At 40.5% G+C, this 217,488-nt stretch overlaps 8 protein-coding genes and 1 pseudogene across 25 annotated transcripts in view; 7 read left to right on the top strand and 2 right to left on the bottom strand.

The window, feature by feature from the left end:
- Positions 1 to 5,699, bottom strand: part of ppardb (peroxisome proliferator-activated receptor delta b) — a 15,185-nt gene extending 9,486 nt beyond the window's left edge. Inside the window, exons 1-4 of one of the 2 annotated variants that reach the window (XM_086067218.1) lie at positions 5,292 to 5,699; positions 2,149 to 2,514; positions 1,910 to 2,064; positions 1,694 to 1,832 (exon numbers count right to left, since the gene is read on the bottom strand). In XM_086067218.1, coding sequence (XP_085923344.1) covers positions 1,694 to 1,832; positions 1,910 to 2,064; positions 2,149 to 2,455 — 601 coding nt within the window. In that variant the 5' untranslated portion in view covers positions 2,456 to 2,514; positions 5,292 to 5,699. The remainder of the gene's footprint in view (positions 1 to 1,693; positions 1,833 to 1,909; positions 2,065 to 2,148; positions 2,515 to 5,291) is intronic. The other variant, XM_086067219.1, reaches the window with a different exon arrangement.
- Positions 5,700 to 7,346: 1,647 nt separating this feature from the next.
- LOC147178213 (differentially expressed in FDCP 6 homolog) lies at positions 7,347 to 27,816 on the bottom strand. 3 transcript variants are annotated; one of them, XM_086067212.1, is made up of 12 exons: positions 27,616 to 27,816; positions 27,012 to 27,167; positions 25,732 to 25,872; positions 23,012 to 23,197; positions 19,812 to 20,039; positions 19,587 to 19,733; positions 17,220 to 17,328; positions 16,859 to 17,148; positions 16,612 to 16,778; positions 12,698 to 12,896; positions 11,455 to 11,545; positions 7,347 to 11,281 (listed from the first exon to the last, which is right to left on the bottom strand). In XM_086067212.1, exons 1-12 carry the CDS (start codon positions 27,709 to 27,711, stop codon positions 11,079 to 11,081), a joined length of 2,013 nt encoding a protein of 670 aa, XP_085923338.1. In that variant the 5' UTR covers positions 27,712 to 27,816; the 3' UTR covers positions 7,347 to 11,078. The 3 variants fall into 3 exon arrangements, with proteins under 3 accessions (XP_085923338.1, XP_085923339.1, XP_085923340.1); XM_086067213.1 differs by having other exon boundaries at positions 27,012 to 27,125; XM_086067214.1 differs by lacking the exon at positions 27,012 to 27,167 and having other exon boundaries at positions 27,616 to 27,815.
- Positions 27,817 to 29,439: 1,623 nt separating this feature from the next.
- troap (trophinin associated protein) lies at positions 29,440 to 45,465 on the top strand. Of its 2 annotated transcripts, none has more exons than XM_086067215.1 (15): positions 29,440 to 29,587; positions 29,770 to 29,862; positions 30,207 to 30,414; positions 30,498 to 30,900; positions 33,739 to 33,857; positions 36,100 to 36,228; positions 36,300 to 36,339; positions 37,356 to 37,474; positions 37,666 to 37,791; positions 37,861 to 37,900; positions 38,053 to 38,120; positions 41,195 to 41,287; positions 41,360 to 41,624; positions 41,702 to 41,895; positions 44,999 to 45,465. In XM_086067215.1, exons 2-15 carry the CDS (start codon positions 29,798 to 29,800, stop codon positions 45,083 to 45,085), a joined length of 1,956 nt encoding a protein of 651 aa, XP_085923341.1. In that variant the 5' UTR covers positions 29,440 to 29,587; positions 29,770 to 29,797; the 3' UTR covers positions 45,086 to 45,465. The 2 variants fall into 2 exon arrangements, with proteins under 2 accessions (XP_085923341.1, XP_085923343.1); XM_086067217.1 differs by having other exon boundaries at positions 29,770 to 29,866.
- Positions 45,466 to 49,308: 3,843 nt separating this feature from the next.
- On the top strand, positions 49,309 to 68,911 carry LOC147178210 (ATP-dependent 6-phosphofructokinase, muscle type-like). Its single transcript, XM_086067211.1, has 22 exons — positions 49,309 to 49,494; positions 51,412 to 51,485; positions 51,576 to 51,653; positions 51,823 to 52,012; positions 52,659 to 52,824; positions 52,959 to 53,003; positions 53,870 to 53,978; positions 54,070 to 54,165; positions 57,061 to 57,153; positions 57,257 to 57,382; positions 59,006 to 59,070; positions 59,205 to 59,268; positions 59,572 to 59,718; positions 60,465 to 60,535; positions 61,257 to 61,344; positions 61,767 to 61,919; positions 62,001 to 62,165; positions 62,245 to 62,306; positions 64,047 to 64,158; positions 64,229 to 64,328; positions 68,441 to 68,546; positions 68,651 to 68,911. Exons 1-22 carry the CDS (start codon positions 49,311 to 49,313, stop codon positions 68,790 to 68,792), a joined length of 2,436 nt encoding a protein of 811 aa, XP_085923337.1. The 5' UTR covers positions 49,309 to 49,310; the 3' UTR covers positions 68,793 to 68,911.
- Positions 65,923 to 67,132, top strand: LOC147178211 (uncharacterized; annotated as a pseudogene).
- A 1,550-nt stretch (positions 68,912 to 70,461) lies between the features above and the next one.
- Positions 70,462 to 100,381, top strand: larp4aa (La ribonucleoprotein 4Aa). 2 transcript variants are annotated; one of them, XM_086068135.1, is made up of 17 exons: positions 70,462 to 71,039; positions 74,029 to 74,146; positions 78,652 to 78,810; positions 79,581 to 79,662; positions 79,760 to 79,896; positions 79,973 to 80,076; positions 80,192 to 80,302; positions 83,609 to 83,662; positions 83,751 to 83,960; positions 87,564 to 87,664; positions 87,791 to 87,832; positions 95,078 to 95,296; positions 95,386 to 95,440; positions 95,521 to 95,679; positions 97,180 to 97,307; positions 97,386 to 97,593; positions 98,474 to 100,381. In XM_086068135.1, the coding sequence occupies exons 1-17, from the start codon at positions 70,923 to 70,925 to the stop codon at positions 98,852 to 98,854; spliced, it is 2,385 nt and encodes a 794-aa protein (XP_085924261.1). In that variant the 5' UTR covers positions 70,462 to 70,922; the 3' UTR covers positions 98,855 to 100,381. The 2 variants fall into 2 exon arrangements, with proteins under 2 accessions (XP_085924261.1, XP_085924262.1); XM_086068136.1 differs by lacking the exon at positions 87,791 to 87,832.
- Positions 100,382 to 103,100: 2,719 nt separating this feature from the next.
- On the top strand, positions 103,101 to 108,692 carry asb8 (ankyrin repeat and SOCS box containing 8). 2 transcript variants are annotated; one of them, XM_086070331.1, is made up of 4 exons: positions 103,101 to 103,200; positions 103,883 to 104,049; positions 104,133 to 104,237; positions 106,888 to 108,692. In XM_086070331.1, exons 2-4 carry the CDS (start codon positions 103,921 to 103,923, stop codon positions 107,521 to 107,523), a joined length of 870 nt encoding a protein of 289 aa, XP_085926457.1. In that variant the 5' UTR covers positions 103,101 to 103,200; positions 103,883 to 103,920; the 3' UTR covers positions 107,524 to 108,692. The 2 variants fall into 2 exon arrangements, with proteins under 2 accessions (XP_085926457.1, XP_085926458.1); XM_086070332.1 differs by lacking the exon at positions 103,101 to 103,200 and having other exon boundaries at positions 103,207 to 104,049.
- Positions 108,693 to 109,477: 785 nt separating this feature from the next.
- Positions 109,478 to 142,431, top strand: atf7a (activating transcription factor 7a). Of its 4 annotated transcripts, none has more exons than XM_086069158.1 (12): positions 109,478 to 109,760; positions 122,447 to 122,518; positions 129,765 to 129,858; positions 129,977 to 130,092; positions 131,100 to 131,264; positions 131,329 to 131,477; positions 132,658 to 132,751; positions 132,832 to 132,951; positions 133,954 to 134,103; positions 135,411 to 135,599; positions 135,745 to 135,850; positions 137,634 to 142,431. In XM_086069158.1, exons 1-12 carry the CDS (start codon positions 109,539 to 109,541, stop codon positions 137,864 to 137,866), a joined length of 1,710 nt encoding a protein of 569 aa, XP_085925284.1. In that variant the 5' UTR covers positions 109,478 to 109,538; the 3' UTR covers positions 137,867 to 142,431. The 4 variants fall into 4 exon arrangements, with proteins under 4 accessions (XP_085925284.1, XP_085925283.1, XP_085925286.1 ...); XM_086069157.1 differs by having other exon boundaries at positions 137,631 to 142,431; XM_086069160.1 differs by lacking the exon at positions 109,478 to 109,760 and adding an exon at positions 110,742 to 110,796 and having other exon boundaries at positions 137,631 to 142,431.
- Positions 142,432 to 144,962: 2,531 nt separating this feature from the next.
- dip2ba (DIP2 acetate--CoA ligase B (putative)a) lies at positions 144,963 to 210,112 on the top strand. 9 transcript variants are annotated; one of them, XM_086067844.1, is made up of 39 exons: positions 145,001 to 145,271; positions 171,081 to 171,143; positions 174,316 to 174,471; positions 174,557 to 174,682; positions 175,583 to 175,819; positions 175,909 to 176,040; positions 176,603 to 176,614; positions 176,900 to 177,019; positions 177,686 to 177,883; positions 179,125 to 179,216; positions 179,294 to 179,404; positions 181,596 to 181,719; positions 181,968 to 182,077; positions 182,216 to 182,318; positions 184,309 to 184,373; positions 184,460 to 184,553; positions 184,634 to 184,753; positions 184,842 to 184,956; positions 185,629 to 185,768; positions 185,860 to 185,996; positions 186,281 to 186,361; positions 186,448 to 186,575; positions 186,658 to 186,772; positions 188,892 to 189,093; positions 189,178 to 189,290; positions 191,315 to 191,395; positions 194,545 to 194,668; positions 194,854 to 194,975; positions 195,071 to 195,182; positions 197,788 to 197,897; positions 198,728 to 198,858; positions 198,932 to 199,100; positions 200,661 to 200,831; positions 200,925 to 200,986; positions 201,065 to 201,122; positions 201,200 to 201,274; positions 203,905 to 204,079; positions 204,144 to 204,267; positions 207,038 to 210,112. In XM_086067844.1, exons 1-39 carry the CDS (start codon positions 145,187 to 145,189, stop codon positions 207,288 to 207,290), a joined length of 4,746 nt encoding a protein of 1,581 aa, XP_085923970.1. In that variant the 5' UTR covers positions 145,001 to 145,186; the 3' UTR covers positions 207,291 to 210,112. The 9 variants fall into 9 exon arrangements, with proteins under 9 accessions (XP_085923963.1, XP_085923966.1, XP_085923967.1 ...); XM_086067840.1 differs by having other exon boundaries at positions 144,964 to 145,271; positions 200,661 to 200,986; XM_086067841.1 differs by having other exon boundaries at positions 144,964 to 145,271; positions 188,892 to 189,290.
- The last annotated feature ends 7,376 nt before the right edge of the window (positions 210,113 to 217,488 follow it).

Below are 217,488 nucleotides of genomic sequence, written 5' to 3'. Positions count from 1 at the left end.
ATTAGGATTTGGACAGTTTATTCTGACTGAGGTGTTTACATGGCACATTTTCATTTGGTTTGGGCATTTGCTTTCATTCTAAATCGGAAACACATTACATCATGTAAACCCAGCTAATGTGACTTTGAATGCTGTTTTGTTTTTAAGTGCCATGCGATTGGCAGGCGACTAGTCCGGGTGTACCCCGCCTCTTGCCCAAAGTCCATTAAGATAGGGTCCGGCTCACTCACCAGGTCAATGAGGACAAGTCCTCTAAAAAAATTAATGGATGGGAAGATGAGGGATTGGTTTGTGATTCCATAAAAATAAAAATAAAAATAAAAAGTAAAATACTACCCACGTATGTACTAAAGGTGTTATGATGGGTGACAGTACGAACTGGAATCAATTTAAAAATCCATCCAACCATTTTCTTAACTGCTTGTCCTAAATTTGGCAAATCTAAGCGCACTATTTATCCTGAGGAAGCTCAGATCCTTCAAAATGTGCAGCTAGATGTTGTAGATGTTCTACCAGTTGGTGGTAGAAAATCTATTTTGCTGTTGTCTGCTGGAGGAGCCGCATCAGTGCCAGGCATGGGGAGGGGGTGATCAATTAACTTATCAAGAAAGTGGGTGACATCATGGGACTGAAGATGGAGACGTTTGAGCCAGTGAGGGTAACTGAACAAACTTCTCTCCGTCTTGGACAATTATTTGGAGCAGCAAATGATCACTTTTTTTTCTTTTTCTTTTTTAAACAGCCTTCATCTTCTTTGCTGCCGGAAACAACAGTTTAGATCACCTTCTTTACTATTCAGCAATCGCATAAATAACTACCCACTGGGTGTGAGGAAGATACCCCTGGACACTGCTATAACGTATACACTCTTCACATGTCAAGTGCAATCAATATTATTCATTGTGCAAAATAGTTCTGCATACATGCAGTGCATATAAACGGGTCCTCTGCATGTTAAATACCCACTGGTGCATTTCATCAACATATCCTTGCATATTTACAAGTACTATCATGACAATTATTGCTAGGGATGCGTGATATTTTTTTCAAGCAGACACCAATAAATTCCCATTTCCCAAGGCCAATAGTTGTTTTGAGGGAACAATACTTTTACACTGCTCTATAAGCTGTACACAAACAACTTTTTATTGTGTTAAAGTATCATTTCTTCAGTGGTACCACATGAAAAGGCAAATATCTGCAGAAATGTGAGGGGTGTACTCATTTTTATGGGATACTGTTTGACATTTCCCCCCCATGGTATCTCTGAAGGGTTTGTTCACTGCACTTCATATCTCTTGCTGTGTGCTGTGTGAAAAACCTTACACCTAATGCTACGGCCACACAAAACGCGAGGGGAGCGTTTTACCTTGCTTTACTCGCTAGCGTTCCACCGCGAGAGTTTTACTGGACGCAGCTAAATAGCTTTGGCTAATGCAAAACACTATTGGGACCTTAGTACAGTTCATCCATCCATCCATTTATTACCGCTTATCCGGGGTCGGGTCGCGGGGGCAGCAGTTTAAGAAGGGAAGCCCAGCCTTCTGGAACAGTTCAACAGCTAGTAAATAAATACACTTACCAGGTATTGTAGGCTAGATCTAAAAACATCTTCTCTAAGCTCAGTGGGGCCCTATTTGAGAAACATTGATCTATCCTAAGCTAAGAGGAAATGTAAATGTTTCTCACTCACCATCATGAGACATTCCCAAAGAAAGGCACTTCTGGAAACGACAATATTGGCACTTGTTTCGGTTCTTCTTCAGAATTTTGCAGGAACGCTCGCAGCGCTCATATTCCAATTTCATGCGCACGGTTCGTCTGAAAAAGCCCTGCGGTAGGAAAGAACATAAGAAACTCACAGAGTGCATTGTGTTGGTGAGCGGCAGAACAAAACAAAAGGCATTACCTTGCAACCCTCACAGGCATGTACGCCGTAGTGGAAGCCCGACGCCTTGTCCCCGCAGACCTTACATTCCACGCTGATACCAGCGCTTGTGCTGTCTTCACGGCCCAGACGCAGCTGCTCGGACAGCGATGGCGACGGTGTGTGAGAAAGGTCTGCTTCGGGATAAGCACCAATAAATACAACGGCACTGCATATCCACTGAAAACGTAACAAGAGCTTGAGGGGAAAGAAGGTCTTACCGGTGTAGCTTGATGCTGCACTGCTGTGATTGTTTTCTTCATCTGCACTCTCTTTTCTTTCCCGCTCGCCTCGATTACCAGACACATCCTCCAGCTCCTCCTTGACCTCAATGTCGCTCTCAGGGCCTTTGGCCTCATCCAGGTCCGCATGTTCCGATGCACTCGCACCCCCGCAGCTATCTGAGCCCTGAGATTCCGCCTGGGGCGCTGGCCACTTTACATCAGCCGCATCCTCGGGTGAACTTGGCAGGCAATAGCCGTTGACCTTGTTGTGCTGCTCGGGAGCAGGTTGCTGTAAGCCCTCCATGATTCCTTTTGAAGCGCACTGAGCGGACCTCCCTCCTGTCACGTTGCCATGATGGCCCACTAGTGGAGAAGTTGATTGTGTGGATTACATGAAGATCTCTGTTTACTTCAAGGACAACAATGCACCTCTATATTGCAGTCCAAAGAGAAGTATTACACTACTTGTAATTGTTGGACTCATAATACTTAGCATTATTTTGTTTTCCTTTTCATTGTAGACCTCATCATCCTACACCACAATAGATACAGTATACAGTGTATAATGTCCCACGGGCATTCCGACGTTATGTGCCTAAATCTATGGAATATTTGCTGCAAGACAATCATTGTACCACAGGAATAAAGTTGTAATGGCATGAGAATAACATTGATTTCAAATATACAGCCATGGAAAAATTAAAACCACCATGTTTTCTACCATTTCAAGTTCATTTTAATGTTGCCACTGTGCCACTAAAAGTGTATCAAGTGAACAAATGACACAAAAGAAAGCATGGAATGCCTAAAAGCACAATTTTTGGCAGTATAACGCCATAACTATGATATAAGAACTAATGAAAACCTTTTGGAAAATGTCTCCATCATCTCTTAAGAGCTGTTTTGTTGTAGTTTTAAATTTAATTTAAGTGAACAGGAACTGAAGAAACAAGGGTGGTGTCTTATTTTTTTCATAGTTGTATATACATACATAAACATGTACATACTGTAACACATACATATTAATACACATACACTTACAAAATGTATAAAACCCGAAGTTACGAATTTAATTGGTCCTCTGAGCCCGTTTCTAACCTGAAACTTTCACAAATCAAGGTAATGAGATCCCACTGAATTGAATGCAAGTGCAATTGATCCGTTGTAACCATTTAGTTCGGGCCATTAATTTGTGTTTTAGTGGGACTCAATTTTAACCTTGCCAGCAAGATGAATTCTCGCGGTATTTGTGAGTTCACAAACTATGGAGAATACATCTTGTACCGCTCCCACTGATACTTTTGCAACCGATCTTTTCCGATCGGACAAATCAGGCGTTGTCAAGACAGAACGAAACCAATAATAGATGCTGCAATTAATTATGTTGTCACAGAATTACTCACCGTTTCCTTGTTGAATATGAACAGCAAGAGGAGTTTCGTGCATTTTTATCTGGTAAAGATGTTCGTGCTTATAAAGCGCACTGAGCGGACCTCCCTCTGTAGGCTGGCAAGGTTAACTGAATTTACCATTTACACACACACGTCTCCCTGGAATATGTCATTTGTGGGCGGTCCCTGACGTGGACGGTAAACATCCAGCCAACTTTTACTCACTCTGCCAGCTACATTTTGTTGACAACAAACTTGTGCTCAACATGCCCACATTAGATGTCAGCCCACAAAGAACATGAAACCTAACATGCAGAGGTTTACGCCGATCAGAATTGTCACAGTATTTGGCAATAGAAGACAGCAAGTTTCTTGCCCATTACGTCAGCAAACTCGCATTCAAATGAACAAAAGCGACGTTTACGAAGAGGATACGTCATCGCGATTCGTGACCATGTCATGTGACAGGATAATGGCCGCTGCCCAATGTATGTTAATTTGATAATTATTAGCTTAAAAAAAAATCAGGGAATAAGATGCCAGAGATAATTACACCTTTATTCTTTAAACACACCTACACCTAATGAAATACTGGAAAATTAGTTTCAAGTTTTTGGTTTGAGAATATTGTCATGTTTTCCTTTTTTTAATTTTTTTTTAATTGCCATATTGTCTTGAGAAATAAGTTCTAAAAATATGAAAATAAAGTAATTTACTGTATTCTCAAGAATTAAATAAACTTATAATGTTGTGAGAATAAAGTATTTTTATAAGAAGTATAAAGTAAGTATGAGAATAGGGGGGCATTTTCTTTTCATGAATATAGTCTTTCCTTTTCCCGCCTTTAGTTAGTGGGGAAGTCACAAGTTTGTAACATTAAAAGATTCTAGTCACAATTTATTGCCAAAAGTAAAACAGGCTTATTAAGAATTTATTGCGGTTAAATTATGCATTATTTCTCTGTATCTTACAACTTATTTATTGTACAGCTAATAAGATATGTACTGTAATTGCTTGAGTTGAAATCATTGTGAACAAACACTACTACTAGTATGCGACCAGAAGTCCAGATTCCCAAGAAAAACACAGTAACAGGATGAATCGCGGGTGAGAAGTTCACTCCGTTCTCTGCTATCTTCAAACCTTGTGGACGTTTGTCTGGAGCCATCTGCATTGTTGTTTGCTTGGCTTTCATGCAAGGGTGCACCGTGTACAAGGGGACATGGTGCATGCACTATGTACACACTGAGCTGCTGGGTTGATCGTAGGAGAAGGGGGAGGTTGGGGTATTTTTAAGAGGTGAGGCCCCCTAGTGGAATAAACCTACGTAATGTAGCGTCGCCTCTTCTTCACGATATAAACAACCTCAACGTGAGCTTTCTGAAACTGGTTTGCTTACAAGAAAAAAAAAGTGACTATCGCGCGGTGGAAATGGTGTGTTTCCTAACAAACACACTCGTCAGATACTGTAATTAAAATATATCTCTTGCTGATATTTAAACCCGTTCCGATAATCCATACGTTACTATTGGGCTAGTTAACAGTTTCCAGCATTTGAGAAGTTAAAAACGGATGAAGTAGAGCACCGCTGTTACTTTTTAGGAGGCGCTTCGGGGTCAGTAGAAGACTTCAACACGACATGCTAACTTAGCTAGTTAGCTTCTAACCTTGATAGGCACAACTGTGTTAGCGTGGCTGACCAACATTCCCGTGGGTGCCTTTAAACGTCGACCTGCCAAGTCCACTTACCTCTCACTAAAGTGCTGCTGATTCGATGGCCGTCGGCGCAGCGACAAACCGCGGCAGGGCTGTACAGCTGATGAGTGTCGAATACAGTTCCGATTTGCGCCTGGGAAATCTATCGATCGCCTCGGCTGTTGACAAGTTGTTTGAAGCCGCCAGCCGCAGCAGGAGTTATTAGCCGCGCGAGCTAACGTCACACGGCTAGCCCAAAACTCTACAATGACTCGGGCCTTCCTTCGTCATTCGGAAAGCGTCCATGTTGACCCGACACGGGGAGTCCGTAAGGCAAAGAAAACTACATAGACACCTTAACGGGCAACCATATCACCGGAGTGTCAGACTAGTCAGGCGATAATCCCCCAACGACGGTGTCTCCTTGTTGTTCCAAGCTTTGCTTCACTTTACCCACTCATGTCAAAGTACCGCCCACTGCGTGACGTCACGTCAAGACACCGCTGTCCCCCAACAACAATCTTTCTGGGCTCTAGGTGGCGGAGTGGAACCGTCATTTACCTACGATGCAGGTTGGCGTGGGTTCGTTTCCCACCCTGGGAGACCATGTTTGTATGTGTGTATGTTTGTGTGACTGAGTGCCAAAACAGTAATATTTCTAAAAACTCCATAATCGCTATGGTAGGCCTCCTTTATTCCTGTTTATATGTTTTAAAAGGTTGGTGGGCTTGATTTTCTTTTAAAATGTGACTATAACATTACAAAGTTATCGCTTAAACTTTCTAATGTTCATCAGTTAGCCATATTTTAGCATGAAAATTGTGTTACTTTCCCCCATCAAGTCCATCCATCTTCTTAACCGCCTCACAAGTGTCGCAGGGCATGTATTTGGAATGTGGGAGGAAACCAGAGTACCCAGAGAAAACCCACGCAATCACAGGGAGAACATGCAAACTCCACCCAGTAAGGCCGAAGTTTAGACTCAATCTCACGTCCTCTGCACTGGGAGGCGGACGTGCTAACCAGTCAGTCACCGTGCCGCCCCCAATCAAATCACAAGAATTAAATTTTGTTGTGAAAAGCATATCGAGTGGTATATTAGAATTGATGAAAAGCTACAGAGATGAAGAAGTAAATATGATCCCAAATTCAACTTTTTATAGAATTGGTATATATCTTATGAGTAAACAGAGGACTAACAGTCATAATAGAAAATGCTTCCATAATCCTAGAAAAATAATTCCTTTTGGGAAATTCCTCTGGAACTCTCAATTTGCAAATATAGATTGGCATAAAACATTGCTGTCTCCTAAAATTAAACAAATATTATAAAGGTGGCATAAGTATTTGTCTAGACGATGATTTTCTGAAAAGATCTTTGTGCAGTTTGTCACTTTTTTACTTACGACTGCCACCTCTGGCCCAAAATGTAACTGCAGCATCTGTGCCAGGCTCGTTCATGGTGCGTGTGTGAGTATGTGCACGATGTTAAAGTGACAGCCACAGTTGACAAACGAAGACATGACTTCAAATGAGGTAAGAAAAACTCAGCCCCTCCCCTCCCCCAAAAAACTGTGGAGTGTGCAGGGTCCGCACACTCTACTATAAAGGAAAGATAAAAGATGATAGGTGTAGTCAGAGTAAAACAGTCAGGGCTCTTCATACTTATCTGGGCATTGGTGGAGCATGCATCATGTAGAAAAAGCTTCAACATTAGCTTTTTAAATGGCACAATGCACCTTTTAATTAATTAATTTTATGATCTTATTAAAACTTCCCTGCACACAAAATATTTCCCCTTTTTTTTAACCAGCAGTGTGTGCAGTGAGAAGAATATTTAAAAATAACATTATTGTTGCATTTTGTCATTGTTGTTGTTGTTTTAACGAAAAGCTAGCAAGCTTTGGTTTGACTTTTGTGCTTCTCTAAAGTCACGGATTGGGAATATTTAGCTTAATCGAATCAGCTGCTTCGTCAGTGCATTGCTCATGCGTCCTTTTTCACGTACAGACGGCGGTGCATTTCGGACCTTGGTCTTCAGTGGTTACTTGAATGATCCAGTCCACCTCTTTTTGGACAAATTTAAACTTTATTGACAATAGAGCTAGCATAATGTGGATCTGCAAGGGAATAAACAAGGGGAACATTCTATGATTTTAATGATGGTGCTAATGTCTCTAAAGCAAGTGTTGCTGCTTGATGCTGGTTGGAGACTAAGCAGTGTAACAGGGTCAGGCCTCCCTGAGAGAATCTTCTCCCAAACAAGGCAGATGTTTTTTCCAGTAGAAGAAACCAGATCAGCTCCTCATAGGCACTTAACAAATACAATTGTATCTGCATACTGATTCGTCGGTATCTATTTGAGAGGAAATTCACACTATTGACAGAACATTAACCTCTGTCTTTGGTTCTCACATGAGCATTCCCTCGCTGGCAGCCAGTCGTATGAAGCGAAGGGCCCTGCTGTTGTCTGCTCACCAGTATGTAATCAAGTAGAGAAAGTCAGACCAACATCAGAATGCTGATGGACTGTCAAGGCTCCCTCTATCTGTCACACACTCTGAGCCTACGCAAGCAGAAATATTTTACTTTGAGGTGTCTGCTGCCCCAGTCAACTCGGCTCACATGAAGAAACACACTCACACTGATACGGTATTGTCACAGATGAAGGATTATCATCTCTCGTAGAAGGAGAGGAGAGATGACACCCACCTTCCAGCCTTACCTGGTGACACGAGATGTGCTTTCAGACCAGAATGGATGTTAATTGTGGGGATGCTATTATGTCATCATTCCACCATACCTTAGAGAAAAACTACTTGCAGAGCTACATATTGGACACTCGGGCTGGGACAAAATATCGTTTAGCAGTATATCGCGATAGTTGTTGTCCCAATCCGCAGTATCGATCCATTAAGTGAGTATTGATACTTTAAGATACCTTACATTGCCGTGCAGCGCGTGCACCGCCGGCTGCATTACAAGTAGCCAGTCATATGTTAATCTGCTAAAAGGAGATAAACAAGAGTGTATCCTACTAACTACAGAAGATGATCCCTGATGTAGTCCCACCTCCACCATGAACTCTTCCGTCACACTTACAGCACACCTCACCACTGTCTTACTGTCATAAATGTCCTGCACCACTTGAACATACTTCTCTGCCACTCCAGACTTCCTCATACAAAACCACAGTTCCTCTCTGGGCACCCTTATCATAAGCTTTCTCACAAAGACACAATGCAGCTCCTTCTGACCATCTCTGTACTTCTCTATCAACATCCTCAAAGCAAATACTGCATCTGTGGTACTTTTTTTTGGCATGAAACCATACTGCTGCTCACAAATGGTCACCTCTGCCCTCAGTCTAGCTTCAACTACTCTTTCCCATAGCTTCATTGTGTGGCTCATCAGCTTTATTCCTCTATTGTAGCCACAAATCTGCGCGTCTCCCTTGTTCTTAAAAATTGGCACCAGCACACTTCTCCATTCCTCAGGCATCTTGTCACTATCTAAGATCCTGTTGAACAACCCAGTCAGAAATTCTACTGTTACCTCTCCTGGACACTTCCATACCTCCACAGGAATATCATCAGGACCAAGTGCCTTTCCACTCTTCATCCTCTTCAATGCCCTTTTCACTTCGTCCTTACTAATCTTTGCTACTTCCTGGTCCACAACAGTCACCTCTCACCTACGCTTCGTTCTCTCTCATTTTCCTCATTCATCAACTCTTCAAAGTACTCTTTCCATCTTCCCATCACACTACTGGCATTTGTCAACACACTTCCATCCTTATCCTATCCTTTATTACCCTAACCTGTTGCACGTCCTTCCAATCTCTGTCTCTTTGCCTTGCCAACCTGTATACCGGTAAATCAGTCTCTCCCTCCTTACTGTCCAACCTAGCATACAAGTCATCGTAAGCTCCTTGTTTGGCCTTTGCCACTTCTACTTTCACTTTGCCAAGAAAAATATTTTTAATTTTGTCTCCGAAAGTATATCTCCAAGTGCTACTCAAATATTCATCTGTATCACGTTGTCATAGCCGTCAACAATCAAGGGAAAGTAAAGCCCATGAGGAAAAAAAAATGGCTGTGAAATGTAAACCTAACCTCTCTGAGTCACAATTCACGATATTGAGATAATGTACTCAGGATGGTTGATGCAAATAGTGAAGTTTGCTCTTTGCGAGGCATGACTCCATACAGGGATCCTGGCGTAAAACACGCACCGCTAAGTGTTTTCAGCAAAAAAATTACAAGTTGTCAGTAAAAGTGGCAACGTAAGATGGCTGCCCTCTGGCTTCAGCAGCAAGGGTCCTATTGACAGCCCATTCATATAGAAGTCAGTAGAATGGCTTCCCTGCTTTTGTTGTTTGGCAACTTGGCAAACAAGGCACCCCTAAAAGTGGCATTATGCACTGAACTCATTGTAATTCATTATGAAGAATCTGTATATGATTTTTGCATGGTTGTTTTCTTTAAAATGTTTTTTTAAATAATAGTTTTGTTTAAAAAAAAAAACACAATACTTACCATGCTGTTTTAGGATCTTGCGCATAAGTAATGCACACAATAAAAAAAGATAAAACTAACACTAAATCTAACAAAAACTAAACTAAAGCTAAAATAGAAACTAACAAAGTTGCCCTAAACACCAACTAAATTTAAAAAACAAAACACAAAATAAAATAAAATACCTAATTATAAATGAAATTCCAAAACTATAATAACCCTGCCTCGAGCCATTGTATGCTTGTTTTGTACGACACTGTACTGTATGAGTAACTGTCTTTTGAAAATATCAAATTTATATTACAATATTGTTAACGTTAACTGCTGGTATTTGGTTCTTATAGCCACCAACAATTCAAATAATGGTTAAAGGTTTCTTGTCGGCTGAGTAGTTTCTATGTCTTTCTCAGTGAAGGGTGGTGATTTTTCTGGCATGAGTTCGAGCCCCAGTTATAGTAACTTTGTATTCACTTCTGTCTTGTTAAAAATACAGTTTCATCATTATACGCATCAGAGCAAACATTGGTGAGTTTTCAGGCCTCTTTTGGTCCTTAAAAAGGACATTCATTAGTTGGAAGAATACAAACAAATGTAAGACTGCTGCTCAGACCCTAACAATTAATAAGATACATGTTAAGATTTACTTGCTGTTATGTATTACTTACTGGTCCCCATCATAATCCATGCTGCTTTAAGCAATTACTTGTACAAACATTGAGCGACATGACAGTAGTGCCGCTATCATGATTGACACATCTCTTGACCAATGATGCATCTACAGTGACTGGGAAAAAAAACAGCCAATGAGGATACATTCAGACAGTCACGCTTTGCATTTGTTTCATTATTTGAATGTACATACTGTATGTAAATATGGTTTCCTCGTCATATTGTTATATTGACACAGTAAAAGTAAAGTGACGTTGCACATGTCATAACATTCAAATGATGAAAATAATCTTCCTTAAATGTAAAAAAGGAAGTACTATGTCGTACAAAGGAAAAGATTCTCTGAATCTTTATACACAGAAAATTTGAGCCACCTCCTGAGCCTAAATATGAAATGCTGATAAGCATTGTTAGCTTTTATAATGTGTCCTAACGTTTGTGTTTTGACATCACAATGATGGCGTGTTTGGTGTCTAGATCAGATCTGGTTAAAAATGCAGGCACAGTGCCTCATTAAGACAATTAAAAATATGAAATCAGTATATTTAACATTGTTGAACATTTTGATACTGCCACTTCAGTTTTAAATGCTTAACTCCTCCAGTCAAAAAATACCAACGATTGGTTGGATATGCATCATATGTGAAACATGTATTTAGGAGACGTTCAGGTCTCCATTAGAAACATGGGAGTTGCGTCTCTCTAAATCTGAATCGCATCTGCGGCCATCGTCAACATTGTCTTTACATTCCTCATTTTGATCCTCGGATCCTGATATCCTTCTGAGATTCAGCCCAGGATCTCTCTGGCTCGGAATTTGGAAAGATGGTAGGGAGCTTCTCAACAAAGGTCTTTTATCTGGACAAAGGGCATGCACAGGACAGAGACAATCATGTTAATTCAGGGTTTTTTGACTTGTGGATATTAAATAAAAAGGGACAGGAAGCCCATTATGGACCTGCACTGAGCCACATTTTGTTCCTTTTGCACTGCTTGTAATGTCACACTGCATGTATTGAGTGGAGACTCACCGCCAGGTCCAATGGGTCGCATCAGTCTGTTCATCTGAACATTCCAGTGTTTGACGTTGGTGCTCGCTTGTCGAAGTTTCTTTTGAGCATCCTATATACATAGAGGATCAAAACAAGCCATCAAAACATATTTTAAAAAACATACAGTTCCTGGGAATTACAATCTCCCAGGACCTGAAGTGGGACACCAACATCAACTCCGTCCTGAAAAAGGCCCAGCAAAGGAAATACTTCCTGTGGCTGCTGAGAAAGCACGGCCTGCAACAGGAGACACTTCCTGGTTACTACTTCTTCCAGCTCTTTCCCTCAGGTAGGCGCTAATATACTATGGAGTATGCACACTAAAGCCAGCAGCCATTCCAATAGCTTCTTCCCTTTTGCCATTAAATCCCTCCACCAGTCCTTCTGTGGGGGGGTTGGGGTGGGGGGCATGTAACCCTGGTGAGTGGACAATGTGAGTTTTTCTTTATTTTTTGCCTCCTGGGTAAGCGTAATTACTACTACACAGGTGATTGATGGCAGTGGCACTCTGAGTATAAACCTCCAGGCATCACATGACCAATCCCTGCTGCATTTGTTTACACAGCCATGCTGGCAGCAGAAGGATTTACAATGGAGAGCAGTGATATCATTTGCGTTTACCAGCTCAGTCGGCTAGTGGAAGAGTGTCTTCCCTGAGATTGGGAGATTGTGGGTTAACTCCCTGGCCGGTTCATAACAAGGACTATAAAAATGGGACCCATTTGCCTCCCTGCTTGACACTCAGTATTGTGGGTTGGAATTGGGGGGTTAGATCACCAAAGTATTCCAGAGCGCAAGCCCCTGCTGCTGCTCACCACTCCCTCAGTGGATGGATCAAATGCAGAGAACGAATTTCACCCCACTAAGATGGGCGTGACAAGCAATGGTACTTTAACTTTAACCTTTATCAGTTAACATTCCATTCAAGTGAATTCACATCTCTTTTTGATGAAATAGATATTTGACAGGTTGGATATTTTAGATCGCTATCAACTTTGGGCATCATTACACATTCAAAGTTGTATCATAATTACCACACTACTGGTCACTTTCTTTGCTTGATAACTCTCTGCATCATTTGCACAGCTGTCATTGGTCAGTAAACTACAGCACTGATGCTACCCTCACATTACATAAAGACTCTCAGCTAAAACAAAACAAAACTGAGGCAATTGTTTTCGGCAATAAAGAAATGAGGATTGCAGTTGTGTTTTTTACCTACCACTACATCCTGGTCAACCCTGTGTCGGTTGGCCCGGACCCCCTCAAGTTGCCTCTGCGCCTCATCCAGGGACCGGGATTTGGCTTCCATCTCCTGCTTTAGCTCTTGCTTCTCCCGCTGTGTCTTCAGGATATACTCTTCCTGCTCCTCTTGCAGGGTCATCAGTGCCTTCATTTTTTCCTCTTCCTCAGCAAGTAACCTGCACCCAGCCCAGAACATCCACAAAAATGTCTTAACAAACGTATTTTGTCTTTTAAAGGCCACTATACAGAAGGTCCTCAGGGGATGTGTCAGCTGTCGTCAAGCAAACTGCCTATTTGACAAACTCCGTTTGGAACACAAACATGTTCACCTATGGCACCACTAATTTCTGTCATATAATTTGTTCTTAACCTTGATTTGAATGAGCGACATGCACAATAATGATCAAACTATTACTGTATTTGTTGTTTTCATTTCACTTCAATGGGAATCTATGATTGAAGGAAAAATGAAATACAGTGTTCCCTCGCTACATTGCGGTTCACCGCTCGCTGTTTGGCGGATTTTCATCTTTAACCGTAATGGATTTTCATTTGTGACCATAACATGTTTGCAGGCTCGTCTCGCTATTTTGATTTTGTGTGTGTGTGTGTGTGTGCTATTTTTCTTCCTTCTAAAGTGGAACAAGGGAGGGGGGTTGTTGTTTCACAAGAACCGAGCCCATTAACATAAGAGTTAGTCACACACAAAATCTCTGTTCCCTCAGCGTGGGGGTGTTCGGAGATAGGCTCCGAGTACGCTGCACACTCAGACCATTCGGAATCTGAGAATGTTGTTCAAATGTGCCGTTTGGTTATTCACAGTGCCACAAAATAAGGAGCCAGTACATGCAGTGAAAATAAATTAACCACTGGGAGTGCATCTGGATTCGCAGACCAAGGTGGTGGTTCTCCTTTCTAAGAAGATGCAGGTGTATTCCAACTAGAGGGGAATCACACTCCTCAGAATCCCTGGGAAGGTCTATTCAGGGGTGCTGGAGAGGAGGGTCCGTCAGGAAGTCGAATCTCAGACTCAGAATTAAGGGCAGGGTTCTTGAGGGTGCATGGGAGTGTACAAGTCATGGAGTTCTGTGGATCCTGCTCCAAGAGTATGGGGAACTGGATGCCCCTAGTTCTGGCTGTTAGATCCTTTTTTAACCGGTGTCAGAGTAAGCAGTAAGTTGAATTTGTTTCCAGTGAGTGCTGGACAAGTCTGCCCTTTGTCACCGATTCTGTTTATTACCTTTATGGACAGAGTTTCTAGGTGCAGTCATGGCATGGTTTGGGGACCACAGTATTCTGCTTTTTGCAGATCATGTGGTACTGTTGGCTTCATCAAGCTGATTCTCCGCCTTTCTTAGCATCACTGATACCCCACAAATTTGAAATCTTGCATGTCCAAGGGAGGTTGACAGTCATTACCCTCTTCTATTTTCCAGCAATTGCTCCAACAGTTAATTTTTTTTCACCAAGGTGCTTGGCAATAGCCCCGTAGCCCATTTCACCCTTGTGGAGAGATCTACAATTTTGTCCCTGGTGTCTTTTGACAGCTCTTTGGTTTTGCCCATGGTAGCCTTTGTCGTCTGACAGATTGTGAGGTGCACATATTTTTACACCTAACAACATCAAAAAGGTGCTTCCAAATTAGATTAATAAGTGGATTTGGGTTGGTCTTTTTGAAGGCACAGTAACAGGTCTTTAAGAGCCAGAATTCTTGATGATTGGCATATGTTCAAATACTTATTTTTAGCCCTAACATACAAATGAATTCCTTAAAAATCATGCAACATGATTTCCTAAGTTTTTATTTTAGATTGTGTCTCTCACAGTGGACATGCACCTATGAGGAAAATTTAGGACCCCTCCATAATTTCTAAGTGGGTGAACTTGCAAAATCGCAGGGTGTTCAAATACTTATTTTCCTCACTGTTCATCTGATGACATGGTTATGGATAGATATAAGATATTGCTTTTTATATGTTGTTTGGAAAGAAATACTATATTGTAACATAATATGAAATTTGTTTTAATACTTATATACAATATCTTATAACGTTCATATCGTTTAATGTTATTTATCCATTAACTGTTTAGAAGTATTATACAATTATTTCTAATATTTATATATAGTTATATTTTTATATCCACATTTTGAATGTATTGTATAGTTGTATTTAGTACAGTTTCCTGTTTTTGCTTCATTATGAATACTGATAAGTCAATATAAAAGATGTAGGATCTTATGTAAGGGGTAGGACTAGATAAGTCTGTATTTCCTCCTAACCCCTTTTGAGCATGTCAAAGTGTCTATTGTGCTTTATCTTATACTTCTGTTTGTTTCTTCTATTTAGTTTTTTTGTTTGTTTGTTTACATGTTCGAAATAAAGATAAATAAATAAAAAGATACATGATTACTGATAACTAAAAGGCTGTATTGACATCAGAGAGGAGGCGGCATAACAATGTAAACACATATATATTGTGAGACTTGTATATCTCATTGTTAAAAGAAAATATTGGACAAAAAATATATAGTAAAATTTAAACACTCAACAGTGGGTATTTTCAGGGGTGCTATGATGAAATGTAGGGGTCTCAATAGACTGCGTGATTGAGAACAATGATAACATGGATTCTGAGGAGTTAAGATCAGCGATGTCTTGATTGCCATGCACAATTTGCTGAGAGCGCAAACACAAGGTCACAATAAATGTCAATGACGGCAACTTTCTCTGTGAGCAACTCTGCTTCCTCAGGAAGATAGCATAACTTGAACACTTTTCATTTGAAATATTTGCTACACAAAAAACATATCCCAAGTGAACTAAGGCAGCATGGCTGAAAGTGAGTGAGTGACACTGCAGGTTTCCCCAGTGTTAAATTCTGATAGTGTTTACCCAACACCTGAAACAAGCCGCCCAAAATGCACGTACACTACTACACAACTATCAAGTATCAACACGTACATGACTCATGAATAATTAAATAAATATTACAAATAATAAACGTAGTGTTTACTGACTCTACCTTGCATAGGTTTAAATGGTGGTTTGCATGTCAGGGTTCTGAGTTTGAATTTGGATTCAGGCCGTCCTGTGTGGGGTTTACATGTTCTTTCCGTGCTTGCGTGGGTTTTCTCCCATACTCTATCTAACAACCAGCATGTAAGACTATCTAATATCCACACACTCTCATTTATTGCTCTTTGCTTCTCTTAAATACAGTTTTATATGTGGCACTTCAAGACGTTGTTTCCTAAAGAGAACACCAATGGTCAATGTTTTCACATTGCAGTGAGTTTGTTATGTCTCCAAAGATCAATCGCCTGGTGTGCACATGTGAGTCGCCGAGTTATTCTTTTCAAGATTCTTGAGTTCAGTCCCGTTGGGCCAGGCCTTTGGTTCACCACGTTGCAATTGGTTCATTAAAGACTCTAAATCAGGGATGGGCAACTGGTGGCTCACAATCATACACTGAGTGGACCCTTGATTAATATATATCTAAAAAATATATATATATAATATAAATTGTGGCTTGGCACCCGCAAATTCCATATAGAAATTTTGGGGTTCCCCCCTCAATTTTTTGGGGTTCTATTTTTTGTTTATTACCCCAAATGCATTTCAATGGATGTCAATACGCGGATTATCGCTATTCATGGACCGGCCTGCTCCCTATTCCCCGTAAATAGCGGGATTCCACTATATAGTTTTAAGTTGCTATATCACTATTCACCACTAGATGACAGACATTGCTTGGTTGGGCTTGCACCGGGTCCAAAAGGGCACTTATACTGCAACATGAGTAGTCCTAATAATGTTTTGCAGATTTGTAATAAGATGTAGGACAGGGTAAATAATGTTCGTATTTTCCTGGTTAAAGACATGACTTTACCCTGCTTGAGCATAGCGGAAGGCCTCCTCATCCAGCCTGGCTCTGATCTCCTGCTGCAGTGCTTCCTCCAGTCGCTTCTGCATCTCTTCCAGCTCACGGATCCTATTTCGCTGCCTTTCCGCTTCCTCTTCTTTCAGAGCCATCTCCGTCTGCATGCTGATTCGCACCTTGACACCCGCACAGTAGGAAGGTAATCTCTCATAGCCAACTCTTTTGTGAACCTTCTTGCATTTACTGCCGCGCTCACCTGCTCGGCCTCCCGCAGCTGCACCTCCAAAGTCTGCTGGAGCTGCTCATGTTGCTGGCGCCTCCTCTCTTCGTCCTGCTCCAGGAGAACCTGGGCCTGCTTCTGCGCCTCCCTCAAGAGCTCTAGCTCCGCCAGTTTTCGTTCCCGTTCCTCCTGGAGGGCCCGGAGCCTCTGCAGCTCCTCCTCTTTGGCTTGTTGCCTCTTCCCACGCTGCTCATGCCGCTTCAGCTTCAAGTCCTTGTGAAGGGACGTCTTCCCCTCCACGTGTAGCCTGATAGCTGTCTGAATGGCTGTTGGCGGATGACAGATGAGGAAGTAATCAAATAACCTCTATAGGAGTGATATATTGATTTCTCCTAACCTGTTGTCCATTCTTGTCTCTGTTTGGTGTCAGACGAGCTCATCTCATATGTTTTGGAAAGCGTTTTTAAACAAAACATGCACCTTTTACCATCACGGTCTGGCAGCACCTTAACAAAAGACAGCATGCAAAAGATTATGGAACAATAATACAATGTTTTACTTTGATTCTTCAGTAGTCACGTGCGGAGCAGAATTGGGACCCAAAAGCAGACAGGACATGGAAATGGAAAAGTTCAAGTGTTTATATTCAGTAATACAAACTAACAACAGAGAGCAGGACTAAGAACCTTGAGCAGGCTGGATGCAGGGAAACCACGACAAACTGACAAAAATGTCACTCATCAAATGCCAGCTTGGACCATGCTCCATTTTTTACGACAGAATAAAGGCCTATATGACAAAATAAGAGTGAGTAAGTACAGGACCTAAATACAGGACCTAGCAACTGACAATATCATCATTACTAGGGACAAATACAGGACCATACCTAGGGATGAACCGATCCGATCACGTGATCGGAAATCGGGCCCGATCACGTGCTTGCTGACTCGATCGGAATCGGATGTTGTCTCCCGATCAGGACTCGGATAAATATATGAGGTTATTTTTTATAACTTTTTTATTAAATCTGGAGTTGGGCGGTGGCACAGACTGACACTTCATGTTTCCACACATTGCGTGTAGTATGGCATTACTTTACTACAGTGACAGTATTAATGCCATCGAGCGGAGGGGCTAAACAAGGAAATGGCACAGAGGTGCGGAGTTGGTGCGACTTGAACTGTGTGCAAAGTGAGCATTTCGGGTGGGGGAAAGGATATACAGTAGATGCGTTGCTTCCCCGCTGCACTTCATTGACGGGCAGCCAAGCAGGCCTGCCGCCATTAGGAGCTGGCGACTTGGAAGTGTTTTGTGCAATCCCGGCGGATTTAGCTGCGGTGCGTGCGCCGGCAACTCTGGAGTACATGGAGTCTGGACGCCCTTCAAAGGGAGCCCGGTGCCTAGCCTAGCCTAGCCTAGCGCGAATCCTAAGGGTCGGACGTCCTAGTGGGGCCGCCAAATCCCGCCCGGGCTGGCAGTCTAGACTGTTGGAGTCCAGACCCAATGTCATGATATGGTAAGATTAAATAAATTTTGCTTGTTAGCTCTTCAAGTGCAGCATTTTGTTTGTTGTGAAGTTGGCTTGTTTCACACACATACATACAGTATTTTTTCTTCCTAAAGTAAAACAACAGTAGGTTCTCAAAAATAAAGCTCTTGTGAAAAATGTATATACTGGTTAATAATAGCCCTTTGAGTAACTCAGAGATGTGCCAAAAAGGGGGGTTTAAATGGTTTCCTTAGTTTAACCACTGTCCACTCAGCATATAAAAGAAGTTGGGGTAGTTTTGTTTTTATAAAAACCACTAAACTTCTGCTTAATAAAATGCCGAGGTATTGGATCGGGACTCGGAATCAACTGATCTCAAAATTAAGTGACACTGACTCGGACCCCGCTTTCTCCCCATGAGCCCTGCCCATTTGTTCCCTGTTTGTGTGTATATGTGCGTGAGAGAATCACACTGCTGGGCGAGGTGGAGGAGACACAGCTGGAGCAGAAGCCAGGTGCACGTAATCACAATCAGCAGCCTACAAAAGCCAGCCTTGGACGTCACTTCAGCACCAGATCAACTCTAACTGTCACACAGTCAGTTGCAGCCAGCTTATCGCTTGCCTTTGAGTGGAACCTTATTCTAATCAGCACTCTTTGCCTAGATTTCCTGCACCTGCCGAGGCCGTACCTTTGCCAGCCTGCCGAAGCTACCTCGCCTGTGGATCGCCTGCTCCCTACTGGGACTCAGCACCCCCTTGGTCCTCCTGCTCACATCAGTCCACTAATTAAAAGACTCGCAAGTGACTGTTTGCCTCCCATGTCTGCACTCGGGTTCTCATCCCACGCCTTCGAACCCTAACACTCGGGTCCAAAAAGTGTGATCGGGACATCCCTACCCATAACACAATGACCCCATGACCCACAGTCACAACAGTAATATTCCTGACATATCAATTAGATATTTGTGTTTATGTAAAGAAGGTCCAAACATCAATCCAACCATTTTAAACGTCACTTGTCACCTGTTTAGGGTTACAGGGACCTTAAAGGGAGTCTATCCCAGCTTACTGAGGGCAAAAGGCGGACTACACTAACTGGACTAGGTAGAGCACATATAAAGAAGGACAACCATTTACACTCAAATTGTCACTGAGTGGGAAATGAACCCACGCTGCCTATACCAAAGTCAGACCATTACACTTTCAGTGACTAGGGTCCAAACAGTTGATGAAAATAAAGAGCATATTTGCAACAAGCATTTGCTTCTTTTACCTCCACACAACAGTTTCCATCCAAAGCAATGTTGCCCTGGCACTCCTTGCGGTCCTCCCCAGTGTAGTAGAACAAGTTGCTCGGCCTCAGAGTGAACCAGCGCTCCTTCCAGTTTCTCCTGAGATGGCCTCTTTTCCACAAATAACCCTGCAACACATACACGCACACAATGTCAGGACTAAAAGCAAAGCATTTGGGGATTTAGAACACACACACGACTGCTACCTCTTTAAGGACATCGCCAACTATCTCCCTGTATACTTCCTCTATAGCCATGCTGATGACACTTCTATCGATGCCTCTGGTCACCTTTCCTGCATCCATCATCTCCAAGAAAACCCAAACAGTGATGCCTCTCTGTTGCACTACTTCTTGGGAGAACAAGTCTTCCAGTTCAACACAATTGAGCTCAACGCTCATTGCTGTGCATATCTTCTTGAGTAAGTACTCCGCCTGTATGGGGGTGGGAGATAAAAAGATATGCAGAGAGATTCATGTTTTCATTATTACCATGCAGAGTTATACCGGAACAAATGTTCATGAACTTGTTCATATTTTGGGCAAACCTGAACTGAACATAGTGTATTTCTGTCTTAAGTCAACTCAGAGTTGAGACAGAAAGTTGAGTTGACTATTTCTGTCTGATGAACATTTTTGTGACCATGCTCATTCTGGCATCTGCATGTGAACGATTTTTGAACGACACAGTGGCAGGTTTTGTTATACTCCCAGCAGAAAACTCTGAAAAATACACGTAAACAACATGTCTTCTTCATATGTAAGGGGACAAAGATAAACAGTATTTGGCATGGCAAGCCATGGAGCCTTACACGGCCGCATGCATCATCAAATGTAGCATGATGGCAAAGAAGGACTTTATTAAATTGGTACACATCCATGGCGCCATCCAAGTAAGCGCTCACGCTGCACTCCTGCACACAGCGTTCCCTCAGGTGAGAAAAGCTGACTGTACAAAGCAGTTCAGTTTGAGGCCTGGACATAAAAACAGCGTTGCTATGCTTTTGCTGTCATGTTAAAAGTGTTCATAATTGTAAAATAAATATGTGCATACCATCAATAGGAGTGGTTTTAGTAAAAGTGCAGTAGTGTGTGTTGTGTGTGAGATATATGACAATCATGTATGCATGTATGACAATCATGAATCATTATTAGTCTCACTTTATGTTTCATTAGTAAAAGTTTTATTAAAAGTCTAAAGTAGTATAAAAGTATTAAAAGTAATGTTTTATCACCAGAGAAGAGAAGAGAAGATAAATGGATATACTGAAAATCAAGACGTGAGTGATGGGTAATCTACTTTAATCTTGCTTGTCTAATGTTTCTCTGATGATTTGTTTAAATACATTTACATGAAATAACAAAATACCTGTATAAAATTGAAAATATAAGTAAGGATGGGTAATTCATGTATTACCAGTTTTGTGAATTCCCAGGCTCACAACTTTTGATTTACAGAATGTCATCGTAGATTTCTTGACACAGTTTAGAAAGTGTATATGAGGTGGATAATGTTCAGTGGCGCTTAGCATAAAGAAACCAATCTGGACTCTGAATGTAGGCCTTTTTCTTGGAAGAGTCTGTGCAAACTAAATGACAGGAAACCAAAACGCGAGGTTGAAAGTAAGACAGGAGCCCGAATGGTGGCGTAAAAAGAGTCTGTGTGTTCCATGATGCAAGGAACAAGATTTCAGTCAGACTGCACTTGGTGCTTGTAAATGATCTTGTGACATGTTTGTTTTACAGATTACAGCCTGAGCTTTGTCATTGGAATGAACAGACAGCAGTATAACAACCACGTGGTTATTTTTTCCTAGCAAATAAACTAAAATATATATTTTTTTGAAAACCTATATTCATCAATATCTTTTGATATTGTGATAAAAAAACATTGTGATTAAAAATAAATAAATAAAAATCTGCTGCATCGTTCATACGGTTGAGTTTTGAACAAAAAGACACAGTGAGTTGACAGTTGTATTTTATACTTTTGTTAATTCACTACAAATGAATCCTAAATTTAATTTAAAGTTTGTTGTTTTTGTTTTCTTTTGGACTTAAATTCTCAACTGGATAGTAGACTGTTCTGCCTAGTTAGATATTCTAAACAATTTGTTTTTATGCCCGTCCATCAAAATATTGCGTTACCTTACATGAAACAGGTCTGTGGTGTGAAAAATGTTAATGTTCTGACGCCTCATCGCCAATGGCAGTGTGAGCTTGAATGTGAATGGTACCCTGTGCAAGACACCAGGACACCATCAGTGCTTATTATTTAGTTTTAACATTTTAATTTCCTCAATGTAACTATATACACCATATCTATCTACACAAGTAACACCACATTGAAATAATAATACAGTTTAATTCTTTATATCAGAAAAAAGAAAAAACGATGGGGAAATTTTTTGAGTTATTTTGTAAATATATTTCTGGGTGGGTCAGTCATGCTGTGTGGTTGTTATGGGAGGTGGAAATTATCATTTACAATCATCTGACTTCATCCGATATTTTTCCGTTGCTGTTTGTAAACACAACATCCAAAACTGACGCTAGTGGAAGGCGAGGACAGCAGCCAACCAGGAACGAGCGTGAAACCAGCCCACCAATCAGGAGCGTGAGTTTGCGCAGCCGAATTTACATATGCAGACAAGACACAGCAAATTGTATATATAGGTGTGAATGAGTACAGCTGTTAGTCTATTTGTGCCCTGCAATTGGCTGGCGTGTTCGGGGTGTACCTCGCCTCTTGCGCAGCTGGAATAGGGTCCAGCACATCTGCGACCATAACTCATTCACTCCAGCCATTTTCACTATAGCAACCCCCTTCGCTCCCGGCTGTTTTACTGGATTTTGACAGATTTTGCAAATCTCACGGAATATTCTGTTCTATTGCTATAAAAACATGGAACCTACCAAAAGAAAGATTAAAGTCTCTACTTTCATCAGGAAAAAAAAGTATATTTCTATCTGTTTCTATCTTGCAGTAACTAGCATTAGAATATAGCTAAGTTTCATCATTATTCACAAATCTGTTTAAAACAGTGGGGGAAATTGCTTTTTGCAACATGGCGCTGGTTGATCCCTTATACTCCGCTGCCACCTGCTGGCCGTTTTTGTAATAACTATCATTACTTCAAGCATTCTCTTCAGTTCAGCGGCTACATCAGAGCCTTCTGTATGCTCTAGAATACAATTTTTTTTTTTTTTTTTAACTTATAAATACATCTTTGGGAGGATGGTAGTATTTAAAATAGAATGTATTTATACGTTTTTGGGAGCAAATGCGTTTTTAATGAGGATATGTGGTTTGGGGAATGGATGAATATTAGTGTGGCCCTCAACAATTCCTGTTTCTCACATGAACCCTTTGGTTAATGAATTGCCCAGTTCAGTGTTAGACCAACCTCATCAGGGACCATCACCAGAGGGTACTTGTCCTCTGATAGAAAATTAAAAAGGCACCAAATCCGAAATGCGTCCCGCTCTGCCAGTACTGTGTTTGAACTCCTGTCAGGTTTGTAGTTCTTCTTAGCTGTCAGAGTCCAACACAGCTCATCCACATCTTCCTTGTTGAAGGAGCCTTCAACTACCTACAAAAAAAAGAAAAATATATTGTTAGCACCAAACCATTAGGCTTGGATTGGATCTATGTATGATGTGAATTTAGGGGTTCATATTTTAATCAGAATGTCAAGCACAATCATATTGCTTCCAAAAACATTTTCATAAAAAAAAAAACTCAACTAAATTCAATTTGGCGCATGTCCCAATGTTACTTTTAAAATGTAGTGCCCTATAAAAATAAATAAATAAAAGCAAACTTATTATTAAGTAAACTACAGCCAAAGATTTATAAGGTAGTCAATACTATACATTATTGCCATCTACTTACTAGGGAGGGCTTGATCACATTTTTTGTTTCATGAAGCAGCGGCCCCCGACCACTATTTAGTAAATGTAAAAAATGTTTTATTAATTATCAGAGTCTGAAAGAAGCTTTATGTACTCATGAAGCTTTTTGTGCACATGTCAAACTAACGGTAGTAGAGGATCAGCCTGTAGGTTGTGTGAACAAATCTTGGCGACAAAGTGCTTTGGGGCTTCCCTGATGGATATTGAACATTTTTGACTTGGTCTTGCAGCTCAAAACTCCCGGGCATTTTCAGGAGTGGGCTTCAAAGGTCAAATAGGGGTAATTTTTAAAAACTGCCTCAATTGTGTCATTATGCATATCAAATTGCCTCAAATGAGGGCATTATAACCCAAAATACGAAAAAGTCAACGACATTTTGTAATGAGTCAAATTCACATAAATGGCTAACGTCCAATTTGAGAGATATAAATGTCTAATTATGTTTTACTGCATTGCCAGCTCAAATAAGCAGCTATCAAAAGCAAAAATAACAACCTTGACTTAAACTTTCAAAATTGCTGCGATGTGAGACAGGAAAAATTTGGAAAATATTAGTTAAAAATAAGGGATGGGCGAGTACCAATACCAGGTATTGGTGTCGGGCCGATACCAGGCCACATTTCATGGTATCGGTACTCACGATGGTTATCGATACTGGTATCGGCCCCTGCTCTTGTAGCCATTTTTCAGTCAGGAACAGTCAGAAAGACTGGGGGGAACGAAAGTTTTGTTCCGTCTCGTTTGTTTCCTGTGTGTCTCCTTATGAGGTAACACTTGTTAATTTCATTATTTCCGGCAGCGCCATTTCGGTGTGCGTTACTGATAATAAGTAAGTACGCTTGTTATGAGTAATATCACCTACAGAATATCTGTGGTTCAATGTGTGTTATATATGTTTGTAGCTCACGTAACTTCGCTTTGTTTAATTGCCCCGTTTACGTTTGCTGCAACGCTTAATTGCCTCGGAGCTGCGGTGCTAAAAATAGAACGGTTTCATTTACGGCCCTCACAGACGCTAATTATAGCTCTTATATATACTACATTATATTGGTAATGAAGAAAGAGAGAGAACGGGAAACAGGAAACTGAAGTACAGAGCAACCTTCCAAATTAAAAGCCTGAATTTCAAAACAAGATATAATTAAACATCACACACTAAACAGCTTGAGGAATTCTTAACATGGTAGATATTACTAAATAACTTGAAGCCCTATTGTATTGAATTTAATTATTTGCACTTCACTCTATTCCTTAAAAACAAGTTGTACAACCACATATTTTGATTGGGACTTTTTTTTTCTGGCCACTGGATTATTTGTTTCATTTTATTTATCGATTTTTGGGAAATTCATTTTATTGTGTGCTCTATGCAAAATGACTTTTATGGGCAAATTGAAAAAAATATAATTGCCATTAATTTCATTCAATTTTAAGGAAATTTGCTGTAGTTGCAATATACATGTCTTTTTTTTTTAATTATCTGTCATTGTTTTTTGGGGAAATTGTATGTATCAATAAGTACTAATGAGTGAGTACTGAAGATTTGAGTATCGATATCGGTCTAAAAAAAAGTGGTATTGCACATCCCTATTAAAAATTAAAAACACACACACAAAAAATAACCCGCACAAGTTACATAAATGAATGCAATTTTCAAAGAAAATCTCCTTTACATTATTGAACAACACTTTTTTGTGATAAATTAATTAGTTAACGCTTTAACTTTGGCAGCACTAGTTATTAGCTACTTTTCTCTCATTTTGACCTCCTGATGTGCTCATTCATTACTATTGTTGACATTACAAGCCAAAATATAATCTGTAAAGTCAGAGATCAGGAAGGACTATACCCTAAATCAAATGCCAATCAAGCGAAACAGACGCAATAGGAAAATGACAGTTTTTAACCGTTAAACGTCACATACCTTGAAAACCAGAGGTGGAGACTGAGCAAAGGAAGGAAGGATAGATGAAGCAGAGTGAGAGGGGAATTTAGAAGTGGGTATACTCAATACTGACTGAAAAAGAAGTGGGTATACTCCGTATACCCGCGTATACCCTGGACTACACCACTAGTCCCTCCCATCACTGGTGAGCTATTATTAGAATGGGCCCACACGCTACTCATTGGGTCCTTAGAGGCAGCGTGGTGCCCACCACCATTTGGGTGACCCATCCTACAAAATGTAAAGTATAATAATAATGAAATCACCTTATCTAGGATGTATTTGTTGAGGTAGGGCATGTATCCCTGACTGGAGACTGGACCGTCATCATCATCGCGGAAGTGCTCCTCCAAAGCAACTGGGTCATGTGGGATACGCAACACTGTGCAGAGGTTGTGTGATAACACCTGCAAATCCACAAGGTTGGAGTCTTTAAACAACAATTTAAAAAAAATAGGGAACTGCAGGTTTGATATTCTGAGTGAGACTTTTATTCAAAGTAATCCATGACAAAGTGGTAATTTTATGAGGTAAAGTGAAGGAAACGTAGAGAAACATTTTGCTGCCTGAGTAAATAGCAGTGACAATCACAATGACAATCTACGGTATACATTTTGCACATCAGCACAAAATTCTTATAAGCATGACAAGGAGGGTGTGGTAACTTTGAAATTATACCCCCATCCTCCAAATATATATATTTTTTTAATGTTGTTGTTTTTTAAAACAAACAGATTTTTTTCTTCAAAAATAAAAAATAATAAGACTTGTTTCTGGGACAAATCTGACTTTATTCTCTCTTGTAATTTTTTTCTTGCGACTCTATGTCATTGTTAGGCCTAACCTGAAGCACCCCCCCCCCCACACACACACACACACACACACCCCCACCCACCCACACACACCCACACACACCCAAACACACACACTATATAATTTGGTCAAACAAATTCCTGGCAGACCAGCCCTGGGGTTGTACCCGAGATCCCTTTCCCCAATGAGTGATAAGCATCTCGTGGGCAGTGCTGGGCAGCAGTGGGGATATTTTCAACTTCATGTACCGTTTTAGTTGTAAAGCTTCTAAACCTTAAATGCATTTCTTACACTTGCCATTCTAATCGCCCGTTAACTGTGTGGAGTATTATGGATTATGGAAAGCACCCCACTGGATACTGGGTGGCAATGGAGGGTCAGATGTGTGTACATCTTGTCAATCCCCCATGGCCATACTACCTTCACAAATGAGTGACTACTTATCTAGTGTATTGTATTCTTATTTGGATTTTTCTGTAACTATGTACAACATGCCACAAGGCAACATGCAGAATGTAGATAATTAAAAACGTTATCAATATATTTGCAACATAATTTATGCAAACAATGTTAAGTAATGGATGGGGTTTTTTCGGTAATTAAGCAGACTGCCATGAGTGCCTTTACCTGAAAGTATTGTGAAACCTGCTGCAAGGCCTCAAACTCCCCAACCACATCCTGTCTCAAGTCTCCACTCGAGAAAAACATCTGCTGCTATCGAGGCCATACTTACAGCATTTGTGAGCAAAAGTGCACAGTGCCCTGTCGTACACTGGCTGCGTGCATGAGGGGGATAAGCCCTGTCATGGGGCTGAGGAGCATGGAGGTGGTTGGGATGAAGTGTGAGCTGCAGTGACATAATCACCATGAGGTCAAGCAAAAACACAGGCTGCATTGAAAACAGAGACAACAATGACCAACATGTTTGCACATTGTTTGAGATCTCAATGTAACAATGTTCCTTTGACACATAATGCGCGCACAAACACACACACGCACACACACGTACACACAGGACTTGTGTTGTTTGCTCTCAATTCAACAGGCGGTGCTCTAACAGGTCCAGTGCTGCAACTTTGCACCATACACACTGTTCAGAGATGGGGACTCAAGTTCCTATCTGGACTTTTGTCCACAAGGGAGGTGCATACTGAAAATCTAACTTTCTTCTGTTATTTGACGCTTTGTACAATAAATAAAACTCGTATAGGAAATAGTTGGTATTCAAGCAATGCAACACCAACGCCTACTTTAAGAGGTAGTGTGAGTTTGAGGGAGGAAATGACAGTGTTATATATATTTTTAAATGAGAAAATTTGATAGATATATCCACCCACCTTCAGCTGAGACTTGGAGACCTTTCCACTCTTCTCCAAATCCAGTGCCGTGAAGCCATACCAGATAGACTTGAGTAGCTCAGAGCGCAGGTCCATGTCTGCACCAGCGTCACTCTCTGATTTCCTCTATCTGCACACTGTCTTCTTCCTTCCTCTGCCTCTGGGTGACAGGCACACACCCGCGTCCGCTGTGTAGCGCTGCGGTCACGGTCACGCAGACGCAGCAGGATGTTGCTCTTCCCTTGCTGGCAGCGACACTTGCTGGATGTCGTCGGTAGTACCCAAAGATACTTTTCAACGGCAAGCCACTGGCAAGAAGGTGGAGGATACATACAGTCAGGGATCCACGGTGATTATCATCAGACATGCACATGGCAGCCAAACCAGTATCCCTCGACACCTGTCCAAAACCGGAAATAAAAAAAATAAAAAAGGTGCATTACAAAATAATAATAAAAAAAATAGAGAATATCATTACATTGAATTGAACACAATGAGTTTGCTTGACAAAGAGGCTCCAGTTCCGCTTTAGGCCGCAGGTGGCAGTCGTGAGAAAATATATATTCCAAGGCATCTAGTGGTAAATGGTGATTACAATTTAAAGCTACAGTTAGCATATGAGATTTTCTTTCTTTCTTTTTCATTTCAATAATGAAATCATTGCACACTTATCAAACATCGGCTTGTGGTACATGAATCATGATACCAGTCCCATTTTCTGGAAAAATTGGTACTGTTGACTTTTATATGATACTACTCTATTAAAGATCCAGTGTGTAGTCCTTAGTGCCATCTATTGGTCAAAGATTAGCATTAGAAGCACGCAGGAGCACGCACACTACGGTGGCTCAGAGAGACCACATTTTCGCAAGTCTACCACCAATTCTTATTTATTAACGAGCATCTCGGCAAGCGACGGCGACATGGCAGCCGTTGTGAAGCCCAGCAAAGTTGTCCTTTGAGCATCTGCAGCAGGAAGATAGTGGCGAAATATGGCAGCTCTCGTAAGGTGAGACTACAGCCATGTAATATAATTAATGATTACTAGACCTACAATTTTATATTTAAAAATATATTTCTTCTTTATCCCTTTACCCTTGTGAGGACAAGCGGTTAAGAAAATGGATGAATGGATATTTCTTTATGCAATACAACATGTTTTTTGGCATAGGCCTACTGTTGACATAAACAGTCGGTTTTTAAAATAAATGAATTATTAGTTCACCACTAGATGACGCTAGGGATCACACTGAATGTCCCTTGGTGTGTATGTAGTTTTTGAATATTTTGGTTTTTAGATCGTGGATTTGGTTTGTTTGTGTCTGGACCTTGAGTCTGTAAAAAAGCAACTCATTCATTCATTCATTCATTCATTCATTCGTTCGTTCGTTCTTTCTTTCTTTTCATTTTTGTTCAATATTGTTGTAATATTTTGTTTTGTTTTATTTAAAATTGTTCTGGGATTTTGTCCTCCCATATTTATCCGCGTTTTTCGAAAAATGCATATTGAAAATTTATGAAAGTTTTTTGAAGATTTTTGTTGTGCTTGTTAAAAAAAAACCAGGTTTTAAATTTTTATTTTATTTTAAATTGATCAAGGGTCTATTCAGAGTCTAGTCGGGCGCCAGTTGCCCAATACAAACTTATTTATTAACTTACCATTAAATTTGATTAATTTAAATAACGTTCGTGAAGTTGCCATGGCGTTGTTTACGCAACTCCGTCGCTCATTGGCCAAAGAAAACGCAGCTAAATGACACGTGTGGTGATTGGCTAATACAGTTTTGATTATAGCCAATGGCAAAGCGCGGTACACTACAAACGGTTGCTTGACGGGGAAGTTGACGGTCAACTCACGGCTAGAAAGAGCTTTTCAAGAGCTCTTTAAACGGGCGTCAAACTAATGAAAGCAAAATAAGGAAATTCTGGGTGAATAACACACTGTTTTATCGCCTGACAGTGTTTAGTTACCGTAAGTACGAATGTCCAGCAATGGTGTCAAAATGCCCTCTGTATTGACTTCTTTTTTTTTTAATGCGTTTTTGTTTCTTACTCGCTCGTTGTGTCGTCACGGTGACATATAACCCACAAACAATGACTAATGTTAAACGGTTGCAAAAATTATGTTTATTTATTGTTTTCTTCACGCTCTAGTCGTTCTATTATTCGACACTACTGAATAATGGACGCCGCTCCTCCAGTTCTTCGCGAGAAAAATGAAGATGGGTTCAGCGCTTACTCTCGGAGGTAGGTAAGAAAGTGAGAGCAATGTTAAGCTAAGAAGGATATACTTTGCTTGTATCAGTATTTCTGATGTACAACGTACTGTTTGAGTTATGCAGCGATTGTTTAGTGGTCTTGTGTTGCCTCCCTCAATTAAATTTGGGGTATAATTAGTTTGTGCTACTAAAACTACAGTGAGTTTTGATCAATTACATCACATAGTCAACAAACGGGCTCTTCTCCGTCTTTTGTGCAATACAGTACTGTTAATAGTTTCTCATCACCATGTTCTGTCTGTCTGTCAGTCTCTTTCTCTCTCTGTCTCGAAACAATACTTAATCAATTTCACCTTAACGTCTTTCTGTCAGGGTGAAAAATGAGAACAAGATGCCACTGGAGCCACAGAACTCAAAGCCTGTAGCCACACTGCACCTTCCTGACAGGGATTCAGAGAACCAAGATCCTGAGAGTAAGACACTCGTGCGGCCAAGAGTGAGCAGACTTCCAGTGCTGGTCAAGTCCCAACATCCTCCTGCAGCTATTCTTGTTACTCAGTGGGAGGAGACAACTTTGGCTGTGAGTGTGTTTGTTCCATGTGTCGTTTTGACATTGCATTGTTTTCTTATTTCTTTTGTTAACATCATATTACTTATTTGCAGGGGAAAGCCAAGAGGAAAAAGTCACGCCCCAGGCTTAAGCCTTTCAATATCTCTCAGCATAAGAGTTTGAAAACGGACATTGTAACTTTACAGCCGAAAAGTGGTGTTCATACCATCCCGCCTAAAAACAATGTCTGTATAAAAACCCAGAAGCCAAATGTGAAACCCCTGAAGTGTTCGGCTGTGTTAAAAAGCACAGTAGCAGCAACAAAGGAGAAATGTAATCTTGGAACAGCCTTTGGGCATTCTGGCACTTTAAAGACCGAAAATGCTGCACATCATGGGAGTTCTTCCTCCTCCTCCTCCTCCTCTTCTGTCTCTTTGGATAACATGGCCCATCTCACTTGCAAAGATCCAGTGAGAAGTGAGAACGCACAGGATAATCTCTCAAGCCACCCATGTGGTAAGTTCACTATGTCGATTTGTATGTTACTCGTGCAGTTGTCACAATTTCAAGCCCTTTTTGTGCTTATGATGTGACCTGTGCTAAGCCGTATCCCGACTAGTTTAACATAATCTTCCAAAATAATAAGAATTACAATTACAGTGGCCAAACCAGATGTGATTCGAAGACTGGCAAAGAAAGATGATGCTCATGACAGGGTAGAGCAAATGGGGGAGATTTTTAGAAGAGATACACTGATACCCGTATTGGTATTGATGTCAATACTGTACTATAACGTATGCTCCGATACTATGACACCAAAACCACTTCACCAGCCCGACATATAACTTCGGGAAGGGGACATATCATACGTGTGTAAATATTTTTAGGTAAACATGGTTCGGATGACACTACTTTTAAATTATCAACTGCAAATTGTTCTTTGCAAAATTGATGATTCATTTTGTGGTCCATTCGCCAAAAACAGGAGCTAGGCTCTAGGGACGTGGAATGTCACTGCAGGGAAGGTGCCTGAGCTGGTGTGCGAGATCGAGAGGTTCAGACTATATATATTTTTAATTTAACCAGGAAGAGTCCCATTGAGTTACAGTAATTATTCTCACAGGGAGGAAAGTGTTGTTGTAACTATTCATGTTTCTGGCAGTAAAAACAGACCCACACAATTAAATACAAATTAAAACAAGGATAATATCAATGTAAACATTTTATTTCATTTGTAGGTACATGCAAATTAACCCTTTGTATATTGTACACAATACCAGCAGTCCATATACACTACTAGACTTACTATCCTACCGCTTTAAAGGCCTGGGGGAAACCTTTTCTTGCACCCTCCCGCTAGGGTAAGCATGACGCTCCCCACCTCCCTTAATGAATATAGGAATCAGTACATATTGTTCGTTGATAAATCAGTTGAAACACCACCAATACAAAACATTTCCAAGAAATATACCCCCAAAATGTCAACAAAATATATTGTGTCATTAACTCATTTGCTCCCAAAAACGAATAAATACTGAACATTCTATTTTAAATGTTTGAAGTGTGCCAAAGACGTATTTATACATTTTTATGCTAGAGCACACAGGCTCTCAACTGCAGAGAACGGTTGAAGCAATGATAGTTATTATAAAAATGGCCAGCATGTGGCAGCAGAGTATAAGAGATCAACCTGGAGCATGTTGCAAACAAGCTGATTTCCCTACAATTCTAAACGGATTTGTGAATAATGATTAAACTTGGCTATATTCTAATTCTAATTGCTGCAAAATGGAAACAGATAGAAATATACTTTTTTCCCGATGAAAGAAGAGACTCTGAGCTTTCTTTTGGTAGGTTCCATGTTTTTATAGCAATAGAACACAATATTCAGTGGGCCTTGCAACATCAGTCAAAATCCAGTAAAGCAGCTGGTAGCGAAGGGGGTTGCTTGAGTGAAAATGGCTGGGGATGAATGAGTAAAAAAAAAAAAAAAAAACACTTTTAGAAGGTTAATAGTGATAAAAATAGTACAGCTAGAGTTTATGCGATTTTTTTTAAAGTGTAGATTCTGACAGACAGTGCCAGAATATAGATATAGCAATTTACATATCTGTACCTGCCTTTAAAAAAAGTATATGGGCCTCCAAAAATAAATTCCCAGATCCCAAAGTGGGGGTGGCACCCAAACTTTGAAGGGCCATAACTCAAAAAGCATTTGAGCTCGGAGGCTCAAATTTCAGATTCTTTCTTTTGACATCATAGGGCATTAGTAATGGAATAAAAATCGGGCAAATTGAAGAGGTGTCACTGGGGAGGTTCTGCCAATTTCTGTGAATTGACACGAAATGACACTGGGAGGAATGGTTACCAGATCCGATTTCAAGTGGGGCTTTGTTATTAAACTTATGTGCTTGTCATGGATTGTCCATTTTGTTCTTGCTGTTAGAGTTTTCGTGTTTCATTCTCCTTTAACTGCTATGTGTTAATAGCCTTTAACCTGCTGTTAGTGACAGATTTGTTGGTAGTTTGGTTTGGCTTTCCCTCTGGCCCAAATTAAATATAATTCTTTGACAATGGTAACATACTGAAAAGCTATGTGCACCCATAATTTAAGTTTGGCAACATTTCATACCTCAATGGACATGTGTTAAAGAGCAAAAGCCTACTGAGATGGTTAGAATGCCAATATACTGCTAACAGCCTGTATGCTAGAGTGACCAAACGTCCTCTTTTGATGAGATGTCCGCTTTTTTTCTATCTTGTCCGGCAGAGCTGGGCACAAAATTTTTTACATCAGCACGTCATTGAAGTTGAACCTTTTGGCGAGTGTTATGACTGTGTATATTTTCGAGGCTTCGCATCCTAAAGCACTCACCCAAAATGCGGAAGCACTCATCGAAAAATGGGCATCCGTCGATGACGGGCTGATGTAACGACGGTTTTGCGGTTTTGTTCAGATCTACTCTCCGGGTGTCCGGACAGATTTTACAAGTTCATAAAAATTTAAGTTTTTCATTGAGTGGCAAATGGGAGGCCGAGTGCACTGTATTACAATTTTTTTGTTTTCTTTTCAACCTATACAGAGGAGGTATATGTTAAAATATTTATAATTTATGGCATATTTGAGTAAACTTTGAGTATCTTTTAAGAAAGAAATTAAAATATGTTCATCCTACTGTATGCTAATATATTGCCGGATGGCAACCTGAGTACAGAAGGCGCTAAAGCACATCCATATGGAATTTACACTATGTCCTTTCATTCGGATATATTTTAAAAAGAGACATAAGGAAAAATATACATTGACATGATGGCTTTGTTACTTTCTTAAAAAATTATAAAAATTATTTTCAGACAAATCTTCAGAATTCCTGCCCAATACTGCCTCACTGCTAAGTATCCTGCGTAATGAGGGCGTGTGCGTCTCCAGCCAATCTGTTGCAACTCCACGCTCTCAATCTTGTGCCATGTTCGTAAGTTTGTGGACTCTGTACGAGTCTCTACTTCCTCTTCATTTTTTTCTTCGTCCTCTTCTTATTGTTCTTTGTCTTCTTCGTATTAGTAGTACTGTATTATTATTATTATTTCTATAGTATTATTATTATATCTATAGTATTAATAGTGGAATGCTCTAACCTTTATTACTTATTACTATTGTTGTTGTTGTTGTTATTATTATTATAGCATTTTATTCTCCTCAGTTTTTCCACAGAGAAACAACTCCCACATAATACATCCGATTTACACCGTTCAAATTTCAATTTGCTTCAAAAATTCACACCTTCCTGGGTATTTATCGTCTGATTCCATATTACTCACAGTACTCGCATAATTTAATGCCAAATATCAACTTTCCCTTATTCATTTTCAATGGAACTTTTTCAGTCCCACTTTCCACGCCCACTTTCATACATACAACTTCCCATCATCATCTGATATTGCTCAGTGCCGCACTTGGTTAAGTCCTTTGTCCAGTAACCAAGAGGTCGCGGGTCGAATCCAACCTCCTACTGCACATTACAAATGTATCCATGGCAATTATGCTAAGTGATTATATGCTAACCAACTGACTGTCATATCAAGAAATGCATTATAATTTCACTGAAATGATTACAAGTATTTAAATATAAATACACCATAAGCCATTTTTCTTGTACCAGGCAAGTTAGGTCAGTGGTTAGACTATTTGCACAGAGGACCTGGGTTCGAACCCTGCCAGAAATAACTCTTTTGTAGAAATGCAATATTGAATACTAATCATTGTCAAATGATTTCACATCCATTACATTTGATGTCATTCGTTATTATTAAGTTTTGTTTCTATATCATCTCTTCTATAGTCAAAATTCAAATTCAATGCAACCTTTGTATATACTGACATAGTCACTGCAATTACATACAATGTCACAGATTATTCTATGGCTGAGTGGTTAAGAGAAAGAGTTGGTGATCTGTGTTCCCGGGTTCGAATTCAGCTGCAACCAAACTTTAACCCATATGCAATAATAATTACAAATCATTGTCAAATTATTTCACTATTAATATTTTGTAATTTTCACTTAATTTATCTTCCAATTTCCTTCATGAAAATTAAGCTTAACATTCAGCTTTCAGCATTCCCACGCAATTTCTCCAGAAATTGTATTAAGTCTAGTTATTATTATTATTTCTATAGTAGTAGTAGTAGTAGTAGTTCTGTATGTGATCCTCCAAAATTCATTAGGGCGGTAACTAGCAATTATTTTATCCATTAAACAGTTGATTAATTTTGGGATGAATTGAATTAAAAACAAATTCCATCCCTATATTAAAAAAAATGTCACATTTCAAATTGGTAGTACACAAAAGTACACAAACAGGTTGCTGCATGAACATACCAGAGTTCTTAAAGTAATCCATTATGAATTATTATAAATAAATAAATAAATGTTGGTGTCAAATATCTTTACAATAAGTCATGGACCAAAACACAAAACATAAAATATCTATCAATATATATCTATATTTATTTTTAATTTAAATTAAAATTTAAAAAAGTTTTTATTTAGTTTAATTTATTTTTAATTAAAACCACGTACATAGGCTTTTTGTTTGTTTAAAGGTGACTTAAGCTGTCAGAACAATACATCATAAATAATAAAGAAAAATGAAAAACTGTTGAGCAAATACAGATACACTCAAAAATGTAAAGTTTTTCATCCTGGACTGAATGCAATCTGTTTTGCCTTACTCCTCGCTCATACAGTACTTTTTGTCTTTAGTCTAGCCTTATTTCACAACAATAAAACTTGAAGCTTATTCATTAAATTACATATTACCATTGTAGTAAGTGTGAACTGCGTTTATTTATACTGTACACAACATTTCGACACAGCATCAGGGCACTGCAAAACAAAAACTTTAAACTGAAATAAAAAGTTTAATATTGGAATAAAAATTGCGTTGTTAAATATACAGCGACGTGTAAAATAAGTATGTAGCATGTATGCATGCTTTTTCAAAAAAATGTAAGTCTTATTTTATACACATGGTTGATTATATATTTATTTAAAATTATGATTAATATTAATACCATTATTATTATTGTTATATATCCTAAATATTCAAATTTGGCAGGTTTGTTAACAACACTGGTGTGTCAAATTTGGAAGACATATTTATTTTTGCTTTACAGGGACGATAAGTCACCTAGTAATAGTTGTGTTATTTCTGCAGCCACACAAAGTGTCTGTTTCAGAGAGTCGTCAAAAAGCTGCTGCCAACCAGAAGGAGGGGGTGAAGGCTACAGGCCCCATGCGTGCCACACCTCTAAAACCGTCTAGAAGAGGCACTTCTATCGATACAGTAGGTACATGCATCTATTTCCAATGCTGTTCATTTTCTGTATTTTTACTTCTTTCTATTCACATATGCAGCCACAGAGATTTCCGCTCAAAAAGAGTTCGGCAGCAGCAGGTAAGATATAACACAATTCAACCAAAATATTTTTTAAACGTTTCTAACCTGTCACCCATCATTAGAGATAGATTTGTTGGGATTTTGGCTTGCTGTGTCAAACCACTTTCACTCTTGCCCCAACTATGTTCTAACAATGCTAACAACCAGAGCTGGGCACTTCAGTTACTCGGCAAGTCCCGTCTTTGACGATGCCCACCTTGCAGTAAGTGCACAATTACACAAAGCCTCGGGTAAATACATGGACTGAGCACCGACTGAAGCACGTTTACATCCGTCCATCGGGGATGAGTACATACAGCCCCTCTCATTCCTTAATGCATTTGCCGAATATGCGAAAGCACGCGCTGAAAGGTGGGCATCGTCATCAATGGGAATTGACGATTAAGTGCCCAGTCCTGCTAACAACTATCATGCTAACAAGCCATGTACACCAGTAATTTCGTTTTGGCAACACTTTATGTCTCAAAAGACAATTTCTAAAGTGCTAAAAAATACTACAATGGGTAGAATTCTAATACGCTATAACCGTATGTTTGGCAACATACTGTGGGATGGCATCCTGAGCATACAACGCTCAAAGACACATCCATATGGATTTTGCACCAAGCCCTTTCGTCAGATACTATTTCAGTTTAAGAAGAAAAAAAGTAAAGCCGGTTTGCTTGTGACAGCATAAATCCATTTTCTGATTTGAATAGTGCTCCATTGTGCTTTCAAATGTACAGTTGTGCTTGAAAGTTTATATACCATTGGGGTATGTTAAACTTTTGAACATGTAAATGTATCAAAGTTAAATGTTGCTTAATGACACAAAAATGCTATAAATGGTCACCAAAATTCACGCGAAACGTCAACCTCTGAAATTATCAAAACAATTGCCACAATATTTTGGATTTTATGGGAATTAACCTTTTGTCTCACCATCAAGCACAACTGTAAATTGACACAAAGACCGACATAACTTTTTTTTTTAAAACAAAACAATACAAAAAAAACATCAACTTGTTTTTCAGACAAAGCTGTGGAATTTAAGCCAGATCCCACCGCACTGCAAAGTATCCTGCGTAATGAAGGCATGTGCATCTCCAGCCAATCAAATGCAACTCCACGCTCTCAATCTTATGCCATGTTTGTGAGTTTGTGCGTCCATTCGTTTTCTTAATAAGATATGTGAAGATAACCTTTACTAGTCTCTCAATGGGGAAAGTAATGCAATGCAATTTCTTATTATTATTTTTGTTCTTATATTACTCTTGTTATTGTGTTATTATAGTGGTGGTAAATGATTTGCTATAGATTCTTGTATTTCTGTTATTTCTGTAGCCACAAGTGTATGTTACAAAGAGTCATCAAAAAGCTGCTGCCAGCCAAAAGCAGGGGGTCACAGTGGTAGGCCCCGTGCGCGCCACACCTCTAAAACCATCGAGAAGAGTCACTTTTATCAACACAGTATGTACATGTCTATTTTAATTGCTTTATATTATTTGCATTTTTACCTCATTTTATTCTCCAATTCAGCCACAAAGAGTTTCAACTAAAAAGAGTCTGGCCGCAGCAGGTAGGATGCAATATATTCAACTAAAGCAAAGTGTGAGAGCAATCAAATTAGAGGTACTGATTTGATCCACAAGCAGGCCCATAATAAAAACCTTCTGTCTTCCTGTTGTGCTGCTGTGACACAGTTATTAATTAAAACAATTTAACTCTCAGTTTCAACGCACAAAGAGGCCAACAACATGTTGACACCGCAGAGAGATTCACCTCCCAGTCCAGCCATGGTGTGTATTATGTGGTCCTATTCTGCCTCTACTAACGTATTACAGTTCATGACTTGCTGTGCAACTCCCTCAAACAAAAATATTACTAGTTGAACTACTCGTCGTTTTATAAGAATATAAAATAATAGTAACTTACAAAGTAATTAGTAGTAAAAAAAAAAAAAAAAAAGTTATTGTGCATGAATTGTTTTTTGAGAAAAATATTCATTATCAAGAATACAATTGTAACTTTATGACAAAAAAGCTGCAATGCCACAAGAATAAAGCACTTTTTTTTTTTAAGACAAAAACATTGGAAAATGTAGAAAAAAATACAAACAGTAAAATTTCAGTTTTTTAATATTATAGAAGTTGTAACTTTGTAACCAAAAAATTGTAATACTACAAGGAAAAGCTAAATAAAATACAAAAGACAGGGTCACAAGTGAAGCGGAGCCTATCCCAGCTGGTCAAAAGGCTGAATATACCGTGAAGTGGTCGTTGCAGGCTTATAACACTTTTGAAATTTTCCTTGTTGTTTGAAGTTTTGTTTTAATTAGTTTTCAGAGTGGGCTTGTTCGTTTTTGTCAATTTTATTATGATAAATTTTTTAATGCTTATTATCCAGTCACGCTATGACGTATCCGGTGCGTAAACAACGGCAGCCTTCGTTCATTTGAATGCGAGTTTCCTGATGTAATGGACACAAAAAAAAGCCATCTTAAGTCGCCAAATACTGTGCCAATTCTGAACTCCGTAACCTTCCGCATGTCAGGTTTCTTCCTTGCACGCACCAAATGTAGCTTGCAGAGCGATTAAAATTTGGCCGGACATTTGATGTTTGATATTCAACTGTTCCCGTCCAGGTTAGGGACCGTCCACATATTACATATTTCAGGGTGACTTATGTAAATGGCTAATGGTGGAAAAATCACTATAAAACATTTGTCCCTTAAATATAGCCTGTTTCTCCACAATGACAGATAAAATGACATTTTCAGCTGTAGTAAGCAGTGGTCTACCATTCGCAGCTTCTACAGCATTTTGAAAAAGGCACATTTTTGTTTGTTTTATGGTGATTTGTCACACATACGTCACCCTGAAATATGTAATTTGTAAAACGGTCCCTAATTTTTATTCGCTATTGGGTGGCTGAATGCGTCCTCGTCATCAGCCACAGTTTTGTCTACACTTTCGACTGGATGAATTTTCAGAGACTCCCCTGCGACTGTACTGCTTTTGAAGAAGTGGTGCGTTGCTATGGACTTTATGCCACGGAGGAGGCGGGACTTCAGATTTCCGGGTTTTCACCCATCAACTTTGTTTCCGGTTTGCGACGTGTGGGCCGCGTCCCAGTACTTGCGCTTACGCCTTTGTACCCCTCGGTTGCGCGTTCCCGTCGACGGGTGCGAGGCTGCGATTTCAGTATTTCAGATAGCCGAGATGCCCTCCCGCCGATGAGCGGGAGCGCGCTGTTGGGGGGCACATAAGTGTGGGTGCGAGTCATCTACCCCATTGGGTGTAATTCCACCTTTTATGTCCACTATGAGACGCAATAATTCCTTGTGAGTGTCTTTGTAGTCATTCGAAGCCATGTGTTTTTATGCTTGATTACAGCACATGTTAACTGGTCATGTGACTGTCTAAAAATGGCAACTCCTGTACCTAATGCAAAAATATTCCCCTAAAGTAATATAAAATTATAATCGCTCAACATAAATTGACAATTTTTTGTTAGGGAAGAGTTTAATTTAACCAATTTACAGAATACCTGGTTAGTTTTTGATAAATGGTGTGTTTATTTATTTATTTATTAATTTACTTAAAATGTGCTTCCTTTTAGGAGTTACAAGTCCACATACTTGAACATGACAGATTCCTGTGTTGCTCTGTTTTGTGTTTGATTTGCAGGCATCAAAATACTATGAGTTTGTACTAAAATATATAGTAGGCTTGACAGTTTTGTGCCTGTTTACTAAATATTTAAGTTATTGGCAAGTTTGATGTTCTTCGTTTTAAATGTTATTTTAAGAATTTAGATGTTTAAAAAAACACTTTCTATTTCTGTGTTTTTAGGAATTCATTTATTCTTGTTTATTTAGATCCCACTATAAAACACCAATGCATAGTTTAATTTGTGGTACAAGCAGATACTATTTTTGTCATGGAAAGCAAACTTTTTCCTATTTGCAAAACCACAAATATTGTGAAAAGGAAAAGGGAAACGTGCCATTTTCACATTATTTGACAGGTTGAATGTGTGATCCGCCTCACAGTTCAGATCTGAGTTCAAATCCCTGCTCTGGCCGTCCTGTGTAGAGTGGAGTAGGTTTTCTGTGGGTACTTGCGAAAATATGCATGTTATGGAAATTGACAGCACAAAATGTTCTGTAGGTGTTATTAATGTGAGTGTGTAAGTGGTTATCTATTTGTCTATATGTGCTGTACGATTGGCGGGCAACTAGTCCACACTCCAGGGCACACCTTTCGCCAAGAGTCAGGGATAGGCTCCAGCAAATCCCACGAACCTTGTGAGGATAAGCGGTACAGAGAATGGATGGATGGGTCGGCCGGCTATGATAATGTAAATAATTTCAGCTCCGAACCTTTGCGCTGAAAAATTCCTTGCAACTGGACCACTCCAAATTTAAATTGCAGATCTCTTCATTACAGCATCCATCAGTGACTAAAAAGAAAGACATGGGGGGGAAAATATGTCCCAAAAAATAACATCAAAGTTTTATGATAAAAAAAAGAAGTAATATTTAGAAGGGGAAAAAAATCTTATTTTCTGAACAGTATTTGAGTACAAAGGAAAGAAAATAATTTTGCAAGGTTACAATCAATCTCAATTGTACATATATATTTTTTGTGTATCGAGGAAAAAATATTGTATAACTCGGTGCTCCAAAATAATACACCAAAATACAACTATTTTGTAATCTTTTCTTTTGTTAGCGTTTCTCTTAAATCTTCATACCAACAAAGAAAACCGTTTGGAGTTTTGTCAAAGATTATTTAAAGTCTACACTGCTATAATCTTTGTGAAAATTCAACCCGCTAAGAATTGTAACTCTTGTGTCATGTGGTGGCAGCAAGTTGTCCAGATGTTATTTGTTGACGAGGAGGATGGACAGAGCCTCAACAAAGGAAAGGAAGAGCAGCTCCCAGTTCTTCAAACCTCACCTGTAAGCGACATCCAAGCTTAGACCACTAAGCAACTTCTCATTGATGAATTGAATCCTTCCTATGTATTGCAGGTTAAAACCCACTGTGAGGACAAAGCAAAGATGAACGTCAGCTGTGACGATGAAAAAGAGCAGAAGATTGAGGAAGGACAGCAGTCGATCCAAACCCTGCATAGAGAATCTGTCATTGTTTTTTCCACCGGCAAGAAGCTTTGCCGTTTTGAGAAGCAAGAGAGCTCGGCCCGTCGGGAGCTGCGCGGCCTGAATCCCTCAGAATTGGAAGAAGTGTGTAAGCCTGTTAGTCGCATCAACCTTGATGACCATATCGTGGACAGAGGTAAAAGAACGACAACTCGTCCACATTTGCTCATCGAAAATGTGATAAACTTGGAAACTCTGACTTGTGTTTTCCAGACCAGAAGACCTGTGCTACCAACACTGCGTTTACGTTGCTGCCCAAGCGTCTTTCTCTCATGGACAGGCAGCGTTTGGACACGGAGGTTGCTTTTTATTTCTCCCATTCTATCTCAGATCCTCTCAGGATCTTACCTTCTCAACCACGCTCTAGTGACCCGGTGGCATCCTTGCTGAACTTTGAAGAGTCTGCTGTGAGTACAAACTGTTGAACTGGAGCAATAACCTAAAGTGGTACCTTGATGTTGGACCACAATTGATTCGGCCAAACTTTTTTTTTTTTTTTATTGTTTGAAATATAATTTTCCATTGATCTCAATTTGGTGTAATTTATTTAAACTTGGGTTGAAAATTCGTGAGCCTGATGACGCCATTGAAAGGTTCTGAATGAAACCCTGCCAGTGGGGCCTTTTTCTCTTAATATGCGGAAGAAGGTCTAATCTGTCAAAATGGTTTCTATTCTTATACTATCTTGGCCACCCACCCACACGGGGGGCGGCTCAGTCTAACCCATGTGAAAATGTATGACCTGATGGTCTTACCTGGTTTCAACTAGATAAGTGTGCCAGAGTGCAGATAGATAGGAATATGCCAAGCCAGGTCACAGCGACACAACGGCCTAGCTCAAGTCACCCATCTAATTATTAAGAGGCTTAATGTAACACCAACGCGAGAATGACGGCAACAGGTTGCTATTGCTTCTTTGATAGCTGTGTGTTATTTTCTTGTGAAAGAATTAAGCAAAGCAAAGCAAAATGGGACAGACCTAGCGAGAGGAGTGTAATTTGCAGCAATCATTTCAATGATCTGACTTAGAAATGGAGTTTTGGTTGGAATTTGGAACAAAATGCCTTCTTTAACCAAGATGGCTCGTGGTCACCCTCCGGAGCAATGGCTTCGAAGTTCTTTCCGGCTCTGATCGCGGTGCTGCCTTAAACCTCCATGCGGCTCCTCTAGCTCATTTTGATTATTTCAGAGGTTGAAGTTGGCATGAGCAGAAATGTGCACATGAATTTTGTTGACGATTGGTCCTACCGCCCTAAGTCAGCTGAATTAGGCTCCATCACGCCTGCGATCCTGAACAAAAAATGAGTATGAGAATACCTCAAAAAAAAAATAACTAAATGACTAAAACTACATTTTACATTTACAGTATAAAACAAAAAAATACATTGATAGTATAGTGAAAATGTCCATGTTTTCTTCTTTGTGGATTAATTTAATACACGATCGGCTCGGGGTCCTTCGGCGGTCGTCTTGCGCGAATGCCGATGAAGTCACGTGCCTTTGGAGGCTGGCTTGCCGTTATGACGTTATGCAACAGGCTGGAAGTTTTACAATGACGTCGAAGATTGTGGTTGGTCTGAACGAACAAGCATTTTTCGCGGGATCACAGGAGTGGGATCAAAATTGTTGGGAGAAATGGACGGATTTACGGAGAGATTAAATATTACTGCTCAAAACATATATAGGAAAAATTGGTGTATATTGCCAATATGTCATCCTGTTAAGAGGTTTTTAGTACATCTTTAAGGATAATTTGTAACAAAAACAACAAATTATAGTGCTAGAGTCACACTCTAAACTAAAAGAAATGAAAAAAAAAACCAATACGTCATTCAAAAACAACAGCATATAATATTCTAGATATATACCAAATGTAAATTTCAGGCACTTAATGTGCAGCACATTAATATGGCTTTGTGGCTCCAAGATCTGGCTTTAAGTTCACGTATTAAAATTTTGCCTCACCTGAGAGTTATTCACCTTTGAAAACACGTTAACAATTGAAAACATGTATTGATGTGTGAAAACATATTATCCATTCAAGTTACAAAAACCAAATGGCTGAAAGAGTTTTTACAGTGCATCTCTTTCGGTATTACTGTGTGGCCGTACAGTAGAAGCAAGGTCGGACAGTCATTAGGGAATTGTAGTTTACTTATTCGTATGTATGTAGGTGTATGTACAGGGGAACTTTTTAACAATCCAATAAAACCAAGAGCGATGGGGGGGGGGGAAAAGTTTATTCATAGTAATTGAAACCTTAAAACATGCCATTTAATACACAATAATGGAATTTTCATTTTTAAAAAAGTCCTGTGGATGGTGTCCTACTGTACAAATGTATTCTTGAAATCTGCTGTTGAGAAAGGTCCTCATGACCTCTGCAACATCTCAGCTGGGATAGCTGGGATTCCATTAACTCAAAATACAGCCATTAGCTAAAAAAAAGTGCTTTGAAAAAAATACTGAAAAGCTCCTCTAATAACAAATTAAAACTAGCTTAATTAAAAAAAAATAACAAAAGTCAAAATGAAGTAAAAATAACCACGAAAAATCCAAAACTATGGTAGAAAAACTGTCATGCTAATTTGTTTAAAAGAACACAGGAGTCGTTAAAAATGTATGTCAATGGTGAATGAAGGGTAATACATGTAAACCCTCATTTTAAAAATTGTCATCATGGTTTTGTTATAAATTTACACACTAGTAGCTCAAACTACCAGAGACAAATTCCTTTTGTGTTTTATGTACTTGGCCAATAAAGATTATTCTGATTCTCATTAACTGTCACAAGTATATAATAAATCCATCCATCCATCCATTTTCTTAACCGCTTTTCCTCACAAGCGTCGCGGGGGGCGCTGGAGCCTATCCCAGCTGGCTTCGGGCAGTAGGCGGGGTGTATATAATAAATGATCATGTAAAATATTCAAATGGAAAACGACCTACCCTTTCTTCAAAAGGGATTTGTAAAACATCACAAAAGGAATGTGAGTGAAGAGCCAAATCAAATTCTCTAGTTCACGTCCTGTCAAGCCAACAGCAATTATACAAAAATGGTCCCACTAATACAAAGAGTCTGCCAAACATTAGCTGAACAGAATGTCCGACTATCATGACACCAAAATACTATGAAATAAAGTATTAGGCTAACCCTTACCGCATTTTTTTTTTTCAATTTTGAATTTGAATAAGCTTACATCATGCTAACTTTTGCTGGATATATTTCTCTTACCACTGACATCCTTTCAGAATGATTATCACAAAAAAGCCTAAGAAAAAGCAAAACCCAAACCAATTGAAATTATGTCTAGTTAGATCTGATAAGTTCTCATGATAATGGTTCCAACTCCAAAAATTGTTGTCCATTTATATTTTTTAAAAACAAGGCCGTAAATGTCCAACTCAAATAGTTAAACTTTTGGGTTTTGCAGCTTCAAGGTTCCACTGTACGTATTTCATTTGGGGTTGCCTCACAAAGTTTCATACTTTTGCATTTTCTTTTCCCAGAAATTTGTTCCACTGAGTTTGGATGCTCCCTCTCCGTGCTCCTCACCACTTGAAGCAAAAGGATATTCATTACCATTGTCACATTAGATGAGAACATGTTTTATGCAGGTTGTCATGTGTCTCTGGAATGGTTTCCATTTGCTACTCTACCATGCAGACCAGATTGGTGGATTCCTACAGAGATTCTTCATCCTTCTCTAAGTTTATTTTTCAGCAGGGCGCTGGAGCCCTTACCGTGACCAAATGCTTGGTCACCTCCTAACCAGTGTTGCCACAGTCACCTTAAAAAAGTAACTTAAGTTACTTTACTTGTAAGTAATTAAATTAAAAGTTACTTTAATAGTTCCATTCAGCAGATACCGACATCCCTGCTTAACATAAAAATAACACTTGGTTGTTTTGCCACTCAACTCCATTGTATGTGCATTTTTAAGTGTGACATTTAAGAATAAAGTTTGTTATTGTAAAAAAAATTAACTAAAGACTCTTTTCATTACAATCTTTTTTTATTTAACATTAATTTACATTATTTTTTTAAGTGAGTCATTTTATTTAAAACAAATAATTAGTCTTTTCTGGATTTCAGTTAACATAAATGGGTTATTAGCCCATATATGTTCTAATAAATTGTATTCTGTTTTACAACCTTTAAATCTGAATATATGCAAAAGGTTCATTGCATCACTTGAGTCATTGAACAGTACATTGAGTCATGTAGTTTTGCACAAATAATCAAGCCCAGCGGTGAGCGAGCATCAACTCTTTAATGATAATTCGTAACAATTACTGTCAGATTTACGTTACCACGCAAAGACAACAACACGCTACCTGTTGCGTGGCTTACGAGAAAAAAAAGTCTCATGTTGCTTTCACGGCCCCTCCAGGCTATTAGGTGATGTGTCTTTTTCATGAAACACTAAGACAGATCCTCACATTGCGGGCACTATATATGCAAGCAATGAAACTTGATTTCCTCTCAGTAAATTCACATAAAATGTATTGTTGGGAACTAATTAAAATGTGGCCACAGTATTGATGTCTCTTGCATTCCATTGTTCTCTGGGTAAATGACTGAGTTCCATTGTTGTGCTTGTAGGAGAGCACTTACAGTTGTGCTTGAAAGTTTACATATCCTAGGCTTGATGGTAGGCATATCAACATTCGGCTGTGTGAATGCCTGCTCCTGATCGGTGGGGATGTTTTCACACTCATTCCTGGTTGGCCTCTTCCTCTAAGGGTAAACTTTCATACACAACTGTAAGAGGGTGTTTACTCATTCTGTTGTCCCTGTGTGGACCAGAACATTTTCCACAAATGAGTAAGGTATTGTTTTCAATATGTTTTGTCTTTTTGTGTCTAAATTTTGGAAATAAATGGTTGAATGTACAGTTTATGGCAGGAGCAAACTCGGTCCGGAGTCCTGCAGGTTTTGGAGGTTTCTCTCTTCCAACACCAGCTGATTCCAATCAACAGGATCGTTATTAGGCTTATGCAGAGCTTGATGATGAGCTGATCATATACCAGCTGTGTTGGAGAAGGGAAACATTCCAAAACTTGCATGACTCCAGCCATCGAGGCCCAAGTTTGCCCACCACTGGTTTATGGCCTAACCATGTTTCTGTTTTGGAATCTTTGTCGGGGCGGCATGGCACAGTGATAGAGTGGTCGTCTCCCATCCGTGAGGTTGTGGGTTTGATCCCCAACCCTGGTGATCATGTCAAAGTGCCCTTGAGCAAGATACTGAATCCCGATTAAATTCACGATTTGTTATGATTATTATTATTATTAAATGACTTCACAAAACACATTTAGACTGGTTGGGCTAACTCCCGTGCACGCTCGAGGACCCTGCCAAGGGTGTAGAGCTGATCCACTGTTCCACGGCTGAGACGAAAACCATACTGCTCCTCCTGAAACCGAGATTCAACTTCCTAACGGACCCTCCTCTTCAGCACCCTTGAATAGACCTTATCAGGGAGGCTGAGGAGTGTCATCCAGCCATCCATCCATTATCCTCCGCTTATCCAAGGTTGGGTCGCTGAGACAGCAGTTTTAGCAGGAAAGCCCAGACTTCCCTCTCCCTAGCCACTTTGTCCAGCTTCTCCATCAAGATCCCAAGGTATTCCCAGGCCAATCAAGAGACATAGTCTCTCCAGCGTGTCCTGAGTTGTCCCCGGGGCCTCCTGCCAGTGGGACATACCCAGAACAAGTTAGCGTATGATGCCTGTGTAGGTGGAACACACCCTCCGGTCCCACTTCTTAAAAAGGGGGCCAACACCCCAGTCTGCCAATCCAGAGGCATTGGCCCCAATGTCCATGCGATGTTGGAGAGGCATGTCAACCAGGACAGCCTCACAACATCCAGACCCTTTAGGAACTCCTGCCAGATCTCATCCACCCCCAGGGCCTTGCCACCAAGGAGCTTTCTAACCACTGCAGTGACTTTGACTGCAGAGAAAAGAGAGCCCTCTTCGGCGTCTCTCGTCTTTGCTTCCTCAAGGGAAGGCGTATCGGTGAAATTGAGGAGGTCTTCAAAGTATTCTCCTCACTGACTCACGACATTCCGAGTCAAGGTCAGCATCTCACCTGTCCACTATGCACAGTGTTAATGGTGCACATTTTCCCCCTCCTGAGATGCCGGATAGTGGACCAGAATTTCCTCAAAGCCTTCCAGAAGCCATTTTCCATGGCCTCACCGAACATCTCCCATGCCAGAGTTTTTGCCTCAGAAACCACCAAAGCTGTGTTCCGCTTGGCCAGCAGGTACCTGTCATCTGCTTCCAGAGTCCCACAGACCAAAAAGGCCTGACAGGACTTCTTCTTCAGCTTGACGGCATTCCTTACCACTAGTGTCCACCAGCAGGTTCAGGGATTGCCTCCACAAGAGGCAACGACTACCTTACGGCCACAGCTCTGATCGGCTGCCTCACAGGCACAGAACAAGGTCCACTCTGTGTCCCTCGCCTCCCTTGGGAGAAGGGTGAAGTTCTGCCAGAGTTGGGCGTTGAAACTCTTTCTGACAGGGGATTCTGCCAGATGTTCCCAGCAAACCCTCACAATACATTTGGGTTTGCCAGGTCTGATCGGCATCTTCCCTTACCGTCTGAGCCAACACACAACCAGGGGGTGATCAGTTGACAGCTCCGCCCCTCTCTTCACCCAAGTATCTAATAAATGCGGCCACAAATCTAAATGACACAACCACAAAGTTGATCATCGAACTGCGGCCCAGGATGTCCTGGTGCCAAGTCCCTTATGCTTGAACATGGTATTCGTTATGGATAATCCGTGACAAGCACAGAAGTTCAGTAACAGAACACTGCTCGGGTTCTGATCAGGTGGGCCATTCCTCCCAATCACGCCCCTCCATGTCTCACTGTCATTGCCCACGTGAGCGTTGTAGTCCCCCAGCAGAAAGAGGTCCTTGGAGCACTCTCTAATACACCCTCCAAGGACTCCAAAAAGGGTGGGTATCCTGAGCTGCTGTTTGGTGCATGGGGACACAGAACAGTCAGGACCCATCCCCACACCTGAAGGAGGGACGGAGTTTATCCTCTTATCCACTGGGGTAAACCCCAACATACAGGCGCCAAGCCAGGGGGCAATAACTAAGCCCACACCTGCTTTGCGCCTCTCACCATGGGCAACTCCATAGTGGAAGAGAGTCCAAACCCTCTCTGGAGCCCAAGCTGTGTGTGGATGCGAGTCCGACTATGTCTAGTTGGAACTCCTCTGCCTTGCACACCAGCCTGGACTCCTTTCCCACTAGCTTTTGTTGCCTGGGGTCAGAGTGCTTTTGGCTGCCGCCCAGTTAACAGCGATAGGAGGGGGGACCCCCGTTGCCTTTTCTGGCTGTGCCCGGCCGGTCCTTATGGGTGCAGGGCTGGCCACCAGACGCTCGTCTACAAGCCCCACCTCCAGCTCAGACCTGGCTCTAGAGGACCCGCGTCCAGGCAAGGGAAACGTCTGTCCATTTATTTTATTATCATAAGGTGTCTGTGAGCTGTGATTTGTCTGGTCCTTCACCTCAGACCTGTTTGCCATGAGTGACCCTACCAGGGGCCCCATACAACATAGCTCTTAGAATCATTGGTACATACAAACCCCTCCACCACGGTAAGGTGACAGTTCATGGAGGGGTTTTCTACCATTTTCCTTTTGTTTTGGTGAAAGGAGCTGTTGTTCAAATACTGTGTATCAATGAGGATCATGTCCTTTGTGTTGCCATGTCCAAGGCAGGTGCTTGGATGTATATTTAGTTGACTGAGTGCTGGTGGAGGAGGGTGTCAGTGGGAGTGGGCTCAGGATCCCAATGGACTATAAAGGCTGTGCACTTCCAGGAGTAGAGCAGCCTCTACTGCTCTGTTTTTCCTTTCCCATTCATCGTAGACCTCACTTGGGAAACATGTCTAAGAACCTCCAGCTGATCACAGACCCCACCAAGATGGGGCTGGGACGCTCCATTGCTGTGCTGACATCTGGAGGGGACGCTCAAGGTGAGATGGTATCGTTTCCTGATTGCTGGTGTGCCTGTGAAGTAAACAAAGCTTAATAATTACGGTGCATGACATTTATCCATGTTACTTTACTTGATTTTTTGATAACACAACCAAGTGTGAATTTTTGTGCCATGTCTGCGCGATAAAAATGGATTCACTTGTGTTCCTGCTGTCTGTTAATTGAGGTGCTATATATAAGAATCTTAACATGCAGAATCATTTTCTTACCCAACCACAGTCAAGATATGCCAATCTCTGATGGATACGTCTTCTGTCCACCTTAAAGTAGTGATGTCATCGAATTTATCTCATTTTTGCATGATGATATTCTAACGTCCCACGCATTCCTTAAGTTTGCATCTTGGCGGCTAATTTTAGTGGTGGTGACTTTCCGGCACGGTGGGGAAAAACTCCCTCCTCCCACCGAGCCCGCCATCGACAGCAGCTGTTCAGTGAAACAAGAGCTGCAGCCTGCGAATTTGTCACAACACAAACACATACTGTGGCATTTGCCATTCAAGAGTATCCAGGTGCGAAACATAGGGAGCGTCATTAACACGCCTCTTGTCCTTTTCCTTGTTCCTATTTTGGCCTCGTCTGCTGTCAGTGTAATAAAAGGTCGGATGTCTGTTAAAGGTTTGAGTTCATTAGTTGCGTGAACGGAATCAGCAAAATAATAAAATTATGTAATACCTATAACCGCCAAGGAAAGCTCAATTACCATGTCAGAATTTGATGCAATTGATTAAAAAAAAATCTAGCGGAATTGGTTCAGCTGCTGAAACTTTCAACTACCTGTCTTTACTCAATATCATTTGACTTTTTCAAAACTACTGTATTGTTAAATCTGTGCTGGCTGAGTTGCAGCAAATAATCAATTGCTCACTTCAGTCGGGCGACTTTCCTAAACCCCTGAAAGTAGTTGCCATCATGATCTGTATTCAAGGATCTTCTCGAAAAGAAGCCAAACATCCGTTTGTCAGTTTCTGTCAAATGCGCATGCGGAAGACCATCCTACCAGCTCTCCTGCTCGTCCGGGGGAAACGCCTACACTCTAAAAATGGGGAGTGATATTTACTTGAAAAAGCCTAGTAAAGATTGATGCATCAGAAATTCTCAATAAATTTTACAAGGCGGAGAACTTTACTAGATTTTTTCATGTAAATCCCAAGATTTGATGTATCAAATGTCGGAAACGTGCAAGCTTATCTTCATCTTCCTCTTCATCAGTCTGCAGCTGGCCTCACTTCATAGACTGATGTCCTCTTGCGGCTCTCAAAGTATGCGGTGAGATCGGTGGAGCAACAACAATGAATGGCTGAGTCAGAAGCTCAGCGGCTACATGCTACAAACAATCGAAGTGCTAGTGATGGGCTTGACAGTTCTTTTAAGTGAGCTGAATCTTTAGAATCAGTTCATTAAAAATAACCGTTCAAAAGATTCGTTCAACTAATCGTTCGTCTACGCAACTTCAATTATAGACCCATCTCAAACCTCCCTTTCATAACCAAGATTGTTGAGAATCAACTCTGCAATTCAAATGGTCTTTTCGGTGCATTTTAATCGGGTTTCTGACATCATCACAGTACAGAGTCAACTTATCAAAAACTGCAACGTCGCTACAACATGCAATCACGGAAAAACTAGTGGCCAAGTGATTGGCCATCCATGTAACTAATTGTCAAACCCCACACACTGGGTTAGAGTTCAGTCGGGTTCAGCCACACCAGCAGTTCTAAAACTACTGTAGTACGATGAATCGACCACTGCTACCAGTATGACTATTTGTTTTACTACTACTACCAGTCGTACTAGTAGAACTGCTACTAGTGCAACTACTACTGACCATTATCTGACCATAAATGAAAACAAGACTTAAATTCAAACAGATTCTCCACTTTGTGTGTGTTTCAGGCATGAATGCCGCTGTAAGAGCCACAGTCAGAGTAGGTCTCTACACTGGAGCCAAAGTCTACTTTGTTCATGAGGTAACAAACAAACATTGTCTTGAAATACAACTTGATGTTAATATATGACTGTAATGAAAAAGATTCTGCTTATGTCAATGTGTGTGTCAGGGCTACCAGGGCCTCGTGGATGGAGGAGAAAATATTCGGCCAGCCACATGGGAGAGTGTTTCTATGATGCTTCAGCTGGTGAGTTGATGACACGCATGTACACTCATTCCATGTAAGTAGTAGTGTGTCTGCTAGTGAATGTTGCATATGGAATTGGATGACACAAAAGAACCTACAGTGGCCCTAAACGGACAAAAGATATGCTGTTTGCATCCAATAGCCTTTGATGATTTTGGTGTGCCATCAGGGGGGGACAGTCATTGGCAGTGCGCGCTGCAAAGACTTCAGAGCCAGGGAAGGCCGCATGAAAGCGGCCTGCAACCTGGTTAAGCTCGGAATTACCAACCTGTGTGTCATTGGTGGCGACGGCAGCCTGACTGGGGCAAATGAGTTCAGGACTGAATGGAGCGGACTACTGGCTGACCTGCTCCGAGCTGGTAAGGAGACATTGCTTTGAATTATGGAAGTAAAAAGAGAATACTAAATCCAATATTTTATTTACAGTGCCATGAAAACATATTTGCCCTCTTCTTGATTTGGATTTTTTGCGTATTTATGACACTCTACTCATTTGCTCTGCCTCTGACCTGAGGAGGACGCTTAAAGCAATGGCAGTTATTACAAAAAAAACGGCCAGCAGGTGGCAGCAGAGTATAAGTGATCAACCAGGGCCATGTAGCAACAAGTTCTTTTCCCCAGTGTTTTCAACTGGTTTATGAATAATGATGAAAACGGAAACAGAAATATACTTTTTTCCTGATGAAGGAAGAGACTCTAATCTTTCTTTTGGTAGGTTCCATGTTTTATAGCAATAGAACACAATAATCTATGGGCCTTGTAAAATCTGTCAAAATTCAATAAAACAGCCGGGAGCAAAGGAGGTTGCTTCAGTGAAAATGGCTGGAAGTGAATGAGTTAAATGTTTTAGAGCAATCCAGAGTCAACTAATCTCACAAAGACAAAACACACACAAAAATCAGAGGGGAGTGGGGACAAATATGTTTTTACAGCACTGTATATAAGCTGCAAATTAGATGTAATGTGCATTTCTTGTCATTTTTGATCATTATCAAATACCTGCAGGTAAGATTACAGATGAAGAAGCCAAAAAGTCCTCCCACCTAAACATCGTGGGCATGGTGGGCTCCATCGATAATGACTTTTGCGGTACCGACATGACCATTGGTACAGACTCTGCCCTGCACCGCATCATCGAGGTGGTGGATGCTATCACCACAACTGCACAAAGGTCAGACACAATTCTATTACTGCTAGTACTGTTACTGAGGATAAATAAACAATACAGTATTATGCACGCATACAGTAGATATATATGGCTATGCAGTCATGATAGTAACTATTGTTCAATGTGTGTATTCACAGCCACCAGAGGACCTTCATCCTGGAAGTGATGGGCAGACACTGTGGGTCAGTACATGGCAAGTTTGTTGTTTATTTAATAGATAGGTGGATATCTAGACAGATATACTGTATAGAGAGAAATGTCCAGGGGTGCATATACATTCCCCTGTTAAAGTGTTGGAATGGCAAGGTCACTTGTTTTGTATTTGTTGTACAGTATACTGAAGACATTTGGGTTTTAGATCAAAAGATGAATATGAAATAAAGTTCAGAATTCCAGCTTTTATTTTAAAGATGTTTACATCTAGATGTGTTAAACAACACCTTCTACTTGAAGCCACCCACTTTTCAAGTGAGCAAAAGTGTTGGAACGCATATTATTAAATTAACTTACAAGTGAATAACATTAAATATTTGGTGGCATACAGTAATTCTTACTTGAAATAACTGCGACCGGGGCCTTTCCCCGCTGGGCCTGGGGTTCAGGGCTGCCGCCCGTCCCCCGGTGCTCCCATCTTCCCTTCCGCCCCCAGTGTTCTGTCCCACCACGCGGCTGGAGGTGGGGTGGGCGTGGGTGCCCTCGCCGGTCCGCTGTCCGGCACCGATGCCTGGGTACAGGGGGTTATATATATATATATATATATACATATAAATATATTAAATATTTGTATTGTATTAAATTGAGTATAGGTTGAAAGTTATTAGCCAATCATTGTATTGTTTTTATTTACTTTTTACACAATGTCACAACTTCATTGGAATTGGGTTTACATCTATATAGATATACATATAGATACACCATATGTATTACTTGTTTGTAACAAAATAAATTAGAAGAAAAAAAACTGTTACTTTTTGTTCATTTTTTTCCTGCAAAAAGAACATGGTCATCTTACAAGAATTGTGCGTCTGTGTCTAAACTGGGCCACAAGGTACCTGGCGCTGGTGTCAGCTTTGGCCTGTGGCGCAGACTGGGTGTTCATTCCAGAGATGCCACCAGATGACGGCTGGGAGGAACACTTGTGCAGGAGGCTGGCAAATGTACTGTCCCTGCTCGCACTCCCCACTTGGCTGCTCATGGGCCACTTTGCATGACGCACAGCAATAATGCTAACTTTCTGTATGCTTTCAGCAAAGGGCCAGGGGTTCTCGTCTGAATGTGATAATCGTCGCTGAGGGTGCCATGTCCAGAGATGGCAAACCCATTTCATCGGACCTCATTAAGAAGGTAAGGCTCACATGGTGACTGCAATGCTCGCTGTTCCAGGTGTGTAGTTTCAATCATCATGTACAATCAGAGGGAACAGCTAAAAGGCAAGTACATGACACTAATGGTATGAATGTGTTACGGTTTTGAGGCGGAGTGAGAGATGTGGACCCAGATGCGAGGAGACTCAGTGATCAGACAGGTAATGAGTAAACGTAGGGTGATTTATTAACAAGATAAGTGGGCAGGAAAACCAAGACCTTGACGTGACTGGACTTGGCGTGACTGGACTGGACTGAACCAAGCGTGACGTGACAGGACTGGACGTGACTGGACTGAACCAAGCGTGGCGTGACAGTACCGGACTTGCCTTAAAAGGGAGTGACTTGACTTGGCTTGACTGGCTGAGGCTGTGGCTATGACTTGGCTGTGGCTGTAACGGCTTGGCTGAGAAGACGTGGCTGAGACGACTTGGCTGAACTGAGACAACTTTGCTGAACTGAGAAAACATAACACACAACCTGCCACACGTAACATCAACAATGCACTCTCACCAACTGGACAAACACAACAGACTATGGCCCCGTCTCAAACAAATCTCGTACACACAGAAGCTTTTCAAGACTTTCGTGTGTCCAAAAGAAGACGCTCAGGATGTTTAACGGCTGTAATTTATATGCCAAGTCTGGAGTGGCGCTGTAGCACAACCACAGAGAATCAGCGAAGAAGACAAACACTTTTTTTTTCTAACTTTATTGCAATCTACGGAACAAACATGGCTTTGAATGTATCAAAACAACATGAAAAAGATGAACACAGGAGAAGTGACAATGGCGGGTGATTCAAGAACAACACCGCTTGTTGAACCTGGGAATAAAGAAGCAAAATATCTTGCTGCAAAAGCATAAGCGCGCTAAGGAGACTGCGCAAAACGACTACCACGCGGCTATCCGCCATTGTTGTTGACAGACTGATGGTTCGCGCGCAGTTACGCGAGAATTGGCGCAAACGTCATAAATCTGTGACAATATGTCGTCATCGAGTTTCGACCAATACGTCGTCATCGAGTTTCGACCAATACATCATCACTGGAGGAGTATCCTGCATATGGTGTCCAGACAAACACGTTTTGAAATCTTTGTACTCTGGAGCCCGGTTTCAAAAGTGATCGGTTTCAAGCTCCGAAACCGCGCAATTGTGTGGACTAAACGGTAAGAAACTTGTGAGGATACATTGAAACTGGCTTTCGTGTGGACGGGCCTCAATACACCAACACTAAAGACCTAATGAGACACACCTGGGGAAACACAAATGAGCGCACTGATTGGTTGACCACATGGGGAGGGGAAAACATACAGGTGGACGTGGTTAGACATAACGAGACAAGGAACACAAAAAAACACTAAACACAGACAAACAAAATCCCAACCGAAACATGATAGAATGTTCTCTTTTTGAAATGACCTTACATTTACACCAGATGTAACAAGATACATATCTTCCAGAAAGTTAAACTTTAATTTCATCAGTTCATCAAATATTGTCACAAAAGTCTTGGGAGTCTTTATGTTCTTTCTGGTCAGCAATGGTTTTCGCCATGAAACTCTGCCATGGATGCCATTTTTGCCCAGTCGCTTCTTTATTGTCGAATCATGAACAGTGACCTCAACTAAGGCGAGGGAGGCCTGAAGTTGTTCTTTAGGTTTTGTCTTTAGGTTCCTTTGTTGACCTCCTGGAATGCGTCGTCACTGTGCTCTTGGGATAATTGCTGTAGGCCGACTATTCACCACTGTTCCATGTTTTCTCCATTTGTGGATAATGGCTCTCACCGTGGTTCACTGGGGTCCTAGAGTTTAAGAAATGGCTTTGTGACCCTTTCCAGACGGATAGATGTTAACTACTAGAAGATCCTGACGAATGTACGTAGGTTTTGCCCAACATGGAGTGTTGTTTCCAAGCTAAAATACATACAAATACAACAAAATGAGCACAGTGTGCGCTGACGGGACACACTGCAAAAAAGATTAGGCCGTTGATGTAAGAATGTTTGTTGAAAATTCTCCATGATGCGCTAAGTTGTTTGCATACACCAATGTATGGTTAATCAAAGTTATAAATTGCCTTTTACTTATAAATATATGAATATTATTTTTTAAGTGCAACTTAACAGCCAGTGTGTGGACAAGGGCTTCAAGCCGACTTGGTTGCTTTAGAGCGCCTCATTGTCAGTTCTGATTGTGTGCACTTCAGCACAAAAAAAGAAAAGTGCAACTTGAAAGACATTGTGTGGACGGGGATTTGCGCTGGCGTGACCACCTTGAATCGCTCCATTATCATGGTGCGGAAATGACCCATTGGCCATCAGAGAGTAAATGTTGATATATTTTCACAGCTCAATTATGTAGTTATGTGTAGGCATAAGAAAGTTGCAACACCACTTTAGTAGCGTCCATTTTTACGTGTTGAAGCAGCAGTACTCGGTTGACAGCTGTTTCAGTGCATTCAACAGACACATTTACAGTGTCTGAGAGCAGAGAGAGCGGCTTGATTGTTCACAATTTTGAAGCCTCATTTTATATACGTGCCGATTTATTTTTTTATTTTATCATTCAAATTTGGCAAGGTTATTAATTACGCTCTTATTTATTGTATGCCACATTTAGACTATTTATTTTCACTTTACAGGGACTTTAAATAATTTCTCTTTAATTAGGTTCGGTTGAGAAACTAATTGTCAAACCTGTCTGATATTGGTAACAGTACTCTAAACATATTCACAAACTTCTACAATAACTCATGTTTATTTAACCTACAGAAAACCCTGCATGCAGAACCATATATGTAAGGATTTGGACGTATTTCAATGCGCTGAGTGCAGTAATATCTGCACTAACGGATGGATTTATGCTTCTCCAGCTGGTAACTGACAGACTTGGCTTTGATACACGGACCACCGTCCTTGGACACGTACAGAGGGGAGGGACGCCCTCTGCCTTCGACAGAATCTTGGTCAGTACATCAGTCAAACCTCTTCCGTTTGACTTGCATTAATGAAAATTGCCACATTAACACCTTATGAGCTGACTGTGTGTGTGTTTTTTGTCCCCGCCAGGGCAGCAGAATGGGCGTTGAGGCTGTGATGGCTCTACTGGAGGCCACAACAGACACCCCAGCCTGCGTGGTCAGCCTGTCTGGCAACCAGGCAGTTAGGCTGCCACTCATGGAGTGTGTGCAAGTGGTATGTCAGTCTGTTATGCCACAAACTGCAATCACTTGGGACTAAGAAAAAGGAAAATAAGATTTCCAATGTCAAAAATAACTTTTATTCACAAAGAAGTTAAACACTGTATCATAAAACTATAATAAAGTATAAGTACTCACCCTTTGAGAAGCCTGACACCTTGTGGCGAGGGAGCAAGATGTGTTTATGGTGTATATTTTCACCTAATGGCATTTTATTGGTACTGCAGGAATTAATCTATAATTTAGATGCCTTGAACATTTGTAACTTTTGTGTTCTATGGTAGCCTATATGTTATTCGAGCGGTCCAGTTCATGTGGCTTATGCATGAGCAGTGATGTCACCTGAGAGCTTAAAACAGGAAGTGCTATGTTAACTTTAAAATGTTCTTACTCAATACCATTCTTCATAGATATCAGAGATGGCAAATACAGGTCCAGAAAGTAAAAACCCTGCCACAGTTTGGCTTTAGCCATTGATGCTAGCTAGTGTTAGAAATTGTTTCTTTGATTTCCTGCGTGTTCAAATAAAACTCAAAGTTGAAGTCTCGTGGAGAAGTTTTGCCAGCTTTTATTCAGAATTCTGAAGTCACTTTAGAACCTTGCTCAAACAGCATCTGGTCTAGAAGTGTGTCCTCTCTTTCCGCTCTCCCTCACTTATACAAAAACAGTTTACTCCCCCTGTCATCTTGTCCTGTCAGCAGAGTGAAATACACAACTTGATAATCTTACTTCAGTTCCTATCTTAGTCCACTCAAGATGTGGATAAACAATTGGCCCCGGCGCCTCCTCGCACCAGGGATTTTTATGGATCGACCTCTGATTGCATTTACAAACATCCTTTCATTTAGATAACTCAGAACCCTTACTCTTACATTTCTTTCCCAGGGAGGAGAACAAAAGACTATAGATTGACTAACATATGAATTAACTGTTGTCTTATTATTACACAGCTCTAACTAATATAAAAAACAATTAAAATATAAATTGAAACAGAAAAACAATGTTAATAATCTAACACTAGCTAGCTAGCTCTCTAGCCGATAAACAAGTATCATGGGAGGCGGAGCTAGCTCTTGCTAGCTAGCTAGCACCTGGGACTAAAGCCAAACGGTGGCAGGGTTTTTACTTTCTGGACCTGAATTTGCCACCTCTGATAGATATAATGTGTAAATTAGTGTACTGTTTGATTATTATTATTTATCCTGGTTGGGTTCACTTACCAATCTGTATGGTTAGTCTTTCCTTTATCAGAAAACACCCACACACATCTAAAGTGTAAGGCACTAATAAATGTTTCCTTCCTTATTGTAGTTCTTTGTATTTAAAAAGAAAAAAAAATTATTCAGTTTGGAGCATCTTGTTTTGGATTCATGAAAGGGGCTTGTATGTTATTCAGCTATCAAACATTTATTTTAAATTATGTCAAAAACGAAATTAACAGTACATATATTGGTTTGAATAAAAACATTTTGTTATTAATATGACTGTATTGTCAGATAAGGTCTGACCAAGTTTGATAAATGGATGGACCTTTAAATCATTGAAAAGTATTTTGATACCCCTGCTCTAAGATGTGATTGGTAGTCTGAGTCTCTCTTTTGCTATTTCTGCCTTCCAGACCAAAGATGTGACTGCTGCCATGGCCGAAGGCAGATTCGAGGATGCTATCAAGCTCAGAGGAAAGTAAGTTTGTTATATGAATCTAAGTAATTAGCATTGTTCCTGTTATTATCAAATGTGCTAGCAAGTGACAGTAGTTACATGCATAAAGAAACAAAATCAGCTCAACAAATTTTGCTACTGCTATCAACCTGCAGGAGCTTTGAGAACAACTGGAACACATACAAGCTGCTGGCCCACATTAACCCCCCAGATGTTAAAGTAAGGACCATCCACCTCATCGAAAAAAAATTCAAGATAAAAAGTTTTTTTTAAAGAAAATAAGTCATCTTTAAGAATCTGTTCTACAAAAAGTATAAGAGATTCCCATGCATTTGAGCAGGACATGCAAATTCCGCTATTTTAATTATTAAATCATTGACGTTATTGAATTGCTAAAGAAAATCACTGTAAAGAACAGACCAGAGAACTAAATGGCAAATGATTTAATGCAGTCATTAGTTGTTTTTAATTTGTTTGTTTGTTTTTTCTCTTCACCTGTTAACCATCCCTTCCATGTGACAGAGCAACATCAACGTGGCCATCATAAATATCGGCGCCCCCTGTGCTGGCATGAATGCAGCCGTGCGTGCAGCCGTCAGGATGGGGATCATCCAGGGTCACAACCTGTTGGCCGTCCACGACGGCTTTGATGGACTCGCGCATGGACAGGTAGCTCCCGTTACTTGATGATGTACACACCTCCAGACACAACGTTATTTGCGAACAAACCAAATGTATCACCGTTAAGTCGAATGATTCCTTGCTGCTGATCAGCAAAGATAAATAAACGGAATGATGAAAGTGTTGTAATTAACTCATTTGCTCCCAAAACGTATAGAAACTTTCTATTTTAAATATTGCCATGGTCCCAAAATGTATTTATATGTTTTTTTATGTTGTTGTTTTTTAAGCTAGAGCATAAACAAGGCTTTGATGCAGCCTCGGACCTGAAGAGGTCGTTTAAAGCAATGGTAGTTATTACAAATAACGGCCAGCAGGTGGCAGAGTATAAGAGCTCAACCAGGGCCATGCTGCAACAAGTTCTGTTTGACAGTGTTTTCAACAGATTTGTGAATAATAATGAAACTTAGCTATATTCCAATGCTAATTGATGCAAACCGGAAACAGAAATAAACTTTTTTTCCTGATAAAAGAAGAGACTATTCTTTCTTTTGGTAGGTTCCATGTTTTTATAGCAATAGAACACAATATTCTGCAAAATCAGTCTGGGAGCGAAGGGGGTTACTTCAGTGAAAATGGCTGGGAGTCAATGAGTTAATAAAATATTCAGAATGAAATGTATACTATTCCACAAAACAAGAATAAACACATTTGTTGTAATTTCCCCCCAACATGGTAGTATGGGGGGTCCCCCTTACAATTTGAGTCCAAGGATGTGATCTCTCCTGCTACAGATTGAGCCTATCAACTGGACTTCAGTGAGCGGCTGGACTGGCTTGGGGGGCTCAATGTTGGGCACTAAGAGGTAAACTTGCACAAGAGAGCCTCTAAAGTGGAACTTTTCAAAACAATTGTTGCCATAGGAAATCATGAAAAGGGAATTAATTTCTCAAGTTACATTTAACTTCATTAGCTGTATGTAAATAGGTGACCTTTTCCGATCTCACATTAAGTGCAGCATTGTTGTTTTTCTCTGTGGGTGGCATCCCAAAGAGCAAAACAAACTAGTGGTGTGTTAAACCTTTAGAATCACATTTATGGAGCTGACGTCTCACAGGATTGGCTGTCATCCTGCGTGGCATCGACTCCAAGTTTGGTTGGACATTGAGACGTTTTTCCACACACTTTGGTTGGGTGGAACTATATGACTATGCAAATTTAGTTTCAAGTTTCAAGTACTTCACTTACAAATTAATTAATACATTCAAATTCACATTGTACAATTCAGAATCACTGCATATTTAATGCAGTGATTAAAATTAAACAATACAAATTCATTGTATGTAGGCTAATTTGAATTCAATACAATTTTTCATTGCAATTATTCAAGTTTAGTGGTTGAAATTTAAATATAAATGATTAAATTTCAGTTTCTGGTGGTAAATATTTCAGTCCAAATCGTGACACTACTGTATTTGTAACTCTCTGTATCAGTCTGTATCAATGTCAAATTGCCCCCCCGTCCCTTTTCCATTTGTCATAACAAAAAAAAACGCTTTGCTGTCTTTCTGTTTATCCACTCAAAGAACGCTTCCAGGTAAGCTGATGGAGGAAATCAGCCAGAACATTTCAAAGTATAACATCCACGCCTTGGTGATCATCGGAGGATTTGAGGTAGGATGAGCTGGCCAAACACTAACTTTCTTCCCTTTCAGAGTGACATTTAATTTATAATGACATATTACACACACCCTCCAATTAGTGTTGTGAAGAGAGAGCTACGGTGGCCCTAAAGGGACAAAAGCCATGCTATTTGTATGCTAAAAGCCGATTGCCACATGGTCAATAGCGTTAGGCAGCGGCGAGTAACGTGTTATGTTGAGTACTCTGCGTTGTCTATGTGGAAAATTGCAACCTATGCAACTGTCAGTCTCATGTCCACAAAAAATGTACTTAAAAAAAAAAGCAGTCATACTAGGTCATCTTTAACCTACGACTGGACACTACTCGACTACACTTTTTTATCAAGTGAAGGGAACAACACCTCAAATGATCTCCTCGTGTGTGTGTGCGTGTGTGTGTGTGTTTTTTCACAGGCCTACGTGGGAGGTCTGGAGATGGTTCAGGCCCGAGAAAAGTACGAGGAGATGTGCATCCCCATGGTTGTGATCCCCGCCACCGTCTCCAACAACGTCCCCGGCTCTGATTTCAGCATTGGCGCTGATACCGCCCTAAACACCATCACCTCTGTCAGTAGCACAACCCTCGTACACATACACGCACACATTTTCGAGGTGGTCGTCCACACGCTGCTCTGTTGCTGCTTGCAGACGTGCGACAGAATCAAGCAGTCGGCAGCGGGGACCAAACGTCGCGTGTTCCTCGTTGAAACGATGGGAGGCTACTGCGGCTACTTAGCCACCATGGCCGGGCTAGCGGCCGGGGCGGATGCTGCCTACATATTTGAGGAGAAATTCAACATTAAAGACCTGGAGGTGAACATTTGATGATGGAGAAAGCCTCCATGGATTGCATCGAGAATGACTTGAGTGTATTGCGCTCTTTGTCTCCAAGGGGAATGTTGAGCATCTTGTGGAAAAGATGAAGACGACAGTGAAGAGAGGCTTGGTTCTCAGGTAGAATGAGATACGAGCAGGAGGCTAGGATACATTATTTCTGACTACAAACTCTATTGACTCTATTCATGACTAAATAGTCAACATTGCACACCCTACTCACCAATAACTCTACTGGCTGTGTGACATTCACAATAACAACATTTATGATGCAAAAATAATAATAATAAATCTTGTGTTGAGGGAAACCATTTATTCCCTGTATTTAAAATATTTGTGCAAATTAATAATTACTTATTCATTGAAAGTGTTATTAATTATTTGTTGGACGCTACCAATTAGTCAGACGGACGATTTAATTGGCCATTATTAGGCCTTTTAAAACCAGCCATTTAAAAAGAAAAAGAAAAAGAAGACATAATTACATTGATCACCCCCACCCTACCCGCCAAAAAACGGCCAATTTTTTCCAAATTTCCTCTGTTGTAAAGTAAATCAAAAACTAATAGACTTGTTTTGTAAAACAGCTCTGCCTTCAATTAAAATCTCCTTGGTGCAATAAAATTATTATTTTTTTCTTCTTCAATTAATCTGCTAATTGGATCATTTTTTTCCTGCATTTTTTTCCTGCCAAATATCGAAATCGGCATTAGCCTCAGAAAATACAGATCAGTCTGGCTGTCATTATTTATTTTGTTATGATATGATGCACTTAACTCATTCACTCTCAGCCATTTTCACTGAAGCAACCCCCTTTGCTCTTGGCTGTTTTACTGGATTTTGACTGATTTTGCAAGGCCCAGAGAATATTGTGTTCTATTGCTATAAAAACATGGAAAATATTGGAGTCTCTTCTTTCATCAGGGGGAAAAAAAAGTACATTTCTATCAATTTCCATTTTTCAGCAATTGGCATTAGAATAAAGCTAAGTTTCTTCATTATCCACAGACCTGTTGAAAACACTGGGTAAAAGAGCTTGTTGGAACATGGCCGTGGTTGATCTCTTATACTCTGCGGTCACCCGCTGGCTGTTTTTGTAATAACTAGCATTGCTTCAAGCATTCTCTTCAGTTCAAATGCTGCATCAAAGCCTTCTATATGCTCTAACATAAAAAACAAACAAACAAAAAAAACTTAGAAATACCTCTTTGGGAGCATGGTAATATTTAAAATAGAACGTATTTATAGTTTTTTTTGGAGCAAATGAGTTAATAATGGATCTTAGTCTGAAATTTGCCTTGCTGAAAGCTACAGTTTCAGTATAAATAACAGAAACATGTACTGTGCAAGCAGTGAAAAACGGGCCCTCCTTGTGTCTCCTTGACATCACCTAAAAATGTGATGATGCAATGCTCCGGCCACATTAGATGGCGTAGCAAAAAATAAATGCAGTTTTGTGTCTGAGATACCTACCTGAATACCACATACCAGTGTTCTTTACATCATCCATTGTCTGCCGAACACATCTTTACCCATGTCTGGCCTTTAATCAAAAAGTTTGCAAATTCATCATCAAGAGTGGACTGGGGTTGTTTTACACAACATTCCAAGAGATAAAAGCACAAAGTGGGTTGCTGAATGTATCCAGACCTACAAAATGTAACAATTGAATTAAACATGATGCATTTACTATAAAAATGTTATCTAGAGTTTGGTTACAAAAAAAACTTACAACAAACATTTGCAAAAATAATAGTTGGATTGTGTTTTTATTTTTTTTTCATGTTTTTTTTACAGTCTACAATAATTACTGTTTGGCCTCACTTATGGGGAAATTAATTACTGTTCTTTCTACTCCAGGAATGAAAACTCAAACGCCAACTACACTACTGATTTCATCTTCAACTTGTACTCTGAGGAAGGTAAAGGCGTCTTTGACTGTCGCAAGAATGTGCTCGGACACATGCAACAGGTGACTTTGCCTTGTCCAAGTGTCCACTCACTTTTCTCCCCGTGCGCCTGACAATCTCTGTTCACTACAGGGTGGCACGCCAACACCTTTTGATAGGAACTTTGGCACAAAGATGGGCGCCAAGTCTGTGCTATGGCTGACTGAGAAGCTCAAAGAGTGCTACAGGCATGGTGAGGTTACTTGAAAGATCGTTTTCAAAATACTATATAAACAATGCAACCTTGAAGTGGGAAGTCCCAAAAGTTGTACATCTGCCTTTTCCTTTGACTTGTTGGCAAAGAAGAAAAAGCAGCACACTTACATGAGCAGACAAGATTGACTCAAGGACTTTTGTTCAGCATCCTGAACATTTGAGATTGTTACTTCCCTGCTTGGAAGGAGTCACAGACAGAATGACTAACAACATGTTAGTGTAAGAGTGCATATTGCAAAACAAGCCAAATATCAAAGGGCCAGACTGAAATGATTTGTTCCCAGGTGGCAGCTGCAAGGTGTGGGAGAGTGGGAGTAGCTTGTGAGGACTTTTATCAGCATTGGAATGTTTACCTGATATAACTGCAATGTCACCTAGAGGCAAAGATAATGCTTAAAGGGATACTTGACTCATTGAGGCATTTTCAACAATAAGAAGATAAAATTTAGTCTATCATTGTGATAACGTCATTATTCTTCATTAACAATTAATGCCTTTAAAAACACATTTGCCACTTGCTGTCGACTGAAGATGACATCACCTCTGCTGAAGAAACAGGTAACGACCAATCATGGCTGAGTTTGCTGACCAAACCCAGAAAACAGGTAAGCCGTGATTGGACGTTACCTATTTCCTCAGTACAGGTGATGTCATTTTCAGTTGACAGCCAGTGGAAAATGTGCTTTTAAAGGTATTAATTGTATATGAAAAACAATGAAGTTATCAAATTAATTCTGGACTGTGATTGGCTGGAGGGGTAAACATTGCCTTTCCGCCCGGAAATGTCCCTCTTATGGCAAAACACAACAAAATGGCAAAATACAGGGTGGAGGGGGTGGTGGTTGATGACAAAATCACCACCACACATTAACAAGAAGACCAGAGGTGTTGATTGAGAAGGATTTCATGTGTATACATCCAGTGTTTATTTTTTTATTTAAACATTGGACTCTATCTTTAAAAAAAAATCTCTTTTTTATACATCAAATTACTAGCACCCTTGATGTAAATTAATTGTTCAAACCCTTTTTGCCAACAAAAAAAGCACCTAATCTTCTCCTATAATATTTCACAACATGGGAGAATACAGAAAGAAAGATCTTTCACCATGCGTCTTTGCACAATCCCTTTGTCCAGTCCAATAAAGGTGAAAAAAGCCACACACACAAAAAAAAAACTTAAAAAACAGAGAGCAGGGCTGGATTCAGATGGCCTCGAAGAAAACACTTGACGGAAAAACCTTGACTGAGACCCTTGAACGAGCTGGATACAGAGAAACCTTGGAATGGGATGCAGAACACATGGAAGACAAAGACAACAATCCCTCCTTTTTTTTTGCAAATTTATAAAAAATTTAATATGACATGGTCATAATTATTCAGACTCCAACTCATATTTAATTCACATGCTGTCCAATTTTTTCTGATCCTCTTTTAGATGGCTCAACTCTGTTAATAGGATCCATTTATGTTTGATTAAACTGATTGGGCTGGATTATGATTGGGCTGGATTAGAAAAGGTACACACCTGTCTATATAAAATCTAACAGCTCACAGTGCATGTCAGAGCAAATGAGAATCACGGAGTCAAAGGAACAGCCCAAGAAGCTCAGAAACAGGATTGTGGCAAGACACAGATCTGGCCAAAGTCCCCCCAAAATTTCTGCAGCACCCAAGGTTCCTAAGAGCACAATGGCCTCCATAATCCTTCCATGGAAGAAGTTTGGGTCGACCAGAACTCCTCCAAACATGGCCATCCAGTGAAACCGATCGCAGGAGAAGAACCTTGCTAAAAGAGGTAGAGAACAACCCAAAGATCACTGTGGCTGAACTCCAGAGATGCAGTAAAGAGAAAGTTCCACACAGTGAACTATTACTGCAGCCCTCAAGCTGTTGGGGCTTTATGGCAGAGTGGCCTGATGGAAACCTCTCCTCAGTTCAAGACATTTGAAAGCCCACATAGAGTTTGCCAAAAAACACAAAGGACTCCCAGACTATGAGAAATCAGATTATCTGGTCTGATAAGATAAAGACTGATTTTTTTGGTCTTTAATTCTAAGCAGCATGCCTGGAGAAAACCAGGCACTGCTCATCACCTGCCCAATATAATCCCCACAGTGAAACATGGTGGTGGCAGCATCATGCTATGGGGTTGTTTTTCAGCTGCAGGAACAGGATGAGTTGTTGCAATTAAAGGAACGATGAATGCAGCAAAGTACAGAGAAATCCTAGAAGAAAACATTCTAGAGTGCTCAGGACCTCAGACTTGGCTGAAGGTTCTCCTTCCAACAAGACAATAACTTTAAGCACACGAGTGGCTTTGGAACAACTCAGTGGCCATTCTCGAATGACCCAGCCAGAGCCCTGCCCAAACCCAATTGAGCATCTTGAGAGAATGGCTGTCCATCAACGGAAAATGGCAGAGGATCCCCAAATCAAGACTTGTAGCATAATCCCACAGAAGACTCATGGCTCTGCAAGCTCAAAAGGGTGCTTTTACTAAATACTGATCAAAGGGTCTGAATACTTATGACCAGGTGAGTTTGTAATAAATTTCCCAAAAATTCTACATATCTGCTTTTGTCTGTCCAGATGAGTGCTGAGTGTACAATTCCAACCCAAAAACATGTATATATGTTTTTTAATAATTTGTCCTTCATTCCCAAAAATGTGTTTATATGTTTGTTTGTTTTTAATGCAAAAGCTTACAAAAAGCTTTAATGCAGCTTCTGACATGAAGAGGGGGCTTAAAGCAATTGTAGTTGTTACAAAAAACGGCCAGCAGGTGGCAGCAGAGTATAAAAGATCAGACAAGGCCATTTTGCAACAAGCTCTTTTTGCCATTGTTTTCAACAGGAATGTGAATAATGATTAAACTTAGCTATATTCTAGTGCTAATTGCTGCAAAACTGAAACAGAAATATACTTCTTTTTTTTCTGATGAAAGAAGAGACGCCAATCTTTCTTTTGGTAGGTTCCATGTTTTTATAGCAATAGAATACAATATTCTGTGGGACTTGCAAAATCCAGTAAAACCTGCAGGAGCGAAGGGGGTTGCTTCAGTGAAAATGGCTGGGAGTGAATGAGTTAATGAGAAATTAAATTAACTTTTTTTATTTACTTTTTTTTTATTGGCTACCATAAAACAAAGAGTGATAATTTTACAGCGGTCTGAATACGTTCTGTACCCACCTACTTACTTATGTACTGGCCTACCTACATAGGATATTTTTTGGGGTGTTATTGTTTTTTGTTTTACCGGTCTTTGTTGCATGACTGACTTCTACTCCATGTACAGCACTTTGGAACAACCATTATATACTGCAGAGATGGGCATCGAGGGCCTGAGTCCTGCAGGTTTTGCTTGTTGCCCTTCTCCAACACAGCTGATATATGATTAGCTAATCAGCAAGCTCTGCATTAGCCTGATAACGATCCCGTTGATTGTAATCAGCTTGTGTTGGAAGTGAGAAACCTCCAAAACCTGCAGGACCGAGATTGCCCACCTCTGATATACTGCATACAAAGTGCTTTATAAATAAAGTGGAGTTGAAAGCAAACTTGTATGGAAGAAATCTTGACTTGCTGACAAATGTCTATATGACAGAATAGATGCCTATATGACAAAATGAGTTTGACAAATACAAGACCGAGCAACTGCATAGCAACTGACATCATCATCACAAGGGACAAATATGGGACTAAAACACATGACCCAACCCAAAGCACATTCACAACAGTACTCCCCCACCCCAAAGGTCACCACATAATCTCTCTGGGAGGTGTTTCAAAATGTATGAAAAAGGTAGAGGAAGAGTTTCAGACCATAGGTTTGCTAATGTCTAGCTTGTAAAGCTAATATACTGTAAAGGCCTACACCTTCACTTGGTGCTCCCTTGTTAGAGTCACACACAGTTGAACTCAAAATTTGTGACAGAAAATCCAAATCAAAGTAATTTGTTCACAAAAAGAAAACGTGCACGATCCAACTGAAAATCTAATCAAGGCTTCTGGTGCATTCCAATTTGGAGTTGCTATATTGTACTATACTGTGAACAAGTAAAGTTTACTCTTGGATGGCTTCCCGCAGGTCGCATCTTTGCCAATACAGCCAACTCTGCCTGTGTGCTGGGCATGAAGAAGAGGGCACTCACCTTCCAGCCCCTGGCTGAACTTAAGGGAGACACCGACTTCGAGTATGACATTCACGCTCCCGATGCACCGCGTGTACATGAGCGCTTGTAGAGTATTTGGGACTCATTGCTATTTCTTCCCCATCCCCAACCCCTATATGTTGCAGGCACCGCATTCCAAAGACGCAGTGGTGGCTGAAGATACGGCCCATCATGAAGATCCTGGCCAAGTACGACATCAAGCTGGACACGTCGGAACATGCCTTTATGGAGCATGTCATCAAAAAGAGAAGCCCCATTTGCAACTAGAGGTCACCGATGGACGAACACGCACGTCATCTTTAAAATATGATCTCATGTACTATATTCTGAAGCCGTATTAAAAGAACAATAAGAGAAGGATTAAACTCTTTTAAACTTGTTGTGATTTTCTGTTTAACAAAACAATGATGTTGTAGCTGATGTGATGTGATACTCATTATATCCATCCATCCATTTTTGACCACTTATCCTGGTTGGGTCGCAGTGGCAGCAGATTTAGCCGGGAAGCCTAACTTCCCTCTCCCCAGCCACTATTCCACACCCCAAAAGACTTGAACTCCTCGACTTGGGTCAGGTTCTCATCCACGTCGTGGAGAGGGAGTTCCACCCATTTCCCACTGAGAACCATGGTGTCAGATTCGGATGTGCTGATTTTCATCCCTACTGCTTCACACTCGAGTCTACTTACTTATTTACTTATTACTAGACTGAGAAGCTTTTTTAAAATTATTATTACAGTACAAGTTTTTATTCTTTTGGAGTTTTTATTTCATTTTTTAAAGTTTTTTTCTTCTTTAGTGACAAACAGGTTTGATTTAGAAGTGCAGTGACACATCACAGAGCCCAACATTGGCAAAAACATTTGTTGTGAGTGTAGTAATAAGTCACAATTAAATTGAATCCTTTCCATTCCAGTCAATATTTTCATGTGTACTTGCAAGACTGCAAAATACCAAAAACAAAAAAAACACACAATTCAAATGTCAATCAAGATTTTGGCCACCATGTGGATTTGTAATCGTGAGCACATGAAGCCTAGTGAGCTGAACTTTTTTGTGTTTGGTTGAAAGCTTTAAAGGTGCATTGTGCCGTTTAAAAAAGTAATGTTAAAGCTTTTTCTACATCATGCATGCTCCACCAATGCCCAGATGAGTATGAAGAGTCCTGACTTTTACTCTGATTGCACCTATCAGTTTTTGTCTTCCCTTTATAGTATTGTGCGGACCCGCACACTCCACAGTTTATTTGGAGAGGGGCAAAGTTTTTATTACCTGATTTGAAGTTGTGTCTTCGTTTGTCAACTGTGGCTGTCTCATGCGCACCGTGAACGAGCCTGACACAGATGCTGCAGTTACGCTTTGAGCCAGAGATGGCATATCCTTTAAGGCGTTGGGCTTTTCCGCTCAACCATGCACAGATGGGGAATGGCTCCCACTACAACCAGAGGAGCAATCTGCAGATTGTACCATCATCCAGATGGGGGTCATGGTCTGACAGCTACTGATGAAAATCTGGTCAAATCGCTAAATAATAAATACCCATCAATATGAGTCTTGGTGCACATCTGAAAATCCACTCCAAATGAAGTTTTTTTTAAGCGTACACTTTTTTCTTTAAGTGTTCTGAAGGCTTCATCTTTCATCAGGCCATCCCGAGCTCTTGGCACTCCAACTGGGGATAAGGTGCTTCAAGTATGTCAGGCAGTACAGTTTTTATTTTTTATTTTTTTACTTTAAGCGCATTCGGAAATTCACTGCATTTTTGGGGGCACTGGTCCACTGGAATAACCAAACGTTACATTTGAACAATGCTCTGGCTGAGTTTCCGAACAGTCGAAGAGATGCAGTGCGCGCTCGGTGCTTATTTCCGAACGCACCCAAAAATTACAAAAAGGGTAACCGGAAACGGAAGTGGCTGTCGCAGAGGTCACCGAGAACTCGCGGTGGTTGCCGGGACGTCGGCGGACTGTGTGCCTGCGCCGAGGGAAGGTGCGTGTCCCTAGTGTCCGCTCCAGTCGCCCAGTCGCCCAGTCTGGAATGCTCGGTTCAGTGACGTGCTGTGTAACAAAGTGACCGAGGACGTTGCACCGTTTGAGAAGTCGTGGTTGTAGTTTGTGGGTTTTATTTGCATCGCAGCACAGACTACAAGTTTTACTCGTTGAGCTAGCTGACGTTAGCCTGCTTCATTGATTCGTGGTACGCTAGGTCCTGAGCACAACTGGTAGCCGGCTAGCTAGCTAGCTAGCTTGCGAGGTAAGCTAGTTGCCGAGCGTTGCTGGCCAATCCAGTCGAGAAGAGGCGACAGATTGGTGAAGACTGCCGGCAGAGGAGGTGGGCGCCAGGCAGACCGGCGGGGTCGGGAGAACGCGAAGGAGTGGAAGTGTGTCAGGAGCGGCTGATGAGTTCAGACCAGAGCGGAGAGCCGCCGCTGCTGCAGGAGGAGGCTGATCCCGGACCGAAGACCGGCGGGGAGGACGAGGCTCCGCCGAGGAACGAGGGAGGGTCAGGCGGCATGGTGAGTGAGGCCTGATGGCTAACCAGGTAGCTCGTTACGACACGACGACCCACTGTGACCGGGACCTCTGCACGATGAGCCATATCTTTAGACAACTGCCAAATGTAACCCGATAAAGACTGAGTCACAAACATGTCGCTGTTTATTGGTCCTGGTGAGTGTTAGAACGTTGTCTGTCTGTGGTCGTGATATGGATTCTAATGCGCAAACAGTCCCGTCAACGTACGCTTTCAACACTCTTAATTTGAACCTAACCTGCGACAGATAGCTAGCTTAAACGTTAGCTGCTCACCGGGAAGCTCATTAAGTCGTTTGCTGACTAATCATTAGCCAATAAGTTATGAAGTCGCTGTGCGCGTTGATAAACGCGTTTGTTTCTTCCCAAAAGGGACCAGCCTATCGTTCACACTCCGCATGCCACCATCTTAGATGATTATCAGTGGAAGTTACATGTTCGTTCGCCCTGAACGTTGCCGTTAGCTTTATCGGTCGTGTGGCTAAAGCTAGGCTAGCTAGTAGCAGCTGTGACATGCGTCGCGAGGACCCGGCCTGCGCAGCTCAGTCAGCTGACTTGGACTCCACTTGGCTGACTGTGTGACAGAGGCACGCATTGTCATTCAGAGGCGAGTCTGGGGACGACTGCATCTGTAATGTCGTTAAATGGCGTCCAGGGAAGAGAAGCGTTTTCCTGTGACCAGCTGTTCTTGTCAGGCCGGGAGGGTTGCACCTACACGGGGGGCAGGGACTGAAGATTGCATGTGGCTGCTGAATGTCAAAAGATAACTAGTACAGTAATGACGTTTACTGCTCGGTTGTTGTTCGTTATACATACAAAAGGGGTTATTAACAGAAGCTATTAATATGGTGGTGGTGTTTCAGTTGCGGGCTCATTTATGTCCATAAAAAAAAACGTACTCTTTCAGACAAACCAATAAGTCTAAAACAAAAGGAACAAATGGTCAATTGTTCTTATTATATAATGTCCACAGAACAGTTTGCATGTTGTTATCCCCAAATTTTGCTTGTATGCTATACAGTGATTATGTGGTCGTTAATATATCACTGAAGTAGCCAATTCAGAGATTATGCGTTGATTTTACATGTTGGATATAAAAAAACCCCAGCTATGACGCGTCATCGCGCTTCCCCAATGATATGGACGAGGAGTTGGCAGACTTATTGGGTACAGACAGAGACCCATACAGGTGAGAATTTTTTTCCAAGTGCCCCCTCTTAACCAAATACGTTTGGCTGGAACAAAAAAAAGAGAAATGCTTGACAGAAACACCGAAAGGAATGATGCCAAATTTTAATATTTTAGTTTTTGGTTTATTTAACATTTATGGTTACGATTGTGTACTTAACCTAACACTAAAGTCCGAGGCATTGCAAATGCATAAAGTACTAAATAAATAATGAATAAATTGAAAATTTTCTGCATTTGAGGAAGGTGTAAAGTCAGATTGTCCTCATTCTGACCCCAAAACGTTTGAGGCAAATGCAAACAACATAGATGGCTGATTATGATAAATTGCTTGCTGTTCAAGTTAACACAGCCATTCCAAACTGCTTTTAAAATTGCGCTTTTATCTACACTATATGGTGCCCAAAGCGCTTTACAATAAAGCATTCACCCATTCACACGTACTCATACACCAGTGGTCGGCTGCTAGGTTTCAGAGGTTGAGTTTTATGAAGACAAGATTGGGAGTTTGTAATGAAGGGCCGACTGCCTCAGGTTGGATGTTATGAGCCCATGTAAAAGGAGTACAGTGGATCCTCAATTTAACGGACAAAAGGCTCAGGACTCCCAAATAAATACATTAGTGGGAAGGGAAGTATAATATTACTGACAGCAATGTATAATGATACAGTGATGGTGACTTATAATACACCCAATACATACAGTCAGTGTATGATTAGCATTATCAGGCCAAATCGTCTTGGCCCTCTTCTCTGCACCGTGTAGAAAATAAGAATTAGGACCACTTTTGACATTTTTGCTAGTCTTTTCCACCCACCCAAGTAGATTTCAAATCTGTGGGAAAAACTTTGTAGTATTGCGTACACAAACTCAATGCATGATGAGAACTCATTCCAGTAAAATTACTGCCATAAATAAGAAAAGGAAGATACAGCGTGACACACCATTAATTGTCTTTCACAGGACTGTCACTACTGCCAACATGGCTGCCACATATGTCAATGCTTTGCCTTTGACCGGAATATCGTCTTTGCTTGATTTATTAATTTTTTTGTCCAATCTGGACTCTTATGATTTTGATCAAAGCAATAAACCCAACATTTATAAAAAAAAAAGAGAAAAAAAAGAAGTGTGATTTATTTAAACAAATCATCCCTGTGCAAAATGTTCAGAGAACAATAATGTAAATGGCTTTTAATAATTCAGAAGAAAAGTATGTATTTATATGCACCTCAATTTCCCGATTTAACTTATTTTCAACGATTTGACTTTTAAAATGACGAGTTATCGAATTAATTAGGTTTATTGCACAGCCCTTGGAAATTGCTTTTATCAAGATGATGCTTCAATAGAAGTGTTAAAACTTTCACAACTACTGTGCTAAATGCAGAATGAACATCTTGATAAATCACATGATCGACGCACGGGCTGATCTGATTAAATGAGGGGAGCATGTAAACGCTAGATCAGAATTGATCACGTCACATGTAAATGGGTGACCTCAGATCTTCATTCGGAATGTTTTCAATTATGGCTGGACGATTATGAAAAAAATAATACTCATGATTATTTTGATTGAGATTGAAATCACTGGTTCATTCATTGATTTAAAAACTTAGTATTTTTTCAACTATTAAAACTCAACTACTTCAAAAGTTGATTATATCCTTGTGCCCATTTATTCCTTCACATTAAATGCTTTATTCTTTAACACTATTCTTTTTGTCAAGTTTAAAATAACCTTGTTGTGAAATTCACTTTAGCATTGTTTTTTCTACTTTAAAGGTCACATCAAAAGGCACCAGTTTAAACCCGAATGCCAAGGTGTGGCAGGAGATGCCTGTGACCCCCAGTGAGGCGGTGACCAACAGCCCCCACTGGCCCTCTTCGGACCTCGGCGATGGTAAGATGAAATGATCCATCTGTTAAGTCTTTGTTTAATTCTAAAGTCACACCTTTCCCCTGTCTGTAAAATAATAACAGTAGTTGCTGCTGTTAGTACAACAACCAAATAATAACATTACTCTACTAACTTGAGGCCAAGTTCCTTAGTCTATTGCTTTTTAATGATTGTAATATAGACCCTTACCCTGTTTGTAAACAAAGATGACGTCATTGGAACGCACGCGCATTGCTGGAGCAGAAAGAACGGCGGCGTTCGTTTACATGTACACAAGCCAACTAAAAAAAATCCTGAACAGTTTTTATGATATTGGTAATAATTTTTGAACAATAGAATTGTAATTGGTGCTTCGGAATAATAATATTTTTATTGCACAAAATATCTGAGACACATTTTTCCCAATTGAAATGCAAAGAAAGTACAAATAAAGCGTAACTGTAAGTGCCACAGCTTGAATTGGGGGGGGTTGTCAGGTAGTGTTATCCCTGTGAAGTCTAATTGTACTGCTTAAAGCTTCATGTATAAATACCAAGAAAACACAGATCTTCAGAAGTGTACGCCGGACGGGCACACCTTACGAGCGCTTGCAACGTCATGTCGATTAGGTGGCGAGTTGCCAGTCACGGCAAAATAACCATCGTGGGCTGTTTATCTTGGCTGAACAATACGCAACTACTTCAATATTATCCATCCACTGTCTGCTTTGTTTTTTTGTCATAAGGAGTGCGTCTGAGTGCTCCAGCAATGTTTGGTTGAAACTTTTGTTCACTTTTACGCCAAACAACTTGAGCTGTTTTCATGTGTCTTTGGCCTGCACATATTTGGCAGTGTGTTGAAGCGCTAGTTTGTGTTTCCTTTTAACTTTTAAGGGTAACCGTTTTCTTGCATTATTTGCAAACGATTACAGTAATTTCTGGACTATAAGCCGCTACTTTTTTCACTTTCATGCGACCCTGCGGCAAATACAAAGGTGAGGCTTATCCATCAGATTACAAGGGGGCGGACTATAAAGGAAGCGCAAGAGTGTCAGGCAGAGCAAAACAAACCAAGTGAGCCCAAATACTAGGGTTTGGTATCGATTCAGATTTCCAAAACCGATTCGATTCAGAAGGGCCCGATTCGATTCACGATTCACATTGATTTTCAATTCAGTTAAGGATTTCATGCAGTACCAATTTTACTTTTATTTGGAAGATTTCTCAGAAGTACCAATGTTGCAAATAGTAGAAACTTCTTTCTCTTACTTGGAGCATCAGTACAAATATGAATACAGTATTTACATTTATAATTGAATCCAATGCAGTTACATTAATCGTGTATATTTTATTGAACATAACCTGATCAAAACAATAAATAATAACTGAAATAAATTACAACAACAGCGCTATGTAAATAAAGTGGCAAAAACACTCTGGCAAATCACAACATTCACATTCCTGTGACGGTTTTTATGCTAAAGTTCCAGTGCTTAATAAATAAATAAAAACAAATTGACATAAGAGACACAGTCATAGTTCATAATTATACATCAACATTTTGTGTTTTTATGTCCAATTTCTTACCTTACTTCTTTTGGGGGTATTTGTGTTCAGTCTTTCGCTTTTTCTTTTATTTAATGTACAGTTTAATTACTGCCACATACATGCACTCCGTTTAATAATGTGGCGGTAATGCACAAAAAGCACCTGCCAACCGTGATAAGAAAGAAGTACTAGACATGCATTACCGCCAGTGGCCTTCTTCATAGTCATAGGTATCATTGCTAAAGAAGGGGGTGCTAATGAGCCACAAGTATTTGACAACCATCAAATGGAAGTAGAAGAAGTAGTCCGTAGTCTTGTGTAAGTTATAGTGCAGTATGACTTATTCACTATTTAGATCAGCAAGATGCACAGTAAACGATCAGGAATCTACTTTTGGCTCCAATGTATGATGCACAAGTTAAGGTAGGCAATTTAAAACTACTGCAAAAAAAAGAAAGAAGCTTTTCCATAGTGCTTCTGTCAAAACAGTGTGTGTTTGCATGTGTGTATTTTTCGCGCGGGAGACCCGCGATACGATCAGCTTGCATTAAAACGCAGCCCATTTTTAAAGTTCAATCAGCAGCTCGGAGCAGCTCATGCTTGAGCTGTTTCCTTTCTTTGAAAGCACTGGGCTCCTTTTGGGGTACTCTGAATAACAGAAGGGCACATTTGAACAACGCTCACAGGAGGTTTTGAACAAGTACGTGCTCGCCTCGGGCACACTAATTTACTGGAAAAAGACGTATTAAAAGTGTCGATACATGGTTTTATGAATCAATTTTGGGCTATGAAAAGCAATATCTATTCGATATCGATATTTTAAGCCCAGCCCTACTAAATACAGTAGGAGAAGCAGAACGAGAGCGAGACAATTTGTACCCTCATTATGGAAAATAAAGTAGCGGGAAACCGGTGCGGTAACATTAAAACACCCGCGGCTTACAGACGGGTGCAGTTTATATGTGTAACAAACTCGAGTATTCCCCAGATTTAGCTAGCGCGGCTTATAGTCCAGAAATTACTGTATATTTAGCATCATACCTGACGTCTTACCAAACAACCTCCACATGACAAAGATAGCTCTCACTTTAGGCACTAAATCCTCTTTTGAGGCTGAAGACGTGACAAAACTGGCTGCTCACACTCTCTGACAAAGTTATGCAGTAGCAAACAACGCGTGTACGTCCAAATGGACACGATATGTATGATGTTATGGATTACGTCATCACATCCCTACATTGTCGATTTCACGATATTTCAAAATTTTATCACCCAAAAAAATACACCAGTAATATTGTAGAACAGTGGTAGGCAAACTCTGTCCTGAAGGGATGGAGTCCTGTAGGTTTTGGATGTTTCCCTTCTACAACAGAGCTGGAATATGATCAGCTCATCAGCAAGTTCTGCATAAGCCTGGTAACGATCCTGTTGATTGGAATCAGCTTGTGCTGGAAGAGGAAACCTCCAAAACTTGCAGGACTCCGTCCCTCGAGGACCGAGTTTGTCCTTCCCTGTCGTAGAAGGTACAATATGGCACACTCCAGTTGGATAATGGATACTATTCAAAAACTAGAACAACTCTGTATTAAAAAAAATATATATATTCACAGCAACAGTAATACACGCACGTCTCCCGTTGTTTTGAGTCACTGATGCTAGTGCAACCTTTGATGACTTCTATTTTTATAGATGGCTCATCGGCTTTGCAGAAACTGTGTTGCCCCTTAAGTTTGCTTTCCTCTGTTACCTAAGGATGTGATGGTAATTAAGGCTACACTGCAGTCCGTGATGCCCAATTCGGATTTTTTGTTAAATCCGATCTTTTTATGGACTGTTCACATTACAAAAACAAATGCGACTTCAATGTGAACGCAACACGTCAGGTGATGTGCACCCAAAACAAACGACATCACGTTGCAAAGTTTACGGAAATAACAATGCCCCCGACTCGACGCAACGTTTTCCCTCCAGCCAAGCCGCCGGGGCAAGCGACCTTTATCAGTGCCATATGCAAATTTAGCTGTGCCAACGCACGCTACTGATTGGTGGGCTGGTGGACTTCTTTCGCGGCCGTGTTAGGAGTTGGATTTGTGTGTCTTGCCTGCATGAATTATGCAAATTAAGCTGTGCGAACGCCCGCTCCCGATTGGTGGACTGTTTTCATGCTCGCTCATATTTGGCTGCTGTCCTCGAGCGTCAGTGTTTACAATCAGAGAAGAAACCCGTCAAGCTAATTTTTCCCATCTCATAACGCCAACGTAGCGAGGTTGGAAGAGGTAGAAATATTTTTGGGAAATGAGGGGAGACTCCTCAATATCTTCATTTCATTGAAGACGTTGCGTCATTGACGTGTGTGATGAACCGTCTGCAGGGCTGAATTTCTACTGTCGCCACAAATGTCAACTTTATGCTTCATGTTTCAAGTGTGATTAAATTAAAGACAAATATTACTCAAAACAGCTTTGTATATTCACAGACGTGTCAGTACTCTCCCTTCCAAGTATTCTCTGCCACCCACGCAAAGTGCATATCAGGCTTTTGATGACGTATGAATCGGATGCGTGCGGATGAGTGTTCACAGTGCAGACGCATCGCATACATACCGATTTATATCCATATATGAAAGAGGCCCAGGTCTGGTGTGAAAAAATCTTAATCGTACCGGTACGTTCACACTGCATGAAAAAATCGGAACTGAGCTTTAGTGTGAACGCAGCCTAAGGCGTGTCTTAAGGGGTTTGAAAAAAATGCTTCTGACTGTCATGTCGCCCAAGATGATGATGACATTTACTCTATATGCTGTCACAAAATTCAAAATACCATGCCCCTGTGTGAAAGTGTCCAACTTGTTGGGTTCTGTATAAAAGCTAAAGGCTTATAATGTTGGTTATCACGTTCACTCATTAAGAGACTCAACAGACACGATAGGATTTAAAATGGTCAAGATGAGGTGTCAATTTGCCTGAATATAACTCTTCCCAGGCTACGCTGATCTGTCGCCGGCTGGTTGCAAGCCGTACACTGTGGGATTCCCAAGCCCGGATGAAAGCAGCACAGCAACAGCTGAGACAGCAGTCAATGGAACGGACCCTCCAGAATTGGACTTTTCCCCCGCAGAGCTCACCACTGCGGGGACTGCAGGTTTGTCATGCCGCTACGCACGCACGCACGCACACACACACACGCACGCACAAGCCTCAATCGCGATGATTCCTTTTCTTTATCATATACAGGGAGTTCTCCATTTATGACTAAGTTCTGGTCTGATAGATGTATTTAATTTGTAACACCAATTTGTGCTCAGGTCCGAATGCATCCTAGTCTATCACTAACATACACTAACTTGATTGGAAAGTCATACATACACTCAACATTTATATAACAAACACTTCAATGAATGAATATAAAACCAAATGAAAAACAGCAAGTATGTTGTGCTGTGTGACCACATATCCGAGTTTATATGCACTGCTTTTTAATTGTACTGGTCCACATCGGTTCAGCATTGCTCGGCCCAATTGGTCACTTTTACTTTATTTTATTTTTAGTCCCGTGCGATTACAATGGAACCACTTTTCAGAACCTCCTCTCTGAGATGGTTCTAAAACGAGGGCCGTCTGGGACCAAGGGGGGCCTGTGAGGAAGCTGTTCTCCCTCCCTCACTGAAAAGTTGTGATTGCCGCACTTGCATGGATACCCAGCCCTACTTTGTGCATTTGAGTTACCTTTTGATGTTTGACACGAAGGAGAACTGAGGGAAGAGAGTGGCTGATGAAGTTAACTTCTTGTCGCCAACCAGCTGTTTTGTACGTGGCGTCGGATAACATTACAAAATGAGATGATGACGTCTTTAAATACCCCACCTCATTTATCATTGCTCTCATTTAAAAAAATTTTTTGCTGTGTTGTAGATGCCAAAACAGAAGATCAACCAATCTCAACAGAGAATCTACGGGAGTCTCTGAAAAAAGAGCTCGAGTTTTATTTCTCAAGGTAAGAGTTGAGATCCCTGACCTAATTTGGAAAGTGGATATTGGTGAATAAGTTATGTCTCATCTAAATATGAACAAAAAATGTTTTTAACATTTAGAGAGAACCTCTCAAAGGATCTATACCTGATGTCCCAGATGGACAGTGACCAATTTGTCCCTATTTGGACCATTGCCAGCATGGATGGGATCAAGGGTCTCACCAGTGACATGGAGCTCATTTTGGATGTGTTGAGATGTAGGTGGCGTGTTTCAGTCGTTTCATCCTTAAATATTTGTATCGGAAAATTTGAATTGAAAATGTATCCTTCCAGCATCACCCATGGTACAAGTGGATGAGAAAGGGGAGAAAGTGCGCCCCAACCACAAACGGTGTATTATCATCCTGCGAGAGGTCCCTGAGACCACACCCGTTGAGGTACACTTCACTAAACTGAAACTGAAACTGAAATGATTTGGTTTTGCAATGCAATATGACAACAGTCTTTTAGCCTATTTTTTTCATATACTTCCTTTTTTTCTGTTGTTTAAAGGAAGTGGAGTCACTTTTCAACAATGACAACTGTCCAAAGGTGATAAGCGTCGAGTTTGCACACAACAACAACTGGTACATCACATTTCAGTCAGACACTGATGCTCAGCAGGTGAATACTTGTTTTTTTGTTGTCCTTGCTTTTTCTTCTTGTTCTTCTTCTTCTATTCTCCATCTTCTTATTCTTCTCCTCCTTCTCCTTTTGCTTCTTAGGATAGGATAGGATGCCTTTATTGTCATCATTATACACGGGTACAACGTAATTGTGGATGTTTCCCTTGTCACTGCAATAAGAAAAGATAAATAAATATAAGTAAAATAAAATAGAATAATAAAATAGCATATTGTAGAATATCTAGATATCTACAGTATAAACAATGTACACAGAGGTAGGAAATAATGGTAAATTACACGTTATTTGTAATGCACACAGTTAAAGCAACACTAAGTAACTTCCAGTTTACGTTGAATATGGCGGCACCATATGGACAAACGCAGTACTGTTAGGCCTCAAGAAAGACCACGTTTCCTATGAGGACAAGCGCATTGCATCGTTTTTCTTTCTTTTTTTCTTTTTTTTAGCTCACGCCAGTGATTGAAATCCAGGCCAATGTTGATCCTTGACTGCCCTTTTATCCGGGTAGCTTCCCTTTACTTTTGTTCTTTTTTTTGTCTCCTCAGGCAAAACTTTTCCGTTGTTTTGCCAAGAAAGCAGTAAACGTAATCCACATTCAAATTGACTTTCGTCTTTGTAACGAATGGGGAAAGGTGGAAGTGACGTCTGCCATAAAACAGTCAGCACATTTGTAGTTTTTTGTAGGGATGCTCCGATCCGATACGTGGATCTGGTATCGGCGCAGATATTAGGGGCAAAAATTTATCTGGTATCTGTCAAAATGGTCCAGATCCAGAGAGACTTATCTCTAAGAGACGGGCAAGTTCACGTCTCCAATGACTAGGTGAAACGGGGAATGGTTAGGTAAATAATATTTCACCTTTGCTTTTCTGTCAAAATTGCACTGTGGGAACATGGGGAGCCATTTGGCAGGAAGGCAGGCCCCGCGACGCCAGCTCGCGAAAGCCGTTCGGCAGCGAGAAGCCGCCTCCTCAGCCCGATCGGGGCCTCCCTCACTGCTTCCGCGAGTGGCGAGCCGTCAGGCTCCGTGGAAGGATGGCCGTGTGGGAAGCGGCAACAGAGTTTGCCAAGGCGGGCAAGACAAAGAATAATGTAATTAATTTTGTACATAAAGGTGGCATTTGGTGATCATCTAGTTTCTTAAACTGAAGAGCAAAAAAAGCATGTCTCCTATGAACATTTCTTTACGTGCAGACATGAAAGGAGAGTGTGTAAACAGAAGCAAGTGGCGTAGGAGCCTTGGCCACATCACTCATTTTGTAAACAGAAGCGCTTGGAATCAGGCGAGCCTTGACCACATTATGCACAGTTGAAACATTAACACTGCTTGAATGTAAGAAAATAAAAGTGTACCGTCACTTAAGTAATAATTACATTCATTCAATATATATTCAATACATGTATTGAAAATATTGAATGAAAATCTCTCCAATAAATGTTTAAAAAGTATTTCGAATACATTAAAGAACATCTAAAAGCATTTGAGTTTGTTTGTGGAAATATATTGAATATTATTGGGGGGACTAGGTATCGAATCGGTAATGAAAAAAGTGGATCGGAGCATCCCTAGTTTTTTTTTTGTGGCAGTGTTCCTACCATCCTCCTCAAAGTTGCTTAGTGCCAGTAAAAATGATACAGAACCCCTCAGGCCACGGCAAAGGTAACTATTCAACCAGTTTTATCATCAAAAGGGTTATGAAAATATTTTATTAAGGTTGAAAAGTTCCCTAGAGCTACTTTAAGTACTTACACATATTGCACATTTACATGGTGAATGGTATTTTGTTTTGATTGCACAGATTGCTTACGTTGCATATGTTTAGTCAATGTTTTTCTTCCTCTACTTTTTTATTTTTATTTTTTACTTCAACATTGTGTTGTGTGACATGGACAAAAGTTTCTCGTATCGTTTCGCCAGTTATTCATAAAGCGCATTTTGGATAGAAGACACAAATCAATCAAAAGTATTTTAGATAAAGTATATAAGACTACTAGGGATGCACGATAATGCTATTTTCAACCGATAAACTAATAATTTTGAAAGTACCAATGTCGATAGCGGATATGTAAGCCGATAATTGTTTGCAAAATTAAGTTGAATACAAATGTACTATTGAGTCCTACTATAAGTCTAACATGTACAAATACATTGAAACATTGTGTAAAACACCATGAAGCTGAATTGTATTGATATCTCTGCTTTAAAGACAACCAGTAACTCATTTTGAGTTTGTTTAAAAATGCAACAAAAAACTGTCTCGCCCTAGTGTGCAGTGTTCCCTCGCTACTTCGCAGTTCAGTGATTGTGCATTAACTCTATCGCGGATTTTTATTTTTGACCAATTTGTAACATTTGTAACCCGGTTTCTGTCTAAGGTAAGCCATTTTAAGATTAAAAAGGAAAACTTTATCAGCAGTTCTGTATTTATACTACATTTTGCATGCTGAAAGTCAAATTTATTGACTCATTGGGCCATTTTCAGCAGTAAAAACTTAGTACTTTGTCCATATTTGATTTGATAACGTTGTTATTTTTCATGTACAATTAATACCTTTAAAAACACATTTTTCCACTTGCTGTTGACTGAAGATGACATCACCAGTGCTGAGGAAGTAAGTAACGACCAATCACGGCTCACCTGTTTTCTGGGTTTGGTCAGCAAACTGAGCCATGATTGGTCATTACCTATTTCCTCAGCACAGGGGATGTCATCTTCAGTTGACAGCAAGTGGCAAAATTAGTTTTTAAAGGTATTAATTGTTCATGAAAAATAATTAATTAATAATTAATATAAGTTATCACATTATAGACAAAATATTATCTTCTTACTGTTAAAAATGGCTCAATGAGTCAAGTATCCCTTTAATAGAAGTGTAACCCCCCCGCCAACAACCCTAAAATAAAATAAAAAAGGGCTACCTCAACTTGCCGTAAATTGACTTATTGCGGAGGGATTTGGAACATATCGGCAGCGAAAAGTGAAGGGAACACTAATGTACAATGTTGTTGACATCCATGCTCCTCTAGCAGTGCCATGTATTTGCGGGTGATTTAAACATGCTACTGTTGCATTAACTTTCTTATTGTTAATGCAACGTTAGTGTACCAGCCGAGATCTCACTGTTACATTTGAACCCACTTGGAGTGCTTGCACACCGCACAACAGAGCTAACAACCCTAACCCAATACCTCATATATCAACATGAACAATAAAGTATACAATGTATCTATCATACACTATTTCAATAAGCTCTTTTTACTCCATGTTTCTATATTTGCAGGCTTATGAGTATTTGCGAGAGGAAGTAAAAACATTTCAGGGAAAACCTATAATGGTGAGTAAGAGCTTCTCTTATTTTGTCATCGCAGTAAAGCCAAGTTTCACTTTTTTTTTCTTCTTCTTCCTCCATTGGATGTTGACAGGCCAGGATAAAAGCCATCAACACGTTCTTTGCGAAGAATGGCTACCGTAGCATGGACAGCAGCCTTTACTCCCAACAGGCCCAGAGCCATTCCCAGTACACCTCCCCTCTCTACATGCAGCACGTCTACCCCCAGCAACAGTACCCTGTCTACGGCATCGTGCCCCCCACCTGGGCCCCTTCGCCCGCACCATACTTCGAAACTCCTTTGGTGAGACACGCTGCATAAACTACAACGCCTGGCAAAAAATTGCAATCACTGCTCCTGGAGGATAATTATTTGAATTTTGAAATTTAGAGAAATTTTTGGGTTAAATGGCACTTGGCACTTCATTTATCTATATAGCGCTTTTCCACCTCATAGTGCTTTACATTTTGACTACTCATTCACCTAACTTCACTAAGTGGTTAGTGCTGTAGGTTGTTGTGTAGGTAAAGAGCAGAGGACTGACTGAGCACACAGCTTTTGCCCTGTGCTTAGTTATGCTCCTTGAGGTTTTGCTGCCCACATGCACTGCTTGTGTCCTCTGTGTGAGGAAATCCAGCAGCCAGTTTCAGAGGGAGGTGCTGAGGCCCAGTCTGTCGAGTTTACAGATGAGCTGTTGTGGTATTATGGAGTTGAATGCTAAACTGAAATCTATGAACAACATTCTCAGATATGAATCCTTTTTTTTCTCTCCTGGTGACTAAGATGGACAGAACAGATTGCATCCTCTGTGGATTGTTCGGCCCGGTATGTGAATGGGAGGGGTCCAGGGTTTAGGGGAAGTTGGATTTTGATGTGTGACATGATTAGCCTTTCAAAGCGCTTCATGATTATGGGTGTCATTGCCACCAGGCGGTAGTCATTGAAGCAGGATGAAGATGGTTTCTTTGGCACAGGTATGATGGTGGTGGCAGCTTGGAGGCATGATGGGACAATAGCTTGTTTAGAGAGATGTTAAAGATGTCTGTGAAAACATCCTTGAGTTCCTCCGTGCAGTTTTTCAGCATCCGGCCCGGGATGTTTTCTTCAATACATTCACAAGTTTACACATATTTTAGTCAGTTTTGTGATTCCATCGATTGAAAGGATGTTTAGAGATGACAGCCTTTTTTCCAAGATAATAATGCATCTTGTCATAGAGCACCAAATAACAACATAAAAACCTTCCTTCAAGAAAGACATAATTTCACAGTCATGGCCTGCAAATAGTCTGGATCACAGTTGGCTGAAAATAAGTGATAGAAATGAAAGAAAATGTCAAGCAGCAAAGCTGAGCTGATTATAACAATCACAAGAAGTTGGAGCTAGATTGATGAAGGATGCTATTTGTCACTAGGTGCGTTTCCATTACCCTAAGTTTTGCGCAAAAGGCAAGTTGCGCAAAAGCAAGCTGGTAATGGAAACACATGATTTTTTTTTAAACTCTTAAATATCGCGAAAAGGTTTTGACGCTTTCATGAGGTTTTTTTTTTTTTTAGATGTGTCGAAATAGAGGTATTTAGCAAAAGTGCAATGGAAACACTTTTTGCGCATTCCCTCTAGTCATGTGACCCCCGCCCGGTCACGGAGGAAAGGAAGTACGGAGCCACTCGCTTTCGTGCCTGAGCTGCCTCCCGAGGGGATAACAAGTCTTTTTAAGCACGAAGTGATTTAGCTAGAAAGCCAATACATTGCGGTTCAATGCACGGCCATATCGTTGAACGAGAAATGGCCGTGGCAACGAGCAAACGAGCAACATACGGCGCATGTCGTCGTTGAAATCCATCTGTCTGTACCATAACAAGAGTTACAAGCACGCACACATGCAAACACCAACACCAAATGCCCAACCCACCTAATGAGGGGTGAGATGTTTTTAAAGTAATCTTAACAACTCCGGGGCGTCCGTCTTCCGTAAACATCATGAGCCCCTCCTACAGAACTGCGAGTTCCCGCGAGACGGGACGTTACGAGAATTGTGCCTCTGAAGCGAAATGCTCTTCAATGGAAACACAAAGTCAAACTTGTACTTTATCGAAATAGTACAATATCGCTTTTATTTTTGAAAAAAAAAATACTGGTGAAGTCCATGCCCTAGAAACTACCAGCTGTTGTAAAAGCCAGAGGTGGTGCAACAAAGTACTAGCGTTGTAGTGTGTTTTTTGTTGTCGTTTTTGTTTAGTTTTTTCCCCCCACAATTCTATTATTTTCCCTTTTACCTCCTCTGAAACTGCAAAATTTTCCTTATTGCTTAAAAAAAAGCTTTTAATACCAGAAGGGTGGCATTTCGATTCTCGAATAAAAGATTTTGTTGAACATCCATGATTTAGCATTTGATAATCATCCAGGAGTAATGATTTTATAATTTTTGCTAGGGGTTGTATAACGCACGCACACACACACACACACACACACACACACACACACACACACACACACACACACACACACACACACACACACACACACACACACACACACACACTTGCAACGCGACTTTATGGAGTACTGTACCAATAAAGAACCACAGCTGTAACAGTGCCGTATATATACTAGTCCCCTCCAAAAGTATTGGAACAGCAAGGTTAATTCCTGTTTTTGTTATATACTGGAGGCAATTGATTTGCAGATCAAAAGATAACTATGAGGCACACCCAACTTTTCAGTTTTTTGTTTGAAATAAGATATACACTTTGTTTCACTTTATGATTGTGTGCTACTTTGTGTTTAATTTTCACATAAAATTTCAATGAAATATATTCATTCATGTTTGTGGTCGCAACGTGCCGAAATGTTGAAAAACTCAATGGGTATGAATACTTTTTCAAGCCGCTGTATATCATGATCATACTGTATTTGCGGATGTATCGGCGACTCAATTTCTATACCGTAGTTTCATACGACATAAATATTTGACTGACTCAAGATAATGACATATGCAAAATATTTTATTTATACTGTATTTTGCTTATATTTTTATGAACTGTCTCCAAACAAGCAGCGGCTGGCAAAACAAGTCAATTACTTTACAAAGCTTAAAAAGAAACCAATTATTGAAAAAGGCTTTTCTTTCATGAGAACATTGCCATTTTTCCACACTGGATTGAATTGAATTGTATCACTCCGCTACTGAACACTCTTGTGTGCTTGGAACGTGAGTGTGACTCATGTAAATTTCAGCTGGATATTTTTCTTCAGAACAAGTGTAACAAGTGAATTAAATTGAACACCATGTTAGTGCTCATGCCAGACCCTGTGATGAAATCATGACGCATGGAGGGAGTCTGGTGTGAAGTGACTGGCTTTGGTCTGTATTTCTCTTTCTGTCTCTCTACTTAACTATCCAATCGTCTGTTTCTTTCCTTATCTTTCAAAGTTGGATGCTTCACTCCCACCCCAATGAACCATAAGATTATGAGATCTGAGGGTCAAAGATGCATGAGCAGCACTGGCTTTCTTTACAGCACGGTGTACTACTAATTGACTTTTGATTTATTGCTTTTTTTTGTGTAGGTCACCCATTCCCCTCCAATAAGCCTCACATTATCCAGCAGCAGTTTTTTTTAACTATTGTTTTTTTATTTCTGTCCTTAACTTTACATTAAAATGCGTAGTGGCTCGGGGTGTAATGGTTCACAGAAGTCACGGTTCGGTACTTATCTCGGTTTCATGTGCTTCAGGCTAAAAAGTGGTGTTCCTTTAAATATTATGCTGTGTGGCGAGGGTATCTTCAATGACATGTGATCACACCTCTGTTTCACCTCTCCACATTTCTTTCTTTCTATTTAAACTTTTACCCCCCCCCACACACACACACACACACACACACAAATTGTCTTGTCTCCACAGGCACCTTTTCCCAACAGTAGCTTTGTGAATGGATATGGTTCTGGACACTACAAAACTGGTTCTGGCTCTCTGACGACCACTCGGCCTTTCAACAGAAATCGGTAAGGTTTCTGTTGACCTTTGCTAAATATATTTGTTGTGAATGATCGTCAAGTACAATGACCGACAATACATTGACCCCAGCAGGAAATTGTTCCTTACTCCCTGTCTTCTTGCTATCCCCACAGTGTTCCCCTCTATTCAAGAAAGAATGTTATAAATGCCTTCAGGTACCAATATTATGTTTCACAATAAGCTTCATTGCAACCCCTCATTTTCCCATACACTCCTTTTTGTATGAATAGGTGTCATGTACCAGTGAATGTTAACCAATCAGTTAAGCAAAGTGATAAAATATGGCTTTGGCAATTAGCTTTTACAGTTGTTAACGCATATACAACATCTAACGGTTTCCCTTTCATCGCAATTATTAACCATCCATTTTGTTTGCCCATTTTATTTTATTTTCACCAGCGGCTTTGTTATCAGCAGTTTCTTTAGCACTGGTTATATGCTGTACTGCGATATGCTTCAATAGATTCAGATCACCTTAACGGCACACTACATTTAGGCCATCAGCTTGCTCTCAGACGGTGCCTAGAAAATAACCTTTTTTCCAGCGTCAGGAAAATACTTATTTTCTGTTTTTATTATTTAGTAAACTTCCTCCAAAGTTCCACAATCAGATTCCCATAATCATTAGCTAAACGTTTTTAGCCTGTGGTACCGCTTTTGACTTCAATTATCTCAGAAAGTAAAAATGCCACAAGCTTTATGTTTTAAACTTTTGCAGACAATGCAAAAAATATTAAATATGTGTAAATTATATTAATGGATCGGATTGCCAGTTGTGAAGAAATAGTTTTTGTAAAAAAGGTAATTTAAAAGAAAAACATCCTATTGAAACAAGTACACAATGGGGCACAATGTTTGCTTAGCTCAAATCAGGGCTATTAAATTACTAATTCAATTGGGCCAAATTTTCAAATCAAGAAATGTAGCCGGGCCAGACACATTAGGCACCCAGTAAACAGCTGGAACCCAGTAAACGGCTGATAATCCAATTCAAACCAATACGGATGAAAAATATGCACTTTTTATTCATCTCCCTTTAAAATTTGGAAACATGGCAAAGGCATATCGCAAACAGCTTAAAAACACAACGCTGTTCTTGACCAGAACTCGAGGTGTTTTGTGTCACAAAGAAAAATACAGTAAAATAAATGTAAGACTAAAATAAAATTTTATAAATAATTTTGGTCACATCTTACCCAGGCATACCTCAAAGTGCATAAAAACACAAATAACTTTTGTTTCTGGTTATGTCTTAACTTGGAAATGTATAAAGTGCAAACTGATTGTTGTTGTTCAATAATGCATTACGTGTGTAGAACTAATAAATTGTGAGCACTGTTACAGCTGGCTCAGAGCAGCAACAATGGAGGGGGAAACGAGACTGGGTTAAGTGCACGAATGGAAACATTTATTACTAAAAAGGTACAAATTAACAAAAGAAACTAAAGCTAAGGATAACGTAAACAAATGTGCAAACGAAGTCCTCAGCCCACGAGGCAGGCAGCAGCGGCAGCGCCCTGCTAGTAGGTGATAGCCTCGGGAGCGCGCAGAGGAGCGAGAGCAAGCCTAGCACCACACACACACTCACAGACGGTCATCCCGGCTGTGTATAGGGAGGACATGGAGGAGCGATCGCCAAAACAGACTAACCCCACCCCCTTTAAGGCTCAGGACCGTAACAGTACTTATATCCAGTCGATTCAACTTGCGATTAATCGATGGAATAATCAATAGGAAAATTAATTTTTAAAAGTCATTAGTGACAGCTAGTGTTCATTTTATCCGACATTTTTAAATGTAGTCTCAGTCCAATTTCAGTTACGCTTGTTAGGTTTTAATCAGTTAGTCAACCTCATTCCGTTTTTATTTAGTCTATTTTTAGTCTACTAAATTTTTTTTTTAGCATTTAGTCTAGTTTCAGTCAACAAACACTGTCAACGTTTTAGTGTAGTTTTAGTCAGGGCAATCATTTAACCCCTGTATTTTTTGTGTGTGAGCAGAATATGTTGAACATTTCACATCTAAAACTATTTCACATAAAATGTTCTCATCATTTTGATGAAAAACAACTTCACACAAAATTACAGCATGTCAACAAGTGGCTACTATGGCTCCATGCTACAAGCTAGTAAATTAGCCAGCATGAGTTAGCAATTGGATTAACAATATTGTTGGAACGTTGTAGCCGTTGGATTGTTACGTTTATAACTATAATTTACTTCTTTTTTTTTTTCCTTTCACAGTGAATCCACCTCCTGTCTGTCCCATGTGTTTGTGCATGTTGCACTCGTTAGCTGCAGAGTTTAAAAGGGGTGTGTCACTGTCTGTCACATGACTGTGTCACACTGACAGAATAGCAGAGAAGAGTTTACAAAATCATATAATTTCAGTTTCGTTTTCATGAACTAAAATGTGCATAGATTTTAGTCCAGTTTTTATTAAGTGAAGTACATTTTTCTCTCGTCTTCATTTGTAGACGAAAATACATACTGATTTAGTCGCACTTATTCTTTATTAATGAGGGTTTTAGTCTCGTCTAGTTTTAGTCCAGTGAAAAATGTGTTGACGAAATTATTTTTTAGTTTTCATTGACGAAATTAAAGGTGCATCGTGCTGTTTAAAAAGGTAATGTTAAAGCTTTCTCTACATCATGCATGCTCTACCAATGCCCAGATGAGTACAAAGAGTCCTGACTGTTATACTCTGACTGCATCTAACAGCTTTTATCTTCACTTTATAGTAGTGTGCGGACCCGCGCACTCCACAGGTTTTTTGTTGAGGGCAGGGCCGGAGTTTTTCTTACCTCATTTGATGTTGTATTTTCCTTTGTCAACTGTGGCTGTCGCTTTAAGATCGTGCACATATGCGAACCATGAACGAGTCTGACACAGATGCTGCAGATACACTTTGGGCCAAAGGTGCACAAAGATCCTTTAACACTAGTGACAGTACTAAATAACGTTGTTGTTTTTTTCTTGGAGTCCCAGCTTGGCTGTGCTCAAAACCAGCCTCTTTTCGTTAAAATTTTGAATCTCTACTGCCATGTGTGGCTGAAAAGTGAAACTGCACACCCTTTTTTTTTTTTTCTTTCTTCTTTCTCTTCCTGTACGTACGCAATGCACATATGACGTCACATCCACAGACAGACGGCGGGAAACTTGAACCCGAATCCAGTCTGAAAACTATTGGCCAGAGGTTTGCAAAGAGTACCCATTGTGAACAGCTAAGATGTTAATCTACTAATAGGGTTGATCTCAAATGACGTCACATTTTCCTCATTAATGTGCTCGGACAAAATAACAGCGTAGGTCGCACACGCACACATAATTTTGGAAGAAAATGACCTCCCAGGCTTAAAACACTTTGGAACAACTTAAACGGTGGTTGGCATGCGGAGACCTCAAAATGGGTGGAAAGAAAGCAGTTTTTTTTGAAAGGTAATATTTACTGTATGATCGTTGCTGCCACTCCGTTGCGGTCTAGATGGCTGCTAATATCGTGTTGGTCTGTAATTTTCACGAAAACAAAACATATTAAAGTCACGATTTTCAGTTGAAGATTTTAAGCCTCATCTTCGGGCTGTTATTTCTGTCTAGTTACTTTTGTTAAAGTGGCGTGGTGACATAGTGACCGCTCACATCTTACACTGATCAACTAGCATGTTGTGTAGGCATAGGGTTCTATAGCGCTGATGCTTTAAATTAATTTTCACATTTCGTTGGTAAACTCCGAGGTATTTTTGGTGCATTTACACCATGATGTATAGTACGAGGAAGGCTAACGCTAAGAAAGCAGACGATAAACATACCTGCAATATATTGGTTCTGTATTTTCAGCTGCTGGCCCATTTCCACCGACAAAATGTAGAAAGCACATATAGGTGTCTTCTGTGACATTTTTCACATAAATCACTGCCGTTTAATTGTACATGCTTGAACCCAGCGGAGACATTCCTCTGGAAACTCCGTTCATTCAATCCCGGTCACAACATCGCCAGTCCCATAGCGGCAGACACCAAAGCAGCAGAGGTTTGTTGTAACCATAATACATCTGTTAAGTATATTTATGGTGAAATAGCGAGTCAGTTCACAAGTTTTGCCTAGTACGAATACACTCCCTCAGTCGCCTGCCTGTGTTCCTTGTCTAAAAATCAACTGGCCACGCCCATGCGCTCTGTGCGCTTTTCTAAAAATATTATTTTGGGCGTAATTGTAAACTGCCCTATTAGAAGATGTTTCCATCATAAATGGTCAAATTAAATGGCTATTGTAAAGAAATTTTGGGGCAAATTGTTAAATAGAGCAGCTTTAACTAAACCACCCCCCCCCCCCCCAATTTTTATCTTACTTGTTTTTGTTAACGCAACGTGGCCAAGTTTTTGCGCATGTGTCTGAATACTTGTCGAATTTAGCAACAAAGTAATGGTTGTCAACACTGTCACTCTTAAATGTTGCACACGTAGTCATAACGAAGTGATACACATTTTTAAACTATCACTGTAAAAACAGTTCATCGGTGAGAAAAACAAAACGTTGAACGCTGCATCCCAGGTTGTCACTTAAAAAAATATCACAGGTCTCCCGCAGTCTGACTCGATGATGAAATCATGACAAATAGAGGGACACGGAGGTGTGAAGTTAACTGGCTTTGTTTCTGTCTCTCATGCTCTCATTCTCGCTGTCGTTCTCATACTCTCTCGCTCTCTGTTCTTCCTTGACAACGTGGGGCGCTTCACTCCGTCCATCCCAATGAGCATTAAGATTATGAGATCTGAGGGTCAAAGACTGCTGAGATCAGTGCATGTTGCCGTTTTTTTATTTGTCTTGTCATCTGCCTCTAAAGTGAGTTTCGTAATGTGCGCTTTGATCGAATGTATATCGTGCAGTTTGATTGCTTACCCCCTCAGCCAATCATAAGCACAGGTGTATTCTAGTAAACAACCCTCTTCTGTTGTGGTCAGCTAGTGTTTCCATTAAAACCAATGTAAGCTTATGTCTTACCTTTTTCAAAATCCGTTTGCCAAGCAGTGTGCCAACATTTTTTAAATTTGACTTTGTACATATGTAAGCCAATTAAGTTGCATTTACAACTCCATCTAATCAATCATTATTTTGATGACCTTTAAATTAACAATGCACACATTTACTCTCCTGGGCTTTTCGTGGCAAGCAAAGCAATTGCTTTATGAGGCATGTGCAAAATAGTCTCACACAGCAGGGATGCATCTGGTTTAGGCAATAACATCCATAGGACTTTTAGGCCCCTAAATTCTAGTGCTGAAGCAGTCGATGTGTCCTCTGGTTATTGGAAAACTAACGATTTTTACAAAGTGATTGTCCTTAAAAACAACATCTTTAAAAGTGCATTGCGGAGTTTTACACTTTTTTTTTAATTACTTGTGACTGCCACTTCTGTCCTAAAGCTTACCAGCATCTTTTGTGTCATGCTCATGCATGGTGCGCGTGCGAGTACGTCCGCTCAAATAAACTTAATTTTCTCCAGTTTTCTTGGAGCCTGAGCTGGAGTTTGGACTGTTCTTGGAAGTAGGCGTTTTCTTTTTTCTGTTTTTATTTCATTGCAACGTACGCTAACACTACATGTCCGCGCGAATGAGCATGTCACCCTCCAGCACTCCCCACCTCCCAAAAACTGTTCGCCCGAAACATGCCACACTGAAGGAAAGATACAAGCTGATAGTCGCAGTTAAAAAGTCAGGGCTCTTTGTATTTATCCGGACATTGGTGGAGCATGCATGTTGTAGGAACATCTTCAACATTAACATTTTCAACTCTGCAAAGCACCTTTAAAAGTGAAATTATTTTGGTCCTAACAGTTGCGCATACTGTAAAAAAAAATATTTCAGCCATTAGGTGTGATTATAACTTAAGTGCATAATACATTTTCACGCAATACCTGTTTTCAATTAATGTATATAATCTATAATACATCAGATATTGTTTAATATACAACATTAGATATTGTTTATTGTAATTAATATAAATTAGAGCTTTTATGTTCCTGACTGCAGTTCAGCAGTTTGAGAAGCTTTACGGCAGTCGGACAGCTCTCGTGTAGTACAATTTACTCTATTAATGGCAAGTTTCTCAAAACTTAATGCAGAAGAAAACCAGAAGAAGAAACCAAGAAACAATGCAGAAGAAGGCCTGCTGCTCCCACCACTGATGAAAACACCAAACTCTTACAGCAGGCATTTGCACAAAGCCAGGAAAACTCTGTCCACAGGGGTGTGCTGGAACTCTATCAACAATAGCTTGATTCCAACAGAATGATAGATTTGACTGTTCTGACTTGAGGCAGTTGAAAGGCTTCAAGCGGCAGATTTTCAACAACCTAAAGTTGATAAGTTTAAAGCTTGCAACTCTCTGGCGCAGACAGGCATTTTGCTATTCCGCTCCAGTGTCAGTTGTTGTGTCCATGGAAATTGGAATTATATGCTTCGAAAAACTGTCTAGCCTGAACTGTTGCAATGATGCCTGAACATAAATAGAAAAAAGCAAGTGTATAGTAACTTTTGGGACATCCTGTAGGTATTTTTATTGTGTGGATAAAACTTGGATTAATTAATGTTCTTATTGGCGTGACTTCAGTTACTGTTACTGAAAAATGTTTCAAATATTGTGGGTTCACAGTTCAAGTCTTGAATTTGCCTTGGTTAAATGTGTAGATACAGGATTTTTTTCTGTGTTCAAAATTACGAAGCAGCCGCCTCCAGCTAATTTTGTGCCGCCCCCAACCAGAGCGATCGATATCGCTCAACTAGGGTGACGAACCGTCCTGCGTAGCACGTCCACGCACAGCGTTTGAAGCTCAATTCATGCGTTTCGATAATTGGAGTTGTCCTGCAAAATCAATGCTTGCTGTAGGAAAATACACTGGCATAACTAGAATGTTGTGAAAGTACATTTTAATCCAAAAAGACTATATATTTGGTCCCAGTCTAAACTGTGTAAATTTGACTCATTTTATATGACATTTACATTTATTATGAATATTTTACTCACTTCCAAGTGGAATTTTTTCTCCGTTTAGACTGGGATCAAAGGGTTTGTGTATGGGTATAGTTTTAATAAAAGAATATTTTAACATGAGTCATATTCTTATTTGATCTCTTAACTTAAAGTTGCTTGTAAAAAAAAAAAAAAAAGTCAGTTGAATTTACAGAATACATGCGCATCATGGCGCATGGTCAGGATGATACCACCTTGAGCCAGGAAAACCCCTGGATACCATGTAAATCCATCTCCCATTCTTTGCACAAATATGACCAGGAACTTTGAGCTAGTCTAGTGTCAAGTTGTTAAAACATGAAACATTGGTTAGCAATCAACCATGTCTACAATAAGTGCCATGTGTACGACTGACGTGTTCCTCTGCTGTAGAAACCACGTGAAACCCCCGGTAAGGACGAACGAGGTGACCTCAGCGTCGATCACCCCTGTCCCTCTGGAGAGTCTGACGGGACTACGCAGTCCACAGCAGCATGCCCCCTCCAACCCAGTGCAGGTGGCCTCTGACCTGAGTGCCATGTTCTCACATCTGTCTTCCTCATCTTCCTCCTTAGACCCGACCGATGACTATAGCATGACTGGACGTGGACGGTAACCTCGTCTTCTTTTCTTGTTGTCTAGTCAGTCTCCTTTTCACGGGTGCTGAATTCAGCCGTGACCCCTGACTGTTTGCGTTTCAGACGGAGCACAACTTACAGGGGGACACGTAGAAGACGAGAAGACGAACGGATTATGGTACGCTCACTTTAATATTGGGCAGTCACATCAATGTCATTGTTCTGTTGATAATGTCTGCATGTCCATGTACTCTGCAGAGACCCGTACCGCTGGCGGAGGTTAAGGTTTCCCCTCCCAAATTTGACTTGGCTGCAACCAATTTCCCTCCTCTTCCCGGCTGTGTGATCAGTACTCAAGGAGAACCTGTGCTTGAGAACCGAATGTCGGATGTTGTTCGTGGCTTGTACAGGGACAAGGTAAGGGTAAAAAATAAAATGGTGCCTCCAAGTTTGACCACAATCCGCTCTATGACTATAGGGTTTCCCCTAGACAACTCCTATTTGTTCAATGGGGGGGGGGGGGGGGGGGGGGTTCAATTTTATGGAGCATTTAAAAGTTTTGGGGCGGTTAATTCATAAATTGGACGGTAAAGCAAGGGTTTTATTCAACAATAAAATAAATAACAATGTGGTAAAAGAACAATTGTTTTTCTTAAATTTGAGTTGTGTAAAGCAGACAAACTGTATTTTCTTGTCTAGAGACAAAATTAAATGGGTAAACCAAAAAACGTGCTGTATTGTAATTTTTAAAACATTTGTGGTGCAGACCTCAAAAGTCAAACAAAAAAATCGGGGCTCAATTGTGAAAACATTACTGCTATAATTATTATTTTATACTAATATACTGTAATGAATTGAGTCATGTGTATTGTTGTTTGATACACGTTATGTTCCATTTTGCTAAGCGATGCTATTTCCGAGCGTCTATGAATATATCATATGTAGAGGTGGGTAGTAACTAGTGGTGCAACGGTTCATAATTGATTCGTGGTCGGTTTGGATCAGGCCCCACGGTTCGGATAGCGTGTGATCTGCGGATTGGTTGGTGGAAAAAAACAAAGTGCGCATTCACAGTCGATACCATTCTGGCATGTCAAGGAAGCTGAAACATACTCAACGTAACATGCTAAGCCTAACTTCAAAATAAAGTTGACCAAATACAGTATTACATTGATGGCAACGCAAATGGCCTTAGTACACTTTTACTTTGAAGTTGGCCCACGTAGTGGTGTGTTGGCTAGCTTGACTTCCTTTTTAGACGTTTAGGATTTCTTTATCATAGTTGATTGACATTGTAGTTGCGACCAACATCAACACAGCGCTATCCCGAACTCATGTTTAATCGCTAATTTAGGACACTAAGAAACCACTACTTAATCACGCCGTCATTGTGTGATGCGGCAGAAGTCTCCGACTTAAGTGAGTTAAATCAAAGGAAGTCCACCCTTCTTTTTCCTGTCATTTTTCCCCAGATTTTTCAGGAAACACAAAAAATTTAACAATTTGCATCCTGAGGAGATGATTTAGGCAAAAAAATGACTGTTTACGGTTTACAGCTAGTGTCTTGTTCTATAGTGTTTTATTTTGGCAGTTTAAATGTAAATAAATATCACTAACGATTGTGGCAGCCAAAATCGTGCTGCCCTAATTGGAGTGCTTGCGTCTGTGGAAAACAAGAGCACTTAACAACTTGGCGCAGCACATAACATTGACAAACACAAATGCTGTCAAAGAGGAAAAACGCACAGTTAATCCTTATGTGTTGGCTAAAATTCTAGTGACGTCTGCAACATTAATTGTATAACTTTTGCGACTTTCAAACTTGAAGGTACCACTTCACATACCTACAAGGCAGTGCTAATTGAGAAGCACTGCTATATGGTAATAGTCGTAACATGTATCTTTTGTCATTTAAAGATGGAAGCAGTAAATAAAGAAAGCAGTGCAAGTGCAGCTGTCGTCACCGAGGATGGTTTGGCGTGCTCAAGTCCCAACCAGACTGCTGCAAAGTCTGTCATACAACCTCTCGCGCCACTGGCCCAGAGGTAAGTAATAGTAGCATAAGAAGTCTACACTCGACATGGCTGGAGGTGTGAAACACGTTGGTTTGGACATGACACCAGGAGTCGGGAGAAGAGACTGGAGCATCCAGAGCCGCCGGTTTCCAAAGCAATTGCCAGCGTGCCTGCCGAAACTACAGTTAGCCCCGCCTCCTCCACGCAAGCTGTGCACAGCTGGGGGCCTCCTGCGCTGCCCGCTGCCTCCGCCTCCAGCCCGCTGATGCCCACCATGCCCCCGCCTCTTCCTGCTGCTATTCCTGCGCCTGCACAGGTGAGCATGTGCCGCCTTTTACTAACAGCAAATGCGGCAACACATTTATGACAACGTCCAGCGTCCTAGACTGCTATAAAGGGATACTTGACTCATTTAGCCATTTTTAGCAATAAAAATGCCATAGTTTGTCTATAATTAATTTGATAATCTCTTTCATGTACAATTAATACCTATAAAAAACATTTTGCCACTTGGTGTTGACTGAAAATTAAATCACAGGTGCTCAGAGCTCAGGGCAAACAGACATGATTGGTCGTTACCCGTTTCCTGAGTGCGCATGATATCATCTTCAGTCGACAGCAAGTGGCGAAATTTGTTTTTAGAGGTATTCATTCATTGTACATGTAAAATAATGCAGTTATCACATGAAATACAAAAAAAATATTGTCCTTTTACTGCTGAAAATGGCTAAATGAGTCAGGTATCCCTTTAATGCGCTTTACAACAGGAATGAAGATTTTCAAACATGCGTAGGTGTTCTGTTCTAAAAACAACTCACTAGTGCTGGGACACTGTCTCGCTAAGAAAAATTTAAACAGATCCTTTATTTAAACGTAACATTTCTTAACCTACCAAATATTCTATACTTTGTTTAAAAATGAAATAGCTGGGCCAAAGGCAGTGCAGGGGAAAGCCAGCACTTGTAAAACCAAAGACATTTTCACTGGTGGAGGCAGATTTGCATACACTTGTCAATTGGTTTGCAGATCCACGCATGTCACGCATGCAACGGACAAAGCATCAAACAAACTGTGTCAACTGTTTCACATAGTAATAGAGTATGTTCTGTTGATCAGAATTTTACGTTGTTAGCTAACACTCATGGATGCAATGCAACTCTTTTGATTGTCAGTCATGTTCCCTCCATCTTGTTTAGGAACCCCGTAAGCTCAGCTACGCCGAGGTGTGCCAACGGCCTCCCAAGGACCCGCCGCCCCCGGCACCCTGCGGCACGGCGACGGGCCAGCCTTTGCGCGAGTTGCGTGTGAACAAGTCTGACGAGCCCGGCTCCAGCGGCAACCCCGGAGACAAGCCGGAGCGAGGCCACGACAGAGAGGCGCCGCGAGAGTGCAAAGACGGCAAACCCGCACGCGAGCGGGAGTCCAAGGGCCACTATCGCAGCAACGTGCCCCCCCGAGGCACTGGCCTCAAGTTCCGAGAGCAGAGGCGGCCGCCTCTGGCCAGACGCCACTCTCCACAGGGTGCTTACAGGCACGCTGGCAAAGAGCAGAATATCCCTCCCGTATCGCCAAAGTAAAGAAAAACAAAACTCTATGAATAGAAAAAAGATGTATGAAAATCTACATGGATATATGTCTAATTATATACAAATAATTAACATAAAAGCAACATTATGGTAGCTACCTTTCCCTGGAAATTTTCCATACGGCAGCACATCCAAGACTTGTGGGCTAAATGACAGCTGGTGAACTGAAAGGAGTGATTTGAAAAGGAAATAATTGACTTTCCGTATAGGTGCTCGCATTTGTGCTCGCCTTGGGAGAGGTAGGACGCTGGCGCCCTCTACATGGCCCTCTACCACCTTTTGATTTCAAGAACAATATGCACTAAAGAGGAGAACATGCATATGTCATGTACATAGAAAAAAAGATATCACTAACACAAAGTGAGCTGTGCTTTGGTTTGCAAGTATGACTGAAGGGTTTTGACTGTTTCTGCATTGATTGTTCAAGCAAAATGATTGACGTGTTTAATGAGACACAGATTTCTTCTACTGGAAGCGTGTCTGATCACTTTTGGCTTCAAAGTTGCGTTGGGCAAATACCACAAGGTAACAATTTTAAGTTTTGTCAGACCTTCTCCTCATGTTGCTTTTTATCGCAAACCTTTCAACGTTTTAGACTCTGAACACTGATAATCAGTCAGGATCTTTGTTTACATATTTGAGTGTAGTGGGGGCGATTCTAAACCGTTGGCGGTCACCGGATGTGTGAATTGCGCTTGAGCGGCGGCACAGCCTTGAAGTGAGGGCTCCGCTATGTTTGGATGTAAAATAACTCATTGTCAAGCTCCCTGAGATGGCGACGCGCTAGCATACTGACGGCCGAATGTTGTCATTGCTGTCTGGCAGATGTTTTGGCCCACCAAAAGTGGATTTTTGTTGGCTGCGGTATTAGCTCTTATAACCTTCACTATATGTGGGAGATTTCAGTAGCTAGTGTGGAGGCTTCTGACAGCAGGGATCCACCTGATTGTGCTTTTTAGGGTTGAGTTTGCTTCTTTTTTTTTCTTTTTTTTTAAGAAAAACTGGCTAACTTTAGAATGTTGAGGTTTGAGCTCACTGTATGTATTGCTTTTACATATTTATTATAATTTTGTTTCGCAAGGCTTTTCTCTCAATATTGGTAGGCTGGTTTCACCAAAGTTGTGTGAAATCGCATTGACAAAACCAAATTGACCGTTCAACATGGCCAGCAGAGAGAAATGTTTAACGCTTTGGGTGTAGAGGCGCACCAAATGAAAAAGCAATCACTGGAGCTGCCAATTGGTTTTCACCTTTGAGTTCAATTAACACAAAATGCACTAACGTCCAAAAACGTCTGCTCGTGGAAAATGTGAAATTATTATTGCAAGCGTTTGCTTGGCAGGCAGAAATGACCGCCACCACCACCCCGTCCTTTTTTTGTTTGGCTTATTTTGTTGATTTTGTTTTTTTTGGGTTGGGATTGTAAAAGGAAATATAGATAATTGATCAAGCAAGTGTTTGAGACACAATCCTACAACTGTAAGAATTGTCACCAAAAAATAAATTATTTTGATTTGGCATTCCTGTGTCCTATTTCCCCCCCACTTTTGCTACTGTGTGCATCATACACCATTCCAGTTACATTTTAATTGAGCTTTTGTGAGTGAGAACTTGTAATTAGGCATGCAGTTTTTATATTCTTCTTTGTTTGCTGAAGGTGCTTGAATATAACATGAGAACACAAGTGCTTATACACATAGATGTTTTCAAACTCTTAACTCAAAAGTTAAATTGATGTAGATTGCCTGAGGTGTCACTTCATCAGTGGGCAGGCAATGACCATCTTAAAAGATAAAGCGGCTGAAGAAAAAAAGATCTAGCCTTTATCTGCCAGCAATACAGGACTCCTCTGAAGAAGAACCAAGCTTCGAAGGGGAGTTTGACACGGGAAGTTCACCGGTGTCACTGAGGATCGCGTCCCTCCGAACAGTGAGCGGGATCATGGAGAAAGGGCAATTATGGTATTGGTCTATTATTATTATTATTATTATATACTGCGGTCAGGCCAGCCTCCACTCGAAAAGACAAGTCCAGCCAGCCGCCTCAACGATTGTTAATACTGTGCATTACGGTAATATGCCGGCATGCCGCTGCGTTGGCCATCTTCAAAATAAAAGCTACTCAACACCTGGTTAAGGGTTAATTTTTTTTAATTGATTTTAAAAATTCGTTTAAAAAATCATGATTTGTTATCCCAGGACCACACCAGTTCTACAGGACAACCAAAGTTGCATTTCAAAATAAAACTCCTTTGAAAATTTAAATTTCGATGATTATTGCTGATTAAAATAATAATAATAATAATTTAATTCATGATTTGTTATGCCAGGACCAGACCAGTTCTAAGAGACACTACACCAGGGGTGCTCAAGTTCAGTCCTCGAGAGCCCCTATCCAGCCTGTTTTCCATGTTTCTCTCCACTTACACACCTGATTCATGATCAGAATGGTTATCAGGCTTCTGCAAAGCTCGCCGATTTGCTGATCATTAGATTCAGCTGTGCTGCAGGATGGAAACGTGGAAAACAGGCTGGATAGGGGCTCTCAAGAACCGAACTTGAGCACCCCTGCACTACACCTTCCCAGGTGTCCAATCATAGTACTTTGACCAAAATCTGATGTTGCATTTCAAAATAAAACTCCTTTGAAAATCGAAATTTAAACTATTATTGCTGATTTTTTTTTCTTCTAAATTTGTTATCCCAGGACCAGACCAGTTCTACAGGACACTATAACAACCCAGGTATGCAACCAAAGTACTTTGACCAAAATCTGATGTTGCATCTCCTGGGATAACAAAACTGATTTTTTTAATGATTTTTTTTTAAATCTGCAAAAATAGTTGAAATTTCAATTTTCAAATGAGTTTTTTTTTTAATGCAACATCAGATTTTGGTCAAAGTACTTTGGTTGGATACCTGGGTTGGTGTAGAGTCCTGTAGAACTGGTCTGGTCCTGGGATAACAAACCATGATTTTTTTTTAATGATATTTTTAAATCAGCGATAATGGTCGAAATATACATTTTCAAAATAGTTTTATTTTGAAATGCAACATCAGATTTTGGCCAAAGTACTTTGGTTGGATACCTGGGTTGGTGTAGTATCCTGTAGAACCGGTCTGGTCCTGGGATGACAAACTTTGAATTTTTAATGATATTTTTTAAATCAACAATAAGGGTCGAATTTTCAATTTTCAAAGGAGTTTTATTTTTGAAATGCAACATCAGATTTTGGTCAAAGTACTTTTGTTGGATACCTGGGATGGTGTAGTGTCTCTTAGAACTGGTTTTGATTTTGGCCAAAGTACTTTGGTTGGATACCTAGGGCGGTGTAGTGTCCATTAGAACCGATTTCGGTCCTGGGATAACAAACTTTGAATTTTTAATGATCTTATTTATTTTTAACTCTAAACCAGGTGTTTTGGTAAGCTTTTATTTTGAAGGGGGGCAACGCGGCGGCATGTCGGCATGTTACCGTAATGCACAATATTAACAATATGCGGCTGGCTTCACATTGTCTTTTGGAGTGGAGGCTGGCCTGATTACAGTCCCTATATTGTTTTTCCAATAAGACGCTATATTTGTTAAGGGGTGAACTCTTCGGACGCGTGTCGTTGCACCAAAAAACAAAATCCAAAAATGCCCGGTCGTGTGGTCAAAAACAATTTATTTCCAAAAAAGTCTAATCCTTTCCATTACTGTTCAAAACACAACACGAGCTTTTCCACATACGACAACGGTCAAAAATCAGTTTGCCTCCGGCTCCAAAGTTCACACACCTGACACTCATTACCTTGAGGCGAGCTTCATTTAATTATTTCCTGGGGGCGCATGCGCCACCATGCGGTCAAATCCAGGTATCACACGCAGAGAAGGAAAAACAAACAGGCACTCATGAATTACAGCTGAATGATTTTGAAAAATCTGACCCCCCCAACCAACATCGTGAAAGTGGTTTGTGTATGCGATTTTTTTTTTAATGTCCTCTTCCCATGTATTTTGGGCACAGTGGCTTACAAATCAAATTAGAGGCACAACATCAGACCAGAGAGGGCTGATTTACCACCCCCCTCCCCCCACATATTTTACGTGCCAGGTCATAGTGACAGTTTTAACAAATATGATGAAAAAGTTTTTTTGTTTTTTTGTTTTTTTGTTTTTTTTGCAAGTGGTAATGCTCAATCTGCCGTTTGCGCGAGCGCAGCGCTCTCGGAACATGGGGCGTGGTCACACGTGACGATGACGTCAGGTTTTTGTGTCTGTCAAACCGAGTAGCAAATAAACGGTCCCACCAAACAGGCAGGTTGGCAAACGCCTCAGTTTGTTGATCACAAACGGTACGTCTTCACCTTTAACCGTCCACTTGTAGATGGTCGAATGAAGCGCCGTCTTCAAGTGCTCGGAATTCGTGTCGTTTGTGTTTTATGTGCCCCCGGTGTTCGATTCTCGATGCTAGTGGCGTTAGCTAGCTAGCGAGCTTGGTATCTGTAGACAGTGGTGCAAAAATAGCCGAGAATGTTTTCTAAATGAGACCGTCAGCTTGTGCTTTCCCAGCAGGTCTTGTGTGGCAATCAAGCGGCGTCCCTCGGTGTAACGTGTGCATCGATTTTTATCAACAATATCTTGTCGTTTGATGTTGGAACGCGAGTAATGGTAACGCTGCGGATCAGGCATTTACATCTCGTCGAATAGCTATTGTCACATCGAATGGTTATATTGCATGTCACCTGCGTCAATATTTCATGAACATAAGTGATATATATTTAAATGTATGCTAAATAATGCAATAATTGTGAGAACGGATGATTTTAAAAATATATTGTTCTCATTTTTGTTAGCATGACCTGGCCCATATGTGTCTGTTTTAAAAATCAATTGTGGCCCTTCAGCACAAAAGTTTGCACACCAATGCCTCAGATGCACGTTGAAAAGAAAGTCATGCAAATTTGCTGCTGCTAGTCCACTTTTGCTGTGCTTTCCTCTTTAATGCTTACAAATGTTTATGTGGATGTGCCTCAGTGTCACCCTTGTATGGGTGCCATGGTCGTCAGTAACACATGAGCTCTACTATGTGGTACATCATGCAAAGCATTCAAAGTAAATACTCCCTGTCCGAGCGGCTCATCCGCACCATCGCCGCCATCCGCTCCTTCCCGCATGACAACGTGGAGGATCTTATTCGCAAGGTGATCTGTCTTGTCCGAACCGTGTATCCAGATTGTTTTTGCACCTTTTGTGGTGACGAATGTTGTTCATATGTTATATAAAGGGTGCTGATGTGAACCGCATGCACGGCACACTGAAGCCTCTGCACTGCGCCTGCATGGTTGCTGATGCTGACTGTGTGGAGTTGCTGTTGGAGAAGGGGGCAGAGGTATGCATCACACCATATATTTGCGGTTTGGCACCCGCAGATTTATTTTTCCATTGTTTTGTTTTGGTTGTACCATCCTATCTCGCACCCCCCAATTGTTGTGAGGAACATATTATGAATGTTTATCAGCATTTTTAAAGTAATTTCTTGGAACGTATCATCAGCAAAAAGTGAGGGAACACTGTATGTTTACATATATGTAATATAAAACATAGTTGGCACAACTTGGCAGTGCACTAGGTCATGAAGCCATATAGCTAATGTGGCTAAACTGTATAAAAGTATCTTAGCTACATGTGAGTGTATTTAGTGTCGACATCATGTGTTTATGTAGTGGTGCCACTTGTTTTGCCGCTATCCTGCTACGTGTGGCGCTCATGCATGCACATGGCAGAGACGTTGTTGCCCAAATAACACATAACACTTAAGAGGTAAAATGTATTTTTTCTGGTTCTAGGCATAGCTTGATGGTATCTGCGCATTGCAGTGGTAGAAATCGTCTAAGTCAATTAGGGGTGCGCCGATGCCGATCCCGAGTTTTTCCATAACAAGCAGCATACACCTTCAGGGTTCCAATTTAGTTTTAGTGGAAAACATTGAACAATAGCTGTGAAATAATATAAATGCGTTGTTTTAACTACACATGATAAAAATGAAAAGCCTATTTGTCATCTCAGCAGCAGAGGACAGTGGTTGACTTTTTCAGACCTCTGAGGAGGGAGATGAGATCGGTGGAAAAGATTGCTTTATTTCTAAGGGATTGACCGATCACAGATACCCCAAAATTAAGGAAAACGGGGCCGATAAATCGGCTGGCCGATTGATCGTTGCACCCCTAAAGTCAATTGCGCCGAATCACTACAGATAAAATGAGGGCACTTACAGTATACTTTTGTAGCGGGGAGGGAAGATTCATGCTGTTCCTAGTTGCATCATCTCGTCTCCGTTTTAGCCCCCCCAAAAATCGTGACAACTGAGAGGGTGAAAGAGAGTTTTACACTAGCAATTCAGTACTAAATTGATCTGTCTTTTCACATTTGATTTCTACACTTCCAGTATCTTGCAAAAATATTTAATCACTATTAAATTTCAATAATAGGCACAAAAAAATGGTTCTGTCACATCAAAATATATACAGTTGATATATATTGTGTATATATATATATATATATATATATGTATATATATATATATATATATATATATATAATAGTCTAGTATTATATTGCATAAGGAGGCTGACATGTTTCACCGCCATCTTTCTGATACGGTTACATGAAGGAAAATTTTGCCACTGTAGTAATAGTTGGTAGGCTTGCGAAGTGTGCTCTCTCTGAGGCACCATAGTGCACGTGTTTCAAAGTGCATGCAACATAGGTCGTTGCATTCTATTAGTTCACCACTACATGGCACTAAATTCTACATAATCACTTTAACTAGTTCGTCTGTCATGTCATCCTTTTTTTTTCAGCACGTGAGAGGCATTATTCAAAGTTGTTTTATGTGACTTGGGGTCAATGTAATTGGTTTTTGGTGCAGAAACTAATTTGCTCACCCTCGCTGGCATGCCGCTATCGGCAGATGTAAACAATATGCCATTGGTTGCTTGACAAGCGATGTTCTGATTACAGTGAACTGCAACCATTCACGTGCGTCACTGTCCGCATGGAGGATTGTGGGATTACCATATGTAATTTGCATACAGACATTTATGACAGGTGTAGCGAGGGTTACCCAGTGCGATTTTGACAAAGAAATTGTCCGCGCCAATGTGGCGAGCGTGAGAAATATTGACCTCTCTGGTTTCTGTTTCACCTCGTCATTGGAGAGGTGGCGAATGGGGAGCGTGCACCATGAATATATTCCTTATCAATGCATTTGTTCCTATCTCCTGCGAATAGCATGGGTCCACTGCAGAGGTGGCAAATCCAGGTCCAGAAAGTAAAAACCCTGCCACAGTTTGGCTTTAGCCCCTGATGCTAGGCTAGCTCCCTAGCAGGTAAACGAGCACCATGGGAGCTAGCTAGCTAGCACCTGGCAGTAAAAACCCTGCCACAGTTTGGCTTTAACCTCTGATGCTAGCTATCTCCCTAGCTAGCTCCCATGGTGCTTGTTTCCCAGCGAGGGAGCTAGCTAGCTAGCACCTGAAAGTAAAAACCCTGCCACAGTTTGGCTTTAGCCCCTGATGCTAGCTAGCTAGTACCCATGGTGCTTGTTTACCAGCTAGGGAGCTAGCTCGCACCTGAAAGTAAAAACCCCGCTACAGTTTGGCTTTAGCCCGTGATGCTAGCTAGCTCCCTAGCAGGTAAACGAGCGCCATGAGATCTTGCTAGCTAACACCTGGGGCTAAAGCCAAACTATGGCAGGGTTTTTACCTTCTGGACTTGGTTTTGCCACCTCTGGTCCACTGTATGTGAATAAAGTTTGGAAATACTGTATATATCCATTCATTCATTATCTGAACCACTTATCCTCATGAGGGTTGCGGGCTAGCTAGAGCCTAGCCCAGCAGTTTTCGGGCAGTAAGTGGCTTGATATGATATTTATCACTTCAGCGTACATAGAATATGTAAAAGCCTTAAATATGACATATGGAATGTGGATTTTGCATTTTAAATCCTGCCCCAGCATAACCTCTGCATTATATCAGGTGAATGCTTTGGATGGATATAACCGCACGGCGCTCCACTATGCAGCGGAGAAGGACGAGAGCTGTGTGGAGCTTCTTCTGGAGTACGGGGCCCAGCCCAACGCTCTGGATGGCAACAAGGATACTCCACTCCACTGGGCCGCCTTCAAAGACAACCCCGAATGTGTGCGAGCGCTGCTCGACAGCGGGGCTTGCCCCAACGCCCGTGACTACAACAGTGACACGCCGCTGAGCTGGGCAGCCATGAAGGGCAACCTGGAAAGCGTCAAAGTGCTTTTGGACTACGGCGCACAGGTGCACGTGACCAACTTGAAGGGCCAAACGCCCATCTCCCGACTGGTGGCCCTCTTGGCACGTGGCCTGGGCACAGAGCAAGAGGAGGAGTGCCTGGAACTGTTGTGCCGGGCGGCCGGGCGCTTTGAGATCCGCCGAGCCGACGGCACGCTTCCCAAGGAGCTCAGCAAGGATCCGCAGCTGCTCGCCAGGCTCACCGGCATGGTGGCTCAGGCGCCCACACTGCGCTCTCTGGCACGCTGCGCCGTCAGGCATAGTCTTGGGGTGCGATTCCTGCCCACGGCGGTCAAAGAACTTCCTCTACCAGAGACCATCAAGGAGTATCTCCTCCTCAGAGACTGAGACGGCAGGGTTTTTCTCTTCGTCTCAAACAAACATGGCAGCCTCTTGTGCCCTTTTTCCACTGCGCAAGTACCACATCGAACTCGGGCAAAAACGGCGCTGCACTGAGGGCCTCAGTCCAAACAAGATATGCTAGCTCAAGTAACTCACTCCACTCTTGTCTTATGATACAGCTGGAACCAATATATTAGAAGAAAAAATAACATGTACGAAGGCAGAACCGAGGTTTTTGACCATCATAAAGCAGATCTGTCAAATGCTGTTTCACAAAATGACAGGTAGTGAACTGATTTAGTGCAAGAAATAGATTTTTGGTGGGCACTTAAAACAGTATGATGTCCGTGTTATGTTTTAGAATGAATACATGGACAACGGGCAAGTACGTTATATTTTTGAGAAATTTTCTTTTCCAATGTGACCCTAATACTCCTTCGTACTTCACTGTATCATAAGAGGAAACAATAGCATATAAATCACTGTTGCAAGCAACAGTGGAGAGGAGTGAGATTCTTGGAATCCTGACGGAACAGATACTACAGATAACAATCGAATACAAAAGGCGTAATAGGTACAGTGGAAAAGGGGCATGACGAGGTAGCGTTTGAATGATTGTTGTCTCCAGGAGTACAGTGAAGTGTGTTTAAGAACAGCACACGGATTTACCGCTGCACCATTACATTCATATTCCAAGCACTTGAAAAGTCTGTCTCACGCGTGTCTTCAATGCACGGAATGCGGATGAGGGATCCTGTTTCTTGTTGTGCCAGGAATCATCTAATGTCACTGTCTTTTACACTACTGAGGTAACAAATGATATTGGGAACAGTTGTATTTGTTATTTTCAGTTTTTGTGAATTGGATTGGGTACGTAAGTCTCACCTGATAACATGATGACAACCTGCTGTTCTGTGTGCAATTCAATGTCAAGCAAAGTTGCCATAGAGGAGCGAATGGTTTTATTACACAACGTTTGTATTACATGATTTTTTTTTTAAAGACTGTCTTTAATTTAACTAATAACATGGCAAGAACTTTAAGTTACTAATGTTTTTAAGATTTACCCAATATGCTTTGTACTATGCATCTAATTTGAATGGTTTTGTGTTGTGGTGTTGCAGATCATGTATAATTAATCATGTTAAAGTCGCATCTTGTTTACGCCTGCTAAAGTGCTGCTTTTTTTTTTGAGTACCTAATGAAAGTAATGACTTTCCTTATCTGTGTAGTTCTTCAGTATTCATCATCAGGTAGTTATTTGATGAAACACATAAGAGATGCAACCTGCCAAATTCGGACGGCTGTGTCAGAGTTAACGACTAAAATGGACAGATTCACATTGTTAGTCACTCTTAACACGCTGTTATTTTTCAACTAGTACAGTGACGCACTCAGGCCGCTAGCGCACTGGCCTGATGAAGGAAGTTGCGACGCCTTTTCGAGAACCACGATATAAAAAAAAAAAGATGTGTCAATTAAAACGACAGCTTAAATGTGATTCAAATTAGCAACACGAAAGACATACTGTAAGTGCCAACAAATATGCTTTGGTAATATGACGTGGCACCAGCTGTTGCAATACATTCTGGAATTTGTAGTAGTGTAAGCGCTGTGAGCATCCTTCTGGCATTTGCGCATTAGTTGTGGCTCAAGTGAACGCAAGTCATGGTTGAAAGACAGCGTTAAAATAAATAATAATGTAATATAAAAACATTTTTATATCACCATCTTTTTGTCAAGGCCAGGGGTGCCTTGATGTGGAGTTGTATAACCCTTACGGATATGAAATCCAATGATGTAAAGTTTACATCAATACATTAGTTAAGTCACTAAACTCGCGCGCGCACTGGGCTCACGTACTTTTCGAACTTCTTTGAAACCTTTAATGTTGCCTTTAAAAAGCCTATGCAGCCCAACTTACTTTCTCTTCCCAAAGCAGCTTTTCACGAGAGACGATTTAGTGGCCTCATTCCTCCCGCTTTGTGTGTCTTCATTTCCTCGTGTATTTTGTTTATAATATGATAGGTAATAACCATAACGGAGCAGATCAAAAGAGCGAAGTGCCGCAAACGTCACAATCGCTCACCAGCAGCCGCAACAGCAGCGTCAGCGTCACACAGAGACAAAAGAAGGTTGAACACAACTTGGAAGATCGCAAATATTCTTGCCAGAAATCCACGGATCCGATTCTTCCAACTTGCTGTGCATATAACTCACTTATTAGGACACACACTCCACAGGTAAGTCAAAATATTCTCGCTCATTGGCTTTGACCAATGACCATATTCTCTCATTCCTACCCGCACATGGATCAACACATAAAAAAAAAAACATTTAGAATTGTTAGAAAAAAAAGAAGTTGGGCAAATCCTTGTGTATAACTTTTAGAAGTAAATAATAGTAATACGTACCACAAAATATTCACAGTGATCCATTGGGGGTCTCCAATTAAAAAGAAACCAACTTAAAACAACTCTGCATCCTTTACATATTTCCGTCCTTGAGCAAGATATTGAACGCCCAGTTGTTCCTGATACTGCGTCATGAGTAGTCGAATGTAAAGCGCTTTGAGGGCCTTGTAAGGTGGAAAAGCGCTATTTAAATGAAGTAACATATATCACAAATTATTATTCACAGTGGTCTAATTTAAAAGAAACAGACTTAAACAACTCTGCATCCTTGACACATTTCAATCAAAGACGTGTTTGAATGTAAGCGCAACGTCCATTTACCAGTTATTAAGCAAATGACAAATGGACAAAGCTGAGTTTTCCCACTTTTTGTTTTACAAAGCGAGTATGATCATCTTTAACCTATCACGATAATACTTAAGTAATGCGTTTAAATCATCGGGATGTCATTAGAAATCACTGTCACTTTGATGCTTTACCTTTTCACTTATTCATCAAGATGTCATTATAAATTAAACTCTCTTTCTCTTTCTCTTCGCACTTGCTATATGAGTGTATGGCTACTTATTGTGGCATAATTAGACACTATTTATTCTTGCATTATTAATTAATTGCCACGTATAAGCATGCTACACTTTAAATCTCTGCCTCCTTTTCTTGCTTAGATTAGATGTACATTTTCTAATATTTTCTTTTTTGGAGAGAGCGAGAAAGTGAGTTTGAGCACTTTAATAATACAAATAAAAATAAAGGGCGGTGCATGCGCAACAACGTGAAGAACTTCAGTTCTCGCGATAACTTGACGTCGAGGGGAGTGTCAAATTCCAGGGGAAAGGAAAGGAGAGCCAGAGAGAGAGGCGCAATAGTGAGTTTGTAAACACTTTATTATCTTTTAAATTCAATGTGAATGTGCCACTGACGTTACCCAGTGATAAAGTAGCTTTTCGCATGCTCGGTTTCATGCTGTGTTGGTGTTTTTCAACGTCAAGTCTGCTCCAACCTTTCATTCGGACTCGCTTTGAACTAAAGTGTTACTCTGCTAACAAGTAAAGTGATACATGTAGTTTATTTTCCACATAATTTTGTCAATTTGATGGCCCGTAAAGTATGTCGTGCACGTCGGCTCAAGTCGGCTACGTGTTTAGCGTTTATTTGACATTGCTGTCATGTGGGAAACTGTCAATAGGTGTCATTAACCACGCCGAGAGTGCTTTTTGGCCTGTTGTTAACGCTAGCACAGCAGTTAGCCATTAGTTGTTTCTGTTCTTTTTTTTTTTTTTTGTCTCGTGGATACAAAAAGTAGATTTCGGGGCTTTTAGCCAATGAGCGTCTGCTAGACGAGCCAAGTGACAGCCTCGGTGGCTTTGATTGCTTTACATGTTATTGATTGACGTGCGCGTGAGCCAATCGAAGAAGAGAATCGGCTGCCGTATTACGGTAAAAGGCGGGGCGACGCTTGCCTGAAATTGATGGAGGCAACAACAACAAAACTATGGCAAAATAGGAGGAACTCGTAACAAACTGCGGTGCGGTTACGAACAAGTTAATTTAATGCTATTAAGATTCTCTCCCCTGAGCCTATTGGACGTCGCAGAAGTGTGTTTTCTGCTCAGCTGCCGTATCGAATACATTTGGGGTTGCAAGAACAGGCTCGTAACTCGTCTCAAGTAATGATGATATGTTAATGATACCTGAGCTGCTGAACTTCTTGGGATTCAAGCATATGCTGGTCAACGCCTTCATGAGGAATGTAGGTCATGTTTTTAGCACACTTTTGTATTGTAAAGCAAACAGGCATAACCGTCCACAAATTGGACATGTTAATTAAAACACATGAATGTGACACCAGCACACTGTCACATATTGTATGTTTGCTTTTCCACTTATTGGCATTGGAGCACTGGCCCTGCAAAGACCCTTATGTAATGTCCGTTTGTTATCATCCTTGCAACAAATCAATCGCCTTTTGGGGGGGCCTCACAATATCCATTAACTCACCACTTTTTTGCAAGCGTGTGTAATGCATGTCATAGCTTGGCGTCAAAGTTTAAAGAACAAATTAATGATCCTGTGAAGGATTAGCCATGATAAAGTGATGCGATGGTCCATTCACCACATCACCGCTTCTTCTGATGAGTGGATGGCCGGGGCCGTCAACATTAATGTTTGCAAATGAGTGTGTCCTGGTTGAGAATGTTTGTTTTAATGGTCATACGGCATCTTGTTGGTGGAGCATGGCGCCCAAATTTGATGTTAATTTTGAGGATTTGTTAATTTAATTTCTTTCTTGGAAGAATACCCTCTGCAGTGTTTCCCACAGATTTAAAATCTATTTGGGTGGGTGGACTCCGGCGGTGGGGATGTGAGGCGGGTTGGACGGGAGGTGGGTCTCAGTCCTGTTACTACGTCTCCTCTAGCCTCACGATCCACGAGTGACAGCGAACTAACGTTACATGCGGTATATCCTGTCGCGACATGTTTTTTTTTCCTTTTTAAATATATTTTTTTATACATTTTCTTGAAAACTTCTTGGGTAGTGGCCAATTTACTTGGGTGCTATTAACATGGTGTGAGAAACACTGCTCTGTCCTTTCTGCAATGCACTGCACGATGTGATCACATGGCATGAATGTAGCTTAGCTTTAAGACCTGTGGTGGGTATTGGATTTCATTTGTTCCGTTGTCCAAATCTCAGGTCCACTTGCTTACATAAATAAATGTACACGCCCAGCTTAGAAGGTCATAACCCACATTAACAGCACCTCAGGATCCCACTTGTAGACCAATAGTCAACTTTCGTTCTTATTCTTTTCTTCTTGGGGGGGGGGGGGTCTCTCCCCCTCCCCTCTCCTCTGGCAATTCAAGCCTCCAATTCCAACGTCATGGCTGCCGTGTGAGCTATTAATACAGTTTGTTTAGTCAGTTTCCTAGCAAGCTACATCAAACACTGGGTGGCTGTGACTGCTTATAGCTGAGAGAGACTTGTTCCCTTACACCTGCTGAGTCGGAGAAACCCAAGTTAAAGGGACGGAGCTTGGCTGCAGCTCAATGGGAAATAGAAAACAAATCTGGACATTTTGAAGGCTTCCATGTCACCTTGGATAAAAGGAGGTGAAAATAGGCACACTTGATATCAAGTGTTGGAATGAATAGGATTAAAACAGTGCTACAATAGATCCTACCATTTTCAACACCGTCCCTTCTTGGACCCCCCCGCGTCTTATATTTACTGGACTGTAGACTCTAAATTAAATGCACAAACAACATTCGTGTCGACATCGGACAACAACAACATGGAAGTAAACGATAATACATAAATAATAACCATTCAAAATGCTACGCAGTGTTTAGTTAAAAGTGGAAGTCATGTCAAAAATTGTCTGTACCGTTTAGGCACCCTCACTAGTCTAAACATAGTTTTCTGATTAATATTGCAATTGTGGAATATGAATTAAGAAGCAAATCCTCTGTTTTTATCCATCTCGGGGTGGCTGTTTTGCCATCTGCTGTGGACTGTAAACGATATAACAGTGGGGCTCAAGTAACGTCAATCAGGGCTCACCTGTTTTCGGCACTGTGATGTCATTTACACTCAACACCAAGTGGCAAAATGGCTTCCCCCTGAGATGGATGAAAATGAAAACAGTTGGATTTTGCTGCTGTATTTATATTCCACAATCAGGCAAGTATAACATTAATGGACTATGGAAGAACAAGCCCGCTAAAAAGATAAAGTAGTCCAAACTAAGAGGGTCAACAATGTAACTTTATCAATGCAACTGCTTTGGTAGCGTCTTCCGCAAATAAGCATTTACGGTACACTGCTGGATGAGCATGGATTCAAACATTGCACATTACAATGTACACAAAACCGGTGTAGATTCCTTAAAAATGTGTTTTGCATGGTACAAGGTTGAATGGTATATTTAGTATTGATAGTTGTTTTATTTAATTAGATTTTTAGTAAATGTAATTGTGTTGTTTTAAATGAAAAATCAATCATTATAAATATTGACTGATAAGAATTGCCTATATTGTGATACATTTTTCAGACATATGCAGCCCTGGTATGCACATTTTATTTGGAATGGAGTAATGGAAATGGACTGCTATTTATATAGCACTTTTTTAGCTATAGTGCCCAAACCACTTTGCATAGCTTGGGAGAATTTTTAGAAGAGACTGCCGAAAATCGTCCGTGGCAGTTCTACCAGTGTTGACATTATATTTTGACTTTAATTTATTTTACACTTGAAACATGAAGCATAAAGATTCAGCCAGACAGACAGTTCGTTAGTTACACTCGGAAATGACGTGACGTCATCTTTAGTAGACGTCTCCATGAAATGAGATCGAGGAAATCGCCCAAATGTTTCTACCTCCTCTCGCTTGCTCCGCTGTTGATATGAGTTGAGACGCTACACGCGGGCCCATGTATACTTCCGTAAACACTGTGCCACGTGACGTAATTTTTTTTGTACGTGTCACTCGACATCATGCTATGTAACTGCGCATGCGTGTCACATTATCTTCATGACAAAAACAATGTGAACGACTACATAAAAAGATGGGCTTTAACAAAAAATCCAAAGTAGGCAACGGGCCCTTCAGTATGAATGTAGCCACACGTGAGCGTTTTTGGAATGTGGGAGGAAGCTGGAGAAAGCCTAAGCAAGCACGGGGAGAACATGTAACACAAGAGGGACAGAGGCAAGATTCAGACCTTCAACCTCAACTGAGTGAGCGGTGCTAACCCCTATGCCACTATGCTACTCGCTTTGTGTGCATCATTACATTTTTTGCGTTTATTTCTTTTCGCAATGTCATGATAATGCTGTTTACTGTGATGTTTAGGTCAATTGTGAAATTTTCATACCGTTTCCTCTCTCTGCAAATGGTCATCTTGTTGTGGCTGGTAGTTCTTCCCAACTTTTGCCACCATGGGACACGTATATCCTATTGTCACAAAGTTGCAAGACACTTATTGTATGTAGAAGCTAAGAACATTAAACGTTTAGTTAAAAAACAGCCTCTGAAAAGGGAAAACACATGTATTGAATATTTTCGAACGCCGTCTCAAATGAGTTTGATGTACTGCCTAAAGCATGCTTTTCTCCATAATGTCCTCCAGCCAGAGGCTGAGCTGCACTGTATTTGTTTACAGAGTGAAGTAGTGGCTAAAGCATGTACACTACCTGTCGCTTGCCTAATATGTTCCATGTAAGAGTTTGGTTCTCTCTCTCTACTGTACCGGAATAATCAAAATAAAAAGACGTCATTTCTTACTAGCTGTCGCGACTCACCAGTTGAGAAGCACTGCTTGAGCACATGTTTAAAATACCAGGTGCTGTAGCTCCTAAAACGAAATGTTGTTTTCCCCTCATTGAGGCGTTTATGGTGGACTTCCCCGCCAAAAATCAAATATGACAGTTCATGTCGGTGCCGGCCAAGTTCACGTCTCGCGTGTCCTCATAGTAAGATTTAAACATGTTGCTGCTCCCCCAAACAAATGCGTTGCTTGCCACTCCTGGTCCGCACCCTTGCTCTAACGAGCTCTGCAAAGTCCCGTGTGCAGACCTCTCTTTGCTCAAATAGGCTCAGCCGACTGGAAGTACTTTGTGAGGGCTCTGGCACCGACGTGTCGGTGAAACAAGACTTGAGTGTTAAGCATGAGATCGGCGACGGATGCACAACACTGCGACCCGTTTCGGACCTGGTGTCATGCAAGGCTTTGTTTGGAGCTGTTGGTTCAGCCGCAGCTGAACTCACAGACAGACTCACAAGAAGGGAAATCGACTGACCTCAGCACTGGGAGGACGTTCAGAAATTTAAACTTCATATCAACAATGAAAAGAAGGCTTTTTGTGGCCTCATACATGTTGATAGTTGCGTGCTGTTTTTCAGTGAGACAAATTAGCATAATCACAGCCAGGCGTCACCGTTGAAACATTAATGTGCCTGCCTCCACGAGCACAACTGTCATTGGGCCCAGATTGCCCCTAAGTCATAGGTCTCAAACATGAGCTGCGTGTTGTCGTGTGCTGAAGGACTAGAATCCGAGACCTATGCTCAAGTGGTGGCATTTTGCCCTTAAAATTTGAGACATTTTTCATCAAGTCGCACTAGGGGTGTGTAAAAAAATAAAAAATTTAGTACGATTCAGAATCAATTTTAAGTCCCAAAATCGATTTTATTGAAATTATTTTATACTGTCTTGCCCTTGTTTGTGTGTGCCTTTATTGGGATCGCTGTTCATGTTCTACACGATTAGGCCACTGTGGGACAGTGTGCAGAGTTCCCGGGGGCTAAAAAAGTCTCAAATTCAAAAACTTACATTTTAGGCCTTAAATGTCTTTAAATACCCATATTTTCATCCCAGGTCTAAAATTTTATTTACCCAAGTCTTACATTTTTTATATCCACTGTCCATTCCGAGAACTTTCTGTAAAAAAAACAAATGTGCCTGTTGCGTTGTTGTATCTACTGTCTGCGTGCTGGGGGGGGGGGGGGGGGCATTTGAGCGGGTGCGTTTGTATTGTAGTCAATGTAGTTAGGGCGGGCGGACAGTTCGTAGCGGTTAACATAGCATCTCGCTTGTTGCATTTGGATCACGGCAGATAAAAGCCTTCGATCGCCGCAAATAGTTCTAAATTGGGTGGGGGTCGCTGACTGTGCCTGTAGCGGACATTGAGTTTGATGATCTGGCAGCATTCTCAGCAATTAGTGTTGTATTTGTCTTCATTTATTATATTAACAGCTTTGATTCAAAGTTAGCACATGGCGCTATCCCTTCACTTCGCGCCTCTCTTCTTCGGCTGTCTATGAAGTACGGCATTATGTGGGTGCGACCCAGTGTGCCACCAAGTGTTCAGACGGAGACACTACCGTTTGTGTGGAAACCTGTTAAATGGGAGCTACTCTGGCACACTGTTGTAAGGAATTTAATTATTTGCACTTGCCTTGAAAAAAACTTGTACAACCACATATTTAGAATGTGCGTTTTATGGCCACTAGATATTTTACTTTTATTTTATTTACGTATTTATTTAAAAAAAAAAATATATATTTTTTATTTTTTTATTTTTTTGAGAGAGCCCAGTATTGTTCATTTGGTAATTTTACCGATTCGACATGTCATCATCATTGCTCTCTCTCTCTCTCTTTTTATTTTTTATTTTGTATGTGCATGTGCGTGCGTGTGTACTCATTAATTCACCTAAAACCTTTTAAAAATCCCATACCGTTCACCTAAACCGAATACTATAGAATCCAGCTAGAGTCCTGAGGTCAGGAGACCCGAGGAAGGATCAAAGAAAAGAAAGGAAAGTGAAATCCAGCACCGACCAGACATCACCTACTACCCAGCGGGTTACCAACCAGAGTCTTTCACCAACCCCAGAAACATCTCAATTCCAACAAATTAGGGAGACCTCAAGAGACCAAAGGAGAGACTGAGGAAAGGAAGGAAGGATAGATGAAGCAGAGTGAGATCCACAGACATCAGCTTCCACCGATTCAACGACTAGAGGAAGAAGCATATTGTGTTTGAATTTCGATAGAGGCTGGTATGGTGGATCTGGCATGCATGAAAACCTCCACCAAAGAGGAGAGCCGTCGACCCTGGCCAGGACAGAGCAAGCACAACCCCCCAGGGCCCCCCAGGCCACGACAGCGCCAAGGCACAATCCCCGGTTTTATTGGATATTGTACAGGGTGTCTGAACACTGGTAAAAGTACAAATGGCCCTAGAAATTTGATCATAAATGTGATGAAATCAACACTTTAATATATAATATACAATGTTTTACAGTTATGTTTTACTAATTGTGAATTACTTGATCTCTTATTATGAATCGTTACGTTATTATCTTATTTCTCTCTTAGTACAGCTATCTCTTTGGTTTTTTGTTTTGCCAAGTGGTGTCGTGTTTGCGGTGATGAAGTGGCGAGTTCTAGTGATGTGCTGTGTTGCCGTCATCCTCAAAAACTGAATGTTTGTTCAATCATTGACATTGCATCATCAAATAAAGCAAGTGATTTACAACATTCAAGATTGCTGAATCATTTGTAAAATAAGTAAATAAAAATTTAAAATACACACGAGGGGACAATTAATAGTATTGATTTTTTATTATTATTTTTTTAATTGACCACATTCTGATGTGATATATCGGCCCAAGGCTAGCGAGATACAGGGCCAGTGCTGGTTCTGGCAGGGTCATCACCCGAAGAGGCTTAACGTAGAACCCTGCATTAGCTACAGCATTATAGCGCAGTGTTGGCCACTTGATTGCAATGTTTTTTCTGAGAGGAGTTTTGCCGTAGTGGAAGTGGCTGCGATAAGTGAAGCAAAGCAAAGCCCCTGTCCTCCAGTGTGCGCAAATGAAGCGCCTGTGTACACTCTGGCAGTGAAACGCTAGTGAGTAAAACGAGGCGAAACACTCCCTTCGCTTTTAGTGTGAATGTAGCATTATAATTATGTGGCTCAGTGTGTCCACTACCGCGTACTGTACCTTTCAAGTTTTTATCTCCACCGAGTTTATGCAGTTAGTCAGAATGGGGACTGTCGGCGTGTTTCTGTAAAATGGGTAAATGTCAGTTTAACAAGAATTGGCTTGAAAGTACCGAGTTTTGCAGCTGGTTGGAAGACGACGAAGAAGAAGTCAATAGGCACTTGGCTCGTTGCAAAGTACACAAAAAAACAAAACAAATTAAGTTGGAGACTTTGGGCGTGAAGGCCCTCGAGTCACACGCGAAAGCCAGACAGCACCAGCTTGCTATGACTTGAATTTTTTTCTCATAATGGTCTAAAAAGGTGGAAAAAAGGTCTAAAATTTAGCTTGGTAATTCCTGCAAGAACCCAGAGTGTGGTTCCGCGTGTACTGATACACTGTTAAGTTGTAGCCACATTAGAGAGTAGAAGGAAAAAGTCACAATCAAGTTATTCCAATAAAAGTTGTTTATTTGCAACGTAGGAAGAGCATATGTCGGTGAGTAATGTTAAGCTGCTTCTCTGGATACATTCCTGAAGCGTTTTGTATGAATAGACGTTCCTTTGAGTGATAAAAGTGCCACGAGTAGCGCGCTAATTAGCATTGGCGAGTCAGACTGGGCTAGATCATGACGATTCTTTTGCACATCTTTAAATTTAAGCAGAAATCATTGTCAATCAAATCATTTGGAATCTCGTTCTGAATTGTAAATCGATTCTGAATTGAATCGCAGACCCAAAAACCCCAATTGAGTGACACAAAGATTCCCACCCCTAAGTCGCACATATCACTGGCGTCAGGCCGCAACCTCTTATATTAGTTTGGAAAATATAATATTTTAGTTGTTTTTCCAAATTTTTGACCAATCTAACGTGTTTAAATGGTTTGCTCTTTTTGGTGATGCAATGTTAATGGTTAAACAAATGTGCAGTTTTTTTGGAAAGTGATCATTTTGGAGGTACAGTACAAGGATTCCACCCGACTCCAGCGATGTGGAATGTTTAATGTCTTTTTGGGGTCATTGGGGAAGAGCGCCGAGTGGAGTTCTTACTTATGCACTGTGGAGACAGACAGAATGTCATCCAAGAGCAACTTTAAGTGTGCGCACATACATTTTTAACATCTTGTGCATACGTGTGTTACTGTTACTGCTACTTACTATTAGCTGTAGCTAGCAACCAGAAATTGGCTGCAGTAGCATGATTGATATTAGGGGTGCAGCGATCACAATTTTCTGTCCAATCATTGATCCCCTATCTTTTAAAAAGTCTGACCTGCCGATCCCAATTTTTGCAGATACCTATTTTTTTTCATTATAAGCAACATATACCTTCAGTGTTCCAATCTTGTTTTATTGGAAAACATTGAACAATATCGGTGAAATAATACAAATGGGTTGTTTTAACTGCACATGAAGTAGTTCTCTCAAATAAAAATAAAAATCCTATTAGTCATCTCAGCAGAACAGAACAGTGGCTGACTTTTTCAGACCTCTGAGGAGGGAGATGAGATTGGTGGAAAAGATCAGTTTATTTTTAAGGGATCGGCCGATCACCGATCTTCCAAAATTAAGGAAATCTGGGCCGTTAAATTGGCAAGCTGATCAATCGGTGCACCCCCAATTGATACGTGAGAGCCAGCACAGTGCCTCAGGACATCCAGACTCCAAATAGATGTGAATGTCAATTCTTAATGTCATTATGTGCCCTGCGATTGGCTGGTGACCGACCCGCTAGTCAGGTGGGACAGGCTCTCGGTCACCCGTGACCTTGATGAAAATTGGCATAATAGAAAATGGATGGATGATAAAGTGAGCTAATGCAAGCTGTCACCATTCTAAAATATTTATTTAATACAATAACACATGTAATGCATCTTAATAAAAAACTGCTCACCACCTGTTCACGATGCAATGCTGTTTTCTTGTGGCGTTTGCATGTGTAAACATTTTTGAAACCAGAGCTACTTCTTGGATACAGATTATTGTGATGGGCAACCAGGTTGATACACACTTCTGAAATAACATATTGGCTAAAATTATGTGATTATATATTCATTTATGTGAAATTTGTCACTCATAATAATTAGAAAATTGATTAATATCATATGCAATACTATATCTGCCAATGTTTACTTTTCAAAAGACCACGCATTTCACTTCTATAGCACCCAAATCAGTGAATGTTGCAGAAGGGCCAATTAGCAATAGATGCATAGCATTTTTTTTTAATTAAATGGTTTTGTAGTGAAATTGCTGCATTAGGTAATATTTTTGGTCCCATTTTTATTTTGGGGGGGGGGGGGAAGTCACTCTTCGGTAAAACACAATGTACATGCGTCGTTATGTTGGACCGCGGTTACACTTTGAATCTGAACACCACGGTTTGGGAATAGCAGAGTTGAGGTTCAAGTGACATCTGTGACTGACCATGCCAATGTGTTTGCTGCCTCTTGGCCAAAGTCAGCTGCAATAGACTCCAGTACGTGCTCGACCTTAATGAGAATAAGAAAAGCAGTGTAGAAAATGTATGGTTTAGTATTTTCTGTTCTGAAAATGTCACAATTTTAATGTACAGCATAAAGAGAAAATAATTGTAATTGGATAGCTTCAGATTGGAATCTAGCCTTTTTAAATTTCAATACAATCCGATACATGCCTGACACCGATTCCTGACTTGCACAAATCAGTGTCGGCCCAAACAACACAATAAATACAGTAGAAAACAACCACTGTATATATATTGAAACTTCAGTGAAAGGAAAGCATATATTGCTCAACATGGTCTAAACATTAGGGGTGTATAGAAAAGTAAGTAAGTAAATTATTGGTACCCAGTTGAGTAATGCGGTTCCTTCCATCTACAGTACATCAATAGTGGGAAGAGTCATCCCAGGTGCCAGTACTAAACCGCATTTACACAACATCATATATAATGAAGATTAAAAAGATAAAATTAAAAAATGTTTTGTATTGCGGCCCTATTCCTTATATTATTAGTCAGCGGCAATATAAGGTGCATTAAATGCAATGGCATTTGAATTAGCTAGGATTTTTGGGAGAAACATTTACAAAAACACAAGAAAATATCTGATTGTAAATACCGGAAAGTAGTAATAGAAACATAAGACACATTTTTAATTTCAATAGCATCCTTAGATTACTCAGTTTAACTTATCTCTGAGCTATTGCTGATCATTCAGCCTATCAAGCCTCCGTGCCCTTTGTACAGAAGCATTATTGCATTCACTTGGAAAAAAACAACAAAAAAAACAGTTTTTCTGACTAATTTTTTTAGCAATTATTATTACTATTATTATTGATAATCGCGGTATCGTTATATCGTGAGATAATCGTTATCATGAGCCTTGTATCGCATATCGTATCGTGAGGTTCCCACTCCTAATATATATATAAAATATACTGGTGCTCTGTTTTTTTACCTCTGAACTCCAAGTGACTGGTTGCAGACTCGCTAATGGCGGATATTTTCCCGCATGCAATACCAGATAACAGAAAAAAATTCAGTAAAACAGAGAAAAATATTCAGAAAAACGGAATAGAAAAAAAATACACAAAAAACAAAGCTTCCCGAAAAAATTTGTCAGGAAAACAGAGGAGTTTTTTTTTCCTCAAGTGAATGCAATACACTTCCGTACCTTTGTCATAAATTAAACAAACAAACATTAGGCCAAAAGAGAATCTGCCTGTACTGTACTGTAAAGTTGTCAGACAAATTCCAAGTTGAATAAAAACCACTGAAAAAAAAGTGAGAGAGAAGGCGGGGTTTGAAAGCAAACTGGACAGTAGATGAGAAAGCGTGAGATGTCATAAGCCGGCTCGTCATTGGCCGAGCACAAGCCCCCTTGTGTGGAGGAAATATCACCAGGGAAACTTGCTCTGGCTGCCTTGGTGTGTGTTTTCCTCCTCGTCAGGGGTTGTTTTTAAATAGCCTCCTGCTCGGACTGGAGGCGCAACAAGCGAGAAAGCACCTAGTCATGTTCTCCTCTTCTGCTCCCCCGCAGTTGCATTGCAAGCTCTTTGCAAAAATGGGCGACGACCGACCTTTTGTGTGCCACGCTCCTGGCTGCGGACAGGTGAGTCTTGTGTTTTGACACTTTTGTGAGTATACAAAGACGCCGTTGTTGTGAGAGACGCTGCTGTGATTCAGTCTGGAAGCTCCTGTGAGTAATCAGAGCTGTATTGTTACAACCTGTCGCTGCTGCCCCGGAGCGCCTGCAGACACAGGTTCCAGCTGCGGCCGCCAGTGACTCACTCACATGCCGGTTCAGAGTTCCCTGCAACTCCTAATGTCTCTTTGAATTTAAAATTTCAAGGGGTTTCAAAGGAGCTGTTATCCCTTCCTGGGCTGGAAGATCAAATGACACCAATTTGTCGGCTGAATAAATGATGCTTTTTGTTGTTGTTTGTTGTAAGGGCAGAGTGAATACCTCGGGATGTATTTCTGTTTGACACGCTCCTACGATGCAAACATCATTATTCATTGAGCTTGCTTGTTGCCAGCATTTGGTGTGCAGCTGTGGAACTCAGATAAACGGCTTCCCTTGGTTGTCAACAATTGGATAAACAAAAACAATGTTTGCTATATGTTTTGAAAAACAGTGATCCATCCAAGTGATTTGGTGATACTATTCTTGTTCATTTGTTTTTGTCATGTTCTGTGGTTGTCTCTATTTTAAGCAAAACTAGCGTAAACATCAAGAATCTTAAGTGAGTTTGGTTGAAGCGCTCTTGACCAACCCGTATTTTCCTTGGTCTTACACTTGCTGTTGTTACTGATAATTTTATCGTGGATGGTAAGGAGAGAACAGAAGGCTGCTTATATGTACTGTATTTTTATGTAAATATGGGACGTATGATGATGCTGTCATAACAGTGGACTGGATTCTCAGTCTGTTTTGGTGCACTGGACACAATTAGTTGTTTGCTAGCGTATATCAGCTTGAACTCATTTTAACTTCCTTTTATTAATTTGGGGATAAAACACTTACTTACCCATGCTTCATGGTTGAGTGATACATTGTGGTGAAATAAGGTTGTTGAGTGTGTGCATGACATTAGTGGGAATGAGTATATAATACATATTTGCAAAGGTATTGTCTCAATTAGAACAGAAAAAAGACCAGCAGAAGGTTTGTCATTAATGGTTGCACATTTTGTTAGATTATTCAAATGGTTTAAATGATTAGTTTTGATCGTTGCATGTCTGAGTGGATTTAAAATTTGAATCCTCTCTTGTAGATCGCCACGGTAAGAAGAATATTTGAGAGACTGCAAAGCTACAGCTACAATCAAAAGAAAGTTGTATTTGCTACTTGCCTTGTAAGGTGGAAAAGCGCTATATAAATCAAGTACCATTTACCATTTAAATCCTGTGCAAATCAGAGGTGGGCAAAAGTGTTCCTGGTAGTTGGTGTGTTAGCAAAATTGTGGGGGGAAAAATCTTTGTAACTTGTTGGTACAGTACAATAGCTGAAGAACGAACTCTTTAATATCTGGATAAAGGTATGAATCAGGAAAATTCATTTTTCAACCACAAAAGTTCCTGCAGATGCTTAGTTAAAATGTCTTTAAAAGTGTATGAATCCAAAAATATAAGGCCTTATTTGGCATTTAAATGTCTTAAAAAAAACAACCGATTGTAATGACAAGTTTGGTCGATATTATTTATTTGGTTGTTACTAACATGACTAAAGAGATTAATTTTTCAAAAATCATTTCCAGTTTAATACATTTTGTAGAAACTTTATTTGGACGTATGCCACCATTGTTATTTACGTCGCAACGCATTCAGTGCGTAGTGACGTAGAATAGCGGCAGTCTCTCTGCCGAGCAATGTGAAACGCCTATAAAAAAAGCAAGGTAAGCTTCGTAGCGTACCGAAAGAAACAACATGCGATCGGTAGAGTCACCCTCCCCCACGCCGTGCTCTCGTCATTCACCAGACGCATTCACGAGTTTTGATCATCCCTTTAAACGCTACGGTGGCTTACCTTGCTTTCTTTATAGACGTTTCACATTGCTCGGCAGAGAGCCAGCCGGCATTCTACGTCACAACGCACGGAATGTGTTGCGACGTAAATAACAATGGCGGCATACGTCCAAATAAAGTTTCTAAAATATGTATTAAACTGGACATGATTTTTTTAAAATTCATCTCAGTTATGTTAGTAACAACCATATAAATAATATAAAGCAAACCTGTCATTACAATCGGGGTTCTTTTTAACTCAATCATTCAAAAGTCTTGTGCCTTGAGTCTGAAGTCTTGAATTTAACTTGGCTTAAGTTGTAGGAGCCCTGATTACAACCCGCTAAAGGCCTGTTTATGCTCTCAGCACTTTCAAAAATAGATGTGTACTGTGTGTCTCATTGTTCGGCACTGACCTGATCATGTGTGCTACCGCTTGCCACCTAAGGGACTGGAGTGGAACATGTTACCTGATAACTTTTTTTCAAGCAAATGAGTCACAGATTGACATGTTGAGGATTTTTCAGCTCCAGTTTTTAACATCTCAGGAGATGTCCCGGTGTGTCCGGTGCGTATGATGTTATGTGCCCCTGCTGCAGTTTTACAAGCAACAGTTGTCTACCAGGAAAGTCTGAATCACTGCTGTCATTGACGGAGGATGTTTGACTCCTGGCTGTTCTCTTGGTTTTCCTTTCACCGCTAACAGCAGCAGCAACAAGACCTGCCCCCCATTATATGCTGCTCAGTATTTTCACTGTAAAACATGTCCATCCTAGCTGCCAGTATCTTCAGTGCTGTGATTAGTGTGCGATAGTTTCCTCAGCAAGACTCTGCAAATAAATGAGACGTGGATCTCTATTGGTGATGTGGCCCAGCAGGCCTAAAAATAAGCAACCCCCGATACTTGACTGTGTTTCCACTTCACTCTCTCACGGCAGCGTTCACAACTGCAACGCGGCGCCCTTAAAATAGGACACAGCCAAAGGCAACGAGACTGGTGCCATAGCCAAGATTATTACTCCTACACCGCTGGCTGATTCACATAGCCACTTCTCCGCAGAAACTCAAACTTGTATCACAATTTGTTCTGTGTCTCTGGTCGAACTTTCATTTGGTCATCTTTCAAAACAAAACTTTCCACAATTACTAATTGTCATGCAACTTTAAAAGATTTAGCAGACTTTAACTTTCTTAAAAACAATAGAACACTTCATGATATTTGAGGAGGGGTAATAAATGTAATTTAACTTTCTTTTGACGTGAATTGACTCAAGTATGGGTTCCTTGATTTACGATGGCGTTCCATTCGTACAACAGTGAGGTAACCCTGACAATTCCGAGCTTACATCACAATTGTCACAAGTCAAAATGGTGGTCAAATGCTGCATTCGAGGAAGGTGGGAAGTCAAGAGTTTTCCAACTTTGAACCAGGAAGTGTGCACGGGAACAACCCTTTGAACTTGGAGATCTGAGTTGCAAAGTAAAAAAGAACCCCAACATCACCAACTGGCTTCAATCTGACGTCATTCGACAATAGAGATGCAGGCTATGAATGACAAAACATAATTTACACAGTTATGCATGTATTTATTTCTTTTTTTCTTATGACAATCATTTAGGTATTTGAAGTAACTTCACGTAACCCAACATGAATTGAACTTAACGCATTAATGAGGAGTTACAACAAATAATTTATTGTAAGCAGTCATCTTTGTTGTTTACAGTTGCCTCGAATGCTTTGAGGTAGAAAGTGGGAAGATCTGAGTAGGATCAATTCGACTTCCCACCTTCCTTTAACTCGGTGAAAGGAAGCTCTCAGCTCATTGAAAAGCATTGGACTTTGAATCGTAGAGCTTCCTTTCACCTGGTCGTCTGCCATGTTCACTTGTGACGTAAACATTTGGGCATTTTTTATATTTCCGCAATGCACACAATGCAAATGCTTCTTTTATACGATGAAAACAAACGGCATATTGTATTGCTTTTGCTTGTGGCTAGCATCCAAACCAAGCACATTGTTCTAGTATTCAAACGACATTTCATCACATTGGGAAATCAAAATAATTCTCACAAATCAAATTACAACGATCCAAAGTTCAGTGCTTTTCAATGAGCGGAGAGCTTTCTTTTACCAAGTTGACTGCCATTTTGACTTGTGACGTAGGCTCGGAATTAATTGGCATATTTCAGTAGTACATATGTAGTCTTTCTCATTAACCTTGTCTAATGTGTTGAAGTCATACTAAATGTAAATATTTGTATAAAAACACTTCAAGACATTAATATAGTATGATCAAATGAAAAACGGATAAAGAAAAGACTTCCTTAACTTTACTCCTGCGGTTCACTTGTAAACTGGAAGGGGAAATAACTAGTTCATTGTGAGCTGCTTGTAAAAAGAAACACCACAGACTGGACCCTTTGTGTGGAATGAAAATGATCACTACCGTAATTTAGAGTTTGAAAAAACATACATAACACACATACAATATCCTCTACCTTTCGAGGACAAGTGGGAAGCATATGGTGGGTATCCATCCAGCAATCGGCTTGCTAGCTACCGGCTAGCAGAGAAGGTAGCATAGCAAATCTTGACTCAGTGCTCCTGCTCAAACATCACAAACAGATGGACTCAAATTCATGACACCAATCACAGAAGAGCCAACTTGAAGTCTTTTGTCAACAAAAAGCTTCTTCAAGGCAGCACAATTGAACAAGAAACCCCAAAAAGGATCACACAAAAGCAATAAAAGAGCTCATGGCTTTAACAAAAGCAACACTGGCCATAATCTTCAACACTGAAACACTTTTGATACCACTGTGAACACAGCCTTTTCTGCTTTGTGTGTGTGTGTGTGTGCTTGTTTTTGTTACATAGTGGGGCCAACATTTCGGGATTTCACATAGTTGTGGGGCCTACCTGTCCATGTGGGGCCATTTTGCTGGGCCCCACAAGTTTAGACCTCTTTTTGAGGGTCAGGACTTGGTTTTAGAGTTTAGGTTTGAATTGGGTTATGGTTGAAGTTAGGGTAAGGAATAGGGGTAGGCAATATTTTTTTATGGTAAGGGTAAGGGGCTAGGAAATGATGTCAATGAGATAGCCCCACAAAGATAGTAAAACAAACTTGTGCGCGTGTGTGTATAAATTGGCCGATAAATATTGGCAATTATCAACCAATTTGACGTCAAACAGATAGACCCGATAATACAGAAGTCCTCTGATAATAATAGACTTGCCGCGTTAGTCCATCTGTTGTGGTTGTGCTCAACTCCTCAATCCCCTCTCCTATGGTAGTGGGAGTGTTGCATATTTGTGACATCATAATGCGCACAACGGACCTTGTGTTGACAGATGCATCATGGCAACATGGCAGTCGCCAGTGTGGACTTTCTTTACTGTGCCTCCCCAAAATGTTACCCTCGCAGTTTTTTGTTGCATTTTTAAAACATAACTGTTTTGTTTTGGTAAACTCAAAATAAGTTACTGGTTGTCTTTGAAGCAGAGATATCAATAACATTCAGCTTTATGGTGCTTTGCACAATGTTTCAATGTATTTGTACATGTTAGCCTTATAGTAGACGTCTTCATTATCGTTGCATTTTGTTATTTTCTCTTTAAACTGCTGCTAAAACACTTCTGCTGTTCTTGCTGCCATCTGCCTGTTTGTGATGCACATGCACTGTACTGATCCTGGTCATTGGTGATATCCGCACTGTGACATATGGCTCACCGGCAGTGGGCCTCATTTTTAGCCCTGGAGTTCCAGGGCTCAGACTGGCCCACTTTTGTTCAGATTTGAATGAAGATACAAAATTTTACACTTACTAGTAAGAATGTAGATACCTTTTTTTTCCAGATCAATTCCAATATGAGTACTCAACTCTTGTGTAGTCACTAATAGCAATTACCGATACCACAAGTACTTTTGATGCATAAAATCTGCCCCAAAAAACGACATAATTTTAAAGAAAGACCTACGGTATATATCCCAATATAGCTTTTTTCCTTAAATTTGCATGAAATGAATAGACATTTTCTGCTCTTATTTTTAATTTCTAGTTCCTGATCATAAAATGGCCAGCACTCGCCCATCCCTACTTATTAGTTGTATCAATCTAGATAAATTACCATTCCCTTCAATGATATTCAAATTGCATTTGATCAAAATTCAAATCTACAAAAAAGATGCTTACAAGATCACAATCACTGTTTATTTGAACAAGTATGAGAACATTAAGGTCAAAATGCGATGAGGCATTTTCCACGTAACCAGGCAGATTTACCAAACGCTGTTAAGACAATAAGATTAAGGCAGCTACACTGCAGTGCTCTTATTTTGAAACATATTCACACAACTTCTGGTGCACTACTTAGCCAACTAACGCTAACTTTGACAGCTATTTTAATTGGAGGAGACTTTCCCATCATGCTTTGTTACCGTTAAGTAACACTTGTGACTGTATTATAGCTCTTTAATGTGGTATTTTTGTACAGACAGGGTACAATATGTAATGTTACTGTTTCTAGTTGTGTATTAACTGTTTTATAATTTTTAAAGACCAATACCAGTACGAGTACTCAACTCTTGAGTAGTCACCGATACTGATACCAAGTACCGATGCCACTAGTACCTTTGATACATAAAATTTCCCCAAAACACAGACAGATGAGATATCTTTAACAAAGACCTATACATCCCAATATATATAATATTTAAAATTGTATGAAATTAATGGCAATTGTCTATTATACATTTTCTATTTCTATACATATACTTAGAGAAATGTCATCTTAATCATCTGTCAGACATGCATGCCATTAGTTCCTGATCATAAAGTGACCACATGAGGGCAGCTGATGTTGGTATCAACAGCCTCCACAAGTACCGATACTGTAAAATAAGGCTCGTATCGCCACAATACCAATATTTGGTATTGGCAGTCGCCATTGCCTACTTTTGGTTTTAAATTATTGTGGCTTGGTAAAACCCTTAGTAATAAAAGTAGGCAGTCAGTGCTTTCTGTAATAAAATGGTGTGCCTAAATCGTTGTTAATACAGTTGTACGACAATGAAATATTTAGATTCAAATGTTATGGATGCACTAAATATACTGATTTCAAAACAGATCTTTCAGTCTGGCCCATCGGGAATTCACCAGAATGTCCAGAGTACCCAATAAGGGCATGCTAACCTGTGTTAGCAACAGAGTCCGAAGGTTAGGGCGCATTTTACCCAAAATATTTAATGCAATGCATTAGTCAGTGAACTCGCATTTATTAACAACAGACAATAGCCTGCAGCATGTTCACTTTATCCTATTTCCCTTACCTTTCTCCTCCACTTCACCAGAGATTTACCAACGAGGACCACTTGGCTGTACACAAACACAAGCATGAGATGACACTAAAGTTTGCACCCAGGACGGACTCTGTCATAATTGCAGGTACTAAATATGCTATTCGTCAACATGTTAAAAATGGTCAAGTTTTTAGGGTACTTTATACAAATGAATAAAAGGCAGCTGAGTGACTGGCGCTTTTTGTATTTGTCTCTTTTTCCAGACCAGACACCCACTCCCACTCGCTTCTTAAAGAACTGTGATGAAGTCGGTCTGTTCAATGATCTGGCCAACTCCTTCGAACAAGATGACGATGACAACAAGCGAGTGAAGAACTCTGTAAGATGGTTTTTGTTTAGTATGTGTTTTTATATGTTGCTACAAAAAAAGTCTATACTAGCACTGTCCATTGAGAAGCAGCATGCCCCTTCAAATGTTGTGAGCTCTGTTTGTAACCTTACTAAAATACTACGCAATTTGTTTAAAGCTAAACTAAAAAAGTAGTATCTGGAAATGCATGGTTTTCATGGGACAGTAATCAAAAGGTATTTTCAGGAATTACAGGAAATGTACATGGACATTTTAGTAGGAGTGCACCGATCACAAGTTTGCTACCGATCACTAATCCTCGATCACAAGTGATCGAGGATTAGCCCTAATAAACTGGGATTATAATTGGGATTTTACCATTTTTTAAAATTATTATTATTACTACTACTACTACTACTAGCTCGAGCCCTAATAAAATTTGAATGAAATGCTTTTAAGAAAATGTATCGTATGAAAACGGTAATTGTAGCAAAAATGTTATCTTTTTATCCTGATTCCGATCAGCTGAAAATGCCATGATCGGGCCTGATTTCCAATCATGTGATCGGCACATCCCTACTATTTACATGAGGCAGTGCTTCTTTGGAGTGGACACCAGGGCTAATCCCTAAATTTCTATTCAATTCTTGAATTTAAATTTGAATTTGAATTGAGGTGGCAAAAGGGAAGCGCAATTGAAATTCAAATTGACTGAATTAGATTTGAAATTCCATGGAATTCAAAGAAATTTATGGTGTATAGTATTTCACAATTAAGTTTTACAGTTAAAGCCTATTTACAACATGAATTTCATATTTCATATTATTATAAGGACTTTATCTACACTAACACAATACTTAACTATAGTAAGTGTAGTAATTGTTTTTTTTATTAACATTAAAAGCCTACTCAAGATAAAACATCATTCAAATTGGAAAAACTTTAATTCAACTCAGTTTGACAAACAGTGGTGGTTTGCCTTGCATGAATACGAGCTATGACACATATACAGTATCTCTTCTTCCCTGCCTTCTTAGCTCCCTGCTCCCTCTTCAGTGGCTTTGGACATGAGCCTGCAGACACCATCAGATCTGAAAGTGAAAGAGGAGGCACCAGTGGAGGTTGACTCCTCGTCCCCCGACAGTCCAGACTCCATCTCTGCAATGCCAGAGAGCAGAAGAAAGCCCTTGGTCAAGGTGAAGGTAAGACACAAGTTGCAAACATTTGCAATCGTGTAAGTCACATGACGTTGATATCTTGTCACAGGACATGCCACCCAGGAGCTCAGCCCCGACACCTACCATTGTGCGTCCAGGTTCCCTTCCGTTGCACTTGGGCTTTGACGCCCTTCAGCCAACCATGCCTTCGCCCACTTCCGTTATCACACAGGCACCACCTTCCAATCGCACTTTGGGGTGAGTCTCTTGCCTTCCAGCACTGTCCACCCTCCCTGAAGAAAAAGCAGTAAACACAATAGCAAACTTTGCAAGCAGTAGCACAATGCTGGATAAGTTTAGTGGATACTTACTAGCATTAGTGCTAGCATTAGTGCTAATTTTTTTCCCACCCACCAACCTCACTGGTAGTGGCAATTCTAGGATTTATTACTATTAGTGCGTTATTATTAATAACATTCCAGTGTTTGGAACGTTACTTTAAAAAAGTAATTAGTTATAGTTACTCATTACTTGCTTAAAAATGTAACTGAGTTAGTAATTAAATTACTTCATAATAAAAGTAATTTGTTACCAGGCAGACTAACTATTTTCACAGTTAAAAAAAAATATATATTATATCAAATAATTGGGATTTTACCATTTTTTAAAATTATTATTATTACTACTACTACTACTACTAATTCAAATTATGTCCAGGCTATATAGGGTGTTTTCATGTATTTTTACCAAAATAAATGACATTATGAAATTATTATTTAATGAAAGAATTAAAACATTTTCTTGCTGCAAAATACGCAAGTTCACACTCTAAAAACAGTTCGGTCAAAAATAACCCAGTTATGGATCAAGAATGGACCGGTCCACTTTATGGGTCAATTTGACCAAACCTTCTGTTGTTTTTTTAAAATTCCCAAGTAAAGGATCTGACCATTATTTATGAGTTGTTTTATGCTGAAAGACCCATTTCTTGACTCAAAGTTGGTTCAAATCGACCCAAGTAGAGGATCGTTACATTTTTGACCAATAGTTGCGTTATTTTTGACCCAGCTGTTCTTAGAGTATAGTGTTTTCTTGGTTAATTAATTGTAATTACCCTAGATAATGTTCAACCATTGGATGGCGATGTACATTTAAGTTTGCATCTTAAGTTTGCGTCTGGTCAAATTCAGATAAAAGCATACAATTCCATAAGAAACTTAATTGCATGTCTTTGCAATATGCCTATTTCATGGGCCAATATTGTGATATTGATATTTTTTCGATATATTGTGCAGCCCTAACACACACACTCTATATATGTATGTTGTGTCCACTGTACTGTTATGTAGATTTGTTGATGATAATATAGTGTTAACATTTTTTTTTCACATTTTTCTGATCTTTGTCACATATGCAAACACTTTCCATTTCTGTCTAGTTCACCAACAAGCCACTACCCCATGATGATGCTCCCCTCGGGCCAAGCTGTGCCTGTCTTCCCCGGGCCTGTTCAGATGCCATCTGTCATCAATGTAAGGCCTGCAAAATAGCTTTTTGTTGCACAAATCATTTCAGTTATTTCAGTATGTGGTGTATTTGATGTGCTCTCAAGCTGGCCCGACCCATGTGCATGGTACCAAACATTCCTGGAATCCCTGGCCCTCCTCTGGGAAGCAGTAGTAGCGGTTCAAACTCCCCTTCTGGGTACAGCATCCACTCCGAAGCCAAGATGGTTAGTGTTTGATTAGCTCTCTATTTTTAACTTTATCTACTTTCCCTTTTTGTCTCCATCTTCACCCTGCAGCCACCCTTTGCCTTCTATTGGCTCAATTTCTTAGTCATATGACTTCTTATTGTTGCACTTAACCCTTAAGACCCAAGTTTGCTAAATTATTATGCATCACAGAGAAGAAATGGAATGGAAATTGTTTCTTGTGACCAAAATGATATTGCTAAAATAAATGTAAGCAAAAGAAAAACAAATACATTGCACAAAAGCATTGTAACCGTTTTTATTTTGATTACAAAATCTCCAACCATTATATACATTAGAAATTGTAAAAAGCAGCTACAAACATACATTTTCATGCATGCAATAGCCTGAAACGTATCACAAGAAACCATGACATCCATCTCTTTTCGATCACATGATGGTAAACAGATCGAAGCCTAGTAGTGAGTCATGAATAAAGCAGCACAAATACAAAATGGAGCCCAACAGCCAGTTGTGTATGACTTGAATAAATTAGTGGATAATACAGCAGGCTACAACACATCAGCAACTAGGCGAGTGCACTTTAATTGCATGACTCCCAACACATTGTTACAACGGCGTATTAGGGCCACGTATAAATATCAATATTTTTTTAGAGGGTCGGTAATATTCTGAGAGAGAGAAACTCGCTAATTTGCGACGAAAAACAAATTCAGAAACTTGTGTCAAATACAAAGGTGCATCCTAAACGTGCACGAAGTTTTAGGTTAAAGCAGATTGGATTTATCAATACAAAGTACTTACTGGTGTGCGTATGACTAATGTGTGCACGTTTAATAAATACAGATTTTTTTCTAACTTGACACATTCAAAATTGTTGTCGTGCAAAAGAGTTTAGAACTTTTTCTACTCACAGTAGATACCATAAATGAGGCCTGTGAAAGAGTTGATTTAGCCCTTGTGTCTCCCACTCTGGGAGCCTTGAATTTGCTCCCTACTGATTGATGCTTTTTCCCGTAGCGTCTGAAGGCAGCGCTGTCTCAACAGAGCCCATCAGGACACGGCTTAGGCATGATGGCCATGGGGAACAATCCTATGGTACCTCAGAGAGCGGAACAGAGCCAGCTGCTTGTCCAGCAGCCAGATGCTCAATCACCTGCACAGCCTCAGGTACATGTCGTCATCTGCCAATTCACTCTTCACACGTATATTAAAAAATAAATACTACATTGCCAAAAATGTTTACTCTGTGAATATTTGATGAATCAATGCTAAAGACATACGCCACTAAAATTCATTATAAAAATCATTTAAATAAATTTTACTCATATGAATAATTGAATTATTGTCAGCTGTTATCATTCAAATGGTAATAAATAATTGCAAGAAAAAAATCACTAGTGCTTTTTATTTTTTTTATTTTTACAAAATTTCTTTATCTACTTACTTTTTAATGCTAACATGACATGTTTCCCAAATGAAGATTATGATTTGCAGCATCTTTCAGAAGATTCTCCATTTTGCATTCTATATATATATATAGTACAGCCAAATAGTGTTATTTCTGAAACATGTATACATTTGTGAACGTGTCGTAACTATTGCTTGTCTTTATTGTTATCAGAGTTGTACAAATTATAATGGGTTTAATGAGTCGTTAGCATCATTTATGCACTTGTATCCGCTGAGTTTGAAAGGCAATGTATAAGCTGCACACTGGTGTATGGCTGGTGTGAATGTTTGGTGGTGTTTGGATGGGTTGTAGGCACATACTGGCAGCCACACCACTGTCAAGCCTATAGTCAGGTTTCCATCCGATTGTTGAAAAATTTTAAGCCAATTTTTGAAAATGCGCAAAACGGACAAGCCACTGCCCGTTTCCATCTGTTCTTCTTTTGCAAATATTGAGAGGGGACTCCGCCGCTGTAGGTGGCAGTATACACCATAAAGATGTGATCCACCAGTAATTTAAAAGAAGAAGAAGACCAGGAAGCGACTGTGCCGTGCTATGACGTTGTATGAGTTTGCTTTTGTAATTATTGATAAACCGTAGCGTTTCTTTGCTGTTTTTCATCTAAAATAGCATTAATATTTGCTTCTTTAATGAATTCCGAAAAGATTTCTGTTTCATTGTCCCCCCAAGCATACCTTACTTTATCGTCCAACATTGCTTTGGGACTACAAACATAAGCGTGACGTAATATCCGGTCAAAATACGCGACGTGTGTCTGGTCTTGCCAGCGTTTATTCGCAAATATTCGCAATTACTTTTTACTAACTTTCACTGGATGCTCTCTGCTGTCCACCATTGTTCTTTCAGAAGACGTGGCTGACCTTTGTTTGTTTAAGCCTCAGTCCTGTTTTTTTATTTTTTTAAAGACTGTGATGTAATCAAGAAATAACCAAGTGATGACTCAAACTTACATTGTTTATGGTGTCTGTGTGCGCCTGCACCCTGCCTACCCACCCATCTGCAGGTATCACCAGCACAGCCCACGGGTGGGCGTCGGCGACGGACGGCAGACGATGACCCAGACGAGCGGAGGCAGCGCTTCCTAGAGCGGAATCGGGCGGCGGCATCACGCTGCAGGCAGAAACGCAAAGTGTGGGTCAACTCTTTGGAAAAAAAGGCAGAGGAACTCAGCAGCATGAACGTCTCGCTGTCGGTAGGGAGCAAATTACACTTACTGTCTGAAGTCAGACAATGGTACCTTGGCGTTTTGGGATGAATTATCCGTATATTGGGAATTGTTGTTCGCCAGTCATTTTTGCACTTAGGGTTATCGATGCTGAATTGTTTTGCTTGTCCAGAACGAGGTGTCTCTGTTGCGAAATGAGGTGGCTCATTTGAAGCAGTTGCTGCTGGCGCACAAGGACTGTCCTGTCACCACCCTGCAGAAGAAAGCTACTTACCTGGGTGAGCAGAGTGAGGAAAATATATTGCCATGAGACTTTGGGAAATTATTAGCATTTTTAGTGCAGTTCTGACCAGAGTAGAGTTATTGTATAATAACATATGTTGATGTGATTTTTATTCTCCACACTTTTTTGCAGTGTAACAACTCCCACATAAATATTTCCAATTTACACCATTCAAATTTCAACTTGCTTCAAAAATTCATGTCTCCCAGGGGATATATTGTCTGATTTCACGTTATTTACAGAATTCGCACAATTTAACTTTCAATATCATTTTTTCCCCATTCATTTATTTTCTAAGTCCCATTTCCACGACCACTTCCATGCATACCACTTATCATTACCACCTGTCTGATACTGCTCATTAGCGCAGTTGGTAAAGTGCATTGTCCAGTAACCAGGAGGTTGCAGGTTCGAATCCCACCTTTGACTGTACATTGCAAATATATCCATGGCCATTATGCTAATTGAAATACATGTAACAACAACAATAACAACTGACTACCATACACCAAGAAATGCATTATAATTTCGCTGAAATGATTAAATGCATGTTATCTTTCAGCATCAGACGACACTTATGGTTAGAGCAATTGCCTGCCACCACGGAGTACCTGGGTTCAAACCCTGCTTGGACCACGTTTTAGTACATTCGATGGTTCGATACCAAGAGTTAGTAAATTAGTTATCAGATCAGGAAATGGATTATAATTTCACTGAAATGATTAAATTCCACCTTAGACAGATTGCAGGTTTTTTTTATTTGTCATTTAACTACAATTTTAATTTTAGCATAATTTATCTTTCAATTTACTTCATAAGTACATGCATTCAGCTAATAGCATTTTGCTTTTCAGCATTCCCATGCAATTTCTGCAGAAATTGCACTTTGTCTAGTTAGTTTTGGAATTTTCATTTTCTTACATTTTTATTTCGTTTTGAATTTAGTTTTAATTAGTTTTGAGGGCAGTTCTGTTAGTTTTATTAGTTTTAATTATTTAAAAAATGCTTAGTTTTTTGTTTTAGTTAGTTTTAGCATTAGTTTTGTTTTAGAAAAATGTGTGTGCAATATTTAATAAACACCATGGTAAAATAACGCATTTCTTACCAAGCGCTGCATTTGGGCTGAGCACATCATCATTAATCCCGCCGTAAGAAATGTTCGCATCTAAAAAAAGAAAGAAAAAAAGTACAAATTAAAACAATATGAACAACGTGCACATTGTTTTCAAATTATCCTAATTCAAAATTAAATTGGGCTGAATTTAATGTACCTTAACCATTTTTCCCAACAAGTCTCAAACCAACCGTGATTCTGATTTACAAATGCTGTTAGGTCTTCCATTTTGTAAATGTCCATTATTATATCCCACCATGTTGACAAATTAGGGATACCCTGTGACAACCATTTTTGTTGTTAGTTTTCTGTTTGCAATCAGTATAGTAAATCCTGAGGTAGACATCCAAAATAAACATTTGTAGTGCTCCATGAACTTCTTTCTAGTACTGTCTAATAATTATAGTTAGTTTTCTAAATGTAAAATGTAGTTTGACTTAGTTTTCGTTTTTTAAAAAGCATTTTCGTTTCATTACCAAATTTTTTGGGGGAATTATTGTGTTAGTTTTCATTAACTAAAATAACCTTGGATCTGGCTAGCAGATTTTAGAAGACAGTGCTGCCTGCCACCTACAAGAGTGCTGAGTGCTCTTGTTCGGATATCACCTCTCAGGGGAAGTACGGCCAGCTTAAAGTCCAACTTTGCATTTTTCATTCACAGTAGCTGTGGACGAGAGCATGAAAGATTCCTCAGAGCAGTCGGGTTCCCCCGCGCCGGTGATCCAGCACAGCTCGTTGGCGCCCAGCCCCTCGGCCGGCCACAACGGCCTGAGCTCGAGGGCGGCGGCCGAAGCCATGGCCATGTCTGTGCTGGCCGGGTTTGGTCAGCAGCAAAACGTGGAGAGCGGAGTCTCTCACATCATCATGGCCGCACATTCGCAGTCGGCCGCCAGATGATGAGCAATGCCGCCACGTGGACTCCCCTGGGCGTTTGTCATTCGAGGAAGAAGAGCGCCGTCTTCCCGGCCCTTTCAATCCCCTCTTCTGTGGTGGCCTGGAGCTCAGTAGCAGCCTTCTGGAAATGGACTGACACTTTTTGAGAGAGCTTCCTGTTCACTTTGCCATAGATGACAGGGGCTGGACTCCCCCTTTTGCTCCTCGTTGTGTTTTCACGCCCTCACTCAACGGTTGACATGTACCACTCACACACAACATTGCAGACAACACTCAAGCCCGTTGGGCTGGATTTACACAGCATGTCAAAGCATCTATTAGATTGGCCTGTGGCTGGATTGGACTCTTACTCTGGTAAAACTGATATTACCCAAAGGACTTTGATTTGGACCTTCTGTGCCAGGTTTGGCACATTTGAGTCCGTCTGTTGATGCTTGATGAGAAGCGAAGTGAAGTGACTGCTCCATTAGCATCTCACTGGTCTATATCAGATTAAATGGTTTTTTTTAGGTTCACCCATGTCCCACCCGGTATCACTGCGGTTTCATATACTGAACACCTGAAACAAGCCGCCTGCACACCGGTTCCAGAATGCATGGGAACAGCCACACAAGCGATAACTTGGAAGTAAACAACATAGACATTAAAACATGACATAGTGTTTAGTTGGCCTGGACTTAGCCTTTCCTCCCACTGGTTTCAATGCAGCTAACCGCCTTGTAAAATATTGCATCAATTCCTATGTTCTGTATAGTACAACTCTATTCACATCAAGGGTGTCCAAATCAGGGTCACATACGCAAAAAAATGGAAGGGATGGTTTTATTTTTAAATTTTTTATAATTATTAAACACGCTAAATCCAATCAATAAAGCTATAATACATTGCTAATATAATATTTTGAAAAACTGCTATAGAAATGCTTTTGTTGAAGATGATAAGGCAAATAGTAAAGTTTTAAAGTTTTGGGCTGGCTCGCAACCTTGCCTCTCACTAAAATAGATCCGCTTCGCAACTGGGCAGTAGCTGAATCGCATCTCCACATTCAGAACCAAACCAAGCGTTATCTGCAGTAACATAACCATACTTGAGGATTATTAACTAATTTGCTCCCAAAAACGTATAAAAAATAGGTCCTATTTTAAATATTGCCATGGTCCCAAAAATGTATTTATACGTTTTTTGTTTTATTTATGCTAGAGCATACAGAAGGCTTTGAAGCAGCCACTGACCTGAAGAAGTTGCTTAAAGCAATTGTAGTTATTAAATAAAACGGCCAGCAGGTGGCAGCAGAATATACGAGATCAGTCAGGGCCATGTTGCAACAAGCTCTTTTCCCCATTGTTTCCAACAGTAATGTGAATAATGATGAAACTTAGCTATATTCTAATGCTAATTGCTGCAAAATGGAAACAGATAGAAATATACTTTCCTGATGAAAGAAGAGACTATGATCTTTGGTAGGTTCCATGTTTTTTTTAGCAATAGAACACAATATTCTGTGGGCCTTGCAAAATACGTCAAAATCCAGTAAAACAGCCGGGAGCAAAGGGGGTTGCTTCAGTGAAAATGGCTGGGAAGGAATGAGTTTTTAATATCGTCACAAATTGGAGCTTGACACCAAGTAAAAATAGAAAAACATTTTTGTTTCTGAAACTGCATTATCTTTATTATCCACAGAAATTTTATTACTATATTAGTTGTAAATTTAATTGTCTCTGCATATCTAGAAAAGCTTTATTAATGGTACTGGTAGTCCCCATCATTCACTTCCCCCTACTTTTTCAACAGCCACACTTCCTTGACTGGCCACACCCTTAAGTAGCAGGTCATGTAAGATGTTAATCAAAAAAACAATGGGTAGGGCTGCAAATGGCCCCTGGCCCGTAGTTTGGTCACAACTGATTTATAATCTTAAATTGTCCCTGCAGTTGAAACCATTACTATCTAGTTGTGTGCGGGTTGATAACATTGGCAGATGCATATGCAGATTTCATGGTCATTTTCATCCCAATTGTGCCAAAATTTGTAACTTGACGCCTGCGGTGTAAATCCAGTTTTTAAAACGTTTTCACCCCCCAAAAAAGAGTGCCTCTACTTTTAAGCCACGCAAACACACTTGCATATACACACGCAAACATGCAAACAAAGTGCTTCCCACACACTGATGTCAACTTAAAAATCTTACCTCATGTTACACCGCTTTACGAGAAATCTTATCAACTCAATGGCTGTGTGTGTATCCCAACATAGCGCTTTGCTTATGCCTCATCATATATGATAGCTGGATGTATTTTCTTCTTTTGGCCTGCTTTTATGTGCAGCTCCTCAAAATTGTTGGCATGTTCTCCAAGATGAGTACAAAGCCGCGGCTAAAATACTCAAATGAGTTGTGAGTCAGCAACATGTATTCCCTCCTGAAGGAAATTTGCTTTCATCTTGGGAACGCTTCCTTTTCAAGGTGTGGGACTGTAACTCAGGACAGTTGCACATTCTTGCTGCTGAGACCAATGGGATGCATCCCATGTGCTCCTTACCAAAAATAAATAAATAAAACAATACAAAGCCATATGTAATACAGTCCCCTTCAAAAATATTGAAACAGCTTTGTTTTTGTTGTATGCTGAAGATATTTGGGTTTGAGACAAAAGTTGAGAATTACAGGTTTTATTTCATATTTACATGCAGATGTGTTGAATAACTTAGGACACAGCACTTTTTGTTTGAAATCACCCCTTTGGGTTTCACATATGAAAACTGATTGCTGTTAAGCAAACATAAAGACCAGAGAGCTGACTATGGGAGAAAAAAACATTTCAGAGCTGAAGAGAAGAGAGGCTTGGGCTGCTTCTGGAACGGGCACCTCGTCTTTATTGATGATAGAACTCATGATAGTAGCAGCAGACTGAAATCTGAAGTCCACAAAACCATTTGGTCTGGCAATTTACAGAAATATGCATCCAAATTAATGGCGAGAAGCTTCATCATGCAATCAGGCAATGGCCCAAAACACACTGCCAACACAACTTCATCAGGGGGAAAATGGAAGGTCTTATGACGTTAACCCAATAGAGCATGCATTTTACCTCCTGAAGAGGAGACTGAAGGGCGAAACGAGGCTACAGTAAAGGCCTGGGAAAACATTTCAAATGAAAAAATGCAATCGTTTGATGAAGTCATTGGGTCACTGGCTTGATGTAGTTACTGCAAGTAAGGGTTATACCACCAATTATTAAATGTTAATGTATGTTCCAATACTTTTGCTTAATTGACAAAAAGGGTGCCTTCAAACAAAAGGTGCTCAAACCTAAGTTTTAACGCATCTACATGTAATTACGATGACAGGAAAGCTATAAGGAATTGACCTTGCTGTTCCAATACTTCCAGAGGGGACTAGTTGACCTCCAAATGTCTTGTATATCTTGACACGATATCACTTCTTTGATTTGTACTTCTAGTGTCTGATCAGTTGGCCTTAAAATCTATGTGTGCCTTCTCATATTCCCACATAAACATTCTTTACGGAGAAAAATATACTGAACAATTATCCAAAGATTACAAATAAATCATGGGGTGGAAAACCCCATACACTTTTCAATTATGGAAACAATACTGTGTGTATAAATGGGGCTGCAAGATATGCATATGTTTTTCTTTGTTTTCTTGTCATGTTTTGAAATCCCTTTTATGCCTAGATGGTCATATATTTGCAAAAAAAGTAAGATTTTACTACAAATGTACGGGCATGTCCTTAGCACTAAAAGTTGCAGGAATGTGGTTGCTTTGCTTCATTATTCTTTCATGCTGTTCTTACTCTGAGAATATTTTATTTCAAGATATTTTAAATATCTGAAACTATATCATTTATTTTCCTTTTATCTGTACTGTAAAACATCAATGGAGGAATAACTCCTTTCACATTTGACTACTTTTTAAATGTATTTGTATACATTTTAGTGAAAACCCCTGGCACAGTTTGGCTTTAGCCCTTGTGCTAGCTAGCACGTGGAGCTAAAGCCAAACGAGCAAGGTTTTTACTTTGTGGACCTGGATTTGCCACCTTTACACACCTTCATTTCTTCATCCTCCCAGTGCTATACAACCTGCTACAGAACACTTTATGGTAAATTTGGTATTTTCCCCTCAATGGTGACGAGTACAGATGATGGTCATTAAGCATACATTTGACCTGCAGTTATAGTGAAAGGAGCAGTTTGTTGAATATGTTGCAACGATGTTACCGTTGCGTACAGGTTATTTTTGTAACACTCCCATGGTAGACTGATGATTGGATGATGTGTCCTTGTACTGTAAATATCTGTATCATATGAATATATTTACTTTTTCATGCATGTCCAAGTGGAATACTATGAACACACACAGTTTTGCTGCAGTTTTCATAAAAGAAAGATGTTATTAACATTGCAGCGCACTTGCTTTCAGTTAGTGTTTGTTGGCAAAACAGCACTGTTATGTTTGCTCTCATTGTTAACTATAGTTCTCAAATTCAGATGCAGATCATATACTAAGAATTTCAACAAAGTGAGAAATAAAACATGTTTTATACATTTTTGTATGCTGAGCGCTCTATGCTTTTGACATTTATTCATTGAAATCCCACACTAACCTAATAAGTCAGCTAGTTGTATTGAAAGGTGTTAAAAAAACAACTGAACTATCACTTATGCCTGTGAATGAAACTTCCCATTCATCCAGGTCACCGTTTGATACCACTGATTTCCCCTTCCGATCCATAATTAATACTCAAGTCAGTGTCTGCAAGACCGGTCCGCGATGGGTACTTTGTGCAAATACATATATCAATGGGGGGGAAAAAAAGCATCTATCGCAAGCCATTAAAAGAAAAACAGATAACAGCTCAAATCTGACAACACACACACACACACGTTGACCACATCATCCAGAAGAGAAACTAGACTAGATACACTACATGTAACAAATCACTGCTGATTGCTGCTGCAAAATACTGACAAAATGTACCAGTTTACAAAGCTGAACCAAATGTTTTTATGACATTTTTCATCAGACAGAATACATTCTTCTATCACTAGAATTGGCAATACCTTTGAAGCATTGTTAGGCTATACATAAAAACAACTCGGAATCAAGGGTAAAGGTATTACACTGCAGAATTTGTTATATTCTCTTTCAGAACGTTATTCTATAAAGTCTGTAAATTAAAAAGGTACCCTAACTATCCATTAAATCAGTTACAAATATAATGCACTTCTCAAACCAAATTGTTGTAAAACATTTTTTGTTTTGTTTTATTGTAATAAATAATACCGGTGATTATAATAATTATTAACAATGACAAGAAAAAACGTGTGGGCAAATATGACTTCAGAAAAGTAGGGTAGACCGAGGCTAAGGGTAAATTGTCACATTCCAATTGTCTTCTCCACCAGAGGGCACAATGGAAAAGGGGAATGCTTTGTATAAATGGTCAGGGGTTGTGTACTGTTTGAGAAGAGAATGGCACATTGTGAGCTGAGATGAGTGCCAGTTATCTGTTTTGCACAACCCAAAATAACAATTTTTAACTTCATATATATTGAAATAGGCGTTAGACAAATTCTAGCAGCAAATCATGTGGACTCGTTAGAGGAGAGATTCAGGCATCTTGTCATGCCTCAGTCACTGCTCTGTTTTAAGCTAACTTTAAACTAGAGCAAGTATTAGCCAACATGGTAGTTTGGGGCAACCTGTCTCAGTCATTTTGGGGTTTGTTGTCACATATGCAAAGAACGGGCCTATGAAAAATGCACCTCTGGCAACTCGGTTTACGTGTGCCAGAATTGTCTTCAGATGAGTCTAAAGAGTGAGGAAATCTGTTTGCCATGTTTCATTGTTTAAAATGGGATTTTCCAGTTGTTGGAACTACAGTATGCCCACATGTCAGGACTAATTTTTGATGAACCATACTTCCATTAACCAATATGCTTTCATTTTTAAAAATTCAATTTAAACTCAAATTTCCAGTTTAAGGGAAGCAAAATAGGCATTTGAGGCTGAGAGCTATGACCAGCTGTTCTTAAAGGTGAGGTCTTTAGTTTTCACTCAGAAATAGACACTTCTTAAACACTGGATGTATACATATGTAATCCTTCTCAATCAACACCTCTGGCTTTCTGTTAATGTGTGGTTGCCTGTATTTTGCCATTTTGTTGTGTTTTGCTATGAGAGGGACGTTTGGCGGAAAGTCTATGTTTACCCCTCCAGCCAATCACAGAGCGGGAAGCTTGTCGCTGAAGGCAGGCGCAATGTTGATGAAAAGAGTGGGGATTGAGCCATGGGAGGGTCAGTTTTGAATTGGTTGTTTACAAACACAAACGGACAAACTGACAAAACTAAAGACCGCACCTTCAAGGACTTTAATCTATTTAATAATATTTTATGTTAAAGTTTGCCCAATGACGATGTAAATTTTCGAAATCAATGATAAACAATTTCTCTGGCTGTGAAAACAAACAAAAAACAGGAGAACAAGGATAATTTTGTCCTTGTTTTATTAGTTTCAAAATCCCTGGAGATCTCCCTTTCGGCATCCGTTTGATTGCAAAATCCAATTCTTCCATTCGAAAGTCATCCTACATATGTTGCATAAAATTATCAATTTCTTTTATACCCTCCTGAATTGTCTAAAAAACAACAACTGACAGTCCTCCCTTGAAAATTTGGATGTATACAGATTACGATAAAAGGTTCTTACGTCTTCATTGACTTTCTATTGATTATCAAAGATAGTATAATTAATTTGAAATTTATTATTTTCTTTTTTGTTTTATAGGTTGTTTATTTTTAACTTCCTCCAAACGAGCTCTTGAACTAATAAATACCCCTTTAGCTCTTTCCAAATATAAAAATGTATTTTGCAGATCATACAATTTGAATTGTTCCTCCATAATTTTAAGCTTTTGTGCCATTATAATTCAAACAACAAATAAACGATTATAAACCAAAGCAGTAATCCTTGTCGATCAATGGGTGGCGCTAACGCACAATTTTAGCAAAAATAAGAAGAAAAGAGGAGGAAGAAGAAGAAGAAAAAAGGAGGAGGAGGAGGGAGGAGGCGCCGCAGGAGGCGCCGGTGAAGTAAACGCAGTCACGTGACCGCGGAGCCAGTTGCGGCTGCTCCTGAGTTTCTCCCATTATGGCGGAGTGGCCAGCCGCACGGATGGACGCTCACTCCCATTCGGATGCTTGTTTTGTATCTTGAGGGAGGACCTTTTATTCCCCGTGCAGTGGCTTTTCCTGTACAGACTCCGCGTCCCCTCCTTTTGCGTGTTTTTCGGCGAAATCATGGCAGACCGCAGCGTGGATTTATCCGCCCTGCCGAAGGAGGTTCGAGACCAATTGGCGGAGTTGGACCTGGAGCTGTCCGAAGGTAAATATACGCTACGAAGAGTAGACAACAATGTTATCAATGTCAAGACATGTCTCGACTGTAGTCGGCCGATGTGTTTTATTGTCGGCAGCGGAAGCACGCGGCGTCACCTAGCTTATTGTCAGTTGAAAGTGGATGTTGCTAGCCGCGCCTTGAGACGCGCCTGCAGTGCTTTTTTATCGGCACCTTGTCATTTGAAACCAACGCTTTTTCATTTTTCTAATGGACAATAATACATGTGAATTTGTTTAGGAATTGTGTGTCTTTGCTATATATATATATTCTCAGAGTAGTATGTGAAAGCCATGGTTACAGGCAAGAAGGCCCTACTTGTCAGGGCTTGACTCTGCTGTCATTCTCCTCCTTCGTATGCTGCTAATAACACACTGGAGGACATCTAACAGGATGCTTTATTTAACGTGTTCATTGGACCAAAACTGTGAATCACTGAGTTTGTGAATGGTGCATCACCGCCAGTCACAGCTATTCTCCTGTCTCCATGTCTATGCCTGTGTTTTTAACCTATTATTACTGTGATGCACTTGCACATGCTTGCTTACAAGGCATCACATTCAGTTTCATGCTTGCACTGACGGATGTGAAACACACGCACGCGCACACACGCACACCCACACGCACACACACCCTCACACACACACTGTACGATGAATCCAAAGCATAGTAGTACATACTACCCTCCCCCAAGCAGCTGTTAGCCCCCTCATTTATCCCACTCATACAATATGCCCCCCTAACAACCACCACCACTGGCCCTCCACGATGTCAGGCACCTCGGACACGTTTCTCCAGTTCAACAAGACCCTGTTTCCACGTCACGTCCAATGTGTTTTTACTTCCACTACCTATGTTTACTATACGTAAACATCAATAGTGAAAGGTCATGTAATAGCTTTGTTCATTCCTTTTTAATTAAATGAGCCATGTGTCCATTCCAATCGAATAAAGATGATTCTGATTCATCTATTTTCTGCACTGCTTATCCTTAATAATAACCTTGCCAGCAAGCTGAATTCTCGTGGTATTTGTTTACCTGAGTCATGTGTCATTGTGTCCTTGGGCAAGACACTTCATACACATTGCCTCCAGTGTCACTCAAACTGGTGTCTGAAAGGTGTGAATGTTTGGTGGTGGTCGGAGGGGCCCACTGGCGCACACTGGCAGCCACGCTTCCATCAGCTACGTCAGTAGCTTACCACTAGGGATGCTCCGATCCGATACATGAATCGGGTATCGACCCAGATATTGGGGAAAAAAATGGATTTGGTATTTGTCAAAATGGTCCCGATTATCTCCAGAGCGCGCGCAAGTTCACGTCTCCAATGACGATGTGAAACGGGGAATGGTGAGGAAAATAATATTTCCCCTTTGCTACGTTGGCACAGCCAATGTCTGTAAAAAATGCACTGGGGGAACATCAGAAGTCATTTGGCAGGAAGGCGGGCCCCGCGTCGCCAGCTCGCGAAAGAAACTGCCTCCTTGCCACCGGCTCGCTGCCTCGCCGCCGTCGGCGGACCTCCGCGAGAGAGTGTTGTATGGTCGTAAGGTCGGCCGGGTATTATGCCGGTGGGCGACCGAGGGGGAACAACTTCCGCCATGATTCCGTGATAGTGTAAACAAATGACACTTGGGTGCAAATTTTACTTTCACCAAAAAATTGATTCAGTGCTCTGCTGAATGTAAAAATAAAAAGGTGAATAAAATAAATAAATACAAAAATGGAAAATAAAAGTAAAAACAAAAACAATTTCTGTACATGGCCTAATCAATATCACAGCTTGGACCCTGTCTCAGAGCAATTATTTGTTCTTGTTTTTTTAAAGAAGAGCTCTAAGGCTCTGTTGTATTCGAACTCTCCGATAGGTGGCCCGCTGATGCTCAGCATCATGCATGCAGCAAGGTGGTTGCTCTGCAGCCTATTTTTTAAGTCAGTCTTGACCTAAAAATAAAAATGAGATTGTTTCTCTTAATTTACTACACCCTCATTTTAAAATTGGCTCAATAGAGCGGCGGCTCAAATCTAGGAGCGGCGCCGCTGAGTGCATTAAACGGAATCCCTGTCACCGTTTCCTTGTTGAATGTTGACCAGCAAGAGGCGCTTCGTGCATTTTTATTTGGTAATGATGTTCATGCTTCTTTTTTTTCCTAAGACGTGACCAAATAACTTTGACAAGAGTGACATTAATCAAAAATAACAGTCGAGACATGCAGAAAAACGACCGCCATGAGGAGCGATTTGTTGACAATTATGTTCCACCAAGAGCCATATTGCGATTCCACAAGCACCAGAACAGCGATAAAGATACCGGTAAGTCATAGCGCCAACAATCGTATTTCTCTTATTTCACGAGTGGTAAACATGTGAAAAGTGTTGAAAGAAATATGCTCACACTCATGGAGGTGATGGAGTGACATTTGTATGTGAATGATGCATGTTAAGCCTAGAGTTAGGCAGTTTTTCTGACGTAAATCATGATGATTCTGAGGAATAAATATAGTAGTAGTTATGGCTATGATTTTGGCCATGATAGCACTGTATATTTTAATAGCATTGGCAATTTATTTGATCTATTATGGATTATTTTAGCTCTCAACAATCATAAAAAATGCCCGGGAAATCCTGGAGGGACTGGCTAGGACTGTCTACAAATTACCTATAGATGACATATGTGCCACAAATCACTATCTATCCAGTATTTATTTTATTTGTACGATTATTATGATTGCTGTAGTAACTGGCAGTGGTAGAACATACATCAGCACTCCAAATTTAATGAATTATTATTATTATTATTATTATTGTATGATGTGTCATATTATAGAGTGAGGCATTTGTGTGACATAAATACAAAAATAAATGAAAACACCCTATATAGCCTGGACGTAATTTGAATTCCTTGTGTAAAAATATAATAATAATAATAATAATAATATATATGAAAAAAATCCAAATTGTTTGATATAAAACTTTTTTTTTTTAATTGTGAGAATAGTTACTTTGCCTGGTAACGAGTTACTTTTATTATGAAGTAATTAAATTACTAACTCAGTTACTTTTTTAAGCAAGTAATGAGTAACTATAACTAATAACTTTTTTTAAGTAACGTTCCCAACACTGACAAGTCACCAAAAGCGCGGGGGGAGAGTGAGGCGGCGCGATTGCATATCACGCGGACGGGCGCGTGCGTGGGGCGCCGCGGAGGACGCGTTTGGAGACACGGTGCAGTGCGGTGAAAATTCGCATATTCGCCAAAGTTGAAAAATGTGAACTTTCTTTGCATTTCGCCTCGAGGCCTGATAGGCTGAAATATGTCCCACATCGGCTTCGGGGATGGACTACGTCACACACACAGCGTCCTGTCTGTTGTCACCTGCGTGCAACAACACGGGCAGCCACTTAATACCCCCGTAAAAAAATCTATCCCCTCCTGCGGGTACAACGCAATTTTTTCCAATAAATACATAAAAACACACGTGGGCTTTGTTTCGAAACAAGAAAAAAGTATCGCGAAGAAGCAAAAGAAAAACAAGCACTCGCGCTGCATTCAATGATCACACACGCAGTAGGAAATCTCAGATATACATAGAAAAAGCTCAGACGACTGAATGTTACAGTTTTTTTGTTTTGTTCCAGATGTTTGAAGTTTAAATATCTGCTTACAAGGAACTTTTTCGAAGAATCTCCACTTTTCTGTGGTAAAAGTTATAATATCCCACGGCAGGGGATGCAATTTTTGTACGGGGGTAAATACTTTTGGCACAACTGTGGAACGCTTCCCCCTATTTTGGTGTGAACTTAGCATAAAGCGCTTCTGAATTGTTCCAGTGCGCTTGTGTAGCGTAATCCGTTTCCAACCATATATATTATTTATTTATCCCACGGAGTTCTGTCCACGGGCTCCGTTCTCTGTGTATCTGACGAGTCATTTAAAACAAAAACAGCGACCTTTACGTCAGGGAGTTTCGTTAAGAAATTCTAGCCACTTTCACCCCTGACTGAGAGGCGAACGTGCTAATCAGCCAGCCACCGATAACTACACTATTCTTTTTTACTTCAACTTTTAAATGTATCAGTGTTGACCAAGCTTGGGGAGTAACGGAATACATGTACCACCGTTACGTAATCAGATTACAAAAAACATGTAATCAGATCACAGGTACATTTATTAAAAATGGGGATTACTTACAATTTCTACGATGAGAGAGAGAGAGAGAGATTTTTTTTTTCTCAGTTAGTTGTAATTAGTTTTCAGAGTGGGTTTGTTAGTTTTTATATATTTTTCAAATGTGTAGAAGGTCACAGTCAGTTTTGTGGACTAATATATACAGTATACACTGTATATATATTTGTACTAATTTACTAACAATTGAACAATTCAAAAATCAAACACATAATGTCATGATCCGTGTTTCTTTTCTCGGTTATGTCTTGTCTTCTTATGGTACATGTCTGTGTCGTTAGGGTTTCGTGTCCACCAATCAGCTCCTTAAGTAAAGCCGGCTTCATTCCTCAAACAAATCTCATTTCAAGACTTGCGTGTGTCCAATAGAAGATGCTGAGGACGTATTAATCCAAAAGTAATCCTGTTACATTACTTTAATATTATGGTACTTGGATTACGTTAATAACTTCATTTTTAGCAGGTAATTTGTAACTGTAACGGATTACATTTTAAAAGTAACCCTCCCAACCCTGGTGTTGACCTGCATCATCCCAGGAGGGTTAAGTTCATAACAAGACCTGGTGTGACAAGAGGGGAAATGTTCGTTCCCTTGTTACTTGGATAAGAACCCTGGCCTGACAAACAGCCTCTTGAAAGCAAGCTACTTCTGTCACAAGCCCCCTGTGACCATGACAACATAATGACCACCATTCAGCTGCTTTGAGTCGGCATGGCCAGCAGCTCTGGCGTTGATACCATTCAGCTCAACTTGGCCTTTGTGCAACTCTCACTGACTTGTTTCCATTGGAGAAGGGAAAAGATGACTTGCTGTCCTCTTGTGGCCGGCACAGGAGCGAAAGTTCTTGCACTGTTCAACCAAAGAGTTGGAATCGGGGATTAAAGCTGCTCTTTGCAACAATTTGCCCAAAAATATCTTTACAGTAGCCGTTTTATTTGACCATTTATGACTGAAACATCTTCTAAATTAGTAGATTAAAACTTAAGCTGTTCACAATGGGTACTCACGCAAGCCTTTGGCCAATAGTTTTCAAACTCGATTTGGGGTCGAATTTCCCGCCTTCTGTCTGCGGATGTGATGTCGTGTGCATTGTGTACTTTAGTGGTCCCCATGCACCAGGCCGTGGGCCACTCTGGACTGGGGCTGGCCGCACAGTTGAAATAATAAAAAACGTACTGTACTTCCAGTTAATTGATTAGCAGAGGCTTAATAATATTTTATTTTAAAAAGTGATCGGATTCTCTCTGCTACGACTCTTGACGCAATTTAAGATGCTATCTCGGTCGCATAGCGCTGTTGCTAAATAAACAAGTTAGCAAAATGAGTAAAAAACAGATGTATTTGAAAAGTTTCTTTGCAACGGGGAAACAAAAGCCTATGACCAAAAAGAAAAAGAACGGTGCATGGACTTACAGCTACAGGTGATTCCCACACATGATGGCCCCGCTTTGCGGTGAGCGGCTCTTGATTAGCGTTATGGTGAGTGAGTTATTTGTGGACTTTATATTTGTTCTGTTGTGCCTTATGTTGGCGCATTTAAGGAGGATGCTGCTAATATAGTTATATATATATGGCTTCACTTTTATTGTTTTATCTACAAAAATACCCCAGTTTTTGTGTTGCTTGTACCATTCATGATAAGCGTTACCAATTACCATAGTGACCATCTTAAAGCGTTACCCTTGTTATGGTATTTGTGCTGCTAGTACAGGCAGATACATAAAATTACTCAGTGGATTTGAGTTTGTTGTAGCCTTTTATTCATCAGTCAACCCCCCCTCCAAAAAAATGGTGATGATTTCACCCCCAGTGCAGTTTTGTTTCTTGTAGCAGTGCATGTACTGTATGTGATGCATGACTGTGGATTTACATGAGCAGAAGAGGAAGGTGATGCCCAAATCATGACAGGAAGACAAGCTTATTGCAAAACTGAAACTATTTCACAACTTTAGTGTTTAGTCAACAGCTTTTCTATCATGGTCTCCATGTACTGTATTTGCTGTGCTTCTGACACTGAAATTGTTCAGAATATATTTTGGCACTATTATTCATTAACTAAAGTCACTTTACATATAAAACAAATTGAAGGGGAATTTAGAGTTTTCTCAAAATAAACAACATTTTCACATGTTAAAACTGTAGGACCTGTCAGAAGAGTTAATTATTTAAATTATTTACAAAAAAACAAAACAAACTTCAATCATCATTAGGGCCTGAGCAACGACCGCTGCAAGGTCCCTATTGTTTCTGTAGGAATTATTATTATTATTATTATTATTATTATTATTATTATTATTATTATTATTATTATTGTTGTTGTTGTTGTTGTTGTTGTTGTTATTCTGCACAAACAATCCTATTTTTGAGACCCTAAACACTTCCACCTCCCATCGCAAAGCCTATCGTATCCGCTCCCATGACACGTAAGAAGGCTAAAAACACACACATGTCATTCAATGTGTTTGCTTTATTCTCATGAGCTATTTACAATGTAGATTCTCACTGAAGGCATCAAAACTAAGAATGAACACATGTGGAGTCGTGTACAGTAAGAAAAAAAAGGTGAAATAACTGAAAACTGTTTTATATTCGAGTTTCTTGAAAATAGCCCCCCTTTGCTCTGATTACTGCTTTGCACACTCTTGGCATTCTCACTTGTGGGAACTCCTTCAATACTGTTGGAAAACCATTTCAGGTGACTACTCTTGAAGCTCGTTAAGGGAATGCCAAGAGTGTAAAATAAAAATCATCAGAGCAAAAAGTGACTATTTTTGAAGAAACTAGAATATAAACATGTTTTAAATTATTAAATTTAAAGTACATAACTACAACACATGTGCTCATTCATAGTTTTGATGCCTTCAGTGAGAATCTATAATGTAAATAGCCATGAAAATCAAGAAAATGCATTGCATGAGAAGATGTTTCCAAACTTTTGGCCTGTACTGTATATGGTAAATAATGATTTGGATAGTTGTGTAACAAAGTTGTGCATTTGTCTTACTACCATGTCTAAATGAAGTTCCACTGGAGAACATAATGTTTTCTTTCCATATTTTTGGTTGCTGGTTCTCCTTGGTCACAATCCAAAAGAACTGCCGTCTTTCTTGTGTAGTTTGTGGGCTACAGCCTGAGGTGCAGGCAGATGGTTAGACACTTAAGGCAGTATGACAACATATGCAAATGTTTGGAAGTCACATCATGTGGTTGTGGTGAATAGTTAATAATCATAATTAATCATAATCCTCTAGACATGCTGTAGGCGCAATAACTCACATGCCCTACTTAAACACAAATGTTCTGCAGTCTCAGGGAAGGTTAGTAACTTCCATAACGTATAGTTTTTATTTTATTTAGGTTAATGAGCTAAAAACAACGGAGTTATTTTACAGATAATACAAGTCAGGCTATATTGCTTACCTTGGAACAGACAAAGTTTTGTCTGAGGATTTTTTTTTTTGCGCCTACACTATTTGACTGACCAATGTTTTTACTTTTACTTCCTGATTCCAGTACCTGAAACATTGGGCGCTTTCACACCAAAAAGCCCCAAAACTTAGAATTCCTGGTACAGACAGTTCCTGGTTTTAAGAGGTTGTGTTTGGCCCACACGTTTGCGTTTACACACGGCAACAATGGGCAAGGTAGTTGAATAAACTACCTTGGCCAGCATGATGTGAAGAAACACGCTGCACTACCCCCTCTGTCCAACAGGTAGTTGCAACAAAAGAAGCTAGGTTGCAGAATCACATACAGTTGATAATGTATCTGCCACCTGGCAAAAGTTAAGTGTACAGTATAATTTGTCTTGGTAAGGCAGTTGAAAATTGATTCTAATGTGCAATGCCATTTATGCTGCAGACAGTATTTGAGGCAGTGATATATGCTAATGTGAATTTAAAAAAGTTTTTACATTATACACATAAAACACCTGTTTGTAGCCAGTCATGGAACTTTAATTCACCATGTGCTATAATCTAATGTATTACACTGTTATGTAACTTGTGATTTTGTACCCTATTTATACTGTACTTATGTATATCTTATATGCAATTGCTTTTATTTTGCCATGTTTGACTCTGCTGTCTGCAACCTGACTGGCATTGCAAATACTGTACCTAAACTTGGATAAATAAAGGTTAAATAAATACATGACTTAGTTAACGACTCGAGTTTTTAATCTTTTTAAATGTTTGCATGGCAAGGTTTTCTTTTAGGGGGTGGGGCGGGGAGACAAATTTTAGATTGCAACTGTTTATTTGTGCACCTAAAATACAAAACAAGCAAAGCCAGAAGCGGGGCTGAATTTTCAGTGCATGTCTGCAACCTGGCCGACATCTGCCTGGCTGTACATCATTTCTTGTCCTGGCGAGTTCCTGGCTTGCAATGTCCATTTCACGGACTAAATCTATCCCTTGTGCGCTTTCCTGTTGACATAGAAACACAAAATTAATAACAGTTGGCAATACAAGTACTACTAGTTACTGTAAGTAAAATGTCTTACCGACAGGTGAACACTGAATGACGGCTGCTGCTTGGTAGCATGATGATGACCTCACACTTGTGCCTGCATCGGAAACTTCAACATGTCCATCCACAACAGCTGTAAATTAAAAAAAATGTCACAGATTAGCATTAGAGGATATGTCTGTGATGTCTGCATACATTTGCATTTAATCTTCAACAGCTGGCTTTTTAATATTTATTCAGGTGCATTTTTTTTATTTAATGTGCAATACATTTTATTTCAATCATTATTGGAGTACATTTTATGTTCTTATACCTAAGCGCAGTGTCTATATAGTTAAACTCTGCATATTACAGTGGATTACAATAACTCAAATATACTTTCATCCATCAATTTTACAAGCAGCTTATTAATTGATTTAGCTAAATTGTTTTTATGAATACATGGAGTCTAAATGAGTAAAGTTGTTTTTTGTTTTTTTGTATGTAGGTAGAGGCTTTAGCTTTGGCATCAGCCTGTTGTTGCTTTATGTAACTATAAATGCTGCTGATAATTGTTATACCTGTAAATAAACACACAAGTATTTCTGTTAATAATTGAATGGTACTTTTCTTATATTAATCCTCTATCCTTTTACAAATATTTAGGTTAGACATTAAGCAGGTAAACTATTTCAATGTGGTATGGTCATTAAAACACAGGCAATGGTGGTTGTTTGTTTGTTTTTTCCCGTGACTCGCAACTCACCACTGAGTATTGTTTTGTCACGCCCGGTGGGAAAAGATGGTCTTTCGCGACGCGAACCTTGTTTGTGACTGGCAATTCACCATTGAGAGTTACGGTGAGGGGTATAAGCTTCTATTTTATTAACTCTTTGACCGCCATAAACGTTATAAAACGTTTAGTAAAAACCTACGGAAGGGCGCCGAGGACGTTAAAAGACGTTCACTATGTTTTTTTTGTTTTTTTTTGGAAACGGGTGGAGAAAAGCCTTGGGCAGCTGTGCTGAAAGTATCAAGCAGATCTAGTTAGTAAAATGACTCGTTTTGGCCCCTAGATGGCAGCGATGACTCTCTTTGCACAAGGTTGAGTGGGCCGCCCACCGTGGGCGTCAGTAGAAGACGTGAGGCGGAGCTAGAGTGTTGAGGAGACGATGGCTGATCATGCAACAATGGCTGATGCAGCAACCGGTTGCAAGCAGCTCATGCTTGAGCATTTTTTTCAAAGACGGAAAGTATCGATCAATACTAAAAAGCGCATTGATGTCGACGATGATGATGACTCCGAGCTTGACGCCAAAGTTGGAAGCCTTGACGCGACCGTTATGATCACGTAGTAAGCCTCACCGGCTAGCGCGGCTAGCGCTGCTAACGCCGGAAAACGCGCAGCACAATCGACCGGGCACAAGCGGAGATTCGATCGGGCGAAGTAGAGTTGTCGAAAAGCATCGACCAATGCACATTGATGATGATGATGATGGTGAATCCCGAGGTTGACGCCACAGTTGGACGCCACAGTTGGACGCGGCCTTTATTCTCACGTCATAAAGCCTCACCGGCTAGCGCTGCTAACGCCGGAGCTGCACATGCGGACATTCGACATTCCGTCGGACAATGAAGAGTACCCCGAGTCCAATGCATATTCATCGGAGGAGCGGGTACAGTCTGATCACGGAGAAGACACTGTTTCTGGACTACGATGCCACCATGAATGGAGTGGATAAGATGGATCAGAACATCTCTTACCACCCGGTTTAGCAACTGAAGGACATGAGGAAGCCAGACGTAACACCACCGTAATGTAACCGTAACAAATATCCTGATATTAGACTTTATGGCAACACACACTGCAGTATATACTTGCTATTCCCCGGAAAAAACGTCCGGCAAGAAAGTGTAGCTTCTGCACGCGAAGAAGCAATCGCAGTAAAACTAATCTGTTGTGCAAATCATGTTGCATCTCCTTGCACGCAGGGGAGTGTTTCACAAAAAGAAAAACTGTCGTTGAAACATCCACATAATTATAAATAGCACCACAGTTGCACACATTTGTAAATAGTTTGCCAAATTGTTGTCAAATTGTTACACTGTTGAATGTAAATAAACGTATTTTGCTATCAAAAAACACTTTTTCATTCTTGGTGGTAGTGTTTTATAGAAGTAAAGCACTATTTAGGTGTTTGTGGCATCATTCATGGACAAAAAGAAGTGTAAAATTCACTAGAGTGCATGAAATAATATCGTTTCACTAAAAGCTTGATTTCTCCGTATTTTGGTCCAAAACAAGCGAATTTGGGTCAAACTAACCATTTTCTATTGTTGATTACTAAAGAACGGAATAAGGTAGAAACAAACTTTTTTTTTGGTAGTATGTGTGTTTCCATAGTCCAAACAGAACATTTTCTGTGGACCTTGAAAGATCAGTCAAAATGCTTAAATCGGCTGGCACTGACGGCATCCCTTTTCTGAAAACGTCTGGCAGTCAAAGAGTTAACATAACTTTGTGGTGCTAACGCTAAGCTAACGCAGCACTAAGCTAACTCCTGGTGATTTGTGTTTGACTGGACAAAACGGCCGTCACGGCGGCGCAGCAAACTGGACGTGCACATTTCTGTTATTCATATACTCTTGTAAATGTCCCTTAATTCACACCAATCAGTAAATAATTCATAAGTCTTCAATGAACCGAACATTTTGGTTTTTTGAATGTGTGAGGAAACCGAAGAAACCGAACAAAAACCCATGCAAGCATGGCTGTGAATTGTCCATAGTAGTACCTCTTGACTGTGAGGCAGATGTGCTAATCATATTTATAAGCTCTTCAAATGGTGTACAGTATAATTGCATTGTTGTAGCCCTGGAGTCACTGCTGATAGGTGTGTCTTCCACTCCTGGGCCTATCCATGCAGTGAAATAACTTGTTTTGGGCTCCTCTCACACTTGGCTGTTTGTCAAGGTGACAGGTGTGATGATAATGGTGATGATGATGGAGATGAGTCAACACCACAGAGTAATGACTGGCAGATTTTATAGCAGAAGTTCATTTATATTTCTACCGCCACCTGGTGATTCACCAGTTGACGCATATTCTACTCTGGGCCGAAGGTGACTGTCAAGCATCCCTCTGACGTTTCATTACACAATCTCCTAACTCAGCTCTTTAGTGGCCAGCAGACATTTAGTCAGTGAGCCAGACAGTGACACACAGCACTACTTCACACAACTTTCCTTTGGAATTTACACCCCTTCCTGGTTGATAGCCTTTTCTGTGGTTTGCAATATCAAGCAAGCCGAGGAATGCTCTTGTGCGTAAAAAAAAAGACCCAGCCGGCAAAGCTAATTGGCAGTCACGGCCAAGTAGGAGAAAACAAGCATCTCTTTGACAGAAAAGTGCTGCCATTATTGTGGCGGCGGCCACCCTCTTAACATCCTGAGGAGTCAGTGCTCATATTGTGTAGTTGGAATGTTCCTGTATATTAGTCTGCAGTACATTTGTTTTTTCAGCATTATGCAAGTTGCTCGTGTGTGAAATATCACATCCGGTTGGAAACTACCCTCCTCAAGCCCAGCAGCCCGCTGGCTGACCTGTTAAGAAAGTGCCAATAGCTTTGCATGCTCACATGTCACCATTTCAGAAATATGTTGACAAGCCTTCGACATCATTACTCTATTTTTGTTTAGTAAAGCCGGCTTCACACAGCAAGAGAATTAGCCAGATTTTAGCTCCAAATCTCCCTTTACGATTGTCGGGAGGCGACACGGCAAAATCCAAAAGATAATCTTAACAGAACACACAGCGCCGTGTGAAGTGCTTAGACCGATCTCAGCCGTTTGGAACGGAAGGACGTTTGGGCCACTCCGACCTCAAATGGTGGATATTCAACATGTTGGATAGTTTTGGCTCGACTTCTCACCCTGTGTGGTGTGCCCCGAAGACAAACAAGCATGCAGTCTGTTGACAGTGACGTACAGCCAATCAGAAACGAGGTGACGAGGTGCTGAGGAAGTGCGGTGAAAGTGCATAAATCAAATTCTAAAATAAATATATTATTGTTTTTTTCAATGGTAATAATCAGTGCAGAGTGTAACAACATTTCTATGAGAAAAAACACAAACAACTCACCTCCATATCACGCAGGTACAGTCCGTATTCGCGCTGTTTCCACCCTTTAGACCAACGTCTTTTCTTTTTGTGTCGCTTTTTTGTAGTGTTCACAGTCCTGCTACTACGTCTTTTCTAGCCTCACGATCCACAAAGTGATGGCAAACTAACATTACATGCGGTATATGCGGTCGCGACACTTTAAAAAAATATATTTTAAAAACATTTTCTTGAAAACTCCTTGAGTGGTGGCCAGTTTACTTGGGTGGCCCGCCCAAGTATTAACATGGTGTGGGAAACACTGACTTTTATTGTTTTACTTGCATATGAAATGTGATGATGCGGCTCGGAGTTGGCTGGCACGAGCTAGCACATCCTTTACTTCTATACTACATATACATCCAAAGGTGTGTGATCGTTGGTATGCACAATATTGCAAGAGTTGCACTGAGCCAAGTGGTCATATATTTCAATGAAGTGAAGCCACATTTTTAATCAGTGTACGTATGCCACACGCTTGTGTGTGCGTGCACACCCACACTCCTTGGCTGGTTCTATGGACAAGGTTCACAAAAACGGTTCTTTGCTTCCTGATTATTTTTTATTGAATGCAGCGGTTAAGAAAATGGATGGATAGATGAATGGATGGCATTTTGTATTGAAATCAATCACGTGTCTATCGTGATACATATTGATATTGAATTATTGCCCAGCAATTGTAGAATGTCTTGTGTTTCCCAGCATCCACTTAAGTTCTTAATGTGAAAGAACAAGCCTGTGTGACTGGAAGGACAGGATGAGAACAAATGGTAAAGCCAGGGGTTCAGATTACATGGAAGACAATGGGCAATGGTCTTGGGCAGAGATGGGAAATCCAGGTCCAGACAGTAAAAACCCTGCCAGAGTTTGGCTTTAGCCACGGGTGCGTCTACTCAAACGGCAGGTAAGTTTACTACCTGTATTTAGGGCTGGGTGATATGGCCATTAAACAAAATCTTGAGTTTTTTTCAGACATTCTGGATGCAACTGCCGGTTGAGTAGAATCACCTGTGGCTAAAGCCAAACTGTGGCAGGGTTTTTACTTATTGGACCTGGATTTTCCATTTCTAATCATGGGTAAAAAAGTTCTCCTGCTGTGATTGGGTACACATCCACAAATCCACAATGGTTATGTGGTTCAGGGCATGGTTAGCACTAAGCAGGGTTATGAAAAGGCTAGTTAGTCTAGTGTTGTTGGGTCTCTGGAGTGCCTGGCCACTCATCAAGTGTAAACTTAAAGGGACAGTACTGTGAAAATCAACTTTTTGGAGCTTTTAGCCATGTTAAAATTCTAATTCCTCAGCAAAAACATCACCAAAGTGGTGTTTTCCTCCATTTGCCCCTCTATGAGAAATTCCAAGGCATTCTGCTCTCCAAGCACCAGCCCCTCCCAACCTGAGAAAACAAGCGGGTACTCACTCTACGACATCATCAGGTGAGGACCCACCCCCGCACCGCCTATGTTATTTTTCTCCCCTTCCTCCTCCACTCTTAATTTCTTGCAGCAAATAAGCCGTTTTGTTTCAAATCTTTATTGAAGAATTGAACATCCATCCAATTTCCACATTTAAAGAAGACGCGGTTGTACTGCAAGGGCTGGACGGTCTTGCGTGGCCACTCAGGAGTATACTCAAATTCAGTTATATAGAGTTTTGTGGGTGGTGCGCGCAGCATCCAGCTTAGGACGAGAGGGGTGCAGCAACCACACAGGGAGAGGCGGGGTTATACTGAACTGGGCGTTTTACTTCCGCGTTAGAATAATAGGACACCAAAATACCTAATATTTCCTAAAAAATTACATCGCCATGGTGTCTAAGGTAAGATTTAATCATTATATGCCTATAGTTAACTGTGGAAGCGCTTAAAATCTAGAGATACAGCCTTTTTAAACAACCAAATAAATGTTAGCTCACAATTTTTGAAAATGTGTAACTCCCGCATGACAAGGCAGCTAGGCAGGGTCAAGATCCGCCATTTGCAAGGGACAACCGCAGTCTGACTACAGGGAAAGCACTATGATGTTAAAGCCAAAAGGTAAGTACAGCTGCAGTCTAGGGCTGAACGATTTTAGGAAAAGATTGATTTGCAATTTTTCTGACCATTATTGCGATTTCAATCCCATTCATCTTTATTCTTTCCCCAAATCAAGCTCCCAGGCAATATTAGTTATGTACAGCAACGTTTACAAATATAACAAAAAATTATATAATACCATCAAAACATTAAAACCAATACTGAATGAAAGTGACAGTAAGGGAGTAAGGGAGGCAGAGAGGGTCCAACGATTTGGCTGCACTTTGTGACGTCGCCACATCATGCAACGGAAATTCATATTTTGAAACCTGGCAAAAACAGTGGCCGATTTATGGCAGAGCCGTTTTAATGAATTAATGCTTTAGCATGATAATAGTAACTAGAAAAATTTCCGCGGAAATTTTGAATGGGCCTGCTGACTCTTGCTAGGTGGATTCCTTTTCAATGGGTGGCACAAACTTTTGCTATTGAGATTTACTCTGCTTTGAATGACAAGTCTATAGTATGACCTTATCAACAAATTTCATGAAGTATACAAGGTTATTGTATGGATTTATGTGTCAGTAATAAAACCACTCTTAATTGTTTACAACTGCTGTAAAACATTAACCTTTTCTTTTATATATTTTTATCTTGTGTTATGCTCACAAGTCTTGGAACTTACTGGGCTAACCTGCGACCTCGGGGATTGTATTTCGTGCCATGTCATAAGGAAATGTATGTTAAGACAAACAAATTATTGGATGTATGCATCCTTAAATTTTGAGAAAAGAACATCTTTGAATCCTTGAAATATCAACTTTAAATATAACTTGAAAGGACAATGTCAAAATAAATCAATAAGAAAGTGAAATAAGAATAGAAGAAACAAATAAATAAAATAAATAATAGCAACTGAAAAAACAGTAAAAACAAATACTGACTGTTCCTGTACATTTTGGCCTCTTGGGGGCAGTGTGGTGCCATGCATCCATGGTGTGTACGCTTAAAGTGAGTACAGAAGAAAGTTGCAATTGAATTATATTAAAATAATTCATTTTTCACACATTGGGAAGAATTTGTGCCTTTGCGTAGTGCTATCTTACCTGTTTGTATGTGTTCCCACAAAATTTGTGTGTGGATATTCGTTATTTAAAGTAAAAACACAAGGTGATGCTAACTTCCTGTAAGCATTTGAATGGGATCTTCCCTTTGCTTTTAGCATTAGCGCTCGGCTAGCGATGTTTTAAAAACAAAGCATGTTTTGTATTTAAAATACAGTGAATGCTATTCTTATTGTTGTGTGTTTAGTTTTACAGTTAACTCCAACTGCGGTGCCATTAAACAGCTTAAAGGACGCTTAGGGACAACAGAATAACCAGAATAACATACGCTACACACTTGCTAGTTGCTAATGCTACACAAGCAAAATGGTGCATTCAGGGTACTTTCACAGCGTCGGAAACTTTGGTTTTAAGGGAAAAATAATCGGCCATTTGGCCCAATTGGCCGATTGCTTTGGCCAATGTTTGAAGGCCAATAATTGGCTGATTATAATTGGCGGCCGATTAATCGGTCGGGCCCTAGTAGTAATTTTCTTATTAGAACTATAGGTTGCATGTAAAAAAAATTAAAGTGAGTCAGTTGAATTTACAGAATACATGCACGTCATGGCGCATGGTCAGGATTAGGGATGTTCCGTACCACTTTTTTTTCTCCGACCAATACTCAATTCTTTAGTAATCACCGATATTGATACCAAATACAGATACAACTAGTAAATAAAATTCCCCTCCCAAAAATGACAGATGATTTTAAAGAAAGACCTGCGTATATATCCCAATAAGGATGTGAATTGCCTAGTACCTGGCGATTCGATTCGTATCACGATTCATAGGTCACGATTCGATTCGATGCCGATTAATCCCGATACAAATCTATAAATTGATTATTGCGATTTTTTTTAACTCAAATTTTGCAAATACTAATCAGTAAACTTGTACATGTACACTAAGATTTGTATGAAAATGTATTTATTTATCTGAAAATTCAGTTTGCAGTCTGTTTCATGTTTGAACAGCACTGAAATAAAATATTAAGGCTTAATGTTCCATTAATATAACATTCTTCCATGCTTAATGTGTAAATCGATTTGAGAATTGTGCGCTGTAATATTGCGATATATTGCCAAATTGATTTTTTCTAACACCCCTATATCCCAATATATAATTTTTCCTTAAAATTGCATCACAAGGCAACTTCCTATTCATATTATTTCAAATTTCTAGTTCCTGATTGTAAAATGGCAGGAGGGCGGCCAGTAATGGTATTGGCCACCGCCACGAGTACTGATACCTTAAAATAAGACGAACGACGGATTGACAGTTGGCCTTAAAAATTGACCAATTGACGATGACAGAAGAGTGTCCCGACCGTTGACATTGACGCGCCCACCTCTGCTTTTGAACTTCTAAGCGCGTCATACTGACTGGCGAAACAGATTTATTTCCAGTATTTGTGTGTGTATGCTTACAGTGTTGCAGTTGCTGAGGTATGATTTTCTGTCTCAACAGTAATTTACCTGCTAATTTGCTATTCAAAGCTGGTGCCTCTCCACTTAAATATAGTTATAGCCACCCAAGCACTTTTTCTGGTGTTTGGCGGCATAACACACAACATTGACTACATTTACATGCAATCAATATTCGGGTTACGGTCAGAATTCCGGTTTCTGAAACAATTGAGGTAACACGTTTACACATGTGGCAGAAAGAGTTACTCCTGTTTACATGCTCATTTGTGCTCGATTGGAATACTCCGTTCAGACTGCGACGTGAGGACAACGTAATTACGTATAAAACGTCATTTCCGCTTTTAACTTACTATACGTTCAATAGAAGACATATTTATGTCACTCACCACGCTAAATAAAGTAGTCCGTTTCCCCCTCTCTCCAGAAGTGTGGTTCTTTGCTGCGGGCGTCATGTTTGTTGACATCGGCTTGAGTATTTCCGGTGGGCTACACGCCAGAAGCACGGACTTATATACTTGTATTTACTGTATGTGTATATAGGCACAAACTGTGGCGTTTTTGCCGTAGAGACAGGAAATAATGTGAAAACAGAGCGGAGAAATCAATGTAGTAAGTCGTGACTACATAGACCAAGATTCCTTGCGAATCAAATCAGCGAAGAAGAAAAGAAGACAAAGAATAAAATAGCGAGCATGCGCACAGCAAAAAACATTGCCCGATCGATCGAGATATTACGAACGCGTTTAAATATGAGCAAGAATTCCGGTTATGAAAGGAGTAACCCAGGGCTCTTATTTGGGTTTTTAAAAAAGCGTCTTTGAGTGTCTAGAAAAGCGCTATATAAATCCAATGCATTATTATTATTATTAATATTATTATTATTAATATTACTTTAATGATTCTTTGTCCATGGTAGAGGTTTGTGCTGTTTTTTTTTTTTTAAAGCAAAATGTATGGTTCATTGCGTAGTAGCACATTTGATGCCTTATTAGGCAGAAAGTGCAAGGACTGTTTCCAAAATGCCAACCCACAAAAGATTTATTATTTCACTCGCTTTGCGGAGTTGTGGCTGACTTTTGAATATTGGTCTTCCTAAATCTGCTCTGTGGAATTGTGCCAAAGGGTTGCCAGAGGTTCCCTCTGGGTGAAAGTCCTCAGGAAAGCCCTCAACAAGCTGATGTGTATCTCCACTCTTGGCCCATTGCATTGCATTGTGTTAAATATTGGCTCGCATTCATGGTCCCCTTAAATTCAACTGGCCTGAGAAAGCGCACATTCAACAATTGTTGTTACTCACTTCACATATGTTGGGTGTGGTTCACATTTCTAATCAGCTCTCTGGGCTAATACAATTCCACCTATTGTGCTGCAAAGAATAGAAGCATTATTGGTGTTACCACCGTACTGGTACCTTCAAGATAACAACCACCATCACCATGCGCATGCACACACACAGACATTTTGATGAAAGATATGCCTCAATCTTCATGGGAGTTTTTTGGGGATATCATACTGTATGCATCATCATCATCATCATCATCATTTTCATAATTTTCCACCATGTAGACTTCCTCCCCTACTTCAAAAACAGGCACGATTGGTTCATTGAAGATTCTAAATTGTTGTTAAGTGTGAATCTAGCGTAAATGGTTGTTTGTCATTCTGTCACGGTGCTGAGTGGAGGACCCAAATGCAGGGAGGCAGGAGAACCACGGCAGGGGTGCATGTAATGCTGAAAACTATTTATTTAACAAAAACACTACCAGGGGTACTGGGTAAACAAAACCAACAAAGATCTGAAAAGACCAAAAATCAAAGTAACAACAAAACACAAGAGTGGTGACAGCGACAATGGTCCAACCAAGACTGAACGAAACCAGCAAACTAAATACAAGCCAACTGACGAGACAATGAGATACACCTGGACAAGACACAAGTGACTGGTGGAGATGATTGGATGACACAAGGGAACAGGATGACGAGTACAGGTGCACACAAAACCTAACAAGCAAGACAGGACACCAATCATAACACATTCTATATGTGTCCTGTGATTGGCTGGCGACCTATCCCCGTAAATAGTCTTAGTACGGAACAGCAGCCTCTCAAGTTTTGCTCATGCACTAGCAGTAGGTGATTGAAGTCAATTGCCTTTGATTAGTCCACGTGTCGCATAAGTGCAGCAGAGACGACAGGGAAATGAGTGCCTTGGGTGTTGTTTAGTTTGCAGTGTAACTTACTTATTTTTAAAAAAAAGTGTACGTTTGAAGCCTGTTTTAAAAATAGCCCATTAGTGACTTGAACAATTATGTTATTATTTCTCCAAATATTTCAAATAAGCACATTTTAGAGCTGTAATTTTAATACTTTGATATTTTTACTCATATTGGCTCATGCCTATTCATAAATTTTCCCGGTGTGTCTGTGAAAGCTGCTCCTTGCCCTGCAGTGCGTGCACATTTAGACCAGGTATGCATGCCGCTTGGTGGTAAACCAGAAGAGCTGCTAACATTTTTTTTTTGCCATCCAGTGTAATAAACATATCATTTAAGGTATAAATATGACTGTTACACTAAAATGCAAGTAAATTAATGTAAAATATTTGGATATGTATCGCCTTGAAGATCATGTATTGGGATACATATGTATTGCGATACGTATCGTATCGTGACCCCTGTATCGTATCGTGAGGTTGTTGGCAATACCCAGCCCTACTACTGGAATAGCTTTATGATTCACAATGAAACAATTTCCTTGATCATCTTGCACTTCTCTTGATTGAGCCACCCCAGTTGCCACTCCTCGTCCAAGTGGATCTTCTCCCCAGTGAACTCATGCGACAGAAGTCTTGCAAATGTGGCCACCCTGCGGCATGCTCCTGTTGTTTACAGCCCTGGATAATGTGACAAGATTGTCCGTACTCATTTTCTGATATCTATAGTCAATTATACTTTATCTTTAGGGTTGAAATTGATCAGCATATAAAACGTCTTGTCATCTATGTAGTTGTACATGCAGAGTGCTGAAGCCTCTGAATTCTGCTGAATTCCATATACAATTTGAAGACAGTGCTTTTTTTCCTATTTTAAACGCTAGCCATCCCTAAAAAATAAATCTGAAAAATAAATTATTTGTGTCATCGTTTTATGGAATATTTATACTTCTTATGAGTAAATATCGAGAGAATCTTCTTCTTTTCCTTTCGGCTTTTCCCTTCAGGGGTCGCCACAGCGAATCAGTTGCCTCCATCTAACCCTGTCCTCTGCATCCTCTGCTCTCACACAAACTACCTTCATGTCCTCTTTAACTACATCCATAAACCTCTTTGGTCTTCTTCTAGACCTCCTGCCTGGCATTTGGAAACTCAACATCCTTCTGCCAATATACTCACTATCTCTCCTCTGGACATGTCAACCATCTCAGTCTGGCCTCTCTGACTTTATCTCCAAAGCCTCTAACATGTGCTGTCCCTCTGATGTACTCATTCCTGATTCTATCCATCCTGGTCACTCCCAACGAGAACCTCAGCATCTTTATCTCTGCCACCTCCTGCTCTGCCTCCTGACTTTTCCTCAGTGGCACTGTCTCCAGACCAAACAACATTGCTGGTCTCGCCACAGTTTTATAAACCTTTCCTTTCAATTTAGCTGAATCTCTTCTCTCACACGTCACACATGACACTTTTCTCCACCCGTTCCAGCCTGCCTGCACACGCTTCTTCACTTCTTTTCCACGCTCTCGATGGCTCTGGATTGTTGACCCTAAATACGTTAACTCCTCCACCTTTTTGGTCTCTTCTCTCTGTAACCTCACTCTTCCACTTGGGTCCCTCACATTCACACACAGATACTTCGTCTTGCTACGGCTAACCTTCATTCCCCTTTTTTCCAGGGCAAATCTCCACGCCTCAAGCTTCTCCTCCACCTGTTCCCTACACTCACTACAGAAACAATGTCATCAGCAAACATCATAGTCCATGGAGCACACCTCACCACTGTCTTACAGTCGTCATGCATGTCCTGCACCACTTGAACATACTTCTCTGCCACTCCAGACTTCCTCATACAAAACCCTCAGTTCCTCTCTGGGCACCCTGTCATAAGCTTTATCCAGATCTACTAAGACACAATGCAGTTCTTTCTGACCTTCTCTGTACTTCTCTATCATCATCCTCAAAACAAATACTGAATCTGTGGTACTCTTTTTTTGGCATTAAACCATACTGCTGCTCCCAAATTTTCACCTCTGCCCTCAGTCTAGTTTCAACTACTCTTTCCTATAGCTTCAATGTGTGGCTTATTAGCTTTATTCCTCTGTTGTTGTTGTTGTTGTTGTTGTTTTTGTAAGATCCTGTTGAACAACTCAGTCACCTTTCCTTTCCTTTACACTTCCATACCTCCACAGGTATATCATCAGGACCGAGTGCCTTTCCACTCTTCATCCTCTTCAATTTCCTTCTCACTTCATTCTTACTAATCTTTGCTACTTCCTGGTGTACAATAGTCACATCTTCTACTCTTCGTTCTCTCTCATTTTCCTCATTCATCAACTTTTCAAAGTACTCTTTCCATCTTCGCATCACACTACTGGCATCTGTCTACACACTTCCATCCCTATAATTTATTACCCTAACCTGTTCCACGTCCTTCCCATCTCTGTCTCTTTGCCTTGCCAACCTGTATAGACCAGTCTCTCTCTCCTTACTGTCCAACCTAGCATACAAGTCATTGTAAGTCCCTTGTTTGGCCTTTGTCACTTCTACTTTCACCTTACGCTGCATTTCCATCTCAGTCTGGCCTCTCATTCCTGATTCCTTTCTACTTTCTTCAGTCCTCTCAGTGTTCCACTTCTTCTTAGCTAACCTCTTTCTCTGGATCCACTTCTGCACCTCCTCATTCCACCACCAAGTCTCCTCATCTCCTTTTCCTTCCAGATGACACACCAAAGTTGGATACCAAACTTGCCCATCACCTCCTCATCACATCTGTTTCCTGCACCAACATATCCATTGGAAGTCTGCACCAATGACAACTCTCTCACTTTTAGGGATGCACTGCATCATTTCACCAAAGGCCAACCAAAAGTTCTCCTTCTCCTCCAGCTCACATCCTACCTGTGGCGTATACCCACTAACAACATTGACACCTTCGATTCCTCACCACTCTCTCACTCTCTTAACCTCCAGGACGTTCTTAACAAACTCCTCCTTCACAATAACTCCTACTCCATTTCTCTTCCTATCTACACCATGATAGAACAACTTGAACCCTGCTCCTAAACTTCTAGCTTTGCTCCCTTTCCACCTGGTCTGTTGAACACACAGTATGTCAACATTTCTCCTCTGCATCATGCCAACCAGCTCTCTACCTTTTCCTGTCATAGTTCCAACATTCAAAGTCCCTAGTCTCAGTCATACATTCTTGGTGTTCCTCTTCTCTTTCTTCCTACAAACAAACCTTCCTCCTCTCCTTCTTCGGCCCACAGTAGTCCAGTTTCCACTGGCACCCTGTAGGTCAACGGCACCAATGGTTGTCGTTAACCCTGGCATCGACCGATCCGGTATGGAAGTCATATATTTGATTTGCATGTTTGATACGTCGGATGCCCTTCCTGACACAACCCTCTGTATTTATTCGGGCTTGGGACCGGCACAAGAAGACGCTGGCTTGTGCCCCCTTGCTACATTAGTAAGTATCGAGAGAATGGTGTATCTTTATTGTAGCATACTGTAATCAAGGATATTATTCTCAGATCTGACAATGGAAGACCATTTGTTAGCTTGCATTAATAAACACCCCTTAACCTGTACCACCTGGGTACACACACATACTCGGCCAGTTGTTGCTTTCTCTCAATTAGATTGGTGTTCTTCAAAAAGCACATTTCTCCTTTGCAGAAATTATCTTAGTAGCACGCCCACACAGGGTGGAGTAATGCTCATATCCTGTCCTCTAACCTCAGATTACATGCACACACAGTCACAGTACTGTTATCCCAGCGCCACATTCTTGCACTCCAAACGTCCAGCTTTCCCCTCTGTTTTGGCGGCAGCTGTCACCATCACAGAGCCAGTGTGGCCATGCCAGTCTGACCCTGTTGTTTTGCCCCACATCCACGACAGGCCCTCCTCTGTTTGCTAATAACCGACAACCCGCCCCTCTCCTTGCACTAACTGAGCATCAGGGGAGGACCTGACAGGACTCAGACTACGAAACAATGACACTCCAGTCCACTACAATCCATTTGCACGTTGCTGTGCTTGCCTGGGTATTTGTGCCTCAGTTATGTGCCTTAGCATAAACAAATGTATGCGGCATATCTACAAGGCTAGGTTACATTTACTGAACATACCAAAACTGACATGTACGTCCAAAATGCACATGTGAGTTGTTAGATTTCTTTCTGAACTGGTGTTGTTGTTGTTGTTTTTGTCTTGATATACAAGTGACCCAAGTTTTGGATTTTTCAAGAGGAACCATCATTCATCTGATTTTTTATTTTTGCTTTGACTTGTGAGCAAAAATTTGAGATAGGAGCGTTACATGATGAGAGTAAAGTAGAGCTGGACGATATATTGTTTTTTGATTGAAAATGGCGGTTTCAGACAACATGATCACCAAAGATGTGTGGGTTTTTATTTTTGTTTTGTAATTTTTTCCGCAGTGCTCCTGACTGGCCATCTATTTACACATGCATGCCGTCTCCTGTTTAAGATCACTGTCATTTGCGATCTCCAGCAGTTGATTTGTCCGATTTGCTCATAAAAGGGTCACAGATCCATTCTTTTGCAGTTTGTGGGTTTTTCTAGATAGGCACTAGGCAGTGGCGCTCAAACCTTTGTAAAAGCAATAATTAATGTTGGATATGTATAAAGTTCACTGTATAGTTGGCTCACATGGATGCCTTGCCTTTTTTGCAGTGCAAGATAATGAGTTCACTTTTGTCATTTTTCTCCTATCTGCAAGTGTTGTAATTATATTTGGATTATGGCATCAGAAGGAGGTTTCTGCGGACGCGCCATGTCTATTCAACGACACTTGTATAAAACTAAACAATGTTCTGAGCCCTTGCCATGTGTTTGTTCAGCAGATTGAGTGTAAAGAGGATTATTATTAATATTATTATGACCGGCTGTGCATTGTTACCTTGGCCTTTTGTGGGGACTTATTCCACTTCTTTATACCCCCACTATCACTTTACAATCATACTGTAGAAAAAAATGCTATACAAAAACCATTTGTGTTCAATGTGTTGCTTAAAAGGTTGAAGCACCACAACATAGATGTGTTAGCATTAAGCCAGTAGGGTGTTTTATTAGCCAGTTGTTTGGCTGTTTTGAATACACAAGGTGTAATTCTCTTTGTTTAATTTTTAGTTTGACAGTAAACTTCCCACTAAGAGTGGCATTAAACAGCTTAAAGCTCTTCTTTGATGAATTGTTTTATTTGCCAAACTAATGCCAATTGACAATTTTGAGCTTCGGTCACAAGTCAAAATGGCGGTCAACTCAGTGGAGCTCTCCGCTTGTTGAAAAGCATTGGACTTTCGATCGTTGTAATTTGATTTGTGAGGATTATTTTTATTTCAAAATGTGATGAAATGTCAGTTAACTGCTATAACAATCTGTTTGGTTTGTATGTTAGTCACAGGCAAAAGCAATACAATACACCGTTTGTTTTCACCGTGTAAAGGAACTATTTGCATTGCGTTGCATTCCAGAAATACCATAAATGCCTGGATGTTCCGAATTATCAAATGTAAAGTATGTTGAGTTCACTGTCACCAAAATACAGTACCGTCACTCACATCTTAAGTCTGTGCTGGCAAGTCAAAGCAAAAAAAAAAAAAAAAAGTCTGCTAAAAGAGGGCTCATATATTGAAAAACATGGGTCAATCTTATTTCAAGGCATGAGTGTATGATTTAAGATACATAGCCAGGACAACTGATTCTGAAGGCCTGGACAGATCAGATTGATATAGTAGCGCAGAGAGGCTGAAATCTGGTTAGAGGGGGAAAAAATTAAGATCCACGAACACAAACTGTAAGCAGTGCAGTTAAGTAAACAAAATAAACTGTTAGTTACATGGACCAACACTATGGGCGGGCCATTTTGGCCCACCAAGATGTTTGTGCATGAACATGAAACACTCCACAGCTTCTAAGAGGTGTGGGGGTGGACTGGTACCTTCCTTAAACTTGGCACCAAGGCTGCAGTTACGCTTTGGGCCAGAGGTGACAGTCGCAAGTAAAAAAAAAAAAAAGACAAACTCTGCAATGCCCCTTGGTGCATTTGATCAGACCGAGCGCCAGGAGTTGTTCAGGTCATAGGGGTGTTCTTGCTCCGCTTGACGGATGTGGATGCACACTGTGCACGTGCGTGCGTCACTACAGTGAATTTTGTGCAGCAATAGGGATACAAGTATAACAGTATGGCATTTTTGTCCTTTCTTCTAGGTGACATCACACAGAAAGGCTTTGAGAAGAAGAAAGCCAAGCTTCTGGCCTCCTGTTTGCCCAGTAAGATCACCCACCGAATTGTCAGCTTTCATGTTTTTTGTTATTCAGTTCATCCATAAAACTTTTACATATTACCATATTTAGATATACTGTATGATCATAGACACGTGGGGCCTTATTTATAAAACTGTTGCGTGACAACCTGCTCAGAAAAGTAGGCCTACATACAAACGAACGAAACGCAAAACTAACGTACGCAGAATAAAATTTAGATTTATAAAACCATGCTTAGACATACATACGCACATCTGCAAGCAATTTCCCTTTATAAATGTGACACATCCCAACCGGTGTGCACAGCTGATTCAATGCCATTCCCCGCCCTAAGTTTACCTATTTCACCCCATATTAGGCAATGCAAATCTACTCATTAATGGATTTGCGTATTAATAAGCAGCACGTGATGGCAATCATCAAATTAAAACAATGGATGACGGACAGGGAAAGGCAAGAAAGAAGGCTAACTTCACCATGATGCAGGCTACATTAAATTTTTGTGTGAATAATAAAACCAATCTTCATCAATCTTATTGTCTTTACTTAATGCACAATAGGGAAATTGAGTTGTCACTGCAGAGGCAAAAATTAGGTCGCCTCTTTATTGTTATTATTATTAGTATCTATTATTATTCCCAATGTGTTGCTTATGGATTTTCATCGAACATCACCACGGCTTTGTGGACTGCATTGTGAACGCTTATGACAGACTTTATTGACGCATTTCTATCCTTTATTTATTCATTTGCTGTACAAAACATCAAGCTCCATAGCAAAAATGCTTGTACCTGACTGTATTCTAGCTAATTTTTTATCCGTATGGTCTTGTGTCAATATTATAGTTTTATGTAGCCTTTTATACTGCAATGACATTTGTGCCGACAGGCGGGTGAAATTACTGTAGGCACGATGATGTAATGTGTGCAGTATTTGTCCACATCTGTTGTCATTATTATGATTTATTGCATGAGGCTTTTTCAAGATAGGTGATCAATGAGAGAAAACAAGCATTTAAAATGTTTAATTAAGTTAATTCATGTGCAGCAAAACAAACATTAATTTGACCCAACAATCAACATACGTGGCGTTCGAGGAATCGAAATGCACCACAAAGCTGTTGGTGTCACTGTTTTCCCAAATTGCGTACGGGAGGTCCAGACTTAACATGGCGGCGCGCAAAGTTTAACGTTCATTTTGTTTTCTATAAATACCACCTTTGGTGCAGTAATGTTCGTACTTAGAGTTTTGGCCTGATTTTGATCGTACGCAAGCTTTATAAATGAGGCCCCTGGTGTGCGTTTTATCGTGCTCTGCTTTGTAAAAACTTAACCAGTAATGTCAATGTTCAGTGTGAATTTGTCAAATTTTGACACATCATCTCTGATACTCTGTCACACTGTACTGGACTCTGTCACACTGTAGTGGTTATTATTAGAATTACAGACAAAAACTGTAATCTGCTCCACCAGGGGTATCAAGTTCATTTTAGCTCAGGGGCCACATTCACCCCAATTTAAGGTCAACTATGCTGGACCAGAATTTTGGTGACCACCTCGACGGACAACTAAAATGAGAAGATCTGGGAACTATTCAGAAAGCAGTTATCCTCTTGTTGAGGGAACAGCCCCCATGCCCCTCCAACATCACCCCAGTATCGCTATCCATCTGAGGTGTCATATCCCCAAAGGACTTGGATTCCCAAGAAAACCACACTAGTTTCATGCTCTCTGCTAATACAGGAAGTTATGTTCAGAAGTTTTATTGTACTGGTAAATTAAGAGGTGCTCTTAGTGTATCGTGCAGCATTTATTTATATATATATATATATATATATATTATATATTATTATATTTTCAGCCTCCATCAGCTATTTCTCCAGATCTGGGCTATAATAGTTTTTTATCTTACCCATCCATCCATCCATGCATACATTTACTACCGCTTATCCGTTGTCGGATCGTGGGGGCAGAAGTTTTAGGAGAGAAGCCCAGACTTCCCTGTCCCAAGCCACTTCAACCAGCTCCTCCAACGGGATCCCAAGGCGTTCCCAGGCCAGCCGAGAGACATAGTCTCTCCAGCGTGTCCTGGGTCGTCCATGGGGCCTCCCGCCGGTGGGACATGCCCGGAACACCTCTCCAGGGAGGCGTCCAGGAGGTATCCAAACCAGATAGGCGGCTCGACCCTGAGTCCCTCCCGGATGGCCGAGCTTCACACCCTATCTCTAAGGCCGGACACCCAACGGATGAAACCCATTTCGGCCGCTTGTATCCGGGATCTTGTTTTTTCGGTCACAACCCACAGCTTATGGCCATAGATGAGGGTAGGAACGTAGATCGACCGGTAAATCGAGAGCTTCGCCTTTTGGCTCAGCTCCTTCTTCACCACCACAGACCGATACAGAGTCCGCATTACTGCAGACGCTGCACCGATCCGCCTGTCGATCTCCCGCTCCCTCCTGCCCTCACTCATGAACAAGACTCCTCCACTTGGGGCAGGATCTCCTCCCCGACCCGGAAAGAGCACGCCACCCTTTTCCGTCTGAGGACCATGGTCTCGGATTTGGAGGTGCTGATCCTCATCCCAACCGTTCGACTGCGAACCGCGAACCGCGAACCACACTCGGCTGCGAACCGCTCCAGTGATAGTTGGAGATCATGGCTTGATGAAGCACCTGCAAAAAGCAGAGATGCTATACTGAGGCCACCAAACTGGACCCCCTTAACGCTTCGGCTGCGCCTAGAAATTCTGTCCATAAAAGCTATGAACAGAATCGGTGACAAAGGGCAGCCTTGGCGGAGTCCAACCCTCACTGGGAATGAATCCGACTTACTGCTAGCAATGCGGACCAAACTCTGACATCGGTCGTACAGGTGACCGAACAGCCCGTATCAGGGGGCTCCGTACCCCGTACTCCCGAAGGACACCCCCCCCCCCCCCCCCCACAGGACTCCCCGAGGGACACGGTCAAACGCCTTCTCCAAATCCACAAAACACATGTAGACCGGTTGGGCGAACTCCCATGCACCCTCGAGGACCCTGCCGAGGTAGAGCTGGTCCACTGTTCCACAAGATTCGACTTCCCGACAGACCCTCCTCTCCAGCACCCCTGAATAGACCTTACCAGGCTGAGGAGTGTGATCCCTCTATAGTTATAACTGTAGTATTCTTGCTCCAGATGCAGATGTGACTCTACCAGATGTGCAGCTTTCTGGTGGCCACAGCAGTGAACCCACGCCGAGTCCTGAAGCCCCGGGCCCTTCCACATCTTCTGCCTCCAGACACCATCGTGCACACCGGAGTGGAGGGGCTAGAGATGAGCGCTACAGATCAGGTACAAACAAACCACAAAGTTTCTGATGTAATGTTTATTATAGTTTACAGAATTATTTTCTCATTCTCTATATTCATTTGTTTAGACATTCACACTGAAGCTGTGCAGGCAGCGCTAGCCAAACACAAAGAAGAGAAGATGGCCCTACCCATGCCAACCAAGCGACGCTCAGCCTTTGTCCAGTCTCCTGGTGATGCCTGCACGCCTCCAGGTACAAACAACGGCTAATGTCTTACTCGCTTTAATATGCTTCAGGAGAGGTACCTTCAAGTTGGCACACATTTTGTCATGTTCCATGACACTGGTCTATCTTGAATTTATCACCATCATTCAAGCTTAATTCACAAAATAGGCAATGTTTGAGGTGACATTTTAGCATTTTTAATCGTCACAAGAATAAGCAGGCATTAACCAGTCTTAACTTTAATGATGAATGAGCGGGGCTAAAAAAATTTTTTCCCATGTTTTTAACATTGTCCATTAAGTCGGTTGCCCTATTAGGCCACCATGAGTCCCAAGTTGTGGTGGCCCTGCCAGAACTGGACTGTCCCTTAATTAAAACAGTACTTTATTCATAATTATGCTGTAAATGTAGGCCTACCAGTGGATGAAATTGTGAAACTTATAGTCTTAGTGGTCAAAATGCACGCAAGTACGAGCGATCAAGGCAGCCACTAAAAGAAATATCCACATTCTCACACAACTTGAGGAAAGTTTCTGAATTAGGTCATGTCGAATAACATGGATGTAAAATATATCAATATTGTGATTTAAAACAATACTTAACGTAATGTATATTTGTATATGTAGGCCTACTTGTCGATGAAATAGTGATGTCTGCAGACTCAATAATGCACAACAATATACACGCAAGTAGGCAGTGATTGGGAGCAATAGAATGGGGGTAAAAAGAGTCAAGATGATTGATCAATTTAAGCGAAAACAGGCAGGTGGTAACCACGGGCTACCGTTAATGTCAGACACATGTAACTGCAAATTGTAAAAAATTAAATAAAATAAAAATAGATATTGGATCTTTATGGTGCACTTGCGTATGAATATTGACCAATGACAAATTTCAAATGTTTTCAAATGTTTTTCTTTCCACCAGACACATCTTCTGCATCAGAGGATGAGGGTTCACTGCGCAGAAAGGCCGCTCTCAGTGCGGTGCTGGCCCAGGGCCTGCAAAGTCCTGATTACTGGATCAACCGTTCCGTCCAAAGCTCCTCCACTTCCTCATCGGCGTCCTCCACCCTCTCCCATGGAGAGCCGAAAAGTCAGCCCCAGCCCCCGACTCAGCCTGCCGCTTCTGCACTGGCCGATGTACTAGCACACACGCGCATCGGTAAACTCCCTTTATCAACAACACATGAATTGTTTGTTATGCTCTGTAGACATCTACCTTAGCACGCCCGCTTTGTGGTTGTCCATTAGAGAACTGTGTTCCTCCAGATGTGACATCGTCCTCCACTGCCCACGACAAAGGCTCGAGAATGGACCTGCCTCCCGCCGTCAGGGGCATGAGCCGTGGGCAGAGCCGTTCTAGCATGTTGGATACTGCTGATGGTAGATACACCGCACACACATGCATACAATCACACAAAAGATGTGTGTGCCTGTGTACATTTTTACTGTGAGAAATAAAACCCAGCAATCACTTCTTAACCAATTACCTTTATAATATCTAAGAAAATATAATTTGTTTCAGTAGTTCAATTCAAAATGTGAAACTACAGTATGTGTATTATGCAGATTCATTAAATATTTGCCAATTCCTACCTAAAAGTCTTTTTGAAAAAAAAAAATCTTATGTAATGTTCTAATTTCTTAAGATGGTGATTTTTTTTTTTTTGTCAGCTGAGCTACTCTCATCAAAACTTCCCAAAAAATAAAACCAGGAACTACTTCACACTGTGTGTAGTGACTCTATCAATAATGTTTCCCTTTTTTAATTGAGCTACTAAAATTAATGACATTTTTTTAAACCATTTTATTAATAGGCATCTATGGTGATGACACACAGTTGAGTGTGTTCAATTAAGTCAAGCAACATGGCGCTAATCACACGTATTTTTTTTGTCTTCTTTCTTTTGGGTCCATTAATCCATCTTGACTTTCATTTAAAAAGGAAAACGACAAGGTAATACAAGTGGGATGGGATGGGATGCCGAAGACGTCCGTGTCAGCTTGCTTTTCACTCTCCATGTTTGTCTCGTGACTTAGACTTAGACAACCTCCTAGGCTCTTTTCCCTTAATTCTCCGAACTGTGTCCGTCCAACTCGCTTTCAAATCTTTCCTGTAGCTGATTTTGACCTTGGCTGTGTGAGTGAGCGTGTACTACAATAGCAATGTGTGTGAGTTGCATATGTGGTTAATGTTTAGCTTTATTGGTTTCTTTGTTGATGGTGGTGGTTGTTTATGCAGGTGTGCCTGTCAACAGCAGAGTGTCCACCAAGATTCAACAGTTGCTAAACACGCTCAAACGGCCCAAAAGACCACCACTCAGTGAATTTTTCCTCGACGACTCGGAGGAAATAGTTGAAGGTGAGAAAATAAATACATTTATTTCATTTAGGGGTGTCAAAATTAGTGTGTTAATTTTGAGTTGATTTCAAGTTCCTTTAACCGCCCACTTACTTGGAAAACATGTACTGGGGGAATTCCAGTTGCAACGCAGCAGACACGTCCATGTCACAATTTAGCAGTATGAAAATTTTTATAATAATGCATATTTGTGGAGACTGGAGTCAAGTTGTATTTTCCAATTTAAAAAAAAGTACAGAATTTTACAAGTTACTTCATGTTAAAGATTAGCTCTTAATTATGCCATCTAGTGGCAGAAAAATGACATCAACACAAATCAATATCACTTATTTTTTTAACAGTACATTACATCTTTTTAATTTTAACTCAATTTTATGAATTATTATGAAATTACTGTATCAATGACTAAAATATGCAGCCATATTTCTATTAGTTTAAAAATTTGTTCCACTTTTATCTTAACAAGAGTAAGAAACTTAGAAAAAAATATTTTATTGTACATTTTATTGTACATTTAGAACAGATAATAAATTTGTGATTAATTGTGAGTTAACTATTGAAGTCATGTGATTAATTACGATTAAAAAAAATAATCGACTGACACCCCTACATTCATTACAACAAAGGTCACCCATACTTTTTGTCATGAACCTTTTTTTCCTCCAGTTCCCCAGCCAGACCCCAACACCCCAAAACCGGACGGTCGTCAAATCATCCCAGTGAAGGGGGAGCCTCTTGGTGTTGTTAGTAACTGGCCTCCTGCCCTGCAAGCGGCCCTTGCTCGCTGGGGGGCCACCCAGGCCAAAAGCCCCGCCCTCACAGCGCTGGACATTACAGGAAAACCCCTCTACACTGTCACATATGGTGAGCAACAATTTGTTACAAATTGTCAATAGTGGTAGCTCAAAGTTAAATGATAATCTGTTCTGTGAATGTCAATTTGGAAGAATACCTTTAATAGCAATACAGGCAATGATTTCATTGACAATATAATTGTCGTACTCGTGTGGAGTTTGAATGTTCTCCCCATGCTTGTGTGGGTTTCTCCCGTTACTCCAGTTTCCTCCCACATTCCAAAAACATGCATGGTAAGTTAATTGAAGACTACATTTCCCGTAGGTGTGAATGTAAGTGGGAATGGTTGTCTATATGTACCCTGCGATTGGACAAAAAAACATCATTATGTTCATGAGTGATCTGGTGACATGGCAGTTAACCAGTCGGCTTTTAGTGTGAGGAGATTAAGTTGTGATCTACGTCTTCAATCAGTGTTCCTTCTTGTCAAAGTTGTTTTACGCACTTGAAAATGACAGCTTCCAAACAGCGATGTAGAACTGGTTTCGACACCAGTTCTACCATCTGCGATGGTAGAACTGGTTTTAAACTAAGTTGTTTTTATCATGCTGTTGCTTAATAAGCAAATAAAAACAATTACAACTATTTTGCTAAAGAGATGACTGAAATCCACCTTGATAAATTGCGTGATGTCTTGATCGGGCTGCACGTGTCACGCGGCTTTAAAGCGGCTGTTCTGATTGATGTAGTGGCACATGTAAATGCCAGATTAGAATAGATCATGTCACATTTAAACAGCTGACCAGAGATCAGAATGACAAAGTCTGCATGTCAATCCGGCTACAGAAGATTGAAATTAAAATCCTTTGTACATAAGAAGCTGCCGGCTATTCCTATCAGTTTTGTGCAAGTGAAGAAAACAAGAAGAGTTAAAAAATAAAATAAAAGCGGTAATTTTGTTCAACATGCCTTAACAGAAGCAATGCTGCTGAATCACCCATATGACTGCTGCCCATCTCAAACTATCATGATGCTGATTCATTCTGAATGAAAGTACTTGGACACGTGAGCTTTTTTTTCTGCTTAGAGAGGAAGTCTGCTTACTTCACGTTATCCGTAAGAAAAAGTGTCACAAAAGCCAAAGCAAAGGCAAAACACACATGCACAGTTAATCCTTTCATGTTGGCTAAAATGAGGTCTAGTGCAGTTCGCTAATGGCTCATTTCGTATGATGTCATATATGGTAATGGCTCCAATTATAGAAATTTTGTTTAACTTTTTCACCAACGTTTTTTATTTATTTATTTTAGGCAAACTGTGGAGTCGCAGTTTGAAACTGGCTTACACGCTACTGAATAAACTAGGCACAAAGACGGAACCTGTGCTACAACCTGGAGATCGAGTAAGAGCATGTCGAATCACTGCACGTAGAGTGTACACACGTGACAGACATGATGTTATCTTTTTTATTTTTCCTAGGTGGCGCTGGTTTACCCAAACAGTGACCCGGGAATGTTCTGGGTTGCATTCTATGGCTGTTTGTTGGCTGAAGTCATCCCTGTGCCTATTGAAGTACCACTTTCAAAACAAGTAAGGACAATGTAATCAAGGTTCTAAAAAGACACGATCCCCTTGTCAGCGTCAAATTGTGCTAACCAAGTTCTAGATCATCGTATTCTTCTGATCCAAATACTAACACTCGTCAGGATTGAGGAAAAGATGCCGGGACCCAGGAAACAGAAATACCACGACATTTTGGAACATTTAGTCACGTTTCTTTTTGGTCAACGAAAATGAAGAGACATTTTAGCATAGTTTTTATTTTGTAAACCACATTTAGTCTCGTTCCTACTCGACAACAATATGGTATTACAGATTTAACAAATCATTATTGTCACATGACCAGCATTTTAGTTGCATCTCATCACCCTGATGTGATAAAGGTTTGTTGACGAATATATTTCGTCCTGATTTTCGTTGACGACAGCAACACTAAAAAGTCCTGCTCCTGCTCTTTCTCTTAGTCGGTTGTCGTGTCTACACTCCAGGGCTGAAGTACTCTAGTCCGGACTTACTCAACACTTTTTTTTTCAGTATTGTTCAACACTTTTTCTTTTGTCTGTGTTTTGACTGCTTGGCAGTTGGACTTGTCTATGCCTTCGGCCATTGGACGCACAAAATATTTTTATCGACTTGACTGTTTATATTTCTGAAAATTAACGGCCTCCTTCAAATGAAACTTAAAATATCATGATGACAATGATAGCAGTGATCTTCATATGCTGAACCAAACAATCATTGTGCATTAGGTTTTTTTTATGTATTCACAGAATCTGGGTGGGAATCAGCAACAGCAAACCTTGCTGCAGCAAAGCGTTCACGTTCATTCATTAGGTTTTCGTTTGGCGCTGTTTTGTAGCCACTTCTCACTGCTCACTGCAGTTTGCTGTTCCCGGGGGCCTCTCCTCCTTGTCTCATGTCTCTACTGTGAGGTCGACCACCATAAAGTAACATTATTTTTTAAATAGTTTTTGTTGTTTATCTGCACACAGGGTTAATAAAGCAAAAGGTTCCTTGCCATCTAAGAAGAGTGTTGAGCATAATTATAATGAAGTATCTCTAATTTTGTGGTCGTGGAAATAGTATTTCTCTCTCTTACGCTTTTCTCTTGGACTCGATAAAGGTGGACTTGACTACATCCCTGTTACGCACATACACGAACATGCACATGAGCATACACAATCACACAAAACATCCCTTTGACAGCGTTGGCAACTTGGCACTGGTTGATGAAACCTCAGACAATGCAACTAACAGTTAAAAAATAAATAAATAAAATCCTAGCCACCCTTGTGTGAGAACCACTATTTTCCCTTTTCCAACACACGTGATTCATCTGATCAGGATCATTATCAGGCTTCTGCCAGCTTGATTTTTTTTGTTTTTGTTTTTCTTTAAAGAGCTCAGTATTGTTCATTCGGTAATGTCATCATCATTGCTCCTTTTAAAAAAAAGATTTGTATGTGGGTGAGTATGTGTATGTGTATGTGCGTGTGTGCGTGCGTGCGTGCGTTAGTTCACCAAAAACCTATTTAAAAAAATCCCATACCGTTCACCTAAACCGAACACCGCCGTCATGAGACCCGAGGAAGGACCAAAGAAAACAAAGGAAAGTGAAATCCAGCACCGACTAGACACCACCCACCGGGCCACCAACCAGAGTTCTTCACCAACCCCAGAAACATCTAAATTCCAACAAATGAGGGAGACCTCAAGAGACCCAAAGGAGAGACTGAGGAAAGGAAGGAAGGACAAACGAAGCAGAGTGAGATCCACAGACACCAGCCTCCACCGATTTAATGACCTGAGGAAGAAGCAGATTGTGTCTGAGTTTCGATAGATGCTGGTGTGGTGGATCTGGCATGCATGAAAATCTCCACCAAAGAGGGGACCCGTCGACCCCTGCCAGGACAGAGCAAGCGCAAGACCCAGGCCGCGGCAGCGCCAAAGGACCACCCCCGGGCCCCGCCAGGGCCACCGGCCGGAGAGCAAACCCAGGAGCAGGAGCGCCCCCCACCCCAACACGGCCCGCGCCCCCAACGCAATGCAGCAGGACGGGGCACTGCAGGCCCGCCAGGCACCCCACCGGTCCACAGCTCCCGCAACCCCCAAGACCCCCCCGCCCCCCATCCACCCCAACCCAGGCCCCCAGACACCCCCCACCCCCACCACCTTTGAGCTTTGAGCTTTGATACTAATCAGCTGTTTTCTCTCTCCGTAGGATGCAGGCAGCCAACAGATAGGCTTCCTCTTGGGCAGCTGTGGCGTCAGTCTGGCACTGACCAGCGAAGTGTGTCTCAAAGGGCTGCCCAAGACACCAAATGGAGAGATCATCCAGTTCAAAGGTCAGGCAGTTCTCAGGCTCTCACCAATATGTACTAATGGCTCAGCTTTGGTTATACTGTACCGTATGTGCTTCCTGGGGACCTATTACAAGAGGTCATCATTAGAAAGACTACATTGTGGTGTTGATATTTGCTTGGCATCTCTATGTGAGCAGTGGGAACTGCTAAGTGAAAGCATTGTTTTAATGATGCCCATCAAGTGGTTTCCCTACTCCTTGTGTCAGCTAAAACTTGTTCACTTTCTTCAGGATGGCCAAGAATGAAATGGGTGGTGACGGACACCAAATACCTGACCAAACCTTCCAAAGATTGGCAGCCTCATATACCCACCGCAAACACTGACACTGCCTACATTGAGGTACGCACTGAAGGCAAATGTATTGTTCTGATCTTGTAGCTTATGAAATCTCACAAATGTGTAATTTAGTATTGAAATTACTGGTTGACCTACGCTTCTTGTCTAAATATCGTTTGTGTGTGTTTCCATTCATTACAGTACAAAGCCAGCAAGGAGGGTACCGTGATGGGAGTGGCTGTGTCCAAGATCTCCATGCTGACTCACTGTCAAGCACTGACACAGGCCTGCAACTACTGCGAAGGTCAGTTTGTAATGAGACAATATTTAGGGACGGGATTTAAACGTGGCGTTGAAAAGGGCCTAAGCAGCAACTAGGTCCTATTTTTATTTTGTAGGCATTCTAATTCCTCTTCTTCTTCTCCTTCTTCCTCTTCTATGGCTGTGTCCGAATGTGCACACTACTTCCCATATAGTGCACTACTAAGGGAGGGGTCACGCCATTTTGTAGCGGTGTCGGAATGTCCAACAGAAAAAAAAATGCAGTGTACTCAAAATTACCCACAATGCACTTTAAAAAGTAGCGAACATTGATGGTCACTCAACCGGTTGATATAGACCACAATGCATTGCGAGTATGGAAAAAAACAAATGGCGCGAGCGACAGCGCAAGCGAAAGAATCAAAGCCATACATCAACTATATATTATGAAAATATAAAATTTGTTTTGTTTGAAAATATGTACAACAAAGGAAATAAAATACAGTTTTAACATATTTTTATTCACAGTAAATAGTCTGAGATGTATGTGTGATTTGTCATAACAGGTACGGACGGTGGTCACGTGAAATGCGACTAGGAGCAATAATATCACATATTAACTATATAGTGTGGGACTATAGTGAATTAGGAGTTTGAACATAGCTTATCTCTTTTTTTTCTTCCTCTTCCTTTCTTTTATGTATGCTGCTCCTGATGAATCACATTTAGGGATCTTAACATGCACGAAAGCTCACCAAACTAAGCAGACACAAACTAAACGCTCACCTGCGTGCTGCCGTCTCAGGTTGACGTGTTCATGGACGAAACCAAGGGACTTCCTAATTTTTCGTATAAATAGCGCTCTGTGGCGCGCTTCTGGAGGTCATGGGACTATGGTCTGAACTATAGTAGTAGTTGCTGAACCTTTTGGTGACAAACTCATCTCTTTTCAGCAGTCAGCGAGGGGTTGTTGTTCCTATATGAGTCCAGAAATGCAAAGTATATTTCATTTTACATTACCGTCTTCATGCAGATTTTGCATACAGGCCTCATCGACATTTGCTGCCAAATTATAGCAGTTGCCTTTATTAGGGGGACCAAGGCGCTTGAGTGGCCATCTTGTCTCGTTCTGTCTAATGGGCGGTCATGTGACTGTCACATGACTAATAGAAGCCTTCTAATAATTTTAAATACTTTTAATACTAATCGTTATAATATTATTAATTTGAAAACACAAGTACAATATATGTACTATCCCCAAAATGTTTTCTTCTTTTTACTATGACAACATTGAAAGTGACGCTGTTGCCATTTTTAGACACCCCCGGATACCATCACTGTAATACCGCCCAACCCTAATTCATATAGATTTTTTTTTTAGCTTCTTGTTTATACTGTACTACATGTATGCATGTGAGATGTAGTTGTTATTTTTGTCTGCTTGGGATCACCATCCTCAAATTCTACAGCACAATATCTATGACGTTTAATGTGTGGCCTGGTTAATGACAGAATTGAGCCATCGAGGATGTACAGTTGTTGGGCTATTAACTGGCTTTAGCATTAGCCACTCACTCTGGCGTCAGTTCAGGCTGTTGACAAGTCGACTAAGAATGTGCGTGTTTTTACTGTTTTTTTTTGTCACAATATGTCCCAATAAAGCGATTGGAAGAGACCCAGTGGCTGTTTCCATCCTCCCACCTTTTTGGATTGCAATTTGTTGTAACTCGCAGTGGTAGGCTGTATTGAATTTGCTTATGATGTGTTAATGATGCTCCACTATTTGAGTAGGACTGAATCAGAATGACCAACACTAACAATGATAATTTTGTCGATGGGCGCCTATTTGGGCACTTAATTGGGCACCACACGACACTAGACAAAGCATTAGCTCTCATTGTGTGTGTGTGTGTGTGTGTGTGTGTGTGTGTGTGTGTGTGTGTGTGTGTGTGTGTGTGTGTGTGTGTGTGTGTGTGTGTGTGTGTGTGTGTGTGTCTCCAATTTGCTAATTGTGTTGCTTATTTTCATCTTAGGTGAGACTCTGGTCAATGTGTTGGACTGCAAAAAAGACATGGGCTTGTGGCATGGCGTCTTAACGGTAAGATAAGTGGGGCCATTTGTCCTCTCTAGCCATGAGACTGGTAGGAAATCCCAATATTGACAATGTGCATGTGGTCCTTACAGAGTGTCATGAATCGAATTCATACCATTACTGTGCCGTATTCCGTGATGAAAGCCTGTCCCATGTCCTGGGTGCAGAGGGTGCACATTCACAAAGGTTTGCCTTCATCACTCTTCTTATGATAGTTGTCTGTCTATTGTTTGTCAGGGTGCATCATGTTTCTTGTCATGTCACAGCCCGCGTGGCCTTGGTGAAGTGCCGTGACCTTCACTGGGCAATGATGGCCCACAAAGATCAGAGGGACACCAACCTGTCCTCCATCCGAATGCTTATTGTAGCCGATGGGGCAAACCCATGTGAGTCGCATCCCTTTTTTTAACGTTATGTAGACATTTTCTTGGTTTAGTGATATAACTCTTTTCCACCTTTGTTTTATGCTGTTAGGGTCTGTGTCATCATGTGATGCCTTCCTGAATGTGTTCCAGTCTCACGGTCTAAAGCCTGAGGTCATCTGTCCATGTGCCACCTCACCTGAAGCTTTGACGGTGGCCATTCGCAGGTACAATAGGGTTCATATTCTCCCATTTGTCTAAGAGGGAAAAGGCATGTTGTTGTGCACTTTTCTGGCTGCGCAGATTTTTCCTGTCAAATCTGGCCTTGCGGGCATTCCCTGGTCAACCTAAAGGCTTTTTCCTCTTATGCACATGAGACTTCAGTAGGTCAAAAGTGCCCTGGGAAGGTCAAACTTTTTATTAAGCTGGGATGTAGTTACATTATATGCCACACATACTTTTAATTTACAAAAAGGAGATGCCTCGTTACCTTGTGGTATGAGTGAGTGACAAGAGAATCTTTGCTTCTTCCTCTTCGGGTGTAACCTCAGGTGCCTTTGCCGTTTTCGTCAACATTGTGGGTTTTGTCGGGGAGAAAACTTGCAATGATACACCACTTCTGCGTCACCACAACACCACTAGCAAGCTAGCACAATACAGTATTGTATTGTACAGGCGACACCACATGGAAGAGTTTTATTGACAATATCACACACTTAGCGAATCAAGACATGCATTCATACACTGTAAAAAAATCTAACAAACCAAAAAGCACGCTGTATAAAAAGCACTGTAAAAACAGTCCAGTTGCAATCAATTCAATGCCCTGAGGATGAAACGACTTGGATCCGTCAAGCCTGTGGCTCACATGATCTCCTCTCCTATTGCCTCCGCTGCAGACCCGGTGCACGAGGAGCTCCTCTGCCAGCCAGGGCCATCCTCTCCATGGGCGGCCTGAGCCACAGTGTGATTAGAGTGAACACAGAGGACAAGAATTCGGCTCTCACTGTTCAAGACGTCGGCCACATTATGCCTGGAGGTTTGTTCACATGTGCTAACTTCTGACAACATTGTAACACAAAATGTTGCCATACCCAGAATTGATGTTCTGAACATAATTTGTATTTCAGCTCTGATGTGCATCGTGAAACCAGATGGCTCGCCTCAGCTGTGCAAAACAGACGAGATAGGAGAGATTGTGATCAGCTCCCGAGCGGGTGGCACCATGTACTACGGTCTTCCTGGGGTCACCAAGAACACTTTTGAGGTCTGTCCAAAACCCAAATCGAAGAGATCATCTCGACATGAAATGTTTTTGTTATCCAGAAATTCTTATAAAAGCGAAACCAAGCCCTTTTATTTGAAGACACACACCTTTTTAACTGCTCATAACTACACTTGGAATGTGCATTTCAGAACACACGGGAAATTAAAATTGGGTATAAATAATTGCACAAAATAAAAAAGATTGGCTGCAAATGGTGCCTCTTTTGTCAAGTTATAACACTTCTTAGAATTTATATACTGCAATCTAATGTGTTGCCCCTTTAGGTGATCCCTGTCAACCAATCTGGAGCGCCTTTAGGAGAAGTTCCCTTTACCCGAACTGGTTTACTTGGATTTATTGGCCCAGTAAGTCCCATACAGCAAGAAAAAAAGTACGGACAGTTAGTATACGTCTAGTAGGCGCTGAGATGCTCTTTGTGTTCTTCCAACAGGGCAGCCTGGTATTTGTTGTGGGCAAGATTGAAGGGTTGCTGATGGTGAGCCGGCGACGCCACAGCGCTGATGACTTGGTGGCCACCGCTCTCGCCGTGGAGCCTGTCAAAACAGTTTACAGGGGAAGGTGGGACAATGCATGCTTGATAATATGAAATGTGTAATACTTCATAATTTGTGTGTTTTTTCATCCCTCTGACTATTTCTAGGATCGCCGTGTTTTCAGTGACGGTTTTTTATGATGAGAGGATCGTGATTGTGGCAGAGCAACGGCCTGATGCCAGTGAGGAGGACAGCTTCCAGTGGATGAGTCGAGTTCTGCAGGTGTGTAAAGGTCTCTCTCCTTCACAGTGGAAATGCCTCAGAAGTTTGGTGATCCAACAAAACTTAGGTGACATATAAGCCCCAAAATTCTTATCATTTTGGGAGTGACATGCCGTCGGTGTACTAAACCTCATTTTATCACGCATCAAAGGAGGAACTCTGTGTGTTTTGCCATTCTTTCTCTTTGTGTTTTTGTAGCACTTTTTCTGAAATGATGACAGAAAAAGAATATCCCATTTGCGTGAAGAAAGCAAACTTGGGCTTAGGATACAACGATACAGCTTTTGCTGTAATGGTGTTACTGGTTTTCATTTGGTGGGTTTCTACTTCCTGTTTTTGTTACATTGCTGTTGGCTTGATTAGGCAGTATTGAGCTGAGTTTTTTTTCTTCTTTCTTTGACCTTCTGCAAATGGCACCGTTTTCTAAGAAGGAGCATTCATTTCTAATAATAAATACACACTTGCTACTAACTTGCCACTGACTAGCTAGTAGGGGTGCAACGGTTTCAGATTTTGTTGTACGATTATAGTCTGAGAAAAAAACTGAATTTTTACGGTTATTCTTATAGACATAAAAATAAATCACATCAGCGTTCTTTGAAAATGTTTATTTTTTAACAACAATAAATAACTGGAAAAAAAAAGTTGCTGCCTTTTAAAACAAATACAGCACACAAATAAGTAAAAAAAAATTTTTATTTTAGTTTCAGAACTTGAAAAGCTCAAGTTGGCTTTAACTTTATAATAATTTTATATACTGAATACTAAAATTTAAAGTATGGTTCTGGACACTAGGCATAACAAGTACCAAGTAACATGTAGCCTCTTTTTCTTTCATCTTAAAAAAATATATATATTTTTTTTTCTTTCATCTTTCAATTTCTATTTCAATCATACTTTCAGGTGAAATGTTCGTCCACAGCTTTTAAACAGGCGTTTTGTGCAGTTTACCGCTACACATGTAGGTATTTTGCAGCCAAATGCGTATGCCGAGATACTTTTCTTGGGAATCCCAAAAATGGCGGCCCCGCGGCTTCAAAAGTCTCGGGCCGAATTTGTCGACTGCATGACATCACTCCCGGCGTGACTCGACAGCACGCATGGCCTTGCATATGAATGGATTATCAATGCTGCTTTTTGGTAGCGCATTGACTGACAGTCCATTCATGTGTAAGTCCGTGCGTGCTGTCAAGTCGCGCCGGTAGTGACGACATGCAGCCGACAAATTCAGAGGACCCAGCCTTGTGAATTTGGACACAGCTTATGTCCAAATCGACAAGTTTTTTTTTCAGAAAACCCTCAGTGGGACAAGTGTTGGCCATTATTTCTTGGAATTTAAGACGGCCAATTGTCATTGCACTTTGGCATTGCAAATGTGAAGGATAATTGATTGCTTTGAATTTATTTGAACAGAATGTTTACTGATAAAGGCTACTTTTATCACTATCCTGCGAGCATGAAGGTCTCAGAGAATGTGGGCGTGTGTTTAGGCGGTGCGGGGGTGGGTCCGCACCTGATGACGTCATAGAGTGAGTACCCGCTCGTTTTCTCGGACTGGGAGGGGCTGGTGCTTGGAAAGCAGAATGACCTAGAATTTCTCATTGAGGGGCGAATGGAGGAAAACACCACTTCAGTGATGTTTTTGGAGAGGAATTCGCATTTTAACATGGCTAAAAGCTCCAAAAAGTTGATTTTTCATGTTACTGACCCTTTAAGAGGAACTGACATTACTACAACAACGCACAGTCTCCGTCTATCATCGAATGTTTTCATTGTTTTTTTTTCTTGCAGACAAGCATGTTCTCTCTTCTACCCTGATCTCCCTCACTCCCTCCTCCTCATGCTCATAGGCGCCACTTTCACCTTGCACATGCAGGCAGAGACTAATTGACAATTAGTCTTTTATTGACAATCATGCGCGGGCTCTTTGAAGTGAATGATGAGAAGCTCTGCCTTCATTTCTGTTTCATTTGCGACTGACAGACATAACAATAGTTATGTCTAGGCGTTGGAGTTTCTTTTGCGAGTCATTGTTTATTAATGAGGAACAAATGACCAATTTTGACATGCAAACCTGTTCATTTCGAGATTTGTGCAATGATGCACCTTCTCCCTACAGGCCATTGACAGTATCCACCAGGTGGGTTTATACTGCCTTGCACTGGTGCCTGCCAACACCCTCCCAAAGACACCCCTCGGCGGCATCCACATCTGTGAAACCAAGCAGAACTTCCTGGAGGGAAACCTGCACCCTTGCAACATCCTCATGTGCCCGCACACCTGCGTCACCAACATGCCCAAACCACGGCAAAAACAGCCTGGTGAGTTAGTTAAATTACGCCACTCGACTCAATTGAATGATGTGGTGTTGCTCAAAATGACTGTTTGCCATCTGATCTGTGCAGTGGACGTTGGTCCAGCATGTATGCTGGTGGGCAACCTAGTGGCAGGAAAACGTATTGCCCAGGCTACAGGCAGAGAACTGGGTGTGGTGGAGGACCAGGATTCGATTCGAAAGGTACCACAGAATAAACATTGACTGTGTTCAAACCTGTTAACAATGTTGGAGATATATATACTAAATAATATGAAAGTAACTGAACTGGACCTTGTCTAACGGCATTACACATACTGTAAGTCGTGAGGACTAGAACAAGGGAAAACTGCATACCTACAATTGAGCAAAATTAGACATACATTCATTAGGGTTACAGGAGATAATGGACTTTTCAATTTGAGAGTTGGTTCATTGGGAGTCAGTACTGGAAAAGCCCATGTCTAATAATTTGTTTTTCAATGTGTAAAGAGCAATCTTTCAGTCATTCCCTTTTCAGTATTCGAGAAGCAGTCATAGCAGAGGGACACAGAGGGACACATGGAAAACAGGCTGTATAGGGGTACTCACGAGGACCAGACTTGGACATCTCTGTTCTAGATTATGTAGTGATTGGGTGTAATGCAATGGTGAAATGTAAATGTTCTCATGGGGCTGATCTGATTAACAGAGAAGAGCATGTAAACGGCAGATCGGAATAGATCATGTCACATGTAAACAGGTGACCAGAGATCTTCCTTCGGAATGATTTCAATCAGAATAACTTAAAAGTCTCCATGTAAACCCGGCTAGTGTAATCTCCAATTTTGGTATGCACCAACTCCAAATTGTAAGGCAATCACAAAGACTTGCACTTACTCTTATTAACTCATTTGCTCCCAAAAACGTATAAATATGTTATATTTTAAATGTTTTAAGTGTCCCAAAGACGTATTTCTATATATTTTTTAAATGTTTTTTTCATGCTAGAGCATAAAGAAGGCTTTGATGCAGCCTCAACTGCAAAGAACGTTTGAAGAAATGGTAATTATTACACAAACGGCTAGCAGGTGGCAGCAGAGCAAAAAGAGATCAACCAGTGCCATGTTGAAAAAAGCTAATTTACTCACAATTCTAAATCATTTGTGAATAATGATAAAACTTAGCTATATTCTAATGCTAATTGCTGCAAAACGGAAACAGATAGAAATATACATTGTTTTTCCTGATGAAAGAAGAGACTATAATCTTTCTTTTGGTAGGTTCCATGTTTTTATAGCAATAGAACACAATATTGGGAGTGAATGAGTTAAAATGGATAATATTAAAATTCTAACTTGGATCTTCTGAGTTGATGAGGAAGTGAAGTGAAGCAGTGGACGAATTGGAGAAAAATTGAGGCGGGAGAAAAAGGAAAAAAAAGTATCAAATTAACAAAAGAAAGTCTTGAGGTTCTCCTTGTTCAGGATTCCGTAGCGGATTCAGATTACATACAGGCTGCCCATGGAGTAGTGCCTATGTCGAGCTGGCATCCATAGTTGTTGCAGCACTTAATTCCACACAAACCTGGGGACCAAGCGAGACAAAAGAAACTGTTTACGTTTGAAAAGCTGATGGAGTTGTCATAAATAAGATATCACATTGACATAGTCTTCAATGAAGAAATAATTTCTGTAGTGACTAGATTTGGAAATATATGCGCTACTACCGGTATTTTTAAACATACATTAGTAGTCTGATGGATCTGATCCTGGATGTGTGCTGCGTAATGGATAGTGGCTGTGAATTGTCTTTTTTCAGCATGTTTTTAAGTAGCTGAGAATATTTTACAACCCCCACTATATGGCTTGTTAGCAAGTGCAGATGGTCCCAGCATGACCTGGCAAAACAACCTTCTCCGGACATAGACACACTCTTGGTGTGTGTGTGCGCGTGCGTGCGTGCGTGCGTGCGTGTGTGTGTGTGTGTGTGTGTGTGTGTGTGTGTGTGTGTGTGTGTGTGTGTGTGTGTGTGTGTGTGTGTGTGTGTATACGCGTGTGCGTGTGTGTGTGTGTGTGTGCGCGGGTGCGCACGCGCGCCTCTGAGTGAACATTCACAAACAACCGTCACATAGTCACTGTCATAGATATAGGGTTGCTTTCATTTTATGTGTCTCTCTGTTTTCATATAAATTAGCTTTCATGTACCAATTATCCATCAGTATAAAAGTCTGTTCCACTCCCTTTCAGCACCAGTTCTTATCTGATGCACTCCAATCAAGAGCCTTGACTGACCCGGACCATATTCTCTATGTGCTGCTGAATGCAAAGGTAGAGTAAATAAGTACGCAATCATCCAAGTCATCTGTGAAACAACATGGTACTGAATTAATAGGTAGTGTGCTTGTTAGTGTTGCACAAGTAACACAATGGCGGGAACAGTGTCACTTTTTGCTGTAACGCAGCAATGTAAGGCATTACTAATCAATTGTGCTAATCTTAAACCCAGTAAAATCTCAGTAGCATTCAAACTGTATTTTTTCCTCAGCTCTCTGTAACGTCATCGGCTGTCTCTATTGTAGAGGAAACATTGGATGGGAGACATGACAATCATTCTAACAGTATTACTAATTGTTGGTGTGAATTCATGATACAGACCAGTATAATCACATACATTGTTTTAGTGAAAGCAACTCAAACACTTTAGTAGTGTAACAATTGTTACACAGTAAGATTCTTCCGAATACAAAGTGTGTCCGAAAATTTCCCTGGACTGGTGTCACGAGAAATATATTTGAAACCCAAACTACAAACTATGAGGTTTCCTCTTCTGACGATCAACAGCACAAAAAAAAAAAAAACTACCTGACCTGGTTCCGTGTGATGTATTGTTAAACCCCTTCTTTCCCAAGACGAGGACATTGTCGTCAAGGCGATCCATTTTACTCTCAATATCAATCTTAAACCCAGTAAAATCTCAGTAGCATTCAAACTGTATTTTTTCCTCAGCTCTCTGTAACGTCATCGGCTGTCTCTATTGTAGAGGAAACATTGGATGGGAGACATGACAATCATTCTAACAGTATTACTAATTGTTGGTGTGAATTCATGATACAGACCAGTATAATCACATACCGCTTTGCAAGTAAATGTTATCCATTATTTTATTTTATTTTTTTATCATAACTTATATATATATTTTTATGTGTCAAAGTTGAATGGACAAAGATATGACTAAAATAAATATTTTGGAAGAGGCCTAAAAGCAACCACATTCTACATTTTATTTTAATATGTGGCTATGAAAGCATTATTATTCATATTTTGTAAAAAGCTGCAAAAGTTTAATTGAAAGTAGGCCTGATGTTTTTCTTTTCATTTATTAAGTGTTGTTTTTACAATTTTGTCTCGCTAAAGACATTGACGTATGCCATACTTTAAATATACTGCAGTTGTTTTAGTGAAAGCAACTCAAACACTTTAGTAGTGTAACAATTGTTACACAGTAAGATTCTTCCGAATACAAAGTGTGTCCGAAAATTTCCCTGGACTGGTGTCACGAGAAATATATTTGAAACCCAAACTACAAACTATGAGGTTTCCTCTTCTGACGATCAACAGCACAAAAAAAAAAAAAACTACCTGACCTGGTTCCGTGTGATGTATTGTTAAACCCCTTCTTTCCCAAGACGAGGACATTGTCGTCAAGGCGATCCATTTTACTCTCAATATCAAGCTGGCCATGGCGGCGAAACTGTGTGACGGATGAGTACATCCAGGATCGCATACAGATGTGGCTGAGAATACTGGGAAAGTAGATTAGACTCCAGGGACCAGTATTTCAAACATAATCCACCCAAATCCAAAATCAAAATATTTCCATCCATCCATTTTCTGTACCGCTTGTCCTCACAAGGGTCGCGGGGGTTGCTGGAGCCTATCCCAGCTGGCTTCGGGCAGTAGGCGGGGTACACCCTGAACTGGTTGCCATCCAATCGCAGGGCACACAGAGACGAACAACCATACTCACAATCACACCTATGGACAATTTGGAGTGTCCAATTCACCTGCCATGCATGTTTTCGGAATGTGGGAGGAAACCGGAGTACCCGGAGAAAACCCACGCAAGCACAAAATATTTAATCCTGAAGATTGAAATCCAGATTTGGAACTCCAATCCTGCCTTTAATCCAGTATTAAATCTGTATTTGGTGTTTCAAAACTTTAGACACAAATCTGGATCAGTTTGATCATGAAAACAGCATTAAATTAATCCCACTTCGGGGTAGGATTAGAGTGAGTTTCACGTATACTAATCAGTAAATACTGTAAGTATCACTTGCATTTCCAGGAATTAATAGTGAAAATAGATCTTTTTTTCATAAATGAAACCCCATCATGGACTTTTTTTTAATGGAACTGGAATATTCCAAATTCCACAAATATACCCCCAAAAAATCCAAGCAATGACATAAATTGCTTCAACCCAAAATGATAACAACAGCAAAACTTTACGTTTCACACTACAATCTGTTCTGCATTTACTTTTTATAGTAATTGTAATTTTTACTTCATGTGTTTTTGCTGAAGCATTGTAGCATTGTAGAATTTGCAGCTGTGCTCTCTCACTTTCCATCTTGAGGAGTTTTTGGGAGGCATGATCATCATAATGTATTTTCTGGCATGGTCTTGTTTAAACAGAGAAGTTTAAGGGAACAGACTCCGTGCAACAACAAATATTTTGAATGGTTATTTTATACTTTTGCATTTGATAAATCAATTTATCGTAGCCTTGAGATCTACAGAAGACACTTTCTGTTTCCTGTCTGTGAACCTAGAGGGAAGGGTGAGACTAGGGGTGGGATGGATTTGGAAATCTCAATCCAAAAGGATCAGAATTATTGTGAACCAAACCAGCAAAGTTTTTAAATACTAGGATAGAAAATCCTGATCCTTTCAATCTTTATTTAACCAGATTAAAAAAAACACTGAGATCAAGATCTCTTTTACAAGGGTGACCCGGCCAAGAGGTCAACAGCACACGTCATTAAAACTGAGTATATGCAATAAGGTTAAATACAATTTTTGCAATTGCATGGCGTCTTAAAATAGAGATCATGAATGTTTAAGCACTAAAAAAAATCATAAGCACAGGCACTGTTTAGTTGTTTCATGCTGTTTATCAGTCAGCGTTGATCAAAAGGCTCCAAGGACCCATTACGGTCAGGAAACTGGGATTTGGAAATGTGGTCTGTTTAATCTATATTAAATTATTTAAAAATACTGGCCCGAGGGGATTACTTTGAAGGGAAAAGCCTTTAGTTTGTAATTTGGATTGAAATACTGTACATGCATTTCTGACACACCTCGTACATAAATATAACCCTAATTTAATACTAGCATTAACATCAACATAATACTGTAAATGTAATTATGTTGCCAAATGGTAGTTGATTGTACTTCCTGTGTTTTGGCTGCAGGGGGTGGCGGTGTGCACGGCCACCTGTGCTCAGTTGCACAAGCGGGCAGAGAAAATCACAGCCACCCTTATAGAGCGAGGAGGCCTCAACACCGGGGACAACGTGGTGCTGCTTTATCCCCCAGGTGAACAAATAATGCATCAAATAAAATGTTAAACATATTTTGACACAAGAATGTCGGATTAAGGTATCTGGTAACTAAGGCATTTTGGAACTAAGTGCTCAGTATTGGCAGTATTATTTTTATATTATGTAAATATTGTATTTTAGTGATCAAGGTGTCTGTACCTTATCCCCCTCTGTATGCAGGCATTGACCTGATAGCTGCCTTCTATGGCTGCCTCTATGCCGGCGTCATCCCTGTGACTGTGAGGCCGCCCCACCCTCAAAATCTGGCTGCCACTCTCCCCACTGTCCGTATGATCATTGACGTGAGTTTGTGTTACCTTGTTCAATAAACATATTTGATAATTGATTATTATTTGCTTGTGTATATGTGTGTGTAATTGCTTGCTGTGTGTTCCAGGTGAGCAAAGCATCCTGCATTCTTACCACTCAGCCTCTCATGAGGATCCTTAGGTCCCGAGAAGCTGCCGCCAGCGTCAATGTCAAAACGTGGCCCACAATCATCGACACAGGTGGGTCATTTACATGTGTTTACAGAACTGGTAAAAAAAAACCATTTACAGTGGAAACTGAATTTAATGAACTAATAAGGCTTGTCACAATTATGCCCAAACTGCTATTTTTAGAATAGCAGACTGCACATGTGCAGCGGCCATTTTGCTTTCTGACCAACAACTGAGCCAGGCAAGTGTATTTGTGCGAGCCAAAACTTAAGAACCGACTCATTATTTCATCATAATTATCCTTAACAAACGTGTTATGGATACAACAAACTTCTCCTGCTTTCGTGTCTGCCAGTGTGTGACTGGCAATATGACAACTGTGATCGAATGAAGGGAGTTTTCTTCATACCTTTCCCAAAGCTCGGGAGGAATCCAAAGAAATGTCTACGCTGAGTCTAAACATGTAAGCGGTAGAGATTTATGTGAAAAATGTCACCAAAGTGTGCTCTCTACATTTGGTTGATGGAAATGGGCCAACCGTTGAAAATCCAGACCCAATACGAGCGACTTTAACGTCTGTGCAGGTACGTTTATCGTCTGATTTCTCAGTGATTAGCCATGTTACAACATGCTCGACACTACACATCATGGTGAATTGTAAATGCACCAAACAGACCTCGAGTTTACCTACAGAGGCCACTGCTGCTTAAATGTGAAATTGAATATGTTTGAAAAGATGGACAGTACTCAGGTTCATAAATGTACTTGAACTTGTTGAAGAAATTGTACATCTTAGAGTACTTTTATTATACCGTATGTTTTTTCTTGTACTTGAGTAACTTTATATTGAAGTATCTGTATTCTTACTACGAAATCTTAAAGCGGCTACACCGCTACAGGTATTTTAACCTGAACCTTCATAATCTGTACTATTGATTTTTTTATATTACAATTTCTTGCAAAATTTCAGGATTTTTACAATCATGTAAGCCTTGCAGTAAATCAGGCACCTACGCTCTTACAATGAGTAATTACTCACAGTACTCACGTAGTTATGCAAGTGCTTTTTTAACTCTTACGATACTTCTTTTAACTTTTACTTTTAATTTTGGAATGTAACATTACTCTTATTTGAGTATAAATATTGGTTACTCAGCCTTTGACATGCTAATCTATCAGCGTTACTGAGATGTGAGCAGTGTCATGGTGTCACCAAGCCATTTTGTTAATAAAAGTAATTAGGCTGAATGTTATATTGGCTTTTTTGGTATTAAATGAGCATAATCTCATATAACTTTCAATATCTCGCTATTAGGTGGAGAAAATAGAAAAACAGGAATCAGTTGCTGGACTTGACCCCCGCTTTGTTGCATCTTTGATATCATACCATAAACTAAGTAGCTTTTGATTGACTGCAAGCTGGTCTATGTGCAAACAGAGTAGATGGAGCAGCATATTTATACAATAAATAATAATCATTATTTCCTAGCTGGACCATTATCAAAACGCAGTCATCGTTTTCGTTGTCTCGCTTGCCACTGGAATAAAACGTGTGTGTGATCGGGTTTTTTGTTTTTTGTTTTGTTTTTTTGTGCGTCATCACAACATCCTAGTTATGCCGGCGTTGCTTCAATGAGAAACGTCTTTTGATTCGAAGTATTGAGCCAAAGTGAGTCAACAACAAACAACCTTCAAACACTGTGCGTATACGCGCTACGCAGGATGGTCGGTCACCCAATGAGTTGAGCGATATCCATTGCTCTGGCTGTGGGCGGCCGCCTAGTAATTTTGAACGCAGGAAAACCTTGCCATATTAAGGAGGAAACGCGACGTAAAGGTGACGTCATTTAAGATCAGCCCTATTGAGGAAAGGGGTTGTCCTTTAGAGCGGATTGGCAGTTTACATCGAAGTTCTTTTTTTTGTAGTCTAAAATTGGCCAAAACATTACAAATTTTTTGTAAACAAATAATTGCTCAAGTTGCTGTTTTAAAACTTACACTTACCATGTTGGCGCTTCGGGGAGGATAATGTTATGCATCTGGTCACATTCATGAGCCACGATGTTAATGCTATCTTTTTTCCCACATCCGTTACAATTAGATGCAATATCTAAGGGCTTTGCCAAAAAAAACCACAAAAAACCCCGACTGTGTACCATAAGAAAAGAGCATGTTGAAGAGTGTGTACACGACTAGTGCTTGAGTAAAAAACAGCCATGTAAACGAATAGGTAGATACGACATTCTGTTTTTGAGCTGCGTCTTATGGCAATGCTAAGCTAATGTCCATGTTTTTCATTGACTTTGATGGGAACATCGACACTGCTGACAAGACATGTACATGCATTGCTTTTGACGCAAAAGTCGCCCCTGCCAGAATGGCCATCACATGACTACGCTTTTTAGCCTGCTCCATCTCTGTGAGTCTGTTCAATGACAGCAGAGCAAGATGGAAACACGTGACCAGTGTGTTTGTTGATGGCACTGTGGCGAATTGCGGCCAATTGTGAAACAAACAGATGTTGAAAGGTACTTTACAATGGAGTGTTTGAGAGGACAGGACACTATTCTTTGTCCACTGGGTCTGGGGTCCGTTGGTTGCAAGTCCATTAAATTGAGGCTCCACTGTATTTGAAAATAAATGGACACAGTTTGGTAATTTTCTCTCTTCTTAGATGATCTACCCAGGAAGCGGCCACCACAGATTTATAAGCCCCCAACAGCCGAGATGCTGGCTTACCTGGACTTCAGTGTGTCTACCACAGGCATGTTAACTGGAGTAAAGGTAACGATTTTCACACCTTGAATAAAAATCCATTCTTTATACTGTTGATTAGATAAATAATTGTGAGCTATACTGTGTACCACGTCATGCAATTAGTCAATATTGTTTTATCAAAGTATTGCTGAAAAATAATTGTGAAAACGTCATCACACCTCAGCTCTTGCACATCACTAGACCTCATTTCAACCTGTATCAATGCAATAACTCTGCGTTTGTGACTAGCTTTTCTTTTGGATTTATATGACTTTTCTAAGTAGAAAGGAAGTAATTTTGAGTGTTTATGTGTCTCCGTATTTGAAGATAGCCAGTGCCCAGTCATTAAAAGTTTTATTTTAGCAAATTAATTTCAGATGATCCTCCAGATGGAAACTGAAAAGGAAAGAAAAACAAAGAGTCGGGCTTCAAGCACAGACCAAACTCCAGCTTATACTCCAAGAAAACTGAAAAAACGAGGAGTTTATTCGACCACACGTACTCGCACACGCACCATGCACGAGCTTGACACTGCAGGTATGCTTTAGGCCAGAGGTGGCAGTCGCAAGTAGAAAAAAGTGTCAAACTCCACAAAGCACCTTTAAGGTATTCCCTATACAGTAAATGAAGGATTTATGATGGTGACAGTTTGTAATAAATCATTTGAAATACAATTGCTCTCAAAGTCAACCAGATGGAAGTTAGCTGAGTATTGCAATGCTGAACACATCCAAAGTTCAAGGTGGCATCGTATGTTGCCTAAATGTTTTGCGTGTGTGTAGTATCTCACAGTCAAAGTTGTGTGAGTTGTTGACGCTGAGCTGTATTTGAAGAGGTGCTGTCTCATTTTGTTTTAGATGTCCCATGCTGCCGTCAGCACTCTGTGTCGTTCCATGAAGCTGCAGTGTGAGCTCTACTCCTCACGCCAAATAGCCATCTGCCTGGACCCGTACTGCGGCCTCGGCTTTGTCCTGTGGTGCCTCTCCAGGTATGTACAAAGGTGCAGAGGTGATAACAAGCAGTGTCATTGTTGCAAAAGTGATTTTGTTTGTGGTGTGCAGCGTTTACTCAGGTCATCAGTCAATCCTCATCCCTCCCCTGGAGCTAGAAAGCTCGCTTCCTCTCTGGCTGAGCACGCTCAGTCAGTACAAGATCCGAGACACCTTCTGCTCCTACTCGGTTATGGAACTCTGCACCAAAGGCCTCGGGACACAGACGGAGCTGCTGAAGGTTGGAGTGCAAATCACTGAAAAGTTCTCCATTGTCTTTGTGAAACACTTATAGTATATCCACCACAAAAGAGTCCTGTCTGGAAAGGTTCTCTTCTGTAATGTCATTACGTCTCGATCTCATTTGTTTATATGCAACCAATCTAGCTCTTGTTGTGTTTAGGTAATAGTTGAGAATTATTATTATAGGGATGTCAACATGAGTGCGTCAATAGTGCATTAATAACGAATAACGCACGTTATGTGCTTGGGATCATGTGACCATTCAAGATGGCAACTTCCGAGTCAGATTTAATTAAAGGGCCTCGAACGTGAAGAGAGATTGCTGTATGTTTTGCTATTACGCCAAAAAAGAAGGCTGAGGGCTGCTTCTCGTAAATATCCTACAGGAGAACCTCGGAAATGTACTCACATATTAGGTGTATGAAGAGTAAATGCGCCATGGATAAATAGCAGTTGGCCCCTGTGCCCCGCACACGTGGAGCCGATAATGCCTAAATTATCAAACATGTTTGTTACTCAGTGCCAATGGCTATTCAAAAAATGAGGTGCACGAGGTGGAGACGGCGAATTAACGGATGACGAATGAGTGTGCACTGCGTCACCAATGTCACCAATGTGCAACATGAAATATCATCTAGTGTCAGAAAATGACAAATCAATGTTTCACACTACTTTTTATAGTAATATAGTGCATCTTTTTAACTTCAAATAACTTTATGAATTACTATGAAATTACTGTATCAATGAACTAAAAGATACAATCATATTCTGTATTATCTTAATATATTTTTTCCACTTTTATGTTAATTAACGAGATTATGAAAAACTTGAAAAAAATGATTGTACGGTTAACACTTAATAGATAGGAACTGTGATTAATCACGAGTTAAGACTCACAAGTTAATTATTGAAATCATGCGATTAATTAAAAAATGTAATCGACTGACAGCCTATTATTCTTGTTCTTACAATTGTAGCACCTTTTGTGGGGCCTCAATGTGCCTGAAAACACACCAATTCTCGCAAGCGCGTATCTCCTGGTGAAAATGTGGGTGGTCCCCTCCACGACCTCTCGGTTTTACCCACAAAAATTAGACTTGGACATTGTGTGAACATTTCTATCATAACTGGGTGCAAAGCAAAAGTCTCAAGGACTCATGCGTCAATTTGAAAAGGCAAAACAAAAATAAAAAAATTGAAAAGGCAGTGTACTCCTACTCCTACTTGGGAATTTGCCCAAATGAGCTCCAGTGGGAAGCAGGTATCTTAAAATAGATGGACAATGCTCAATTGAAAAAAATAAATAAATAAATATATATGTATGTATATATATATATATATATATATATATATATATATATATTATAATTATTTATATTTTTACCTATGCCATCTTATGTGGGCAGAGCATTGGATGAATTCGGATGTTTCGCCATTTAAAAGGGGGTACAAGGGCCCATTCATCAATGTTTTGCATCTTGTCCATGTTTTACTGCTAGCTCAGAAAGAACATGTTTCCGTCAAAGACAAGTCTGCAATTGTGCGCGTGTGTTTGCAGGCACGTGGTGTGAATCTGTCGTGCGTGCGAAGCTGCGTGGTGATAGCTGAGGAGCGGCCCCGACTTGCCCTCACGCAGTCCTTCTCCAAGCTCTTCAAAGATCTCGGCCTGTCGTCACGTGCCGTCAGCACCGCGTTCGGTTCCAGGGTCAACCTGGCCATCTGTATGCAGGTGGGAATTTTGACAAGCCATTCAATTCATTTCTTTAAGGTTTGTATACTTAATGTCTTTCTCCTTGGTGGTGTCATCTTGGATGTGTTGCAGGGCACCGCTGGGCCTGACCCCTCTACCGTCTACGTTGACATGAAGTCGTTACGTCACGACAGGTGGCGCTCAACACTACTATTGTGACATTTTTTGTGTGTTTCAGCATTGTGAAAGTGTGTCTGTGTCTTGTCACTAAGGGTGCGTCTGGTGGAGCGGGGAGCGCCGCAGAGTCTTCCGCTCATGGAGTCGGGCACTGTGAGTATTGCTTATTGATAGACTTGGCACAATATGACAGACCCAGCAGCTAAACGCCAAATGTATTCTGCTTGAAGATTCTTCCGGGTGTGCGAGTCATCATCGTCAACCCAGAGACACGAGGACCGCTGGGGGACTCCCATCTTGGCGAGGTGAATGGATAGAGGACTACTGCATTAGCTTTGTTTTGATGATGCGTTCTTTTGGGCGGGGTGACAAAACTAAGTTCATTTTGTGTTAGTGTTGTCACCAGAGGCGATTCTAGGATCAGAGGTTTAGGGGTGCTATAGAGACATTTAGGAGTGCTTGGTTTCTACAACGGGGGGTTCTCCGGGTTACAATCAAAAGGGGGCTGTACTGTATTTTTGTTGTTTAAATATTACTTTTAAACTCCATGGTTTTATATATATATTATAGCTATAGGTTTCTAGCTTGTTTAAAAGAACACACAGTAAAAAAGATATCTATATACTCTAAAAATTACCTGTGATTTCCTACTGTGGGCCTGTTCATTGAACGCACCTCGAGTCCACTGCAGGAGTGATTGTTGCTTTTTCTTCTGCAAAACGTTACAAAACGTTTCTAAAACTGAAAATCGAAAACCACACGTGTGTTCTGCATGCGTTTATTGAAAATATGCGTAGGCAGGGCTGTCACGTGACTTCCACTCAATGGCACAACACCTTGTTAGCGCGGTGCTTGGCCATATATTGGACGTGTTCCTGCCTCGAACCACAGTAACTTTCAAAAAAGGCTTACAGACAGGCTTTGTCATGCCGGTTGGCGTTGTTTCATATGACACTTAATTAGCGTGTCATGGTTCTCAACAAGGAGTGTTCTGTGTTCAGTGCGTGAACCCTTACCAAAAAAGGAGTATACTTTATGTACATAATATAGAGTATACTTAAGTATACCCAAGTTTATTTTTAGAGTGTATTTATTCTTTTACTAAAAGTAAACTTTAAGTAAACTCCTTGGGACTAAATTAGAACATTTTAGTACACTTAAAATATACTTAAGCATACTTTCAAGTATATTTTATAGTATATTTAATCACACTATTAAGTATACTTGAAAGTATACTTTGTGGTACACTTATGTCCACAGTTAAGTTTACAGCAAAAAGCCCAGTGATGAATTGACATGGATCGAACCAGCAAACACTGGTACTTAAGGGACCTTAACCTCTAGGCTATCCAACCACCTGATTTTTAGTGGGTGTCATGAAAGGCACTGATAAATTAAGTTGATTATTATTATTATTATTATATGTTTTAGTATACTTACAAGTACACTTAACATTTACTTGGTGGAGTATACTTCCAAAAAGTACAAGAAAGTAAACTGGAAGTAAAGTATACTCTCCTAATTTTGAGTATACTTCACGCATACTTAAATATACTACTTTTTGGTAAGGGAAGCCATCTTCCTGCGGCCTCTCGCACACACGCTGAATGAGGGGTGCCGCTTACGTAAGGCGTTTTCCACATATCGGTAGATGTGCGGCCATGTGTGTATGTGTACCTGCCTTTTAAACACAGAATTGGCGGGCTGTCTTGTATTTATTTTTTTAAATACCGGTACTAAAAAAAATTATACAATTTTTGACGCCAAAACATCGAGGTATGGTACTGGTACCAATTCCTGTGCAACACTAGTATGCGTGTTAGGGTTGTCAAAAGTATCGAAACCTTGAAAAGTATCTGTATTGTATCTGTATACGATACTGCTTTGTCATGGTATCGATACTATCGATACATGGTAGCGTTCCTACAGCGTAAGCCGCGCACACTCCACTAGCAGCGCAGCCTCGGCAGACAGCCTCCGCAGCCAGGAGAGCCCACACTGCGACCTCGCTTGCTCAGCTACGAGCTGCTAAGTATGGCCAGTCAGTCTTGGTGGACAAGAAAAAGCAAGACGCCTTGTTGTTTTGTTATTAGACATTAGCCGGCTACCGCGGTTAGCTTTATGCTCAGTGACTGTTGTTTTGTTATTAGACATTAGCCGTGGGCTCACGGTTAGCTTAGTGTACCTGTATATTGCTGCTTCAAGTTGTGCCACAGAGTGTGTTTAGCAACATCAGGGCTCATTTCCAAGCCAAGAAGTGCAAGACACACAAAGGAGCACATTGACATGCTTGTCTTTATTGCAAAAAATCTTCCAACTGCAAAGAAAATTCAGACCAGTGATACGACAAACTTACTGCTTAGACATTCATACATAGAATAAAAGTGCACTTTATAAATCCTTGTATGTCTTAATAAATATTTGCACTTTTACATTTTAGCATTTAAAAAAAGGTGTAGCTGAGTGCAACGGCAGCATTTGATGTTTATTTTTACTGATTGTTTATTTTGTGTGTACCGGTAGTTTACTACCTCTCAAGTTCTGATTACTTGAATAGTTAACCACTTAATTTTTTCTTATTGATATTTCCTGTGTTTTTACCTCAGACAGCCAAAAGTTGTCATTGTGGCATTTTTTTTGTATGACGTATTTATTTGATGTGTTAATTATAATTTATTTGTATGTAAAAAAAATAAAAAAAAGTGATTTATTTTTCAGTTACTGATTATTAATCATTTCATTTTATTGATTATTTATTTGTGATCATGTTAATAAAATATTTTTCTATGCATTTTTCAAGTTTTTTTTATGTATTTTTTTTTATCTCCGCTGTATCGAAAATGGTATTGAGATCGAGTATTTTCCTGGGTATCGATATCAAGTTTGAAATTTTAGTATTACGACAACCCTAATGCGTGTACTTGTGTGTGTGTAGATCTGGGTGAACAGTCCCCACAGTGCGAGTGGCTACTACACCATCTATGGCGAGGAGAGTCTGCAGGCGGACCACTTCAACACCAAACTCAGCTTTGGGGATCACAACACGCTGTGGGCCAGAACAGGCTACCTGGGCTTCATCAAGAGAACCGAGCTCCTGGATGCTAGCGGCGGTAAGCTGCTTTATTGAAATAAGGGCTGTGAAAGTGTTAATGACGTTGTGCTTTCCTGCGGCAGATCGCCATGATGCCTTATTTGTAGTTGGCTCCCTGGATGAGACGCTGGAACTGCGGGGCTTACGCTACCACCCCATCGACATTGAGACGTCCGTGTCTCGAGCTCATCGCAGCATCGCAGAGAGGTTAGCTGACATAACGGCTTTTTTAAAAATCAAGTCTCCTATTGATTATTCCATCGATTAATCGATTAATTGAACGTGAGTTGAATTTAGTGGATATAAATACTCACTGTTCCTTATCTTCTGCACACATATGCACATATAACACAAACACCAGCAAAGTTAGCCTATGATAAACGATTGACAATTGCGATTAGCATTATCCCTGAATAAACTCGAATCACTTACTTATTGTACTTTTGCTGAAAATCACTTGATAGTCCAGCTCAAACATATGAAAAATTAAATTTGATCAAAATAGCGCTTTATCTTCATCATATCTTTACTAAGCCTGACGTATATGCATGTCTCGTTCAAACATATCGAGTTGTGGAAGCCTACAATGGCCATTGATGCAGCATACAAAACCACACAGAAAGGTTTTTCAAATAACTTACTTTATGCTCCAGGATCCTGCGCCGTCACCGACGTGTTTTTCTTAGGTTCCATCCCATTTTAAATCCATAAACGTCACATAGTGAGTTTGTTTCTAAGGTCCGCCAGCATCCGTGTGTGCAAACTCGCTTGCATCTGTTGTTAAGTGCATTGTGGCCAACTGGGTCAATTTGACTAGATATTGCACACATTGGTGGTGTAAAACCGTAGTAATAGTTCTTATGGCAAATGTTAGATGGCTTAGCCTGCATGCTACTTGAAGGAGTGAAAAAAAAAAACTTATCGGGAGGAGTGAATCTTGCTCTATGCTATAGTAGATACCGTCTTCCTGTTGCTGACACACGAAGGACCGCTATATTATTCGTGTCTAGTTCCAATAAATTCATTAGAACTCTATTTATTTAGAGATTTCTATGCCAATTGCTTTGTTACAAACATAAGACATGTAGCAATGCAAATTTTCTCCCTTTTTATTTTAAAGAGACCACAAACAAACCCTAAGAAGCATCTAAGTTCGTAGTGGTGAATGCCGGTTGGAGTCCGTCAGCAATAAGTGTCCATGCAGAAACACAAAATAATGGTTCCGGCAACTTCCAGGTGCCACAAATATGTTTTTTAAAATTGTAAAAATTATTGCATTTTTGCGTCTACCAATTTTTTCGACTTTTTTTCACAGCCCTACATGCTTGGCATGTTTGCACGGTACAGTTGAATCAGCTTATGTGGCACTACGGAATTCAAGTATGACGTTTTAAGTTCAAATAGTGATAAACATTAACACGACAACAAACAGGTTAGGTCAAACTTGTGGTGGGCAGACATTGGTTTCCATCCAAATGTTTTGAAATTTTTATGCGAATTTTGTGAAAATGCGCAAAACGGACATGCGACTTATGCCCGTTTCCATCCGCTCTTCTTTTGCAAATATGCGCCGCGAGATGATGTTGTAGTGACGGAACTTTGGGACAATGGGGAGTTGCAGGTGGGAATGTTGGTTTTGACGGACTGAACGGAAGTAGTTTGTCTTGTTGGCTTCCCTCCCACATGTAAGTGAAGTGTGTCGTTACATTGAGAGCTGATGTTAATAAAGCCATCTAAAATTGCATTCATGTTTTTTTTCTTTAATTCATTATAAAAATAATCGTGTTTCTTCATCTCCCCAAACATATCTTACTTTATCATTGCCATTTATTGTGACTACAAACGTGCGTATGACGTAGTAGCAGTCAAAACGTGCGATGTATATCCGGTCTTGTAGTCACTTAGTAGTTGTTTCCATCGCCAAAATGCGCATTTTCCTTTTTTCGATACGCTTCAAAAACCACCCCCTCCAAACGTAAATTTTTTTTTTGCGAATTTCCATTCAGTTTCTTTTTCGCAAAATTTGAATAAAAACAGGTGGATGGAAACCCACCCATTGATTTGATTTGTTCTTGCCCTGCCTCATATTGAAGTAGATAGCCGCTGTTAGAATTGTGATTGGAAGAAGCGTGTGCCTCAGTGCAACTTCCGTCTGTACACAAAACAGCATTATATTTGCCACAGGGGAGACATACAGTTTATGTGTATTTTTTGTGTGTATTTTTTTGGAGGGCATTGACATAGCACAACTATGGCAATGAGTTATGCACAGAGCCAATGATGGTTCCATAGTGTGAGAAGCACAACACAGGTCCGTCCACTCATACATGCTGAGACAGTTCACTTAACAAAACATGCACTTAACTGGCGGGAGTTTTTCCTCAAAAATGTTGCACGTGAAAAAGTTGGTTAAAAGTGTCGTTCCTAATTTATCGTTCCACTGTACTGTATACAAAAACTTCAAACGTCCATCCATCTATTTTCTATACTGCGTATCCTCTTTGGGTACATATAGTAGAAACAAACAAGTGTTCTCAGTCACGTGGACAATTTAGTATCTTCAGTGAACCTAACTTGTGTTTTGGGAATGTCGGAGGAAGCAAGCAAGAGTACTCTAAGAAAACCCTTGCAAGCAGGGTGAACATGTCATTAAAAAGTCACTTTTCTATAATACACACTTGGACAAAATTGTTGGTACCCCTCTGTTAATGAAAGAAAACCCACAGTGGTCACTAAAATAACTTGAAGCTGACAAAATAATCATCAGAATTTACTCATTGCTTTTGAATTATGGGCTTTGCTTACTGGATGTATAGCCTTTAGCTTGAATATGCTTTCTGTGGTCAATGTTCAGTGTGGTGCACACAATGTCACCAAGCAGCATTCCTCCTATTTTCGAGGATTATTCTTTCACAGTCTGTGTGTGGAATTTAAAGTGTGCACCCTGACGTCAGGCTTGCATGTGTGTTCTCCGCAGCGCCGTGTTCACGTGGACCAACCTACTGGTGGTTGTGGCCGAGCTGAGCGGCTCGGAGCAGGAGGCCTTGGACCTGGTTCCACTCGTCACCAACGTGGTTCTTGAGGAGCACCACCTCATTGTGGGCGTCGTGGTCATCGTGGACCCGGGCGTGATCCCCATCAACTCCCGAGGGGAGAAGCAGCGGATGCACCTGCGCGACTCCTTCCTGGCCGACCAGCTTGACCCCATCTACGTGGCCTACAACATGTGATGTGATGGAGAAGAACGTTACGAGCAATCAAAGCGGGCTTCCTTCCATCTTTTTTTTAATTGCTCACATTCTTCCATCCATTCATTGCTTTCCGTGTAAACAATCCATCCAGACGTTTATTTTTTATTCCCTCCCCCCTTCATAAAGGACCCTCACTTCTCAGTAGCAGGGAGGCACACTGATGGGAACTACCGAGAAGAGGTGGAACTTTCCTCCTCCCCCTTGCACTTTAAGTCCTCGCACCTCTGAGTTCACTTCCTGTCTGGCCTGCCTCAAAGGGAACACGCTCTCCCGTCCACACTTGCTGCTGTCCCAGGGGCAAACCTCCGCTTCAGTATTACCACGTGCCGCCAGCAGGGGGTGTCCTGAGATGTGCACAATGGCAGCAGCGCATGTTACAAAATGCACTTGAATGACTGTCAGGAGAGTTGAGATGAGGGCTAATTGCTTAATGAGCAGTTAGCTATATAATGACAAAAAAAAACGGAATTATCTTCTACTGCTGGCAATGGCAGACAGGATATTGAATGAATAATTGAGCAGGGTTTTCATTTGACAGCACAAATTGGGGGTATTTCTGCACAAATCTTGCACAAAGAGAGCCTTTCGTTGGATAGCCCGCTGCACGTTAAGGCCACATCCACACCCACACGGATATTTACTAAAAATCTATGCCTTGAAAGTAGACCTATTTTGCAATTCCTCTCCCCAATTCAAAACTACAGAAGAGGATTAGGGCCAGTAAAGAGGGAGGGAAAAAAAGGGTTGGCAGGATTCTCACTTTATTCTCAGAATTCTGACTTTAAATTCTGACTTTAATTAAATTTAAAAAGTCAGAATTCTGAGAATACAGTGAGAATTCTCACTTTAAAAATTCTGAGAATGTCAGAATCATGCCAACCTTTCTTTTTCTCTTCACTGACTTTAATCCTCATCAGTACAAAACAATTCCCAAATGTCGAAATAACATGCCAGTGACATGCTTTTGTCAAAACAATACACCAAGCATGAAGAATTACGTCACACTTTTCCCACCCTATTTTTGTCTCGTTGAAATTAACCTGTGTTCAAGGTGCAGACACTGATGGGTCAACTGAGTCGGGCTTTTGTTACCATGACAACCAGGGGTGGAGCTTGTGCATTGTACAAAGCGAGCGGCTATTTGTTTTCAAAGAGAAAAGCATCCAGACACAAAGTTACCCCTCCACCGCGTCGATCATTTAGCTGAACTTTCAAATAAGCGCTGCTTAGCATAACTTTTGACTTGGACATGATCGTGCTTCTGTGTAGTCCACGACTGTGGCTTAAAAATGGTGGATCTTCAGACATCCTAGCCTCCCAGTCACAGGCGGACAGACTTGGTGTGTGGATGGAATTATGCAAATTAACAGCACTGATATGTCATAATCCTGCATAGTTTAAAGGGCTTACTCACAGACACATTTTGGGAAATAGGCAGCTAAAAAAAAGATTACTTGGTTGTTTAATTTCACTCTTGATAGGTGTGTTGTGGATGTATATTGTACAAAATCCTGGCGCTATCAAAGTCTACTTTTATTCTTTTAAATATCCATGTTATGTGCGGACCTCATGCTTGAGCTGACCTGACTCAAGGGCAGGCCTTCTCAACTGGTGTCTTGTTCGAGTCAAAACCAAGCACATTTTTATTTAAGTTCAAATCGCTTTGAAGTACATGACAGACAACATATCAACATCATTAAAAAAAATGACCCACATTTGTCGTTTACTGTACAAGAAATGACTTTTAATCGTCAGTGTACTAAAAAACTTTGCAAAGACACGCTGGACATTACTGTGCTAGCATTTCAAACTAAAGGCAATTTCAAATCTCAACATCAATTATTTTCTTTTTTTTGCAAAGCATGTTGCCGCATTGTGTTCAAGAGTCGTAACGTTGCATAAAAGCTGTCCAATCACGCTGGCATGCTGGCCAAAGGGGTTGCTTGTATATGGCAGGGCCGTGCCTTTTCACAAAAAGTGATACGATGGACGATGGAGTTGTATCATGAAGATATCCGTGAGTGAGGACACAACTTTTTGCCTTATTGAAACCCGTGGAACTTTCCATTTGAAGCTCCTCGAACCACGCTGTTAATAGTTCTCTCTCATGCCTTCGTCACATAGTCCAACACTTAACTGAATGTCTAACACTGAAAACAAGATAGGAAAAGCAGTGGTAGTTGTAAGCAAGTCATATCGATAGACACATTAACAAAGTCGTAGAGGGGGTCAATGAGGGTAAGGATGTAATGTGTATTCTGTATTTTAGGTCAAATACTGTTAACATTGGTGTTATTATTGTGTACATGCAAAAAGTCGATGAGACTTGACTGATCTTTCATACTTGACAGAAATGTTCTGCTTTCATTTGCAAAAACAAAACAAAAAAAGCATCAGACTTTATTATTATTAATTATTCTGGCAGGAACACCATGCACTTTTCCCAATACTGTTCTGTGTGCGTGCGTGCTTGCGTGCGTGTGGCTTTTATGCTGATTTTTTTTTTATACCAGAAAATTGAAACTCATTTTTGAAATTGATTTGTTTTCATTTTGTATGTCGCCTCCACTGTAATTGAACCCTTTCCATCCAAATTGTGGAATTTAATATCCAGTATCTTGTAGGATTTTATTGCTCTTTTTTTTCATGTGACCAACATCACTCTGCATTGAGTGGCATGTATGCAACACGCACGTGAGAAGCACTCATGGAGAAGTGAGTGAAGCATATGAGCCACTTTGTGACTATTCTTCTGTTGTAACTCTTACAAGTTTTTAATAAAGTTTTATAATTTAATGTCAGCCTTTTTCGGTGCTATTCTATTAGGGATGTGAACATGTCCTCCCTCAGTGTCTGGATGCTGAGAAGTCTACAAGTTGTCTTGATTGTCTTCATTACCGTTAATTCCATCTCTCCAAAGTAATTGCAAGCACATGCTGATGTACTTGGACATGGATGCGCTTTTGGTGTCATTAGGAAGCCAAGGGCCCACAATGTATACCTCAACAATGACTTGTCTCTTCACTATGCATCAACGAGCTGCAAGCAGCAGTTCAATCAATGGTGTGATTTCTTCTCAGCTGTCTTGACAAAAAAAAGGGTAAAAAAAAAAAAAAGGCTATCATGCTGTCATTGGATGTGGTTCATGTTAAATAATAATAATAAAAAATACGATGCTTTGTCATAAGCTCCTGTCATTTTCCCATTTTTCACACATTTCTTAAAAGAGAACAGCATCTGTCCTGTGTGTGGTGGCGGTCAGAGGTGGCAAAACCCAGGTCCAGAAAATAAAAATCCTGCTACAGTTTAGCTTTAGCCCCAGGTGCTGGCTTTCTTTCTTTTTTTTAGGCAGCATACTCAGACCCATGCCATGCCATTGTTCAGACAAGAAAATTGCACAAATAAAGTAATGAATTAATCATTTAGCGGACAGTTGGCATTCGCCTTCCTCTCTCCTCACGTCATGACGTAACGTCGCACCGCTGTCTCCCCGGGTTCTGGTGCCAAATGACTCCGGTCTACCGCCCAGCCGCCTCCTTGGCCACAGTTTACGCAGGAATATTTTCTCACAAATACATCTATTCATCGAAATACACTATACACAGGCGCTGAGAAACGTAAAAGAAAAGAAAAAAAGTACGTGACTCACTCACAGATAAATGTTGCTGCAACTGCTTGTTTGCTGTTAGTAGTTAGCAAAAAGCTAAAGTATCATTGCCCCAGGTCAAGTATTGTCACGGTAAACCTCCAGTCAACATTTTCTAATATGATTTATTTTTCTGTTAACTGCAGAGCAGTGCCGTCTAAAGCAGATTTGATGCACCTGCATGTCACTTTCTCAGTGTATGCAAAATCAGATCGCAGCAAAAAATAAAATAAAATGAGTGACAGTAAAAAATTATAAAATAAAATAAATCTATCGTATTGCTTTAAAAATATATATACAGTCCAGCTCACCATTATTGGCACCCATGAAGGTAAAGTACATAATGCGGAATATCTTCTGAAAAAATGAATCAAGTAAATCAATTTATTTTTACAGCAAACTTGTGTTTTACCCTAAAGACCAAATGATTAAAAAACAATGGGCGGAAAAAAAATAGAAATCTTAAAACGTGCTCTGTCACTGGTATTGGCACCCTTCCCTGTACATCAGTATGGAAACACGTTGTGACTCACCTTTGGTAAATCACAAATGAGAATTCCCTGTTCTAAATTGTCTGTGCCCAATTGACACGAATTAACCAATGAATGATGAATTTGATGTTTTTAAAAGCCACCTGTTATCCCCTTTTCTTTTGTTCAAATCGTGAAAACAAAGGAGCTGTCTGAGGACATCAGAAGTGCAATTATTCACAAACACCAAAGATCTCCAAATGGTATAGAGCCATTTCCAAAGATTTTGGTAGCCCTGTTTCAGCAGTGTGTAATGTTATTAAGAAGTTTGACAAGCATGGAACTGTCAAGAAACTCCATGGACGTGGGGGTAAGAGAGAAATTATTGGCAGAAGTCTACGACGGTTGGTGCGAATGGTGGGGGAAAAAACACAATGTTAAACATCCAAAGACCTGAAAGAACACCCTCCCTAAAATTAAGCATAGTGGAGGATCCATCATTCTGTGGGACTGATTTGCTGCATGTGATACTGGAGGCCTTGATCGTATCATAGGAATCATGAAATTAGAGAGTTATCAAGACATTCTAGGGGGACATGTCCTACCAAGTGTTAGACAACTTGGTTTGAGTCAAAGGCCATGGGTCTTCCGGCAAGACAAACACCCAAAGCACACATCCAAAAGCACACAGGAATGGTTAAAAAGCAAAAAATACAGTTTTAAAATGGCCAGCAATGACTCCTGATCTCAATCCGATTGAAAATCTTTGATATGAGCTGAAATGTGCCATTGGGGGGGAAAAAATGTGCAAACCTTCAAGAGCCTAAACAATTTGCAAAGGAAGAGTGGGGGGAAATACCAGCGGAGAAGTGCAAGAAGTTTAGAGATGGCTACAAGAAACGTTTGGATGCTGTCATCACTGCCAAATGTTGTGCAACCAAATATCAAAGAGGAGTGCCATCATTGCTGCACATGCTGTGTTTTCTTTCTTTTTTGCTTTTGAATTACATTATGTAAGTTTGAAAAACAATTTCCTTTGTCGAATTACTTTGGACATCCAATTAAAATGTCCTGATTATATAAAATTGGTAAATTTCCATTGATTTCTGAAGATATTGTCGAGATCATGCAAAAAATGAAGGGGTGCCAATAAGTGAGCAGGACTGTATATAATAAATCCTGCAAGAAGTTTGAAGGTTTTTTTTGTGACTTTGTGAGGTAATATCCGGGTAGGGGGCACCATTTTACCGCACTTTTCAGCTTAGGACACGCAAAGGGGTAGCAGCAGCCCTGGCTAACGGCTGTAATGTATATGCCAAGTCTGGAGTGGGAGTTAACGGAAAGCGTAGAAGAAGAATCAGAGAAGAAGACGAACACCTTTTTTTCCTAACTTTATTAAAAACGACAAAACAAACATGGCTTTGTACATGTATCAAAACAACATGAAAAAGACAAAAACTGGAGAAGTGACAATGTCGGGTGATTCAAGTACAACACCACTTGTTGAAAGTCGGAATAAAGAAGCAAAATATTTTGCTGAAAAAGCATAAGCAAAACGGAGTCTGCGCAAAACGACTACGACACGGCTATCCGCTATTGTTGTTGACAGACACGCGAGAATTGGAACATACGTCATCAATCTGCGACAATGTGTCGTCATCGAGCTGCGCCCATTACGTCATCACTGGAGGAGTATCCTGCATATGGGGTCCAGACGGACGCGTACGGGGCGCGTATTGAAATCTTTACACTTTGGAGCCCGGTTTCAAAAGTGATCGGTTTCAAGCTCCGAAACCGCGCTGTCGTGTGGACAAATGGCCTAACGGTAAGAAACTTGTGAGGATACATTGAAACTGGCTTTCGTGTGGACGGAGCCTCAGTCCCCGAACATGATCACCTTTTGTCTGTGTTGGACCTGTACAAGTGAGTCAAAAAGTTTGGATCAATTCATTTTCTACCAAAAATAAATAAATAATACAGTTCAATTGTCTTAATTTCGGGGAGTCGAAATCGACCGTTTAGGTTTCGTCTCTTAAGTGTTTGGTGTCATTTGGTGGTTAAGTACATTAATTTGAGCTCTCTTTTATTGGCATATTATACACTTTATTAGAGCGTGATAAATCCATCGGCTTGCATATTTCATCCAGCTCTTGTGCCGATAATGGAAAAAGAATACACTGTTCATGTGAAAATTGACAATTAAGTCCACATCTTTATTGCCTATTGTGAGGTATCTGTCCACCCTCCCTCACCTAAAACCTATTAAAAATCCCATACCGTTCACCTAAACCGAATACTTCAGAATCCAGCTAGAGTCGTGAGGTTGTCAGGAGACCCGAGGAAGGATCAAAGAAAAGAAAGGAAAGTGAAATCCAGCACCGACCAGACATTACCTACTAGTGAGATCCACAGATATCAGCTTCCACCGATTCAACGACCAGAAGAAGAAGCAGATTGTGTTTGAATTTTAATCGATGCTGGTGTGGTGGATCTGGCATGCATGAAAACCTTCACCAAAGAGGGGAGCCGTCGACCCCGGCCAGGACAGAGCAAGCACAACCCTACGGCAGCGCCACGGAGAGCAAACCCAGGAGCCAGGAGCGCCCCCCACCCCAACACGGCCCGCGCCCCCAACCCAACCCAATGCAGCCAGGCACCCCACCGGCCCACAGCCCCCCGCTGTAGTCATCACTGGAGTAGCTAAGATTACTTTTCAAGACCAAAATGGTATTGATGACAGTTTTTTAAAAAAGGAAACCCGATTGTAATGACAAGTTTGCTCTATATTATCTATTTGGTTGTTACCAACATAACTATGAGTTTCATTTGTCAAAAATCATTTCCAGTTTAATACATTTTGTAGAAACCTAATTTGGACGTACTTGTTGTTATTTACGTCTCAACGCATTCTAGTGACGTAGCATGGCGGCGGGATCTCTGCCGAGCAATGTGAAACGCCTATAAAGAAAGCAAGGTAAGGCTCCGTAGCGTTCCTAAAGGGGCGATCAAAAACTCTTGAATGTGTCGGGTGAATGAAGAGAGCACGGCGTGGGGAAGGGAGACTCTCCCAATCGCATGTTGTTTCTTAACGAACGCTACAGACTCCCCTCATTACTCCTTTTTTTTTCATTATTGTTTTATTCCGTTTAATGTAGTGTTTTTTGGAACAAAATTCTATTGTAAGTGCTAATGCAACTTTTTGTTCAACCATCATAAGCACTCACTACTACCACCACGTTACCATTCATCAATAATAAAAGCATCCCAGCATATACCAAGACTCGTCATTGGCTGAATGAGCTTCCAATATTTTTTTCCTTTTTTTTTTTCAACATTAGAACAGTGCTAAACGTCCACCTAACATCCTTTTCTATCTAGAGTCATAATGTAAAACAAAGAAACCTTCAAATATCACCACCATAAAATGTATTGTTTACAACATGAATTAACCAGAGAAAACATGCATTGTGAATTCCAGGCAATAGCATGAAGAACAGTATGCCAGCATAATCAAATATGCTAGCATCAGAAGCTCTTTTTTTTTTTTTTTTTTTTAATTTTTAGTAACATTTTTAGCAACATTTGCATCCTCAAACAGATTAATTTACTTGTAAACACATTGCAGTGGCGTCAGTAGTGCTTTTTAAAGGATGATAAAGCTACCCTAAAATCACAATGTACTTTTAATTTTTTTTTTACAAAAAGTACCAAACGTCTCAAATTGTGATGACAACAATGAAATTGTGGGGGTTGTTCCGCTTCTGCAATCACAAATCCTGAAAACAACAAAATATGTTTGACTCGCAAAGTTGCCAGCAGAGAGCGGTGTTACAATTTATATATAAGTCTGCAGAGGTGTCAAATCCAGGTACAGAATGTAAAAACACCTGCCACAATTTGGCTTTAGCCACAGGAACACACTCAACCGGCAAGTAAACGAGCTCACCGGTGCCGGCTGAGTTAAAGGTGCATTGTGCCGTTTAAAAAGGTAATGTTAAATATTTTTCTCCATCATGCATGCTCCACCAATATCCAGATGAGTACGAAGAGCCCTGACTGTTTTACTTTGACGGCAGCTATCAGCTTTTATCGTCCCTTTATAGTAGCGTGCGCGGGCCCTGCACACTTCACAGTTTCTTTGGGGAGGGGCGGAGTTTTTCTTACCTCATTTGAAGTCGTCTTTGTTTGTCAACTGTGGCTGTCACTTTAAGATCGTGCACAGACTCGCACGCGCACCATGAACGAGCCTGACACAGATGCTGCAGTTACGCTTTGGGCCAGAGGTGACAGTCGTGAGTAAAAAAGTGACAAACTGCACAAAGATCCTTTAAAGGATAACTCAACACTTAATCAACCTTTTTTCCTTTTTTTTTTTGCTGATAAACTCCTATAAACCGGTGTCTACAAATGCTGTCTACGTGTCCTGGTCATTATTTTGAAATTTCTGTAAATGTTTGTTTAAAGCTTGAATTTGGGGCAAAAAACTTGCTTGGTGCTGGATAAACACAATTTGACTGTTTGTTCGCTCATTACACGAGACGATACGTACCACGTCACTTGTTTCCGCATGATGTAGTCGCCCCTGTCACTCACCGGCTCATTCCCGTACATCATGTACGAGAATGAGCCGGTGGGTGGGGAGGCATGTACGGTACATGCCTCCTCAAACGGCTTTTTCGTGAGTTGCTGCTGTCAATCACAGCCAGACCATGCCCCACCCTCTACCCATTCGCAACCCGATGGTCCTCCAATTTCAAATCTTAGTGAGGGGTGGAGCAGGAGTCTGACTTCCTGTTGAGTCATCCTTTAAAGCACTGTTTCTCAGCCCCGGTCCTCAAGTACCTCTATCTAGCTTGTTTTCCATGTCTCCCCAGCCAACACAGTTGAAGATCGTTGTCAGGCTTCATGCAGAGCTTGCTGATTAGCTGATCGTTTGAAACACATGTGTTGCTTGTGGGAGACATGGAAAACAGGCTGGATAGGGGTACTCGAGGACCAGGGTTGAGAACCACTGCTCTAAACTACTTTGGCATGCTGGGTAATGTAGTTCTTATGTTATTTTACATAACATTTAACATCACATCTCCCCCCCCCCCCTTTAAAGAAATAATATTACCACATAAAGAAATAATATCCGAAATAATATTTACCCTTATAAACAAGGTCATGTTACAGCTTTTTTTTTTTTAAACATATAAATCCTTGTCATAGAACTGAAAGCATCAAAACAAACAACTTTTTTTTTTTTTAAACAAGTCTCAATTAGCCTCTTAGGTGGCTGAACATGTCTCTTCGGTCTCGACATCCTTTCATCAGCTGTTGACGTAGTCACTGCTGTCATATCATGTCATCCCATCAGGCCCACTGTCAGCCACCAACTCAGATCCAGCTATGTCCTGCTGAAGCGTGTCTTGAACCGCTTCTGTTTCCATGTCCCTGTAGGAATGTCCCTGAGGCGCACAACGTCTCCCGGTTTCAGCACAGGCAGGTGTTTTGCTGAACGATCATGTAGCATTTTTTGTTTTGCCTTTGGCTCCTCCTTAGACTTTCGGACATCGTGTGCTCTCTTGGGTGTCAGCAGGTCTTCCGACACTGGCAGTTTGGAGCAAATGCGCCTACCCATCATCATTTGAGCTGGTGACAGTCCATTTTGTAGAGGTGCACTACGGTAGATCAGCAGATTTAAAAAAAAGTCATTTCTGTCTTTTGATTTCAAGGTTTTCATTGTTTTTACTGAGAATTTTTACAGAGGATTCCGCCAAGCTGTTGGACTTTGGATACATAGGGCTTGATGTGGAGCGATGGAACCCCCATTCTTTGGCAAAGACAGCAAACTCATGGCTGGTAAACTAGGTCCATTGTCTGAAAACAGTTCACATGGAACATCATGTCTGGCGAAGACTGCCTTCTGATCGATTGCTTTGCTTGATGTAGACTGCAGAGCACCAACTTCAGGATAGTTGGAAAAGTAATCTGTGACTATGTATCTCTTTCCATCACAGTCAAACAGATCAGTTCCTACTGTTGGCATTCTGCTGTTTCAATTTAATTATAACTGTTT

The sequence above is a fragment of the Leptonotus elevatus genome, chromosome 2 (genome assembly GCF_054856555.1).
Source record: "Leptonotus elevatus isolate MCC_2025b chromosome 2, RoL_Lele_1.0, whole genome shotgun sequence".
In the NCBI taxonomy this organism is placed as follows: Eukaryota; Metazoa; Chordata; class Actinopteri; order Syngnathiformes; family Syngnathidae; genus Leptonotus; species Leptonotus elevatus.
The sequence above is the reverse complement of the archived record's forward strand: the minus strand, read 5'-3'. Positions and strand labels throughout refer to the sequence as shown.

Coding starts and splice junctions, on each gene's coding strand:
- LOC147178213 (XM_086067212.1), bottom strand. CDS start 27,711: ATGGACCTGCGCTCTGAGCTACTCAAGTCTATCTGGTATGGCTTCACG. Junction 27,168..27,615: donor TCTCCAAGTCTCAGCTGAAG/GTGGGTGGATAT, acceptor TTTTCAATGCAG/CCTGTGTTTTTGCTTGACCT. Junction 17,149..17,219: donor GAGACAAGAATGGACAACAG/GTTAGGAGAAAT, acceptor ATCCGCCAACAG/CCATTCAGACAGCTATCAGG.
- troap (XM_086067215.1), top strand. CDS start 29,798: ATGGACGCCGCTCCTCCAGTTCTTCGCGAGAAAAATGAAGATGGGTTC. Junction 30,901..33,738: donor TCTCTCAAGCCACCCATGTG/GTAAGTTCACTA, acceptor AATTATTTTCAG/ACAAATCTTCAGAATTCCTG. Junction 37,901..38,052: donor AAAGAGTCTGGCCGCAGCAG/GTAGGATGCAAT, acceptor TTTAACTCTCAG/TTTCAACGCACAAAGAGGCC.
- LOC147178210 (XM_086067211.1), top strand. CDS start 49,311: ATGGACTATAAAGGCTGTGCACTTCCAGGAGTAGAGCAGCCTCTACTG. Junction 57,383..59,005: donor TCATGGAGTGTGTGCAAGTG/GTATGTCAGTCT, acceptor TCTGCCTTCCAG/ACCAAAGATGTGACTGCTGC. Junction 61,345..61,766: donor TGATCATCGGAGGATTTGAG/GTAGGATGAGCT, acceptor GTTTTTTCACAG/GCCTACGTGGGAGGTCTGGA.
- larp4aa (XM_086068135.1), top strand. CDS start 70,923: ATGAGTTCAGACCAGAGCGGAGAGCCGCCGCTGCTGCAGGAGGAGGCT. Junction 87,665..87,790: donor CGGCCTTTCAACAGAAATCG/GTAAGGTTTCTG, acceptor CTATCCCCACAG/TGTTCCCCTCTATTCAAGAA. Junction 95,680..97,179: donor GTGGCTTGTACAGGGACAAG/GTAAGGGTAAAA, acceptor TGTCATTTAAAG/ATGGAAGCAGTAAATAAAGA.
- asb8 (XM_086070331.1), top strand. CDS start 103,921: ATGAGCTCTACTATGTGGTACATCATGCAAAGCATTCAAAGTAAATAC. Junction 104,050..104,132: donor TGGAGGATCTTATTCGCAAG/GTGATCTGTCTT, acceptor TGTTATATAAAG/GGTGCTGATGTGAACCGCAT. Junction 104,238..106,887: donor TGTTGGAGAAGGGGGCAGAG/GTATGCATCACA, acceptor GCATTATATCAG/GTGAATGCTTTGGATGGATA.
- atf7a (XM_086069157.1), top strand. CDS start 109,539: ATGATAGGTAATAACCATAACGGAGCAGATCAAAAGAGCGAAGTGCCG. Junction 109,761..122,446: donor TTAGGACACACACTCCACAG/GTAAGTCAAAAT, acceptor GCTCCCCCGCAG/TTGCATTGCAAGCTCTTTGC. Junction 134,104..135,410: donor AATCACCTGCACAGCCTCAG/GTACATGTCGTC, acceptor ACCCATCTGCAG/GTATCACCAGCACAGCCCAC.
- dip2ba (XM_086067835.1), top strand. CDS start 145,187: ATGGCAGACCGCAGCGTGGATTTATCCGCCCTGCCGAAGGAGGTTCGA. Junction 182,319..184,308: donor GGCCTGCAACTACTGCGAAG/GTCAGTTTGTAA, acceptor TTTTCATCTTAG/GTGAGACTCTGGTCAATGTG. Junction 204,268..207,037: donor CATCGCAGCATCGCAGAGAG/GTTAGCTGACAT, acceptor TGTTCTCCGCAG/CGCCGTGTTCACGTGGACCA.